At 46.8% G+C, this 288,358-nt stretch overlaps 3 protein-coding genes across 5 annotated transcripts; 2 read left to right on the top strand and 1 right to left on the bottom strand.

Moving 5' to 3' along the window:
* URB1 (URB1 ribosome biogenesis 1 homolog (S. cerevisiae)) lies at positions 21,269-98,253 on the top strand. 2 transcript variants are annotated; one of them, XM_018047870.1, is made up of 39 exons: positions 21,269-21,503; positions 23,800-23,939; positions 24,858-25,009; positions 25,871-26,003; positions 34,345-34,441; positions 36,420-36,505; positions 38,062-38,187; positions 40,919-41,043; positions 45,152-45,347; positions 47,114-47,251; positions 49,984-50,157; positions 50,865-50,994; positions 51,684-51,800; positions 53,164-53,276; positions 55,022-55,141; positions 56,612-56,728; positions 57,415-57,553; positions 58,347-58,517; positions 59,699-59,985; positions 61,996-62,238; positions 63,123-63,302; positions 64,717-65,575; positions 66,425-66,626; positions 67,280-67,463; positions 70,693-70,751; positions 72,250-72,443; positions 73,750-73,860; positions 75,070-75,133; positions 77,045-77,216; positions 77,596-77,698; positions 86,519-86,679; positions 87,117-87,228; positions 89,054-89,160; positions 89,914-90,057; positions 91,170-91,279; positions 93,487-93,684; positions 95,122-95,363; positions 95,765-96,337; positions 97,492-98,253. In XM_018047870.1, the coding sequence occupies exons 1-39, from the start codon at positions 21,362-21,364 to the stop codon at positions 97,671-97,673; spliced, it is 6,903 nt and encodes a 2,300-aa protein (XP_017903359.1). In that variant the 5' UTR covers positions 21,269-21,361; the 3' UTR covers positions 97,674-98,253. The 2 variants fall into 2 exon arrangements, with proteins under 2 accessions (XP_017903359.1, XP_017903407.1); XM_018047918.1 differs by having other exon boundaries at positions 59,699-59,892.
* Positions 101,063-118,068, bottom strand: MRAP (melanocortin 2 receptor accessory protein). The gene is given in 4 exon segments (XM_005674746.3): positions 101,063-101,482; positions 101,485-101,681; positions 104,482-104,581; positions 117,953-118,068. Coding segments are annotated over 4 exon segments (468 nt in total). The 5' UTR covers positions 118,059-118,068; the 3' UTR covers positions 101,063-101,417.
* Positions 133,503-144,859, top strand: MIS18A (MIS18 kinetochore protein A). 2 transcript variants are annotated; one of them, XM_005674693.2, is made up of 5 exons: positions 133,503-133,858; positions 137,164-137,230; positions 140,330-140,452; positions 143,648-143,744; positions 144,312-144,859. In XM_005674693.2, the coding sequence occupies exons 1-5, from the start codon at positions 133,528-133,530 to the stop codon at positions 144,390-144,392; spliced, it is 699 nt and encodes a 232-aa protein (XP_005674750.2). In that variant the 5' UTR covers positions 133,503-133,527; the 3' UTR covers positions 144,393-144,859. The 2 variants fall into 2 exon arrangements, with proteins under 2 accessions (XP_005674750.2, XP_017903536.1); XM_018048047.1 differs by lacking the exon at positions 140,330-140,452.

The following is a 288,358-nucleotide window of genomic DNA, read 5'->3' on the forward strand; positions in this document are numbered from 1 at the left end:
GAATCACCAAGCACGCACTGTTATCCCCATTTCACAGGAGAGGAGACTGAGACCCTGGAGCCTTGGCAATCGCCAAAGCTGACGCAGCCCTGACGGGAACCGCCGCGGGGCGGAGGGGGGAGCGGAAAGGGGAGGCATTGTGCTCCAAACGGATCACATGGTCTAGAACAGGTTTCTTTTAGCTGCCTACTTTTCCTGTGGGTACTGGGAGTCAGCCGCGCTCAGGATCTGACGCTGGGCCTGCCCAGACCCTGGCCGAACGCTAATAAACGGGCTTTGTTTTAAAATGGGGCCACAGCATCTTTCTGAACCTCTCGATGACGCGCGGGGTAACCTACGTTTGGACTCCAAGCCAGTGGGCGAGGAGCGGATTTTCGCACCATCCGGGCTCGGGGGACACCGAGGGCACCGGGGCTCCGTGGATGCGCTCCGGGTGCCGAACCTGGGGGTCCACGGACCCAAACCTGAGCGGGGCATCCGGGCCGGCGGGGAGGGAGGCAGGTCGGGCGGGAGCGCGCTCGGCACAGAGTGTTCCCGAACACCGCTGGAGCGCCTGCCAAGTTCGCCGCGGGCCTGACGCGGAAACGTAGATAATGAGGCCCAAGGGCGGGCCCAGGCGCCCTGCGGGCCCCCTGGGTCTGAACTGCCCGGGGAGGGGAGACGCGCCGCACCGCGTGCCGGGAAGGCCTGGAGAGGGAATCCGAAGCGACTCGCTGGCCTACCTGCGGGAACTTCTTAGAGGTGGGCCGCAAGGACCTCGGGGCTGGATGTCATCGCGTCCCACTCTGTGCTCGGGAAGGGAAGATTCCGGCCATTTCCTCATCTGTCTGGGGTGGGGTGGGGTGGGGTGGGGCGGGGAGCGCGGCAGATGTAACCACCAACATGTGTTAGTGGGCCCAGTCAGCCAGGCACCAGGATTTTTAAAACCTACATGAAAACGTTCAGCCTTCTCAGTAACCCTTGAACCTCAGTATTCTTGTGCACTTTCAAGGTTGGGGAAACTGAGGCGGGGGCTGGGAGGTGAGGTGGGTAAGGATGCCTAGCACCTAGCAGCCATTCAGTAAGTGACCTTTGCTCAAAACTCAGTTTCCTCCCTGTACCTTGTATTCCATTGATCCATCTAGTTTGGATAGGAGTTAGGTACCTCTGTGGGCTAGGTCCTCTGCTAGGAGCTGAATATGCTGGCCCAGGAAGGGAACTGTGCTCCCTCAGGGCTGGGGGCTCCCACCATGGTCTTGCAAGCATGCCCGTGTGGGCACTGCTCCTAATGGGGACAGCATCCCCAGGCTTCCTTATCTGTAAAGGGCGGCAGGCTTACTGTGAAGATTTAAGGAGTTGATACAGGTGGGGGGTAGGAACTGGGCCTGGAAGGAGGAAGTGCTCAGTCAACACTAGTCATTGGCACAGTGAGGAAGAGGCTTCCCTGGGCGCTCGGTGATAAAGAACCCACCTGTGAGTGCACGAGGCTCGGGTTGGATCCCTGGGTTGGGAAGATCCCCTGGAGTAGGAAATGGCAACCCACTCTGGTATTCTTGCCTGGAGAATCCCATGGACAGAGGAGCCTAGCAGGCAACAGTCCATGCGGTCGCACATGATTTAGCAGGTAAACAACAACACGGGTTGAAACATTGAAATGGTAACACCAAATGAACAGCAAGGGACTGCAGGGGCAAGACAGAGGGAGGGTGGGAGGAGGGGAGGGAGTGAGGAGGGCAGGTGTTGGCAACCTTTTTAAGACAGGCACCAGGGAAGCCCTTTTTATGATTACATGGGTGAGAAAGATGGGAAGAGTTGGTCAAGCAAAAGCTAGGTATTTGGGGAGGATGAACATCTTAGGAGTGTTCTTCGGAGAACACCAAGTCTCAGGTGGCGCAGTGGTAAAGAATCCACCTTTTAATGGAGGAGATGCAAGAATGCAGTTTCAACCCCTGAGTCGGGAAGATCCTCCGGAATAGGAAATGGCAGCCCACTCCACTATTCTTGCCTGGGAAATTCCATGGACAGAGGAGCCTGGCGGGCTACAGTCCATGGGGTCGCAAAGAGTCAGACTCGACTGAGCACACACACACGCAACATCTTAGGAAAATGAATGAGCACATGTGAAATCCAAATGGAACATAGCTCCACTGAGAAGCATGGAGGGGACGAAACAGAGAGAAAAGGGTAGGGCAAGGTGATGTGGAGAGGTCAGCCGCCAGAGCTCAGGGACCAGAGACCTTGGTGAGCGCTGCCATCTTTGTCCTCAGCTTTGTGAGCATTTCCATCGGAAGCTAGCAAACTGTTGTAAGCAGATGAGAGATACAACCAAGTGTGTGTTGGTCATAGATGACTCTTCAACAGTGGGTCCAGGGGTGATAATACACCCAAAAGAATCACATCCAAGAGATATTTGCACATCTGTGTTCATAGCAGCTTTATTCACAGAATCCAAATGGAGAGCAATCTAAGCGTCCTTGGATGGATGAATGGATGAACAAAGTGTGGAATATTACCCAGTCATAAAAAGGAATGAACTTCTGATACATGCTACAGCATGGAAACAGCTTAAAAACATGCTAGGTGAAATTAAAAAATGATAAGCATTGCATATATACCACTTACATGAAATATCCATAGCAGACCAATTTATAGAGACAGAGAAGAAATTAGAGGTTACTGAGAGGTGGGATAAAGGAGAAAAGAGAATTATTTCTTTACGGATATGTGGCTTCTGTTTGGGGCAATGAAAAAGTTCTGGAAATAGATGGTGATGATGGGTATGTAACCCTCTGGATGTAATTAATGCCACTGAACGATACACTTAAAGTGGCAGATTTTATGCTGTGTAGTTACCATAACTTCAAAAAAAATAATATGCCAAAGCTCCTTGCACTGTAAATGGGTAAGTTTTGTGGTCTGTGCGTTATATCTCCATAAAGCTTTTTTCTTTTTTCAGCCATGCTACACGGCGTGCGGGATCTCAATCCACAGGGATGAACACAAGCCCCCTGCAGCGAAGGCACAGAGACTTAAGTGCCGGGCTGCCAAGGAATTCCCCAGGAAGCTGCCTGTTCATTCAAACCTTTTTATTTAGATTCTTTATTGAAGTACAGTTGATTTACAATGTTGTGTTAATTACTGCTATAAGCAAAGTGACTCGTGCATGCTAGGTCGCTTCAGTCGTGTCTGACTGTCTGCAACCCCATGGACTGTAGCCCAACAGTCTCCTCTGTCCATGGAATTCTCCAGCCAACATAATGGAGTGGGTGGCCATGCCCTCCTCCAGGGGATCTTCCCAACCCAGGGATCGAATCCAAGTCTCGTAGGTCTCCTGCTTGGCATATCGGCCTCCCTGGTGGCTCAGTGGTAAAGAACCCACCTGTCACTGCACGAGGCTCGGGTTGGATCCCTGGATTGGGAAGATCCCCTGGAGAAGAAAATGGCAACCCACTCCGGGATTCTTTCCTGAAAAATCCTATGGACAGAGGACCCTGGTAGGTTACAGTCCATGGGGTTGCAAAGAGTCGGACATGACTGAGCGACTTCACTTTTTTTTTTTTTAAGTACAAAGACCACTGGAGAGTCCAGGGAGATGGTCAGGAAGGGAGAGTAACAAGGAGGCTGTGACGCACACTGGCCTGGGGCTTTGCAGGCCCAGAGAGAAGGCGGAAGTGGCCAGATTGGAAAGGTGTTCAGGAAGGGTGGAGCAATTCGGCTGCGGGATGTGAGTGATGACACTGGAGGACAAGACCCTGCCTGCTCTCTGCTGTGCCCCTCACTTGCTCCCTGTTAAATTACATCTTAGTCCTAATATGATCTCTTTAAGAATTTTGACATCTTGTGAGAAAATTAAAGAATTCTCTTTATTTTTTTCTCCTTTCCCTCATACTTTGTGTGCTCCCAGCAAAATGGAAGCCAGTTACCCCCTGCTCCCATTTCCCCCTCTGAAAATAAACCGTCAGATACCTAAGCTCTGGGGTACTGACTGGGACCAGCTGCAGAATTCACTGCTCTTGTTCAGTCGCTCAGTTGTGTCTGACTCTTTGCGACCCCATGGACCACAGCACACCAGGCTTCCCTGTCCTTCATCATCTCCTGGAGCTTACTCAAACTCATGTCCATTGAGTCGGTGATGCCATCCAACCATCTCTTCCTCTGTCGTCCCCTTCTCCTCCTGCCTTCAATCTTTCCCAGCATCAGGGTCCTTCCCATAAAGTCAGCTCTTCACACCAGGTGGCCAAAGTATTAGAGCTTCGGCTTCAGTGCAAAATGAAAACACATGGCTCCTTGCTCAAAAATTATTACTAATTTCAAGGTGGTGATGGCAGGGCAGTAAACCCAGCATGGTCTCTTCAAACACAGGGCCCTGAGCGACTACACAGGCCACGTGCCCATGAAGCTGGCCCAGGCACTACCAGCACGTCCTTGTCTCAGATACAGAAACCGACAATCCAACTCATGCAGATCAACTGTGGCGGGGCCTGAAGTCCTCTTAAACTGCAAAGGCACAGGAATTAGGGGACGGATGCTAAGACGGAGTAAAATAAAAGTGTCGCTTTCTATGGAATGGACCATTGGCCATCTAGCCCCTTCTTGCATAAGACCTTGAGAAGTGCTTCCGTACCCAGCATAATTGTTCTGTGTCTAAGATGCATCTTTGCTGGACATTGTAAATTACATACCTTAATTCCTGCCTTTTAAATTTTTTCTCCTTTTGAAGCCACCCTGTTCCTTCTTCCCGGCTCTAAGCTTCCTCCTTATTTTCCTCCTTCCTTGAGATCCGGGCTACTTCCCTCCCCATGTAGCCAAATCTATTTTGGAGGATGTTTGTGTGCTAGGCACTTCAACTCCCAGCCCCGAGCCGGTCCTTTCCCTAAGCCATCAAGGTAAGGCTTTGGGGCTCTCAACAAAGATGGGCTGCAGCTGCTCTGAGAAGACATAAGCCACCATTTGTCAGCTGCAAAGAAACCAACCTTTCAGTTCAGGATACTAAGGCTGAATGTCATCCAGAGCTAAAAAGGCTTATTTTTAGAAAGCAACAAATGGTGGTTTGTTTATAGAGCTGGCACCAAAGAGCCACATCAATAGCAAACAGCATGCTCGCTGAGGACTGTGAAAGCTGGGGATGTAGCGGAGAGAGGCTGCAAGGGGAATGTTTGACCCAAAAGTCCTTGGAAGGAGGCCTTGAACGATATGGGCTCAACACTGGGGTTGGTCCAAGGTCAAAGGCGTCAAGTGCAGTAGTCTGTACCTGGCCCTTGCCACCCACAGACAGCCACCCACAGAGGCAATGGACCTCCCTGTCTTTCATTTTTCAAGTTTTGCAAAAGGAAAATGCTGGACTCAAAATTCCACTTTGGCTCTAAAAGCCCACACTCTAAATTAGATGTAGGATTTCAGGAAACTGGGCTAAATCTCTACTGGTTCCTTGACAATTCCTTAATGCTGTTGCGTGTGTGTGTGTGTGTGTGTGAGCTTAGTTGCTCAGTCCTGTCTGACACTTTGTGACCCCATGGACTGTAGTCTGCCAGGCTCCTCTGTTCATGGAATGTCTCCAGGCAAGAATGCTGGAGTGGGTAGCCCTTCCCTTTTGCAGGGGATCTTCCCGATCCAGGGATTGAACCTGAGTCTCCTCTACCACAGGCAGATTCTTTACCATTTGAGCCACCAGGGAAGCCCAGTGTTTTCTTACATACATATTTTCTTTTCTTATTTTTTTTTGCATGCTGTTTCTATGTTGTTCATATTTTTCCCTTTGTAGACGAAGAATATAGTATGAGCAAATTTTTTTCTGGGGGGCTGTTTGGTTCTTGGAGCATTGTGAATGATTCAGTTCAGTTCAGTTCAGTTGCTCAGTCATGTCCGACTCTTTGCGACCCCATGAATCACAGCAAGCCAAGCCTCCCTGTCCATCACCAACTCCCGCAGTTCACTCAGACTCATGTCCATCGAGTCAGTGATGCCATCCAGCCATCTCATCCTCTGTCGTCCCCTTCTCCTCCTGCCCCCAATCCCTCCCAGCATCAGAGTCTTTTCCAATGAGTCAACTCTTTGCATGAGGTGGCCAAAGTATTGGAGTTTCAGCTTTAGCATCATTCCTTCCAAAGAAATCCCAGGGTTGATCTCCTTCAGAATGGACTGGTTGGATCTCCTTGCAGTCCAAGGGACTCTTAAGAGTCTTCTCCAACACCACAGTGAAAAAGCATCAATTCTTTGGCACTCAGCTTTCTTCACAGTCCAACTCTTATATCCATACATGACCACTGGAAAAACCATAGCCTTGACTAGATGGACCTTTGTTGACAAAGTAATGTCTCTGCTTTTCAATATGCTATCTAGGTTGGTCATAACTTTCCTTCCAAGGAGTAAGCGTCTTTTAATTTCATGGCTGCAGTCACCATCTGCAGTGATTTTGGAGCCCAAAAAATAAAGTCTGACACTGTTTCCCCATCGATTTCCCATGAAGTGATGGGACCAGATGCCATGATCTTCGTTTTCTGAATGTTGAGCTTTAAGGCAACTTTTTCACTCTCCTCTTTCATTTTCATCAAAAGGCTTTTTAATTCCTCTTCACTTTCTGCCATAAGGGTGGTGTCATCTGCATATCTGAGGTTATTGATATTTCTCCCGGCAATCTTGATTCCAGCTTGTGCTTCTTCCAGTCCAGCGTTTCTCATGATGTACTCTGCATAGAAGTTAAATAAGCAGGGTGACAATATACAGCCTTGACATACTCCTTTTCCTATTTGGAACCAGTCTGTTGTTCCATGTCCAGTTCTAACTGTTGCTTCCTGACCTGCATATAGGTTTCTCAAGAGGCAGGTCAGGTGGTCTGGTATTCCCACCTCTTTCAGAATTTTCCACAGTTTGTTATGATCCACACATTCAAAAGCTTTGGCATAGTCAGTAAAGCAGAAATAGATGTTTTTCTGGAACTCTCTTGCTTTTTCGATGATCCAGCGGATGTTGGCAATTTGATCTTTGGTTCCTCTGCCTTTTCTAAAACCAGCTTGAACATCTGGAAGTTCAAGGTTCACGTATTGCTGAAGCCTGGCTTGGAGAATTTTGAGGGTTACTTTACTAGCGTGTGTGAATGATTAAATTATGCCAAATCTGACATCAGCTCTTCCAGTCCTAAAAGGCCTCACACTGTGTAATCTTGCTTTTTTAAAATTAGTTTTTACTGTGATAAAAATACATATAAAATGTAGCATCTTCACCATTTTAAAAACTTCATTTATTTCTAATTGAAGGATAATTGGTTTACAGTATTGTGTTGGTTTCTACCAAACATCTTCACCATTTTCAAATGAAGGTACAGTTCCTGCAACCCCACAAGGGAAAGTACTAGGAACTGACAAGGGTGCCCTCTGTAGGTGAGAATCTTAATTTATGTCTTAGGAATGATCCAAAATCACTGCAGATGGTGATTGCAGCCATGGAATTAAAAGACGCTTACTCCTTGGAAGGAAAGTTATAACCAACCTAGATAGCATATTGAAAAGCAGAGACATTACTTTGCCAACAAAGGTCCTTCTAGTCAAGGCTATGGTTTTTCCATTGGTCATGTATGGATGTGAGAGTTGGACTGTGAAGAAGGCTGAGCGCTGAAGAATTGATGCTTTTGAACTGTGGTGTTGGAGAAGACTCTTGAGAGTCCCTTGGACTGCAAGGAGAGCCAACCAGTCCATTCTAGAGGAGATCAGCCCTGGGTGTTCTTTGGAAGGAATGATGCTAAAGCTGAAACTCCAGTCCTTTGGCCACCTCATGCAAACAGTTGACTCATTGGAAAAGGCTCTGATGCTGGGAGGGTTTGAGGGCAGGAGGAGAAGGGGACGACAGAGGATGAGACGGCTGGATGGTGTCACTGACTCGATGGACGTGAGTCTGAGTGAACTGCGGGAGTTGGTGATGGACAGGGAGGCCTGGCGTGCTGCAATTCATGGGGTCGCAAAGAGTCGGACACGACTAAGCGACTGAACTGACCGAGGAATGATGACCCTGGCCTGTGAAATCCATTTTTTTTTATTGCGGTAAACACACCTAGCCTAACGTTCACCATTTTAACCATTTTCAAGTGTACAGTTTACTGGCATTTGGGACATTCACACTGTTGAGCAACTCTTACTTCCATCTGTCTCCCTAACATTCTTCATCTTCAAACGCTAGAGCTCTTTCCCCATTACACAAGACCTCTGCTTTCTCCGCTCTCCCCAGGCCCTGACAGTCAACATTCTACCTTCTGTCTATGGATCTAACTGCTCTAGGTCCCTCATATAATTGCGATCATACCGCATTTGTCCTTTGTGTCCGAATTCTTTCACTTAGCATGATGTCTTCAAGGTTCATCCATGTTGTAGTATGTATAGAATTCCCTTCCTTTTTAAGGCTGGATAGGATTCCAGTGTAGGCATACAGCACACTTTATTTGTCTTTTTATCTTTTGATGGACACTTGGGTTGTATCTGCCTCTTGATATTGTGAACAATATGGCTATGGACATGGGTATACAAAAAGCAAGGAAGAAATAAAAATTGAATTTAAATGATCATTCCCCCAAAAGTAAAGTAGTACTAATCGCTCAGTTGTGTTGACTGGGGAAATTTAAAGCTACCAAAAAGAAAAAAATCTGAAGTCCATTGATGGGAATTCTGAATCCACAATAAGTGAGTACCAATTAAGGGTATAGAGCAGAGAGTCCTAAACTTTCTCAACTCATGGTGCCCTTAGGGTCTCAGAGACTTTTCCCCAGGGCCCTAGGTAAAAAAAAAAAAATCAAATTACCAAATTGTTACAAATTTATGAAATAGTTAGACCCAAACAACTTAGTAAGTATTTATGTTCTAACAATTAAGTAGCTATGTGGGGGGAAATGCATAGCACTTAAAAGAAAAATATATTTCTTAAATAACCTCAGTTATTTACCAAGGAGATGTGTGCACCTATTAGGCATACTGCTATCTTTCTGACCTTGAAATCAGATTAGACACTTCTACCCTTATTTTCTGTTTCATGTCGATTTTTCTTGGCTCTTACTTCCTATTACAATAACCACTGATATCCCAGCTTTGCGAAACTCTTGATATCTTTGACAGAAAAGTAACACACAGAAAGAAAAAGAAAAAAGAAACGGAGCACAATCAAATGTTCAAACTATGAAATATCTTGAGTTCACACTTTGCAACAGGTGTCAGGAATTGATGCATTTCCCTCCACTTATAAAACTTGTCCAATCTGTGAGTTTTGGGGGGCGCTCTGGGCAGCTGGGTTCCCGGTTTAAGAGCTGCAAATCTAGACACTTTGAATACTCCAGAGACCTTATTTTGCCAACAAGAACTGCATAAACTGTGTCTGGATGACTCTTCAACAACCTCGCTTATACGACTCTGGCCCTGCCTCCCTTGCAGACACACTGGCCCCTTTGCTGCTTCCTGACCCCTCTTATTACGATGCTGTCTTTGCATTTGCCTTTGCGTTTGCCGTGGCTTCTACCTGGAATGGTCCCACCGCCTCCCCGAACTGCCACAGCGCTCCTCTCCAACTCGTTCAGAACTGGCCACCGCTCCCAGTGTACACCATTCAACTTGACCTGCCTGGCATTCCATTGGCCTTCCTGCACTTTCAAGCCATCTATGGGGTCGCACAGAGTCGGACACGACTGAAACAACTTAGCAGCAGCAGCAGCACCACTTTCAAGGCTGATCTGCCCCACACACACCTCTTTGGAAATATGATTACATGTGAAATTAGTGATCCAGGACTACTTCAATAGCAACAAAGTAAAATTGCAGTGTTAACATAGTTAAAATGTTATGGAGCATAGCAACAAAGTAAAATTGCAGTGTTGACTGTTAAAATGTTACGGAGCATCAATGCTCAGAGAGGAGACCTAAAAGAGGAGAAGACAACAGTGCCACTCAACTGCTGAGACCTCTGATTCCAGATTGTTCCTGGACGGGTGAAGAAACCCTTCCCCGACTGGAGGAAGGGACTGCAATCTTACTGCCCAGGCTGAGAGGGATTTGTGTGCGTGCTTTGCAATGCACAGCACCATCATTCCCCCCCCCCCTTTTTTTTTTCCTTTTGCTCATTAAACTTTGTTTTCAAGGGTCTCAAAATTCTGTGCCTAAGTTTTGGTTGAGCTGTTTCCATTAAAAAGTGTTTATTTTAAAAGGTAATAATTTAAAATTGCCCCCCTCCCGGGCTCAGTGGTGAAGAATCTGCCTGCCAATGCAGGAGACATGAGTTCAATCCCGGGATTGGGAAGATCCCCTGGAGGAGGGCATGACATCTCACCCCAGTATTCTTGCCTGGAAAATTCCATGGACAGAGGAGACTGCAGGCTATAGTCCAAGGGATGGCAAAAAGAGTCCGATACAACTTAGCGACTAAACAGCAGTAATAACCTCCAGCCCCGCCTCCCCACCAGCTCAGCAAACATTCTCTTTCCCTTCTGAAGGTTTTTAACGAAACATTGTTATCATTAACCAGTCTTTTACTATTACACTTATATGGCCAATTGAGGCAAACAGTTCCGAGATCATTCTTTTACCATCTATTAAAATGGGGGTGCAGGCATTGGGGATGATATTACTTTAGCCTCCTGAACTTTCTAGGCGACTCGGTGACCTTGCCAACTCCAGCAGCTTACTGCTTTGATGACACCCACAGCCACGGGCTGGCCCATGTCACGAACAGTAAAATGACCCTAAGGAGGATCAGAGAATCTCTCAACACACAGCCTCGCAAGATTTCCAGAATATGGACCCACCTTCTAGCTTCTTCTCAGAACGGCAGTCAAAACTCCTCTGTTCAACAAATCTGCAAGCAATGTGAGCTGTGTCAACTGCACACAGATGCGTGGCGTCACTGGCTTGTCCTGAACTGTTCAGGATGGTCAGGAAGCCAGCTGCTTCCACCGGTAGGTCATAGTTACGGTCGCCATAAGAATGGTGCCATGGCAAACATCTTTGATAGACACTTTCTCAACACTGAAGCCCACAGAATCCCCAGGAAGAGCTTCCCTCAAAGCTTCATGGTGCATTCCAAGGGACTGGACTTCATTTGTATCACTGGCTGGAGCCAAGTGACCACCGTGCTGGGGGTTGAGAACAGCAGTCTCCACGGGGACAGTACCAGTTCCATCAATTTTATAGGCGTCCTGGAAGGGCAGACAGAAGGGCTCGTCAGTTGGATAAGTTGGTGGCTGGATGCAATCCAGAGCTTCAGGTGGTATGGTTCTGCTGGCATGGCCATCTTTATGGATGAAATTCCATGGCTCCAGAATGTCACCATGCCGACCAGAGCTGGCACAAATGCTACTGTGTCAGGCTTATAGCCAGTTTTCCTAATGTAGGTGCTGACTTCCTTAACAAGTGTCTTCGTATCTCTTTCTGGCTGTAGGAACCCTTTTGTTAACACCAACAGTTACTTGTTTCACACCCAGTGTATAAGCCAGAAGGACACGTTCATAGGTCTGGAGATACTAGCTTCAAATTCACCAACACCGTCAGCAACAATCAGGACAGCATGGTCTGGCTGAGATGTGCCTGCAGTCATCTTTCTGATAGAGTCTCTGTGTCCTGGGATTTCAATGATGGTCACGTCATACTTGCTGACCTTGCATTGCCCCCGGGAGATGTTGACGGTGGTACTACCTATCACTGGGGATACCACGCTCACATTCATCTTTCACTTTATCCAAGACACAGGCATCCTTGAAGGAGCCCTTTTCCATCTCAGCAGACTCTTTCTCAGTGTTTATGGTCAGCACCCCACCCCCGCATTTGTAGATCAGATGGGCATGAATGTCAGACTTACCTGAACTACATGTCCAATGATGACAGAGTTAATATGAGTCTTTTCCTTTGCCACTTGGCTTAGATTCAGTGGTGGGTTTCACGACACCTGCGTTCTGCTGGAAAACCTATTGTTAGCGAGGAGTGCCATCTTTGCCATTTATCAAGTTCTTATATATGCATAGGTCTTGGTTTTCTTTTGAATACATGTTAAATCTTGGAATAATTCTAGATTTGCAGAAAATCTGAAGAGAGGAATTTGGTACAGCCTCACCCAGTTTCATCTAATGGCCACAGATTTCATGCATATTTTGGTACTCTTGTTCAAACTAAGAGACCAACTTTGGTACATTGCCATTAACTCCAGACTTTATTCGTTATTTCACTAACTCTTCCAGTAGTGCCCCTTTTTCTGTCCCAGAATCCAGTCCAGGGCATCAAAGTGTGTTTAGTTGTCATGTCTCTGCAACCGCATCTGATCTTTGACAGTTTCCTGGTTTTTCCTTGTTTTTCATGATCTCGACAGTTTTAAAGAGTATGGGTGATGTATCTTTTTAGACTGGCCCTCCACTTAGATTTGTCTGACGTCTTTAATATGATTGGGGTCATGGATTTGGGGAAGGATCCTCTAAATGGGAAATACCCTTCTCATCACATCAGGGTGCACGGTAGCAACATCACTTACTACTGGTGATGTTAACCTCCATCACTTAATTAAGGTAGTGGTTGTCATGTTTCTCCACTATAAAGCAACCATTTTTCCTTTGCCATACTCTAATCTTTGGAAGTTGGTCACCAAGCCTACACTGGAGGATGGGGGAGGGAGTGTGTGAACATCAAGGAATATCTATATATATTATTGGGATTACTTTTGTAGGAAGTATTTGTACGGAAGCTTACCTTGTAAGGAAGACCTTCTCTCCCATTTATTTATTTTTCAATAATCTTTAATCAATATAGACATTAATTTATACCTGAGATTATAATCCAATTGTTTGGATTATTTTTCATTCAAATTGTTAATTATTTTGTCACAAATTGTTCCAGTGGGAACTATCTCAGGTTGGTTCCTAGGTCCCTTTGACATATAGTTGCCCCCCACTCCCCCACCCACCACTTAAAGCATTTCTTACTTTATGGTACTACAAGATGCTCTGGGCTCATTTCATATGTGCCCTGTCACAGCCATTTCTTCAAGGAGTCCTGGTTCCTTTTATTTGATAATGGTATTAGAAATCAAGATGTGGGTGTTGGGTATGCTCAGTGCTATTGGGGTATCACTGCTTATAAGTTCTGTCAGTGAAAAGAGCTGGGAAATATATACATGGGTACAAATCCAGGTACAACAAATATCTATACTTATTTCTGTATCAATTTGTCTCTTTATATTAGATTAAATACGAGGCCACCAATGTCTCCAGGCTTTATCCAGTCCACAGGTTCATTCTAGCCTTGCTGTGCTGTGTTTAGTCATTCAGTCGTGTAGAACTCTTTGTGAGCCCATTGGCTGTAGCCCACCAGGCTCCTCTGTCCATAGGATTCTCCAGGCAAGAAGACTGGAGTGGGTTGCCAAGCCCTCCTCCAGTCTTCCCAACCCCAGGGGTCAAACTCAGGTCCCCTGCATTGCAGGTGGATTCTTTACCATCTGATCCACCGGAGAAGACCATGAATACTAGAGCAGGTAGCCTATCCCTTCTCCAGGGGATCTTCCCAACCCAGGAACTGAATCTGGGTCTCCTGCTCTGCAGGAAGATTCTTTACCAGCTGGGCTACCAGGGAAGCCCTAATTTTAGCCTTACCTTTTTGCTTATAAGTATCTACCCTCTTTAGCAGTGAGAAACCTGACCCTCATTATCATCCATCCATTTGCTTATCAATTCAACCCCAGTATACATGAAAAGCAGTTTCAGAGTTGTTAACCTATACTTCCATGATACAGGTTTTTGTGAGTCTGTATTCTGTTCCCGAAGGTTATGATTCCAGCTTGTGCTTCTTCCAGCCCAGCATTTCTCATAATGTACTCTGCATATAAGTTAAATAAGCAGGGTGACAATATACATCCTTGACATACTCCTTTTCCTATTTGGAACAAGTCTGTTGTTCCATGCCCAGTTCTAACTGTTGCTTCCTGACCTGCATACAGGTTTCTCAAGAGGCAGGTCAGGTGGTCTGGTATTCCCATCTCTTTCAGAATTTTCCACAGTTTCTTGTGATCCACACAGTCAAAGGCTTTGGCATAGCCAATAAAGCAGAAATAGATGTTTTTCTGGAACTCTCTTGCTTTTTCCATGATCCAGCGGATGTTGGCAATTTGATCTCTGGTTCCTCTGCCTTTTCTAAAACCAGCTTGAACATCTGCAAGATTGCCAGGAGAAGTATCAATAACCTCAGATATGCAGATGACACCACCCTTATGGCAGAAGGTGAAGAGGAACTAAAAAGCCTCTTGATGAAAGTGAAAGAGGAGAGTGAAAAAGTTGGCTTAAAGCTCAACATTCAGAAAACGAAGATCATGGCATCTGGTCCCATCACTTCATGGGAAATAGATGGGGAAACAGTGGAAACAATGTCAGACTTCATTTTTGGGGGCTCTAAAATCACTGCAGATGGTGATTGCAGCCATGAAATTAAAAGACGCTTACTCCTTGGAAGGAAAGTTATGACCAACCTAGATAGCATATTCAAAAGCAGAGATATTACTTCGCCAACAAAGGTCTATCTAGTCAAGGCTATGGTTTTTCCATTGGTCATGTATGGATGTAAGAGTTGGACTGTGAAGAAAGCTGAGTGCTGAAGAATTGATGCTTTTGAACTGTGGTGTTGGAGAAGACTCTTGAGAGTCCCTTGGACTGCAAGGAGATCCAACCAGTCCATCCTAAAGGTGATCAATCCTGGGTGTTCATTGGAAGGACTGATGCTGAAGCTGAAACTCCAATACTTTGGCCACCTCATGTGAAGAGTTGATTCATTGGAAAAGACTCTGATGCTGGGAGGGATTGGGGGCAGGAAGAGAAAGGGATGACAGAGGATGAGATGGCTGGGTGGCATCACCAACTCAATGGACATGAGTTTGGGTAAACTCTGGGAGTTGGTGACGGACAGGAAGGCCTGACGTGCTGCGATTCATGGGGTCACAAAGAGTCCAACACGACTAAGAGACTGAACTGCACTGAAGGTTCTTTGACTTCTTTTTTTTTTCACCATTACCATTCTAATTTGATTATTATAACTTTAAGATATGTCTTTATCCAAAAAAAAAAAAAAGAATTCTTTTTGAGTTAGCTATTCACAGACATTTATTTTTCTATACAAATTCATTGTGGATTTTCTTAGTTTCTTGAGTTTGACTGGAATGGCAACAGATTCTTTCATAGCCTCACTTAGAAAGGCTTAACAAATCTGCACCGTGAAGACATTCTCCATGAATACTTTACTGCCTAGTTAGTAAGGTCTTCTTCTACCGTGTTCTCCTTAAAGATGTCGTGCAGTCATTTTGAAAGGTTTTTGAATAGTTGTTTCTAAATACATTTGTAATTATATTTAAATATTTGCTATTTAAAATTTATGTTTATATAATGTTTTACTCCTGTGTTTTGTTGTTCTGCATCCTTTATTTTTCCATCCTCACGGATCTTGCCATAGGTATGTTTACTTAATCTAAAAACCAAAGCAGTCAGCTGTTTGTTTGTGAATATTCTCTATTGTTTTTCTCATTCTATTTGTAATTGACTTGGCTCCTTATCTTTGCTTCCTTTTTCTTCTTATTTTGGTTATTCTATTGCACTTTCCCCAATTTCTTGATTTGAATATGTATTATCAGTTCATTTGTTTTCAGTCTTTCTTGCTTTAAGATAAATGTGCTTCAAGCTATAAATTTTCCTCTAAGACTTGTGTCCCACAGATTAAGCAATGTGACGTGCCCATTTTATTGCATTCCAAGTCTTTCATAAATTCCCTAGTGCTTCCCAAGGATTATTTGGAATTATTTTTTCTCTCTCATAGGCTTATGAGATTTAAAAAAGCCTATCTTTTTATTATCAAGGTCAAATTTTACTGCCTGATGGTCAGAGAACATGGTCTGTATGATATTAATTTGGGGGGAATGAATTTGGGCCTTCTTTGTGGCCTAGGAGATTGTCCATTTTTGTGACAATTCCATTATATTTAAGAATAAAATATATTCTGTTTATGCGTATAAAGTTCTCACACCATCAATTAATTTGAATACATTGACATTCAGATTGTTTGTATTTTTTCATATTTCTATTCAGTGACTAAGAGGTTAAACTAGTTTTCACAATAGCTTTGAAATTTATCATTAACATTTTAATCTCTAAACTGGGTATGGATTTTGCCCCATTTTGCTGCTGAAAGAATAGGGCCATCAACTCAATAAACCTAGTATTTTTGAAGAGTCTGGTCTGAGATCTGGTCACCAATACAATATATATTTATTGAGGATATGACTCCTGTGGGACTTGTCCTAGCAGAATCAGTGCAAGGGGTTCCCTGGTGGCTCAGAGGGTAAAGTGCCTGCCTACAATGTGGGAGACCCGGGTTTGATCCCTGGGTCAGGAAGATCCCCTGGAGAAGGAAATCCCACTCCAGTACTTAGGCTACAGTCAGTGGGGTTACAGAGAATCGGATAAGACTCAGCGACTTCACGTTTTTTCACTCTCAAATGGATTTGGAAGTATATTTTTAAACATGAGGGCATCCCCCCGCCCCCCCTCCTTCCCGCCCCGCACAAGTATAAAATGCAGTATATGGCATAATGGCTGGAATTCACAAGCAGATTCACTCAGAATCTTCAGAATACCCCCACCCCAGCCCCCATTCATTGCCACAGTGACTAAAACACACCTACAAGAAATTCTTCTGGGGAGTTGTGATCTCCAAATGTCCTCTTTTAATGAATAGACCATTTGTGGATTGGCTGCAAGTTGATATTATTCTCTAACACCTTGTGGTGGTTGTTGTTGTTTGGTCTATCATCTGTGTCCGACTCTTTGCAACCCCGTGGGCTGTAGCCCGCCAGGGTCTGTCCCTGGGATTCTCCAGGCAGGAATACTGGAGTGGGTGCCGTTTCCTTCTCTCGGGGCTCTTCCCGACCCAGGGATGAAAGTCACATCTCCGGCACTGGCAGGTGGATTCTTTACCACTGAGCCAGCCACCTGGGAGCCCCTCTTATGGTGAATTTACCAAATTTCTCTCTTTTCTGATGACCAGCTAGAAACAGCTTTTGTAAGGAAACAGGTTAAGGAGAAAGGGTAGAGAAGAAGGGGGACTTAGCATAGGGAGTGAGGCAGAAAAATAAGTGCTTCCAGGGATAGAAATTTTGGAAAGTTGTAGCTGTTGGGGCTTTGGGAAGATGGGAGCAGCAAGAAGCTGCCGTGTGCATGTGTGGGGAGGTGGGTGAGCAGAGAGTGGACCTGGGGAAATTTAAGAAGACAAATGTCATCTGTCATGATTTTTATCGCCTGGCCTTGCACTTATGGCTAGTGTATTCCATATTGGACAAGAAGGGAACATTTTCTGCTCTTCTTCAATTTAGTCTCAGAGAAGAAAAAAGGACAAATTTGATGCTTATGTTTTCTTATCTTTCTTCAGTAAGAAATTCACAATGACTTAACCTGGATCATACTAGTGTGATGTATCTACTGCTCAAATATTAATAATTTCTTTAATAATTATTATATGGTCTTGCAACATCTAATAGCATCTTCGGTTCTTCGTTAAATTCTGTTGTGATTGAACTTATCAGATGAGTCATGTTCTCAGTGACACTGTAAATCTCTTAAGGGTAAGGCTGCTGTGTAACACTTTTCTGAATCTATTATGGCTGGCTGTCTAGTGCAATGCACACAGCAAATATGATGTAGGTTTACTTGTCTCTTCTAGCCTATGCACACTGTGTCTTTCACTGGAGTTCAAGTAACTGTCTTTGAAAGAATGCTTCATTATTCTCACTGAAAAACAGACAGTGGAATAGTCTTGATCGCAGGCAAATGCCATACTAAAGAGACTAAAATTTGTATCAGGAGAGAAAGGAATTCCATACCTCTCCTCTGTGTAATGTGATTGCATTCACAAGCTGTTAACCAATGAAATGAGGCAGGGTAAATTGTCAAGACAACTTCATCTTGTGAATACAAGGTATCCTTCTGACATCCTGAGAGTTTGTGATAAACGTGCTTTCACACGAACTTGACAGGGTCTTTGATAGAGCATCCCCTTTTACCCCTTTCTAGAACTTGAGTTTAACTCTGTGATATTGAAATAGGAGTAAATAGGCACACTCACTTACCAGATGTGAATGAGAAGTATGGCCAGAGGAGATGAACTGGTGGGCGATTAGAGGCTGGACTCTTCCTTTGGCTAATTCAGCACAGTCCAGGTGCCAGCTTGTAGACTGGAAAAGTCTTTATAAGCTTGTGGACTGGAAAACCTGCATTCTGAGGCTTTTTGACAGCATACCTAGTCAACCTATCTTTTCAAATAGACTGACATCAAGACCCAGGTCTCTATTCATTTATATAGACATTTATCTAATTGACAAATATTTATTGAGCCCTATGAGCTGCCAAGCCCTGTTCTTGGCAGTGAAAACAAAGCACTGAATTTTCTTTTGTGTCATTATAGAATGCACATTTTAGTAAACAAGTCTGACAAATAATTATCTGATGTTACTAGTAGGTAAGGAGAAGGGGGTGACAGAGGCTGAGATGGTTGGATGGCATCATTGACTCAATGGACATGAGCTTGAGTAAACTCCAGGAGATAGTGAAGGACAGGGAAGCCTGGTGTGCTGCAGTCCATGGGGTCGCCAAGAGTTGGACATGCCTGAGCGACTGAACAACAGCAGGTGATAAAGGCGACAAAGGAAAACAGAGGAGGGTACGAAGCTAGGGAATGAGAGGTGGAGAGCAAGAGCCCACATGCAGTCAGAAGATGAGCCACGTGAGGCCTGGGCAGAGTTTCAGAGGTGGTAACAGCAAGCACAAGGACCCTGAAGTGGGTGCCCGCTGAGAATGTCCTAGGAATAGTGGTGCTTATTTTCAGTAGACTGGAGTGTTCTTGGGGCAAATAAAGCCCTTTCTCTCCATTCAGGCTTGTTACATAGAAAGGATGTCACCATCCAGAGGCTGACTGGTGAGCCTCATATCTGAACAAGTTGGGTTAGCGACCAATGATTCACTGCACCAAGCTGACTTAGTCTGAAGCACCCACCTGGTCTTCTGAGCCATACTCCATCTGGTATGTCTCTGGCTAAGGTTGGGATGGGCAACAACTTCTCTTTCTTGGTGTTTAAACTGAGGTTAGGAAACACTGGAGAAGGCAATGGCACCCCACTCCAGTACTCTTGCCTAGAGAATCCCATGGACGGAGTAGCCTGGAAGGCTGCCGTCTACGGGGTCGCACAGAGTTGGACACGACTGAAGTGACTTAGCAGTAGCAGTAGGAAACACTGGGTGAATGGTCCAGCACCCATCAGCTGGGTAGTACTGGCAAGTTCTCCCACTCACTCCCTTTTTGTAGAGAGCTGATAACATGCCCAAGGCCACACAGGCAGAAACTGAATAGTTTTTGACTGTTTCCTACATCTCTCTTCTGCTCCCTCCTGTCTCTTCAGTCAGGTCCACTCTGGTTGAAAACAAACTTGATGGTTGGCAATAAACCACAGAAAAGAACACATATTGACAATTAGTCGAAATTAAGTCTGTCTTAGAGAACAAACTCATGGTTGGGGGGCACGGTTGGGGGGGGGGCGGGGAACGTTGGGGGAACGGGATAGTTAGGGAGCTTGGGATGGACATCTACACACTGCTATATTTAAAATGGATACAAGGACCCACTGTATAGCACAGAGAACTCTGCTCAGCATTATGTGGCAGCCTGGATGGGAGCGGAATTTGGGGAAAATGGATACATGTATATGTATGGCTGAATCCCTTTGCTGTCCACCTGAAACTATCGCAACATTCTTATCTGTTATACTCCAATATTAAATAAAGTTTTTTTAAAAAAGAATTAAGTCTGTTTTTACTAACAAAGAGTATCACCTTTTACAGCCTGAATTTTGGGTATATCCGTCTCTTAATATTGCTGCAAGAACTGGTATCTGGTCAGGCCACTTTCTCTGACCTGCCTACAAGGTAAGCATTTCCACAAGCACAATAGTCTTGCCAGGTCAGGGGCTCAGGGTCATTCCCATAGACGTTTCCTATTAGAGACTCTGGAACTTCAACAGTCACAAAAAAACGCCCACGTCCTTAGTTCAATACAGACCTGCTTACAGAGCACAGGAAAGCATTTCCTCAAAGCAGAGGGCGAGCTAATGGATGATTCCAGGAATCACCAAATCACTCATCTCATCACCTGGTTCATGATTTATTTCAACACACAACCAAGTACTGATGAAGGTGTATTAAGGAATGCACCAGCCTGCTTTTACTTATTTATTGATGCCTCCATTTCAGAATATTTCATGCGGCTCTCAAGTCAACGAGTAACATCTTACAAAGACACACAGTCCTTTTGCCCCCCGTGAAAGGAGTTTTGCACGCATGGCATAATTTTCTCCGCTTGGCAACAGCTGGCTTCGCTGTCACGTGTTCCACGAGGGGTTTTGACAGACGTGACTTCATTTGATCCTCTCCTCCCACCTGCAGGGCCGAAAGGGTGCCCGTCCTCCCATTAGTTTGTCAGTCTGCGATGACATCCCACCAGACAAGCCTGTCTTTGTCCGAGAGGTGAGATAAGCTAAGAGTCGGGGTTAGGAACATCCGCACGACTTCGGACCGGTTGCCTGACCAAGGACCTCCCCGCAACAAGCCCGCCCGCAATTAAGTTCAGTCGCTCAGTCTTGTCTGACTCCTTTGGACCCCATGGACTGCAGCACATCAGGCTTCCCTGTCTTTCACCATCTCCTGGAGCTTGCTTAAACTCATGTCCATTGAGTCGGTGATGCCATCCAACCATCTCTTCCTCTGTCGTCCGCTTCTCCTCCCGCCTTCAATCTATTAGCCAGGGGCATCCAACCCTCCCGACCCACCAACAGGACTTCGACTCTAAACAAAGCATCGAATCCCGCCGCGTGTTAATCACGTTGCAGAGGCCACAGCAGAGCACCCTCAGGGCAAGAACGATCTGACTGTACTGCGACCACGGGTCTGGGCTCGCGCCCTTCGGGAGCGGAGGATTTGAGGGTTCTTCTTGCTAAGAACCCTCGAGAAGGGCCGCCGAAGGCCCTCTCCTCGCCGCGGCCGAGCGGGGGAAGGGGAGTGTGTTGCGGAGAGTGTCGCCTCGCTCCCGAGCAACCAGCGCCCCAGCTGCGACCGTAGCACCACACGGGAAACGGGACTCAAAAACCGTTTACCTCCACTACCGGATTTCCGCCGGCCCCCGCTGCTCACAGGCCCCGCCTCTTCCGCCGACTTTTCCCTCGATGCCCCGCCCCTTCCGCCGGCCCCGCCCCCGTTCAGCCCACGTGTGATCCCTGAGACGCTGGCTGGGTCACCGCGTGTTTGCTTCCGCCAGGTCTCCGGCCGCGTGGATCCCGGCGCGCCCCCGCCCTCTTGGCCATGGGGGTCCCCAAGAGGAAGGTCTCGGGCGGCCGGGACGGCGCGGCTGCCCCGGCCGGCGCAACCAAGCGGGCCCGCACCGAAGAGCTCACGGGCGTGAGCTTCAAGGCTCAGCTGAGGGAGCCGCAGGGCGCGGGGCCGGGTGAGTGCAGGGGGGAAGAGAGCGCGAGCTTCTGTCTGCGTGGGGCCTCCGTGTGCAGACGCAGCAGCTCCTTTCTGCAGCGAGGGTCAAAGCCCAGCCTCCCGATTTGCAGTCGGGAAACCGAGACCTGGGTGCCGGGGATTCCAGGGCCACGATTTGCTTGATGGTGACAATTTCCTGCGAGTACATGCTTCCCCTGCCCGGGCAGCATCTGTCGGCAAGCTCTAAAATTCTTTTTATTGCAATTGTTAGGAAAGTGGATAAATGTACTCCTCATTCATCACAGCAGATATTTATGGAGTCCTGGCTGTGAGTCGGGGGCTTCCCTCATAGCTCAGTCGGTAAAGAATCTGCCTGCAATGAAGGAGACCCAGGTTCGATTTCTGGGTCGGGAAGATCCCCTGGAGAAGGGCATGGCAACCAACTCCAGTATTCTCCATGTAGAATATCATGGACAGAGGGCTATAGTCCATGGGATTGCTCAAGAGTCAGTTCGGGGCTGTTCCGTGAGCCGGTTTGCAGTTACTGCCATGCCTCTCAGCTCTGTTTTGCGTAGCTTTGATTCTCCACCACTCACACTGACCCGAGAACATGTAATAAGCTATCACGTGAAGCCCCCGCAGGGCCTGTCAGTTGACCAAGATTAGTGACTGATATGAAGTAGATTCTATAATTTCACTTTTTGAAAAGTGTGATCACCCTGCACAACTTCTTGTAATCCATTAGAAAGTATTTAAATTATGAGGGCAAAACACAATCGAATTAGGCTAATATGTGGAAACATTGGCATTGTGTCAAAATGAAACCGTGACAGTGTTTCTCTCAAGTGAAAAATTATTAAGTTCATGGCCAGAATATCCTCAGTTTCTAGTTTGTCTTCCACAGATTTTTTTTTTTTTTAAGGTTTGATATCTGCATCTGCTAGCTAGTGCTAGGAAGATGATACCTGCTTTAGCACAGAATTATACATTTCATTCATTCATTTGTTCATTAGTTTTTGGGGAAGAAAATGGCAACCCACTCTAGTATTCTTGCCTGAAAAATCCCATGGACAGAGGAGCCTGGTGGGCTACAGTCCAAAGGGTTTCAGAGTTGAACATGACTGAGTGACTAAGCACATACATTTCATTCATTCATTTGTTCATTATTTAGAAGGGGCTGTTGCTGGGGTAGAGATCAAATGGTAAGAATCAGATGGGCCCTGCCGTTTTTATATGGCATGTGTAAGTGAGAACATACAGTATTTGTCTTTCCCTAACTTGTTTCATTTACTACCTTCAGGGTTCATATAGAATGTTGCAAAAGGTAAAGTTTCCTACTTTCTTTTTTTTATTTTTTTAATTTTGGCTGCACTGAGTGGCATGTGGGATCTTAGGATTGAACCTGCACCTCTTGCGGTGGAAGCTTGGAGTCTTAACCACTGGCCCACCAGAAAAGTCCCCAGTGTCCTTTTTTAAAGGCTGAATAATATTCCATTGTGTGTATTTCTTTCCTTTGTTTTTTTTGATATGGACCAGTTTAAAAACACTTTATTTTGCTGTAGTTATTTGTTCACTCACTTATTTACGTATGGCTGCACTGTACAGCATGTGCCAGCTGAGTTCCCCAACCAAGGCTCGAACCCGTGCCCTCTGCAGTGGAAGCAGAGTCTTAACCAGTAGACCACCAGGGTAGTCTGATGTGGACCCTTCCCTGATGTGGTCTTAGCCAGTAGACCACCAGGGCAGTCCCTGATGTGGGCCCTTTTTTAAAGTCTTTATTGAATTTGTTACAATATTGTTTCTGTTTTATGTTTTGTGTTTTTTTGGCCAGGAGCCCTCTGGGATCTTGCCTCCTTGACCAGGGGTTGAGACCTGCCCCCCTGCATTGGAAGGCAAAGTTTTAACCACCGGAAGTCCCTTTTATGTGTATTTCTGTGTATAGATATGCCACATTTTCTTTATCCATTATGCCCCCTTCAGTTGATGGGGGGTGGAGATGGAGAGCAGGGTTACATTGATAAAGACCCAGAGGATGCTCAGGAGCATCGGATAGTAACCCATCAGGAGGTTTCCTGCATCAGGAAGGGTTCTGCTCTCAACCAGTGCCTTTGAAAGATGCTCTCCATGACTTAAGGAGAGACTTAAGAGCTCTCTTGATCTCCGTCTCCACCCTGCTTCTCTGTTCCATCTTGTCATGGGCCACTTCCGGTCACCTGGCTATTTCCTGCCAGCCATCTCCCTCTGTCACCGTAGCACCTCGGATTGTTTCTAAAGAGACTGTCCTTATTAACATCTGATCGTGACTCTCATTTCAGCCCTGGAGGCATTTGTTTCCGCTGCTAAGAAGCTCCCCCGAGAAGACGTGTATGATGTTGTGGAGGGGTACATCAAGATTTCTGTGGAGTGTGCCGAGATTTTCCAGCTCCTGAGTGGGGAGAAGCGCCCTGAAAGTGAAGTATGCTCTTTCTTACCTGGCCTGATGGGGAAAAGCAAAAGTTTGTGCTACTGTTGTGTTAGGGCTTCCTGGTGGCTCAGTGGTAAAGAGTCACCCACCAAGCAGGAGACCCAAGTTCAATCCCTGGGCCGGAAAGATCCCCTGGAGAAAGAAACGGCAACCCACTCCAGTATTCTAGCCTGGAAAATCCCATGGACAGAAGAGCCTGGTGGGCTACAGTCCACGGGGTTGCAAAAGAGTTGGACACAACTGAGTGACTAAATAACAACTATTACGTTAAGCTTGATGAAGAAAAATGTGATATAAATCTCCAAAATATTACCAGCTTTCTACTGAAAATGATGCTTTGTGCCTGGCTGTAGAGATACATTCATTTTTGCGCTGTAACCTTTGAAAGCCTTTGGAGGAAAGTGCTAACTTGTTACTGGTGAATAATAGCAGAAGGAAGGATCATAGATTCTTGTCTAAACACACTTGGTTTCTGCATGGTTTGCTTTAACGGAAGGGAAATAGGTAAAGATTGTGTGTCCCAGGTACAGACGTATATTGAGTTGTCTGTTGTTTTCTGCTTCCAAAGGGGTTCAGAATTTGAGGTGTTTATGAACCTGTTGAAGTCTCAGGGTTATTGCTGTAAGGCTGTAGACCTGAATATCCCCAAAGCAGTGAGGCGGAATCATTACTAGAAATTTCTCTTTTAATTTCATTTGGTTTAATTGTAAGCAGGCTGTTCTCTATTTAGCTAGACTCTTGGAGCAAGGCTAATTCCAGAGCTCAGGGCCTGGCAAATCTCTGTGTTTGATTCAGGATCTGGCAGGTTGAAAGATTTAAACCTGCAGGTAACTGTGGCTAAGACAAGTGTCTGTAGAGGTGGAAAAGAAAAGGAGATGATTTGTAAGCACCTCGATTCTGTCTTTGCAGATGCTTTTAATATTTCAAGTTTTCGAGGCCATATTATTGCGGACAGCCAGTGACCTTTCCCATTTTCACGTGGTGGGAACCAACATTGTGAAGAAGCTGATGAATAACCACATGAAGCTCATCTGTGAGTCCCTGTATGCCTCGGGTTACAGGTAAGTTGGCCGCCTGTACATGGCCAGGACTAGCCTTGGACTTGGTCAGCGTTCAGCTCTCCACGAGGGCACGTGACCTTCCCTCTACCCGCCCGCAGAGCTGAGCTGTTTCCGAGGCTATGGCAGTGCCCTCCTCCTGTTGTTGGCTGTCCCCTTGCTGTCACCGACTCCTCTGCTGCTATGTGTCCCACTGCTCCCGCCCTGCCACTCCCCCTGCGGTCTGGGGAACACCCCAGACCTCCTTAACGCTACCTGCCCTTTTAACCCCCAACGGCTTGTCTCCTAGGTCCTTGCAAACTCCCTCTCTCCACCTTCACAGCCTTGCGGAGGTGTCATCTCAGGGAGGCCCTCTCTGACCGTCCCATCCACAGCTGAAAGTGTGCCATAATATCCATAGCCATCTCCTGACCCACTGTCTGCCTCCACTGGGATGCAGGGTGCATGAAGGTGGGGCCTTGACTGTCTCGTAAATTGCCGTTTTCCCAGCACTTAAATAGAATGTAGGTGCTCGGTCGGCGCGGATTCTGAGTAACCTACCGCAGGGTGGAAAGGCAGCCAGGCTCTTGGATCTAGAGATGTCCCCTGTGCAGAAGTCTTCTGGCCTGCACTGGGTGCGGGTGGGGTCCAGCTCCATGATGATTTACTGGAGAGAGACATCTCCATTTTCTCTCTGCCTTCATCTTATGTTCTAGGATTGTCCTCAGACTCCGTTTTTTAGCTTTCTTTGAAGATTTTGTTAGGGTATTTTTTTTCTTAAAGAAAGGGCATGTCTCCGTGTTTCCTTCCTCCTGGTTTCTGGCGTGGCGAGGGGGCCTTTGTGGTCCTGCTGTCACGACACCAGGTCCCGCTTGTCCTGAACAGGATGGCTCGAGCCTGCCTGAACCTGATGGCCGCCATGGTGACCCAGGGTCCCGAGGCCGCCAGAGACGTCTGCAGCCATTTCGATTTGAATAAGAAGACCTTGTACACCCTGGTGACCAAGAGGGATCCAAAGGTGAGGAGTGTCTCATGAGTTTCCCCCTGCCCCGAGTGTTTTCTTTCCTTCTGGGGCCCTGCGGTGGGTCCTCTGGGTCCTCCTCTCTCTGGCCCCAGTCCTCACGTAGATGGAGTGGGAGGCCTCCGTGTGAAAGGTGTGCCTCAGCAGCCACTTTGAGCCTGTGAGGAAGGGTGGCCTCACCCCGGCTGGTGGTGGGGGCTTGGTCGCCTGGTGGGGCCTGAGTGACAGGGATGTCTGAGGCCAGCTCAGCTGGCAGGGCCTCTCTGGCCCGTGAGGATGGTGCAGCTGGTGGGAGTCTTCCCAGAGCGGTGGCGGTAGTCTCTGCGGGCCTCGCGGGGTGGTGCTCATGGTGGTCCTCCTATGCTTGTTCCGTCCACTGTGTGGAAAAGCCCTTAAGAGGCCACGCCAGTGAGGTCATCAGAAATGACATTTATGGCTTTTTAAGAAAATAATTATTATTTATTCTTTGCTTTATTTTGTGGCTGTGCTGGGTCTTCATTGCCCTGCTTGCTTTTCTCTAGTTGTGGCCCGCAGGGGCTGCTCTCCAGCTGCGGTGTGCGGGCTTCCCCCCGCCGCGGCCTCTCCTCTTGTGGAGTGCGGGCTTCCCCCCGCCGCGGCCTCTCCCCCTGTGGAGCACAGGCCCTGGGCACACGGATTTCAGTAGCTGTGGCGCTCTGGTTGCAGCTCCTGTGCTCTAGAGTACAGGTTCAGTAGTTTGTGGCACAGGCTCGGTTGCTCTGTGACATGTGGGAATCTTCCTGGATCGAGGCTTGAACCCGTGTCTCCTGCATTTGGCAGGCGGATTCTTTACCACGGAGCGCCCAGGGAAGCCTGACGTTTGTGGCTTTTTAATATGTTCCTGTGCCTCCCAGTTAGAAGTCTTAAGAATGAGTAGGGGCTGGATTGTGCCAAAGAGAATCGAAGTGTGAACAGTTGGTGGTGAGAGTTGTCTAAAGAAGAAAGGTTTTCTAGGAGCTCCAGAAGTCTCCCTTGGGTTTGAAAGGATCTTGAGGGAAAAGCACAAGTTTCAGAACATGTGAGCCGGAGCACGGGCACCCTTCCAACCCCTGTGCCAGCTGTGGATGGTCGAGGTGGCCCTTCCCCTTTGCAGGGTCTGCCCTCCCCACTGAGCTTCCCATGTGGCGCTCGTGGTAAAGGATCCGCCTGCCAGGGCAGGAGATGTGGGTTCAATCCCTGGGTCAGGAAGATCCCCTGGAGAAGGGCATGATAGCCCACTCCAGTGTTCTTGCCTGGAGAGTCCCCATGGACAGAGGAGCCTGGCGGGTTACAGTCCGTGGAGTCTCAAAGAGTCAGACACAACTGAAGCAACTTACACACACACACACCCCCTCACTGCTGGCTCCGTCCCCCACACCCCCTTCCTTGGCACTGGCATCAGGTGACAGAGGCCCACTTTTGTCTGCCCGGATGGAGGAGCCACGTTAGAATAAGCGACTTCTGCAGCCAGGTGTGACCTTCTTCGCCAGCTCTTCCTAGGAAATAAAGAGTTTCTATGCTGCCAGGTGATAACTAGACTGAAGGTGAATCACAGTAACGACAGCGTTGAAGGTTTTTCTGGAATAACGAATGAGGTTTTCTCTGAGGAAAAGCTTCCAGGTCTTCGTGATTCCTGGATATACTATAATCGGTGTGTCCGAAGTTCCACTTAATGAGTGACAGCTCCTGGCATCTGAATGGTGTGTCTGACGAAAAGAAGGTGTGTGCTATCTGCCCCCGAGGGCAGACCTGGCTCTCTGGTCTTCCCTGGCCGTCAGCCTGGCAGTAATTACCTGTCAGAATCCCTTCCCTTTCCCTCCCTCAGTCTTGGCCCAACCCTCCCTTCCATCTTAAGTAAAGCGCACGCCAGCGGACAGGCCACCCGCTGCTGCACAGCTTGGGAAAGCCCAGTCCTTGTCCAGATCCGGCTGCTTCAGCTCAGGGCCTCCGCAAGTCATTGTACCTCTTGATCTGGAAAACGGGAGTTACTGTAGAAATGAAAGCATTTTTGCTTTGCTTAAGCATCTGTATCAAGTATCTTACATACTTTGTGCGTGCTGTGCTAAGTCACTTCCGTCCTGTCCAACTCTCTGCGACCCCATGGACTGTAGCCCCCCAGGCTCCTCTGTCTATGGGATTCTCTGGGCAAGAATACTGGAGTGGGCTGCCATGCCCGCCTGCAGGGGATCTTCCCAACCCAGGGATCGAACACACGTCTCTCACATCTCACAGATGGGGTTCTTTACCACTAGCGCCACCTGGGAAGCCTGGACCCTCTGCATTGGAAGTGTGGAGTCTTAGCCGCTGGACTACTAGGGAAGTCTGAAACTTTGTATATTGTAGGAAATCGTTTCTAGACAGTGAAAAAAAAAAAAGTTTTTCATATGGGAAATGTCAGAAACATTCAAAAATAGACATCAGCACAGTGACTTCCTATGTCCCTGTTATCCAGCTTCAGGTGCTGCCATCCTTCCCTGCCTTTGGGTTTGGGGCCAGACAGTCAATTACACAATCAGAAAAAGAGTCATGTCCAACTCTTTGCAGCCCTGTTGACTATAACCCGCCAGGTTCCACTGTCCTTGAGATTGGGTTGCCATGTCCTCCTCCAGGGGGTCTTCCCAACCCAGGGATTGAACCAGCTCTCTTGCTTCTCCTGCATTGGCAGGCGGGTTCTTAACCACTAGCGCCACCTGAAGCGCCCCTGTTGCAGCTCATCGCACATATATTTCGACTATAAATATTTAGTATCTCTAACAGAAAGCAACATTTTAGAAAACAAAAGCGTGGTGCCATCATCATACTTAACACTGTTAATAATTTCTCACCATCATCTAATGCCCAGTTCAGTCTCAGCTTTTGCCCTACTGTCTCAGAAACGTCTGTACCCTCTGGTTCAAATCAGGATCCACACAGGGGCTGCATGGGGTGTTCTGCTGGTACTTCTCTTAAATCTCTCCAGATCTTTGGATTTTCTGCTTTTCTCCCGCTTTTTTTTTTAAGCGATTTAGTTATTGAAGAAGCTAAGGGAGATATTTCTTTTCAGTGTTTTTAGCATTTTGGAAGGAGTTATTCAAGCCTCGTGAAGAAAGAGGATTATGAATATTTTTTCTCATCCAAAGAAAGCATTGTTAAAAGTCCTGTGCCAAAGAGCAGTTTTACCAAATATGTTTTGGTCTATTTCAGACAGTGTTTTGCAGAACATGCCGTCGAGTTCAGGATGTTTTCTCCCTGGGATAACAGCCCCGTGAAGTCAGAGTGTAGGAATGAGGGGCAGGCGTGTGTGGCCTTCTTGCCTTTGATGGAGTTTGCTGGAGACACAGGGTGGCGGCTGGGGGCAGCGAGGGGCTGTGGTCAGGGGGACGAGGCCTGGCTGCGGCTGCTGGAAAACAAAGAGCCAAAGCTGTGTCTTGGGGGTCTTGTTTTCCACCGTGTCAGGAATCTGAACTTTGGGGTTCTCTGGGACATAAAAGATGGATGCCAGCGGGTAAGAACTAACTTCTGTTTCAGTTCAAAATCCATTGCTGGCAGCACCCGTGAGAGGGTCTCTGCTGTGTTCACATGGGATAGAAAGACCTAGAAAGGCAGGTCAGAACCAGCACTCCAGAGCTCTGATTCCCAGGACTTCAGTGGACAGAGAACCCCAAACATCAGGAGCCCTTCCAACTCATGAGGGAAGGATGAAACCTAATTCCAGTTTACCAGGCAAGTTTTTGCATTTTGCCAGGATTCTTTTGAAGTTTAAGGTGTGTGTAGACCAGGATAAGAGAACTGTGCTTGAATCAGGTGGCACATTGGTTTGAACGGTGAGGCTCCAGATGGCTTAGAAGCAGCAGTCGCTTGAAGCAGTTACTGAGGACAGGGACAGTGTCCGAGTCACCTCTGTGTCCCTCCAGCCTGAGGTTATGACTCCTTGAGTGTCACTGGCGTCATATTAATGTAGAGTTGGTGAAGAAGGCCCCAGAGCATTGCTGACACTGATGGAGTCAGAGTGTAGCTTATTTTCAGGACTTGAAGGGATCATTGTACCCAAACCGCGTACTGTGAAGAGGCCCACAGGCTGGTCCCCAGAACCAGAGGGTAGTTTGGGGCTCTCAGTGTATTTGGAATAAAGCAGCCCAGGTCTTGCTGAAGGGGGTGCTGTGCTGTGGACGGAGATAAGCTCGGTAAATGCGAGGACCTTGCAAAGCCTCCGCTCGGACGTTACAGAGCAGGGTTGGATGCCCATTCTTTTCTCCAGAAGAAACTGCCAATGAAACAAGACAGTTAATTTCATACTCGCAGAGGCCTAAATGGTGCCACATATGGTCCTTGAACCTTGAGAAAAAGTGGCATGGAGCTGCCAGGGGAGCGCTGCGAAGGAGGCGCCTCTCTAGGCAGACGTGAGGTAGAGCGGGAAGCGGTGTGTGTGTGCAGGTATTTCTTACCATCCCAGGCCCAGAACTTTCTCACTTAGTAGTGGTGTGACCTCAAGAGAGGGGCTCCCCTGGTGGCTCAGCTGCTGAAGGGTCTGCCCGCAGCGCGGGAGACCTGGGTGTCATCCCTGGGTCGGGAAGATCCCTGAAGAGGGGAAGGGCAGCCCGCTCCAGTGTTCTTCCTGGAGAGTCCCAGGGGCAGAGGAGCCTAGTGGGCCACAGTCCATGGGGTCACAGAGAGTCAGACGCGACTAAGCGACACACACGTAAGCTTAAGTGAGGTTTTTAAAACCCCAGTTTCCCCATCTGTAAGATAGGTGTGCTGGTGTCTCTACCTCAGATTCTTATTGTAAATGAGAAAACCGATATGCACTTGGCAGGGAGCCTGGCAGTCACGCGTGCTCAGGAAACGTTACTCATACGGTGTTCCTCACCGCCATCATCGCCACAGCCTCTTCCACATCCTCATCTGGGCCGTCACCACCCACACGCTCCTCACCCTCCTCACCCCCCTCACCCGCCTTACTCTCCTCACCCTCCTCACCCCCTCACCCCCTCACCCCCTCACCTCCCTTACCCTCTTCACCCTCCTCACCCCCCTCACCCTCCTCAGCCCCCTCACCCTCCTCACCCCCCTCACCCCCTCACCCCCTTCACCCCCCTCACCCCCTCACCCTCCTCACCCCCTCACCCTCCTCACCTCCCTCACCCCTCACTTCCCCCCCCTCACCCTCCTCACCCCCTCACCCCTCACTTCCCCACCCTCCTCACCCCCTCACCCCTTCACCCCCCTCACCCCCCTCACCCCCTCACCCCCTCACCCCTCTCACCCCCCTCACCCTCCTCACCCCCCTCACCCCCTCACCCTCCTCACCCCCTCACCCACCTCTCACCCTCCTCACCTCCCTCACCCCCTCACTTCCCTCACCCTCCTCACCCCCCTCACCCTCCTCACCCCCCCTCACGCCCTCACCCCTCCTCACCTCTCCACCCCTCACCCCTCCTCACCCCCCTCACCCTCACCCCCTCACCCGCCCTACCTCCTCACCCCTCCTCACCACTCCACCCTCCTCACCCCTCACCCCCTCACCCTCCTCACCTCCCTCACCCGCCTTACCTCTCCTCACCCCCTCACCCCCTCACCCCCTCACCCCCCCCCCCTTACCCTCCTTCACCCTCCTCACCCCCCTCACCCTCCTCAGCCCCCCTCACCGATTCACCTCCCCTCCTCACCCCCTCACCTCCCCTCACTCCTCCCACCCTCCTCACCCCCCTCAACCCTTCACCCCCCCTCACCCCCCTCACCCTCCTCACCCGCCCTCACCCTCTCTCACCACCCCACCCTCCTCACCCCCTCACCCCTCACCCTCCCACCTCCCCTCACCCAGCCTTACTCTCCTCACCCTCCTCACCCACCCTCACCCCTCACCCCCTCACTCCCTTACCCCTTCACCCTCCTCACCCCCCTCACCCTCCTCACCCCCTCACGCACTACCTCACCCTCCTCACCTCCCTCACCCCCTCACTCCCCACCCTCCTCACCCCCCTTACCCTTCACCGCCCCTCACCGCCCTCTCACCCTCCCTCACCCCCCTCACCTCCTCACCCTCCCACCCTCCCACACATCCATCACCTCCCCTCACTTCCCACCCTCCTCACCCCGCCTCATCCCTTCACCCCCTCACTCCCTCACCCCACTACACCCCCTCACCCTCCCTCACCTCCTGCAACCCTCCCTCACCCCCCACCCCCTCGTCACCCCCCTCACCCCCCTCACGTTCCTCATGCCCCTCCACCCTCCCTCACCGCTCCTCACCCCCCTCACCCCCCCTCCACCACCCTCAACCTCCTCACTCCCGCCACCCTCCTCACCCACCCTCACCCTCCTCACTCCTCACCCCCTTCACCCTCTCCTCACCCTCCTCACCTCCCTCACCCCCGTCACTTCCCCACCCTCCTCACCCCCCCCACCCCCTCCCCCCCTCACCCTCCTCACCCCCTACCCCTCCTCCCTCACCCTCCTCACCCTCCTCACCCTCCCTCACCCCCCTCATTCTCCTCACCCCCTCACCCTCCTCCTCACCATCCTCTCCCCCCTCACTCCCCCACCCTCCTCACCCCTCCTCACCCCCCTCATCCCCCTCATCCCCCTCACCCTCCTTACCCCCCCTCACCTTCCTCACCTCCCTCACCCTCCTCACCCCCTTCACCCTCCTCACCATCCTCTCCCCCCTCACTCCCCCACCCTCCTCACCCCCTCACCCTCCTCACCCCCCTCATTCTCCTCACCCCCTCACCCTCCTCACCTCCTCACGCTCCTCACCACCCTCACCCTCCTCTCCTCCTCACCCTCCTCACCACCCTCACCCTCCTCACCACCCTCACTCCCCCACCCCCCTCACCCTCCTCACCTCCTCACCCTCCTCACCACCCTCACCCTGCTCTCCTCCTCACCCTCCTCACCACCCTCCACCCTCCTCACTCCCCCACCCTCCTCACCACCCTCACCCTCCTCACCCCCTCACCCCCTCACCCTCCTCACCCTCCTCACGCTCCTGCACCCCCCTCCTCCCTCCTCACCCTCCTCACCCTCCTCACCATCCTCTCCCCCCTCACTCCCCCACCCTCCTCACCCCCTCACCCCCTCACCCTCCTCACCTCCTCACCCCCCTCATTCTCCTCACCCCCTCACCCTCCTCACCATCCTCTCCCCCCTCACTCCCCCACCCTCCTCACCTCCCAACCTGCTCACCACCCTCACCCTCCTCACTCCCCCACCCCCCTCACTCCCCCACCCTCCTCACCCCCCTCATTCTCCTCACCCCCTCACCCTCCTCACCATCCTCTCCCCCCTCACTCCCCCACCCTCCTCACCTCCCAACCTGCTCACCACCCTCACCCTCCTCACCTCCTCACCCTCCTCACCACCCTCACCCTCCTCTCCCTCCTCACCCCCTTCACTATCACTACTGCCACCACTGAGTGAATGGGACTCGCTGGAAGGTGAAGACTCCTCGGTCTCCTCAGGCACTGAAGGCAGGGGTTCTCCAGCATGTTAACTTACCTCTTGTCTTTAAAGTTAGTTTGTAATAATTGAACTCGGCAAACGCTGCCGGGTTGAGCAGTGGAGGCTCTGAGCCCGTGTGCTCGTGCAGGGCCAGCTGACACGTGCCCTGTGTGACCGTGTGCCCTGGATTCTTTGGGCGTAAAACAGGTATGTGAGACACAAGTTTGCCTTCAAGCTGCTGCGAGGAGAGACTGGTGAAGTGGCCCTCGCAGCCGCTCCTGAGGGGCTGGCTGTCGGTCATGGCCTTTGGGCCCTCGTTGAGGATGCTGCCCTGGGTCCAGCTGACACCCCCGCGGGATAGCGCGGACTACAGTCCTGGGAAGGCCATGCTGCGTGTGTGATGTGGCTGCATCTGTGTGTCTGCTGTGAGTGTCTAATATCTGATAAAAACCAGACATCACCTCGTGGGTGTCTCATCAAAAGCAGCACCAGCCTTTCCATCATCTCTGGATTTTCGAAAACAGAGACCTATTATCTCATGATGTGAGAGTGGATGGTGTGTAGACAGGCCGAGCATCTTCTGCTGTATACCAGAGCGGTCCCTGAACTAAAAATGTGTGTGTCCTACAGGCGGGGAAGGGGAGACCTATGCTTTGGTATTTAGAGATGCCTTGAAAGAAGAGGAGCAGCTTGAGAGGGAAAGAGCAAAAGAAAAACCCTTGGTTTCCATAAAGGGATGACCAGTGGTTCTAGACGTCGACCATCTGAGAGTACCAGCCTGGAGAACGCTGTGACACGGGGTTGACCGGGACATTGAGGGGGCAGCCTCGTGTTCCTGCTTCCTCGGAGGGGTGTGTCTCTGTGTGTGTGTGTGGCCGCGTGCATATGAACACCTGTGTGACACGATCTCCTTCGCCCCCAGGGAGTACATGACGTCCGGCTGGCCTACATTCAGTTTGCCCTTTCCTTTCTGATTGCTGGTGATGACAGCACCATCACGCAAGTGCTGGAGTTGAAAGGTAGGAGGGCCTTGTTGTCTTGGGGCCCAGTCTCCCCATGATTGTTCTGAGCGTTTAGCGGGTTAACAAAGGTCAGCCGCCGCTGTGGCTGCCTTGCACGTGGGAGTGAAGGGTGTGTGCAGAGAGACTTTGGTCACCGTGGCTTGAAAGCCGCTGGTCAGTGCAGAGAGAGCGGTCCCTGTTGCACTAGCTGGGTGCCGAGTGAGCCTAATGGAGGAGAAACGCAAACTTCAGTTCAGTTCAGTCTCTCAGTTGTGTCCGACTGTTTGCAACCCCATGGACTGCAGCACGCGAACAAGGGAGGCTTTATAGCTCCAGAAAGGGTGCAGATTCATAGCCCTACTGAGCTTCTCTTAGTAGTTGTGGTTTTTTTAATGCCTAGTGTGAGCAGGATATCAGAAATTGAGCTTCAGAGAATTCTGGCTGGTGCCAGTCTCCCTAGAGCGAGGCTTGGCATGGTTTCATCCATTAGGGCCACCAGCTTTTTTCTCAAGACCGTGGATGGCAGCGCAGAGAGGGTCGTTGTCCAGTGAGACCCCCGGGGTCAAGCCCTGTCTGTGGGTTAGGAGTGGCTGCCATCTCAGCTGGGGCCCTGAGACTCGTGGGAGGAGAAGAGCATGGGGGCCTGCAACCGTTTCCCCCTGTCCCCCAGCACGGGAGACCTGAGTCCCCTCCAGGGCAGGCTGCTGAGACCACTCACGAGCAGGTGCGGGTGTGGGTCCCTGGAGGTGGGCAGCCCAGGGCCAGGTGGCCACCCAGACCACAGCCCCGTGGAGGACACACCTCCTTCCCGTGGTGTCATGCCCTGGTCCTGCTTGTTGCCCGCCTGCATGGGATGCCCTCTGCCTCCAGGGCCGGGCATTTCTTCAGAATCTTGCCCCACGTCTTCTCAGTGTCTGGCTTTTATTAAGCGGAGGATACTGGTTTTGGTGTTATCTGTCCACACTGCTAAAGGGGCAAGGATGCACTTCTGTTAAAGTTTCAGCAGGGCAGCTGGGCTGGGCCAGCCATTCCACATCCAGCCGTTTATCCTAAGGGAATAATTAAGGAGTTGAGTAGAGGTTTTGTTAGGGGACATCTTTGTCTGTTAGCTGAAAATCAGACTCCTTACTACCCACCAGCGAGGGACTGAGCAAATTGAGCACTGGTCATGAGGAATGCAGCTATCAAAAGGGATATAGAAATATACTTACTGATCCCAGATCTTTTAAGGGTATGGGATTGGGTGTAACTCCGTTATAAAACTAGTAAAATATGACCCCATTTTACTAAAAGTTTAACAGAATATGGACATACCAGAAGGTTAGCAGTCAACTGGGAACCCAGACATTACTCAGTATGAACTCTTGGGTAGTGGTGCGATGGTTGATTTATCTGGTATTTTCTGACTTTTTTTTTTTAAGAATAATGAATTTGCCTTTGAAGAAATCATATGTGCTCATGAAGAATGTACAGAGCAAGAGAAATTGTAATGGGTTTGTTGCATTTTACCAGCGTCGCCAGTACGTCAGTAATGACTGAGCATCAAGCTGTGGGAGGCTGAGTCCTCGGGGAGAGAAAGCAAATAAATCAGTCCAGTTCTACGGCCAGTCAATAAATGACAGCTGTCATTTTAAATACATCTCCGAGCTGGTCTAAGTGAAGAGTGGAGCTTTGGAAAACTAATCATACCATACATGTTCTTTCAAACTGTTAGTATTAACTTTACTGGAGGCAATGTGAAAAAAGAAAGGGAAGATAGAACCAAAGAACTGTTGACCTTTAATGGTTCACTCATTGTATTGCTTTTAGATATTTATTTCCTATGTCACAAAAATAGTTTTTCCTGCTGTGACAAAACCTGAAAAAAAAGGGGGGAGCAAGTCAATGGCTTTGTTTGCCGTACCATTTTAAGAACAATTTTAAGAAGTAATGCTCTCTCATCTGTTCCCATTCAAAGTATTTTTGAATCTAACGCCTTGAAACTTTTTACTTTCAGAATTTATTCCTTGCATTTTTAGCTCAGGCATCAAGGAAGATAGGATCTCCACCATCAACATTTTGTTGTCCACACTGAAAACAAAGGTACGTGTTTGGTGATCAGTATTCCTGTCACGTGTTTGTTCCGGTGTTTTTGACAGGACTTCAGAGCTGTGACCTCATGGGTGATGCGGGTTGTTGTGTGGGTTGGATGGGAAACTGTTTCTTAAGCAAGAACTTGGTGGTGGTGAGCGATTCTGAAGGAGACAGCTGCCATTTCTTAGAAGAGGAGAGAAACTGCTACCTGCTTCCCCCACCCCCTACCCCATTCCACAGGAAGCCGCTGGGGCAACTTGCAAGCTGTAAACGACAGCCCTTCTTCATGTACACACCTAGCATGCTGTGTTGTGTTATGTAATAACACAAAATGTTATTTTGTGTCATCTTCCATATTCTGCCTTATATAAGCATCTTGCAGAAATCTGAAAACTTGCTGAAAGGATCGCTGTCTTTGACACAGAAGCCCCTTCCATGATCCATGAGAAAAACTCTGTGACCCTCCCCAAATAAAAAAAAGTTGTCCAAAGGCTGTGAGCTGGCAACCCATATGAAAAGGGCTCGTGAGCACATAGCATTTAGTGCTTCTCAACTTGGGCACAGTTCTGTCCCCCACAGGCCGTCTGGCAAGTTTTGGTTGTCATAACCGGAGAAATGTGACCGGCATCTGATGAGCAGAGACCAAGGTCGAGCAACCACTATAGGCTGCTCAGCCTGTAGTGCAGAAGGCAGCCTCTCACAACAGTTACTTGTCCCCACATGTCAGTAGTACTGAGGTTGAAAACTTTCCTGGATTCAAAGCAGAGCAAGTCATGAGATTACAGCTTTTTTCACCTACCAAGTTGGCCTTGACTTTTCAGACCTGATACTCAGTGCCAGCAAAGAATCAGGTGCTTCCCTAGAGGAAGTGTTATGGCCCCTCTGGAAGACAGCAGGTCTGGCAGTGTGTGTCAGAGGTCTTGAAAATGTGTATCAACCTGGAGGCGGGGTTTGGGAGTCGCCTCAGGATCACCCAGGGAATGGATTTGAAATAACTCATAAGCCCTCAGAGATCTGGGCTGGGGGCTAGGTTGGGAGGAGCTGAGAACTTGTGCACCATTCCAAGTGCATAGCCTGGGACGCAGTGCAGGCTGCTGCTCGTGGAAGCAGCCTGATTGTACCCACCTGGGGAATGGGTACATGAGTTACCGTCACTTCTGGGATAGAATGATGATCAGTCCTCCAAAACAGTGTTCTAAAGGAATTTTTAATGATGTGGAGACAGTTCATGCTACATAAATAAAGCAGGTACAAAGCTATATATAATTTCAAAGGAGTTAAAAAAACCCATACCCCAATAAAAACCCAATACACTTAACATATACACATGTATATATTTTGCGTGAGTTGTGGGGAGGGGCAGAGGCTGAAAGGAAATAAACCAAAATGTAAACTGTTGGTGTCCTAGGAAGGTGACAATATTGATGAATTTTGTTTTCCTCTTTACATTTTTTCTTTTTCTGGCCAAGTGTTCTGCCACAAGTCTGTATTATTTTTATAACGATAAAATCCAACATGTTTTAAAAATCAGCTTCCTTGCAAGCCATTTGTTCTGTTGTTTTCAGGTAGTTCACAATAAAAATATCACAAAAACCCAGAAGGTGCGTTTCTTCACTGGACAAGTGCTGAACCACATAGCATCTCTCTACAGCTGGAAGGGGATTGTTGACGTGAGCCTGGACAGCGTCGAGGTACAGTCTCTGGGGTTTGCTTGGCATCACTGTTAGCATGAGATGCCCAGAGCTGGAATACTGAAGCATCTATACATATTATCTTGATGGCTCAAGTGGTATAGAATCTGCCTGCAATCCAGGAGACTCAGGAGACGTGGGTTTGATCCCTGGGTTGGGAAGATCTAGAGGAGGAAATGGCCGTCCACTCCAGTATAGTTGCCTGGGAAATCCCATGGAAAGAGGAGCCTGACAGGCTACAGTCCCTGGGATCACAAAGAATCTGACACGACTAAGCATGCATCCACACACAAAAACATGATCTATGCGTACACCTGCCTTAAAAAATAAGTCCCCCCGTTTGATCTGTTTCTTTTGGCCTGTGGTTATATTAATTATCTACCTAGATACAACATGACTCTTTTAATTAGAGTAAATTTTTTCTAATCTCCGAGGTATCATATTAAACTTTTTTCGTCTTTTTCTTTAACGAGCTGCAGGGCGTCTCCATCTTCCCTGCAGTGTTTGCGTGGTGGACTTAGAGGGTAGATTCCCGCTCTCTCCCCGCTTGCTTACCTCTCCTCTCCCATCTGTTCTTCTCACATCTTTCCAGCCATCAGAGTCGCAGGGCCTGTTGTCTCTGCTTTAGGACCCTGGAACCTAGGGAGCATCAACTTCCTCGCCTGCTGACGGGAACAGTTTGCTCTGTGCGTGTGCTCACTTGCTCACTCACGTTCGCCTCTTCGTGGCCCCGTGGACTGCAGCCCGTCAGGCTCCTCTCCCCACTGGACTTCCCAGATAAGAATACTGGAGTCGGTTGCTATTGCCTACTCCAGGGGGTCTTCCTGACCCAGGAATCGAACCCCCATCTCTTGCCTCTCCTGCGTTGGCAGGTGGGTTCTTTACCACTAGTGCCACCTGGGAAGCAACAAGTGCTAGATAAGAAGAGTCACTCTCTTGAGGACCTAAGGCCTCCGTAACTTTGAATTTTCCTTGTTCTGATTTTTCTCAGGGCATTTCTGAACATGGACTTGGCCAGAGTAGTGAAGGCTCAGACTTCCTGTTAACTCTGTGATAGTTAACCTCTCAAGAGCCCACTGTTGTGCCCCTCTTTATCTCACGACCTGCCTGTGTCCTTATCCTGCACGTATTTTGTACATTCCATAACCAGGAAGCCCGGGGGCTTCATAAGAACACTCCCAATTGTGGAATTTTATTCAAAAGAGCAAGAGAAACTAAGTCATTCATAAGCTTGTTTGAAAATACAGGTTTAAACTTGCCCCTCTCAAGAGTTTTGTTTTTGCTTTCTGGCTGCACTGTGTGGCTTATGGGGTCTTAATTCCCTGACCAGGGATTGAACCTGCAACCTGGCAGCGAAAGCGCAGAGTCCTGACCACAGGACCACCAGGGCAGTCCCTAACGGTTCTATTGCATAGGTGAGGACACAGAGAATCGGGGCATTAATCGATGCTCTCGTTACTGGTAGTCTGGTGTCCAGACCCCATCCTGAACCTCTCCTGGGGCCTGTTAAGATTTGCCTTTTTAGAATGAAAGATGTTCCTGTCACCTAGGAGATTCTAAGGGATTCAGGATCTCCATGTGAGACGTTCCACTTGCCCCCATCACTCAGAAAACTGCAAGGGTTTTAGGAGCTCTGTGCCAGGAATGGGGCAACAACCAAACACTTCCATCTTCTGCCACAGTATCACAATGCAAAAGCAAGAACAAGCTTAGAAAAAATAAAGCATGTGCTGTAAACAGAGAATCTTTGCTACTGGGGGTCCCAAGACTGACCTGCTCTGTACTTCCTGTCTCGGTGCTGACCTCAGCGTCTCACCCACGGTTTGCTCCTTCGTCGAAAGGATGCGATCCTGTCTGCCCAGCTAGGCTCACGGGGCTGCACTAACAACTACTGTAGAGTGCTCGGAGACAATCAGAGATGACAGAAAATCTCGAAAGTTATCTGTAGTTTCTTATGGTCCCAGCAGCCCCCTGTTTGTTCAACTTTAAAAAGGGAAATTTTAATTCAGTTTATTTAAACTGAAAAATAAACCAACAAACAGAAAAACCCACAGTTGACCCATTCTCCCCAGTCCCTTGACCCCCGTACCTGACAGCTACCAATCTGCTCTCTGTGAGGTTTTTTAAAAAAATTATTATTGTTTTATTTGTTTATCTTGTTCAGATTCCACATATCAGAGCACTTTTAGGTTTTAATTGGTATTTCTCTTTTTTGTGCAGTTTTGTTTTTGAATTATTGCTGTTGTTCAGTCGATAACTCATGTCCAACTCTTTGTGACCTCATGGACCACAGCACGCCAGGTTCCTCTGTCCTCCACTATCTCCCGGAGTTTGCTCAGATTCATGTCCATTGAGTTGGTGATGCCATCCAACCAAATCTCATCCTCTGTCGTCCCCTTCTTTTGCCTTCAGTCTTTCCCAGTATCAGGGTCTTTTCCAGTGAGTCAGTTCTTCGCATCAGGTGGCTAAAGTATTGGAGCTTGAACATCAGTCCTTCCAGTGAATATTCAGGGTTGATTTCCTTTAGGATTGACTGGCTTGATCTCCTTGCTGTACAAGGGACTCTCAAGAGTCTTCTCTAGCATCACAGCTCAACCAGGTGTTTAATTTAAAGTGTTTTCTGATTTGCTTTTAATATGAGGCATGTGCTGTTGTCCAGTTTTTACCCTGTAGTTGTTAGTAAGGCTTATGAAGCTTGGATGGTCATTGAGTGTCTTTGAAACTCTCATAGACTTCTGCTGAAGACGCAGGGAAGACCATGGTGCGGGAGCTTGTTCATAACTTCCTGATGGATCTGTGCTGTTCGCTCAAGCATGGGATCAATTTTTACGATGCATCTCTCGGTACCTTCGGCAGGTAAGGCTGGAGCCTCTGTGCACCCTGAGTGTGAGTTCTCAGAGGCCGTTACATTCGTGACTTCCCGTGGGGATCTGTCAAGTGATAGAAGTGTAAGGGGTTAGAACTAGCGTTTCAGATGATGCCTGACTCATTTTGGGGATGAACTTGGAATAGGACTCAGACGGTTCCTGTTCGTTGTGGGCACTCAGGGCAGAGTCTCAGGGGAGTGGACTCAGACACAGGTGTGAGGTGTCTCACCCAGGAGGGTGCTGTGTCCACTTGGGGACAGTACATCAGATGAATCTGAGAATAAATCCAGAGACTAGGGGCCCTCCTGGGGGCCTCCCCACAGTGCTTGGTGGCTGCCATTGCTACCCCAGTTTTGCAGATGAGGGAAAGGGGCCCACAGAGGTCAGGTCACTCACCCTGTAAGTGGCGGAGCTCAGGTTGGAACCTGGGAGGTCTTGGTTCCCAGCCCACACTCTTGACGGCCACACAATCCCCCTCTCCCCAGAGCCGGCTGCTCGTGAGTCAGGCTTTCAGAGTTTTCTTCTTGCCTTTTATTTCATATTGCACCATTACAATAGCATTTCATTGGTAAGGAAGCATGAAGTCCACAGCTAATGGTTTCTATTATGTTCTTTTGGACATTCTCTTTAAACCTATAACACATATCTGTGTTAATTTTTAAACCAAAATACCCTACTGTTAGATATAGCGTTCATCAATCTGCTTTTTTCCCGTTTGACAGTAAAAATATTGGACAGATTTTCTAGTCATCATGAGTGACCCTTAGTTTTATCTCCTTGACATTTTATTATAAGAATAGAGTTGGTTTGCTTTGGTTTCCACCAGTCAGGCAATGACTGATTCCCTCAAAATGGGACTAACCTAGGGAGAATTTTTCTCCCTGTTTGTACCTTTGAACTTAGTTAGATTCTGTAGTTATTATGCATTAACTCGCCACGTCATTTCTAAATCTTTCAACTTTGTTTTGGTGATATTGTAGCTTTTCTGTCATCAGTGAGAGAAAACTTGTTTTCTTGCTGAAATGTAAGAGCAGACTTTTATAGTCTAATATAAACATGTTGAAAAATGCCTTTTTCCTGTGAAGGAGACCCATAAGGTAGATGAACATCATGAACATATTGAATCAACTTGCGGTCGTGGGTCTGTTTAAATAAGCGGTGGTTTATGTAAAATTTTTCAGCCATGGACCAAAGGCAAATTTTGTGCTTAGAGAGAGGAAGCGGTTTTGTTTGTGGGGTGTTAATGGAAAGCTTTGAGAAAATTGAAATGCCTGGCTTCCCAGTGGTCGTCAAGCTCCCTTGTGTCCTGCTGGCCTCCGTGCAGATGTCACCATGTCAGAGAGGCCTTCCCTGGCAACTCTGCACGAAGACAGACCTTCCACTCTCACTGTCCTTTTGCCTGGCTCTTGCTTCTAATGGCGACTTACCACCACTTTGCATATTTGCTTGCTCATTATCCGATGGGCAAGAATCGGTGAGAACAGAGGCTAGTCTGTTTTTGTTTCCATTTTTCTCTCATTTCTTGCGGTGCTGGGTCTTTGTTGCTGCGTGGCAGCTTCCTCTAGCTGTGGGGTGAGAACAGAGGCTAGTCTGTTTTGTGTCCGTTTTTCTCTCGTTTCTGGCGGTGCTGGGCCTTCGTTGCTGCATGGCAGCTTCCTCTAGCTATGGGGTGTGGGCCTCTCGTTGCGGGGTCTTGTTGTGGAGCTTGGGCTCCTAAGCACAAGAGCTTCAGTAGTCGTGGTGCATGGGCTCAGTCGCCCCGCGGCCTGTGGGACCTTCCCGGACCAGGGATCAAACCCACGTCCCCTCCGTTGACAGGTCAATTCTTAACCACTGGACCAAAGAGGTCCTGGCTAGTCTGTTTTGAATCCCCAGAGTCTAGGACAGTGCACATAGGGAGGCATTTTAGCATAGGCCAGGGTTGGCCAACTTTTTCTCTTAAGGTCCAGGTAGTTAAGTATGTCAGGCTCAGTGCATTACGCTGTTGCTACTGCGGCCACTCAGTCGGCCACTGTGGTACCCAAGCAGCCACAACATGAATAAACAAGTGGGTATAACCATGTTCCAATAAAGCTTTATTGGCAAAGGCAGGTGGCAGGCCAGAGTTTGCTGAGCCCTGTTGTGGAGGTTCAGAGAACAGTTTCTGGAGTGCCTCAGAGACCTCAGCAGGTTATTGCTCTTCTTTGCCAGTATTGCCTCATCTGTTTAAAAAATAAAAAAGAGATACGATTACACCTACCTCAGAGAGGGTGTGGTAACTGCTTAGAGCAGTATCTGGCACCCACTGCAAATTCTGTAAATGTTGTTCATTTTATTACATCGTTGATTAAAATGGTGTGTGTGTGTGCCATATTTTTGGCATGCTTTGCAAATTTAACATTCTGTGCATTTGGAAGCACAAAGTGTGTTTTGCTCATGAAATTTTCCTATTAAGAATGTTAAGCTTTTTAAAAGATAGCTTTCTGATCAAAATTACTCTCTAATTCAAATTTTGAAAATTCTTTATTATCTGTAAAGTATCATATTGCATCTTAGTTTTGGTGAGTTTTTAAGGGGCTCCAAAACCAATGGTCCCACAAGCCATCAACATGACACGCCAGTGAGGCCGATTTTGAGTTTTTTCCTGGATATTATGACTTCCAGGGACAAGCTTGATACAAAAATGTTTCTGGGGATTAAAACCCACTTAACTGCCTAGATCCTGAGCTAGGTGTCCAGGTTTGTGTAGGTTTTAAGTCTGTAAGTTTTCCTGTCTTTATCATCTTATATCTTTGAAAACTGCCCACTTTGAGACAAGTTTCAACTGTTTTCATACAGTAGATTGCCACCGCCCCACACTAGCTTCTTTTGCCTGCTAAGTGAAGGTGTAGGAATTTGAACTAAGCTAGAAACAGGGAAACAGAAGACCTGTAAAGGACTCTGTGCCACGTGGCTAAGCTCTAGAAATAATTCTGTGGCACTCTGGACTGTGGCGTTTCACGAGCACTTCATGGGGGAAGTGTCATCTTTGCATTTTTGTTTATAGTTTTCCTTACGTGTGTTGTATGTTTGGCTGTGCCGGGTCCTATTGCTGCACACAGGCTTTCTCTAGTTGCGGTGCGAGGGTTTGGTGTCCCAGCGGCTTCTCCTCGGCGGAGCACGGGCGCCAGGGCGCGCAGGCTCAGCAGTTTGGGTACACAGGCTGAGTTGCACCATGGCATGTGGGGACTTCCCAGACCAGGGATCGAACCCATGTCCCCTGCTTTGGCAGATGGATTCTTTGCCACTGAACCACCAGGGAGACCCAGTGTAATCTTTTTAAAGGAAAATGTATGCCTCTGTGTTTTTTCCTTAATGTGCGCATACGTCTTCATATATGTGCTTTTTCATGTGTAGTTGGAGGAAGTGAAAGAGAAAGTCGCTCAGTGGTGGCCCACTCTTTGTGACCCCATGGACTATCCAGTCCATGGAATTCTCCAGGCCAGAATCCTGGAGTGGGTAGACTTTCCCTTCTCCAGGGGATCTTCCTGACCCAGGAATTGAACTGAGGTCTCCTGCACTGCAGGTGGATTCTTTACCATCCGAGCTATTAGGAATGCCCGTAGTTGGAGGAAAGAGGTCAGTAAACTCTCAAAAGGAAATTTTAAAATTGCTTTTATGCTGTGGGTTTAGAGAGAAAGGATTTCTTCCTTTTCTCTGAAAGTCAGCTGAACTTGAGGGAGGGAAGGAGAGGTGGGAAATAAGACAAAGGAGATACTTTTTTTAGCTGTTCAAAAGTAGGGGAGTGAGACGTCCCTGGTGGTCCAGTGGTTAAGACTCTGCTTCCAACACAGGGGGCGTGGATTTGATCCCTGGTAGGGGAAGTCCCGCAGGCTGAAGAAGTAGAGGAGTGAAGTTCAGGCCCTTTGGTGGAGAGCAGGAACCCCACAGACCATGAGAACATCTCACTCTGTGCTCTGAGGGAAACTGACCAGAAGGGAAATTTGCCCATCGTTGCATCACAACGTAAAACGCTGTGTTTACTCGCGGGTTCCAAGGACCTGTCCCATCATCCTGAGAGCTCGGTGTGTTGTGAAAACCCCCCGCTCACCCCTCTCTCTTCTGTCTTTCTGTGACAGAGGAGGAAACCTGACTCTCCTGCACTTCCTGCTGGGTTTGAAAACCGCAGCGGATGATGAGCTGGTCGCTGAACTGGTGGTGAACATTCTGAAAGTGTGCCCGGACCTACTGAACAAATACTTCAAGGAGGTGACGTTTTCCTTTCTCCCGAGGCTGAAGTCCACTTGGTCAAATAACATCAGACTGCTAAACAAGGTGACGACCACTGCATTTTGAAGTCTGCCTCGTGGGGTCGTGGGTGAAGTGTGGGAAGTTGGGGTGGTGAGGATGGAAGGTGGGGTGACATCCTGATAAACTGCAGGATGAGAAACTTCTTTCAGCTATTCTCCCGGTATATTTTTGTTGTTTTTCAGTCGCTCAGTTGTGGCTGATTCTGCGACCCCATGGACTGCAGCCTGCCTGGCTTCGCTGTCCTTCACTATCTCCCCAAGTTTGCTCAAGCTCATGTCTGTTGAGTCCGTGATGCCATGCAGCCATCTCATCCTCTCTCGCCCCCTTCTCCTCTTGCCCTGAGTCTTTCCCAGCGTCAGGGTCTTTTCCAGTGAGTTGGCTCTTCGCATCAGGTAGCCAAAGTATTGGAGCTTTAAGCTTTAGCATCAGTCCTAGATGATGTTAATTCAGTGTCTTTTTCTTCTAAGGACATTTTACTTTTCACTGAGCTGCATTTTGAGGTTTATGCTTCTAAATCTGTTAAGCCAATTTTATTTTCTTCATCCAGATTTCACTTCGAATGTGATCTTGATGAGTTTAGCCACAGCTGGGCTAGAATTAGCAAAATGCCTGACCGTGAAATGCAAGCCAGGGAGCAAGGCTATTTAAAGATTGCCATTTCAAGTTCTTAGAACCACTTGAAATAAGCTGTGTCTTGGTGGTCTGTCTTGTGGATATGAATGAATTACCATCTGATCGTGGGTGTCAGCCGCCCCTCGTTTACCAGTGGGAGTACCTGCTACAAGTCCTTCCATTCACCATCGCCCCTCCTCTCAGCCTAATGGTCTGCCTCATGGTAACAGGGGGCCTCCCAGGTGGCTCAGTGGGTAGAGAACCCACCTGCCAATGCAGGAGACCCAGGAAACTCAGGTTTGATCCCCGGGTTGGGAAGATCCCCTGGAGAAGGAAATGGCAACCCACTCCAGTATTCTTGCCTGGAGAATCCCATGGAAAGAGGAGCCTGGCGGGCTATAGTTTATGCAGAGTTGGACACGACTGAGTGACTGGGCACGCAGTGATAACACACCTGGAATTATTTTTTTGTGCCTTGACTTGGGCAACGGGTTATCTGCAAAACAAACTTAGTCCATCATTTTCCTTGAGCACCTGTGTGTGCGGTCCGCCTGTGTATTGGGGGCAAGAAGGAGGTACTCTGCCCCCTACTTGGTGATGGTATCACCGTGGCCACCACCCCTGTTGGGAGCTGCCCTGGCCGCACTCTGGAGTGGGATTGGGAGGGGCAGGTGCATGGCCGCTGCAGATTGGATGGTAGTCTTGCCGTCTCTAGGACTCCCTAGTCTCAAGGCTAGAGTCTGCCTTCTAGCCTTGCAGTCCGAGGGAAGCTCCCCTCATTGAGGTCCAGTGTTGTCATCTGTAAATGTGTTTTATCTTGGTATAAAATAACCCTACCACGAAGGGTTGTCATGAAGTGCTAAAAAGCCGGCATAATTTGCCAGGTGCCGTAACTGGGGAGTAAGTCATCCCGTTGTGACTTGTTTGCCATCAGAGGTTTTAACAGGCTCCCCAGACCACCAGTCAGTCTCTGCTTTGACGGTCATTGCCCCAGCAGTAGTCTTACCACCTGCCTGGTCTCCAACCAGTGGAACTGGGGGTCGACATTCCAGACCCTGTGCCTTGTGGCGAGCCTTGGGCCTCCGTTACTCTCATTGTTTCCCCGGAGCGGCTTCACTCTTGGGCGCCTCCCGTTAGACTCAGGTTTGGAAGTTAACTTCTCTGTGTCCCTTTCTCAGATCTACGCTGCCCAGCCGGACATCTCCCGGGCGTTTCAGACCCGAGAGTTCATTCCGCTGCCTCGGCTCCTGGCCATGGTGATGGTGACCACCGCGCCTCTGGTGTGCAACAAGATCATGTTCACGCAGGCGCTGAACGTGAGTGGGGACCCTGCCTCCAGACCCTCCCGCTCACCCCCTTGGCCATGCCGGCCACTCCGCTGAGAATACTGGCCTATGTGTATTGGGTCGTCTTTTGTCAGCGCTTCCGAGGTTTTCCATGTGTCCCCTCGCCTGGGGACGGGGCCCTGGGGCCCAAGGCACATACCTGCCTTTCTCCAGCACTGAGCGGGCTGCAGGATCCTGTGTGGCTCTGGGCCTTTGTCGATAGGGGGCGGGGGGAGCAGGGGCTGGAATCATAGGAGGGTACGTGTGCTCAGCTGCAGCCCAGTGTCACGCATTGAAGTCTCATTACTTGAGGATCTTTGGACAGAGTGGGCCTGACATTTGCCTGGCAAGTCCTTTCTTCTGAGCTTTAAACGAATAGTGCTAACTTTCCTGGGGAACACTGACTTTGAGGCCCAGCTGTTTCAGGAGTTTGGGGAGGACATGTTCATGGAGAAACTTGATCCTCAGATTCTGTGTCATCGTCTATCATAAAGATCCAAGGCTCAGCAGAAGCCACATTGTGAGGGGCCCATGCCTTGTTCACTGTAGCATCATGGCCTGAGCCAAACCTGCCGTGAGTTGTTAGCACATGGATCCTGGGCTTCCCAGGTAGCTGGTGGTAAAGAGCCTGCCTGCTAATGCAGGATACCATGAGTAGATGCGGGTTCAATCCCTGGGTCGAGAAGATCCTCTGGAGGAGGGCGTGGCAACCCACTCCAGTATCATGCCTGAAGAATCCCCAAGGACAGAGGAGCCTGGCTGGGTATGGTCCATAGGGTCGCACAGAGTCAGACACGACTGAAGCAAATTAGCACGCACACATGGGTTCTGGGTCCTGCCAGTTGCCTGCCTGTTACCTCAAGACCCACCTGGCAGAGGCCAGGTGTTCAGAGCGGTGCAGGGCTTGGGGCTTCCTCAGGGCGGGTGGAGTCCCTGTGTTTCAGGCAGGCTGGTTGGGGTGTGAGCACAGAAGACCAGGATCCGCCACGGTGGGTCACAGAGCGTGGTTTGGACCCAGTGTCCACAGGCATTTGCCATAAAGTGGCCCCAACTCCTCGGATTGTACTGTGGGATGAAAGTTTTTCTTGCTCCCATCCAGGGATGGTGCTAAGAGAGAGCGGTGGGGTGTGTGGAGTAGACAGAAGGGGCCTGGGTGGGACCTAGCAGGATGGCTTGTTTGCTCTGGTGGCCAAATCCCAGAACCAGAGTTAGGACCCAGCTAGCTTGCCCATCTGTTTTGTGAGACACAAAACAGTTTATCCCAAGAGACTTGCAAGAAAGTCCAGTTGAGAGGGGAATGTCTGACGCTGCCTCTTGTGGGTGGGAGGTGATGGCTGGCCGCATTTCCTCTCCGCTTTGAGCCAACCCCGGTCTTTCCCCAGCGGCCTGGGATGTCAAAGGCTGTCTCTCTCCCAGGACAGAGGAGTTGTGCCCCGGGGGTGTTTATGCCCTGCATGAGGCGGCCTCGGGCTGGGGTGGAGGACACATCCTCCTCTCTTTCCGAGGCCACCGTCCTCCTGTGCAGGCCCAGGGCCAGCTAAGGGGAAGCTGAGGCTCTGTCTTCCCGTCCGTGGCCCTTTCCCAGCTGTACCTGTGTTCACGTGAGTGACACCAGTGACAGGTGTGTCTCGGGGGTGGCGTTAGGAGTGTGTGTGTGTGGGTTGTCGAATGACATTTTCCTTCTATTCATTACAGTTTTATCTATAAAATTTTAATAGCGTAGATTTTAGAACCAGAAAGAAAAGAGTGAGCTCATTTTACAAACGGGAAATTAGAAGGCTGTTCGGAGATAAGGCCTCAGGCTGTTGGCCAAGCTTCGTGTTCCAAGCCAGCGGATACACACGTTGAGCACTCATTTTGGTCCTGCCTTTGAAATGATGACAGGGTGGGGGTGGTTATTGGTTCAGGGCATTTAACACAGCCCTTCTTGAGAGTACCACGTCCATATGAAATGAGACACCAGCTGATTGGAATGCTGGGGGCCTGGGGTGTTATTAGACTGCAGGTCCATCAGAAAACCTTGCTAATTCTACTTGACTCTTAAGCTACAGTATCCTACCCAGTGTTCCCTGGGCTTCTCTGTCCTTAGGAGTCCCCTGGGGCTGATGGCAGTGGGCTGGTCTGGGCCTGTGATGGAACGTGTCTCCCCGGTGCCCAGGAGATGTCCTCGCTCCTGCTGGCCTGGGGCATACCGCCGTCACCAGGGGCCTCACTTCCCCCTTGGTGCTGATAGCACAGGCTCTTGAACCTTACTCAGTCTCTGTGGCAAGTGAGAGTGTTGAAGGTCTCCTGGCTGTCATCCGAATCCAAGTAGAGAGTCCGGGTGTGGGAGGCCTGTGGTGGGGGCTGCGGTGAGCTTAGAGGTGGCTCTTCAGACCCAAGTGCCTGGTACCTTTGCTTATCATCTCTGCAGCTGACGAGAAGTGCTTCTTCAGGGGCTGGTCGGGTCCTGGTGGGGCCTCGGCTGCACTGACGCGGATTATCCTTGTGAGCCTGGCAGTTGTCAGAGAAGACTTGTCAAAAACAGACAGTGGACTAAAAATCAGGAATAACCATCAGACTCCTCCCCTTTAGTAACCAGCCTCCCAGCATCAGCTGAGGTCAGGTCTACAGGAGTGCAAGCGGGCGGAGGCCATCAGGCCCCCAGGAAAGGCCAGCATGCCCTGGGTCCACCAGGGCCATCCAAAGACGTTTGTGGACTCAATTCTTTGTTTTTTTCCCAGTTGGACAGCGTATCCGTGAAACACACAGCTTTATCCCTTGTCGCCATCATTTTGAAGAGAGCCTTGAAGACCATCGAGCACTGCCTGAATAAAGAGGCCTGGCAGGAGTCGGGCGTCTACACGGCTGCCATGATGGAAGACTTCGTGCAGCTCTTCAGAGAAGCTCTGAGCAAGGTAGGCCCGGAGCCAGGTGTGGCCTCTCCTTACAGGCCGCGCAGCAGCGGGGAGAGACGAGCTTGGGGGCGCAGAGGGTGGGGGTAGAGGACCCAGAGGTGAAGGCAGGTGGTGGGGGGCGCTCTTGGGACCTCTGGCCTCCTTAGGGACCGTTGCACCACTTCGCTCCCCTCCCTGCTGCTGCGCACTGGCCGGGCTGGGGCCGCAGCGAGAGGCAGCCTGCTCCCTCCTCCCCAGGCTTGGTCTGACGAGCAGGGAGTCTGGGCATCTGTGGCCTGGCTGGCCGCCCAGAAGAGCCATCCACGGGCTTGCTGGGCAGGGTGCCCCAGCCGGTCCTCAGGGCGGGTTGCTTCGTCCCTAGCGTCTGGCTCTGGTGAGCGAGTCTTCAGGGGTGTCTTTTCATGATCAGTGCTTGTGTCTTCATCCGACGGATGGAGGGGCCTGGCGGGCGACAGTCCATGGGGTTGCAAAGAGTCAGCGACAAAGCGAGCGACTGAGCATGTACTTGTGTGTTCGCCAGCTCCTTACCGGGCTCCGTTCCGGGACTTATACCCCAAAACAGAGCTCCCAGAGGCCAGGGTCTCTCCCTTGCACACTCGCACGTGCTGGCCCGTCTCCCCTGTTCTTTGCATCTCATCATCAGTGGGATCAGTTCGTTTCTCTTCCTCTCAATGTGACTGGTTTTTTGTTTGTTTGTTTCCTTTCAGATTTTACCAGACCTGAATGCCATCATCTGGGTCTGGCAGTCTCTTAGAAAGCAGGATGCAGAACAGGAGGACGAGAAAGGAAAGAAAAAGGCCAGCAGGGCTGCTGCTCCCTGCGTGGCTCCCGAGAGCGGTGAGGGCTGTTTGCAGACACTCCTGGCCCAGGCAGCCCGGGAGCCTCCTCTCCCGGGGAGCTTGTGAAGCCCTCTCTGACTCTGAAAGGAGCCTGTGTCCTTTTTGGCTTAGTGAGGAGGAGGAGCCTGGCATCGTACTTTTGAGTTTTAACATCTGCTAGAAATGTGCCCAAGCCTTATACAAGCACCACGCACATCTCTCTCCACCCTTGCGTGATGGATGCTGTGTGCTCTGGCCTTCGGTGGGTGGAGGGTGGCGGCAGGCGCAGGACACTCTTGTTCTGCAGGTAGAACATTACCCCCGGGTAGTAAAACGCGTTGCCTCAGACCTTGGCATTGGCGAGGCATGGTGCTTTGTGTCTTATATCTCTGTCCTGTTTAATCCTTCTCTCGGCTCTGTGGGGGTTAGGCCCTGCTGTGTGTCCCCCTCGTTCAGATGAGGCCCCTGAAGCACAGAGCCCAAGTAGCTTTACCCTGCCCAGGGTCACATCAGTGAAGTGGGGGTTTAGAGCCAGCCTGTTTGAGCAGTCTTGACTTCTTTACCACGTTGACTCCCTAAATCTCGCTCCGCGGGCATCTGTCTGCAGCCTCGGTGTTCCACGTGCAATTGACCGTGATAGGATTGCTTACTGATTGAGGACAGAGAACCAGGGTGTTTCCTGATTCACACTGTTCAATTCTGATTCAGATGATGCAGAAACCATTCTTCTGAAAGCCGTGCTGCTCCAGGTCATCTGCCTCTACCAGAAGGTGGTCCCACACGTGGTCATGCAGTACAACTTTGACTTCAGCAAGCTCCTGAAAGGTGCGTCCTGAGTGATGGCAGGTGCCCCTCTGCCGGGCCTGCCCGTGGCGCTGAAGGGGCCGCAGATAAACTGGGTCCCCAGGGCACAGGACCGGGAAGGCTGGTGGGCGGTTTGGCCAGCTTGTGTGATCCACTGGCTTGGTTGTTTTCTTCTGGATCAGCGCCGGTCTTCTTTACAGAAATATCAGACGAACACTGAACAGCACCGGGAGAGAGAAGGGAGAAGCCAGCTAGGCTGAGTTGTCTGCCAGGGGTGATCTGCAGATGAGATTGCGTGCTAAGTCGCGTCAGTTGTGTCCGACTCTTTGCAACCCCATGAGTTGTAGCCTGCCAGGCTCCTCAGTCCATAGGATTCTCCAGGCGGGAACACTGGAGTGGGTTACCATGGCCTCCTCCAGGGGATCTTCCCCACCCAGGGACTGAACCTATGTCTCTTATGTCTCCTGCATCGGCAAGTGGGTTCTTCACCACTAGTGCCAAATAGATGAGATTCTTCTTTACCACTGGGAAGCCGCATAGATGAGATTATGTGGCATTGATTCTAAATCATCTTTTCAAAGGAAAAGGGGTGCAGAAATGAGAGCCCCTGAGGAGGTCCCGTTCATACACACACACTTTTAACATAGTTACTCAGATTTGACTCAGGTTCCAACCACATCTTATAGAAGTAACATCATGCTTGTCCGGCCACGTTTCCTTGATGGAAAAATTTGTCTACTAAAATTGACTTCATAACTGGGCCGACAGAGGAAGGCTTGCGGAAATAATCAGTCACGGAATTTATCTAAGCTGTTGAGATAGTCCTGTTCAAAAAGCTACAGTTAAGTTTTTGATGGTTCAAAGGCAGAAAGTTCTCTTGCCGTGAGAAAACGAGATTTGCTAGAATGTGGCCACTGAATGTTTACTCACCGCATCCTTCCCAAGTAAATGGTTAACCCAGAAATAAGGCCAGGGGCTGAGGACCCCGCCTCGGGTACTGGTGGCCACAGGCTGTGCATAAGACTCTGGCCGTCCCGGGAGCAAGCCCTGTGTCCCCCACCAGGGCTCGCACCGACAGGAGACTGTATGGAGGACCATGTGCCGGGGGCTTCCGGTTGTCGGGTGGTCAGTGTGGCCGAGCACAGGGAAGGGCTTCCTGGGCCCAGCGGCATCCCAGCTCTTGAGTGAAAGGTTTGGGGTGACCACAGGTCAGGGCGATCTGAGGCGTGTGGACAGGAGAGTGGGCGCAGGGTGGGCTGAGCCGCACGGCCTTCCTCCTGTTTCCACCAACAGTTCCTCGTCGGATCCTCGTGGCTGGGGCATCAGCAGCGAGGCGTCCCCCTCCCCCTGACTTCTCGTCTGTTTTCCTCTTGTCTGCCCGCAGGGGTCATCTCAGAGGAGGGCCTGCGAGAGGAGGTACCCCCGCTTCTGCAGCACCACATTCTCAAGGTAGCCCTGGAGCTGCCTGCCAGCAAGTTTCTATGGTTAAAGGCCCAGGTAAGAGGCCGAGAGCCCGCCCTGCAGCCTTAGTTCCCCTGCAGGCTGGGCGGCCATCTGGGAATTTCCAGCTCCAGAGGAGGACATCCGCGGTTCTCCTCTGAGAGCGAAACCTTGGCGCAGAGGCCAGGTCTGGATTTGTGAGCCAGGAATCTCTTTACTCTGCAAACAAACGTGCTTAGCCGTCCTTGCTGAAAAGGCATCGTTGCCGCATACTGTGAGTTTTTGTGTTTTTCTAACAGGGCTTTTACATTTTTCTGGTCCTTTTAAAACCTTTTTGGAAAGAAACAAAATACATTTCTTCTCTTTTATCCTCATCCTGGAACAACTCAAGACGGAGCTGGAGATAGACACCAAGGCAGGAGAGGGTTGAGGCTGGTGGAGAAAAGGCTGTTCTCTGTGTCTGTGATAGTGCCTTGTAGCCCCTTCTGGAGAACATAATGTTGACCGATAAAGGGGACTCAGGATGCAAGAGATGTTCATCCGTGTGCTTAAATATAGGACGCTATGTCGCCCTGTCCAGGGAGGGAAAATGACCAGGTCAAATTAAGCACTGTCGATAAGGGTGTATCTCAGTAGCTCAGATGACTCGTTTTAATGACTCAGGTCTCCCATGAGCTCTTGTAAGGAACCGTTAGTGTGGAAATGTATATTGGCACTATGGGAGGTGAAACTCCCAGAGAGGTGCAAGAACGCCGTGGCACTGGGGGCTCTGTGTCTCCCCTGAGTCCTCTCTCTGTGGCTCACCTGTGTCACAGCTGAAAATAGTTCTCATCCAGGACTCAGCACCAGGCTTGGCATGAGTATTCTACGTATCGTCTCGCTTACCGTCACTCCCAGACAAAGGCAGCTGGAGCGCAGAGTGGTTAGGAGACTTCTCGGGTCTTGGGGGGTCCAGGACCTGCTTTCAACCCGGTGAAGTCACTGCCAGGACTGCAGAGAGATGACGCGTCTGGGCTGTTTGGTTTATCATCCCAGATGACCCGGACCATTGAGATCTCGCTGATTTAGTTGGAAAGTGAGCAGAGAGGCCTCTCATCTTGAAAGAGCTGGTATTAACATAGTAGTTTGTAGCCTGTGCTTCAGTTTTTGCTTTTAATAAGAGTCTACTGGGCTCTATAAGTGCCAGTTCCTCAGGGGCTCAGATCGGGGCTGCAGGGACTCCCCGGGAAGACGCAGAGTCTGGGCAGGGTCTGGAGCTCCATGTGCTCAAAGCCCAGAAGCCTCTGAGAGTCTGAATCATGTATAAAGGGACCAGTTATATCCCACCAGCGTCTTGCGGAGATGCAGCGCGTACGGTATTGGGTGGAGTCGGGTAGCCCCGGGTGGTGTGGTTCCCCACCAGCCTCTGGCCGGAGCTGCATCTGCACCAGGGCTCCTGGGCTTGCGTCCCACCTCAGTCATTAAAACAGCCTGTTAACCTCCTTGTGTCTCAGTGTCTGCACGTGTGAAAAGGGGCTGACAGTCGTCCCCAGCTCAGGCTTGTCGGGAGGATAAAGCGAGTTAGTGTCTGTGAAGCACCCGAAGGTCCCCCTGCTTCCTGCTGTGACTCTATTGCTGCCACTGCTGCTGGGGGCTGGGGGGCTGAGCCTGCTGACTCTGGAGGGTCCTCGTGTCTGACGTCCCAGCAGGCTTGCCAAGGGGTGGTTGAGATGCGGTGAGAGGCTGGAGAGAAGCCTGGGCGTGTAGTACCTGTTCACTCAGCAGCAGTGACCTCTGTTATAACTTTGTCATTCAAACTCCAGGAAGGCCCAGATGCAGAAATCATTGGAGGCAAGCGATCAGTGTTTTACTTACTGATGAAAATGTTTGTGACCAGTGGCCATTCACAGCTCAAGTCATCAACCAAACTTCTGATTGTGAAGGTGAGCCTTTTCTATACCAGTTCCTAGTTCTGGAAGCATTTCGCATAGTCTTTCTTTGCTGAATTAAGAATATATGAGGACCGGCATAATTTAAGGAGAGAGGGTTTTATGGCAGCTGTAATTTATTCTGTCTTCACCTGGTTGTGTTCCTGAGAGGTGGCCTGGTGAAGTGGGGAAAGTCAGCACTTTGATCCCTGGTTCTGCCCCTTCAGGGGGGTCGGACTTCCCTGCTTAACCTCTCTGAACTTAGTTTTCTCGCGGCAAATGGGGATACCAAAGCTAGAACTGCAGAAAAAATGACATGTGATCCGGGCTCAGTAAACATTGGATTGCCTGCCCGCTGGGGACCAGTTTAGTAGGCAATGCCTCGGCCTTCATCTCCAGACTCAGCCCTCTCCAGGGCTTCAGCCTTTTGACCTAGGCCATCACCGCAGCCCAGGTGTCACCAAAGTTAGAGGAAGGAGATGAGCTTGTTGGTGCCTCTTCTTTCTTACACTTGACCTAATTTTCCAGAGCTACTTTAGGTCTTAACTGCAGTGTTAGGAAATCCAGTTCTTTGGTTCTGCTTTGTCACGGGGTTGGGTGGCAGGGGGGAGTTACTACAAAAATCACATTCATTGTGTCTGGGAGTTTAGTCGCTCAGTCGTGTCCGACTCTCTGCGACCCTGTGGACTTGGGCCCGCCAGGCTCCTCTGTCCAGGGGATTCTCCAGGCAGGAATACTGGAGTGGGCAGCCAGTCACAGCCCAGGGCTGGAGCCCGGGTCTCCCGCGTTGCAGGCAGGCTCACTAACCACCGGAAGCACCAGAGAAGGGGTCAGGGCCCCAAGACTTCACCTCTCCTAGATGTGCCGGTTGTCCCGCTGGCACTCGAACCTCATGTGAGCTGCCCAGAGGGCATGAGCGTCTGGGCCTGGGCCTCTGGCCTCCGCACGCCTGTGCGGGTGTGTGATCTCACGACCGCCCCCTGCACGTGGGTGGAGGGGTCTACCAGGCTCTCCCTCAGTGCCGAGACCCCGAGTCCTGTCATCCGACCACGTGGGGCTGTAACTTCACCAAGTCCTGCCTCGAAACACATTCTTCCCTCAGAAACGGTGGTGCTTCCAGCCCAGGCCTGGCTCTTGAGGGGCCACGCTGAGATGGCACGGCTGGCTGGCTTCTTGTCTCGAGGAATCTCACACTGGCTGAGGATCGAGTCCAGGTTGAAAGTCAGACTTGCCAATGGCAGTTGGGTGTTTTAGGAGTCGAAGGGAAGGAATAAGCAGCAAGACGCGGGGCTGCGTTCCCGTTGATGGAGCCCGGAGCCACCTCTCGTTGCTGGCAGAGGGGAGTGCTATTCTGAGCTGGAGCTTACAGAGGAGAGCTGAATGGAACTTCGGCCACGTGTGAGCTCCTCCGGGGGCAAAAGGAGGCCGAGTCCTCAGAAAGCAGGGTTCCGCCCTGACTTACCCCCGCGGTCTACCTCCCAACAGATCCTGCGGGACACGGGCGTGTTTGAGCATACCTGGCCAGAGCTGGAGCTGTGGCTGGAGCACTTGGATGACACGGTGGAGGAGAACAAGGAGGCCGTGATTCAGTTTCTGGAACGCGTGAGTGCCTATTTCCCGTGTAGAGGAGCGTTCAGGACGATGTACTCAGTGGTCTTCAGTGTATTTAAGGAGTTTCTTAGGCAATTAGGAGGCCTTTCTTCCTGGCTCACTTCCTAATTCTTGCTGAGACATGAGAAACTACTTAGTTTTAGCATCTGTAAAATGGGAATGTATCATCAAGTGCTGTTTAACTTCCCTTGGGGCATTCGTTTTCACAGGAGGGATTAGTGGTACACTAAAGTGAAGGTGAAGTCACTCAGTTGTGTCCAACTATTTGCAACCCCATGAACTGTAGCCTGCCAGGCTCCTCCATCCATGGGATTTTCCAGGGAAGGATATTGCAGTCTGTTGCCATTTCCTTCTCCAGGGTATCTTCCCAATCCAGGGCTTGAACCCGGGTCTCCTGCACTGCAGGCAGACTCTTTACCATCTGAGCCACCAAGGAAGCCCACAGTGGTATACCAAAATTAGTATTAAAGGCAATAGTCTAGTGTGAAAAGGAGATAATTTTTTAAAGTTCTACAACAGGAACTGTTTTTTAAAAAACTTGGCAGCAAAAGTGTTGCTCTTACTAAGGCCTGTTAAGATTCTTGCTCTTCCCTTTATTTCACCTGTGACTTCTAGGCGCACTTTTCATCCCGCCTGTGACTGTCTAAACACTTCCCGCTTGACTCTTCAATGCTCAGGTCCTCCTGACGTTGGTGGCGAATCCGTATTCGTACACGGACAAGGCGTCTGACTTCGTCCAGGAAGCCAGTGCCCTGCAGGCTCCCGGGACGCGGCAGGACGCCGATGACTCCAGCATCCCCATCTCCCACATCGACGGTAGGTGCCATTCCCCAGCCCTCCTTGGCTTCTGAAGAGCCAGCCACCGTGGCATGTTAGAGACAGGCAGCAGAATGGCTCTCTGAAGCCTCGTGCAGAGGCCAGATGTCCCCCCACTTTCTTTGTGTCCGAGATTGGCCCCCTCTGGAACTGGGAATCCCCTTGTTTGTTTCTGTAGCAGGAAATGCGTCCAGGGGCTTATGCGCTGTGTTAGTTTCGTCTGCACAGTGTTTATACTGTGCCAGGTGTTGCTCTGAGCTCCTCACAGACCCTACCTTGTATAACCTCACAAACAACCCCAGAGCGGGCAGGCTGTCCTCACTGCAGGTCTGGGCGAGGCAGTTCAGGCACAGAGAGGCTAAGCGGTCTGCTCGGCCTCACCCAGCGAGCACACAGCACGGTCAGGGTTCAACTCCAGACCCTGCGGCCCTAGTCTGTGCGTTAATCTCTGTACACTCATGTCGCTTCTCAGATGTTGCCTTGTTTCCCTGACTATCCGGGTCAAAGTTTGTGGGCTTTTCTCAGTGTCACCCGAGGAAACATCAACCCATTATCACCTGAGCAGATAATCCTGCATTTTGTCCGGCAGAGATAATGAAGATTTTTACAGATGATACCGTATCTGTTTAGAATCAAACATTACATTAAGCATTTTCCCCAAGAGAAGTTCAGCTTTCTTTGTCCCCCTCTGTGCAAGTGTTCTCTTTCGTGCCCTCCCTGGGGGCTTCCTGCCGCAGAAACCGTCAGTGCCTCTCTACCTGGGCCTGACTCCCCGCCACCGTTCCATCTCCAGATGTCCTCGACATGGTGGATGTGCTGGTGGAGGGCAGCGAAGGCTTGGATGAGGAGGTTGGCTTCGTCCTGAATGAAGACATGATCCTCCTCACGTTCCCGTTCAGCGCCGTGGTCCCCGCCGCCCTGGAGGCCAGGAATAAGTTGCTCCTTGGAACAGAAAGCAAAGCAGGTAACCCTGCGTGGTCAGGGTGTTCCGGGTGCCTCAGGCCAGCTGGGTCTCTGGAGGGTGGGAGGTGGGCTTCCAGGGGCTCTGGAAATAATTGCAGCAAACCCAAGGCAGCAAGGGTTGAGACCCACCAAATTGACAGCTGCACAGCTGGTAGGGCCCAGTGTGCAGGAGTAGGTGTCTGGAGGCTGACTCGGCTGTCGGGAGAACGGGGCATCTGACAGATGAGCCTGAAATTGAGTGTTTGCGTGGCCGCAGACACCTGTGGTCACACCAGTGTTTCCTCTTTGGTCTTTACTCATGATTATCTTGATGCTGAGCGCTTCCCTCGTGGCCCAGATGGTAAAGAACCCGCCTGCCAGAGCTGGAGACCTGGGTTCGATCCCTTAGTTGGGAAAATCCCCTGGAGAAGGGTATGGAAACCCACTCCAGTATTCTTGCCTGGAGAATCCCATGGACAGAGGATCCTGGAGGGCCACAGTCCACAGGATCCCAAAGAGTCGGACACGACTGATCAGCTAACAGACATCTTGATGCTAAGGGACAAATCCTTCATCTCTCCTGGGTATCCGGGAAACACAGACCAAAGGAAACACTCACTGAGCACAGTGGTGTCACTTAGTCAGGACCGTTCGGGATTTGCTGCAGTAACAGCTACGTCCCAATGCATCAGTGGTTTAGGGACTAAGGGTCTCTTGCTTGACATTGTCAGGACAGGTCAGGTGTTCTCCTGGGTGGTTGTCGTGCAGGAGATCACGGCTGCTCCCATCTTATTATCTGTGTCCTCTCAACATACAGCACCCAGAGTGCCTGTGGAGGGGAAGAGAGAGTGGACAGTCCCGCAGGGTGCTCTGGCCAGGCCTGGAAGTGGCTAAGCCAGTTGTGGGGTCCCCGCCTGACTGCTGAGGAAGAGAGGAAGTGGCTTGGTTTGCATCAAGCAGATTCCGGAGGCCTTGGCCTCTCCTCTTCCGGGCCTGGGTCTCCCACTTCTGGGCCTCCACACCTGCAGTCTGACTGTGTGCTGTATGTTTAAGTAAAAGTCTGGTGTGGTCTGCAGTGGTAGCCTCTGCCTTCCACTGCGGTCGTGTGATCCCTTCGAGTCATGATGAATCTTTCCCGGGTCTCGAATTCATGTGGGAGTTGGGGTGACTGATGGTCCCAGCAAGCTCCTTCCTCCCACGCAGGAGACAGCATCGTGGCCTATCTGACTGGGGTTCTCACGGACCTGCTCCACACCCAGAGAGACCCGCTGGCCCTGTGTCTTCTGCTTCAGTCTTACGACCAGTTGGAGCCTCCAAGCCTGCCTTGCCGCTGCCTGCTGTCCCGGTTCAACAAATACTACAGCCTCTGGATCCCGGAGCCAGCCCGCGAGGCCCTGGTGAGCCACGGCGACCCTGCGGAAACCAGGCCTTCCTTTCCCTGGGAAGCCCCGGAGGCCCCTGCCCGTGGGCCACGGCAGCTTGTAGCCCAGATGTGTAGCTTTTCTCAGCTCATGGGGTGAGCTTTCTTCACTTTCTCATTTTCCTTGGTTAGAAGAGGATGCGCAGTGGTGGTCAGCTGACGTGTCGAGATTCAAAGCAGCTCAGTCATGGGGCAGAATGAAATCCCCGCTGGCCGTGTGACTGGAGGGAGGAGGCCCCGTCTTCTCCCTTTCTGCACGGTCTGTGCACGCTGGCCCTGTGGCCCTCGTCCAGGCACCCTAGCACCCCCTAGACCAGGCGTGCCCAGCAGTCAGACCTGGCCCCTGCAGGCTGCCAGCCAACTACGTTCTGCTAAAACTAGAAAAGCAAAAAAGGAAAGAAGGAAACCCATTTTCTCTTAGTGAAGACTGCATTCTTAGCACATTATTGACCAGGAGCTTTTTGCAGAAATTAACAGGGGTGGCTGGCTGTTTGTTATGTTAAGTGAATATTGAAATAACTCCACTCAATAACATTCGGGCAGTGAAAGAAGAATTAATATGTCAGTGGTAAATAAGTTGTTAAAAGGGGTGCTGCAGGTCTGGCTCTAACGCAGAGGACTGAGAATTGCTGAGTGGGGCAGGAAGGTCACTTGGCGTGTGCATTTTTGTGTTTTCATTCAGTTGTGGCTGCTCTTAAAAAAGCAGGCAGCCCAGGACTCCTTGCCTCATGGACTTGGTAGCAGTAGCTAAGGTTGATTGCGTGTTTGCTGTTTGTCAGGACCTCCCCCTAAGGGCTGCCAAGTCACTTCAGTCGTGTCTAACTCTGTGCGACCCCATAGACGGCAGCCCACCAGGCTCCCCCGTCCCTGGGATTCTCCAGGCAAGAACACTGGAGTGGGTTGCCATTGCCTTCTCCAATGCGTGAAAGTGAAGTCGCTCAGTCGTGTCCGACCCTCAGTGACCCCATGGACTGCAGCCTACCAGGCTCCTCCGTCCGTGGGATTTTCCAGGCAAGAGTACTGGAGTGGGGGGCCATTGCCTTCTCCGCCCTCTAAGGGCAGCATGTATCTTTTCCGCCACGTAACCCTCCCAACTCAGAGGAGGTCAGGACTTCCTGTCCTCATCGTATACATGGGGAAACGGAGGTGCAGAGCAGCTCCACCACCAGTCAGCGGTGGACTCAGGGTTTTGCCAGGCAGCCAGGCGCCAGAGCCCAGGCCCATCACTGCTATCACCGCCTTCCCGCCTGCCAGACCGTGGTCAAGAGCTGGTCAGAGCCACACAGCAGCTCCCGTGGGTCAGCAGTCAGGCGGTGCCACAGTGCTCCCAGGGTCGGCGTCCACCCTGTGGAGCTGGGCACAGGCCATTCCCACCCACAGTGGCGCGTCCGGATCCCCAGATGCTCAGTCCCCAGGCAAGTCTGTTCAGCAGGTCTGTGCGGGCCCAGGAGTCTTCATCTCTAGCAGGTTCCTGGTTGATGCTGCTGCTGGCCCAGGGACCCCACCTCCAGCCCCGCTGAGTTTCAGGGCTCACGTAGCCTGGTTGTGTTGGCCTTAGGAAGCGGAGTGTTTGGAGGTATAACAGTACAGGCAACGTGGGGTGAATAAAGATGGCAGTTGGGAATGAAGTTAGAAGAAGTGAACCCCTTTGAGACAGGCTGGTTTCAGGAATCTGTCTTCCATGCAGCCCCTGTCGTCCCATCCTTCCCGGGGAGGCCTTCGAAAGGTCTGCAGCTCACTGAGCTGGCCCCTTCCCGGGGCAGGACTTCCCAGTCTGCAGGGATCGATCACAGTGATTCCTGTTTGAGTGAAGTCCTGTCTTTGCCCCGGGCAGCTCCGGTTCTCCAGGGCATGTAAATAATCTCCCCGACCCAGCGCCCTCACGTGAACACACACTAGGATAAAACACGTGTGACCGAGCGCGTTGGACTTGACGGGGTCCCGTGGTTTTCAGCATCAGTGGGTGACTTTCTGTGAAGCGCCCCACTGTCGTGCGTGTCGCCCGTTCCTGTTGCCACACTCCGTGCCTTTGGCCCCCTGGGCTGATCCGTCTGCCCTTCTCACCTCTGCTGTCCCCCAGCCGCTGCAGACTTCAGGCAGCCCTGCCCCGCCAGGCCCCGCGGCCCCGTCCTTCTCCTCCTTGCTGCAGACGGCCTACGCCAGTCAGGACCAAGGCCAGGGCCCAGGCGGGCTCCCGCTCCTGGACGAGGGGGTTCAGGCGCAGCTGCGGGCCGCCCTCCTGCGCCTCCCGATGCACCAGGTTCTGCGTACCGCCAAACACCTGCTGCTGTACATCAGAAGCGCCGTGGAGAACTTCGCCCAGGTGAGTGCTGCCCCTGGTCCCTGCATCACCGCCCACAGCGAGTGTGGCTTCTGCCAGTCGGGTCTGAACTGAGTGGTAGTGTGGATTGGAGCATCTCAGGGCCCTGCTGTCGCCCTGCTTGTTCTGCATGTGGGGAGGGTGGTGGCCAGTGCACCGGGCCCTGGCCAGGCCTATAGTCCGGGCGCCCGGGTGGCTGGTCTGGCTCCCTTCTCCCTGGAGCAGAGGTCTAGATCCCAGATGGGGAGCCCAACACGGCTGAACTTGGTCACCCAGGCAATGATCGGTCAGGACGGGGCCCTGCCAATGGCTGACCAGGTCAGCGTCACGGCCAGGCCTTCCATCTTCCTTCACTAGTTTAAATTTGATGGCTCATTGTTGAGCGTTCTGTCCCTGAGGTGCTTTACCAGAGTTTTAGCTTAGATTTTGTGGGGGTGGGGGGGCCTTTCCTCTTCATCTTGGTCAAAACAAACCTCAGTGTTCCATGAAGATTTAGGAGAACACGTCTTAATTAAAACGGCTTCTCAGGTGGTGCTAATGGTTAAGAACCGCCTCCCAATGCAGGAGACACAGGTTCGATCCCTGGGTGGGGAAGATGCCCTGGAGGAGAAAATGGCAACCCACTCCGGTATTCCTGCCTGGAGAATCCCATGGACAGAGGAGCCTGGCAGGCCACAGTCCAGAGGGTCACAGAAAGTCGGGCACAACTGAGCGACTTAGCACGCACGTCTTACTGAGACATGACTTCGATGTTGTTGGTGTTGCCGTTTGAGGCCCGTCTCCCTCTTTGATCCTGGTTTCTGGCAGCGTCACCCGATCTGTCCCGGGGGACCTGGCGGTGAGTGTCGGCCCTTCCAGGCCTGAGGGTCGTGTGTCTCGCCTCACAGCTGGGCCGGAGTGCCGGGCCGCCCCTGCTGCAGTTCCTCCTGGATCTCCTCCGGCGCCTCGTCATCCACTGCCAGCAGCTGGACGCCCAGAACCAGCAGAAGTGCCATGCCGCCCAGGCGGAGTCCGACCTCTTTGTGGACATGGAGTCCATGGCCTCTCTGGAGCTGGCTAGTGACAAGGTACGGCCACCCTTTTTCCCCTTTCCTGTTGGCCTTTCTCCTGGGAGGTTATAGACGCCGGTTTTCCCTACATTCTGGTTGGAAGCTAGCACCTGTTCACTGCAGGGAAGCAGAGAAAAGCAGAGGCCACTAGAGGAGATACCGAACACCACCCGCACCCCCACCCCCATCCCGAGGGAGGCACGTTCACTTTGGGTGCTCACATTCCCCTTCTGTGAACACTTTCCCTCCCACTGTGTGCCCCGCGCACCCTGAGAACCCAGCCTGCATCTTTTCCTCGTAAAGGGTTGTGGCCTGTATGGAGTAAAGGTTGGGTGGGGGTACAGCCCTCCATTGTGAATACTTCCAGCGACCACTCTGCCCGAGAAAAGTGAGCCTCCTTCTCTTGTTGGTGGCTTGGCAATCAGCTGCTTACCTAAGGCCCAACCAAGTCTTTCTCACCCTTTGCCATTTGAGATGTTATATGGGGTTCAGGAAGCAGGCATGTTCCTCATTTCATAATCAAATGCAGGGCTCCCTTGCTTTGGTCTCCAAGGGGCTTTTGGGGCAGGGGCGGGGTTGGTGCACAGCCATCTGTAGCCAGTCGCCAGGCATAGCACTCCTAATCTGTGCTTTGCTGTTTTCACTTGGGAAAGCTCAGTTGGCAAATTCGTAGGCTCCTCTTCCCTTCCCTGAAGAGTAAATAAGGAGAAAAATAGATTTCTATCCCCAGGGGCTGGGTGGCCTCCTTGGCTAGGAACCGTGTGCAGCACGGCTGAATCAGATCCCTCTCTGATGCAGCAAAGGGTGCTTGGCTGCTTTCTGCTCAGTGGTTTAAACTAGTCTCAGGGTCAGAGTTTGTTCCCTGAGGGCCTAGTCTCCTTCTGAGAGTGGACGCAGGCTCACCTTCAGTTCTGGCTCGTGTAAGCCCTGCTCACCTCCCTCAACCACAGAATCTCTTCTCAGTGGAGGCCACCCTGTCCCTGTGGTCAGGTGGTACTCGCGTCCCTCGCCCGGATTTACTTAGGAGGGCAAGGTTGCTAGGGAGAGACCAGAAGACGATGGATCATAATCGCATGTCAGCATCTCTGCGTAGCCCCGGCCTGCCTGAATGACCGTGGAGAGCAGTTTCTCTGCACAGTTAGTTCATTCAGCCTCCGTTCATCAGATTCCTGCTGGTCTCAGGGCAGAGGGGCTCCAACTGAGTTACAATCCAGGCCCGTTGGTCTCATCCGGGAGGAGGTGCATTCCAGTGGGGTCACAGCTCTGAGTGGGTCTGGGTTGGGGTGCTGTGGGCACCCCCCAAGAAGGGCAGGGAAGCATGAGCTTGAGGCCGAGGGTGGCTAAGGAAAGCTGCCCTCTGCTGTCTGTCCGGCTCGAGGGCAGCCGCTGGCGGGGCGGCAGCTGAGGCCTCTGCCCTGTGGCTCTGTTCCAGACGCTGGAGGAGGTGCTGGTGGCTGTCCTCAGACACCCCACGCTGGAGGGCTGGTTCCTGGCCCTGGAGCGGCAGGCCCTCCCGCCGCATGCCCTCAGCCCGGTCCTCGTGAAGCTCCTGGCGGCTAGCCTCAGCTCGGGGATCCTTCCGCTGCTGGTGGCCAGTGCCCCGGCCCTGCGGAGCCTCGGTCAGCTGGGCCTGCTGGCCAGGTACTCGGAGGCCGTCACCCAGAGTGTCCTCCGTGAGCTGCGCAGCCCGAGGGCCGGCTCGGCCACATCGACGCCGAAGACCCTCCTCCCTCCGCTCGAGGCCCTGCGGGAGCTGCACCCCTACATGGAGGACGCCCCGCTCCGGGAGGTCATCCTGGCCCTGCTGAGCCTGCCCGAGGCCCGCCTGGCCACCCAGCGACCCACCCAGCCCCCCCGGAAGGAGAAACCGCTGACCGCCCTCGGGAGGACCCTGGTCCAGCTGCTGAGCAGCCACGCCCAGGAGAAGCCGCAGAGTGGGGAGCTCCTCTGGGCCTCCGAGTACGTGCGGGGCCTGGCGGCTCTGCTGCCCATGCTGGCCGTGGCTGAGCTGGACACCGTGCTGCTTGGGGCTCTGCAAAGGGAGCCAGCGCTGGTCCCCGCGGTCGGGCTAACCCTGCTCGACGACTGCCTGGCACGGCGGACGCCAGCAGCCCTGGCCACGGCGGCCCTGCTCCTGCGGCACAGCTGGCCGCACCGGCTGCGCTTCGAGTGCTGGTGCCAGCGGGCTGGCTCCAGACTCCGCCTGCGGGAGGCCCCAGACGACTTCCTCCCCGTCGTCCACGTGTACCTGCAGGGCAGGACGCAGGGGCGCTTCACACGCCCCACAGGAGGTAAAGGGGCGGCTGGGGGCAGCCGGTAGGACCCCGTCCCTTCCTCCACGTGTGTCCACGCTTAAGCCCTGGAGCCTCATGTTCCAGGGTTCCATTTAGCTCTGTTTCCCCCCTGGTGTCTGCCCCAGCTCCCGAGTCGACTCTGAGTTACCCAGAGGAAGCTGGGGCAGTAGCTGTGGCAACTGGGGGCCAAGGATGGAGCAGCTCCATCTGGGTCTCGCTAGGGGGAGAGGGCCTCGCCTGGGTGAGGGTCCTTTGCCCCTTTCCCCACCATCCAGCACATTGGTTGAGCTTGCTGAGTAGAGCCATTCAGCCACACCCAGCTCTCTCTCTTCCCCCACTGGGTCTCAGATTTGAGGCACTTTCTGATCACCCCAGTTTAATTCCTTTTTACCAGTATGTATGAATGGCATTTTGCTCTCTGCTCTGCCTCTGTGCCGCACGGCTTGATAACATCAATGACAAAAAAAGGTTCTTACAAAGTAAGAGGCCCTCCACTCGTACAGCCCGTGGCTCTCCCTGCCCCTCTCCTATTCCCGAGTGAGTTCAGGACTTGAGTGCTCACCATCTCATCATGACCTTTGAGCTGGGGCCCATGGGGCTGAACGGTTCCTGTGAGGGTTGAGTGTTGACAGGTGGCCAGTGGCGTGCTGCTGAATGTTTCAACATCCGGCTCTCAGGGGAGACTAATGTGTAGCATTTGTCAATTTCCACGGCATCAAAATTCGCTAGGGTCCCACCTCGAGCCACTAGTGTGACCTCACCCAGGTCACAAGGTTCCTAAAACACTGAGCTGGCTCTGGTGCTCCGTGGCGTCCAACCCTCCTCTCCTGTTCGTCTCTGCCCCAGCTTCCTCCGCTGTCATTCCTGTCTTGAGGAAGGCTCTGTGGATGCCGCTGCAGACCAGGCTTCTCAGTGCTGACGGGCCCCCAGAGTCCGGGCTGCCGCAGCAGATCCTGGCCCAGCTGGTCCCGTTTGCCAGAGCCAAGGACCTGCGTGCCCTCATGGACCGCTTGCCCAGCTTGCTGCAGACTCCAGCCAGTCACACGAGGTATGAAAGCTCAGCCCTGTCTGATGGTCCTTCCTGTCCCAGCTTCCCCTTCCCTGTAGTGCTTAAGAAACCGTGAAAGTTGCTGCCCTGCGGTTGTGTCTGCCAGTGAGGAGGCAGTTCCTTTGAGAACCCATCTTAACAGCATCCTGGCTGGAGTGAGTCCACGTCCATAAGTTCTGAGTCCCTTAGAGCCCTGGTCCTCAGTCGGGAGATTTTGCCCACTCCAGGGGACAGTTGGCATCGTCTCACATTTTTTATTGTCACGATATGGGACTGGAGAGTCTAGCTTCTGGCTTCCAGAGGATAAAGGCCAAGGGTACAGCTAAATATCCTGTAATGCATAGGAAAGGCCCTTCCCCCCCAAAGAAAGAATCATCTGGCCCCGAACGTCAATAGTGCTGAGGCTGAGATAGCTTGATTAGACAGAGCCTGGACAATATATTCTTTTTCTGGTGTGTTAATAGTGTTTCTCCTCGTCATAAAGTTCTGGTGCATCTTTGAAATTTGAGTAAGGGGCAGGTGAAGCCTCTGATTTCTGAACTTGGGGAGTTAGTTGTAGGGACCGGAACTCAGGGCGTTTGTCTTCTGTGGCCTGTTGTGATGTTGGATTATACCAAAAGCCTCGAACCCTGGACTTTTGTCTCCTGCTGCAGCTGGGTTGTGGCTGACGCCGTCTCAGCCATCCTGGAAGGGTCGGCAGAAGAGCTGCAAGCCTGGAAGAAGACTCTACTGAAGGCCTGTGTGCAGTGGCTAATTGCATCCTTCAGTGACGGCCAGCAGGAGGATGGTCCCCAGGATCAGGAGAAGCAAATGCTGCTGAGGTTAAACGAACTGTTGGTAGGTGTTTCTTATTAGGGACCCTGGTTAGATGCATAAGGAAAGGAGGGAGATAGACAGACCGAGGTTTACAGATACATTTAAGCTGGGGGCATGAGTTCAACCTAGCAGGGAAGAAGAGGGGCCATGTCTTAGAGGCGAAAGGCAGGTGGAGGGCAAGCTCTGAAATGATGAGCCATCTTGTGTCAGAAATGGATGTAGAGATTTGTCAAAATGCTTTTTTGTTGCACCTCCTGAGATAGTTATCTGGTTTTGTGTTAGACAAATAAGCTGAATTATATTAATTGATTTTTGAACATTAAACCAACCTTGCATTCCTAGGTTAAACCTGCTCAGTCATGACATATTACTATTTTTATGTACTCTTGGATTTGATTTGCTGATATTTTATTAAGAATTTTGGTATATCTGTCCATGAAGGGTATAAGCTTAAAATTTTATTTTCTTGTAATATCTTTGTCTGGCTTTGAGATCAGGTAATAGCGGCTTGCAATGTGGGAGACCTGGGTTCAGTCCCTGGGTTGGGAAGAGCCCCTGGAGGAGGGCATGGCACCCCACCCCAGTACCCTTGCCTGGAGAATCCCATGGACAGAGGAGCCTGGCAGGCTACAGTCCATGGGATCTCAAAGAGTTGGACACGGCTGAGCGACCCAGCACAATCGTGGCCTCAGAATAAGTTAGGCAGTTTTAAATTTTCTTCAGGTATTTTAAAGGCGTTGCTTTACTGTTTTCTGGTGTGCTCTGTTTCTGACAGGAAGCCTCTCATTTTAGAAAGTTAATGATTTCTTGGCTGCACTGGATCTTGGTTGCTGCACACGGGTTTTTTCTGTAGTGGCAGGGAGTGGGAGCTGCCCTCTACTCACCGGTCACCAGCTTCTCGCTGCAGGGGCTTCTCTTGTTGTGGAGCGTGGGCTCGAGGGCACGAGGGCTCAGAAGTCTCGACTTGCACGCTCAGTTGCTGCAGTGCACAGGCCTGGCAGCAGACGTGTCTCCCCAGACCAGGGCTTGAACCCGTGACCCCTGCAGTGGCAGGTGGATTCTTATCCACTGGACTATCAGGGACGTCCAGAGATCTCTCCTTATCTCTATTTCACTGTACATGACAATGTTTCCCCGCAGCTTCTTCGAGGATTTTTTTTCTCTTACATGTCTTAAACAATGTGATGACGACGTGCCTTAGTGTCATTTTCTTCAGGTTTTCAGTGCTTTGGGTTCAGTAAGCTTCCTGGTTTTGTGAGTTTAGAGTTTTCATAAAATTTGGAACTATTTAGCTGTTTCAGGTCTTCACTCTCTGATATTTTTAGTGTTACATTTTTGCACAGAAATAATTAACATCCCGAAGGCTAGCGTGTGAGGTTTTCCTCAACCCATGGTGTAAACAAAGGTCCATCTAGTCAAAGCTATGGTTTTCCCAGTAGTCATGCATGGATGTGAGAGTTGGACTATAAAGAAAGCTGAGCACCGAAGAATTGATGCTTTTGAACTGTAGTGTTGGATAAGATTCTTGAGAGTCCCTTGGACTGCAAGGAAATCCAACCAGTCCATCCTAAAGGAAGTCAGTCCTGAATATTCATTGGAAGGACTGAGGCTGAAGTGAAACTTCAATACTTCGGCCACCTGATGTGAAGAACTGGCTCATTGGAAAAGACCCTGATGCTGGGAAAGATTGAAGGCAGGAGGAGAAGGGGATGACAGAGGATGAGCTGGTTGGATGGCATCACCAACGCAATGGACATGAGTTTGAGCAAGCTCTGGGAGTTGGTGATGGACAGGGAGGCCTGGCATGCTGCAGTCCATGGGGTCACAGAGAATCGGGCATGACTGAGCAACTGAACTGAATGGTGTAAAGTTGTGTTAAAAGTAGAGCCTTTAACTGGTGTGTCACTGCTGAACCCAAGACTTAAAAGGGAATCCTCAGGAGAAGAGCCCCAGCTGGAAGGTTTTAAGTGTGATAAATATGTTCATAGGTTATAGATCAAGCTGCAGTGCCTGAGCACTTCTGTTAAAAGACTTTCAGTTCAATTCAGTTCAGTTGTGTCCGACTCTTTGCGACCCCATGGACTGCAGCACGCCAGGCCTCCTTGTCCATCACCAGCTCCCAGAGTTCACCCAAACCCATGTCCATTGAGTTGGTGATGCCATTCAACCATCTCATCCTCTGTTGTCCCCTTCTTCTCCCGCCTTCAATCTTTCCCAGCATCAGGGTCTTTTCCAATGAGTTAGCTCTTCACATCAGGTGGCCAGAGTGTTGGAGTTTATAACCTGAATTTCAGACTTACTGCGTTGTGTTACAGGACTGTGAACTTACGACACACAGGAACCCCACATAGCAGAGCTAGGGGCGAGGAGGAGCACCCCCGAGACCTGGGAGGAGCCAAGCTGGGGAGGCGGGGGTGTGGGGCTGTGCCTCTGTAGAGATTTGTGTTCTTGGGGCATGCCTCCCTCCTTCCCCGACTTTGCTGTCCCCCCTCCCTCCTTTTTAACAGACTAAAATTTTTAGAGCAGATTTAGGTTCACAGCACCATTGAGCAGGAAGTAGAGTTCCTGGGTGCCCCCACCCCAACACATGCACAGCCACCCCGCTATCAATAGCATCCTCACTGACCTTTGCTTGTAATCGAAGTGTGACTTCCATATTGTGCAATATAGGATCATAAGTGTGTAGTGTATCGTTGGCAAGTACACACCCCTATGCCCCAGAGTCCTCCCCAAGGTTTTCATCATTCCAGAAAGCTCTCTCGTGCTTTTCCTGGTCTGTCCCCTCCCCACCAGAGCAGCCACTCTTGTGATGTAACGTAACGGAGCGTGTCTGGAGCCTGTCTCCACGGCGGGGGCTGTGGGCCTCTGGCGGGCCTGTTAGGGCGCAGTGGTCTTGCCCTGGGTGGATGTTCACTCTTGTGTTTAAGCAGCCACATGTGGCTACACCTGTGTGTGTGTGTGTTGCGAATCAGTCAGTTCTGTTCGGAGTGGTGGACAAAGGGGAAGTTACAGGACTGTTTGAGAATTTCCTTTCGGTCACTGGTGACCAAAGGTATCTAACAAAATGACAGAAGTGCTAGTGGAAATAAGAATTTTTAAAAATCAAAGGAAGAAAGAACTGCTTGCTTTTGTGAATTGCTTCGGTAACTGTATTTTATACTTACCGAAGGGCTGTAGTTTAAATCCCATGTCCTCTATTTTAAGTTAATTCAGATATTCTACACATATTTCTCACTCACTTTATTCCTAGAATTCACTTAAGGAAGTTGACCCTGGTGATTGGCAGAAATTTGTGAAGACCGGACTCAAGTAAGTCGAATTTGTTTTCTTGGTGCGGCTGAGTAAGGCAGCGAGCATCTTTGCTGGGGGTGGGCTCGGAGCTATTTTTGCATGAAGGAGGTGGTGGAGCTGGTGCTGCTCCCCTTTGGGTCGGAGGAGACGGCAGTGCTGGGGAGGGAAGCTCCCTGCCCCATGTTACACACGTGCTTCTAATGAGGGTGAGAGAAGCAGCCTTTGAACAACCAAGTATTTGTTTAAAAGCCAGAGGCGTGCAGAGAGTAATATAGTGGCACCCAGATCTAATAAAGACTGACAGCTTTCTCTGTCCTCATGGACTCTTCCCTCCCTCGTCCGAGTGTCATCCTGAGGTTGGCTGCCATGGACCAGTGTTTTTGTGTTTGGCGTTGTGCACAGATGCATCAGTTTACTGTCCCTTTGGTGCACTCGGTTTTCGGGTGACTGTTGTTGAGACCCTCGTTGGTACATGGAGATGATCCCCGTCATTCCTTCCTGCTGCGCGGGGGCATTCTGTCTTCTGACTGTGCCCCATTCGTTCAGCTGGTCCCCTGCTGAGGGACGGAGCCTCCCCTCTCTCCTTCCCGCCTCCCTCCCATCCTGACAGTGAAAGTCTCATGGCTCCTTGTGCCTGCGTGCTGGATTTTTCTGGGCAAGGGGGCACTCCCTGGCTCTTACTGTGGGCACAGCTTCAGTTTTACTAGATTTTTCTGTTTGTTCCCCAAGGTTTTCTTGTAACACAGAATGGAAGCTCATTTTGTCCTCACATCCTCACCAGCAGTTCATGCGGTCAGATTTTCTTTTTGGCACTCAGGTAGTCGTGAAACAGTGTCTCGTTGTGGCTCTAATTTTCATTTCCCTAATTATATCCGTCGATCTGAAATGGAGAAACACTAAGAAGAAAATAAGGGAAGGCAGGTCAGAGGGTAATGGTAACCGAGGCTTGCCTTCGTGACCTGGCGACATTTCTTTGAGTCTTTGGTTACTTTGTGTTTCTAGAATGCTCACGGAGTACCCAGTGCTTCTTAACAATATTCACATATGACCGAAACCTTCTTTCCCAGAGCGTGATGCTTTCATTTCCTTCATTGGCTCTGAAGGGATTTAAGATGAGAACTTCAGAGCCGTTAGAGGGGCATTCTGAGGAGCTGAAAGGAAGGAAGGAGGCTGCCCCGATAGGTGGGCTGAGGGTCGTCTTTATGCAGGCTGCCTCCTGGCATTTCAGCTAAGCGGGAAGTTCCCTGGGTGTGTGCACTGTCAACAAGGGGAGCAAGGTCTGTCCTGCCCTTGCTTTCAGAAGCGCTCCCTGTGACACGTGCCGGCTCGGTGTGCGTGTGCGAAGGGTAGTCGGGGTGATGGTGAATGACTGTGTGCTCTAGAATTCTCACCTTTGACCTCAAAGGTGATCTCCTTTGAGATCATCGCGGGATGATCTCCTTAATATAATGCTGAGAAAAAAAAAGGTTTTCTTATTGTTTGTGACGCCATTTCCCCTTTGGTTCTTGCCTCCTAGGTTTCGGTATCAGGACTGCGCGTTTTTGGAAGCCCTCCGTGCCGCCACGCAGCTGTTGTATCTCTCAGAAAGCCCCGCGCGCTCGCAGCTCATCCAGCTCTCGGTGGTCCACATGATGCTCACCCAGCACTCCCTGTTCCTGCCCACCCTGCTGAGGGCCGCAGAGGAGGAGCCCGCAGACAGCCCCGTGAGAGGTGCCTCCTCACCCCATGCCCCACTCCAGACACACAGTTTCTTTCCAATTCCATCAAACTGACTGTGCACGGGAGCTTAGCACCCACGTGTTCCCAGAGCTGAGGAAGCATTACCCAAGCAGTATCCGAACATCTCCCATGGGCTTCCCGGGTGGCTCGTGATGAAAGAGCCACCTGCCGATGCAGGAGACGCAGGTTCGATCCCTGGATGGGGAAGACCCCATGGAAGGCTTCCCCGGGTGGTCGGTGGTGACGAATCCGCCTGCCAATGCGGGAGGAAGATGCCCTGGAGAAGGGACTGGCAGCCCACTCCAGTGTTCTTGCCTGGAAAATCGCATGGACAGAGGAGCCTGGCAGGCTACAGGCCACAAGGTCGCACAGAGAGTCAGACACGACTGAGCAGCTAAACGACAGCAATAATCTGAACATTTCTTTTCTGTCAGATTCAAGCTCTAGACTTGTTTCCTCTGACTTCAGGTCACATAGCAAATGACACCTCTTCTTAGAGCCTATTCTGGCTTACAGGAGTCAGGTTTAAGCTGTTCTCCCATATCATAAGTGAGTGTTACAACCTGGGAGTTACAGAAAGTTGGGAGGGGGTGTCTGACCTGGGAGAAATTGTTCAGCTGTGTGAGATGTCTTAATGTGGTGACTGAAACGTTGATCAAGGGCGAAGGGTTCAAAGGTCCCCGTTGCTGGGTCCCCGCCAGGGCCTCCTACAGCCCCGGCTTCGGCTCCTTCCTCTCTAGTTCACTGAGTACCTACTTTGCATGGTGAAGGCTATGGGAGACAGCAGAGGTCTGACGGGTCCTGCCCTCCAGAAGTCACACCCTGTTGTTTAGAGACAAGTTGACATGTCCTAAGTGTGAGAGATCGCTGCAGAGCCAACTGTCATAAACTGCTGAATTAGAGAGAACCATTACCAAGTTCCTAGTGTAGTCAGTAGACAAGTGTCAAAAGGCGCTCCCCCTTTTCCAGTAAGAGTAGAAATACTAGAGATTTCAGTAACATAATCATGGAGAACAAAGTTTGGGTTTTTAAATCTGTTGGCTCAAAGCTTGGGAGGAGACTGAGGAGAGGCTGGTACCAAAGACCCAGGGAGGGAGATGGTTGTCAAGATGCTTTTATTTAAAAACAAAAAAAAAAACCGAAAACGTGGGGCAGGACGAGGTGCGGTTCTCAGCCCAGTGTTGTCCAGAGAAGGGTATCTCAAGCATTTCTGTTCCCAGAAGCACTTCCTCCTCGGCTGGGAGTCTGCGCCTGTGCAGCCTGCACTGCTGGGCAGCACCGTGGTGTTCTCTTCCAGAAGCGCTGGTGGAACTGATGGCGGTGGTGGTGCAGCTGTGCCCCTCTGTCTGTGCCAGCAGCCACTTCGCGGTGCTCCTTGGGGCCTACGGTGCCTCACTCAGTATCCTGGGTGAGTGTGGGAATTGGGGGGTGGGGCCTGGGGGTGTGGGACAGGGCGCTGTGACTCAGGAGAGAGTGGGGACCAGGGGTGGGACCCAGGAGAGAGTAGGGACCAGGGCGTGGGACCTGGGGGTGTGGAACAGGGTGCTGTGACTCAGGAGAGAGTGGGGACCAGGGGTGGGGCCTGGGGGTGTGGGACAGGGTGCTGTGACTCAGGAGAGAGTGGGGACCAGGGGTGGGGACTGGGGGTGTGGGACATGGTGCTGTAACTCAGGAGAGAGTGGGGACCAGGGGTGGGGCCTGGGGGTGTGGGGCAGGGCGCTGTGACTCAGGAGAGAGTGGGGACCAGGGGTGGGACCCAGGAGAGAGTAGGGACCAGGGGTGGGGCCTGGGGGTGTGGGACAGGGCGCTGTGACTCAGGAGAGAGTGGGGACCAGGGGGGGCCTGGGGGTGTGGGGCAGGGCGCTGTGGCTCAGGAGAGTGTGGGGACCATGAGGTGGGACCCAGGAGAGAGTGGGGACCAGAGGGTGGGGTCTGGGGGTATGGGACAGGGCGCTGTGACTCAGGAGAGAGTGGGGACCAGGGGGTGGGGACTGGGGGTGTGGGACAGGGCGCTGTGACTCAGGAGAGAGTGGGGACCAGGGGTGGGGACTGGGGGTGTGGGACAGGGTGCTGTGACTCAGGAGAGAGTGGGGACCAGGGGTGGGGACTGGGGGTGTGGGACATGGTGCTGTAACTCAGGAGAGACTGGGGACCAGGGGTGGGACCCAGGAGAGAGTAGGGACCAGGGCGTGGGACCTGGGGGTGTGGAACAGGGCACTGTGACTCAGGAGAGAGTGGGGACCAGGGGGGGCCTGGGGGTGTGGGGCAGGGCGCTGTGGCTCAGGAGAGTGTGGGGACCATGAGGTGGGACCCAGGAGAGAGTGGGGACCAGAGGGTGGGGTCTGGGGGTATGGGACAGGGCGCTGTGACTCAGGAGAGAGTGGGGACCAGGGGGTGGGGACTGGGGGTGTGGGACAGGGCGCTGTGACTCAGGAGAGTGTCGGGATCGAGCGGTGGGACCTAGGAGTGTGGGGACCGAATGCTATGACCTGGGACCGCAGGGACCAGGGGGTGTGGCTTCGGGGTATGGGCACTGGCCGCTGTTGCCAGAAGTATATGGGAGGCCTCGAGGGGAGCCATCAGGAGGCTTTCTAAACTAACCCTCAACTGACTTCAGACCAGAAGATCTTACTTCTCCTCCGGGCCTACGAACAGAACAACCACAGCCTCGTCAACTTCAGGTGGGTGCCGGGCTGGCGATTTCAAGCAGCAGACCCTGAAGCCCCCACAGGGTGCTTGATGGATGGGCCTGTGTGCGCTGGGTGCCCCGCTGGCCGATCGTGTGTGTGTGTGTGTGTGTGTGTCCGTGTGTGTGTGTGTGTGTCCGTGTGTGTGTGTGTGTGTCCGTGTGTGTGTGTGTGTGTCCGTGTGTGTGTGTCCGTGTGTGTCCGTGTGTGTCCGTGTGTGTCCGTGTGTGTCCCTCCCGACTTAGGGGTCATCTAGCTGATTTTCTTGAACGCTTTTCACTTCGTGCTGGCCTTTAGGTGGGAGGGACTTGGGTATGGGTGTGGGGAAGGAGTGGGGCGTGCTGGCTGGGTGTTTATTCCACTCTCCTCCCCGTCTGTGTGTGCGCATGTGTGCGGTATCTGTCTCTTTTCTGTCAGTCTTTCTCTCTGTGTCTGTCTGTCTCTCCCAGGTTCCCAGGGGCTGCTTGCTCCTTGGCCAGCGCAGCTTTGAGCCCAGCTCCCCAGGGCCCGGGGCTGTTTGCAGGCAGCATCTGAGGTCCTCTTTCGCTGCCCTGGTCTCTTGTCTCCTTAGTTTGAGACCAGCACCCCAGCCTCTGCTCAGTACAAAGGAAGAGCTCTGTGTATTGAGACAGGAAGTTAGCTGACTGGGCCAAGAAAAATAGTTCAGGAGAACTCTTCAGGGAAGGGGGAAAATATTTCCCTTCTAGAATACTTTTTTTTTTTGAAGATTAAAGATGTATTAACCACCTCCACTGCCCATCCCCCCCCCAAAAAAAAGACAACAAACAGTTTAAAAAACAAACAACAACAACAAAAAAAAACCCTTTTCTGCATCTTCAGAGCACCCAGGTCGTAAATAAAACATTCTCTCTCCTCCCCCTACCCCGCATCCTCACCCTCTTGCTAGCCTTGCAGTTGGTGCTCTATCAGTTGTATTCTTTCTGGAATAGACAGCCCCTGGGTAGGTGAGGGAGAGGAGAGAAAACAGGAGCAGTTTCACTCATGGTGACGAGCAAGCCGTCTACCCAGCCACCCCTCGGCATCAGAAAACTCCTCTCAGGTCACAAAGTCCACAAGGGTGCCCCCGGCTGCAAATGGGTTCAGTCACTTTCCAGGAGGAAGGGAAGGTGACCTCACTGGGCAGTTTCCATCGCAACCGGTGGTGTGAAAAGTGGAGATAGGGGACCCTAGAGGTGGGGATGGCCCACAGGCTATGTGAGCACACCTGGTCTGCTCACGGCTGTGTGGGAACGGGGAAGGGTTTATATAAGTAGAGCATCATCGAACTGCCAGGATTCTGCCGCTATGTCCAACCCGGACTCTCCAGATTTGAATTCGTGCTCTGCCACTTACCAGCTGGGCAGGGGACCAGCTGACCAACTTCCCAGATCTTCTGTGTCTCTTTTCCCCCAGTGCGGATAATAGTGCCAACCTCATGGGATTCTTGGGCCCCCCTCATAGCTCAGTTGGTAAAGAATCCACCTGCAAGGCAGGAGACCTGGTTCGATCCCTGGGTTGGGAAGATCCCCTGGAGAAGGGATATGGCTACCCACTCCAGTATTCTGGCCTAGAGAATTCCATGGACTGTATAGTCCATGGGGTTGCACAGAGTCGAACATGACTGAGCGAGTTTCACTTACGGGATTCTTGTGCAGATTAAGTGGATTAATACACAGACTTAGACGAGGGCCTGGCGCATCGTAGCCCCTCCACAAGCGTTGGCCTCCATCATCCCCAACAGTGTCATCCCCACCCTTATCGTCGTCAACCTCTCTATCACCCCCACCTCCCCATATGTTATGATGGGGATAGAACATCTTACACCTGGCATGTCAGCTGCCCAACAAAGCTGCCTACAGTGGTCTCCACCATCGCCATCATCACCTCTGTGACCGCTGGCTCTAGGGTACTGCTGTGGGGCCCAGCGGCTGTGGAGCATCAGAAGACATGCCGGAGTCTGGGCAAGTCGCTATGGCAGCAGCCGAGCGTCGGGGACATCCTCCGCCTGCTGGATCGTGACCGCATGATGAAGACCATCCTCCACTTCCCCCAGAACCGGAGGCTGCTGCCCCCCGAGGTGCGGGGGCCCCTGGGGCGGAGCCATCCGGCTTTAGCTGCTGTAAAATATGAGTGCTGTTTTGCTTGTGATTTGTTCACGTTTTATAAGTAAAACTGGAATCATTTGCAAAGGTATAGAGACAGAACCCATACTCATCAACCATCTTCATCAGTTGTCAGCACTGGCCACCCTTAACTTCATTTATAACTTCTTTCCACAAAGCAGATATCAAAGGTATTTCATGTATAAGCCCTGTTTGTTTTCTATATAAGAAACATTTTTTTTAGTGCACTTGAATATTCAAAATAATTTGGACTCTAACTGATAGTGGGCAAACATCCGCATGCTCTCACGTTTACGAGGCTGAGCTGCATGTCTCTGTCTCGGGCTGTTTCAGGACGCACAGGAGCCGATATTTAGAGACCAGAGCGCGGTGGATCTCGGGGACCTTTATGACCCCTGTTTCCTCCTTCATCTCTTCAGTGAACTGACCAGGCCAGGTAACTGCAGTCTTCCAGAGTGGGTGGAGGGATCATAATTTTTACCGTAATTACCAATGCGTGTGTGCTTAGTCGCCCAGTCGTGTCTGATTCTTTGCAACCCCGTCGGCTCTAACCCGCCAGGCTCCTCTGTCCTTGGGATTCCCCAGGCAAGAAGACTAGTGGGTTGCCATTTCCTCCTCCAGGGGATCTTCCTGATCCAGGGATTGAACCTGCGTCTCCTGTGTCTCCCTCACTGGCCGGCAAATTCTTTACTGTTGTGCCACCTGGGAATCCCGCATAATTACCAGATTAGGACCTTAAACTTAAAAATAATTCTTGAAGGATCTTCAACTGCCTTCTCACCTTTTCTTTCCAGTGATTTTCAGCAAAGTGACAGTTAATGTTTTGAATACACAGTTGTTATTTTTTTTAATTATAATTTAAAAATCTGGGTCTGCCTTTGATGTTTTCCTAATTGTAATGGCAAGAGCCTTTTCTGAGTTCTCACTGAAATGAGAGATTTTGTCTTTGACGATGAGTGAGAGCCTGCTAAGGTTGGCTTTCTCTTGGTTTAAGTATATTTTTGAAATGGCCTTTTGTGTCTGCCACCCTGAGGGTGGGAATCCTCATGGGTGAATGGGTCAGGGAGAGAGAAAGAAGAGAAGCCCGTCCGGGTGCACACTGGTGAAGACCGGGGTCTGATTCCCAGGCTGGCCGGGTCTGTTGGTGTGGGGCATTTTGCCAACAGTTGGTGTGTAATGATGTCTCAGGATGGTGTGTATTGCGTTTTCCTAATAGCTAATAATGTTGAACATCTCGTGACTCACTTGCCATCTGTAATCTTTTTTGGCAAAATGTCAATTCATGTCTTTTGCCCGTTTATTCTGATGGGTTTTATTTGTTTTTACTGTTGGGTTTTGAGGGTTCTTTATATATTGTAGGTATGAGTCCTTTGTTTGATATGTGGTTTGCAAATATTTTCTCCCAGTGTGTAAGCTTATCTTTTCACCTTCTTAACACCCTTCTTCAAAGAGCAGAAGTCTTCAGTTTTGATGAAGTCCAGTTTATCAGTTTTCCCTTTTATGGGTCAAGCTTTTGGTGTCAATTCCTAAGAACTCTTTTCCCATCCCTCCATCCCAAAGAATTTCTCCCATGTTTCTTTCTGAAAGTTTCGTCATTGTAGCCTTTACATTTAAGTCTGTGGCCTCTTTTGAGTTAATTTCTGTGTAAGGTGTGGAGCGTACGTCCAGCCACAGATGTTTGCGGTTTGCCTGCGGATGTTCTGATCCAGCCCCCCCTTTGTCAGTCCACCATCTCTCCTCCTCATCCCTTCTCCCACTGACCACCAGCCAGGGGAGTCCCGGCTCCCCTGCACTGACACTTCCTGGCTGGGAGGGCAGGAGTGGTTGTTACCGCTCGTCACGTGGCCCAAGCGGAGCCCCAGCCATCTGCTGTGTTAGGCTCCCTCGGATGCATCGTGGGGACCATTCAGTGTGCTGCCTGAGAGGGTCCCTGATATCTACCTCCTGGTTGCCATGGCCGCGTAGATGAGGTGCCCTGGGAGACCATGCCTCGCTGATCACTCTTGTGTTCCCTTTTTTAAATTTGATACCCTTTTTTTCCCCCCTGCCATGCAGCTTGTGGGATCTTAGTTCCCCGCCTAGGGTTTGAACGCTGGGCCCACGCAGTGAAAGCTCTGAGTCTGTAACCACTGGACCACTGGGGATTTCTCTAAACCTGACATCTTTCTATACTCAAATGTTGCTCCTTGTGACCAGATTTGCTGATCCTCCACCACTACCCCTCAGTTCCTCTCCGAAGAATCAGAGGGCTGTGCTCTTAGAGCAGACCCTTGCCTTGGACACCAGGTTCTGTGGCTGAGCTGAGTCTTTTGCGAGAGAGCAAGAGCGAGTGTCAAGTGGTGATGATGGCCAGCGGTGGATTACCAGCGACTGGGGGAGCCGTGTCTCCTGCACTCTTTGATTCCCCCATGCCTTGGGTGTGCTGGCTAAGTCTGTTTCTCATCAAATATGAAAATAGATTGTCCACAGTCTAAAAATGTGATGCAACTCCAGTGAATTACTGCAAGTCATTTAGTCTGTTGCCCTGCCTTTCAATAGAGCGTTTAGGAGGCAGAAGGCAGAGGCTTGGAAAACACTTTAGTAGAGAAATAGTAAAATCAGGACTGTTGTTCTCAGGATCTTGAATATTGCCCTTTTGGGGCAAAGGAGGGTGGGGGAAAGACAGGATCTGAAAGGCCTTTTGTGGAGAGAGGCAACTAGTAAATGGCTCTTTCAAGCTAGGGAAATACAGCCCATTTTACATTTTATTGTTATAACATTTGCAGAGCATGTCTACCAGAAAGGATTTGCGCTAGCTTAAAATGCTGGTTACACTACGATCATTCACATTAAAGTAGAATATTTTAAAAACTGTAGAAATAGGCGAATAGAAATGCAAAACCAGCACAAAAGAAAAACTAGGTCATTAAATTTTGCTTTGGGCTACTTGCTTATAATCCAGAACAACCACAACAGAAAAATGGAAGCAGAATTTTTTAAACAAATTTTTATCATCTGATAAAGGGAAGCGTACGAATTCACCAGGAGGGGAAAACTAGCCGTAAAGGGACAAGTTGAATAAAACAGAAGTCTGTGAACAGCATTTATAATGGCCAAAGGCTTATTGTGGTTGCATTAAGCCATCAATCTTCTTTTCATATTGTTATTTTTTTAAAGCTATTATTGCATTAACTTTTGCCCTGGGGGATAAGTGACCATGAACAATGTTTTAAATAAACTTTTATTGAAGTGTGATGTATAGAAACCCATACAGGTCATATTATGTATCTGTGAGTTGGGTGAAACCCCCAGTCAGATCAAGGAACAGAACACAGTCCGCAGCCGCCCAGGCCCCTTGCTGGCCAGTACCCCTTCCCCCTCAGTAGGGGCCAGTGTCCTATGCTTGAAGTTTATTCAAATGACATTAAACACTCTCTTTTCTTCTGTAGAAGCCCCATTTACCCACATTGTATTTGTGAAGCTCATCCATGCCGTGTGTGGCAGAAGTTTTTCACGCATGTTTTTGTTTCCCGAGGTGGCACCGGGGTCCTTGTAATCCTAAATCGGGCGTGTGATTGGTTTTTGGTGTGGTGGCCAGGCTTGAGAGAACCGGTCTCGGCGCTGTGTGTCAACCCTTTGCTCAAAGTGGGAGCCTGTCCCCTTCACCTTGCTTCTCTCCTTTGCGTCCTTGGCTGAGAAGCAGGGCCAGCCTTTTGCAGTGGCAGCCACAAATGACCGCACGGCAGATGCCTGTCCTCGGGAGAACCAGGCCGAGCCCTTCAGTCGCTGTTTGACAGAACAGAGAGGCGCCTGCGCGGTTCTCTCTAGGGCCCTGGACGGGGCCTCGGTGGACCCTCCCTGGGATGCGCCTTCCTGGCCAGGCCGCCTCTAGGAAAGGGTGTGAGAGGAGGTGTGAGGAAGGCTCCTGAGGCTCTGACAGCACCTCTGTGCTGCCACTGAACCCCTTAAAACGTGGACTGCTTTGCATTTTAATCCTTGATAATTGTCCTGGTTAAGCCAAGACAAATTTGTTGTCACCAGGGGAAATTGCTATTTTTGAGGTTCTTAAAACGACTGGTATTTCTGTTTTTTGATCACCTTTTATGTTTTCAGCTCTCAAGGGGCAGCTCTTTTCCATATGTTTTACAAAGCCAAGACTTCCAGAGAATAGCAGATCCCACAGAACATGAAATTGACTTTTTCTCATGGACATATGAAAAATCCTTTTGTCTTTAAAGTGTCTGTGATTACTGCTAAATACTAGCTATTTTTTAGTGAGTAATATTAAATGTTTAGAATCTTCTCTTTCCCAAACTTATTCTATTTACATGTTTTTATTATGTATCAATAGGTATGTAGGTGTATCTTAAATATATCTCATCTTCCCCGAAATAGTATAATTTTATCCCTCAGTTTGATGCTTTGTAAAGCTTTTGGAAATTTCCCCCCCTCCCATCAGAAGTAGTCACTTGTTAGAAATGAGAAAAGTTAGGGTGTAAGCTGTTAGAGCAGAAGAGTCTTCTAATTATTCTTTTTCCTTTTACTTTGTTTTCCTTCCAGTTTTACTGAGATATAATTGACATCAGCACTGTATAAATTTAAGATATTCAACATAGTGATTTGGCTTAACACACAGGATGAAATGATTACGGCAGTCAGCTGAGTGAGCATCCAACACCTCATATACAATAAAATTAAAGAAATATTAAAAATTTTTTCATTGTGCTGAGAACTCAGCATTTACTCTCTCACCAACTTTCATATATAGCATACAGTAGTGTTGATTAAATTTATTGTGTTGTGCATTATATCCCTAGTACTTATTTATTTTATAATTGGGAGTTTGTATGTTTTGACTCCCTTCATCACTTTTCCCTCCTATGCCTTGCGTCTGGTAGCCACAAATCTGATCTCTTTTCCTCTGGGTTTGTTTGTTTGTTGTTTTCCTTTCTTTTCTTTTTTTTAAATTTATTTTACTTTACAGTACTGTATTGGTTTTGCCATACATCAACATGAATCCGCCACGGGTGTACACGTGTTCAACTATAGTTGACCTACAGCATTATTAGTTCCTGGTGCATAACAGAATGATTTGATGTTTCTATACATTTCAAAATGATCGCCACTCCCACCTTTTACTTAAAATCTGCATCTTGAGATTAAAAGTGGTTTCTTGTAGACAGCAGACACTGGGTTTTGTGTTTTCATCTAGTCTGACCATGTTACTGTTATTCCGTCTCAGTCATGTCTTTTAGTTTCAAGGCTGCAGTCACCATCCACAGTGATTTGGGGGCCCAAAAAGATGAAGTCTGTCACTGTTTCCATTTTTTCCCCCCATCTATTTGCCATGAAGTGATGCTTTTTAATTGGAATGTATATACCATTTAATGCTGATTATTGATCTGATTCCAGTTTATTTATTGACTTTTAGCAGTAATTAGTTTGTGTGCTTGTGAGTGTATGTCCGTGTGTGTATGTGTGTGTGTGGCTTTAGGGTTTATTATATATATATTCAATGTATTGTGGTTTACCTGCAAGTGACATTATACCACTTCATGGATAGTAGAAGCACCTTAGACTAGTATCTCTCTCTCCCCTCCTAGCTTTCATGCTATAAGTATCATAAATTTTCCATCCATAAGTTAAAGATTTCACAATATGTGGTTATTTTTGCTTCAAGCTGTCAATTACCTTTTAAAGGGATTTAAATATTTTATGTTTATCCCTAGTTATCATTACGTGTTCCCTTCATTCTTTAATTTCCATCTTCTATCATTTTCCTTCTTCCGAAAACACTTCTTTTAAGAATTCTTGAAGTTCATGGCTGTTGGTGATCCATTCTTTCAGCTTTTAAAACGTCTTAACTTCTGAAAGACTTTCATGGGGTGTAAAGTTCTAGGTCGACAGGGTTTTTTCTTATCGTATGTTAAAGATGTTGGCGCCTTGATTCCAGATTGCACTGTTTCTATCATGGGGTGTAAAGTTCTAGGTTGACAGGGTTTTTTCTTATCGTATGTTAAAGATGTTGGCGCCTTGATTCTAGATTGCAGTTTCTATCATGGGGTGTAAAGTTCTAGGTTGACAGGGTTTTTTCTTATCGTATGTTAAAGATGTTGGCGCCTTGATTCTAGATTGCATCGTTTCTAACAGGAAATCTGCTGCCATTCCTATCTTTGCTCCTCTCTATGTTTTGAGACCACTTTTAAGATTTTTTTTAACCACTGGTTTCAAGCAATTTGATTATGATAAACTTGAGTATAATTTTATTTATTTCTTTATTTTTTACTGTCTTGGCCCTGTGGGTTTGTAGTTTTTATAATTTGGAAGAGTTTTGGCCATTATTTCTTCATTTTCAGGGACTCCACTTCCACATGTATTAGCCTGCTTGAAATTGTCCCACAAATGCTCATGTTTTTAGAATTCTTTTTTCTCTCTGTGTTTCTCTGTGGTTCAGTTGGTTAAATTCTGTTGTGTCTTCAAGTTCACAGATCTTTTTTTCTGCAGTGTCTAATCTTCTGATCAGCTTATCTAGTACATTTTTCTTTTTTGTTTGTTTTGTTGAAGTATAGTTAATTTACAGTGTGGAGTTAGCCTCAGGTATACAGCAGAATGATTCAGTTATACAAAAATACGTCTATTCTTTTCCCTTATAGGTTATTACAAAATATTGAGTATAGTTCTTTGGGCTATAAAGTAGGCCTTTTTTCCCTCTTATATAGTAGTGCAGGTATGTAAATTCCATACTCCTAATTTATTTCTCCTACCTGGTTGTTTGGTAACCATAAAGAAGGTCATTTTCTTTTTTTTAAAGATTCCACGTATAGGCAATACCATATGTTATTTCTCTCTCTCAGGCTTACTTCAGTTAGTATGATAATCTCTAAGTTCATCTCCGTGTTGCTGCAAGTGGCATTTTGTGCTTTTTCATGGCTGAGTAATATTCCATTGTGTAAATGTACCCCATCTTTATGCATTCCGCTGTTGGGGGGCATTTAGGTCGCTTCCATGTCTTAGTTACTGTGAGTAGTGCTGCAGTGAACATTAGGGTGCATGTATCTTTTCCAGTTATGGTTGTCTGCAGGTATATGCCCAGGAGTGGGATTACTGAATCATATGTTAGCTCTATTTTTAATTTTTTAAAGAAACCTCCATTCTGTTCTTCTTAGTGACTGCACCAGTTTACACTGTCAACAATTCATCCAGTGCATTTTTCATTTCAGAAATTTAAAATTTTTATCTCGAGAAGCTTGACTAGGATTTTCGTATCTTCCATGTCTCTACTTAACACACCCCATCTTTCCTGTAGCTTCTTTTTATTTATTCGTATATTTTTAGCTGTGCTGGGTCTTCATGGCTACGCGGCCTTTTCTCTAGTTGTGGCGTGCAGGCTCAGTAGATGTAGTTCCCGGGCTCTAGAGCACAGGCTCAGTGGTTGTGGCCCACAGACTTAGCTGCTCCAAGGCAAGTGGGATTTTCCCAGGCCAGGGATCGAACCCGCGTCTCCTGCATCAACAGGCAGATTCTTTACCACTGAACCACCAGGGAAGTCCATCTTCTAGTTTCCTGAGCATGAAGAATTCAGTGCTGCTAACTTTATAAATGTCTTTGTCTACTAATTCTGTTATCTGTGTCATTTAGAAGCCATTTCCAAATAGTAAGTTTTTCTCTTCACAATGGGCCGTGTTCCTGCTTGTTTGACTGTCTGGCAATTTTTATTGGAAGCCAGAAATTGTGAGTTTTACCTTCTTTGGGGCTGGGTATTTTTGGTATTCTTGTGAAATGTTGTTCAGCTTTGTTCTAGTACACATTCAAGTTTCTTAGAAATGGTTCGATCCTTTCCAGTGTTGCTCATAAGCTCTGTTAGGTGGGACCAGAGCAACATTTAGTCTGGAAGGACCTTTGCCACACAAGTGAGGTGACATGCCCTGAGCCCGGTGCCTTGTCCCTGGGTGCTGTGGGGACTTGGCCCTGGCCAGTGGGAGCCTGGGGTTGTCGCTGCTCAGCCCTCTGGGTGGTTCTTTCCCAGCCTGGGGTGGCTTGCTCATGTGCTCTTGCCGATGGGCATCCTCTCAGTGGGGCACTCCTCTCGGGCTCGGCCTCATGAACTCTGGCCACTTGGCCTCCCAGGCCCCCTCAACTCAGAGCTGCCCGGGCTCTGCCTCGGCTTGCCCTGCTGTGCACGGCCTGGGAACTCTCCAGGTGTGAGGCGGAACAATCGGAGGGTCGCCTGGTTTCCCATCTTCAGGGATCACCGTCCTCTGTTGCTCCATGTCCAGTGTCTTGAAAATCCTTAGTTCATGCCTTCAGTTGTTTTTTCGGTTGGACAGATGAGTCTCTTTCCTGTCTCTCTCCTGGCTGGAAGTGGAAATGCTGGTCCTTCTGCGATACGTTGTGAGAGCTGAGAAAGGGGAGGGGACCCGTGCGTAAGGGCTTCCAGGAGCTCTTGCTGCTTCTGAGGAGGAAGAGAGCTTGCATGATGTGCGGGTCCCCATCCCTGGTGTGACTCAGCCCCTCTCAGCCCTGTCACCCCAAGGCAGGGACTGCAGGCACACCCACAGGTCCTCCACCTTGTGGTTCCTACACTTTTGGACAGCCACCCATTTGAGGACCATTATGTGTCTATATAGCTGTTTGGACTAAGAAGTAGCTATTATCATTCTTCTTCTTGGTTTATTTTTAGCTTTTTCTTTTGTTTAAACTGTGGACATTATCTTTTTAAGTCTTAAACTTTGGGGAGAGAAGAGAAAAGAATAAAGAGTTTGACTTGTAGAAAATATTATCAGTGGTGTATATCTATATATAGGTTTATCTTTTATTGATAGTACATTCCAAGATCACTCATCTGACTGACTACGCTGGCTTTTCCTGCTGAGTCCCTTCCCCCTAACCTCAGGCTTATTCATGCTGGGACCTCAGTGGTGGGTCCTGATATCACCTCTGACACCTCTGAACCTCTCTGATGTTCTGCGACTCCTCGGGTATTTGTGAGAAGTGATGAAGGAGACCTTGTTGGGATTTACAAGTGTCTCAGAGACTGAAGGCGTGTGATCGTTGCTGCGGGAGGGGACAGTCTTTTAGAGAGCAGCAGCAGAACCTAAGGGAGCAGGAGGCGGGGGGGCTTGCATGTCTGTGTCTGGCATGCACACATGTTGCTGATGATGGTAAACTGCAAAAGGAAATGGAACTCCGTGTTGCACGCGTGTCATGGAATCAGTGTGTGTGTGTGTGTGTGTGTGTGTGTGTGTGTGTAGTCAACACTGTGTTTTATCTCCCTCAGAATTTGTGGTGGATTGTAGAAAATTCGTGGATTCAAATGCTCTGGGCCTGACTGTCGCGGCCCTCAGCAGCTACGACCCACACATGCGCGCCGCAGCCTACTCGGTGCTGGCGGCCTACTACTCGCAGCTGGAGGGGGCGCGCTTCCGGGAGCAGCCCCAGGTGAGCCGGGCTGAGGGGGCCTGGCGGGAAGATCTCCTGAAGAACTCAGAGGCGTTGCCCAGAGACTCTGATACAGAACCAAAGTCTTGTCTCCTCCTGGCGGGGCGGGGGGAGATGCCACAGGTCATCTTGGGTCCTCAGCCCTGGGTGGTAGACAGAGGTCTCCCCTTACAAGAACTCTTCCTATGTCATGGAGGGCAGAGCAGTGCTCATTTCTGTCGACTGGTTCCTTGATCTGAACTCAGGTTACAGCAGCTGTCACCCACGACACACAGAGCCTCAGAAGCTGTGCTCTGAGGTGGTGGTGGGGGGTGTGAGCCCCTGGATGTGAGGAGCAGGCCACCCTGTAAAGCCATGGATTAGGCCTCAGGAGACAAGGCTGGTCACAACTGTTCTGCAAAATTTCCCCCAACCCCGCCCTTTTTCCTGCTTTTAAGGTACTGTACCTGTTGGACGTGGTCCGGAACGGGATCCGAACCAAGAACATGAGACTCACCTTCACCCTGGCTCTCTTCATTGCCAAGGCAGCCTTGCAGATTTTGAAACCAGGTACCACTGCTAGAATCGGGTCGGGGCAAGGTGGAAATTCTGAGGCTGAGCGAGCCCATTTGGTGGCGTTAATCCCACTGGCATAACTGGTCCACAGCATGTGTGTGAGGGTCACAAGTGCAAGGTGCAGGAGAGTGTGTGTGAGTATGACGGGGGATGAGTGTGTGTTCCTATCTGCCTGCAGGCGTGTAAAGCTACAGGAAAGGCAGATCACAGCTCCACCAGAGGGCCTGTTGAGGGAGTCACCGACGTGCTTGGAGGGGGCCTGACGCAGAGGCCCCGTAGGTGCTGGCAGCCGCACTCCAAGCTCGGGGGTCAGCGTCAGCACAGCTCACCAGCGGGACGACAGGCGGCCTGTGGGTCCCTGTGCCCACGTCACCAGGGCGCAGAACATGGCTCCACTTGGTCCTCACAGCCGCCCACTGTTGGGGTGGTCTGAGCACGCGTCAGTCTATCATGGGAACTTTTCTTTTTGTCACTAGTGAAAAGTTACAGAATGTTGATGTTGTTAGGGACCACAGGGCTCTGCAGGTAACCTGGTTGTTTTCAGACAAGGAGACAGCCTTCCAGCCGAAGGTTAACCCCAAGGTTAAGTCGCTTCAGTCATGTCTGTCCCTTTGTGACCCTATGGACTGTAGCCCGCCAGGCTCCTCTGTCCATGGGATTCTCTAGGCAAGAATACTGGAGTGGGTTGCCATTTCCTCCTCCAGGACATCTTCCTGACCCAGGGATTGAACCCGCATCTCTTAGGTCTCCTGCATTGGCAGGTGGATTCTTTACCACTAGCACCACCTGGGATCCCAAATAGTTTGTCCAAGGCCTGGCAATTAGTCTGCAGTCAAGTTGCTGTTGGATTTGCTGTTGATCTGCTGTCGCAGATCTGATTTTCATCTGCTCCTGTATCATTTTTATTACTTTTTTTTTTAACCTTAGAAATTATGGGAGGGAAGAAGGTAATTAGCCATTTAGACTCTAAAGAAACAGGCTCTTCAGAGAAAACATCCTAGCCGAGGTCACGAGGGATAGTCTTGGCCTCCCGTCCAGTCTGTGCCCCCCTGGTGAGCTGTCCCACGTCAGACCTCATGTCAGTGCGGGGGCTCAGGACAGCGGTCTTGGATGGGCTGTGAGGCTGCAGGTGCTTTGGATAAATGCGAGATGACAGTCCAAGGGTGAGACCAGGGGAGGAGGTGTCAGCCCTGTCTCATCCCAGAGCCAAGTGACCCAGGGCAGGTCTGAGCCCCCTTTGCTGTGGAAGCTCCCTCAGTGGGAGGCCGATGTGCTGGTATTCGGTGTGGCAGCCCGCACTCTGCCCACCAGCTGATTGGAGCTGAGGCTGATGCCTCGGAGGGAGTGGTACCAGCAAAGGACTGGACATCCCCAAGCAGTTCCTGAGCCATGAGAGAAGCCCTTATGCCATGTAGACCTAAGGTGTCTTACTGTATTTTAATTCTTGAGAACTGACTGGATGAGAATTAGAAAGCCCCGTGGGGGCAGGGATTTCTGTCTGATTCCCACCCCTACCCCCCACAAGGACCCCACTCCCCGACTCCACCTGGTCATGGGATGTCCTTTTGGCACCATCCTGAGTGACAGTCAGGCTTCCCTGGTGGCTCAGACAGTGAAGCATCTGTCTGCAATGTAGGAGACCTGGGTTTGATCCCTGGGTTGGAAAGATCCCCTGGAGAAGGAAATGGCAACGCACTCCAGTACTCTTGCCTGGAAAATCCCATGGATGGAGGAGCTACAGTCCATGGGATCGCAAAGAGTCGGACACGACCGAGCGACTTCACTTTCCCTTTGAGTGACCGCCTGCTTGTGTTCACAGAGGAGCGTATGTACATGAAGATCAACAAGTTCCTGCTGTCCCACGAGTACCTGAACATGAGCAAAGTTCCAGGCTTCTACCAGTTCTTCTACAGCTCGGACTTCAAGGTAGCACCCTGCCCTGAGGTCCGCGGGGCTCCCAGTCTCCTGAGTGGGATGCTCAGCCACTGTGCCAACTCATCCCTGCGGAGACTTGTCGGCTGCAGAGCGCAGGCAGGGGTGGAGTGTGGGGGTCGGGTGGGGGGCAGGCGGGCCTGCCTGTGAAGATGCTTCCCACTCCACACCGTGATTCTGGGGTGACTCCTCAGACCTCACAGACTCCAGAGGCCTCGAGTCACAGCCTCCTCACAGTTATTTTCTGGGCGAATCACAGGGTTGACTACTGATGGGCTTTTACTGAACACATGAGCACAGCTGAGGTCTTCCCTGTAGCTCAAATGGTAAAGAGTTCTCCTGCAATGCAGGAGACCAGGGTTCAATCCCTGGGCGAGGAAGATCCCCTGGAGAAGGGAATGGCAATCCACTCCAGTATTCTTGCCTGGAAAATCCCATGGACAGAGGAGACTGGTGGGCTACAGTCCACGGGGTCACAAAGAGTCGGACACGACCGAGCAACTAACACTACACTGAGCACAGTTGAGCGTGTAAACGTGACCTGGTCCTTTATTCCTGACCCAGAGAAACGGAAGCAGAGAGGAGAGAGGGAGGGTTTTTAATAACAGACCCAGAAACGGAAGGTCGGGGGCTGCCATGCTTCGGTCTTCACCACCCCTTGAAAATAGTGGTGGTGGAAGTTTTCAGGGGAAAAAAAAAAAGCCTTCACATGTTTAATGACGGTCTCTCGTTTGCGGGGCTTTACAGCAGAAGACGGAGCGGGAGTGGGTGTTGGGGCTCCTCCGCCAGGGAATGCGGGACACGCACTGCTTCAAGCTGTGTGCCAGGCGGGGCGTCCTCCGCATCGTCCTGTCCTTCTTCAGCAGCCCGCTGTGCGACGAGGCGGCCCAGGTAGGCGCCCCCAGGGGCTGAGGGCTCGGGGGGCCTTGCCTCGGGGTTCCACCACCTGCAAGTCCCGCCCCGCGGACCCTCACCTGACCACCTGCTTCAACATTAGCTTCCCTGCTGTCACCTGGGCCCAGGGCCGGCGGGGAGGGAGGTGGATAGTGAGGAACCAGGAGGCTCTGGGCGGCCGAGAGCTCTGGAAACACAACTGAGGCGCTTCCAACCCGCACAAGCCACCAGCGTGTCACGTAACACAGAGAAACTGCAGGTCATCAGACCTTGGCTGGGAAAGGAGTCAGGCTTTGAAACCGCCTGCCTCACAGCTGACAGGGAGTCTGCACCTGAGTTCTGTCCCTGGAGCAAGAAATCGTGTGGAGTGAGACGTTCACTAGGAAAGGCCTGTGGGGTTTTGATGAGTTTGTAGCCTGATCAGTGTCTGTCTCTGGCATCACCTAAAATATGGGTAAAGAGGAGTGAGTCTGCATAAGGGAATTTGAGTACCGTAGATTTCTACTTTTTATGGCAGGTGAGAACTCTAACGCACCCAATTAGGGACTTCCATGGTGCTCCAGTGGTTAGGACCCTGTGCCTCCACTGCAGAGGGCATGGGTTCAATCCCTGGTGGAGGAACTAAGATTCCCATATGCCATGTGGTTTGCCAAAAAAAAAGTATGTGCGGGGGCGGGGGTGGGTGGGGAAGCACCCCGTTAACAGTTCCAGTGAGAGTCCCATCTCTCTGTCCTCTCCACGTGGTAAAATAGAGGCGATGAAATGAGCCACCAGCAGTTCATGGGTGGACTAGCAATGTTTCTTCACTGTCCCACTCAGGCTGCCGGGATGCGGGGCCGTGCAGTTTCCGTGCCATGTCTCCCCTTGTGATGGATTATCGGGTGGGTGTCCCCGGGCTGGCCCTCTCCCTGCAGCCGTCTGTGTCCTCTGGCTGTTACGGCGGGGCAGGTGGTCCCCACGGCCACCATTCTCGCAGACCTGGCAGATGTCACGTGCAGCGACCGCCTGGGTAGTGGGGACACACTTCTGTTTTTTTAAGGCCTTCCCTGGTTCAGGTAAGTCAGGTTATTCCCACGGAAGACCAATGACTTTTTGCTTGGGTTTGACAGAACTGGATTCTGGAGATTCTGCAGAATGCCGCCCGGGATGCCAGGTCTGCCTATGAGATGCTGCGGGACTACAGCCTCCTGACGTGGGCCCTAAACGTCCTGGAAAGCAAGTAAGCACCTGGTGTCCTGGGAAGAGGAGTTGGGCGGGGGTAGGGTGGAGGAGCGCGTGCGCACTGGGCATGGTTGGGGCGCGCACTTGCGTGCTGGGCGTGGGGGTGGGGAAGCGCATGCGCACTGGGCATCGGGGCGAACGGGAGAATGCGCATGCGTGCTGGGCGTGGAGTGGGGCGGGCGGGGGACCGCATGCCCGCTGGGCATGGGGCGGGTATAGGCAGAACGTGTGCGTGCATGCTGGGCATCAGGCAGAGGGGAGTGGGGGGAGACCGTGAGATCATGGGAGCTCCTGCAGCTCCGGTGTCCGCTAGGAGAGTCCAGGAGAATCCACATTCTCCAAAACAGCGTCCGCTACACCACCTTTCCGTCTCTCCTGCGTGGCCCAGGCTGCACTCCGGGAGTGGGTTCTCTCCGAGGTTTCAAGGCCGCTGCCCTCCCTGAGGCAGAAACGGCGAGCCTAGGGTTTCGGGAGCGCTTGCTCATGCAGTGATGTGGGTTCGGCACTCCACTCCCGCCCAGGGTCGAGGTGCCCTGCTAAGGGCCCGTACCGGAGCCGCATCAAGGGCTTGCGTGGGTATCTTGTCTTGTGACCGGGGCTGCTGTCACTGGGTAGCTCAAACGACATGGATTCGTTTTCTCACCTCCCGTGGGCCGGCGTGGTCGGCCTTGGTGAGAGCCCTCTTCCCGGTGTCCGCACTGCCAACCATGTCCCGGCAGGGAGAGAGGAGAGCGTTCTGGTCTCTTCCGCTTCTTGACAGTGACAGTGAAAGTCGCTCAGTCCTGTCCGACTCTGCGACCCCATGGACTATACAGTGTTGGGTAAAAGGCCAGGACACCAAGAGAGTGTCTAACAGGCTTAATGGGGAAGCACTCCCGGGCGGGGTTCCCGGACCCGACCCGAACAAGGGCAGGTCGAGGCAGTCCGCCCCGGGCTGTGCTGGGGAGTGGTTTATATGCGTTCTTTGCGGGGGATGGTCAGGCTAGATCGCCCAAAAAGGTACGGTTAGTGAACGGGGGTTCGGATAGGTCGCCAGGCCGAGTTGTCGCGGGCTGACAGGTCCTTCTCTGTGGCTGGGGCGGGGCGGCTTTAGCTGGTGAAGTGTGCTGTCATTGGTTCCGGGGATCTGGGAGGCTCCTTCCATTAGGGACTTCCCCCGCCGGCGGGAGAGAGGAGGGGCGGCCCATCATGGCCCCGGGTCCGGCCTTACATACAGTCTATGAATTCTCCAGGCCAGAATACTGGAGTGGGTAGCCTTTCCCTTTTCCAGAGGATCTTCCCAACCCAGGGATTGAACCCAGGCCTCCTGCATCGCAGGTGAATTCTTTACCAGCTGAGCCACAAGCTTCTTACCCGGTGCTAATCTGGTCACGGGGCTCCATCCTCACGGCCTCATCTAAACCTAATGACCTCTCAAAGGCCCCACCTCCAAATACAGTCACAGCGGAGGCTGGGGCTTCAACCTGTGAATGGTGGGGCTTCAACCTGTAAATGGTGGGGCGGGGAGGAAGGGTACACAGTTCAGTCCATAACGTGATCCGTTTAGATTCTCCTGCCTCTGAGGCTGTGTGAAAAGATGAAGACTCTTGGCTCCGCAGACAGCCCCTCAGTGGCAGGAATCTTTCCTTCAGACAGCTGTCTGTGACGATAATTCTGGGACTATCCAGACTCTTTGCCCCCCACCTCTTTTTTTCTTTCTTTCTTCTTTTGTGCATTTTTTAAAAGAATTTAAAATTTTTTCTCCTAAAGAAAGTAGTATCTTCTCTCCAAAGGTGGCGCTGGCTGATTGTCTGCTCCTGGCTGTTACCTCTGTGCTTTAGAGTGGGTTGTTCTCATGGGCAGGGAGGCTATCCCTTCCGTGCCACAGAGGCTCCGGAGTATCTCTTAGATGGGACTGAGGGGAGAAAGGAGGGTTGGTCAGAAAGTTTCTTTCACGAGAAAGTTTCTGGTGAGAAAGGAGGGTTGCAGCCTCGTCCTGGGATGGAACTGTGTTTTGTAGCAGACACCCTGTCTTGCCTTAGGTGCTATGCCTGTCGGGGGCTGCAGTGGCTGAGTGAGCGCATAAAAGGGTTGGGGGCTGGGGGAGAAGCCGGCACCTTGGGGTGGCCATCACCATCACCGTCTCCTCCCTGGTTCCTGCCCACCCCTCCAGGAGATGGGAGAAGGTGTGACAGAGGGTGGGACTCTCCCCATGTTTGGCCCCAGGTGTCTGGAGACTGAGCTGCTTTCCAACCTCATCTCCCTGCTGCACACACTGTGGGTGACCACGCTGGGCAACAGAGAAGTGGAGCCCGGGGCACAGCCTCCCTGCAAACCTGGGTCTCAGGAGCCCCCGAAGCTGCTGGCGCTGCACCTGGTGGACGAGTTCCTCTATGTTCTCCTTATGCTCACGAAGCACCTGAGGTGAGCCCCTCCCCTTGGTCCTGGCTCCACAAGTGGACTCTGGGCCGGGGCTGTGGTCCTTGTGGTGACCTCAGGACACCCATTTCTGCTGCTTCTCTTTAACAGTTAGACTTTTGAGGTTCCTTTCCAGACCAGGAGAACTTAACACACTCAGAAAACCTGCAGCCTGTCACGCCAGATCATTTTTAGCAGAAAAACCATCTACCCGAATATTTGGATTCAAGCACTCAAAATGATGTTTTGTAGAAAGAACATGTTTTCTGTGACTTTAAACCTAAGAAAGTTAAGCTGTCCCCAAACTCACCTACACCTGTATTAGCCTGCACAGGCTCCCTTTCAGCCATGAATTTCCTGGAAAATTTCAGTATTTTCCCCTTGGAATTTCTCACTTGGTTTCATCAGGAAAACTCAGTGCTTGTCAGATTCTACTGTGTTAGAGAAAATACACCATGTCCTCAGTACTTCTGATGTGGGAACAGAGGTGTGCTGATTGGAACTAGACGATAGATAGCGAATGTATTGTCATCTCAGAGTGAAAACCTTGATAAAGAATACGGCATTTCGTTTTCTGTTGTTCTGAAATCAGCTGTTGAATCCATGCTGGGTAGCCATGTTTCTTATTTTAAGTTCAGTTCAGTCCCTCAGTCGTGTCCGACTCTTTGCGACCCCATGGACTGCAGCACGCCAGGCTTCCCTGTCCATCACCAACTCCCATTGTTTACTCAAACTCATGTCTGTTGAGTCAGTGATGCCATCCAACCATCTCATCCTCTGTCATCCCCTTCTTCTGCCTTCAGTCTTTCACAGCATCAGGGTCTTTATTTTGGAGTTGTCCAAAGACACATGGCAGCCCACTCCAGTATTCTTGCCTGGGAAATTCCATGGACACAGGAGCCTGGCAGGCTACAGTCCATGGGGGTCACAAAGAATCAGACACGACCTTGTGACCAGACCACAACCAAAGACACACTGGTGTCTGAGAACTGGTTGTAATTCAGAATAACAACCATAGCAATAAATGTGAAAACAGTTAGAGCAGACAGTTTCAAATTTTAAATTCCTTAGAACTTGGAGGAATATATGTCCTTCCAGTGCCCTCTGTCAGGCTTGGCCATGGGTGGTGCTATCCCAGGGCTTTTCCTGGCCTTTAGTTCCTGAGTTGGAGAGGATCCAGGGGTCCTGGAGTTAGCGGGGCGGCTGGCACCCTGACCCTCTCCTGGTTTCCAGAGAGCTTTCTGTGCCTCCAGGGTGGAGGTCAGACCCTGGTCCCCTGTCCGCCTGCCCTTGAGAGGTGCTGGGCTCTGTGCCCTGGTCTGTTGGAAAGGGCTGCCCAGCACCTCGAGTCTGTGGCCTGTCTGCTGCCTGGCTGCCTGGGTCCTGGGATGCAGGCGACGAGGCGGCTCTCACCCAGCCTGGGATCGTGGGCTCCCCCCACAGGCCCACCTTGGCCTCCGCCCAGCTGACCGGCTTCTTCGGGGCGCTCGACTCGGTCCTGAGGTACCGGGCCACCGTGCTGCAGGCCTTCAAGGACATGAACCGTCTGACCGTGAACGCCACGGTGCTGTCCACCCGGGACGTCCTTGTGCTCCTGCACAAGTGGAGCCTCCTTGAAAGAGACGTGCGGCTCCAGGAGGACCTGAGGGCCGCCGCGGAGAAGTGCCAAGTCCGGGAGCTGCTGAGTGAGTGTCCACTGCGTGGTTGTGTCTCATCTCCCACTCCCCAGGTGTGCTTACTGCCCTCCCCACCCCCCAGAGCAGCTGCGTCTCCCCCCGACCTCTGAGCGGCATGTCCACAGCTGCCGAGGCTTAGAGACAGGGCCTGTGTGTCTTCATAGCTCTAGAGGAAGATGGGGCCCCGGCTCCCGCTCCCCTGTGCTCAGCTGTTATAATAGCGGTGATGACAGTCACAGGGAAAAACTGAGCCCTGCCCAAGCTCCAGGCTGGGTGCGTCCTGTGGGAACCCAGCTCTGAGCTGTGCCCTCCCCTGCGTGGATGCCCCACCCTCTGCATCTCTGTGGGTCGGAGAAGGGGAACAACAGTCTCACGCCTTTTCTCTTTTTACCTGTGTGTGTGGATAACAGAGATGCTCAAGGAGAAGAACAAGCCGGATGCACCCGCCCGAGCCAAAGGCCTGCGGGCCCGGAAGTGGAGACCCAGCGAGGCGGAGGAGGCGGCCGACCCCAAACTGCTGGCGTCCACCCTGGAGGCGTGCAGGGGCCTCCTGAGGTCCATCCTAACCCACTGGGGGCCCGAGTTCCCCAGCGCCAACCCAGAGTGTGAAGACCCGGGCCCCGTGGGTGTCGTCACCTCCCTGGTGGCCGGCTGGGTGCTGCGCTCCGCAGCCGGGAGCACACTTGGCCGGGCGGACACGGCAGGCCTCCTGGGCTGGCTCGAGAGCCACGTCCTGCCACGGCCGGCAGTGGTGGCTGAGCTTCTCCGCGACAGCACCGTGACGAGCGGCCTGTTCCGCCTGTACAGCCGGTTCTGTGGCGCCACAGAGCCGGCGGAGCCGGAGGACCGCTTGCCCGGCCTCTTCAACGCCGTCCTGCTGCGGCTGGTGGCGGCCCGGGGCACCGCGGAGAGCCCCCTCCAGCCGGTGCTCGAGGCCATCCACCTCTCCTCCCTGGACACCGAGGAGAATGCAGACACACAAGGTAACAAGGGGGGCTGGGCTCGGAGGCTGCAGACCTTGCGAGGTTGGCCTGGGGCCGAGAGCACTTCCTGTTCTCACAGCCTGCGGGCGCTGTCAGTGAAGCCTTGGGGGGAGGACGGCCCTCAGCACGGGTGTGCGGAGCACGGAGAGTCAGCCCTGGGTTCTGAGTGTGGGGGAGAGGAAGGCCCCGCCTCTGCCTTCAGGTGAGACCTTGATTCTGGGGAAACAGTGGAGAGGAACGCCCTCCGGACGGCCTTGTGTACCCCTGGGGATGCTGCATGGCTTTCTAACTTCCTACTGTTAGCATTCGCGCGGAGAATTAGATTGCACCTCGTGGTCAGAAAGCACACACACTTGCGCATACAGGCGCTCAAGTCGGGGTCCGTAAGTGCGGCGTTTAGTGGGTGCCTGATGAAGGTGTGGGGCTTCCCCAGCGGTGTTAGCGGGGAAGAACCTGCCTGTCAGTGCAGGAGACATGAGACTCGCAGGTTCGATCCCTGAGTGGGGAACGTCCCCCAGAGGTGGGCAGGGCAACCCGCCCCAGCATCGCCTAGGGAATCCCCACAGGCAGAGGAGCCCGGGGGGTGACAGTCCATGGGATTGCAGAGTCGGACACGACTGAGCGACCTAGCACACGATACAGGTGTGCCTGCATGGATGAGGCGCCGGCAAAGGCGGTAGGAGGACAGCAGGGAGGCTGTGGGCATGCACAGGGGGCTCCTCCACTGTGGGGAGGGTTGGCCCTTCAGGGAGGGCTGGAGGGGGCGGAGACTGGGCGGGGCCACAGCCGGGCAGCGAGCTCACCTGGTCGCAGGGGGCCTTGCTGTCTCCCCTGGCCTGCAGACCTTCTCGCCTGTGCCCGTGGCTCAAGGGCAACCCTCCCAAACTTTAGTTGCGGTTCTTGGCCTGGGTGGGTCAGCACCAAGGAAGAGGTTTACATTCAACACACAGTCATCACGTGAGAAAAGAGAGAAGTTTTAAAACGAACGGGAAAGATGAACCCAGCGGTTAAGTACAGACAGGACTAACGTATCCGCACACTCACCGCAGATTGCCACCTGGGGCCGAGCGAGCCCCAGGTCACCGTGCAGGGGTGGGCAGCTCATTCCCAGCTGACCGGCTTGCGTCCTAATGGCCTCCTTGTCCCTTCCTCAGCCGCTGCCGCATTCCTGGTGTCTCTGTACATTAAGGACATCTGGCTGGGGGCCCAGCAGCCAGACACCCTCCTGAGCCATGTCCAGATGGTCCTCGACGCCGTGGAGAACTCAGGAGGGGGTGACGAGGAGGCCATCGTCCGGCTCTGCAGGGACATCGCGGCCACGGTCCCCGACACCTGACCCTTGTGGCTGGCACCTCCGGCTCCAGGTTCCAGGAGTCAAGTTGAGTCGGGGATTTCCATGGAAGGCCTGTGAGACGCAGGTTGTGCGTGTCGACCTGCTGTTCTGACGGGAAGCCTTGGTTTCCTTTAGGTGACTGATACAGAAGAAGCTCAAAGAACCGTGTATGCAGAGAGGTCAGGGTTACAGGTGGCCTGGGCGGCCCTAGGCCCACGAGTCCCGGTCAGGGAGACCCTTCCTCTACGGCACTTGCTGTTCCTCAGAGAAATACCTCAAACTGAGGTAACCCTGAAGTTGAAATGTCTAAAAGTATATGAGACACAGGAGCCTGAAGACAGATGGGTCACGTTTCCTCTTCATAAGAAGTCGCAGCAAAGTTCTATGTAACTTTTTGAATAAACAAGCCTTTCCAGGATTGTGTTAAAGTTATTTTACTAAATAAAAGGATGCTGTACTAAATTCTTAAAGCATAAAACTATTTTGTCTTCTGCTTGGAAAAGACAGCTTTATATTTTTAAAAATTCCTTTTGAAAGCAAGGACTTTGAATTTTATAACATTAATAAATGTCTATTTTTGTTAGGTTTGGTGTTTCATTTTTATTGACTGAATCACAGACTATTTTTATTCTACAGAAACCTGCATTTTAGAGGTCAGGGTTTTACTTTTAAGACTCCTAGATAAATTGATATTGTAGCTGACACAAATTGAATATGAAATTTCATGAATTTCATGCCAGGTAAAATTCGGTCCTGTTCATTTGAAGCTCTGCACGTACCCTCGTGCCACGTCGGCACACAGCATTCCCGGTCTGTCACCAGGGAGGTGGCTGTTTATTTACCCTTATGGCATTTATCCCCTAGAGGAAGTCATGGCAACCCACTCCAGTATTCTTGCCTGGAGAATCGCCATGGACAGAGGAGCCTGGTGGGCTACAGTCTATGGGGTTGCAGAGTCGGACACAACTGAGCAGCTAACCATGTGAGGTTTATCGCCCTGGGAATGGCTTGGCTCCAGCTTAAGCGTTTATACCTGTTTCCCTCCAGTGTCGTTTAGACTCTTTGCTGTTGTTTTTTTTATATATATAATGACTTAAGGTTCTTACAGAAGCAGAAGATATTAAGAAGAGGTGGCAAGAATACACAGAAGAACTGTACCAAAAAGATCTTCACAACCCAGATAATCACGATGGTGTGATCACTCACCTAGAGCCAGACATCCTGGAATGCGAAGTCAAGTGGGCCTTGGGAAACATCACTACGAACAAAGCTAGTGGAGGTGATGGAATTCCAGTTGAGCTATTTCAAATCCTGAAAGATGATGCTGTGAAAGTGCTGCACTCAATATGCCAGCAAATTTGGAAAACTTAGCAGTGGACACAGGACTGGAAGAGGTCAGTTTTCATTCCAATCCCAAAGAAAGGCAATGCCAAAGAATGCTCAAACTACCGCACAATTGCACTCATCTCACACACTAGTAAAGTAATGCTCAAAATTCTCCAAGCCAGGCTTCAGCAATACGTGAACTGTGAACTTCCTGATGTTCAAGCTGGTTTTAGAAAAGGCAGAGGAACCAGAGATCAAATTGTCAACATCCGCTGGATCATGGAAAAAGCAAGAGAGTTCCAGAAAAACTATTTCTGCTTTATTGACTATGCCAAAGCCTTTGACTGTGTGGATCACAATAAACTGTGGAAAATTCTGAAAGAGATGGGAATACCAGACCACCTGACGTGCCTCTTGAGAAACTTGTATGCAGGTCAGGAAGCAACAGTTAGAACTGGACATGGAACAACAGACTGGTTCCAACTAGGAAAAGGAGTACGTCAAGGCTGTATATTGTCACCTTGCTTATTTAACTTCTATGCAGAGTACATCATGAGAAACGTTGGACTGGAAGAAACACAAGCTGGAATCCAGATTGCCAGGAGAAATATCAATAACCTCAGATATGCAGATGACAGCACCCTTATGGCAGAAAGTGAAGAAGAACTAAAAAGCCTCTTGATGAAAGTGAAAGAGGAGAGTGAAAAAGTTGGCTTAAAGCTCAACATTCAGAAAAACTAAGATCATAGCATCTGGTCCCATTACTTCATGGGAAATAGATGGGGAAACAGTGGAAACAGTGTCAGACTTTATTTTTGGGGGCTCCAAAATCACTGCAGATGGTGACTGCAGCCATGAAATTAAAAGCTGCTTCCTCCTTGGAAGGAAAGTTATGATCGACCTAGACAGCATATTCAAAAGCAGAGACATTACTTTGCCAACAAAGGTCCATCTAGTCAAGGCTATGGTTTTTCCAGTAGTCATGTATGGATGTGAGGGTTGGACTATAAAGAAAGCTGAGCACAGAAGAATTGATGCTTTTGAACTGTGGTGTTGGAGAAGACTCTTGAGAGTCCCTTGGACTGCAAGGAGATCCAACCAGTCCATTCTGAAGGAGATCAGACCTGGGTGTTCATTGGAAGGAATGATGTTGAAGCTGAAACTCCAGTACTTTGGCCACCTGATGCAAAGAGCTGACTCATTGGAAAAGACCCTGATCCTGGGAGGGATTGGGGGCAGGAGGAGAAGGGGACGACCGAGGATGAGATGGCTGGATGGCATCACGGACTCAATGAACATGGGTTTGGGTGGACTCCAGGAGATGGTGATGGACAGGGAGGCCTGGCGTGCTGCGATTCATGGGGTCGCAAAGAGTCCGACACGACTGAGAAACTGAACTGACTGACTGAATGAAAGTTCTTAACGAGACAGGAGTAATGCTCTGTGCATTTATCCCCTTCCTACAAGTCAGGCTGATCATCTAGAAGGCAAGGAGTGTTCACTTCTCTTATTCCTTCCCCTGCAAAATACCCACAGTGGTGTCCTTAGAATATTCTGAAGCCAGAATGCTATGTTTAGATTCAAGTTGGAAAGGCCATGTGGTCCTTTCTCCCTTTGTGCATCTCTGGAGCCCATCAGTGTCCCTTTCCCCATCTTCCCTTCTAAACCACTGCCCCTGGGTCTGGCCGGCCGAGCCTGGCCCTTACCTGGCAGAATTATTTTTCAGTCACGTGGGATGGGGTGGGGTGGGTGGGTGGGGTTTGTGGGCTTCATGGTGTGATGCTGGCTCCGGACAATTTGCCTGGAGGAAACTCAGGCCCTAGAGAACTAGGTCCTTTCGGGGGTCTCAGGTCACATGAAGTCACACCCAGCACGGGACCCTCCTGCCACCTGGGCTCAGGCCCTGCCGGCTGGACCCGGCTGCATGGAAGGTGTGGCTTGGGTCCCTTGACCACAGTCAGCGAGCCTGGCCGGGCAGGTGCTGCAGGGGCGTGGAGGGGAACCTGGCAGGCCCTTCCCAGGTGCCCTAAAAGAGACACAGATCAGCCAGGTGAATGAGTCAGTTATAAAAAGAATCTTGCAGAAGTAGTAGCTGAAACTAAAAGGTGACATAGTAAAGATTAGTGAATATATTTTCATTTTCATTCATATGTATTTTATTTTTCTGTCCTCAACGCAAACATAAGTGGTGAGTGCACTAAGTAAAAAGGAGCAGTATTTGTGCCTATTTCCCTCGGTTGGCTGGGCCTGGCTGCCAGCCCAGGATAAATGCTTACACGTGCCCCCTGGTGGAGCCATTCTTGACCCACTTGCCTGTCCCGCTACATAAACAGGCTTTCAGAGGGCACATGGGAATGGGGTGTTGGCTTCCCATCGAGAGGTTCTGTCTACAGGGGAGGCTCACTGGGCATGTTGCTGACGTCAGCTGGTGCCCTGTAGGTCCCCACTGAGGGCCAGTTCCCAGAGGAGAGCAGGGTGGTCCTGGGGGCGCCGAGGTGGAGGGTCTCTCTCGTTGCAGCCACTGGACAGGCCGGGATGCTCCGGCGTCCGGTTCCTCGACCGAGCTCGGTGGAGGCTGCAGGGTCCCCCGGGGGGGCCCTGGGGTGCTGGGGTTGCCTCCAGACGTAGAGCGGGAGGTTGAGGCCAAGACTCCAGGGACACGTTGGGGGCTGCTGGGTGGCGTTCCTGTGGACAGAGCAGATGGGAGAAGACATCCAAGCCTCCACGGGAAGAGTCCTTCCTGGGGACCTCCTGCCTGGCCAAAGCCTAAGGAGGAAGTTCTCCCCAGGCCAGAGCCCCTCTGCCGGGGGAGCAGGCCCGGGGGTGTGGTGGGGGTCAGCTTGGCTCACCGAGGTTTCCTCGGTCGAGAAATAGAAGAGACAAGGCAGTGCTCCATGGTGACCTTGACTTCAGGGCTTTCCTTCTGACCCAGTGAGTCCATTCACAGCTGGGGGGCGGGTACAGAGGGGTATCTGGTCAACCTCCCGTCCACCCACGTGGTTGAGTGCTGCTCGTCTTGTGTCTGTGCCTCAAGCCAACTCGTGTCCCAGCCAGAGACACGTTCTCCCTGGATGGACCCTCCTGCCCTTGAGGTGCCGGGGCGGTGGGCAGTCCACCTGCCTTCGGTTCCATCAGTGAAACGGGATGACAGTAACAACTGCCTCGTGGCGTCAGCGTGAGAGGAGACCATGAATTGATGGGTGTCTGAGCTAGAGAGCTAGGCCACATGTGGTTACAACTGTAATGTGAATGAAGAGGGTCAGGAAGGGGAGCGCAGGGAAGCAGGGCCTCCTTCCAGAGGGACTCAGACTGTCTGATGCTAGCACGATCTTTTTTGTTAAATAGTTTTTGTTTTGTTTCAGCGTGGGAAGAATGCCTCTTTGGGAAGCAACTCAGTATTCTCTTTCTGAAATCTGACTTAGGACCCATTGGCCCTCCCTGAGTGAAGGAGGAAGCAGACAAAACAGGCTTTATCTTGAAAGCAGGACTCCCATCTTAGGCCTGACTGTGGACTTTGAGCTATATGCCCAGTATCTCTGGAAAGGACATGCCAACTGGGAAACCAGGCCTCTGGAAGGAAGAGCCCCAGGGCTCTCCATCGACTGAAGGAGTACCCTAAGTATCTGTGTAACTGAATAGAATCATACATTATGCTTATTGGGGTATGACCACAGGCCTATTGATAAGTGTCCACTGTTAACTACCTAGGCTTAAGGCATATGAATCACGGGTTAACTTTGATAGTATCTTTATTTTCCTTTGTTCAGACTAGTTTCAGGGAATTTGGGGAAGTGGGTTTGGGCACATACACTTACGGTATATAACGTTTTCACAAAAACTGCTCGGGGTCCTTGGCTAAGAGGAGACTCTGCCTTGGGCCCGCGGGTGTAATAAACTGCACTCCACTATCTGCATTGTCCTTCTGAGTGAGTTTTTTTCCGGGAACACGTGTCTACAACAGGGAGCATTCCTTGTCTGTCACGAAGTCCCTGGAGAGTGTTTTGTTTAGCAAGCCACGTGGCCGGTCAGGGGTGGGGGGTGGGGAACAGCATCCTCGTTTTGTCCTGTTGTCAAATCGTAGCTCAGGAGATGGGAGAGACCCCCACGTGCCCACTGGACCTTGGAACCCTCTGCTGGGACAGGAGCTGGTGGTCCTTAGCACAGGGCTGGCTCCAGGTCACCTCAGAAGAGTAAGAAGACAGAGGCGATTTCTTGGGCTGGTCCATCAGGATGTCTCTTGAGGGTGAGAACCTGCTTAGCTTCAGTGTGAGCTCTGAAAGCTAAAGGGCTAGGTCTCCTCTCTGCTCCAAAACTGGTCCCTGCCTCCCACGCCTCCCACATGCGACCGAGGGGCCCTGAACGTCCTGGTGGGTGAGACACTCTGGACGGGCAGGTGGGGGAGGGGCTAGAAGAAATAGAGCACCCCCTCAACCCCCGAGGCAAGCCTATCCATCTTCAGATCCTCAGGGGCCCGGCTGTGAGCCCCCACCCCCACCCCCAGGCACAGGGGCTGCCCTCTGGTTCCCTCAAAGGCTTGGAGACTACTCTTCCCTTCCTCTCAGAACAGATCTGCTCACCCCTCCCTGCCCCCAGCTTCCTGTGCCGACTCCTGGTTCCCAGTCCCCACGACTTGGTCCAGAACAGGGGCTCAGCCCGCCACCCCCACCCCCACCCCCCAGGTCTTCCTCTGGACACGTCAGTGCCTGCTGAGCCCAGCTATTATCCTGCCAGGCCACACATTTCCAAGGGCGATGGCTAGCCCTCAGTCACCCTCTCTGGGTTAGTTGCCCATCCCTGGTCCCATCAGCTATGGCAGGGAGACCGGTGGTATAGAGCCCCTTGGAAGCGTCGTTCTTAGGACAGCGGTGGCTGTCTTGGGTGGATTAAGCCGAGGAAAATTGAGTGTGGGAGGCCAACTGCATGAACACAGGAGGGAACGTCTAGTGAGCTCAGCTCTAATTACTGCTTGGAACGTGTGGATTGCCTCCAACTGAACTACGGAGGTACGCAGTAGGCATCTGACAACAGAAGGTGGCCGTAGATGAGGGTCTTCGCTTTCCTGGTGAACTGGTGACCTGATTGGCACAGGATCACCTTGGCTTCATTATATGCAGCAGCTTAACGGAGGTATGTTCTATACATACCAGAGCTAAAATGCAAAATCCAGCCATCTTTAGTCTGTTCCCTGTAGTGAGACCATTACCACAACCGTGAAAGAAACCCCCTACCCCTGAGCAGTCGCCTTCTTTTGCTCCTCCCCAGCCCTGGGCAACCACTAAATCTCCTGTCTCTGAGTTTGTCTCCTCTGCCACACTTCACATCTGCAGTCACACAGTGACTCATGTCTGCCTTCCTTCACTAGCACAGTGTTTCTGAGGTTCATCCAGATAGCATGAATCAAAAGGCTTTATTCCTTTTCATGGCCAAAGAGTATTCTGCCTCGGACACAGTGGCCCCCTGTTTAGCCACACACCCCCGTCCTTACCTCGTCTGTGGAGAGCCTGACCAGGACATGTAGAGAAGGATGAGGAAGAGAAAAACCACGAAAGCTGCCAGGCTCACCCAGAAGGCGATGGCGATCGAGTCTGTGGGTGGGGACATACATGTCGTCAGTGTGATCTCCCGTGCCCCACGGTCCCCATGTGCTGCGGAACTGGGACTCCGGGAGAGAGCCTTCTCAGCGAGTGACCCGTGAGATTTTCCCGTCAGTACTCACCCTGAGGGGCCCCCCTGGTGGTCTCGAGGTTAAGAATCTGCCTCCCGCGCACCGTATGCATGTCTGCTGAGTCACCTCAGTCGTGTCCTCTCTGTGACCCCATGGAGTGGCCCTTCTGGCTCCTCTGTCCATGGGGATTCTCCAGGCAAGGATGCTGGAGTGGGGTGCCATGCCCTCCTCCAGGGGATCTTTCCAACCCAGGGATCGAACCCGCGTTTCATACGTCTCCTGCCTTGGCGGGCAGTTCTTTACCACTAGCAACACCCAATGCAGGGTACACGGATACAATCCCTGGTCAGGGAACTAAGATCTCACATGCCACAGGGCAACCGAGCCTGCTCCAGAAGTAGAGAGCGTTGTGCCACAACGAAGACCCAGCACAGCCAAAATAATAATAACAATGAAATAATGATGATAACTTGGGAAGGAAAGAGGCAGCAGGGACCTGGCTTTTTCCTAGAGCAACTAGTCACTGGGTCAGTTTAGGGTGATGACTGAGGGAAAAACCAGTAAATGAAACTGTTCCCACGCCACCCCTACCCCCCACCCCAGACTTGATTTTTTGGCTGCTTCTGTTGCTCAGAGAGTGGGTTTTCCCGTCTTCCTTCCTCCCAGGAAGAAGAAAGTGCTGTGAGCAATTTTATGTGGCAGGACAGCCTCCCCTCTCCTGTGAGGACTGCAGCCCCTACCAGGAGCCTTCTGCGATCAGCCCAGTTGGGGACCGCTTCAAAGACCCCAAGATCAGAGACTTAGAAAACCGATATGCACCAAACAATGCTGCTAGCCTCCTCCGGAGAGGGCCAGGCTATGGAGATGCTACCCAAGGCTGCCCCAGCCAGGCCGCTGGGGGTGAAAAGGCATGGTCCCTCTCTTTTCGGGGCACAGGGCCAGCTGGGGAGCTGTGGCAGGAGGAAAAAGCACCATTGCAGCCACCACTGTGGCTGTATCAGTGGCTGGAGGTGAAAACACACAGGAAAATCAAGAAGGATGCTCAGCCTCTTCTGGGCCCTGGTAGAACCTGGTGGAACCTGGCGGTTTGGGAGGTACCTTTATCCAGGGCTCCGGGTCAAAACATTCAGCAAGTTGCTAGGGAACTGTAGGAGTGTGTTTGTTTCTCTTGTTTGTTTCTATGGCTCTGGGCACAGAATTATTATTGTTTTAGTAGCTAAGTTGCATCCAACTCTGTGTGACCCCATGGACTGTAGCCCGCCAGGCTCCTCTGTCCATGGTATTCTCCAGGCAAGAATACTGGAGTGGGTTGCTGTTTCCTTCTCCAGGGGATCTTCCTGACCCAGGGATCAAACCCACATCTCCTGCATTGCGGGCAGATTCTTTACCACTGAGCCACCAGGAAAGCATACTGGGTTCATAATTAGTCTCTGCAACTATCTTATCCCAGACACACCCTCGCCCCAGGACAAGATGCCCCAGACTGGGATATGCTAGGCACCCACGTGCACGACCCAAGGAAACCACTGAAGGATGGTAATCAACAGGCATGTGGTAAGCGCCTATGCAAGTCAGGCTTTGCTGGGAGCTGCTAAGGACCCCGAGGAGGCCAACCTCGCCCACCAGAAATCGCTGGCCCCCTTTAGGATTCTGCATCTGTCCACCAGCATCCTCCTCGACACTCTTGCTACATCACCAGCACTAGTCCTGCCCTGCCTTCTGTTGGGTTCTGTTCAAACAAAAGAGATTTCTGTGATGTATTCAAGTTAAAAAGTGCTAATAAATGGATAAATAAATGAACAAATAACTGAATGGATGAATGATTAGAGATGTGTGGGGTAAATAGTAATTATTGAGTAAAATTGTTACCTCTGCCCTCTATGACCCAAGACAGCTAGAGGGAGAAACTAAAACCTTATAAGAGTTGATTTTAAATCCTAAAAGTGTCAAAAACAGGTAATAAGGAAAAGATGCAGTATTGGCAAAAGGCCTCATGGACTCCACCACCTTGAAATGTATCAGCAAGTTGGCACTCGCACTGCAGAGAGGCAAGGACCGCGGAGCCCCCCAGGCTGATCACACCCTCTCTGCTTTCTGTCCCTGATCTGAGAAATGGCTGGCCTGCCCTGCAGCATCACACTGTTAAAGGGGATGCACGGGCTCCTGGAAAACAGGAAATGAGGTTGCTGCTGTCTGTACTAAGCTTCTTTTTAAAAAATTTTTTTAAATCCACAATCTGGGATAAGAAATCTACAAAATGAGCCTGGAACATCTTGTCTTCCAGAAAGCAAAAATAGCTATAAAAACCCAAACAAAGCAAGCTCCTAACATAGCCAAATATTGTGTTAGTTTCAGGTGTACAGCAAAGTGAGTCATCTCTCTCTCTATATATATATATACATATATATGTATATATACTTATATACATACATACATATACACATGGCTTCCCTGGTGGCTTGGCTGGTAAAGAATCTGCCTGCAATGCAGGAAACCTGGGTTCGATCCCTGGGTTGGGAAGATCCCCTGGAGAAGGGAACGGCTACGCACTCCAGTATTCTTGCCTGGAGAATTCCAAGGACAGAGGAGCCTGGCAGGCTACAGTCCATGGGGTCGCAAAGAGTCAGACACAATATACACTCTTTCTCAAATTCTCTTCCTATATAGGCCGTTACAGAATATTGGGTAGATTTCCCTGTGCTAGACAGTAGGTTCTTATTAGTTTTCTATTTTATATATAGTAGTGTGCATATGTCAATCAAAAGAAGCCTCTGACTTTCGAAGTGTTCCTTGTCTGCTCACTGTGTATTATTCCCCAGAACCTGCTTTAATTCAACTCTGTTCTAAAGAGTCACAATTTATTGTCTAACCCTCAAAGTATAAGAGTATATATGTTCTCAGAAAATATGGTTTGGGAGTTCTAATGTTTAAGGAAGTTTCAGATTTCTGCAGACACTAACACTCTTTTTCTTTCATTTAAAAAAAAAATGCAGGATTTGAGGTCTTTGGTACCTAGATAAGTTCCATCAGAGCCTCGAAGAAAACAGCATCAGAAATTGAGCAGTTCAGACGCCCTTTCCCGTCTCCCAGGCTCACTCTGTCTGTCCTAGCCCTTGGTCATTATCTCCAGATGCTGAGCAGGAAATGAGATGACACCTCTTCCAGAACACAGAGTCTTCTGAGAAGTGAAATTTTAATTTTGTCAGACCAAAAGAGCGAACAGCAGACACCAGCCGTTTCCTGCACGGCGTTCTCTTTCATCATGTGCTTTTGAAAAAGGCAGCCAAGAAAATAGGGTTTTTCCCTCTTCCTCCTGAAGGGTCAGCCTAAGTGCTTGGAAAGAACATTTTGTTACAAGGGCAAGAGCTGTCATTCTCCAGGGTGGGAAATGTTTAAACAACCCAGAGCTTGTCTTTACAACAAGGAGCGCCAGACTGGCTTGACAATAAAACTGGTTCAGTCTTGGAAAACTCCCCTTCCCTTCCCTCTTCTCTAGAGTCCCAGGAGAAAGTTAACAGCAAGATTTTTCCCTTCCTGGGGGATAATAATGGGGTTGAGAGCCTAGACTCTGGAGGTCGATTTTGAGTTCAAATTCTGACGACTATTTCCTAGCTTTTTGATCCCAAGCCGTCTGAGATTTTTACATCTCTAAATCTGTTTCCTCATCAGTTAAATGGGGATGATAGTGTGTGTTATATAGGCTGTTATGCAAATTAAATAAAATAATATGCGTAAACAATGCCCATGGCAGGATTTCCTCATGTGATGGTTGTGAAATGATCTGTACATAAAATTAAAATCATTATTTCTGTTAAGAGGGTTTTGTGGCACGTGATGTCGCTGCTTCCTTCAAGCGCCCTAAAACGTAAGCTATGTAAACGTAAAGGTAATTGTTCTTGTCAATCCTTCACCTGCTTCCATAGTAATAGAACCCCTCCTGTAGCTAGGCACATGGCTGCCTGAGATAAAGACTGTATTTCCCAGCCTCCCTTTCAGTTAGTATGGTCATGTGACAAGGTTCTGGCCAATGAGATGTGAATGGAGCATTTGCAGGCCAGCTTCTAGGAGTCCTGCAGAGATGGCTGGATTTCTAACACATGCATTCCTTCATATTCCCTTACTCCATTTTGCTGCCCAGAACATGGATGTGATGGCTATAGCCAGGATTGGAACGTGATGGTGAGGACACATCCCAGGGATGACAGAGGTGTGAGCTGAAACAAAGCCAGTCCTTGAAGACTTCATGGAACTGACCTACCACTCTGCCCTGCAAACTTTCACATGAGAGAGAAATCAAAGTCTGTTTTATCTGGTACTCCATTAAAGTAACCAATTTTCTGCATTGAATCTGGACAAAAATCAATAAATGACTTCTTAAATGAACATACCCAAACTGACAATTCCAAATAAATGCTGACCTTCAAAATAATCATCCCCTCTCTACTGTGGTGGTGGTGGTGGTTTGGTTGCTAAGTCGTGTCCGCCTCTTTTGACACCATGGACTAGAGCCTGCCGGGTTCCTCTGTCCGTGGACTTCTCCAGGCAAGAATCCTGGAGTGGGCTGCCATTTCCTTCTCCAGGGGGTCTTTTTGACCCGGAAACTGAATTCAGGTCTCCTGCATGGCAGGCAGATTCTTTACCGACTGAGCTACGAGGGAAGCCCTCTCTACTGTAGAGCCTTGTAAATTTCCTAAAATACCTGTGTTGATCAAACATTTATAAATTCTTCTTTTGGAATTACCTTCAAGGATACCCACACACACACACACACACACACACACACACACACACACACACACACCAATCTTGCCACTTTATGAGAGCATCTTTTTTTTTTTTTGAGATCATACCTTATTTTCAATACCCAAATGGTACCAATCACTTAATTTCATTCACCTGATTGGTTTATGGGTGATTTAAACTGTTTCCTGGAAGCAAATCCACCTTCCAAAGAAATACATAATGTATCACTGTGGACATTTCATAGAATGTGTCAGGGCCACCAAAGTCAGTTCCAAAGGACGAGTACCAAGCAGGTTTTGAGGAATCATGGACTCACTCAAGTACGACAGCTCCATATGAGGCTAGCTTGATGGGAAATTTGCTCCAAGATTACATTCTCAATCTTTGTTTAAAAATCCCTTTCAGTGCTTACATCGTACCCATGGAACTGACCATCTGCAGAAGGCTTAGACATCATAAGAAGAGTTCTGGGACTTCCCCGGTGGTCCAGTGGTTAAGAATCCACCTTTCAAGGGATGTGCATTGGATCCCTGGTTGGGGAACTAAGATCCCACATACTTGCAGGGCTACTAAGCCCACTGAAACTAGAGAGCCTGGGTGCTCTAGAGCCCGTGATCCTCAACAAGAGAAGCCCAGTTGCATGCTGCAACTCAGTGCCACAACAAAGACTCAGCACAACCCAAAAGAAGGAAAAGTTGTAACCTGAACTTGTTTGCTGTGACTGAAAGAGATGAATAGCATCATCGACTCGACGGACGTGAGTTTGAGCAAACTCTGGGAAATAGTGAAGGACAGGGAAACCTGGTGTGCTGAAGTCCCTGGGGTCACAAAGAGTTGGACATGACTGAGTGATTGAACAGCCACAGCAACCCACACTTGATCGCTCTGGCCAGAAGAGAAGATTTGTAAAAATCAGTCTTTACCCCAAAGTCTATTTGCTGTGTTCAGAAGAAATTGGTTAGTGATTGTTCAGAAGAGATTGGTTAGTGATATTTTTGTTCTTCTTCTCCCAGCTGTTGGAGAAGCAGATGAACAGACTGCCTTATTATTGAAGCTGCCAGAGGCAGTGCCTCAGCAGAAGTCGGTGTGGGCTATGACAAATTCTTTCTAACTGGTAATTAAAGGAAGGAGGCATACTGACCTAAGAGGTAAATAATACAGCAGTAAGGCCAGGCACTACCCAAGGGAAATCAATCCGCCTCGATACTCCCTGCAAGGGAGCATTCAACCAGTATTTGGAGACTCATCGTATTAACATTATCTGTATTGTCACTGTAAGATGGGAATATGAGATTGTCTTTTTTCTCTCCAGAGCTTAGCCTCTGAAAAGGGAACAGAATCAAATGTGGAATCAGTTTGTTCAGGCAGGGTCTCTGGGGATGGATTTCTGTTTTCCACCTTTTTGACAGTGTTGGGGAGATTCTTAACATTTCCATGAAACAGAAGCCATGTCTAAAAATCACAGGGGTGACAATCTTTGTGAAGTCCCTGTAACAGAATCACACAACAGATTTCAAGCCTTCCCTGAGGAAGGGCAACCCACAGCCTTCAACTCGGCGTTGAAAAATGTGTCTGCATCCCGAGATCTTTCCAATTATCCGTCCAACCATGATGGAATAAATTGCACCATCTGGGTATGAACACAAAAATCTTAAAATCCTTCCTGCTTGTTAGGTTAACACATGAACTCGGGTATTTTTTCCTTCTATTTTGTCTTTTTCTCAATTTGACATAAGTCGAACCCCATCTGGCCTTCGCCATGTCAACCTGCTGCCCCAGGTGACCTTCTGGTGAGGTGGTCTGAGGGAGAGCTTTGCCTCTCTGTTTCCCTCTAAAGCATCTTTCTGTCATTCATGTGCACAGACCTGGGGCGTGATGGTTTGTGATTTGTTTGACTGGGATGGAGATCCAACCCAGAGAAACTGGCAAGGAGAGAAAGTCGCATCTGTCAGCAACGGAGGTCACCTGCTTTCTGTGGCTGACCTCTCTCCAAGCTCACCTGGACTCGCACCTACCTTCCTCTGCCTTCAAAGCCAAGTAACAGAGCATCCCTGAGACAGCCTGATGCTGCTTCTGCCGATCATTATAAGAAACAAAAGTGATACAGTGATATGGGAGCACAGACTTTGGATGAGGGAGAGTTCTGGTTTTGCATTTTTAGGCTCTTTTAAATTTATTTATTTGTGTCTGTGCTGGGTCTTTGCTGCTGGGTGTGGGATTTCTCTAGTCGCACCAAGCAAGGGGCTACTCTAGTTGGGATGCTCAGGCCTCTCACTGCGGTGGCTGCTCTTGTTGCAAAGCACAGGCTCAGTAGTTGTGGCACACGGGCTTAGTTGCCCCAGGGCATGTGGGATCTTCCCGGACCAGGGATCAAACCTGTGTCGTCTGCATTGCCAGGAAGAGCCTCAACCCCCGGATCACAAGGGAAGTTCCTGGCTTTTTCTTTTTTCCTTTTTTCAAATTAACTTATTTGAATTCAAGTACTGAGGACAAAAGTAGGCAAGACTTCTTCGCTTAACACACAGCAGTGGAAGAAGTCCTCTCCCTGGGGCCATTGCTTATAAGACCAAAATCCTGAAAGCGTTCTACAAGTTCAAAGACACCAATTTCTAGAACAATAGGCAGCTACTTACAAGGTTCTTGTGAAAGAATATTTCACAACATGGGGAAACAAAAGATGGTGAGGTCAGTAAGAGCAAGGTACAAAATAGCATATACAGCCAGCTCTTATTTGAAATATATCTAGGAAACAGAATGTGTATGGTGAATTGTCTCTATCTGCTTCAGCTGATGGCTAAGACAAAGGTACCACTATAGACTGAATGGTCGTGTCCCTACCACCCCAACATGTGGAAGCCCTAATCTCCAGGGTGATAGTACTTGCAGGTGTGGCCTTGAGAGCTAATTAGGTTTAGAAGAGGTCATGAGGGTGGGGCCCTCATGATGGGATTAGTGCCTTTATAAGAAGAGAAAGAGACCTCTTTCTCCATTTACACCAGGGAAGAGCCCTTCGAGCGCATGACAAGAAGGTGGCCATGTACAAGCCAAGAAGAAATCCTCACCAGGTGTGTGTGCCTGCTGGGTGCTCGGCACTATTCTGAACTGTGGGGAGACAGACAGACAGACAGATGGACAAAGTTTTCTGCTCTGCTGGATCCCACATCCTGGTGAGAACCTGCCCCCTAATCATGACAAGTGTCCTGGGAAGAGTCCTGAGGTGTGGCAGCCGGAATTGAGGTCCGGGATCTGTGACTATCCAGCTGGGTGACATTAAGTTATCAGCTTTCATGAGTCCCACATACGTCTATTTCCATATGGTATTCTATAATACCAGGGCACTCTTATTCATGTATGCAACTGTTCCTGCCTAGGCTGTCAACACCTAAGGGTAGAGATCTTATCTTAAAAATATATATCTATTTATTTTTAAATATATATGTATTTATTTGGGTGCACCAGGTCTTAATTGCGGCATATGGGGCCTAGTTCCCTGACCAGGACTCAAACTCAGAGCATGGAGTCTTAGTCACTGGACCGCCAGGGAAGTCCCAAGGACCTTTTCAACTTTATGCTTCCAACCTCAGCGCATGGCCGTTTCCTGCCCGCATGTGACCACTACCCTACCGACCCTCATATGTATATATCCACCAAAGCCATATTTTTAGCAAGCAAAGCGCACTTTGTCTCTTCCCTGCTTACTCTTTTACATGATTTCCCACAGCTTATGGGGATCCTCCGAGGCTGGCCTGCAAGAACTTGGCCCCTGGGGGCTCTGTTCTTCTTCCCAAAACACCTCTGGGAAGCACCTCTTTTATATACAGGAATGTAACTGTTCTCTATCCTGTGCCAGTTCTGTTTCCCCTCAGCAGCTCCAGGCAGGAGTTATTACAAACAGCACGCAGAATAGGAGTCCAGTTGCATGCGGCTGAACAGGTATGTTTGTGTATGTGCCTCAGCACATGTATGTGCATGCCTATGTACATATGAGGACACAGACACAGAACCACCCTAGTTGGCTAGGCACTGATATTCTTCTGAGCAGTTGCTGTTGTTCAGTTGATCAGTCGCGTCTGACTCTGTGACCCCGTGGACGGCAGCCTGCCAGCCTCCTCTGTCCTCCACTGAGAGGTAGCGTGAAGTCATCTACTGGGGGCATATCCAACTTTAGAAAAGGCATTTGAACATCTTGCAAGGTTGTCCGGTGGTTGGGACTCCAATCTTCCACTGCAGGGGGCCCAGGTTCAATCCCTACTTGGGGAACTAAGATCCCACATGTTGTGTGATAAGGCCAAAAAAAAACAAAAGAAAGTAAAAGAAATAAGATGAATAAAAAGCTGGAAACAAATAAAAATATATTTTATATATATCTTTAAATGTGGTTGTAATAACACATTCAGGTAAAGAATCTGCCTGCGAATTGACCTTGCTGATTGAAATATTGGGATGAATGAATCATATGTGTAAACATTCATTACATTTTTTCTTGTGTAATAAAATGTCCCCATAAAGTGACTCTCTAAGCTATTAAGTATAAAATAAATTATTCATAAGATTAAATAGAGAACAATGAAAAGAAGAACGTCTCCTGCAGGAGACACAGGAGACTCAGGTTCGATCCCTTGGTTGGGAAGATCCCCTGGAGGAGGAAATGGCAACCCACTCCAGTATTCTCGCCTGAAAAATCCTGTGGACAGAGGAACCTGGCGGGCTATAGTATACGGGGTCACAAGAGTCAGACATGACTGACTAAGCATGCCTGTAGTAACACAACCATCATTCATTTATCCCGTCTCCTGTTGATGGATATTAGGCCATTTCCACTTTCTGACTGTCAGACAGTGCTGCAGTGAACACTGAGATACCTGCATCCTGGTGGACACATGTACGCACTTCCCTAGGCGGACACCGGCAAGGGGACTCTGCCTTGTGAACATCTGTAACTTATTTTGGTTCTTGCCAAGCTGCTCTCCCAAATGGTGAACTCAAGTTTCATCCTATCAGCTGCATTTAACGGTACTAATTTCTGTCCTTCCTACCCCAACACTTCAAATACCAGCCTTTTAACTCTCACTGATTGAGTGGTTGTGAAATGGTACCTACTTGATTGAGTGGTTGTGAAATGGTACCTACTTGTTCTTTCCCAGTGCATTTCCCTGATGACACTGAGCATTTTCTCCTGTTCCTTGGCCCTTTGAGCTTCTCTCTGTTACTGTCTTTTCATATCAATTGCTTGTATTTCTTGGAGAAGGCAATGGCAACACACTGTAGTACTCTTGCCTGGAAAATCCCATGGACAGAGGAGCCTGGTAGGCTGCAGTCCGTGGGGTCGCTAGGAGTCGGACACGACTGAGCGAACTCACTTTCACTTTTCACTTTCATGCTTTGGAGAAGGAAATGGCAGCCCACTCCAGTGTTCTTGCGTGGAGAATCCCAGGGACTGGGCAGGGGTGGATGGCGGGGTGCTGGTGGGCTGCTGTCTATGGGGTTGCACAGAGTCAGACACGACTGAAGCGACTTAGCAGCAGCAGCAGCAGCAGCTCATATTTCTATTTTTTTTTTCCTGTTGATGGATGGGTTGTGTTGACTTAGGAAATAATAAAGTGGTTTCCATTTTAAGAGAAAAAGATAGTTTTCAAAAGTAGCTCCCCAAAATATAAGGAATAGCCACTGCGGTCTCTTTGTCATTCCTGGAATATACCAGGCACTCCTCTGCTTCAGAGCCTTGGCCCTTGGTGTTCCTAAAAGGTTCCTTCCCAAGACATCGTCAAGACTTAATTTCTCACCTCTTCACAGGCCGCAGGTGAGGCCTTCACCAGCCGTCTTCCACCCTTGGGTCCCTGCTCTCCTAGCCACGTTTCCCATTTGACTTTTCTTTGGAGCACATCTTGCCATCTGCCATATTTTTCTTGTTTACCGTGAACTAAAAAGACTGCCTCCAATTTTTTGTTTTGCTTATTTTTGGCTGTGCCACACGGCATGCAGGATCTGAGTTTCCCAGGGAGTGAACCCCTGCCCCCTGCCTTGGAAGCACAAGGTCAGAACAACTGGGCCTCCAGGGAGGTCCTCTGCCTCCAATTTTTAACCCTTCTTGCACTAGAACCCATCTAATTCCCTCCTCCTGAATCTGGCCTGGCCTCACTAACTTACTTACCCAAGACACAGAGCTAGTAAGCGGCACAGTTCAAATGAGAATTACAGCCAACAGGCTTAGAGTCCATGTACCTAGACTCGACAGAGTCACTGGTCCATGGCTGGTCACCCAGAAAACAACAACAAAAACAAGACAATTAACCTATTCAAGGTGCAAACACCCCAGCAGGGGAGGAATTTTGCCTAGCCCCAAATTTCTTTCCCAGAGACAATAGAAATTAAAATCAGGGCATGAAGCCTGGGATATGTGAGACACAAACAGGAATAAGGGAGCCCAGAGAAAGCACCTCTCTCTGTGGATGTTAAAGATTCCTGATATCTAGGACTTGGGTATAAAATGGTATTTGGCAGCCTTTGTGATAAATTTAGAATTAACTTTCTAAGACACTTTTGGGATACACTGTATCTAAGATACTTTTGAGACAGAATATTCTTTTAAGATGGATTCCCTTTTTTCTTAATAAATAAGACTTAAAACTTTATTTATTTGTTTGGTTGTTTATTTTTGGCCATACCACATGGCCTGTGGGATCTTATATCTCTGACCAGGAATTGAACCCTGGACCCTGGGCAGTGAAAGCACCCAGTTCCAACCACTAGATCACCAGGGAATTCCCTTAAAATGTATTTCTTAATAGAGTTTAATGTATTTGTTTGGAGTTCCAGTAAGCTGGGTGGGTTTCTTCAAATTGTAGATATCACGTTTTCTATAGTCTGCATGCAGATATGGGAGAGTGATTTAGCCAGTCCCCTAAGGTGCATAACTTGAATACTTTCTGTAAAAATACCAGTGGATACTTACTTTTCATAGGAGGGACACAGAGCCTGGCTTCTCCCTGTGAGTGTCAAAAGTCCTCAACATCTAGGTTGTCCAGGGTGGGGACAGTGACTGGTCTCTCTGGCAAGATTCCTTACTGAAATAATTGTTACTGGGTTTGGGAATTTGAGGAAGAACTTATTTGACCTCATATCTAGCTCCCCAGGTTGTAAATGTCCGACTCTAGTTCAAAGTGCCAAAATAAAAAAAAAGAACATCTCAAACCTCACACACAATTTAGAGAAAACCAGCCTTCTCCCCAAGAAATGTAAGTTACCTGTGGGTAACAGGTGAGGGCAGAGATTGAGATCATGTGCTCTAAGCTCCTAAAGTTGCTAACAGCCCCCCAACACAAAGCAGCGAGGATCAACTTCAGAGCCCAGGTGATAAGTGAGACATCAGAAGCTGAGCTACAATTTTATTTAATTTGTGTTCATTTTAAAAAGTCCTTCCTAAATGCACATCTATATGTTGTCCAGGTCAGCATGGATCTTGAAGTTCTGAACTTTTGATAATATCTGTGAGTGGGCTTTTATTTCAGATCTGCCACTTTCTCCCTATTACTCTATGTCTTCCATATTGTGAGTTGCATGTGAAAAAACTCACATTTTCATTTCATGGGTTTATAGCTTGTATCAGAAAACACACCAAATCTATTGTCCCCCCCAAAAGTTTTGCTACAGTGTCAGGAATACAGGAAGTCCTCAGCAAACATGAAACAGAAGTCCTTCACTTCTGGAAGGTGGATATGACATAGGAAAGGGAACACTTCCCAACCAGACATTCTATAGGACTTTCCCCAAGGACCCTGCCAGGGCTCTGCCTCCTTTTATTAAATAACACCAGTGAAGTGAATTTCAGTTTTGAGCTGGTTTGTGGGAAGCATTGTGTTCTTTCTAAGGACACATTAATTTTTGACAGACATACTGTGTGATTGTAGTGAAGTCCCTGAAACCTGGGGGACTTCAGGATAGGCAGAAAGGATGGGTTCCTGGAACTTTGTTTTTGTTTTGTTTTTTTATGCTCATTTCCCCATCTGACTTGTTATCTGGTCGGAGTAACTAGAATAATCAGAGAAGATTATTGAGAAGCTACCGAGTTACTTCAAGATAAAGACTGGGCAGGTTAAGATGAAGAAAAGGCTGTTAACTTGTCTGGTGGTCCTTCATGAGACCATGAAGATGAAGCGTTGCTTGGTATTTTTAATAAGAATTAGTGGCACATCTTAGAAGTGAACACCGTAGCTCTCTCCCACATCTACATGGAGACAATGGGAAAACTCGAAATCTATACAGTTTGGAGAAACTCATCTAGTTATTGGACCCCTAGACAAATATAACTCTATTGAGAAATCTGTCTTACCAGTGTAGCCTGCTCCCAAAGTGTCTTAGTTTCTCAAGAGGCTAGTTTCCAACCTAGTACAGAAGATAATAGATACACCCTCCATTCCCTTCTATCTACGAGTTCAGAGTCCCATTCTGGCTTTCCCGTGATATCCTGGGATTCATAAGTGAATGGAGAAAAGCCATCTGTGCCAACCCCCAGCCTCCGATCGGCCAGCTTCCCCAGTTCAGGACTCACGTTTGTTGGCGCTTAGCTTCTTCTCATCCACGGGCATGAGGTCCAAGTAGTCCAGGTAGTATTCGTAGCTGTAGTATGGGGCAGAGGTGTTGGTTCTGTTGGCCATGCCTGCGCCGCTGGCCAGTGGCCCTTCCGGAGCTGCTCTGAGCTCACCCAGGAGATGGCCCTGCTGATTTGTGTAAAATCATTCAAGTATGTCTGTGGGTCTCCGGACTCAAGGCCTACTCACTTATCAGAGCCGTGGGGCTGGGAGGAAGGTCAGGACATCTTTAGAGTTCAAGTAGAGCGATCCATCCTGCTGGCTTGATGCAGCTCCAAAACAAACAGAGTACGAGGCGGGAGCCAGAGGTCCCTGCGCAAGTGCTGGTTGGCCCTCAGCATCCGGACAAGAAAACAGATTCCCCCCAGGACCCTCGAAAGATAAGATGTGGACTAGGACTAGAAAGGACAACCACTTTGGGCCCTAAATAATTAATTGAACCAAATCAAGAGCCTGGCACTGCCAGGCTTGACTTGCATTAAGGCAGCTCTTGGTGCTGTTAAGCAACCAGCAAATCACTGGCCTAGATTCCTTATCTGAGGGTGGAACCTGAGTGATGTCAGCCTTGAACTTGCAACCTCTCTCATGAACACATCACCACTTCATTAAACCCAAAGAACACGCTGCTCCAACAGAATGCACGTCCCAGCTTTCATGTGTGCTCCCAAGAACCAAGCAGTCAGCTGCCTCTGTTCAGACTGGGGAGGCTGTTTTCCAGGTCAAGAACCCACACAAATTGTGTTCCTGGGAAACAGGGCCCCAGGGTTCACCAGTCCTTGGCTGATGATAGACGTGACAAGGATTCATCTGGTCAGGGCCCGACTCCAAGTTGTACACTCACTTTTCTAAGAGCAGAGATACAAGCAAGAGGAGCATTCCAAGTGCTGGAAATGAGCAGGACTAAATGTGAAGAGCTCCCTAAAATTTAGCTTTTGAGAGTTAGTGATGAAGTCAAAACACACACCGTCAGGGGACTTTCCCTCCAAGATCCTGACTTTCTAGTCTTCTCGACTCAGGTCTACACTGCCAGAGGAAAGGGGGGCATTGATAGTGTAGGCAGCAAACCCAGATAAATTCAGGCCGCCTACAAAGGTCCATCTAGTCAAAGCTATGGTTTTTCTAGGTAGTCATTTATGGATGTGAGAGTTGGACTATAAAGAAAGCTGAGCACCGAAGAATTGATGCTTTTGAACTGTGGTGTTGGAGAGGACTCTTGAGAGGCTCTTGGACTGCAAGGAGATCAAGCCAGTCCATCCTAAGGAAATCAGTCCCGAATATTCTTTGGAAGGACTGGTGCTGAAGCTGAAACTCCAATACTTTGGCTATCTGATGGGAAGAACTGGCTCATTTGAAAAGACCCTGATGCTGGGAAAGATTGAGAACAGGAGGAGAAGGGGATGACAGAGGGTGAAATGGTTAGATGGCATCACCAGCTCAATGGACATGAGTTTGAGTAAGCTCCGGGAGTTGGTGATGGGCAGGGAGGCCTGGTGTGCTGTGATTCACGGGGTCGCAAAGAGTCGGACATGACTGAGCGACTGAACTGAACTGAACTGAATTAAAGGATAATTGCTTTACAATATTGTGATGGTTTTTGCCATACATCAGCGTGAAAAACTCTCACAGACAAACCCAGAGACACTGTTTAATGAGATATCTGGGCTTCTGGTGATGCAGTCACGTTGACGCATAGCAGCATCAGCCCTCCCTCCTTCCCTGCCCTCTCCCCCTCCCCCTTCCCCCTCTTTCTCCTTCCTCCTTTCCTCCCTCCCTCCCTCGGTACATTTTCCAATTGAACACACTTTAATTTCATCAGCTTGAAATTTTCACTTCAGACAAAACACCGATTGTTCAAATGAATTCATTGATTGCTCTGGTAATAATCTTGACTTTTTAAAACCCCATGGAATTTCCCTGCTAGGAAAACAGATTAAAAACGTGTTTTCCCCTTTGACATAAGTAAGAACTAATACTCCCATCAAGGTCAGCTCTCTGAGATAACCATGACATGTTCATATTAACAAAGACCTCCAAGACCTTGACAGTTGGCCTTGCTTTTCCTCTCACTTTAATTTATAAACCCGAACTCAAAGGTGAAGTTGTCTTTCCTTCCACGTTTTCTTTTACAGGAGATGCACACACTTGTTAGCTAGCCTTGTGGCCATCCACCGCGTACAGGGGAGAAGGTGAAGAGAAGAAAGGGGAGAGCAGACACTGGCTGAGCAGTGCCTGAGCTGGCTGCTCTGCTCTGTGTTTCCTGCGATTCTCACAATACTCTGCTCGGGGGTCAGAAGCCTCCTTTAGGGGGATAACAGCCAGGTAGGACAGCCGCCATGCTCTGCCCAGGACACCTTGAACTTGCAGACTGGTATGCAGTCATGTTATGTGGTTGCCATGACAAATTACCACAGACTTAGTGGCTTAAAATAACATAGATTTACTATCTTACAGTCCTGGAAGTCAGAAATTCAAAGTGAGTTCTGGGGCTGAATTGTGGGGTTGGAGAAGACTCTTGAGAGTCCCTTGGACGGCAAGGAGATCCAGCCAGTCCATCCTAAAGGAAATCAGTCCTGGGTGTACATTGGAAAGACTGATGCTGAAGCTGGAACTCCAATACTTAGGCCACCTCATGCGAAGAGTTGACTTATTGGAAAAGACCGTGATGCTGGGAGAGATTGAAGGTGGGAGGAGAAGGGGACGACAGAGGATGAGATGGTTGGATGGCATCACCGACTCGATGGACATGAGTTTGAGCAAACTCGGGGAGATAGTGAAGGACAGGGGAGCCTGGCATGCTGCAGTCCATGGGGTCCCAGAGTCAGGCATGACTTAGCGATTGAACAATAATAGCAATTATCTTACACTCCTGGAAGTCAGAAATTCAAAATGAGTTCTGGGGCTAAAATCAAGATGTACCCAGGACTGTTTCCTTCCGGTAACCCTGTGGAGAAATCTGTGTCCTTGCCTTTTCCAGCTTCTGGAGGCTGTCCTCTTTCCTTTTTTTAACAATTATATATATATATTTAATATCTATTTATTTGGCTGCACCAGGTCTTAGCCACAGCACCCTGTGGAGTGCCTGTCAGGTGTGGCGTGTGGGGTCGGACCTGGCCCCCTGCACTGGGAGTGTGGAAACTTAGCTTCTGGACCACCTGAGAAGTCCCTGTCCTCATTCCTTGACATGTGTCTCCGTTAGACCTTTCTCCTCTTGATTCCGTTGTCACTTCACCTTCTTTCTCTGCATCAACTCTCTCTCTTCCTACCTATGAAGGTACCCACGCCATTTTGACCACCCAGACCATCCAGGAAATCTCTCCATCCAGAATCCGTAGTTCAGTTGTATCTGCAAAGTCTCTTTTTGCCATATGAAGTCATATTCACCGGTTCCAGGGATTAGATGTAGATATTTGGAGGCGGGGGACTATTATTCAGCCTGCCACATGGGGCAAACAGTGTTGTGGTTATACAAATCCTTAAAAACAGAGCTTCTCTCTGAGGTATCTGTTGTTGTCAAAGATTTTTGGTAAAAAGTCACTTTTTAATATTGAACAAGCATGGGTATATAACAGAGAAAATTCAAAATTTTCATGACTTAAAATTTTTTTATCATAGGCAATTTCAAACTTTTGCAAAAGCAGCAAGAATAGTATTTTAAAACTCCATGGAATCATCACAACTTCAACAACCATCAAGTCCTAGGTAACTTAGCATCTGTATCTCCATTCACTTCCCTCATTCTGGACTATTGTGTAGCAAATTCTAATACATCATTTCATCTGTAAATATTTCATATTTCATACATATCTCTAAAGGAATTTTTTTTAAAGTAAAACCGTGGTACTGTTATCCCACCTAAAAATAGTTAATTGCATCAAACATCCAGTCAATACTCTAATTTTTCCAGTTTGCCTCATAATTTCTTTTACAGTTGATTTGTTCAAATCAGGAGGAAATGAGTTGCATGCGTTGCAGTTGGTTGAAACGACTTGTTAAATTTGTAGGCTCTGTCTTCCTTCTACTTTTTTTAAAATTTGGAATTTCTTTGTTGGGGAAAAGAGTTATCAACTCTGAAGAGTCTGCCAGTTAGATCCCACATTGTGTTAGTCATGTTCCCGATTCCCTGTATTTCCTGGAAAGTGAAGTTAGACCTAGAGGCTGGATCAGATTTAGGTTCAGTTTTTTATTGACAAGAATACCTCCTCGGTGTTGTGCTGTCTTACCCTCAGGAGACACATAATGTCTGGTTGTGTCTTTTCTGTGCAATATTATCAACCAGCGATATTCATTGTTGAGATCCATTGAAAAGTGAAAGTGAAGTTGCTCAGTCGCATCCGACTCTTTGCGACCCCATGGACTGTAGCCTACCAGGTTCCTCGGTCCATGGGATTTTCCAGGCAAGAATACTAGAGTGGGTTGCATTTCCTTCTCCAGGAGATCTTCCCGACCAGCGATTGAACCCAGGTCTCCTGCATTGTAGGCAGACGCTTTGCCGTCTAAGCCACCAGGGAAGATCCATTAACTATGGTAAAAATGATAATTTCTTTTCTTTTTTTTTTCTTTTGCCCACAAGGCTTACAAGATTTTAGTTCCCCAACCAGGGATTGAACCTATGTCCTCTGAAAAATAAAAATTGTGATTTCCTTATTTCATCATTTCTTTTTCACTTATTAGCTACCATCCTTCTAAATAAACAAACCAAAAAAGGAAAAATATCTTTGTTTATGAACTATCTGGTTACCTCAGATACAGTTCATATCAAGATGGGATAAATGTTTGATTTACTTCTTTTTGCCAGTTTTTAAAATAATAGTTGGATTTTCTAGCATCTTTCAGCAGTGAACAGTGAGAGGTTTTTTGTTTGTTTGTTTGTTTTGAGCTTGTGCAATGAAACTTTCTTATGTGTCCCATCCATTATAGCTACTGTACCAATGTACAGTTTACCTCATATTTGGAGAGTGAGAGCCTCCTCATGTTGGTTATATTAGAAGTTTGCTTTATTTGGTTTTTATAGCTTTTTTGCTTTCTGGAAGACAAGATGTTCCAGGCTCATTTTGTAGATTTCTTATCCCAGATCGAGGATTCAGCCGTTTCTCCAAGGAATACTGGTATTTTAGTGGGAAATATTCAGCTATCATAATCTGAATGTTAAAGGTGCTAATTGCTACTGAGTTGGTTACAGTGTTCAGGCCTATTCAACCTAGACAGCTAGGAAATGTTTATTCTTTAAAGCAAAAAAAAAAAAAAAAAAATCATGAGTTCATACCGATACATTTTTTTTTCCTATTTTAAATTTTTTCCCCTTTTCCTCACATGTGCGAAGTCACTTTAGTTGTGTCAGACTCTTTGTGACCGTATGGACCATAGCCTGCCAGGTTCCTCTGTCCCTGGGCTTCTCCAGGAAAGAATACTGAAGTGAGGTGCCATTCCCTCTTCCAGGGGATCTTCCCAGCCCAGGGATCAAACCTGCATTTCTTGTGGCTCCTGCATTGACGGGTGGGTTCTTTGCCCCTAGGGCCACCTGGGAAGCCCTTTGCTCGTACTGATACTGTTAAATTAAAAATCATCACCACAGAGGCTTTCCTTAAGCTTAACTTCCACGGCTGCATCTCTTTTTCCCAAAACTTCAAATCCTATTCTCCCCAAGTAATACTTACTCAATGTAAGCATTGGACAGAATACTTACTCAATGTAAGCATTGGACACAATACTTACTCAGTGTAAGCACTGGACACAATGCATGCAGAGTCTCAGAATAACGTGTGCTTAGTGACTCAGGCATGTCTGACTCTCGCGACCCGCGACCCCGTGGACTGCAGCCCGCCAGGCTCCTCTGTCCATGGGGTTCTCCAGGCAAGAATACTGGAGTGGGGGGCCATTTCCTTCTCCAGGGAATCTTCTGGATCCAGGAATCCAACCGGGGTCTCCTGCATTGCAGGCAGACTCTTTACCAACTGAACTATGAGGGAAGCCCTCAGAATAATAATATCAATATCAATAAGAACATGATTACTGAAAACAATTTAAGATCTTTTGTGAGGAGGCAGGGATTTTTTTTGTTTGTTTGTTTTTGCTTCTTGTTTTGGGTTTTTTTTTTTTTTTTTTTTTTTTGTCCTTAGAGTATCTCCAATGAAGTATATATAGTCAAATTTATTTATTTATTTTGGTCATACAGAGTGGCTTTCGGGATTTCAATTCCCCAAACAGAGATCAAGCCAGGGGCCCCAGCATGAAAGTGCCAAGTCCTGACCACCGGGTCATCAGGGAATTCCCTCAACTTCATGTTTTAAAGTCAATTAAAATAGTTCTATCTATGAAGTTATGCCACCATTAAATATATTAGATATTTCAATATGTAGAGATCACTTTTTTTAACTTTTTTTTTTTTAATTTTAAAATCTTTAATTCTTACATGTAGAGATCACTTTTTAAATATTTATTTTGTTTTATGGTTATATAATATTTATGCCTTCTCCCATTATTATTATATTTACATGATTCCAAAATAAAATATTACAAACTAAGGTATATTTGTAGATAAATTCCTTTCTACAGAGCTTGTAAAATCTGTATTCTTACTGGGCAGGAAACTGCCTGCTTTCCTGCATGATAGTCTGGGCTACAGATTATGGTGTCAAAACTTTTGAATTTTATCAGTCTGATAGCTGAGCTATTTATTTTCAGTGCAGTCAAAAAATGAGTGTGGTAGAGAATCTATTAAAAATATTGAATATTTGCCTTTCTTTAACTGTGACTATGCATGCCACATTCCTTGTTGCAGCACATATTTGAATAAGAAAGGAAACGTTCAAGACACATTGTCAAAGTTCAGTTGGACTTCCTTGGTGGCGTAGTGGATAAGAATCCACCTGGCAGTGCAGGGTTCCATCCCTGGTCCAGGAAGATCCCACATGCCATGGCGCAACTAAACCCCTGTGCCGCTACTCCTGAGTCCACGCTCTAGAGCCTGCGAGCCGCCGCTTCTGAAGCCCGCTCACTCGAGAGCTTCTGCTCCGCAATACGAGAACCCATTGCAGTGAGGCGACCACGCATTGCGAGGAAGAGTAGTTCACACTCACAGAAACTGGAGAAAGCCCATGCAAAGTAGCAAAGACCCAGTGCAGCCAAAAATAGAAAATAAGTAAAGAGAAATTATTAAAAGATAAAAAAGTGCAGTTATGTCTAAAAATGTCCACTATACATGGATCAAGATTAGAGTGGATAATCTAATTCCAACCTGAAATTGCTTGCCCTCTAAATTTTGAAATTTTCTAGCTTCTGAAATTGAGCTGTTGATGAGGAGTCTAAAGCCACTCTGATTCTTGCAACTTTTTCTTTTCTTTGAAACTTTGGCATCTTTTCTGAAGGTTGAAGTTCAGATATTTTACAATGCTAAGTCATAGTGTGAGATTATTTTATTTTTTGGCTGGGCAGTTAGTATATCCTTTCCATCTAAAGAGTCATATGTTTAGCTGAGAAACTGTATTATTATGTGTGAGTGTGTGTTAAGTCTTGCCCAACTGTGACCCTATGAACTGTAGCCCACCAGGCTCCTCTGTCAGTGGGATTCTCCTGGCAAGAATCCTGGAGTGGGTTGCCATGTCCTCTATTCCTTTGCTCATTTGCTCTCCGTCATTTGGTCTCCCCTGTCTGGTTAGTCAGATGTTGGGTCTCTTGCACTGATTGCTTATGCCTCTTATTTTTTCCTCACCTTTTATATTTCTTAGTTATTTTACTGTATTTTCTTCAATGTGAATTTTCTTTAGTGTTCCCTTCCAGTCCTTCTACCGTAGATGCAGCATTGCTTCGAATCTCTTGAAAGATACATAAGCCATACTGTGATACTGGGTAACAGGCAGGAAGGCCAGGGGTCTCCAAACGGAGGAAATCGCCTGCAAGTGTCAGGCATTTTTATCTCTCTTAAGCGGCAGGAGGAAACCAACTAGCAATATTTTTTCCTTCTCTATACACATTTAAAAGGAGGTTTCTCTTAAAATTCTGTGTTGCCAAAATGACACGTGGTTTCACCTGAAGTTAACTATTCTCAAACCTAGAGATAACCAATGCCTTTTCTTATGGAAATGTTTATCTTAAGCTATGCTAATATACTATGCATTTACCTCAAACTCTGTCTTCAAGCTTTTGGCTAGAACCTACTTGACAAACCAGTATGTTATACTCGATATTGTTCCTCTAATCTATGTAAATGAAACTATTTGTATGGTGATCTGCCCTTCTTCAAGATTCGAGTTTATCATTTTATGGCCCAGGATGAACCATTTAGTGCCAAGATTATCCCAAAATGCATCTTATGGGTGAGGGGCCTGGTGCCATTCTGAGTTTTAAGACATTCATTTCCCTGGTGGCTCAGAGGTTAAAGTGTCTGCCTGGAATGCAGGAGACAAGGGTTCAATCCCTGGGTAGGGAAGATCCCCTGGAGAAGGAAATGACAACCCACTCCAGTACTCTTGCCTGGAAAATCCCATGGAGGGAGGAGCCTGGTAGGCTACAGTCCATGGGGTCACAAAGAGTCGGACACGACTGAGCAACTTCACTTTCACTTTCACACTTTCTTTCATTAACAGACTGCTAGTGACTATATAACATCCAGCTGAAGACTAGCAGAGGGGTACTCTTTCTGCCCCCTTCTGATGCCTATGTCAGAAGCTTTCTCTATCTCCTTTATACTTTAATAAAACTTTATTACACCAAAAGCTCTGAGCGATCAAGCCTCGTCTATGGCCCCGGATTGAATTCTTCTCCTTCGGGGCCAAGAATCCCGGCGTCGTGATTCAACAACATCCTTTCAATACTTTAGGTCTCTGCCGTATTATTCCAGATCCAGGAGTCACAATCTTCACTTTTGGATCAATCTGTGTTGCATTTAGAGGTTTGGTATGTTTGATGCAGTTTATAATAAAAACTATTCCCCAAGACCTTCCTCTGGTTATATACACACACAAAACAAATAATGAAAAGAACTGGGGGAAACACAGGAGTGCTTGGAAAGAAAGCAAGAGACTGGCTTTAGAATTGCAAACTGGAGATATATTCTCCCTTACACTGCCATTCTCCAGAGTTAGCCCCCTCGAGAGATTATAGTTGGAATGCCTCAAGGCATTGTCAAATGTGAAAAGTGAAAAGAAAGTGAGAGTCACTCAGTCATGTCCGACTCTTTGCGACCCCAGGGACTGTACAGTCCATGGAATTCTCCAGGCCAGAATACTGGAGTGGGGAGACTGTATCAAATGTATGGCGTTATATTTCAACAATTTGGTACAGTGGTATGACCACTGTTTTTAGGAGCAAGAAACTGAGGTTTTAGATTAGAATCTGTGTTTTAGGACCCTTGGGAGTTAGTGACAGACACCTGATCCTAACTAGCTTAAACACCAGCAGGGTTTACTGGGAGCACGTTGAGAGGGGTGCCCACAGGACTGGGAACAGGGGTAACTGAGGTCCCGCTGTTACTCTCGATCTCTGCCTCACATCTTGCTTCTCCCTGAGGATCAGAGTCATGCAGACTATTCCACAGAGCTGGATACCCGACTGATGACAGTTCTGGGCTCATGATTCAAGAGGAAGGGGTGAGCAGATTCTCTCCCAAGCTTTGACCTGAAACATTCCAGGCATGGACTTGGACAGGCTCTCCTTCAGACACCAGGCTCACCTCGAACCAGTCTGCGGCCAGGAAGGTGGTGGCTAAGACTGATGTGAGGCCACCTCTGGGATAGGTCAGGAGTGGGGTGGGACCTTCAAGATGAGGAGCCCCACTGCAGCCACACTGTTGGAGTTGGGGAGGGGAAACAGCTTTCTCAAGAAAAGGGGAACAACGCTGGACCTGTCATAGCCCGGATGTCCACCAATCACTTCCACTAACCTGAGCCATGACTTCTGATCCAAACTGAATCTCAGCTCATCTATTTGAAGAGTAAGACGTGCAGTTGAAGCATCTCTGTGGTTCTTTTCCAGCTCAAACACATGCTTTTGCTGAAAAGTCACATGTCCGTCTCCTTATTCTTTTTTAACTTGCATGAGAATTAAACATCTCTGTTAAAGACCGGGAAATCGTGACTCCACACATTAACTAGGAGAGGGAAGCAGAACTATTCAAAGAATGTCTTTCCTCTGAGGACTTTTCAGAAGGTGCAGCCTATGCCTGCAGTTACTGTTTCACCCCCAGAACACAGATACAAATATCTACCTACCCTTTTCCCACGGCGTATTTTATCTCCCTAAGGAGGCTCTGATTGTGGCAGAAGGTCCCTGGGGGCTGAGTGGGGAGCGTGGCTTTCTCTCAGTGACAGCTGGTCGGGGAGGGCAATGCAACTGACATTTGGTCCCAGACATCTCTCTACTGGTAGCAGTTGGACCAAACACCCTTGAAATGCAGCTGCAACCAGCTCTCTATATACTAAAGGGGCCAGCTGGCTGACTCCAACGACCTGTAATCACTCCTTATTGTCACTCTATGTGTAAGGAAGTGCATGCAATTAACATCTAGTCCCTGATTGTAAGTGGACGCCATTAATTTCTGATTTTTCCAATGGCTAGAGTCATAAATTTTTTCCATCAAAACTATCAGGGTCTAGGTAGGAGGAAGAGGAGGAAAAAAAGGGAAAAAAACAAAAACTATCAAGATTTCATGCATTTCTTCTCCCATTTTCCCTGGCCCTTCTTTCCCTGAGTTATGCTTTGTCTCTCTTTCCCTAGTGTGAGCCATAGACATTCAATTAGACTAGTATTTTTTCTGTTAATTACACCAAGACTTTTGAACTCAGCCAGAAATGAGGGTTGAATCAGATAGTCCCAAGTAACCGGTATGTGGAGAAAGGTGGATTTAAGGATAGAATCAAGAGGAAACCTTATTGGAACTTCCCTGATGGTCCAATGGTTAAGACTCCGTGCTTCCAATACAGGGGGCATAGGTTTAATCCCTGGCCAGGGAACTGGGAAACTAAGCTGCCCTCCCCTCCACCACACACACACAGAATAGAACCTTATTTTGAATTTTGCTTCCTACTTTACCCTTAGAACCTCTTTGGTGAGGATGGCCCTCCCAAGACCCTAGGCAGGGACAAGGTGGTCTGTGGGTGAGCTTCTTTCCCTTTGTCCCTCCAGATCCACTCTCCATCCTGATGTGGATGGATCACCTCAATATGCTTTGCACTCTCTCTATTCCAGTTGCACCTGGGCAATGGGGAGCTCCAGCAGGGGACTGGAGGGAAGGATGAGAACACGGTCAAGGAGTTTAAACTGCAGCCTCCCTCCGTGGGAGGTCAGCTCCACTGGCTGCCTCCCTTGATGGGTGGGTGACCCTCTCAAGGTGGCCTGTTCTTCCCACCTCTGCTTTCTCTCCTGCATCCTTGTGGGTTGAGGGAGAGGTGGTGTCAGCTCCGAGGCTATTAACCTGGGTTCCTTCTACCTCTTGAGGTTTTCTCCTGTGTGCACTCTCCATCTTTGTTATCTGTCCCTTTATAAAGAAACCCTCCCCATATTTTTGGAATTTGACTGCCATTCCCTTAGGGAGTAGACAATTTTGCAGCCAACTTTAGCTGAAAACAGAATCTCAATGCTGAACCGACAGTATTCAGTCCAATATATTAACCCGCACTGCAATCTTCACTCCAGGATGAGAGTCACCCTCCTCCCCCAAAGGGGAATGTGCAGGGGGTCCTGACTCTAGTGGGGAAAGGGCATGGGACCAACTCCTCTCTCTTACCCCTCATCCACAGCCTGTTGACTCCATTCCTAGACTGAAATGGGGCACAGAGAGGACAGACCAGTCTCACCTGAACTGATTCTGTCATAACCAGGTTCTGCACCCTCTGGCCCGGCATGGTTAGAACCCATTCTCTCTCCTGGCCCCTCAAGACTGCCAGCACCCCAGTCCCCAGCTGCACAACGCCTGATTGGGATGGTCTCCCCTCTGGCTGGTGCTCCCCTCAGTCCTGGTTCTCCAGGGGGCCTTTCACACGTGGCTGCCCTCTCCTCTCATCCTTTCAGGTTATCTTCCTGGGCAGCACTGAAATTCTGGGTGACCCTCCCGTCGGTAAAGTTCGTGTCTAGTTGGCAGTCTGATCTGGCTCACTTTGTTGTGCTCCTTCAAACAGCTCAATGGCTGGATCGTCCCGCCAGCCACTGTGTCTGCAAACCCACAGGGGACCCACAGGCTCTGGGAATGGTTCCTTGAAGTCTCCTCTCAACAAACTGAAACAAGTGGAGAGATACCCTCAACCTCCTCTGTTGGGGGAGAGGACTGGAACTCACAACCCAGCCAGTCTCCAAAGAAACGCCTGTGGAGTCATGTCTGTTGCCACTTTCTCCAGCCTCTGATATTCCCCGGATGCGGGAGGAGGTTTAAGGGAGGGAGGGAGTTAGTTCTCCAATAGCCTCTCTGCAGATGCCTCTGGAGTGAGGGGTGGCAGTGGGGTGTGGGGGTGAGAGAAGCAATTGGTCTCATACACTCGGGCAGGTCATCTTTACCTCATCTTGGAGGCTCAGTTTTAACAGACTGTAATGGACTGTTACACATGCTCTTGCTGTTTAGTTGCTAAGTTGTATCCAACTCTTTTGCAATCCCATGGGCTGTAGCCCGCCAGGCTCCTCTGTCCATGGGGACTCTCCAGGCAAGAAGACTGGAGGGGGTTGCCATTCCCCTCTCTAGGGGAGCTTCCAGACCCAGGGATAGAACCCGGGTTTCCTGCATCGTAGGCAGATTCTTTAGCACTGAGCCACCTGGGAATGTAAGTTTTGAACTGCTAATAAAAAGAAACAAAACAAAACAGTTCAAATTGGCTTCCATAATAAAGAGAATTTTTTGGTTTGCATAATCGAAAAAGTCCAGAAATCAAGTGCTCTGTTTCTCTGTAATTCTCTCAGCTCTGTCCATCTCAGTATTTCTAAGGTGGCTGCCCTACAGCCCCGGTGTATGCTTCCTTGTTCATATCCAGGGAACAAAGAGGATCTCTCTTCCCTTAACTGCTGAACAAGTCTTGAGATTCACTCTGATTGGACGAAATTTGACTACATAGGCTAAGTTCTTATCCCAAGTCAATCCTACCACTGGGTGAGTACGACGCGCTGATTGGCTTAAGTCTGGTCTAGAAGCCATCCCAGCTCAATCTCTATGGGAGAGAGATGGGTCATCCTGGTTGGGTTAAACCTCTGGGGACCCATACCTGGAGCTGGTGATGAAGGTAGTGGAGGTGATGACTCTTAGACTCAGCTAAGAGAAGGGTGGGAAGGGTTATTCAGGAAGCAACTACACCCACCCAGTCCAAGGTCAGTTTACTCAAGCAACTCTTTTGTCCCAAGGTCATCCTACTCAAGTATCTCTTTGGTCCCTGCATAAAATATGATTTTGTGGGTATCTAAATATTTTATATTCATAATACAAACGTACTCATGACTTTAAAAGGCATTCATTCTGCTTTTCCCTGGAGAAGGGATGGCTACCCACTCTGGTGTTTTTGCTGGCGAATCCCATGGACAGAGGAGCCTAGAGTGGGCTATAGTCATTGGGGTTGCAAAGAGTTGGACAAGACTGAGCGACTAACACTTTTGCTTTGGCATGACTTTGCCGCTAGACATGGTCCATTGTATTTTTAATGCCCCACAAAAATGTTTTAAACTTTTAGGTCAAAGAAAATACTTTAAAATATCTTTCTATGTGCATTTTTATAGCAATACAGTTGTAAAATATTATCACTGTTCTTTTCTTTTTAAAGGTTTTGGAAAATTTAAATGGAGGCATGGGCCCAGCAAGGCACATGGACTGGTGTCCCTAGGACGAGGAACAAGGTAGACGGGTTCTTAGGACCCGTCAAAGCCATTAGGCAGCCCTGCTCGGCATTCCTTCTTCACTGTGCTATCCCACCACAGTATTTAGTGCTGCTGATAGGAAGTGCAGGCACGAAATTAAAAGGCGCTTGCCCCTTGGAAGAAAAGCTGTGACAAACCTCGACAGCACGTTAAAAAGCAGAGGTGAGACTTTGTCGATAAAGGTCTGTCTAGTCAAAGCTATGGTTTTTCCAATAGTCATGTATGGATGTGAGAGTTGGACTATAAAGAAAGCTGACCGCTGAAGAATTGATGCTTTTGAACTGCGGTGTTGGAGAAGACTCTTGAGAATCCCTTGGACTGCAAGGAGGTCACACCAGTCCATCCTAAAGGAAATCAGTTCTGAATATTTATTGGAAGGACTGATACTGAAGCTGAAACTCTAATACTCTGGCCACCTGATGGGAAGAACTGATTCACTGGAAAAGACCCCGATGCTGGGAAAGATTGCAGGCAGGAGGAGAAGGTGACAACAGAGGATGAGATGGTTGGATGGCATCATCGACTCAATGGACATGAGTTTGAGTAAACTCTGGGAGTTCATGATGGTCATGGAAGCCTGGCATGCTGCAGTCCATGGGGTCTCAAAGAGTCAGACACGACTGAGTGATTGAACTGAACTGAACAGGAACTTAAAGTCTGAATCAAAGAGATTATCCTTTGAACTCCAAGGTTACTACCCACTTACTTGTACCAGAGATACCGAGCTTGAAAATAGTAGTCCTGGGAAGTCAAGCCTGCCTCCACAAAAGCAGCAGCAGAGGGAAGGCGATTCATTCTATGGGTGAAATAAAAACCTAAAATATTCAAAGCATTTTCTTCTACTTGGAGGCTAATGAACATGGGCACAGTCTGCTAACATATTTTCATGCATATTATATCATGATTCCCATAACAACCCAACTCACTTAATCCACAAAGAATTCGATTCAGGGAAGGCAAGTATAACCTTCAAGTTTTCTACGCAATTATACCTCCAGGAAGGGTAGGTCAGCTCAAGGCTTTTGACTCCAAAGCTTTTGCCTTACTGCTAGTGCCCAGAGGCAATAAAATTGGAAGTCATTTTTTTTTGAAAAATAGTTTATCTCACCATGCAAAGTGGGCAGTGACTTAGGGCACACCCAAAGAGTTCTAAGAGCAGACCAGGGCCTTGGGGGTAACTTTCTTCCCAGACATGCTGCAAAGGTTGTCCATAATGCAGGTCCATTCCCCACCAGGCTTTCCCGTCCTAATCTGTGGTGCTTTAAGGTCAGAGGCCGGCTTCGGGGCAGCTGAGGAAGGCTAACCACCCACAAGGGAGGCTTGCTTGATGCATGGGGCCACTGGCTCCCAGATCCAGACAGCAGAGGCACTTCCATGCTTTTTAGCATCACCGCTGCTGCCCACACCGCCTCTCCAGCCTGTCCTTGCAGTGCTAGTCTGAGTGATCTGGGGCCCTCTCCACGGTATTACTTAGAGCAATAACAATCCACAAACGAAACACGCATTGGGGCGCTTCCACGACCCAGGTGCCTGGACACCGCAGCTAGTCCCTGCCTCCACTTCGAGCATGCGCGCTATCAGGCTGCCCTCCGACCCCGCCTCCCTCAGGCCCCGCCCTTTTGGTCCTCCACCGCCTCGCCCCGCCCCGCGCACGCCCAGGGGCGGTTTTTTTTTCCCTCCCGTGATGCTCCGCGGCGCGGGCGATTTGTAGCTAATGGAGGGCTCTTTGTCCCCGGAAGGATGTTCCTCTACAAGCTGTCCGTTTGGCCACAGGGGCGAGAGAGAAGACTCCTCTCTGTTAGGCAGGCGGCTCTCGGAAGACTCGAGCCGCCACCAGCTGCTGCAGGAGTGGGCGAACATGTGGAGCTCCGTGAGCGGAGACGCCTCGGTGGCCTGCTCTGAAAGGACGCGGCGCGAGGAGGCTGCGGAGCCGGCGGAGGGGCACAGGCCGCTGGTGTTTCTGTGCTCGCGCTGCCGGCGACCGCTGGGAGACTCGCTGAGCTGGGTGGCGAACCAGGAAGACACCAACTGCATCTTGCTGCGCTGTCAGTTCGGGCTGGGTCGGGTGGTGGGACTTAGGACTAAGGGTTGCCTTCTTCCTGGTGTGCGGCACCTGGGCGGCCCCGGAAGAGGCGGGGGTGTTTTGGAGCAACTCAGGATCTTTAAAAGCAGAAAAATCCCGAGAGGCTGAGCTGTTCCAGAAAACGGGCAGGAGGAGAGTCATCCCTGCATCTTAGGCTTACTCGTGGAAGTCCTTTTCTGGGGTCCCCCATCCCAGAAGAGCAATGGATGAATCAACAACGTCGTGGGCATGACTTAGGGGGAAAAAAAAGTCAACCAACCAGGTTGTAAGCATTTAAGGTGTAGCTACTCTGTGTTATTCCTCATAGAAATTAGTGGGCTCTGTTAATCGGTAATATTGTTAATTGTTTATTTAGGAAATTAAGCTTTTCAGCGGCCTGCTTCCTGCAGGGGATGTCAGGATTGATTTTTCAGATCCTAATAGTTTTATCAGCGGACGCCTTTAGTCTGAAGTGTTAACAACTTCAGAGTTGACGAATCATAATGCTGTTATAAAAATTGAAGGAGGCTTGCAATAAAAGCACTAACAACCCTCACAAAATTGGAGAGGAAGGAGGATGTGGTAAAAGGGTGAAGAAGGTCAGAGTTGTAGCTTTTAATACTGATTCTACCTGTATGTTTCCCCAGTTTCTTTGTTTTGCTGTTTTCATAGTACTTATTTAGGGAAGTGGTTCACTGAGTTATCACTAAGTTTTCTGAGTTACCACTGAGTGGTTTTCTGAGTTAATGTAAAAATGACTGTTCTTTTTGAAATTGTGGTTTTCAAGATTAAATTTCTGCTATATCTGAATTCTGTAAATATTTTTAATGGCAGAAATTCACCACCGATTTATTGACATTTGTGGGAAGTTTTCCTCCCTGGGATGTATTGGGAAGAAAGGAGAGCAGTGTCCACCTGTTACCTGAAACTTTTTGAAGTCTGTTTTCCTTAAGGATGCACTTAACAATAATTGCTGAATCTTTTTCGGTTGTTAAACATAAGCCTCAGAACATACATTTCCCATAGTAATTCATTGAGATTAATCTTTCACATCTGTTAAAATCAAACAATGCAGAAGGGTGTAAAAGTAAAAAGGACTTGTCCCCAAATCTTATCCCCGATCCTGACACTCTCAAGGCCCCAGAGTTCAACATGCTTTATTCCCATTCATACGTCCAGATACTCTCCATGCATATATGAGCATGTTTAAACATACATTTTTTTGGAATTCCCTAAACATATAAATTTTCAAAAACACCCTTGGGATAATGTTTATACTGTTAAGCATCCTTACCTTTTTATTCTGCATCTATATTCTGAGTATTTTTCCATGTTAGTGCATATAGGCATGCTGCTGCTGCTAAGTCACTTCAGTCGTGTCCAACTCTGTGTGACCCCATAGACGGCAGCCCACCAGGCTCCGCCATCCCTGGGATTCTCCAGGCAAGAACACTGGAGTGGGTTGCCATTTCCTTCTCCATACATGAAAGTGAAGTCACTGAGTCGGGCATAATTCACAGTTTTGGCAGCTGCCTCTTGTACCTCACCTGTGTAGGTGATGGCCCTCAACTGCGTGGGTTTAAATCCTGGTCTTCCACTTACTAGCTGTGTCTTGGGGCAAGCTACATAGCCTCTCTCTGCTTCAGTTTTCTCTGTAGACTTGAGGATAATACTTACATGCGGTAATTAGGAGGACTAAGCGAGTTAGTGTGTGTCCTGTGCTAAGAAGAAATAGGAAGTGCCACTTAAGTGACATCCTTAATGGAGATGCTGTTCATCCTCCTAGTCTGCCCCTGTTGATAGAGGTCTAGGTTTTTTCCCAGGGTTGCTGCTTTAGAACCACATGTATATATCTGGGTTGAGATTTTGCTACAGTCCGAGGGCCTTTGTAGGCTGTTATAATTGAGAATCTCAATCTTCATTCTAAAAATGAAAACAAGAGTCTGTTTCAGTGAATGCGGCGTTTAAGCTGGAGAGTGATAGGACTTAGGCTTTTCTTTGGAGGGTGCGCTGAAGAGAAGAATAAGCACGGAAGTGGGGGGTCAGTCCGGGGCCAGCACAGCTGCTCAGGGAGGGGAGGCGGTGGCTGTGTGGGGCTGGACGGAGGGTCATGAGCTAGAACGGACAGGACTTCTCAGAGGAGTGTCTGAAGGGGAGCAGGGTAAGGAGATGATGAGTGTAGGGTGACATCGATTTCTGATCTGAGCGGTGGGCAGATGGCAGTGGGGTTTGCTGAGTTAAGGTAGACTGTAGAGGAGGTGAACTCAAGAGTCTGTTCTGATGCCCTTTCTTCATGTCCCTCCACCTTTGGTATGTCATGAATTTGGATGCTCTGGGAATGTTTCCTGTTGCTTCTAGGGTTCAGCTGTGACCCCTGTTCAAGTTGTGGTCTAAAAGATTTGGGGCTGGGTTCCTGTGGACCCTCTCTGCTGCTGCTGCTGCTAAGTTGCTTCAGTCATGTCTGACTCTGTGAGACCCCATAGACGGCAGCCCACCAGCCTCCGCCGTCCCTGGGATTCTCCAGGCAAGAACACTGGAGTGGGTTGCCATTTCCTTTTCCAATGTATGAAGGTGAAAAGGGGAAGTGAAGTCACTCAGTCGGTGTCTGACTCTTCGCTACCCCATGGACTGCAGCCTCCCAGCCTCTTCCGCCCTTGGGATTTTCCAGGCAAGAGTACTGGAGTAGGTTGCCATTGCCTTCTCTCTGCTGCTTATAGGGAAATGAGCTCTGTATTTGAGACTTGGAAATGTATGCCCAGACTTGTGGCCTGCCAGAGAAGGAAATGGCAGCCTGCTCCAGTACTCTTGCCTGGAACATCCCATGGATGGCGGAGCCTGGTAGGCTGCCATCCATGGGGTCGGAAAGAGTCAGACACGACTGAGCAACCTCACTCACTCACTCTGGGTTAATCCCTGTTTCACTGTGTTTGGCGGGTATACTTGATAGTCTGTGATGAGGTTCTGATTGTTCCAAGTTTCACCGTCAATTGAATTTTTTCTTCCCTGATTGTTCTAAATTTTACCATCAATTGAATTTTTTCTTCCTAATTTTATTCATTTTGTTAATTTCAGTGTTTTCTGGGAAGGGAAGGAAATAACTCTTATTCTGCTGTTTTTCCAGGAGACCCTATACCCTTAGTTTTAAACCACTGTGTGTGTGACTTTTGGGCCTTTGTTTTTTTTCTGGCTTTCTGAGTTCTAAAATTAAAGTTGAATTAGAAGTTCTCTAAATACCTGCATGTGTCTTATATCAAACCACATTAATACTTTGTTGTTACGTCTTTCCAGGTGTTACCTGTAATGTTTCTGTGAATGAGGAACAGATGCTGTCCAAACGTAAACATGATAATTGTTGGTGAGTAAAGCTATATCTATATGAGTATGTATGTTTTCATTTTTTTAAATAAAAATATTTGAAAAGATCATCAGCAGTAAAATTTGGGATAAAACTTTTTTCATGGTGTGTGAGTGTGCTTAGTTTAGTTGCTCAGTCGTGTCTGACTCTTTGCAACCCCAAGGACTGTAGCCCTCCAGGCTTCTCTGGAGGAGGATTCCGTGGGGGTTCTCCAGGCAACAGGACTGGAGTGGGTTGCCATGCCCTCCTTCAGAGGAGCTTCCCAAGCCAGGAATCCACCTGAAATGCAGGAGACCTGGGTTCGATTCCACTAGGGAAGCCCTTTTTCATGGTGATATCAAATCAGTCATTGTGCGTGCTTAGTTACTTCAGTCGTGTCTGACTCTTTGCAAGCCTGTGGGCTGTAGCCCGCCAGGCTCCTCTGTCCATGGGATCCTCCAGGCAGGGATACTGCTGCGGGTTACTGTGTCCTCCTCCAGGGGATCTTGCTGACCAGGGATCGAGCCCACGTCTCTTACATCTGCTGCATTGGCAGGTGGTTTCCTGAGTGACAGTGGGCGCCTGTAGATTTAAGATGGAAGAGTTTCTAAACTTCTCAAGGCCTGTTCCAACACTTCCATTTTGGGTGTTTGGCTTGGACCTGAAGGTCATTGAAAATAAAAACAGGAAAAGAAAGTATCTTTATCATGGAATCTCTGAGCCAAAGAATGCTTTAGGTAAACGCTCCCGACTTTTCATGCCGTAGCTCCCATAGACAGTGCTGATGCGGCACATACAGACGTGTGGCCCACTGAGGTAAAGTCAGGGCTGTGCACCCGGCGGCACGGGGCTGCAGCTGTCCCAGGCCCTGCTCTATCTCTCCAGGCGTTGAAGGGGCCACTGTCCTGCTCTACCCGCCACCGTCCACTGCAAGCAGCATCCTCAGCAAACTAAATGGGAAGCTCTGCTTTGAAGAATTTGCCCAAAAGTTGTCTTACTGATGCATGTGAATAAGTGGTACACAAGCAATTCAACAAAAATGAATAATCATATATTAAAATTTTATTATTTTTTATTTATTTTAATATTTATCTATTTGGCCCCACAGGGTCTTCATGGTGGCTCTTGGGATCTTTGCTCTTTGGTTGTGGACTCTTTAGTGTGCAAACTCTTAATTGTGGCACGTGGGATCTAGTTCCCTCATCCCCAAGGGTCAAACCTGGGCCCCCTGCACTGGGGAGCTCAGAGTCTCAGCCGCTGGACCACCAGGGAAGTCCCTATTTTTTTTTTTTAATTTTAAAACATTGGTTTTTCATTTCTAGTAATGTTAGAGTGTCCTACTCAAATAAAGTATAGTTTCATTTAAAAAATTACTCTCTTTAAGGAGAATTTAAAGTCATAATAGGACAGGTGGCGTGCGAATGTAGCAGAAATTGTACTGCTGGCACGCTGGTAGTAGCAATTTGGAAAACCCAGCCTTGGATCATTTCTCCCTTTATTGATGAAGAAAATGAGGCCTGGGGAGGTTTACAGCCTCACCAAGGACATAGGCCGTTAGCAGGAGCTAATGATGGTGCTTTGCTGTCCCTTTGCTTCCTGCAGAGTGTCCTCTACTTCCCAGTTCCAGTCATTCTGGTGTCAGCTTACAGCTTTGCTGTCGCGCACTTGATATTTTTCATTACATTGACTCTGAGTTTTTATTTGTTTATTTTAAAAGGAATCTGTATGACTGCCATGAATGTATCAATTGCTGTTGAGTGAGTGAGTGAGTGAAGTCGCTCAGTCGTGTCTGACTCTTTGCGACCCCATGGATGGTAGCCTACCAGGCTCCACCGTCCATGGGATTTTCCAGGCAAGAATACTGGAGTGGGCTGCCATTTCCTTCTCCAGTGGATCTTCCCAAACCAGGGACTGAACCCGGGTCTCCGGCAGACAGGTGCTTTACCGTCTGAGCCACAAGTCTGCGCATGTCGAAAGTAACTGTGATGATAATTACAGTGGAAACAAATGTTATTAAATTCTAGCTGAGATACCCCTGGCTGGCTGGTTCTGAGCCCGAGGTCTGTCCTCTTACAGTTAAAAGATTTGCAGCTGTGACATACACATTAAAGACCTCTAGCACCAGGCTGAGACTTTTCTGTCCTTCATAATCAAGATTTCTAGAGAACTGAAAAGGGAATCGACTCTTGCTCTGAGTCAGTGTTGTGAGTTCTGCTCGCTTGTATCACCTGAACCCCATCCTTTATGCCAAACTATAGCTCATGGGCCAAGCGCCTGTTTTTATAAACATGTTTTTATTGGAGTGCAGGTCATTCAGTCATGTGTTATCTGTGGTGGCTACCATGCCACAGTGGTAGAGACAAGTAGTTGCAGTAGACTCCACATGGCCTGCAAGCCTGAAATACTTGTTCTCTGACTCATCACAGAAAAAAATCTGCCTATCCCTGCCCCAGGGCATTAATGATCTTCGGTGGACAATGTGACATTTAAAGAACATGTACGATCTTTTTGCCTTATTTCAGAATTTTAGTTAATTTTTAATACGAGATTGAGGCATTTACATTCTACAAAAGCAGCATCTTCTTATACTATTCTCATCTTTTTTGTTTTTCTGAATATTTATTTTTGTCTGTGCTCCGTCTTCATTGCTGTGCATGGGCTTTCTCTAGTTCTGGCGAGCTGGGACTGCTCTCTAGCTGGCGGTGTTCGAGCTTCTCATTGTGGTGGCTTGTTGTGGAGCATGGGCCCTAGGAGCTCGGGCTTCAGCGCAGGCTTAATTGCTCCACGGCATGTGGAATCTTCCTGGGCTAGGGATCGAACCCTTGTCCCCTGCATTGGCAGGTGGATTCTTATCCATTGTACCACCAAGGAAATCCAGCATACTCTCTGCTTTGTCACTTGTGTGCATGCTGTCTGTCACTGGATACTGAAGGCAGTGTGACCTGGAAGTGCTTTCAAATGTAAGCATCTTACTATCATTTTTTTTTTCCTTTTTATACATAGGACCTAGTAGGGTCAGGATAACATACTTCAGCAACTTAAAAGTTTAGGTGTTTACAGATCTCAACAATGGGGTGTTTGTGGTAACCAGTCACTAAAGGGTGACGTTTCTTGTTGCAGCATCCTGCAGACTTTGTACTGCACAGGTTGTTCACTCAGCCTCGGCTACCTGTACAGGTGCACACCCAAGGATCTAGACTACAAGAGGGACATGTTCTGCCTTAGTGTTGAAGCCATTGAAAGGTATGTTTGAGGCATACATGAGTAGCTCATCACTGAATTCTCAGAAAGTTGTTTGCAGACAAATTGGTATGAAAATTTGGAGACTAAACATTGTTTGGTTAAAATATGTTTTTAAATAATAATTTCTGACCCTAAAGCAAGTGATTTTTGTTGTTGTTTGGACCTGACTTATTTGCTGTTGGAAAAGTCTGTCATGCTAAATTGTAGAAGAAAGCCCTGTGAGAACATTTTGCAGAGTAAAAATTGGCTGTTTTCCTTAATTAAATTTAGTAGGATTTTTTTTTAAAGCAATTGTGTGTATCAATATATTTTGTCCATTTTATTTTTTCCTCTAGTTTTTAGTCTAGTATAATAACTTGAAGAAATAGGAATTTCAGAAATGGTCGGGAAAGAAGTCCCTTCTGGAAAAGTAGAAATGCAAAGTCCAGCTGTTTCCTAGAGGACTAAATAACTGCCTGCTGTTTTGAGAGATGCAAGGAAGTACCTTCATTTTTCAAGACTTCTAAAAGGTGTTTGGAGACAACGTGAATTAGGGTCTGATGACATATATCTTACTGACCCTTTAGTTCATTAACCTTTTAAAATTGGAAACAAATTTAATTGACCCCAATGTCTTTTCACTTATCCTGGAAATGATGTAACTCTCAAGACTTTAGAGATTGTTGTTTAGTAGCTCAGTCATGTCCAACTCTTTATTACCCCATAAACTGTAGCCCTCCAGACTCTTTTGTCCATGAGATTCTCCAAGCAAGAATACTGGAGTGGGTTGCCATTTCCTTCTCCAGGGGATCTTCCTGACCCAGGGATCGAACCCGTATCTCCTGCATTGGTGGGTGGGTTCTTACCGCTGAGCCACCAGTTAGAGAGGTTTTCTTAGAGATGCCTAGGAAACCTTAAATATCAAGAAAGAAGAACAAAAGTGCCTACACTTTCATTACTTGAAGTATGTTGTCACTTTGTTGAATTTCTTAGATTTTTCTCTTTTAAAAAATTTAGAATAGTATTCTTTTTATTATAATTTTTCATTTAATTATTTTTTGATTACTACAGTTTTACCACCATCTTTGAAACTGGACAAGTTTGGATCAAAATTGTGAAATCTGCAAACTTTTTACAGCCTTTAACACAAGAGAATAATGTAGCAAGTACTGCTCATTGATGTAAAGCATGCAGGCCCACCTGGGGAGAAATCAGATCTGATTTGGTTTTATTTATTTATTTATTTTTTTAATTGCTTTCATTCACTTTATTTTTTTTTTTTTAAGATTTAAAATGTTTTATTTTTTTTCTTTTTTTAAATTTTAAGATCTTTAATTCTTACATGCGTTCCCAAACATGAACCCCCCTCCCACCTCCCTCCCCATAACATCTCTCTGGGTCATCCCCATGCACCAGCTCCAAGCATGCTGTATCCTGCATCAGACATAGACTGGTGATTCAATTCTTACATGATAGTATACATGTTAGAATGTCATCCTCCCAATTCATCCCACCCTCTCCCTCTCCCTCTGAGTCCAAAAGTCCATTATACACATCTGTGTCTCTTTCCCTGTCTTGTATACAGGGTCGTCATTGCCATCTTCCTAAATTCCATATATATGTGTTAGTATATACTGTATTGGTGTTTTTCTTTCTGGCTTACTTCACTCTGTATAATCGGCTCCAGTTTCATCCATCTCATCAGAACTGATTCAAATGAATTCTTTTTAACGGCTGAGTAATACTCCATTGTGTATATGTACCACAGCTTTCTTATTGATTTGGTTTTAATATGTAAATAGAAGACTCATGCCCAAACAACTGCTCCCTTAATCTCCATGGGAATTTTACCAAGACTTGTGAAAATTATGTCGGGGAGAGGACAAGTATGAGTGACATAAAATCTTAAACAAGTATGGTTGGTACAGAACTTTAAAAATGATCCATATCTGTATTTCTGCACAGAGGATCCTAGTATCGAAGCTGTTCTTTCCCCAATAGTTGAATTTAAGGAAAAGTTACCTCATAGGGCAGAATTTAAATGACAGGGAACCAGGTGTGTTTTAGAAATGGATGCCCTCCGTAATGTTTATTTATAGCATTATAAATTAATCAGTGCCATTTAATTTTCCGCATCTCATTTTTCTTTTCTAAATAAGATATTAACTGCCTTCTGTAATTTTTCTTTTGATGACATTTTTTAGAAATTTAATCAATTAATCTTGGGTTTCCAACAGAAGACTGTTTATATTTAACAGAAGTGACATACTGAAGTTGTTACACGTGGTGAAAGACTTCTAAAGAAATACAAACGAATGAAGGTTTTTATGTTTGTTTTTTTTTGAGAAATAACAGCACCTTCTCCACTGTTGAGATTTATTTGGTTGCCAGAGCTGGGCTTGTTTTCTTCCATTGCTAGGCCAGTTATATTTTCAAATTGTAGCATGTCATCCGGAGAAGGCGATGGCACCCCACTCTAGGACTCTTGCCTGGAAAATCCCATGGATGGAGGAGCCTGGTGGGCTGCAGTCCATGGGGTTGCTAAGAGTCGGACACGACTTCACGACTTCACTTTCATTTTCACTTTCATGCATTGGAGAAGGAAATGGCAACCCACTCCAGTGTTCTTGCCTGGAGAATCCCAGGGACGGGGGAGCGTGGTGGGCTGCTGTCTATGGGGTTTCAGGGAGTCAGACATGACTGAAGCGACTTAGCAGCAGCAGCAGCATGTCATCACCTCAGAGAGCAGAGCAAAACATGAGTTATAAAATAACTGTTGAAGTTGCCGAAATCTAGGTAATCAACAATTGATGCTACAGATTACATACTAAAAGTCGACACTTGAAAATGCACAAAAACTTGAAAATGCACATGTTCTTGAAAAGTTATATAAAACAGTGGCTTCTTCAGGATCTTTTAAAACTTCAAAATGTTACTGTTGTACCACCCAGCTTACTAAAGAGCCAGTTTTATTCCCAATAATGAAATATAGCATTGAGAAATATGTAGAGCTCTTGGACAAAGCTGTTATGGAGAATAACATGATTTCATGTAGTTCAGCTTCCTATGTAGTTTTCTATTAACAAAAGTAATTGTTTTATGTGTATACTCGGTACTAATATATACTTCAATATACTTTGAGTTTTAATGTTATCAATATAAACTTTATATTTACTCCCTTCTCATATTTTAACTTTGTATTGTACTGTACTTCAGTTATGTTTTAGGGTCATCTGAAAAGCAAATTGTGTCAGAAGACAAAGAGCTTTTTAATCTTGAAAGTAGAGTTGAAATAGAAAAATCTCTAAAGGAGGTAATTTTGTTCTGCACTTTTTGTATCTTTGTATAAACAACTTCCAGTCAATGACCAAGTGCTGCTCCATGAATAATTCTTAATTGTGTCTTCTCTTTTGATCTTAGCATTCATGGTGAGAGAGTGCTTATTTTATTTCAGTTGTTAGTAAAGTTGATTTACTGGGAACCAAACTACAAATTAAGCCAAAACTTTATGGAAAAAATTATAAAGACATTCCGTGCTAAATCAAAGCAGTATGTATTCTAAAACTATTAAAATAGAAATATATCTTTAAATCAGTATTTGATTTGATTTGATTTTCATGGTGAAAACAGCCTTGTTTTTGAATGTTAACATCCTGTCACAGGCAAGATAGTGGTGAATAAATGTAAAAGCTATGGATCAGAGGTTGAGAGCTACTATTAATAGGCTCATGTCTTATTTAAATAGAATTCCATTAAATAAACACAGATATATATAATGTATAACATAGCAGAAATTATATTAACGATCAACATTTAAATCATATTTAACCATGTATGATTTTAATCATATGTATTTTTTTCTATTTTTTCCATTTGATAGATGGAAGATGTTTTGAAAGCCTTGCAAACAAAGCTTTGGGAAGTCGAATCAAAACTGTCCTTTACCAGTTGTAAAAGCTGAATTGGTTCCAAGGCCCACATTCTGCAGGCCTCTGCTGATGGAGTTCTTTCATATGTAGCAATTCTTGTTATAGTATACTTCACTTAGAACTGAAAGAGTTGGAAACAGTCATGTACATTGTATCCTCTTGTACTGACTGGCTGGTCACGTGAGAAGAACTGGAGAACTTTTCTGGCTGTTTGATGGTAAAGAGGTGATTGTTTCCTACACTCCAGTTTTAAAGTCATGATAATTGCTGAAATTTAAAGAGTTGTTGTTTTGATAACAAACTGCTATAATTTTTTGAATGGTTTTCTCCTCTGTACCGATTCGTTATTTTTTATTTCCTATTTTTAAACTATTTTTCACTTTTAATAGTTTGGGCATTGTTTAATATTGAGTGCTTGGAAAATCTTAGAGGTGTTTCCATCTACTGTGTGGTTGAATCTTCTTTGAAAACTAATGAATACAGCTTTCTGGAGAAACTGGTCAGTTGAATTATTTGTCAAAACTCTGAAACCTTGCACAAGAGTAGATTAGCTTGTATTCTGTTGGTGGTTGGATTCCGTCTGGTCCTGTTTATTTACTCCTGTGTGCTTGCTTAGCCGCTCAGTCGTGTCGGACTTTGCAGCCCTGTGGACGGTAGCCCTCTAGGCTGCTCTGTCCATGGGGTTTTACAGGCAAGATTGCTGGAGTAGGGTGCCGTTTCCTTCTCCAGGAATCAAACCTGTGTCTGCTGCATTGCAGGGGGATGCTTTACCTGCTGAGCCGTCAGGGAAGCCCTTGTTAACTACCGTATGCCCCGTAATCTGGCAGCATAGTCACCAAGGAGAGCAGTAATCATTCCCAAGGGTGGGATTCTGGGAGAACTTTCAGTTTTCATAATGTAAGACTTCTAGTAAGCGCTTGTTATTTTTATAATGAGGGGGAAAATAAAGATGAAAGCAAAGTGCTTTACAATTGATTTTTATGAAACAGTTGTTTAAATGAGCTCAGAAATCCTGCTGTCATTAAATAACACACATTTACTGGGCATGGCAGTGTAAGGGGTCCTGGTCAGAACTCTAAAGGTAACCCCAAATTCCCCCAGCTCCTACTCTGTTTTTGAGTATAAATGAGGCCACCTAACATTAGTATTCAGCGTGTTTGAGTAACTTAACTCAATTTCTGCTCGGAACCTCCCCAATTGTTTCTGAGAATACCTCAAGTTGTCATGGCAAAAGGTCCTAAGTCAGATTGACTTGATCGTTGATCATTCACAATTGCTAAGTTCTTTTTGAGAGATTGTCCGCAGCCTCTAATCGTCTGAAGTTAGTAAGCTGTCCAGGTCTCTTCTCAACACCTGCTGGCAATAGTCACCCTGCCTCAGTAAGCTTGATGCGGTCCCCAGGGTCTGTCATTGTAGGTGTTTCGGTGGCGCTTGTGTGAAAGTTCATTTAGAACAGATGGGAGAGTTATTTTAACCGAGAGATTCAGCTGACTTTCTAGTCGGCATGGGTAACTGTTCTCCACTCACTGTCAGGGCCATTCCAGTTTGGCTCCTTAATTCCTTTTACCCTGTTCATCCTGGGCTACAATTTCTAGCCACTCCATACACCTTGAAAACGACTCATTTCTCCAATGCAGAGTAATTTCTAATATCCAGCAGTGCTAACCAAGCCTCTCTTGTGGTTCAGGAAATAAACAGCCCAAGTGCCTTTGTGGCAGTTTGGGCCTTTGGTTAGCATTTCCCTGTACACTCTGTGTGTTTGGAGTTTTATTTCCAGTGAGGGTCCTTCAGACGAAGTTAGCTTAAACCATGTGGGTGGAGAACTCACACACAGTTATCACACAGTCTTTGTTGAAGCATCTGAAAGCAAATCCCAGGAAATAGCCGTGTCTCCGTGTAAGGCACAGTCTGTGTCTCTGGCCTCTGTGATGTTGCTGAAAGAGTGGGCTTACTATCACCGTGGGGAAGAGAGCTCTGAGGCTCCCACACTGCCTACTCGACGGGTCCATGTGGGACAGCCTCGTCCTCCGCAGGCTGCCCTGTGGCGCTTTGGAGGAGGGCCCGTCCTCACACTCTGGGTCAGCCTCTGCTGAAACCAACCACCCCTTTCTCTGAAGCCTACTGACTTCAGGCTTAGAGAGTTTTTAGGCTCTGCCTGAGGGCTCATTGGTGTGCTGTTTGTTTGACTTGCCCTGTGTAGCCACATACTAAAATTGACAATCAGGCCTGGTTCCTACTCCTGGTGACTGTGTGCTGTTGTTTCTGGTTACCATTGCCCGTGAGCAGGAGTGAGGATCCTGGAGCAAGAAGCATTCCAGCCTGAACTGTACAGGACCCCAACAAAGAGACTTCAGATAGGATCTAACCAGAATTTGTTTCTTCAGCCAATCCTCGTGAAAGGGTGCTCCCCAGTTCTTTAGGGAGAACCTCTGGAAACTAGTATAGAGCCTATTTATAGACTGTTGTGAATGCATGTGTATAGAACATGGTCTTCATCCCAGAGTGTGGGTTCTGCTCTTCTCAGCAAGCTCTCCTGTTATGTTCACAAGTTTCCAATCTTACGAGGCTGCGATGGCTATTGCTTGTGTAGGATCGATGTCTAGACGGAGTATGTCCTACCTGGGTGATTCTAGTCAGGCTTGGGGCATTAAAAATGGGCAAAATGAGAGTGCCTCCTTGCAGAGTTGGGTCTAGGTGTTCAGTAGGAACTACTTGAGAGGAGCCATGATGAGCAACGTGATGAGCTTTTGAGGGAATCTTGGGGGTAGTCAACCCCTGGCCAGAGTCCCCCGCTTCAACTGCTCTATTAGCCTTGTGACCTGGGGCAAGTCTTTTATCCATTTTGAGCCTCTGTTTTCTTATCTGTAGAATGAGCTATGATAACCTGCTTTTCTTGCGTCACAGATAAAGTAATGCTTATGATGGTACTTTGAAAGCAGTAAAGCATCACAAAAATAAATGACAAAGGTGTAGCCTTGTTTAATTTGATCTGATTCAGTGTTCTCATCAGTCTTACTTCCAGTCGGATTGTTTGGATGTCCTGGTGCCTCAGAGGCAAAGAATCTGCCTGCAATGCAGGAGATCCGCGTTTGACCCCTGAGCCGGGAAGATCCCCTGGAGAAGGGAATGTCCACCCACTCCAGTATTCATGCCTGGAGAATTCCACAGACAGAGGAGCCTGGTGGGCTGCAGCCCATGGGGATCGGAAAGAGTCAGACGCAACTGAGCAACTAATTCAAAAGAAAAAAAAATCTGAACCACCATATTTAAAATAAATACAGTGACACTGGATTAAGTTCATCCTCTAATTACAAACACACGAACACTGTAGAAAGTCTGAAAAGTGAACGAAGCGCAAAGAGCAAAATAAAACCCACACGCAGTTTCACCGCTGCTTTGTGGAGCTACGTTCCTGTTGTGACTTTATGTGCAAATTTAGAATTGTTCAGGACATACCGTTCTTACTAAAAATATTTCATAAACATTTCTGCGTCATTAAACGTTCTTTTGTAACCCAATTTTTAATGACTACCTAGGATGAAGCATCTATTTTCAAACTTGTTTAAATGTGATCCTTTGGTGTGAAATTCGTACTTTGAACTCTGGGAGATGGTGATGAACAGGGAGGCCTGGCATGCTGCAATTCATGGGGTCGCAAAGAGTCGGACACGACTGAGCGACTGAACTGAACTGAACACCTTAGTTTACTTGTCAAATAGGAGAGAGGCATGAAAGAAGTCTTCATCCAGCCGTCTCTTTGTCTAACTGCAGGGTGCACAGGAGCAGCCAGCCAATGGTTAAAATTTCAGGAATTTGTGAACTGGCTGTTCGATCCTTGGCAGTTTCAAACTGGCCAGGATTAGGAGCACAGATGCAAGCAAGAGGAACACTCCAAGTATTGGGAATGAGCAGGACCAAAGGTAACAAGATCCCTAAAATTTAGTCTTTTGAGAATTAGCAATGAAATCAAAACACACACCGTCGTGGAGACTCTCCCTCCAAGATCCTGACTTCCTTCTTCTTGATTCAGGTCTACACTGCCAGAGGAAAGCAGGGTGTGGACAGTGAGCCCAGATAAATTCTGGCCCCTGGCAGGTTCTGATTCCATGCACCCGGGTGGCACTAGTTGTAAAGAGCCCTCCTGCCAGTGGAAGAGATGTTAGAGAGGTGGGTTCAGCCCCTGGGTGGGGAAGATCCCCTGGAGAAGGAAATGGCCACCCACTCCAGTATTCTTTCCTGGAGAAGCCACGGAGAGAGGAGCTTGGCAGGCCACAGTCCATGGGGTCACAAAGACTCAGATAATATTGCATGTAGGAGTATTTATACCAGAGAAATCTGCAATTGCTAAAAGGCAGGATTATTTCCAGAGAGCTGCTTTCCTGAAATACTACTGTATATTTTGAACCTCCCTCTCTACTGTTTGACTTGAAGTTTGAGAAGAGAATTGACTTCTGTATTCAGCACTTGGAAGACCAAGTCCTGAGAGCTCTTCATCTAATAAATATTAAATGAAACACTATCTTTTGGACTTTAGTGATTGGACTGTCAAGGTCTTCACCTCTTCCAAGGAAAAAAGCAAAATACCTTAAATGACTTAAGATGACATATAAATGGTGACTGTTACACACATCTGTTTTTGTTCTTCCTGAATTAAGATAAATAACTGGACAGTTGCTTGCCTGTGAACAAGCAGAGATAGTTCATCTGCAATCACTTTTGAACTGAGGGACAACATTTACTGTTTAGCCCAGACGTGTTCTGGATACCGATGGTTAATTTTGTTTAGTGAGAACTAAGTTCCGTCTAGAGGATGTTTTATTATCCAGGCCTCTGTTCACGATGGTCCAAGTGCAGTCAAGGCCAATCTGCATGACTGTAGTCTCTTTGGAGTGTTTACACTTGTCTAAAATCTTGTTCTACTAATCTGGGAGGCAGTGTGAAGTGAGGGGATCTGAGGAAGTGATGTACTGGAGTCTGGAGTTTTATTGGCCCAAATGTGATTTCAAAGAGAACTGGCCTCATTTCATTCAGAATTAGCTCCTACTGACCTCTGTGAGCTTGACAGAATTAAATTAACTCAAACTTTTCCCCCCTAAACAATTACTACCATGGTTTCTAGATCCTCTATTTAATCTTATGGCAGAGAGATGGACAAAGGAATCATGTAAGCTGAAAGGAAATCAGAAATAAACGAGAGAAATGAGAATCCAGGAGCTGCCTTGGAAGACTTGAGGGTAATTTTGTTCTTTTTAACACTTTCACCTTCCTGTCTCGGGAGCTGCAAGCTTCTAATTTTGAAGACTTGAGAATCAGAAATTGCGGAAAAGTAAATGGGGTTCCCTGGTGGCTCAGCAGTAAAGAACCCACCTGCCAATGCAGGAGGAGATGAGGGTTTGATCCCTGGGTCAGGAAGATCCCCTGGAGAAGGGCATGCCAACCCAATCCAGTCGTCTTGCCTGGGGAATCCCATGGACAGAGGAGCCTGGTGGGCTACGGTTCATGGGGTTGCAAAGAGTCAGACACGACTGAGCGACTGAACAACCACAAGATGTGTGTTTGATTGAATAACATTTTCCAAAGCAAATGCAAGAGTGTTGTGATTTTGAAGAGAAAACTTACGAAGCCATCAAAGGGTATTCCCTGAAGGGAATAGCTTACTTTTGATAGGCACATTGGTCTTGCAGGGGCTGGGTAACCTTTTTGTTCTTAGCATTAAGTAATCATTTACTGTGTAATCATTTGCCGTGCTTGGAGCTCCACCTAGCTTGTCTCACTCCATCCTCAGAAAACCATCTCTCATGGAAAGCCTTCTTCCCCTTTTACAGATGCAGAAGCTGAGACTCACGGAAGTTAAATGGATTCACCTGCTCAGCTGGTGAACGGAGCCAAGGGTTTTCCTTCTGTGCACTGCTGTCTCCTTTCTACACTGAGTGCATTTGGCGGGGTGAGGGGGTGGGGGTGCTTCCTTGCTTCTTAGCAGAAAAACACGTGAAAGGAAGCTGTGAAGTCCGAGTGTCCAGAGATGTTGAGGAGTCATGAGCTTCTGCGGACTTGCCTGGTGGTCCAGTGATTAGGACTCCGCCCTTCAATGCAGGAGACACAGGTTTGATCCCTGGCCGCGGGACTAGATCCCACATGCTGCTCAGTGCAGCCAAATAAGTTTTTAAAAAGTCATGAGCTCCCCACCCCCAATTTTTTTTTTTTCTATAATTAAAGCGGATTGAGCCCCCTTGACATGAGTTCCCTTCCCTTCATCCCTGTTTTGAGATGCTCTGGCTGCCGTATCTCCCGGCCTCTTCCCTCCTCAGCCCAGAGCTGCCGGCTGGCCTGTTTCAAGCTCTCAGCTCTCCAGGTAATTCTGAGTCTCCCTTGCAACCACCTCCCGTGTGCCGTTGATTCTACTTTACTGCACTTAGCACCATGAACATACTTTACCCTTGTGTGGTTAATGGCTGCCTCTCCATGGGAGTGTTAGCCCCACGAGGGCAGCAGTTTTATCCATCTTTCCCCTTGTGCTGCAGAAATGCAGACTCATGGAAAATGCTCATTCGCCAGGTCAGTGGAGTGAGTGAATGCCGCGGCATCACGTGGCTATTTCCCCACATCTTCAGCCTTGGCTCACCCTCTCGCGCGTGTTTAGGTCTCTTCTTGGTGACAGTCGTCCCTGAGCCTGACCTACCTGGAACTGTATCCACTCCGCCTGCTGTGCTCTTCCACTCTGGGCATTACTGAATCCGCTCTCTTGAAGGCCACTGAGGAGCTGCAACGAAGTGGCACTGTCTGAAACCCCTAAGGCTTCCAATAATTTAAAACTGTCCTCCCCTTTAAAGTTCTCTTTCCAACTGATGAAAGAGGCAGGGGTGCGATGCCATGAGGGATTTGCTGTAAAATATTTCAGTAAGGTAACTACACAGCAAGAGGGCGCGTGGGCATAGCTTGGTCACTGATCACCTTTAAATGGTGATTAGTGTGTGATTAGTCGCTCAGTCGCAACCAATACTTTGCGACACTATGGGCCGTAGCCCACCAGGCTTCTCTGTCCATGGGATTTTCCAGGCAAGAAGACTGGAGTGGGTTGCCATGCCCTCCTCCAGGGGATCTTCCCAACCTGGGTCTCTCGCATTGCAGGCAGATTCTTTACCAGCTGAGCCACCAGGAAATATGTGCATTGAGTGGGTATTGGGCTACATTATGTCTTTATTTGGGGGGGGGGGGTGTGTGTGGATGTTTTTGTCAGACCAAAAGCCAAACCCACATCCTTAATGGCATCTGACCCTCCTCCCTGCTGCCCTTCCTGGCGGCTCTCCTTCCTTCCGCCTCCCCTCCTTCTGCCCGTGACCTTGTTTCTCTCTCCCGCCTCTCTCGGATGCTTCCCGGCCTGCCATGACTTCAGTGACTGGCACTGGGTCTCTGACTCACTCCTGCAGTCCTAAGCCGTCTCCCCAGACGCACCCAGTTCTGAATTCCTGAGCACCTGCAGTCCTATGGCCCCCGCTTATGTCCTCTAGGCGCATGCTGAGTGTCTCCTCTAATGGATGCAGATGGTTTCCTCTCAAGGCCCCCCTGCACACCCCTGTTCCCTGCCTCTGCCTCCTGAGTTCTCAGTGACATTGTCCTTGTGTCTTGGCCGCAAAACGCCAGAGGCCCGTGACCGCTTCCCCATTCTTTGCCTCGCCTCCAATCGTCAGGTCCCCTGTCTTCCTTCCCAAAGCCTCTTCTTTCCTTTCCCTGCCCATTTCTTCCTTGCCATTTATCCTTGTTCAGGCTTCCTTGTTTCTTGCCCGAGTTATTGCTTAGTTGGTCTTCCTACTTTAATTTTCACCCCTCGATCCAGTGAACGCAACATTGTCAAATGAATCTTCTGTTCTGCATTTCCCCAAAGCACAAGCGGAACATAGCTCTCTCGCTCGCTCTCTTTTTTTTTTTTTGGTTCTTTTTATTTTTTATTTCAGTTCAGTTCGGTTCAGTCGCTCAGTCGTGTCCGACTCTTTGCGACCCCATGAATCACAGCACGCCAGGCCTCCCTGTCCATCACCATCTCCCGGAGTTCACTCAGACTCACGTCCATCGAGTCCGTGATGCCATCCAGCCATCTCATCCTCTGTTGCCCCCAATCCCTCCCAGCATCAGAGTCTTTTCCAATGAGTCAACTCTTCGCATGAGGTGGCCAAAGTACTGGAGCTTCAGCTTTAGCATAGCCCTTCCAAAGAAATCCCAGGGCTGATCTTCAGAATGGACTGGTTGGATCTCCTTGCAGTCCAAGGGACTCTCAAGAGTCTTCTCCAACACCACAGTTCAAAAGCATCAATTCTTCGGTGGTCAGCTTTCTTCACAGTCCAACTCTCACACCCATACATGACCACTGGAAAAACCATAGCCTTGACTAGACGGACCTTAGTTGGCAAAGTTATCTCTCTGCTTTTGAATATACTGTCTAGATTGGTCGTAACTTTTTTTCAAAGGAGTAAGCGTCTTTTAATTTCATGGTGGCAAGCACCATCTGCAGTGATTTTGGAGCCCAAAAACATAAAGTCTGACACTGTTTCTACTGTTTCCCCATCTATTTCCCATGAAGTGATGGGACCAGATGCCATGATCTTCGTTTTCTGAATGTTGAGCTTTAGGCCAACTTTTTCACCCTCCTCTTTCACTTTCATCAGAGGCTTTTTAGCTCCTCTTCACTTTCTGCCATAAGGGTGGTGTCATCTGCATATCTGAGGTTATTGATAGTTCTTCCGGCAATCTGGATTCCAGCTTGTGTTTCTTCCAGTCCAACGTTTCTCATGATGTACTCTGCATAGAAGTTAAATAAGCAGGGTGACAATATGCAGCCCTGACGTACTCCTTTTCCTATTTGGAACCAGTCTGTTGCTCCATGTCCAGTTCTAACTGTTGCTTCCTGACCTGCATACAGGTTTCTCAAGAGGCAGGTCAGGTGGTCTGGTATTCCCATCTCTTTCAGAATTTTCCACAGTTTATTGTGATCCACACAGTCAAAGGCTTTGGCATAGTCAAGAAAGCAGAAGTAGATGTTTTTCTGGAATTCCCTTGCTTTTTAGATGATCCAGCAGATGTTGGCAATTTGATCTCTGGTTCCTCTGCCTTTTCTAAAACCATCTTGAACATCAGGGAGTTCACGGTTCACGTATTGCTGAAGCCTGGCTTGGAGAATTTTGAGGATTACTTTACTAGCATGTGATATGAGTGCAATTGTGCAGTAGTTTGAGCATTCTTTGGCATTGCCTTTCTTTGGGATTGGAATGAAAACTGACCTTTTCCAGTCCTGTAGCCACTGCTGAGTTGTCCAAATTTGCTGGCATATTGCGTGCAGCACTTTCACAGCATCATCTTTCAGGATTTGAAACAGCTCAACTGGAATTCCATCACCTCCACTAGCTTTGTTCGTAGTGATGCTTTCTAAGGCCCACTTGACTTCACATTCCAAGATGTCTGGCTCTAGATGAGTGATCACACCATCATGATTATCTTGGTCATGAAGATCTTTTTTGTACAGTTCTTCCATGTATTCTTGCCACCTCTTCTTAATATCTTCTGCTTCTGTGAGGTCCATACCATTTCTGTCCTTTATCGAGTCCATCTTTGCATGAAATGTCCCCTTGGTATCTCTAATTTTCTTGAAGAGATCTCTAGTCTTTCCCATTCTGTTGTTTTCCTCTATTTCTTTGCATTGATCGCTGAAGAAGGCATTCTTATCTCTTCTTGCCATTCTTTGGAACTCTGCATTCAGATCCTTATATCTTTCCTTTTCTCCTTTGCTTTTTGCCTCTCTTCTTTTCACAGCTATTTGTAAGGCCTCCCCAGACAGCCATTTTGCTTTTTTGCATTTCTTTTCCATGGGGATGGTCTTGATCCCTGTCTCCTGTATAATGTCACGAACCTCATTCCATAGTTCATCAGGCACTCCATCTATCAGATCTAAACCCTTAAATCAATTTCTCACTTCCACTGTATAATCATAAGGGATTTGATTTAGGTCATACCTGAATGGTCTAGCGGTGTTCCCTACTTTCTTCAATTTAAGTCTGAATTTGGTAATAAGAAGTTCATGATCTGAGCCACAGTCAGCTCCCGGTCTTGTTTTGTTGACTGTATAGAGCTTCTCCATCTTTGGGTGCAGAGAATATAATCAATGTGATTTTGGTGTTGACCATCTGGTGATGTCCATGTGTAGAGTCTTCTCTTGTGTTGTTGGAAGAGGGTGTTTGCTATGACCAATGCATTTTCTTGGCAAAACTCTATTAGACTTTGCCCTGCTTCATTCCGCATCCCAAGGCCAAATTTGCCTGTTACTCCAGGTGTTTCTTGACTTCCTACTTTTGCATTCCAGTCCCCTATAATGAAAAGGACATCTTTTTTGGGTGTTACTTCTAAACGGTCTTGTAGGTCTTCATAAAACCATTCAACTTCAGTTTCTTCAGCGTTACTGGTTGGGGCATAAACTTGGATAACTGTGGTATTGAATGGTTTGCTTTGGAGACGAACAGAGATCATTCTGTCATTTTTGAGATTGCATCCAAGTACTGCATTTCAGACTCTTTTGTTGACCATGATGGCTACTCCATTTCTTCTGAGGGATTCCTGCCCACAGTAGTAGATATAATGGTCATCTCAGTTAAATTCACCCATCCCAGTCCATTTTAGTTTGCTGATTCCTAGAATGTCGACATTCACCCTTGTCATCTGTTTGACCACTTCCAATTTGCCTTGATTCATGGAGATGACATTCCAGGTTCCTATGCAATATTGCTCTTTACAGCATCAGATATTGCTTCTATCACCAGTCACATCCACAGCTGGGTATTGTTTTTGCTTTCGCTCCATCCTTTCATTCTTTCTGGAGTTATTTCTCCACTGATCTCCAGTAGCTTATTGGGCACCTAATGACCTGGGGAGGTCCTCTTTTGGTATCCTATCATTTTGCCTGTTCATACTGTTCATGGGGTTCTCAAGGCAAGAATACTGAAGTGGCTTGCCATTCCCTTCTCCAGTGGACCACATTCTGTCAGACCTCTCCACCATGACCCGCCCATCTTGGGTTGCCCCGCGGGCATGGCTTGGTTTCGTTGAGTTAGACAAGGCTGTGGTCCTAGTGTGATTAGATTGACTATTTTTATTATTTTATTTTATTATTATTATTATTTTATTTTTTTCTTTACAATATTGTATTGGTTTTGCCATACATCAACATGAATCCACCACGGGTGTACACGGAAACACATCTCTCTTAATCTGAGACTCCACGTCCCCTGATCTGGCCCCAGATGACTTCCCAGCTCTAGTTCCCACGTCTCCTACCCAAGACTCTGAGCTTTTGTGAACACTCTGTGTCTCACCCCAGGCCTTTTCTATATATACAGTTCTCACTGTCTTTCAAGGTCCTGCTCAATTGCCACTTCTTCCAGGAAGACATTGCTGATTTCTCAGCCAGAGTTAACTGCTTCCAGTTCATCATTCCCAAATTACTTCAGGATGTTCTTGCCTCATTTCATGTAATTTTGTAGGAACTTTTCCTGCAAAACTAGAGTTCCCCCCACCCGCTGCCAAAGACTCAACATGTTGTGAGACCTTATATGCTGGAGGTAATTAATACTTGTCAAATAAGGTCAGAATTTTAATCTGTCATTTTAATCTCCTCTACTTCGTATAATTATGATGATAAATGGAAAAGCGTGAAAAACATCTAAGCTAGAGAAAAGTTTATACCCAAGCATTCTAAACTGCTTTTAATATTTCAGAATTGACATATAAGACTAAAAAGAAACTATCCCAAAATGCAGTGGTGGGGTAGGGTTAGAATTCAATGTTAACCAATGTAAATAGGAATTCAAGGGAGAATTACCAAACCGGACTCATTTACATGTGTAATTACCCACCTGTGATCATTCTACTGTCTTATCTATTCCATTTTCCCCCTCCTACCTCAAGTTAAAAATACTCACATCTTTTTTTCTTTCTAACCAAATACAATGAATTCTTGGAATTGGGTGTGGGATGTGGATGCAACTCTACCACCTGAAGCAAGATGAAAATGGGCCACACGTGTGCAGTCGGTGTGTTGGGGGAGCTGAGCAGATAAACTTCTAAACCATGCTCAAATATGCAAGAGGATGTGTGGAAATAAACAGCATTGGAAACATCTTGCTGCTTCCAGCCATCGGGAAAGCCGTGAAAGAAAACCACAACTCTTATTATAATGTGGAAATCCACGAAGCACAGGCCTATGGCAACCTGAGATTGCTGCTTCCTTTGACAAGAAGGTATTTGATAGTACGAAGGTGTCAGTGGCTTTGCCTTCTTAAGAAACTCTTTTTTGGGGGGAGGAAAGGATCTCTCAGAGCTTGAGGAGAGAGGCTCTTGAGCTTGAAGAAGCGAAAGGAAAGTGGTTGTTCCTTAGTGTTTGGAGGGGGAAGGCCCCAGGGTGCCTTTGGGCCCTGCAGTGCAGGGCTCTGATGGAACCTCCCTGGCTTACCCAGAGGGCAGGGGCCTTCCCACGAGACCCTGGCACTCACAGCGTGGGCGTTACCTCCTAGATCCTGCCAGGTCTGCTCTGAATTTAACAAGGCCCGGGTGATCTGCTGGCATGTTCACATTGGAGCTGTGCTGCTTAGAGGGCGGGGTTAGTGAACACCCCTTTCATGCGCTCCTCTGTTTGATCACGATCAGGGTCATCGTTAATGACCCTGAACACCACCGTCATGTTCTCAGCATCTCCTTTAACACTTGTAAAGTGGGTAGGTTAGTAGTACTCCTCTCCTGCCTTTGAGTTGGATTTTTCTTAATCAGACCACAAGGGGACGCATTTCACCGTGTAAATACTCCCCACATCCAGCCTGGTCACAACCAGAGTCAAGAGCTGCGGCAGAAGCCCCCTCCCAGACATAGGCTGCTCCATCTCAACTTGGAGTCTTCCCTCTCCGTGCTTGTAACCAAGCTCTTTAATTAAAATAAGATCAAAGTCTCTCCCCACCAGCCCCCGCCCCGGACCTGTGCCAAGGGCTTGGGTTACTCAGCATTCATTCTGAAACCGTCTACACCTACACGCCCACAAGCCTTCCCCAAGAGATTTACATTTGCACACAGGAAAGTTAATTATGTTTTCTCTTGCAGTCATTTCTGATGTTTCCATGACTCAGGTTCATTACTAAGTCCCCTCCCCCAGTCCTTAAGGCAGTGCTTGCCAGCTCCCTTTAAACTTGCCAAGAGGGGCTTCAGCCTCCCCCGAGGAAGCACGTTTCCCATCACCTGGCTCGAGTGTCTGACTCACAGGGCTTCCCCGGAATCCTTGCCTGGATCACTGCCTTTTATTCCTTGGGAAATACTAAGGAACACTGTTATACTCCCTGGTGGCTCAGACGGCAAAGCTTCCCCCTGGCAGTGCAGGAAATGCAATTTGATCCCTGGGTCGGGAAGATCCTCCGGAGGAGGATATGGAGACCACTCTAGTATTCTTGCCTGGGGAAATCCCATGCACAGAGGAGCCTGGTGGGCCACAGTCCACTGGGTGGAAAAGAGTCAGACTTGACTTAAAGACCTGGCATCACCGGCTCAATGGACATGAGTTTGAGTAAACTGTGAGAGTTGGTAATGGACAGGGAGGCCTGGTGTGCTGCAGTCCATGGGGTCACAAAGAGTCAGACACAACTGAGCAACTGAACTGGACTGACTTGGTGACTAAACAAGAAGTTATTTCTTTATAGAAGGAGGCATCAAAAGCATTTTATTCAGGTTAAAACATTTTCCAGAGTCTTGAATTTAGATAATCCCATTTTATGTCAGAATTTCATTTGTTGAAGCAGATTTTTTTTTTTTTAAATACTCGTGCATTAAATTATTTTGTTCAGTGGAAAGTAACTGAGGCCAAGAAATAGTGCTGTGGGGTTGGGCCAGTCTGGGAAGCCTGGAGCCTTGGAGTCTGGGTCCTGCTGTGCCTCTATCTAACAGCAGTTTGCATCTTCGGCTTGCTATCTCTCAGCTTTGTTTTCCTCATCTATATAATGAGGAGGCTGTACTGGAATGATCTGTAGTGAAAGTTTTGGTTGCTCAGTGGTGCCTGACTCTTTGTGACCCGGTGGACTATAGCCCACCAGGCTCCTCTGTCCATGGAATTCTGCAGGCAAGAATACTGGAGTGGGTTGCCATTTTCTTCTCCAGAGGAATCTTCCCAACCCAGGGATTTATCCTGGGTCTCCCACATTGCAGGCAGATTCTCTACCAACTGAGCTACCAGGGAAGCCTGATCTACACTGCAGAAGAAAGATCTATAAGTTTCTTCCTTTAATGAATCTAGTAAAAGCAATCAGGAGTCGTGTTGTTTTAATTAAGCATTGGCTCGAAATGGAAAATTGGGTCAATAGCTGATGTAGGATTGTACAAATCATCTGTGATCTGATGGACACTGACGACATCTTGCCGTTTAGAGATCCAGGACCACAAAAGAGACTAAAGGGAAGTGCAGCCCGCATTGGCTGCTGCTGCTGAACAGTCGTCGGTGGCTGGCAGGTGGCACGTCTTGAAGATATTCTTGAATCGGTTCTCGGAATCCTAAACAGAATCAACACGTGGGGATGTGAACACGTGACCGCATCTCTGGTCACCAACATTTGATCGAGAATCTTAGTTATTAAAACATATCACTGACTTCTTTTGCCACTCTTCAGTTGCACTCAATGAAAAGAAGATGCATGTCCTGCTATCATCATTTCACTTTGCTTGTCCTGTCCACTTTCCCCTATCGCTGTGTTCCCTTGGCAAAGCCTTTAGCCAGCCAGAACTTAAATTAATCAGGGTTGCATGTCAGACGCAGAGTAAGGCGAACGAAATCCCGTGATGCCAGCTCACCGGGCAGAGTTTCCAAGGCAACCGCTGTTGTCTGTGTCTTCACTCTGAAGGGAAACCTGGGAGAATCTGGTCCTGACGTCGCTCTGAAAAGAACCAGCATGGGGTGAAACGATCTGTGAAGGAGGGACTTTCGTTCCGGCCTGGTGTTTGTTTTATTGCTGTAAGGAAAGGTTGTATTCACATTTATTTTCTTTAGCTCTGAAATGAGGGTTTGAATTGAACTACTGGTGGATGGGCAATTAAAAGCATATTTGAAATATACACGGACTACAGTTCTGAGAATCACTGATCTTCCAATGATAAAGAAGGGACAGAGTCAGAATTCTCACAGGAAAAAGAAATTTTACCCTTAAATGAGAGTAGGATTAGCATGGGCCAAGATGCAGAAAAGAAAAGGGCAGGGAACAGTCCCCAACCAGAACACCTTTAAGCTCCCACCTTCAAGTATTCCTCCTTGTTAATGAGACTATAACATTTATTTTCCAAACCAAAGGCACACGAGAGGGTGAAAGGGGGAGATTCAATAATTACAGCTTGGGTCAGGATAACAGACATAATAAACCTTCCCAGGCAAGCCCGTGTGTATATCATCTGCCTTTTGTGCTGTATGGTAAGAAGGCTTTGGAACAAAGATCCCCTCAGCTAATGCAGTTTGAAAACTGCTAGGCTCAAGTGGTGAAGATTCTGGTTCATCTGATGAGATCTGTTCGAGTGGGAGTGGAAGAGAAAGATGGAGACGCATGGGAGGGTTTGAAGAGTCACTCAGGGAGACGTGACAGGGAATCAAACAGAAACGAACAGAAAAGGCCTGGAAGTCTTGGTTGTTGCTAAGGGAGCACCACTTTGGGTGACTGCGGTCAGCAGATTTGTGACGTAATCCAGTGAAGACTATAGTAATTATGAGTTACCTTTGAGAGGGTTTCTGGGGGAGAAAATCCCAACACAATAAGCATGAAAACAGTTTGTGGTTATGATTAATCCTATTTTCCGTAAAGAAATTCACTCAAAATGGACATCAGTAAGCTTATGGAAAATGGTTATTGCTATTCTCAGAGAAATAAACTGTTTGCCATGTATTGTGAGCTAATGATAAGATAAACTGAAAAGGCTGCAGTCCTTTTATAGTGTTAAGTATATTTAGCTCAGGTGTAAACATATGTTTGTTCTTTATTCAGATGAGGTTTCCTGATGGAGTAATCTTTTTTTTTTTTTAATGGTTATTTATTTTATTTTTTTGGCTACACTGGGTCTTTGTTACTGCACGGCCTTTTCCCTGGTTGTGATGAGAGGCTGGAGCTATTCTCTAACTGTGGTGGGCAGGCTTCCCATTGAGGGGGCTACTCTTGTAGCCAGGGGGGTCTACTCTTGTAGCCAGGGGAGTCTACTCTTGTAGCCAGGGGTCTAGGGTGTGCAGGCCTCAGTGCCTGTGGCTCCCAGGCTCTGGAGCACAGGCTCAGTAGTTGTGAATGGGCTTAGTTGCTCTGAGACATGTGGAATCTTCCCAGATCAGGGGTTGAATCCAAGTCCCCTACATTGGCAGGCATATTCTTTACCACTGAGCTACCAGGAAAGCCCTGGATGAACTAATCTTAAAAGTTTAAAAAAGTATGTCTTACTTTGAGCTGCTATAACAAAATACCACAAACTGCGTGGCTTATAAACAACAGAAATCTATTTCTCACAGTTCTGGAGGTTGGAAGTCTAAGATCAGAGGGGCAGCCCTCTGGGTTCTGATGAGAACCCTCTACCAGGTTGCAGACAGCTGTTTTCTTGTTGTTTTCTCACATGGCGGAGAGAGAGAGAACTCTCCAGGGTCTCTTATAAGGGCACTAATTTCATTTGCTGCACTAATTTTTATTGCTCTGGCAGCAAAGGTCCGTATAGCAAAGGCTATGGTCTTCCCAGTGGCCATGTAGTGTTGTGACAGCTGGATAAAGAAGGCAGAGCTCGGAAGAATTGATGCCTTCTAACTATGGTGCTGGAGAAGATTCCAGAAAGTCCCCTGAATAGCAAAGAGATCAGTCAATATTAAGGGAAATCAACCCTGAATACTTATATTGGAAGACTGATGCTGAAGTTGAAACTCTGGTATTTTGGTCACCTGATGCCAACAACTGACTCATTGCAAAAGTCCCTGATGCTGGGAAATACTGAGGGCAGAAGGAGAAGAGGGCATCAGAGTATGAGATGGCTGCATATCATCACCGATGTGATGGACATGAACTTGGCAAACTTTGGGAGATGGGGAGAGACAGAGAGCCCTGGAGTGCTGCAGTCCATGAGGCTGCAAAGAGTCGACTGGGGGACTGAACAACAATTTCATTTGCATGGGCTCCACCCTCATGATGTAATAGACCTTGCTTCCTAATACCATCACCCTGGGAGTTAAGATTTCAACATATGAATCTGGGGAAGGGCCGGGGAACAGACATTCAGATCATTGAAAAGTAATCAAGAAATGTACTTTAGCTGTAGAAAAATTAGAAAAAACAGGTAACTGAAATGAAGGCAATAAGAGCATCTGTAACTCTAAACACTATCATATGTTAGTGTATATCTTTCCGCACTATCTCCTATGCATTTTATTTATACATATAATTAAGAAAGAATGATGTAAAGGATGCTGATGTGAGATCAATGTAACATGGAGCTGAAAAGAGCATTGACTATTTTTTGATCAATTTTGGAGGATCTGAATTGCTTGTGTGTGTTTGCTCAGTTGCATCTGACTCTGTGTCACGCCACGGGCTGCAGCCCGCCAGGCTCCTCTATCCACGGGGATTCTCCAGGCAAGAACACTGGAGTGGGCTGCCATTTCCTCCTCCAGGGGATCTTCCCAAGTCAGGGACGGAACCCAAGTCTCTTTACTCCCCTGCACTGGCTGCAGACTCTTTACCACTGTGCCACCTCAGAAGCTCAAATAAAATGCACAGGAAATATTATGTTTTCCGTGTTAACACATATATACGTACAGTATTGTTTTAATGACTGTGTAATAGTCATGTATTGATTAATTCATTTAACTGAACTCCTGACATTAGGGCTTCTCTTGTCGCTCAGCTGGTAAAGAGTCTGCCTGCAATGCCGGAGGCCTGGGTTCCATCCCTGGATTGAGAACGTCCCCTGGAGAAGGGAGAGGCTACCCTGTCCAGTATTCTGGCCTGGAGAATTCCACGGACTGAGTGACTTTCACTTTCTTTCCTGACATCAGATGGGAGGTGGTTTCCAGGCCTTTTGTATTGTAGACAATGTGGTATTGCACACCTTCTAGTGAAGTCTTTGTGCACAAAGAGTGAATGGAGCTAGAGTGTGTGACACGGCGGTAGGTCTGAGGGCTGAGATCTGCCAGCTGTGGGTTCTGTTCGTGAATCACCTGTGGAATGAACACACGATAAGAATGGAAGGGGAGATGGGGGCTCCGGTTCCCACGCGAGCATATAGTCCTGAGTGTGTCACTCAACCATGCCACAGTTTAGTTTTCTTATTCGTGGCAACATCACAGCAAGTAGAGATAATGGATGGACCTGATCCCTTGAACGAGACAACTGTGAGGATCAGATAGGGTAACACAGTGTGAAAAAACCAAAGTTGTAAAGCAGTGTTCTGTATAGGGATGTATTCTTTTCTTTTAAAAATGCTATTTTGCAATTTTTTTTTCAGTGACATAAACAGCAAACATTTATTTCACATGGTTCTGGAGAGTGGAAAGCCCAAGATCAAGCTGGCAAGAGATTCTGTGTAAGAACCCCTTCCTGGTTTGCAGACTACCATCTTGTCCTGTGTCCTTGTGTGGCTTTTCCTTGGTGAGAACACGTGAGGGAAGCGTGAAGAAAGAGAGAGATCTTATGTCCTTTCTTCTCTGTATAAGGTATTAATCCCATCTTTTTTTTTTTTTTCCTGAGTCACAGGTAGTTTGTTTTATGAAGATTTCATCTTAACCTTCAAGTGGATGAATGCAAAAGTCTTCATGACCTTAATGCCACTGGAGCTGGACAACTGTTAGCCTAAGAAGTAGAAGACTAAAAAGTAAGTTGAAGTTCTGCATGAATTAGCTGAAGCTGTGCAACATGAAGTCATCTAGAACTGTCTCCAGTCTTTAAGACTATGTATCTGGTTGTGCTGGATGTTGGCTGCTGCACACAGGCTCTCTCTAGCTGCAGTGAGCAGGGCTTCCTCTCTAGTTGCAGTGCATGGGATTCTCACTGTGGCGGCTTCTATACTGCAGGGCACCGGCCCTGGGCTGTGAGGCTCTTCAGTAGTTTTGGCTCCTGAGCTCGAGAGCACAGGCTCAGTAGTTGTGTGGTACGGGGCTTCGTTGCCCCGTGGTATGTGGGAACTTCCGTTACCAGGGATTGAACCTGTGTCTCCCGCATTGGCTGTTGATTCTTTACCCCTGAGCCACCAGGGAAGTCCTCATTTCCTCCAATTTTTGACATTCTTCAGGAAAAATGGTTTTTTATGAGCCAGTCCACAGGGTTTGAGTAATGTGGTGCCTGAATGGGCACTTTTGGGCAGAAGCTACTAGAAACCTTCAGGCTGATCAGACAGCCTGGCTGCCTCCCGGATGACTACAAACCGAAGGCAGAGGGAGCTTGCAGCTCACAGAGGCGGGACCCTTGCTGTGTGATCCTGGGGGCGGTGGAGGCGGGGTCATTCCCTCCCCGGCCCCTCACCCACCCTCCTGGAGGCTGCTCTGAGGCTGGCGAGTGTGATTTGGACCTGATCCTGTCCAGCCCAAGAGAGACAGAGGCCAGCCTGCTGTCAGAGATAACAACGGCTGTTGGAAGGGAAGTCTGGGGGAAATATCTGAAAAAAGAATCCTGGGAATTCCAGCTCCAGTCGGGCAAGGGCCCCAACAAGGGCAGGTCAGGAGCATGAATGGAAATTTGCAGCCTGAATTAACCCCAAAGGGGCAAGCCTACAGCTGGCAACCGCATGCCTCCCACATAGCCGTCATTCATCCATAGGTGGGAAAGCAGAGAGTGCAGTTCCGTTCATCAGACACCAAGGGGTGTCGAGCCTCCCTTCTCTCTGACCCTTGTCCATGGGGTGCCCTGCCCTGTGGCGGGGGCACCACTCGCACGGTGTTCTCTGAGATACTGTGTCTTGGCCGTTTAGGGTCTGTGTTAGGACACTGCCCCTTGCCGTCTCCCCTGCTCTCGGAGATGGGGCGCACACAGTAGATGCCCTGCGGTTGCTGGAGGACGGCGTCACCAGTGCAGGGCACAGAGAAGAGAGGCTGAGACCTCCCGCCCGCCAGCCTGCCAGCGATGCAGCCTACAGCGCCTGCACGGTGTTCTCAGGCTCCTAAAGAAAACAACTTTCTATTCCCACCCCCACAGGAAGATGTCTTGGGTCAGAAAGAAGGACAAATGTAAAATTATAAAGACAACAATTCTCAGTTCCCTGATAAGTGCGTTACGAGGCTTGCATACTTTCCATCCCTGGAGAGGTCCAGAAACTGGAACTCGGTGTGGCCGGGGGCCGGCTGAGTCCAGGAAGGGAGGGAGCCCAGGCTGTTTCTGGTTACAGGCTGGAACGGGCTGACCAGAGCCCACTCGTTTCACTAGAGCAGGGACAGACAAGTGCTGGGCTTTTAAAAGTCCTTTCTTTGTTGTAGGTCTGTCTGTCGCAATTATTTTAAGTTCTCCCAGCTATTTAAGTATGATACATGCGTGCTCAGTCACTCAGTCACGTCCGACTCTTTGCAACATATGGACTGTAGCCCACCAGGCTCCTCTGCCCATGGGATTCTCCAGGCAAGAAGACTGGAGGGGGGTGCCATGCCCTCCTCCAGGGAATCTTCCCCACCCAGGGATGGAAGCTGTGTCTCTTATGTCTCCTGCTTGGCAGGCAGGTTCTTTCCCTCTTTACCCGGGAAACCCAAGTATGATATATACTGCTGACCAATTAAACATCCCAGTACATTTCCCTACTTCTTTTAAACTATTAACATTCGATGATGCTGTGGAAGAAGGGGAGCCCTGTTAGTAAAACTGACCTTTAGTTTATTTGCTATTTGTAAAGAAAGACTTATCGTACCTGATAAATATAAGAAGGAATGTCCTAATATAGACCATGAACAGTGACGGGAATGCTTCTGAGAGTCCAGGAGTAATTGATCCCTGGTGCACAGAGAGACAGTCTCCCGCCTGCAGGAAACAGAGTCTGGAAGAGGGCATTCGTTTGAGGTAGATAGCTAACTTTGGGGACTGCCTTTAAATAGCAAGTTTCTATTTTTGTTTGATGACTGCATTTTTTTTGGTTGCTGATAAATCATAAGCAGAGGGACAGACTGATATGGGTTTATCCTCTTAAACGTTAAGTTCATGAAGAGATCCACGAAAGCTCCAATTGAGGGCTAAGAGGTTAAAGGTTATGTCTCTGTCTTGAGCTTTCCAGATCCCAGAATAAAGTGCTTAAGGGGAATCGTTTCTGTTTTTCTAATTTGAAGCATAGCTAATTTATAATGCTGTCTTAGTTTCCAGTGTACAGCAAAGTGATTCAGTTTTGCATACATACGTATGCATTCTTTTTCATATTCTTTTCCATTGTAGTTTATTATCAGATATTGGATAGTTCCCTGTGCTACGCAACAGGACCTTGTTGTTTGTAGATTTTATATATGTTGGTTCCTATCTGCCAGTCCTGAGCTCCTAATTTATGTCTCCCACCTTTTCCCTTTGGTAACCATAAATTTGTTTTCCGTGTCTGTGTTTCTCTTTCGTAAATAAGTTCATTTGTATCACTTGTTTAGTTTCCACATTTAAGTGATAGCATATTATGTTGGTCTTTCTGTGTCTGACTGACTTCACCAAGTGTGATCATCTCTAGGTCTGCCCATGTTGCGGCAAAAGGCATTATTCCATTCTTTGTTGTGGCTGAGTAGAATTCCATTGCACACATGTGCTGTGCCTTCTTAATCGGTTCCTCTGTTGGTGGGCATTTAGGGGTTTCTCTGTCCTGGCTATTGTGAACAGGGCTGCAGTGAACACTGGAGTATATGTATCCATTCCAATTACGGTTCTCCATAGTGGCTGCATCCGTTTTCCTAAGGGGAGTACTTTCTTAAGGGGAAGTCACGGTTAGTGACCTAAGAATTGAAGGTTAGACAGCTTGAAGAGAGGGAGTGTGGGAGAAGAGGAGAAATAACAAGAAAGATACAGACAGACGTTGTGAGTTGAACTGGTACTTTTAGGAACAGCAGAAATCATCTAGGAACATCCTTTCCTCAAGGCTGTTCACCCCAGTGAGAGAAGGAAGACTCAGGGATACTTCGTAACCTCTTAAGAGGAAATTTCCTTTTGGAGGAAATCGGTTAGAAAGCCTTCCTCCTTCCTTCCTCCCTTTTTTTTTTCTTCAATAGCTGCGGCTCCCAGGCTCTGGAGCTCAGGCACAGCAGGAGCGGTGCGCAGGCTTAGCTGCTCTGGGGCGTGTGGGATTTTCACGGGCCAGGGATCGAACCCATGTCCTCTGCACTGGCAGGCGGACTCTCATAGCTGAGCCCCCAGGGGAGTCCCCTTCTTTGCCACTCCAGGGCTCACAATTCTATTGGACTTTCGGGCTGAGAAAGCGGGGAGAGGGGTGAGTAATAGCAGATGATCCTGTCAGGGAGTCCGGATGGTTAAAGAGGAATTAGATTTTAGACCGGTGCAGTCAACCTATGGACAGCAAGGCTCCTTCTGGAAGCCATGAGATCACCTCTGGACCCCAGCTGGGGTTGCCAGCTTTGGAGAGGAAGGACAGGGGACTGCCTGTGAGCCCCCTGGGGGACAGAAGGGGCGGCTTGGGGGTCCCGGCAGTCTGGACATCAGAGCAGGGTGGCCTGATCCAGAGCCAGTGGGTCAATATGGGAGATGCTCAGCATGCCGATTACACATACCTGCCTCTCCGAAGGCGCTGGCACCCACTCCAGTATCTTGCCTGGAAAATCCCATGGACGGAGGAGCCTGGTGGGCTACAGTCCATGGGGTCGTGAAGAGTCGGACACGACTGAGCGACTTCACTTTCACTTTTCACTTTCATGCATTGGAGAAGGAAATGGCAGCCCACTCCAGTGTTCTTGCCTGGAGAATCCCAGGGACGGGGGAGCCTGGTGGGCTGCCATCTATGGGGTTGCACAGAGTCGGACGTGACTGAAGTGACTTAGCAGCAGCAGCCTCTGTGAAGATAACTGGCTGTCTTTAGGGATTTGTTATGGAAAGAGAGAGAGGCTTTGTTGGTATAGAACATCTGTATTGTTAAAAATTTTTTTTGTTAGTGTGTATTTTAGAAGTAAGGGGTGGGAGGGAACCTAGTATAGATATTTTCATTTTGTGAAAAAAATATTTGGGGTGTGAATCAAGGCTCAGTTAGGTTCAATGTTGGGGGCTGGTGAACTTTAGTTGGCTCATGGGCTGGGGCTAACACCAGGGAAAGAGTGTCCAGTCTGAAGTTTCTGCCTTCTTGTCAGGACTCAGCTGTCTTCTGAGCCTCAGTGTTTTCCTCTGTGAAATGGGGTGGTTGAGAGGCTGAGATGAAAACTCCACATAAACACTGTAAGTTCTCACCAACAAGTTGGGGTGTTTTTCCCTAGCTGAGGGTGGAAGCTCCTTGGGGTCTCCCCTTCATCTTCGTCTCTAAGATGGAGTCAGTTATGGCTGCCGTATGAGAGAAACACAAACGACGTCAATGAGCGACTGCTCAGGGTTTTTAATCGCCCTTATGCTGAGTTTTTCTTCATCCCTCCAAGCCATTTTTGGGGAGATGAGGAGATACAGCAGATCTACGGGGCTTTGTACGTACAAAGTACTGAATGGAAGTGGAGAAAAAAAGACCCCCGTGCTCAGCCTCCCTCCTCAGGTCTGTAGAATGGCAGAGAAGAACAAGTGGCTCCCGCATTGCTCTGTGAGGCCGTAGTAAGCGGCCAGGGTCCCCACCCAGACTTCAGGCAGCCATGTTGAAATGCAAGATGGCAGGGGCCCTAACAAACCACCCTCCTCTCTGCCAGCAGACTCTGGAGTCTTGCTCAGCCTGGGAAGTTTAATCACAGCTAAGCAAATGATCTTGGATTTATTTTGAGGGCCTTCCAAAGCCAGAGGGGGAAAAGTAATTTTATTTTTATAAAGAAGAAGAAGAAAGAAAACAACCCAGAAACCCTTTGCCAGCTGAGATCTCTCTTCATCTTTTTTTTTTTTTTTTTTAGTTTCTTGACTTCTGTAACTTCCTAAGCCTGGTGGGAGGCGAGTTCACTGTCTTGAACAAAGGGTGGTTTATATCCTTTGCTAGAAGACAAATGAGGGGAGGAGGAGGAGGGAGTGAGAGAGACTCAGAGTTCCGATTTTTATTTCTAGAGAATATGAAATTCTTCTGGTGAAGTAGTTGCCCTGGTCCATAGGTTAAATAAACATCGCACATATGGGAAGCGTTAGAGAGGACTTACAGAGTCGTGGGGCCAAAACTGTGTCTTATTGTTACTGAGGGAACCAGAGAATTCCATTGAGAGCCTAGGTTAAGATATTTGACCCCATTAGGTCTGAATGAAGAAGAAGGGCAGAAAGATGAATGAATTTTTGATACTAGTTTTATTTCCCTTGGGCTCCAACTGTGTGAACATGCTGTGTATTTGTCTGCATTCTGGTCTACAGATGAGACCTAAGTCCACGTGTTCAGTTTAAGGTAACAAGATTTTATTGTGCACCTACGATCTGCCATAAAGAAAGCTGAGTGCCAAAGAATTGATGCTTTTGAACTGTGGTGTTGGAGAAGACTCTTGAGAGTCTCTTGGACTGCAGGGAGATCCAACCAGTCCTTCCTAAAGGAGATCAGCCCTGAATATTCTTTGGAAGGACTGATGCTGAAGCACCAATACTTTGGCCACCTGATGGGGAGAGCCGTCTCCTGCCTGGAAGGGAAGGGGGCAACAGAGGATGAGAGGGTTGGATGACATCACTGACTCCATGGACATGAATTTGAGTGAACTCTGGGAGATAGTAAAGGACAGGGAAGCCTGGCGTGCTTCAGTCCATGGGGTTGCCAAGAGTCGGACGTGACTTAGTGACTAAACAATAACAAAGCGGGCAGGGCCTGGTCTAGAAGCACGGGAGGGGAACGGCTGCCATAACAAAGCACCACAGACAGGGCCAGGAATGGTGGGTCTTCAACCACAGTGGTGGACTTCCTCACCCTCCTGGAAGCTGGGAGTCTGAGGTCGAGGTGTCTGCAGGTGTGGTTTCTTCTGAGGCCCCCTCCTTGGCCAGCAGAGGCAGGTCTTCTCGCCATGGAGGGTCTCGGTCCTCATCGCCTCTGGCTTCCTGGCTTCCCTGGGCCTCTGTCGCTGTGCACAGGCGTTTCCCTAGTTGTGGTGAGCAGGCCCTAGGGCTCGAGGGCTTCTGCAGTTGCAGCATGCAAGCTCAGAAGTTGTGGCACACAGGCTTCGTTGCTCCATGGCCTGTGGGATCTTCCCAGACCAGGGATCGAACCCATGTCCTCTGTATTGGCAGGCAGATTCTTAAGCACAGGACCATTAGGAAGCCCTTGATGACCTCTTTAAAGATCCTATATTTAAACACAGCTGCATTCTGAGGTCCTGGGGATTAGAACGTCCAGCATGAACTTTTTGTGGTATACAAGTTTAGCCCAGACTACTTAATGCCCTCCAGCAAAGAGCCTTGCAGGGGGGCGGGGGGTGGCTGGGAGACGTGCCCACAGCTGTCTACACTAGTGGCAGCCTGAGGTCAGGGCTGGGAACAGAGAAGTCTTTTTTCAAATGTGGGTCCTCTCCCCTTGTCCCTGCAAAGCCCTAGGTCTCTGTCATCAAGGAGCTGGGAGTGCTTCCTCCTGCGAGGGAGGTGGTGCCTGGAGCCATGAAGCAACCTGGGGAGGGTGCAGGCATGAGACTCAGGAGCTGGGGTCTGGGCGGTGCAGCTGCTCCCCGAGGGGGTAAGAGATGTCACCTTTCGAGTCTGTTTCTCACGCGTGAAGTGGGGTGGGTAGGTGGAGGTGAGTGGGCGCAATGACCGGAGGATTACATGATTCCAAGCCGTGTGTTGTTTAAGGGCAGAGTGCCAAAGTAAGGGGTAAGTAATCGGTGTTGGCTCCAGTCAGTGGAGAAGGTTGTGTCCTTGCTTAGCGTGGGGTGTTTCCCATCGTCTTGGCTTGGGCTAGAGCCAGCCACCCTCCTCATGCCTGACTGACTTTTTTTTGTTCAAAAGCAAGCCATCTCTTTTTCCTTCTGCAAAACAAAAACAAAAGCCCAACACACAAAAATACAAAAACCCTCACAACCCTCCCCAAACAAACAAATAAAACCCAAACAAGGAAGCTTCTGCCCTTCAAAGCCGAAGCAGCCCGTGTTTTGGGGGGCAGTCTTAGAGAAAGGCACTGCCTGCTTGTCTCTGTGGGTCATTGCCCCGTCTCCCTGGCTCAGCCCTGGCTGACTCTGTTGGGGTCCCCCCTGCACAGCTCCAGATTCTGCCCTGGAAATCTCGAAGGCTGCCTACTGAGAGAGAAGGCTCTAGAAGGAATTTGCCAGGGACCCTGGTGACAAAGCAAATGACTTAGAATGAGAGTCAGACAATCCAAGAGAAGGAAGGTTTCCTCAGTGAGCCTGCTGTTGGTTGATGGTTCATTTGAATGACAAATGGGGCTTTTACTTTACTCAGAAATTTCTTGTTGGGGTTTGGGGGCTCAATAAGCCACACCCTCTCTTCCTTGCCTGAATCCTGCAGTATCTGATGATCAGAAAAAAAGGAGGAGGGTGAGGCCCTGGGGCAGTCATATTTCCTAACAGAAACTATAGAGTTAGGGCCAGGCCTGTAAAACCGATGGTAAGAAGAACAGACCACACGGTGTGTGTCCCAGATATAAACACCGTGGGCCGAGTGAAGCTGCCTGCTGATTCTTTCCGTCAAATGACACGAGAGTCACTGAGGGTCTTTCCAGAGAGAGGCTGAGTGTTATGCCAACAAAGGTCCTGCCTCAGGAAAGGAGGGGCTTCCCCGGTGGCTTAGCTGGTAAAGAATACGGCTGCAGTGCAGGAATCACAGAAGACATGGGTTCAATCCCTGAGTGTGGAAGATCCCCTGGAGAAGGGCATGGCAACCCACTCCAGTATTCTTGCATGGAGAATCCCATGGACAGAGGAGCTGGGAAGGCTACAGTCCAGGGATCACAAAGAGTTGGGCACGGCTGAGCTATTGAGCTATTAAGCACTTCTGCTCAGGAAAGGAATGGTATGAACAGGGAAGAAAAGCTTCTCCTCCCCACTCCTATTTCCCCAAGACACTCACCCAAGACGTTCAGGTGTGAGAACTTTGACGTGACAGAGGGGGCATTCACACTGCAAGACCCTGGCAGCTTGACACCGAACATCAGCTGAACTTAACAACTGAACGTCAGCAGCTGGTGCTCCTTGCCTTTGGAAGTCCTATGGCGAGACCTCTGACAGGGATCCCTCTCTGGTCTCTTCCTTCCCAAGACACAGCGTCCTCTTGTGTTGTAGGACGCTGTGCAGCTTGAAGTGTGTGTGTGTGTTGAGTTCTTTCCATCGTGTCTGACTCTTTGCAACCCTGTGGGCTGTAGCCCATCAGGCTCCTCTGTCCATGGAATTCTCCAGGCAAGAACACTGGAGTGGGTTGCTGTGCTCTCCTCCAGGGGATCTTCCCGACCAGGGGATCGAACCCTCATCTTTTACATTTCCTGCATTGGCAGGTAGGTTCTTTACTACTAGCACCACCTGGGAAGCCCTTGAAGGGACTTTTGCAAAATTTTCATTTGTTCATTAAAAAAATTTTTAAAAAAATTTTTTTATTTATGCATGTGCCGGGTCTTTGTTGCTGCCCAAAGGCTTTCCCTAATGCAGTGAGCAGGGGGCTACTCTCTCGTTGTGCAGCATGGGGTTCTCGTTGCAGTAGCTCCTTGTGTTGTGGTATACGGCCTTAGTTGCCCTGTGGCATGTGGGATCTTAGTCCCCCGACCAGGGATCGAACCTGTGTCCCCTGCAGTGGAAGGCAGTGATTCTTAATCACTGGGAAAGTCCTCCCTTTGTTCATTTTAAGTTCACCCCCTTCTCTGTACATCCAAGGAACACTGTGTCTCTGCTAAAATCTACTTTGGCTTTCGCCCATCAGCATCTCAGAAGAGCCAGTAGGCACTTTGCTCTTTCTCTCTCCTTTGTAGGTGGAAGGGAACAATTTACATATTTCCTTTCCCACTGTGATGAAAGATGCCACCTTCCATTAGAAGGCAGAAGTGACTACATTCAGTCTTTGGGAGAATTCATTTACGGGAAGACCCTGCCATACAGCACTAAGTGATTCCCTAAACATTTAACAGGGTAACGAAGTCACTGATCACTTAACCGATTAAGATTTTACTTTTGAGAATGTCATGAACTATAGAGCTACGGTGATTCTTTTTCCAAATTAAATCCAGATTTCGGCTCCACTCATGCAATAGTCCATTCTTTCCTCACTAATTTAAATTGCTGCCTAAATTATTTACCAAATATGTATGTTGATCTGGTTTGGGACACTTTATGTCAGCTGATCTGTTGTTTATTCCTGTGCCCACGGCACACTTTGAAAGCTGTGATAACCTTATGGTATGGTAGGCTTCCCTGGTGGCTCAGACGGTAAAGCGTCTGCCTACAATGCAGGAGACCTGGGTTCGATCCCTGGGTTGGAAAGATCCTCTGGAGAGGGAAATGGCAACCCACTCCAGTAGTCTTGCCTGGAAAATCCCATGGATGGAGGAGCCTGATAGGCTACAGACTATGGGGTGGCAAAGAGTTGGTCACGACTGAGCGACCTCACCTTCACTTTCACTTTATGGTATGGTAGGGGCTTCCCTTGTGGCTCAGCTGGTAAAGAATCTGGCTGCAATGCGGGAGACCTGGGTTTGATCCCTGGGTTGGGAAGATCCCCTGGAGAAGGGAAAGGCTATTGACTCCAGTATTCTGGCTTGGAGAATTCCATGGACTGTATAGTCCATAGGGTCACAAAGAGTTGGACACTACTGAGTGACTTTCACTTTCACTATAGTATATGCTGACATTTCCTAGAGCAAATTCTCCCGCTGTGTTGTGCCTTTTCCAAATTTTCTTGATTTCAAGTAGGGATTTCTACCTCTTGTTGATTTCTTTTTTAAAAATAAGCTTTCAGTTCAGTTCAGTTCAGTCGCTCAGTCGTGTCTGACTCTTTGTGACGCAATGAATCGCAGCATGCCAGGCCTCCCTGTCCATCACCAACTCCCAGAGTTCACTCAGACTCACATCCATCGAGTCAGTGATGCCATCCAGCCATCTCATCCTTGGTCGTCCCCTTCTCCTCCTGCCCCCAATCCCTCCCAGCATCAGAGTCTTTTCCAATGAGTCAACTCTTCGCATGAGGTGGCCAAAGTACTGGAGCTTCAGCTTTAGCATCATTCCTTCCAAAGAAATCCCAGGGCTCATCTCCTTCAGAATGGCTTGGTTGGATCTCCTTGCAGTCCAAGGGACTCTCAAGAGTCTTCTCCAACACCACAGTTCAAAAGCATCAATTCTTCGGCTCTCAGCCTTCTTCACAGTCCAACTCTCATATCCATACATGACCACTGGAAAAACCATAGCCCTGACTAGACGGACCTTAGTCGGCAAAGTAATGTCTCTGCTTTTGAATATGCTATCTAGATTGGTCATAACCTTTCTTCCAAGGAGTAAGCGTCTTTTAATTTCATGGCTTCAATCATCATCTGCAGTGATTTTGGAGCCCCCCAAAAAATAAAGTCTAACACTGTTTCCATTGTTTCCCCATATATTTCCCATGAAGTGATTGAGCTGTAATTTACATACAAAAAAAATCTTCATGACCCAGATCATCACGATGATGTGATCACTCACCTGGAGCCAGACATCCTGGAATGTGAAGTCAAGTGGGCTTTAGGAAGCATCACTATGAACAAAGCGAGGGGAGGTGATGGAATTCCAGTTGAGCTATTTCAAATCCTGAAAGATGATGCTGTGAAAGTGCTGCTCTCAATATGCCAGCAAATTTGGACAACTCAGCAGTGGCCACAGGACTGGAAAAGGTCAGTTTTCATTCCAGTCCTAAAGAAAGGCAAGGCCAAAGAATGCTCAAACTACCGCACAATTGCACTCATCTCACATGCTAGTAAAGTGATGCCTAAAATTCTCCAAGCCAGGCTTCAGCAATACGTGAACCATGAACTTCCAGATGTTCAAGCTGGTTTTAGAAAAGGCAGAGGAACCAGAGATCAAATTGCCAACATCTACTGGACCATCAAAAAAGCAAGAGAGTTCCAGAAAAACATCTATTTCTGTTTTATTGACTATGCCAAAGCCTTTGACAGTGTGGATCACAATAAACTGTGGAAAATTCTGAAAGAGATGGGAATACCAGACCACCTGACCTGCCTCTTGAGAAACCTGTATGCAGGTCAGGAAGCAACAGTTAGAACTGAACATGGAACAACAGACTGATTCCAACTAGAAAAAGGAGTACGTCAAGGCTGTGTATTGTCACCCTGCTTATTTAACTTATATGCAGAGTACATCATGAGAAAGAAACGCTGGGCTGGAGGAAGCACAAGCTGGAATCAAGATTGCTGGGAGAAATATCAATAACCTCAGATATGCAGATGATACCACCCTTATGGCAGAAAGTGAAGAAGAACTAAAGAGCCTCTTAATGAAAGTGAAAGAGGAGAGTGAAAAAGTTGGCTTAAAGCTCAACATTCAGAAAACGAAGATCATGGCATCTGGTCCCATCACTTCATGGCAAATAGATGGGGAAACAGTGGCTGACTTTATTTTTCTAGGCTCCAAAATCACTGCAGATGGTGATTGCAGCCATGAAATTAAAAGACGCTTACTCCTTGGAAGAAAAGTTATGACCAACCTAGATAGCATATTCAAAAGCAGAGACATTATTTGCCAACAAAGGTCCTTCTAGTCAAGGCTATGGTTTTTCCAGTGGTCATGTATGGATGTGGGAGCTGGACTGTAAAGAAAGCTGAGCGCCAAAGAATCGATGTTTTTGAACTGTGGAGTTGGAGAAGACTCTTGAGAGTCCCTTGGACTTCAAGGAGATCCAACCAGTCCATCCTTAAGGAGATCAGACCTGGGTGTTCATTGGAAGGACTGATGCTGAAGCTGAAACTCCCATACTCTGGCCACCTGATGGAAGAGTTGATTCATTGGAAAAGACTCTGATGCTGGGAGGGATTGGGGGCAGGAGGAGAAGGGGACAACAGAGGATGAGATGGTTGGATGGCATCACTGACTCGATGGACATGGGTTTGGGTAAGCTCTGGGAGTTGGTGATGGACAGGGAGGCCTGGTATGCTGTGGTTTGTGGGGTCGCAAAGAGTCGGACATGACTGAGCGACTGAAATGATCTAAACTGAACTTACATATAATAACTTTAGTGGAAAATAAAGTTAGTGCATGATTTGATGGATTTTGACAAACGGGTACGTCATGTGAGCACAATTACAGTGATGGTACAGAACGTCTCTTTCACCTGCCCTTTTGCAGGCAGTCTCCTTTTTACCTCTGGCCCCTGGCAATTGCATTTCTTTTCCTGTCATTATGACTCCTTGTTGTGGAGTTTTGTTTTGTTTTGTTTTGTTTTTTTTTATCGCTGCGACCGCTGCCGGCCCCTCCGGCTTCGCCCCTCACACGGCCGCCGCCTCCCACAGAAGCGGCAAAACGGCTACCTCAGCCGGGCCGCGGGACCCGGAACCCTTGTTGTGGAGTTTTATGTGAAGAAAGTCAGACAGTGAGTAGTCTTCAGTGTCTGACTTTTCACTTAACATGATGGTTTTGAGATCCTCCATGTTATTGCAGGAAACAGCGGTTTGCTCCTTTTCATTGCTAGTGGTGGTCCATTGTATGGATACACTGCAAATGGTTTACGCAGTCACCTGAGGATGGGCATATGGATTGTTTCCAGTTTTTGAGTGATATTAGTAAAACTTGGGATGAACATTTGCATACAGATCTTTGAGTGGACAAATACCAACATTTCTTTTGGGTAACACCTAAGAGTGGGATTGTTGGGTCATGGTCATATGGTAAGTTTATGTTTACCTTTATAAGAAAAAGTGAGGTGTTTTGCTTTCTTGGCATCCTCACCAGCACTTGATATTGTCAGATTTTTAATTTTAGCTGTTCTAATAGGTGTGCTTTTGTGAGATGGTTGGATAGCATAACCAACTCAATGGACCTGAGTTTGAGCAAGCTCCAGGAGATGGTGAAGGACAGGGAAGCCTGGCGTGCTGCACTCCATGGGGTCACAAAGAGTCAGACATGACTGAGCGACTGAACAAAAACAAAGGTGTGCTTCCCAAGTGGCGCTGGTGATAAAGAATCCACCTGCAGGCCAGGAGATGTAAAGAGACATGGGCTCAATTCCTGGGTCCAGAAGATCCTCTGGATAGGAAATGGCAACCCACTCCAGTACTCTTGCCTGGAAAATCTCATGGATGGAGGAGCCTGGCAGGCTACAGTCCATGGGGTTGCAAAGAGTTAGACATGACTAAAATGAGTTGGCATGCAACGCTGTGCAGTGGCACCTCATGGGCACTTAGATTAGCGTTTGCATAAGGACGACTGATGAACACCGGCTCATGTGCTTGTCTTTAACCCATATTACTTTTTGGTAAAGTGTTTCTGTTTAAGCTTTTTTACTTTTTAAAAAATTGGGTTTGTTTTCTTCCTGCCAAGTTTTGGGATTTCTTAATATAGTCTAAAGGCAAAGCTAAAGGCAAAGGAGAAAAGGAAAGATATACCCATTTGAATGCAGAGTTCCAAAGAATAGCAAGGAGAGACAAGAAAGCCTTCCTCAGTAATCAATGCAAAAAAATAGAGGAAAATAATAGAATTGGAAAGACTAGAGATCCCTTCAAGAAAATTAGAGATACCAAGGGAATATTTCATGCAAAGATGACCACAATAATGGACAGAAATGGCATGGACCTAACAGAATCAGAAGATGTTAAGAAGAAGTGGCAAGAATACCCAGAAGAACTATATAAGAAAGATCTTCATGACCCAGATAACCAAGATGGTGTGATCACTCACCTAGAGCCAGACATCCTGGAATGCAAAGTCAAGTGGGCCTTAGAAAGCATCACTATGAACAAAGCTAGTGGAGGTGATGGAATTCCAGTTGAGCTATTTCAAATCCTGAAAGATGATGCTGTGAAAGTGCTGCACTGAATATGCCAGCAAATCTGGAAACCTCAGCAGTGGCCACAGGACTGGAAAAGGTCAGTTTTCATTCCAATCCCAAAGAAAGGCAATGCCAAAGAATGTTCAAACTACTATTGCACAATTGTATTCATCGCACATGCTAGGAAAGTAATGCTCAAAATTCTCCAAGCCAGGCTACAACAGTATGGGAATCATGAAATTCCAGATGTTCAAGCTGGATTTAGAAAAGGCAGAGGAATCAGAGATCAAATTGTCAACATCTGTTGGATCATCAAAAAATCAAGAGAATTCCAGAAAAACATCTGCTTTATTGGTTATGCCAAAGCTTTTGACTGTGTAGATCAGAGAAAAAGGTGGAAAATTCTTCAAGAGGCTGGAATACCAGACCACCTTATCTGCCTCCTGAGAAGTCTGTATGCAGGTCAGGAAGCAACAGTTAGAACTGGACATAGAACAACAGACTGGTTCCAAATAGGGAAAGGAGTATGTCAAGGCTGTATGTTGTCACCCTGCTTATTTAACTTATATGCAGAGTACATCATGTGAAACGCTGGGCTGGATGAAGCACAAGCTGGAGTCAAGATTGCCAGGAGAAATATCAGTAACCTCAGATATGCAGATGACACCACCCTTATGGCAGAAAGTGAAGAGGAGCTAAAGAGCCTCTTGATGAAAGTGAAAGAGGAAAGTGAAAAAGTTGGCTTAAAACTCATCATTCAGAAAATGAAGATCATGGCATCTGGTCCCATCACTTCATGGCAAATAGATGGGGAAACAATGGAAATAGTGAGAGACTTTATTTTCTTGGGCTCCAAAATCACTGCAGATGGTGACTGCAGCCATAAAGTTAAAAGACACTTGCTCCTTGAAAGAAAAGCTATGACCAACCTAGACAGCAAATTAGAAAGCAGAGACATTACTTTGCTGACAAAGGTACGTCTAGTCAAAGCTATGGTTTTTCCAGTAGTCATGTATGGATGTGAGAGTTGGACTATAAAGAAGGTTGAGTGCTGAAGAACTGATGCTTCTGAACTGTGGTGTTGGAGAAGACTCTTGAGAGTCCCTTGGACTGCAAGGAGATGCAGCCAGTCCATCCTAAAGGAAATTAGTCCTGACTATTCATTGGAAGGACTGATGCTAAAGCTGAAACTCCCAATACTTTGGCCACCTGATGGGAAGAATGGACTCATTTTTAAATACCCTGATGCTGGGAAAGATTGAAGGCAAGAGGAGAAGGGAATGACAGAAGATGAGATGGTTGGATGGCATCATTGACTCAATGGACATGAGCTTGAGCAAGCTCCGGGAGTTGGTGATGGACAGGGAAGCCTGGCGTGCTGCAGCCTGTGGGGTCCCAAAGATTTGGACACAGCTGAGCGACTGAACTAAACTGATATATTCTGGATACAAGTCCTCTTTGTCAAGTATGTAGCTTATCTCTTCATTCTCTTACCAGTGTTTTCAGAGAGTAAAAGTTGTTAACTGTGATGAAGTCCAGTTTATCAACCTTATCTTCTGTGATGTCCTGTCTGTGCTTTGCCTAACCACAGATCGCAAAGATTTTCTCCTTTTTTTCTTCTAAAAAGTTGGAGCTTTCATGTTTTTCATTTTCGTTTATGATCTATTTGAATTTTTTTTTTTCAGTAGAATGTGTGAGGTTGATGCTAAGGTTCTGTTTTTTTGTTTGTGGGTTTTTTTTTGTCTATGGATATCCAGGTGGCAGCACCATTTGTTGGAAGGTTGTCTGTCCCCCCTGAGTCGTTTCTGCACCTTCGGGAGGCTCAGTTTGTCCTTTCGTGTAGGTCTGCTTCTGGGTTTGCTCTTCTTTTCCTCCAATACCAGCTTCCCTGGTGGCTCAGACGAGAAAAGCATCTGCTTGCAATGTGGGAGGCCCAGGTTTGATCCCTGGGTCAGGAAGATCGCCTGGAGTAGGAAATGGCAACCCGCTCCAGTATTCTTGCCGGGAAAATCCCATGGATGGAGGAAACTCATAGGCGACAGTCCATCGGGTCGCAAAGAGTCAGACATGATTCACTTTTCACTTTCCTCACTGTCCCAGGGAGATGGATGAACAAGTGAACATAGAGTTCACTCACTTGTTAGGATTCCTCTCACACCTATAGTGGCAGAGTTCTCTTAAGAAAATCCCATCAACAGAGGACCCTGGCAGACTGCAGTCCGTGGGGTCACAAGGAGTCAGGGGTGAGTGAATGATAGCACACACTCCCCTAAGACACTGCTGAAGTGGAGGAGATGTGTGCGCGCTCAGTTGTGTCCGACGTTTGTGACCCCGTGGACTGTAGCCCGCCAGGCTCCTCTGTCCATGGGATTTCCCAGGCAAGAATACTGGAGTGGGTTGCTGTTTCCTCCTCCAGGGGATCTTCCCGACCCAGACATCGAATCCTTGTCTCTTGTGTCTCCTGCATTGATAGATGGATCTGGGAAGCCCTTAAGACAGGGCAGAACTGACCTCCCCACCGTGTATCTTCACTGTCCCTTCTTTCTATCATAGCCCCACAGCCCTGTGAGTTTTTTGAGGGCAAGGATGGTGACATTCCTTTCTGTAAGCCCAGCCCAGGGCCTGTCACAGAGAGGGTGCTCCACAATATTTATTGAATAAAATGAGTAAGTAACCATGGACAAGCTGAGCACCGTCTATATTCAAGAAGTCACATTCTGAGGCAGGCTTTTTGCTCACAGAACAGCTGTCACGAATCAGGAGCAGACACTTTGCAGTGCAGCAGTGGCGAGAGATTTTTTTTAAGTATAATCTAATTCAGGTGAAGAAATATGTTTATGTCCTGTGACTTTTATTCCCAAAGTGAAATGGTGAGGTTAAATCCTGTGGGGGTCGGGGGGAGGGGAATGACTCCTCTGTTCGTGGGGTTCTCCAGGGAGGGATACTGGAGTGGGTAGCAATTTCCTCCTCCAGGGGTTCCTCCCAATCTAGGGATCTAACCCTGGTCTCCTGCATTGCAGGCAGATTCTTTACTATCTGAGCCTATTTTATTCAATAAAAGGATGTGAATGAGGAAACCGGCCCTGCTTTTACCCTTCTAAAATGTCCGTATTCAGGTAGATTTGAGAAGTGACAGCGGTGGAAATTTTATCGTCCTTCCTCCTGAAGAGGATCACAGCTTTTACTGGGAAGCCAGTCAGTCTCAGGCTGTTTCTGGCTGCCGTAAATGTGTTTTTTTGTTGTTGTTGTTTTGTTTTTAAAATAAGAAATTGTCAAGACATCAGCAGAGCAGAGTTGCCTTGAGCCTTCAGCGAGACATGAAGTAGCCTGATAAGGCAGTTTTTCAAAATGGTGCTCTTGGTAATGAAGTGTTGCCTGTGATGCCTCCGAGGTATGGAAGGTTGACGTATGTTCTCTTCTGCGCATCAAGGGAGGAAGGGGTGTCAGAAAACCAGCCCGAGAATCTCTGGTCCCTTCTCCGGTGCTGTTTTCCTTGCTTCCAACAGTTGGGTCCAGCAGACAAGTGACGAGACTGGGGAAGCTGACTCTGAGTCTCTCTACGCTCTGAAAGACTTTGTGTCTCTTCCTTCTCAGAAGGGGGAATAGGCAGGATGTAGCACACCATCGCAGCAGCGCGTCCTCACTGACGGAGAAGGGTGAGTGAGTGGCCGTCTCACGCTGCCGCTTCGGTGTCACACCTGCAGACACTGGCCCTCACCTTCTTGTGCATGTCTAATCACAGACTAGACACGTTGCCTCTTCAAATAAAGCAATTCTCCGTTGGAAAGTTGCTTGGATTTTAACTGTATTTCCTTTGGTTGGTGAAGAAGTTGTTTGCTTTCATTTACTTTATTCAAGTAGAGTTGACTTCCAGTGTTGTGGTAGTGTCTGCTCTGTGGCAAAGTGGCGCAGTTTCAGTTACGGTTTACTGCAGAATATTCAGCACAGTTCTCTGCGCTCTGCAGTAGGGCCTTGTGTATCCATTCTCCATGCTGGTGCAAACTCCCAATCCGTCCCTTCCCCAGCCCTCCCCCTCGGCAACCCCAAGTCCGTTCTCTCTGTCTGTGAGTCTGTTTCTTTTTCATCCATAAGCTCGTTTGTGTCATACTTTGGGTCTCACATGTAAGTGCTCTCGTGGGGTAATTGTCTTTCTGTTTCTGACTTACTCTGCTTGTCATGCTCCAGGTCCATCGATGACGCTACAAATGGCATCATTTCATTCTTCTTTATGGCTGAGTAGTGTTCCGTGTGCATATACGCTGCATTTTCTTTATCCATTCATCTGTTGATGAGCGTTTATGTTGCTTCCATGTCTTGACTATTATAAATAGTGTTGCTATGAGCACAAGGAGCCTGTGTCTTTTTCAATTATAGTGTTGTCTGGATATATGCCCAGGAGTGGAATCACTGGATCATATGGGCTTCCCAGGTAGTGCTAGTGGTAAAGAACCTGCCTGCCAATGCAGGAGGCATAAGAGAAGTGGGTTTGATCCCTGGGTCTGGAAGATTTCCTGAAGGAGGGCATGACAACCCACTCCAGTGTTCTTGCCCAGGAAATCCCGTGGATAGGGGAGCCTGGCCAGCTATAGTCCATAGGGTCAAAAGAGCTGGGCATGACTGAAGTGACTTAGCATGCGTGCAGTATGGCAACTCTATTTTTAGTTTTTTGAGGACTGTCCGTACTGTTTTCTGTAGTGGTTTCGACAATTTACATTCCCTGGTCGGTGAAGAATTTGAAGTTCTACTTTACACAAAATGATATTACTTGAATCTGACAGTGAACAGTCAAAGCTGTGAAACTGCATAGGAAAGTTATGAACGGGTAAGTACCCTCTCCACTGACTTTGAAAAGAATATGAGTATAAAATCACTCTGGCCTTTCTGAAAACACTGAAAGCCAAATACAACCTTGACATTTAAATGTGACTTTGAAGGGTAGGACCACATTTTAGGAACTTAAGTGGCCTCATTTTTTTCTTTAAAGGGAAATATCTAAATATTTAACCAGCATCTGTCAAGTCACCCAGAAGTGAGGCATGAACAAGATTTCCTGTGTTATGGGGATTGTAGTGGCTGCTAGGAAAATAACCCACAGATAAATGAATCCAGGAATTCATTTGTGCAAATGGGCTCTGCTGTCATAGTTCACTGAAAAGTAAGCTCTAGACACATTTTCTTGAGTAATTAAAAAAGAAAACAACCCAAGCCATCCAGTGCTCAAAAATAGCAATGAAACTGTGACTTAAATAAACCTCTCAGACATGGATACTTTTGGCATTTTATGTGTATAGAGCATGTGTACAAATATAAATACGTAGATTTGATCAGGGAGTCAATTTTTATTGTGTACTTGAGTCTTATTTAAGCCTGACGATAATGTTGTGGGCTGCTATTATTCCCATCTCACAGATGGAGAAACTGGGGCTGGCTCTCTCTCTCGACTTTTGCCCAGGGTCACATAACTGATTGTTGTTGGTTCTTTTCATCTCTAGACCCTCCTAGCACAATGAGTTGTTTGTTAAGTCCAACAAGTTTACCTTAGATACCAAACTAACACAATGGGCTATATAACCTATACTGTAATAGGTTTATAATACATTTCACACATTTCATAATGCACTAAAAAAAACACAAAAAACAAACATTTTAAATCTCACAGTACAGCACCAAGAAAAGCATGGTAGTGTAGTACAACATCTGGCATCGAATGGACAGGCAAGAAGGGTTACTGACTGGACGAGGGAGAGGAGGTGGGAGGTGGTAGAGCTGAAGGGTCGTCAGCAACAGGAAATGGAGGGCAAGCTGCAATGTCACTCCTGCCTGACACTAATGGACTTTCATGACGGCTCAGATGGTAAAGAATCCGACTTCAATGCAGGAGACCTGGGATTGATCCCTGAGTTGGGAAGATCCCCTGGAGAAAGGAGTGGCAACCCACTCCAGTATTCTTGCCTCAAGAATCCCATAGACAGAGGAACCTGGCGGGCTACAGTCTAGGGGGTCGCAAAGAGTCAAACACGACTGAGAGACTAAACCCTGATGGGGGTGGCACTGCTTCTGGCTCCTTGCTGGCACCAGATGCATCTGGCACCAGATTAAAGTTCACAGCTTGAGGGCTCACATGTAGGGGACTTACTGTACCAAGAAGAAGCAGAAGTCTGTGGTTCAGGAAACGTGATTGGGAATAACCCAGGAGCCCCTTGCAGTCAAGTCACACTGGCTTTTTTCTTTTAAACCACGGACACGACTAAAGTGACTTAGCAGCAGCAGCAGCAGCAAGCCTGTCCCCTTAGGAAATGCCCTCAGCCTGTCCTTAATGTGCCCATCCTCTAACACTTTTCCTCCATGGAGGAAAGACTGATGGTGAAGCCGCAGCTCCAATACTTTAGACAGCACGGGAGGTTTGTTCATGTAAGAAACAGCAAACACCAAACCTGAGGGCGGGATGCAGCTGAACCCTTCCCCCATTCTGTTTTCTTCCTCTTGGCTCCTGTGGCCAGAATACTATCAAAGTTTCCTGTGGAGACGGTCCATTGAGAACCTCACACACAGACTGGTCCTTTTACTGGGACCTTTCTGTGGTCAGAGTCACGAGTAACAGAGAGGGCCCGCCCAAGAAAGGGCGGTGATGGCGATTCTTTCCCCTCTTCAGCTTTCTTCTCAACATTTCTGGTTGAAAATGATTGGAATTTTAGTCGCTGTTGAAACGTCAGTATCAGCTAGGCTCTGAAGATTTTTTTAGGTGGGCAGGAAGAGAAACTGCATAGATGGCTTCAACTTGAAGTTCAGGTAATATAACCTTCCCCCTGTCTCAGGCTCCTGTCTCCGGCTCCTGTCTCCCCAGAAGAAAACAAATTTGTGATGACTGTAATACTTGATATTTGTGCTGGGAATCAACTTCTCCTGGTCATCCTGAAAGCAAGAGTAGAAAAGAGATCCCTTGGAACTGTATAAATGCTTTTTCTTTTACAAAGTCCCTCCTTCATCCCTATTAAAAGGCTTACGTTTCTATGTTAAGAAGAAAGTAAAAATTACATATAGTCCCACTGCACAGGTATAAACACTAATAATATTTTGCTAAGTTCTTTCCAGTGCACATATATGCTTTTTTTTAAACAACTGAAATCAAAAAGTCAATGTATGTCATACATCCTCTACTATGCATAAGCTAGACAACTAATGGGAATATGCTCGAGAAGACTCTCGAGACTCCCTTGAACTGCAAGGAGATCAAACCAGTCAGTCCTAAAGGAAGTCAGCCCTGAATATTCATTGGAAGGACTGATGCTGAAGTTGAAGCTCCAGTACTTGGGCCACCTGATGCGAAGAGCCAATCTCATTGGAAGAGACCTTGATGGTGGGAAAGATGGAGGGCAGGAGAAGAGGTAGGCAGAGAAGGAGACTTAGATAGCATCACTGACTCAATGGACATGAGTTTGATCTTGATACAGTTGAGCTTATGCAGAGCGAAGAAAGGTTTTTTGTTATTGTTGTTGGTTGTTTTTTTCTTTCCAGGTACTAATCCTCACAGTGTGAAGTTGGAATGATTATTTAGACATTTTGGGAAAAAGCCAACTGCCTTGATCTGGAGGACTCCTAATGTCCGTCTTTTTCTCCCCATGGCACCCAAACTCTCCCCTCCTTCTTCTTGACAGCAACAATGGTCAAAGGCAAGAATGCTTTTGACTTCAGAGAAGTCCTTGGAGGTGGTACAGTCATTAAGATGCAGAAGTTGTTACCCAATATATGGGTTCACCTCTTGGTGGGTGATGAGCCAGAAGACACAACCAAGTCAAGGATCAGGAGACAGAAGGATTTATTATTACTTGCAGTAAGTAAGGAGAACACTGGGGACCTTTCTCAAAATGGCATCTCCTTGAGCAGCAAAACTGGGGCAGTTGTAAGCTAAGGGTACATGCATATTCATGAGAGAGCATGAGCATTGGACAGAATCCAAGCTTTAATTGGGGGGAGTCGTGAGGGTCAGAGAAGGTCAACATCCTCACCCTTAGGTTCCAGGTGATCTGGGGGTTGAGCCTTCAGGCTAATCTTTACCCCTGAAACAGAACTGGAGTTTTTACAGCCGGGAGTCTCTGCGATTGTTACTTCTCTTGCCTGACAATCTCGTTTGTTCCTGCGGTCCTTTCTTCCCTTAAGGTCACTGTTACTGAGATCTGTTCAAGGAGGAGGCTTGTGGTCAGGCTTAGATCACAGAATGGCTTCCTTTCTGTCAAGAAAGCCATGCCTGGTTCTCTCTCTCCAGGGAACCCCTACCTTTTCTGGTTACAGAGAGACTTGGAACCCCTGGGTCTCTGACGAAGGGAGGGGTGGCATGGGCTAGGGTGCAGTGAGGTCGGTATTGGGGTTGACGGAAGAAGGGGCAAAGGCAGAATTGAGAGGAAGGGTGATTAGGAGTGTTACGGAGGAAACCACAAGCCCAGAATGGCAACACTTGCGCGAAAGCCCCTGAGATCCAACCTAGATTTAATCTCTGCCCTGATTGCAATTTTGACCTTCCTCGGGAATGTATTCCTGATAGGCTAGTCTGGAATTTTCTGGTGAGAACCAATGACGTAATCTGTCTCCTGGGCCCTCTCCACCCACCCCTGCTCCCTGCATCATAGACTCTTGCCCTTCCCCCCAAAGAAAGGTGACCTGAAACAGTCCTTGCTATTTTCCACCTTTTGTTGATCGCTTCCTCGCCCCTACCCTCCTTCTACCTGTAAAAACCTTGCGTTTTGGTATAGCCTCTTGGAGCATTCTTCTAGTTACTGCATGAGATTCTGCCCAACTCATGAATCCTTGAGTAAAACCAATTGGGTCTTCAAATTTACTCAGTCGGATTTTGTTTGTTAGAGGGGGAAAGTCAGCATGGCAGAGAACAGGGCTTCCTTTGTCCCCAAGCCCCTTCCAGCTTGCTCACGGCAAGGCAGGGTCGTGGAACGAGTCATGATTAAAGTAGGAGGAAGCAGGGACGCCCCTGGTGGCACAGTGGATAAGAATCCCTCTGCCAATGCAGGAGACGCGGGTTCGATCTCTGATCTGGGAAGACCCCACCTGCTGCAGAGCAACTAAGCCCGTGTGCCACAACTACTGAGCCTGCGCTCTCGAGTCCGGGAGCTGCAGCTGCTGAGCCCACAGACTGGAACTGCTGAAGTTCACACGCCCTGGAGCCTGTGCACCCTGATAAGGGAAGCCCATGAACTGCCAAGAGTAACCCCGACTTGCTGCAACTAGAGAAGGCATGAGCAAAGCAGCGAAGACACGGCACAGCCAAACATAAACAAACAATTAATTAAAAAAATGAAGTAGATGGGAGTAACGTAAATTACTTGAAGCAAAGAGGAGCTGGTATGCGGGCCTCTGGCCACCTCTTCCCCTGCGGTGGGGCCGAGGCGGACTTGTGTTACAGATGGTGCACCCCAGATCTCTGACAGACTCCATGGACTTTTGGCAGAAGAGTGTGTTAAGCCACTGAGATTTCGGGGTGTTTCTTACCACAGCAGAGCCTACCATTGCCTGACTAATTTGGCTGCACACATTCCCGTGATGGAGACTTAAAATGACAGGACCTTGCTGTTTTCGTCTTTCATGTGGGTAGGTATGGGCAAAGTGCCCACTGGCATGGGAGGGGACCTACCATGGGGGCTTCAGAAAATGGCTCTCTAGCCTCAGGAAAAGAGATGAGCGAGGAGAAACTGCTTTTTTCCCTTCTTAAAAAATTTTCTTTAAATTAAAATCTAACTGACATAACATTAGTTTCAGCTGTCTAAAATAATGGTTTGATATAAGAACATATTGCAAAATGATCACTGCATTAAGCCTATTTATATCCATCACCACATACAGCCATGCTTTTTTTTTTCCCTTCGTGAGGAGAACTTTTAAGATCTACTCTTTTAGCAACTTTTCAAATATACAATATGGATTTATTAATTATGGTCACCATGTTGTATATTACATCCCTATGGCTTATGTATTTTGTAAGCGGATGTTTGTACCTTTCTCTTTTTTTGACAAATACTGTCATATGTGGATATGGTGCTTGGGGCCGTGGCAGCCTCTTTGTGACCATGAGGGGAGACATCACTGGCATTCTAAGAATGGGAGAGCATAGAATGGAAAGCGTCTGGGTCCTTAGCAACATCATAAAGCCAATGAACCCCCTGGGCCTCTCTGCCTGTCTGCTTTTGATTGAGTCGGTTTGCTGCTGCTGCTGCTAAGTCGCTTCAGTCGTGTCCGACTTTGTGTGACCCCATAGATGGCAGCCCACCAAGCTACCCTGTCCCTGGGATTCTCCAGGCAAGAACACTGGAGTGGGTTGCCATTTCCTTCTCCAATGCATGAAAGTGAAAAGTGAAAGTGAAGTTGCTCAGTCGTGTCCGACTCTTAGCGACCCCATGGACTGCAGCCTACCAGGCTTCTCCATCCATGGATTTTCCAGGCAAGAGTACTGGAGTGGGTCGCCATTGTCTTCTCCATGAGTCGGTTTAGAATGTCTTTATCATTTTAACTACTTTTAGGGTTCTTCCCCTACTTGCAAAATATTCTGTCTGTTTAACGTTAGGTAGTACACTGACAATAAAACCATTAACATTATCATTTTTCTAATTATTAGGAATCTAGTTTTATAGTTTTGTTATTTGTCAAAATGCTAAACTAGAAAAGGGCAGGGCTTATCTTCCAAATATTATTGTTTTATAAAAGGATTCATCAGATAGAGCTGTTTCAGTGAGCAGTAAACTGCGTGCACTTCAGTGATGAATTATAAGGTGAAAGCATTGGGAGGCATCTGCAAAGGGGTTTGATTCTCAAACCCGAGTGAGGTTTAATGACAATAAAATGCTTGGGCCTTAGCTCAAGTGTTCAGCAAAAGGCAGCCATTAGCACCGTTATGCTTATGGCAACGGTGCTGTACTTTTTGAAGAAAGACTCCACTGGCAGGAGGGCAGGAACTCTGAATCTGTCAGGCCAGGTGTTATATATATAGCAACAACCTGGCAACCTCTGTGGCTTGCAGCAACATCAAAGTTTATTTCCCACGCATGCTGCAAGCTCATCTCAGGTCAGCCAAGGCTCTGCTCACATCCTCTGCAGTTCAGAGCTGATGGAGCCGCCTCTGTCTAGAACAAACATCTCTGGTCTCTCAGCAGAGCGAGGAGAGAGGCCATGAACCATATGTTCCTTTAAACTTCTGCCTAAAAGTGAGACACATCACTTCTACCCCCATCTCATAAATAAAGCAAGGTGATGGTGGGGAGTGGGACACCGCAAGAGGAAGACAGACTTTGGCGAACAGTAATATAATCTACCAGAGGCACTGAATGGGAGTGTTGGAGACCTTTACGCCAGGACAGTGCCTTTCTCAGGCTGTTACCTACATTCCTGGTTTCTCTAACAGCTGTCCCCTAATACCCATTCTCTCTTTTCTCTCAGAAATAGAATGCCAAGTTTTCAGCTGGACTCATGGCTTTCACGTTTTCAAAGTGCATGCGTGCATGCTCAGTCATGACTGACTCTTTGCGATCCCGTGGACTGTATCCCGCCAGGCTCCTCTGCCCCATGGAATTTTCCAGGCAAGAACACTGGAGTGGATTGCCATGTCTTTCTCCAGGGCATCTTCCCCACCCAGGGATCGAACCTGCATCTCTTGCATTGACAGGCAGATTCTTTAACCACTGTGCCATCTGGGAAGCCCCCAACTTTCACATTACACCCTCTCTTTCCCAGTCTCCCGGGTAGTTAGGTGTGGCTATGGATCTAGCTCTCTATCAGTGGAAAGTGCACCCAGGTGATATGTGACCCAGATCATTCTTTTAAAAGGAAAGGGCAGATCCTGCCTCCACTATCCTTTCCCACCTCCAGGTAGCTGAACTGTAGCAGTGTGTTAGACCATCAGTGGACAAGTGTGACGCTCTAGGGATAATAGATCAACAAGGTACTAGGAGTCAACCCCTAGAGATCTATACCGTAGAGTCACACTACCAGCCTGGACTTTTACCTGTGAGCTAAATAGATTTCGTTTTTGTCGTCATTATTTTGAGTTTTAATTCAACAGTCTTTCCCATTTCCTACCCAAAACTCTTCCATTTTTTTTCCCCCTTGGTAAAACTCAGCTGGCATTGAACAATAGGATGGGGAAAAGCAAGGTTATATTTAGTGAAAAAAGACGCCCAACTGCAGCCAGTTCCCTGACGCTCTTCAGACAGTGCACCAACTCCTTAACTAGCTCACCCAGCCAAGGAGTGTGAGAAAAGCATTCAGCTGTTAGACATGACGGCTTCTTGCAGGAAAGATGTACTTTTTAAACTTTACCTTTTTTCACTTTATCCTGCAGGCATCCTTACTACAGAGACACTTGTCCTAAATGGTGGACTGGGGAAGAAGAAATATGGACAGACAGGTCTCCAAACCTAAACCCTGTGTCTCAACACTGAAGTCACAAGGCTGCTAACTCTCCCTTGCCTTTGCAGAGAGTGAGTGAGAGGTGAGGCGCTCAGTCGTGCCTGACTCTTTGTGACCGTGGTTACTGTAGCCTGCCAGGTTCCCCTGTCCATGGAATTCTCCTGGCTAGAATACTGCAGTGGGTTGCCATTTCCTACTCCAGAGGATCTTCGTGGCCCAGGGATTGAACGGGCATCTCTTGCATTGGCAGGAGATTCTTTACCGCAGAGTCGCTGGGGAAACCCTTGGCAGATCATCTAGGCTTCTAGCTTCTGTATTGATCTTTCCTTTTGTGCTGATGTAATCTCTCCTATTTGTTAGTATTATGTCCAGGAGAGATAGTGACTAGATTTCACCTTGTGTATCAACTCATATATTGATAGTGGCTGCACGGTGTCTGTGTTGAGAAGAATTATGTACACATCTTAGACTGGGTTCCCTGAAGCAGGGATTCTGGTGCTCTGGGTTTCTTGAGGGTAGACTCTGGAGAAAGGGAGTGATGGAAGCCATACAGGACGGGGAAGGAGCTTCAGAGGAGTGTGTTCTCAGTGCAGCCTAGCTTCAGCCTGATCCCACGGGAGTGCTAGAACAGGAATCACATCTCAGAGTTGGTCCCACCTTGAGGCCAGAGCCCCCTTCTTTTGTGGCCCCTGATTAGTCAGTTACTGGTTGTAGGCTGCCTTGGGGGAGTTACCTCCCACTTCATTGAGGGTGATTCTCTAGAGATGAGAGCAGCTGTGAACTTGTAGTAGCTGGCATTCATAGTAGCTGGGAGATGGATATGTGTAGTTTCTGATAAAGATTTGGATGGGACACAAACAACATTTGTTAGTCTGCAGTCACACTCAGGGGACAAGTTTTGTGATCAATTAGATATATCTTCCATGGGTGTGGACTCTAATCTCTGCAGCAGTTCATGCTATGAGAAGAGAAAGGGCTGAAATAAGGTTTGCTCTGTCAACATCCCTACTAAGAAGCAAACTAAAGTTAGGAAGGGCATGGAAATTATAGAACAAGATTTGTGTTATGGCCCACCCATTGCCTTATAACTGGAGAAGGAAATGGCAACCCACTCCAGTATTCTTGCCTGAGAAATCTCATGGACAGAGGAGCCTGGTAGGCTACAGTCCTTGAGATCATTAAGAGTCAGGTACAATTTTGTGGCTAAAACAATACATTGCTTATAAACTGAAAGCTGGTGTTCAGTTGCTCAGTTGTGTCTGACTCTTTATGACCCCATAGACTGCAGCATGCCAGGCTTCCCTGTCCTTCACTGCTGAAAGCTGACATGACCTATTTCCTCAGGACCCAGATACAGAACCTGATGGTGAAGTCCTTTGGCAGCAAGCAACATAATTCATCCCTGGGTAACTTCAGCACATTTGGGACTATAGAAAGGAAACTGGGAGACCTTGCAGAATCTAAGAAAGGCCATAATGCTGAGCAGGAATTAGGGCTACCTCAGGAACCCCACAGCAGAATCACATGGACCACTTCCTAGGGTGGTGCTGTAACACTCCACCTCAACCACCTTCAGTCTCTATACATCTGTTTCTCTTACTCTTTTAAATCAGCTTTTAATTTTAGAATGCTTTCAGATTTACTGAAAAGTTGAAAAAATGTTAGCAAGATTCCCTACACCCAGTTTCTTATTGTTAGCACTGTTATGATGCGTAATCACAGTAGTGAACTGATATTGACACCCGCCTGCTAACGAACCTCCATAGTTTATTCAGATCTCCTTAGGTTTTACCCAATGTCATTTTCTGTCCCAGCATCCCACCAAGCACCAGATACTTTTAGTAGTCATGACTCCATAGGCTCCTCTAGACTACGAGTTTCCAAACTTCCCTTGTTTTTGATAACTTTGACAGTTTTGAAGAGTGCTGCTCAGGGTTAACCCTAACCTTTAACTTTGTGTTTCTTTTAAATTTTGGCCCAGTTTGAGTCCAAAATCTTCCTCCTAGGAGCAAATGACTATTGCCAGGGGCAAAATGGAAGCAGAACAAGGCCATGGGGGATCATTGTGAATCCCAGCCACTCCAGTTTGGAGTTTATGCTTACAACCTGAGATCAAAGCACGGATCCTCCCCTGCAAGATTAGGTGACCTGGGTCACAACTCCCAGCAAAATGATTATGTGTGCCCCAAAATAGTAAAATAAGTGGCACAGAACTGATGGCCACGGTCAAGCAATTGCAGAGAAGAAACCTCAGTGATTCTGGCCAGAACCGAATGTGTGACTGCTACATGCTTTATTCTCTGCCCTAAGCTTGAAACAGTAAGGAGCTTCCTCGGTGGCCCAATGGCTAAGACCCTGCACTCCCAATGCAGGGGGCTCAGGTTGATCCCTGGTCAGGGAACTAGATCCCACATGCCACAACTAAGACCTGGCACCACCAAACAGAACAAACTCTAAAAACAAAACAGGGAAAACAAGCCAGTGAGACTGAAATTCCTGGTCTATTGCTAGTCATTGTGATTATACTGTTTCAGGAAGGGGGACCACTTTCAGGTCCCAAGAGGGGGTTCTTGTCTAACACTTGGACAAATGAATTGCGCAAGGAAACACGTGTGTTGACAAAGCAAGAGATTTTATTGGGAAGGGGTGCTTAGGCAGAGAGCGGCAGGGTAAGGGAAACCGGGATCCTTCCTGGTGGTGCACACATCTCTCAGCCAAGATGGATTCCAGTGTGAAGGATTCTGGGAGGTTGATCGTCTCCTTCCTCCTCCTTTTGGCCCTTCTCAAATTCTCCTGGCTAGTTTTCCATGGCAGTACCTGGTTCTTCATCAGGACCTCCTGTTGTGAGTCAGCTCTTCTCATCAGATTGGAAAAGAGCCTAATGAAGGGAAAGATTGAGGGCAAGAGGAGAAGGGGGCAGCAGAGGATGAGATGGTTGGATAGCATCACTGACTCAATGGACATGAGTTTGCGCAAACTCAGGGAGATAGTGAAGGACAGGGAAGCCTGGCATGCTGCAGTTTATGGGGTCGCAAAGAGTCGGGCATGCCTTAGTGACTGAACAACAACAAGCCTGTTGTGAGGCAGCTCAGGCAAGCGGTTACCATTGTGCCTAACTATGGAGGGCAGTTTTGGTCAATGATTCCCTAAATCATTGCAGAAAACACTCTTTTCCCCCCCATCAACAAAATAGCAAACCCTCAAACAATAGTTTCTTACAAGATACAATTAATTTGTTATTTCTTTTGTTTCCCTCTCCCACCCCTGCCCTGAAGATTACAGAATAATTGATGTGCACAGACCTTGGGTTAAAAACAACTGTAGAGGAAAATTCAGAAATTCGATTCATCTCTAAATAGGTCACTTGCAAAGAAAAGAACCGAAGTGCTTGCTGAACTGAGCTGAACTCTTTGGAGTCCTTGATTTCAGGCAGGCCTTTATTTAGAAAACAAAGAATTCATCCAGGAAAACAATTAAATTCTGGCCTATTTAAAACAACCTGTTGCTCTTTTGTAAACTGAGCTATTCTCTGTTTGCAGAGGACGTAAATGTTAAGGGAATTTAGACAATTGCCCCTTTGTGGCTATATTCTGTTTTCAAATTGCTGCGTAAGTCAAAGGTAGACAAGATAAAATGATGATCTTTAGGTTTCTGATGATTCATTCCTCTAAACTCTAGCAAATACCCTATAGAGAGGAGAAAGGAAAGACAAATTTTAAGGTCACCATTTTTTGTTTGTTCTGGTAACAGCTTTATTGAGATATAATTCATGTACCATAGAATTTATCCATTTAAAGTGTACGATTCAGTGGTTTTGACTCCATTCACAGAGTTGTGAAACCATCACCACAACCAATTTTATTATTTCTTTAATTTTTAAGTTTTTGGCCACTCCATGTGCCTTGTTAGTCTCTCAGGCATGTCTGACTCTTTGCAACCCTATGGACTATAGCCTGCTAAGCTCCTCTGTCCATGGAATTCTCCAGGCAATGGGTAGCCATTCCTTTTTCCGGGAGATCTTGAACCCAGTTCTCTTGCATTGCAAGCAGATTCTTTACTTTCTGAGCCACCAGGGAAACTAAAAAAACAAAAACAAAAACACTGCAGTTGGTGACTGCAGCCATGAAATTAAAAGATGCTTGCTCCTTGGAAGAAAATCTATGACAAACCTAGATAGCATATTTAAAAGCAGAGACTTTGCCAGCAAAGGTCCATATAGTCAAACCTATGATATTTCCAATAGTCATGTACACGTGTGAGACCTGGACCATAAAGAAGGCTGACTGAGAAGACTCTTGAGTGTCCCTTGGACTGCAAGGAGATCAAACCAGTCAATCCTAAAGGAAATCAACCCTGAATATTCATTGGAATGATTGATGCTAAAGCTCCAATACTTTGGCCACCTGATGCGAAGAGCTGACTCTTTGGAAAAGACCCTGATACTGGGAAAGATTGAAGGCAGCAGAAGGGGTAGCAGAGGATGAGATGGTTGGATAGCATCATTGGCTCAATGAACTTGAGCAAACTCTGGGAGATAGTGAAGTACAGAGGAGCCTGGTATGCTGCAGTCCATGGGGTCACGAAAAGTTGGACATGATGACTTAATGACTGAATAACAATATATACCACATTTTATGTATCCATTTATCTCTTGATGAACATTTGAGTTATTTCCCTTTTTTTGGCTATTGTGTGTAGGCACCTAGGATTACTTTTTGTACATGTTTCTGAGTAAACTTATTTTTTCCCCCTTAGATATATACCTAAGGGTTGAATAGCTGTCTTCCTTGGTGGCTCAGATGGTAAAGCATCTGCCTACAATGTGGGAGACCTGGGTTGGAAAAAACCTGCCTCCCCCACCCCACCCCCACCGCCAGAGAAGGAAATGGCAACCCACTCCAGCATTCTTGCCTGGAGAATCACATGGATGGAGGTAGGTCATAGGTTACTGAATCTTTTGAATAATATAGTATGCCAACTCTCAGAAGCACATTCTTTCCCCTCTCTAAGGTTTGTTTTTGTTGTTTGTTTAGTGAATTTTCTGAATTAATTCTGTAAAGTCTATATTCTTTGTCATGGGTAGCCATGAAATCTCTGCTCATTTACCTTCAGTTCAGTTCAGTTCAGTTGCTCAGTCGTGTCCGACTCTTTGTGACCCCGTGAATTGCAGCACACCAGGCCTCCCTGTCCATCATCAACTCCCGGAGTTCACCCAGACTCCCGTCCATCGAGTCAGTGATGCCATCCAGCCATCTCATCCTCTGTCGTCCCCTTCTTCTCCTGCCTGCTAATCCCTCCCAGTATCAAAGTCTTTTCCAATGAGTCAACTCTTCACATGAGGTGGCCAAAGTACTGAAGTTTCAGCTTTAGCATCATTCCTTCCAAAGAAATCCCAGGGCCGATCTCCTTCAGAATGGACTGGTTGGATCGCCTTGCAGTCTAAGCGACTCTCAGGAGTCTTCTCCAACACCACAGTTCAAAAGCATCAATACTTAATGATTGAACAGAGGTTCCTTAAATGCCCAGGACCAATAAGTCTCTGAGTTTGTGCGGGGCTCTGTGTGTGTGTATTGGAGGGTGTATCTTCAGCACTCAGGCCAGTAATTTACGACTTTGCCTCAGCATTTATTTCCTGCTTGCAGAGAGCCTCAGGTCAGTCCGAGCTGAGAGTCTGAGACCTTTTCAGGTCTTGCCTGACTGTGGCGCAGCTCTGGGCATGCTCACAGTCCTAGGCATGTGTGTGGCTCTCTAGAGCCAGGGATGTGTCAGAGTTTTGCAAAGCGCCGACTGAACAACACATTCCCCTGCCTTTCCTTTTAAGCTTTTTGATTGGCTTATTGTTTGCCCCTACTGTCTCTGGCAGCCATGCTGTTAAACAACTGTCTCTGATTACTTTTGATAAATGTCTTGAGGAAAAAACAAAACCTGTTTGCATTTGGAGAACTCTGAGTTATGTCAAATAAAGACAGTCTTGTTAGTAAGTCTGAAAACACTAGGCGACGTGTCAGGGGCTCTGAGGAGCTCCAGTGCTTTATATCTCAGAGCACAGAGAATTCAAGAGGCAAAGTGATAGACAAGCGGTGATTTATTAGAGTTGTGAAGCTTACATGTGGGTGGTGGAAGGAGGGTTGTGCTCCAAGAACTTAGTGGGCTATAGTTTTATAATCAAAGGGAAAGGCCACCTTCTTCCTCATCCTTGAGTAGATGTCAGGCTTCCATCATCAGCTTCTCCACATCAGGTGGGGTAGTTTTCTTCTCCCTACGTGGTCAAGCCGGGATTGTCATGGCCCATGGAAATGAGCAAAAAGACAGTGACCTATGCTGTAAATGGAAAGCCATCTAGGTTTTAGTATGATGTCACCTTGTCCTTATATTTTTGTTTTTAGTGCACGCAGAGGAGCATGCTAGGAATCGTTAACTTACTGAGCTCGTTGGGCAGGATATGTGTCTCATGCCATTGTTTTTATTGTTTGGGGGCACGTCTCATGCTTCTGTTGCATGGTTTTGTTGCTAAGCAAGCCTGCTTGGCTTTATGGTTAAATAAACCTGCTTTTTTGAGTGATCATACAGAGGTCTCCCATACGTTTTTCTTTATTTACCATCCCCTAGTGGGATTAACTGTTTACTTACTTTATCTCTTTCGTGTGTCCCTATCAAGTTCTTCTGGAGCCACCAGACTGGTCAAGCAGTGATAGTTCTCTAGAAATGGGGCTTTGAAGGAGTTCCAACCCTGTTCTGCCCTTTTCAATGGCTGCCAGTCTGCTGATTTTCACTGTGACTCTGAGCTATTGGTTTTCATGAGTGGATGGGACTAGAGCAAGTTAAAATGCTACGAAGCTCTCTGTTCTTACCAAGGCTCAGCCGTTTTTTCTTTGTAAATGCACCTGGATTGCTGCTAGCCTTTGACTAATTTTTATGTTTTTGAAACATTTGATTCTGACAATTTTTGCCTATGTTTTTATGGAGAGGTGGTATTTCAGAGATTCTTGGGCCACTTTTTTTTTTTTTTTTTTGCTTGCTCAAGTACCATGGGACTTGTGGACGTGGACTGTTACTTCCCCAACCAAGGATCAAACGCAGGCCCTGGCACTGAAAGCACCAAGTCCTAACCACTGAACCACCAAGGAATTCCCACTGATTCATCATTTTTGCTGACATCTCACACAGTGATTTTTTAAAATTAGTTTATTTTAATTATAGGCTAATTGCTTTACAATATTGTGGTGGTTTTTGCCATACATCGACATGAATCAGCCATGGGTGTACATGTGTCCCACCATCCTGAACCCCCTCCACCTCCCTCTCTACCCCATCCCTCTGGGTTGTCCTAGAGCCCTAGGGTTGTCCTAGAGCAAGTTCATGCATCGAACTTGCATCTGTTTTACATATGGTAATATACATGCTTCAATGCTATTCTCTCATATCGTCCCACACTGGCCTTTTTCCACAGAGTCCAAAAGTCTGTTCTTTACATGTGTGTCTCTTTCACTATCTTGCATGTTGGGTCATAGTTATCATCTTTCTAAATTCCATATATGTATATGTGTGTATATATATATATATATATGCATTAATATACTATATTGGTGTTTCTTTTTCTAGCTTACTTCACCCTGTTAGGCTCCAGTTTCATCCACCTCATTAGAATTGACTCAAGTGCATGCTTTTTTAATAGCTGCATAATATTCCACTGTGTATATGTACCACAACTTTCTTATTCATTTGTCTGCTGATGGACATCTAGGATGCTTCCATGTCCTGGCTATTATAAACAGTGCTGCGATGAACATTGGGGCACACGTGTCTCTTTCAATTCTGGTTCCCTCGGTGTGTATGCCCAGCAGTGGGACTGCTGGGTTGTATGGCAGTTCTATTTCCAGCTTTGTAAGGAATCTCCACACTCTTCTCCATAGCGGCTGCACTAGTTTGCATTCCCACCAGCAGTGGTCCCTTTTCTCCACACCCTCTCCCGCATTTATTGCTTGTAGGCTTTTGGATCGCAGCCATTCTGACTGGCGTGAGATGGTACCTCATTGTGGTTTTGGTTTGCATTTCTCTGATAATGAGTGATGTTGAACATCTTTCCATGTGTTTGTTAGCCATCTGTATATCTTCTTTGGAGAAGTGTCTGTTTAGTTCTTTGGCCCACTTTCTAATTGGTTTGTTTATTTTTCTGGTATTGAGATGCATGAGCTGCTTATATATTTTCGAGATTAATTCTTTGTCAGTTGCCTCGTTTGCTATTATTTTCTCCCATTCTGAAGGCTGCCTTTTCATCTTGCTTATAGTTTCCTTGCTGTACAAAAGCTTTTAAGTTTAATTAGGTCCCATTTGTTTATTTTTGCTTTTATTTCCATTACTCTGGGAGCCACACAATGATTTTTATGGTGATGGCACTGTAAAGTTTTGGAAATTCCTTAGAATTTTAGATTTCTTATTATAGTCTGAACTTTGAAATCCGATCTTGCTATCTTTTTGTTCACCTAGAGTTTCAAATGGTCTTCCCAGGTGGTGCTAGTGGTAAAAAAAACAAATCCGCCTGCCTGTGCAGGATACACAAGAGGCGTGGGTTTGATCCCTAGGTCTAGAAGATCTCATGCAGTAGGGAATGGCAACCTGTCCCAGTATTCTTGCCTGGAAAATTCCACAGACAGAGAAACCTGGTGGCCTACAGTCCATGGGGTTGCAAAGAGTCAGACACAACTGAGTAACTGAGCACAGAGTTTCAAATAAATGGGAAAACCTACCATCACACAACATAAACTGTCTTTCCATTTTTGGTTCAGATATCTAAATCACTCTAATCATGAAAAAAAAAATCATCACATGCCAGAGAAATAGGTGACTAATGGCTAATCAGAATAATCCAGGAATGTGAAAGTCACTCAGTCGTGTCCAACTTTTTGTGACCCCATGAACTATACAGGTCATGGAATTCTCCAGGTCAGAATAGTGGAATGGGTAGCCTATCCCTTCTCCAGGGGATCTTCCTAACTCAGGGATTGAACCCAGATCTCCCACATTGTGGGCAGATTCTTTACCAGCTGAGCCACCAGGGAAGCCCAAGAATACTGGAGTGGGTAATACTGAGGTGGGTAATACCGGAGTGGGTAATACCAGAGTGGGTAATACCTGAGGTGGGTAATACTGGAGTGGGGGGAGGTGGGTAATACTGAGGTGGGTAATACTGGAGTGGGAGTGGGTCATACCAGAGTGGGTAATACTGAGGTGGGTAATACTGGAATGGGAGTGGGTCATACCAGAGTGGGTAATACCAAGGTGGGTAATACTGGAGTGGGTAATACTGAGGTGGGTAATACTGGAGGTGGGTAATACTGGAGTGGGTAATACCGGGGTGGGTAATACCGGGGTGGGTAATACCGGGGTGGGTAATACTGGAGTGGAGAAGGGCCTATCCTTCTAGGCCTATCTTATTTCTGGGATCTTCCTGATGCAGGAATTGAGCCAGGGTCTCCTGCATCGCAGGCGGATTCTGTACCAACTGAGCTATCAGGGAATATAGTTATAGTCCAGGAGGCTCTTTTTAATCCTCTCCAGGACAAAGGGCAAAGGAGAAAGTCAGCAGTTTACATCCCAACAAAAAGAAGACACCTGAATTCAGCCAGCCTCTGCCTTCCCTCTAGAGCTAGGGTGACATCCTGCCTTACCCTGGCCTCCTTTAAATCCTGAACTATTCTCTAGTAGACATTATTAGTACATGGCCCAACCCTGTACCCAGCTCACACCCTGCCCCTTGCCTCTTGGCCTATCAAGGTCCCATTTTCTGGGAAATCAGCCTTGCAGGGAAGCCACCATCTTTCCTGTTTAGGAGAAGCTAGTGGAAAAGCTTTTAACAGTCAGGCCAGAGTCAGTGAGACTTCCCAAATGTTGCCCCACGATGCTGCCTCTCTGTCAGTTTTGGTGGAAAAATGATTCAGCCCAGGCACGGTGAGTGCAGAGGGATGATGCCCCGTGGGGCAGAGCAGGAGGGTCAGTGAGCAAGCCTGGAGACCAGACTGCTGACTGGCCCTGCCTGTGACCCTGATTTGCAACGTCCCCTTCAGAGGCTTTCAAATCACATTAGGCTCTGGCTGTTGCTGACGTGATGAGCCATGTCAGAATGGCCAAGAGCTCTTCCGCTTGGCCTCACCAGGTGGCCCGAGCCCCTTGGGAGTCAACATTTGCAGCCTCCAGGCACTGCTTGGCCCCCTTTACTGCCCCCCAACAGCCCTACCTGCCTCCCCCAGCTGCCTTTCCTCCTACATGGTCCCAGGTGTTCCCCCTTCAGCACCTTGGACTCAGCTGCCAGACACAGGCCGGCCCACTGTGCTCTGGCAGGATTGGATTTTGTCCAGCCAGTGGTCTCAACCCTTGGCCTCCCATTAGAATCACCTGGGAAACTTTAAAAAGGATTGGGACCTGGATCCTACTCTAGGCCAGTTGAATCAGAGGCTCTGGGAAGGGCCTGTGATTTTCCCATGAGGAGACTGAGGCCACGAGCAGGTGAATGACTTCCCAATTTTGCACATCTGGGGAGTGGACTGGACTCCAGGATCCTGACGCTCAGCCCTCAGCTCCCTGGACTGTTACTAATATTGCTGATGTCTCTACGAGTATTTTGGAATCCAGGTTTCCTTATCCGGGGCTTCCCTGCTGGCTCAGATGGTAAAGCGTCTGCCTGCAATGCAGGAGACCTGGGTTTGATCCCTGGGTCAGGGAGATACCCTGGAGAGGGAAATGGCAACCCACTCCAGTACTCTTGCCTGTAAAATTCGATGGACGGAGGAGCCTGGTAGGCTACAGTCCAGGGGTCACAAAGAGTAGGACACGACTGAGCGACTTCACTTTCTTTCTTTCTTTCCTTATCTAGAATTCTCAGACTGTTAAGACTTTTATTCCTAGATATGATGGTTGGGGTTTATGTGTTTCTTTTCAGGATTCTTTTTCCCCAGAAACATTTTATTTATTTCTTTGTTTTTTTAGCTTTTTGTTTTATATTGGTGTATAGCTGATTAACAATGTTTTGATAGTTTCAGGTGGACAGCAAAGGGACTCAGCCACACATACGCATGTGTCCATTCTCCCCCAAAACTCCCCTTCCATCCAGGCTACCACATAACATTGAGCAGAGTTCCCTGTGCTACATGGTAGGATCTTTTTAGGATTTTTTTTTTTAAGTTTAATAAAAGTTATGCCTTAGTCTATGATTAGGATACATGGGCTACGAGATGTTATGGGGAGGGAGGTGGGAGGGGGGTTCATGTTTGGGAACACATGTAAGAATTAAAGATTTTAAAATTAAAAAAATAAAAAACTAATGAAAAAAATAAAATAAAATAAAAAATAAAAAAGTGAAAAAAAAAAAAGTATAAATTGTTGTGGAAGACCCCAAACCTTTAAAACCTGAGAGCTCATAGAAGAAAGCAAGAGTCACTGGTCAGCCTTTTGTTTAAAAATAAAAATATTGGGGAGATGTGGCATGACATCTTCTTAACAAGGACCCTTGTGACCTTGTCTAAATCCAGCTCTCTTACCCTCTAAGGTTCTTGCTGATGGATCTGGCGTTGTCAGAAATGTCAATGGATTGAATGCAAGGCATGACCTAGGTAAAGCCTCACCAGCGGCCAAGATGTGGAGCTCTCAGTGAACAGGCAGGGGAATTGGGTAGAATTTCATGTCCCATTCCAGGGTGGAGGTTTCCAGGCCTTTAAGGTGGACCCAACTGCTATGCTCGTGGGAGAGGAAAAGTGGAGGAGTGAAGGGTCAAGAGAACCGTGGCCCAGAGAGTGAGTGAGGCCGGCCCTTCATGCAGTGATCCTCCCACTGATGACCTCTTCCTGGAGGACGAGAGAAAGGGAAGCAAACAGACAGAAGTGTTTCCTTCTCGGCTCCCCCTGGTAGGCTGAATACCCATCCCCCCAATACATCCAGGTCCTAATCCCTAGGATCTGTTAATTGTCCTAGCTTATCCATATGAAAGTGAAAGTTGCTCAGTCATGTCCAGCTCTTTGCGACCACGTGGACTATACAGTCCATGGAATTCTCCAGGCCAGACTATCCAGATGGGCCCAGTGTAAATACAAAGCCCCTTATCAGAGGGAGAGAGGAGGGCCAGGGTCAGGGAGGATGACCACGGATGCAGAGGTCAGAGTGACGCAGCCTCGTGCCAGCAAATGCAGGTGGCCTCTTAAAGCTGGGAGAGCAGGGAACGGGGTCCTCCCTCGAGATCCCAGAGAGCCGGTCCTGCTGACACCTCGGCTTCAGCCCAGTGAGACTGAGTTGGGACTTCTGACCTCAAGGACAGTAGAAGAGTTCCTGGCAGTACCCATAATTGTCATAGAGCTTTTTTTTTTTTTTCAGTTAAAAAATTAATACTTGAATACAGTCTACACTTGAAAGATAGAAAAGGGCATATAATGCAAAGAGACTCACTCTCCTATCTCCCGTCTACCGGTTTCTTCTCCTTTCTAAAAGGAGCTGCAGTTAACCGCTTCCTTGTGGATACTTCCAGCGGACTCTGTACGTGCATAAGCAGTATGTACAGAGGCAGGCACACGCTCTGTGTAAATGGTAGTGTATTATCCACAGTATTGGGCACTTTCTTTTTCACTTCATATAATCATGGAGCTCGTTCTGTTTCAGAAAGTACAGGATTGATTCTTGTTTTTAATGGCAGCATTGATTTCTTTTGTATGGAGGTGTCATCATTTTTACAACCTGTCATTTAGTGATAGACATTTGGGTTGTTTCGAATCTCCTTCCAATTCAAACAATACTACTGTGAATAACCTATTAATAGTGCATTTTAGGCATGTGTAAGATGCCCATGGGAGAAGGCAATGGCACCCCACTCCAGTACTCTTGCCTGGGAAATCCCATGGATGGAGGAGCCTGGAAGGCTGCAATCCATGGGGTCGCTAAGAGTCGGACATGACTGAGAGACTTCACTTTCACTTGTCATTTCATGCATTGGAGAAGGAAATGGCAACCCACTCCAGTGTTCTTGCCTGCAGAATCCCAGGGACAGGGGAGCCTGGTGGGCTGCCGTCTATGGGGTCGCACAGAGTTGGACACGACTGACGCGATTTAGCAGCAGCAAGATACCCATGGGGCTTCCCTGGTGGCTCAGTGGTAAAGATCCTGCCTGCCAACGCAGGAGGCAAGGGTTCAATCCCTGGGTTGGGAAGAACCCCTAGAGGAGGAAATTGCTACCCATTCCAGTATTCTTGCCTGGAAAATTCCAAGGACAGAAGAGTCTGGTGGGCTACAGTCCATGGGGTCAAAAAAAGTTACGAATGACTTAGCAGCTAAACAACAAGATACCCATGGGATAGAATGTAGAAGAGGGATGACTCTGCCAAAAGTCAGATGAACTTTCTTATCTAGCTAGAGACTTTATTGCCAAAGTGCCTATATCACAGATTGTACTGATTCACACTCCCAGCAGCAATGATGGAAAATTTGCCTGTTTCCCATTCCCTGGCAACACAGTATGTCATCTCGTCTCCTTCAGCTTGACAGGTGAAAACTTGGAGATCTTGGTCAGCTTTGCAAATGCAGTCTGGAGGAGTACTGGGTCTTGGGGTGAGTCACCAGTGTCCAAGCCTGGAAGGCCTCCTCCCTCGTGTCCTCAGCAGCTGCCCCCCCTCCCCAGCCTCAGCCAGGGGGCCTCTGAAGCCAGACCAGCACTGCCTCTTCCCCAGGTGGCCCTCGGCAGTACTGGAGGAGCTGGTGTGAGAAGCTGGCTTCTCCAGCTCCTTCTTGAACAGCATCCTTTATGGCTGCACATCAGGGAGGAACTTGCAGCTGAGAAAGGGGAGTCCGGGGCATCCGGGGACAGGCCGGCCGCAGCGAGAGGCAGCATGTTCCTGCAACCCCGGGAAGTCGAAAGATGAAGGCATGACTGCATTTTCAGGACACATTAAAGTCATGCCTCATGATTGCTCTGTGTTTGACACTTATCAGGCCTCTCTGGGTAATCTGAATAACAACTTTTTATAAGGGGAAGTCATCCAGCCACTCAAACAAAAAACATACAGGCCCCCTTGCTGTATGGGGGACCTCTCCTCCCCCACTGAACCTGCCTCTGTGTCTGGTCTCCCTGAAGCAGGTTGATTTCACGAAGAGTATAATCAGCCCACACTCAGTCTCTGGTTAAAAGGCATTATTAATTTTAGATTTCCTTTCTTTCAAAAGCTTCTTATTTACCAAATAGCTCCTGACACATATCTATGGCACTAAAATCAGTGTGGGAGGAGGGATGGAATACAGCCTGGGGATGTGGGTACTGAGACAGGACTGGGAGAGCAGAAGCTGGAGTTTGGGGTCTAATTGAATATTTATTTATTTGTTTATTTATGTTTGGGTACAGCATGTGGCTTGCAGGCTGTTAGTTTCCTGACCAGGGGTCGAACCTGTGGCCCTTGCAGTGGAAGCTGGGAGACTCAATCGCTGGACTGCCAGGAAAGTCCTGTTGCCAGATATTTAGTCTCTGGAAAACTAAGTGGCTCTCTCGGTGCAGCTGGGGTTTAAATCATGCGGTGTGGGCGATGCTCTTCGTACGTAGTATTCTGGTCATCCTTCTTTTCCTTCTAGTTTCTGCTGTGGCAGCTTGTGTTGTTGTGAAGTCCGTCGGGAGAAACATCTGGCCAGATGGTCAGCTACAGGAACAGGAAGCTGGTTAGTTTTCTAACCCTCCTTCCAGCTTGGATCCTCCCCTGTGACATCCATCTGGTGGCTTGCCTAGGATTGCTCAGAGTTGGTGGAGGGAGAGCTGAGTTTGCCCATCTCTGTGCGTGTGTGTGTTTAGTCATGCCAGACTCTGTGACCCCATAGACTATAGCCTGCCAGTCTCCTCTATCCCTGGGATTTTTCAGGCAAGAGTACTGGAATGGGTTGCTGTTTCCTTCTCCAGGGATCTTCCCGACCCAGGGATCGAACTTGAGTCTGCTGTGTCTCCTGCATTTGCAGGAGGTGGATTCTTTACCATTGAGCCACCTAGGAAACCCTGTATCTGGGCACTTTGCAAATAGAATCGTAGGGAGATGGTAGCCATCTCCCAAAACAGACCCCACCATTAGGAGATGATATGTGAGGCGTCAGTTAAAAAACAGAGTTGTCAAGAAGTGTAGCAAACTCCTCAGTTGAAAATGAGAGAAAACAGAGGTGAGACTGGGTGAAGCAGTTGCAATTTCTTCCTCCTTCATTTCTCCAGTTGAAAATCCTGCCCTGTAGTTGACTTGTGTGGGCTGTTGACTGGCTGGACAAAGAAGGAACTGCCATGTGAATTTAAAAGTCATCTTGAAGGAATAACAGTCGCTCTACTTTTAATGTCTCCATTAAAAATGAGTGGGTCATATTGTTGGCCTTTTCCCCAGTGACCATGAAATTGCTCTGATTTATAAGAGAAAACATCTCCGCTGCCTAGACTTTGTTCTGAGCGAGCAATGAAATTAACTTTCAAGGACCGACTGTGTTCATGCTGTCGTAGTGTTTCCTGTGTGGAGTCGGGGTGGGTGCAAGGCACGTTACCAGACGCTGATCCCATTCAGTGGGCAGTGTCAGCCCAAAGCTCTGCCTAATGCCGTATCAGAAATGCCTAAGAGGAATCTCAAAGACAGTACAGATGAACTTATTTACAACACCAAAACAGACTCACAGACAGAGAAAACAATCATGGGCTTCAAATGGGAAAGGGGGATAAATTAGGAGTATGAGGTTGACATGAGGTGGTTGGATGGCATCACTGACTCAGTGGACATGAGTTTGAGCAAACCTCGGGAGATGGTGAAGGACAGGGAAGCCTGGCGTGCTGCAGCCCATGGGGCCACAAAGAGTCAGACACGACTGAGCAACTAAACAACAACATGGGGCTGATAGATACATGCCATCACACCTAAAATAGATGGCCGAGAGGCCCCACTGTATAGCGAAAGGGGGCTATACTTAATGTCTTATAATAGCCTATAATGGAAAAGACTCTCTTTCTCTCTCTATATATATATACATATATATGTATGTAACTGAATAACTTTGCTGTACACCTGAAACTTACACAATATTATAAACCAATGATACTTTAATTAAAAACGTGCAAGGACATGGTAAGGCAATGCACAAAATAAATACAAATGGCTAATAAAGAAGAGAATTCACCCTCTCCAGATATCCAAGTGTGCGAATCAGAACACCAGAGTTCTTCTTTGTCTCCTAATTGTTCTTGTCTTCAAGTTGTTGAAGCTGTTTGAAAAATAATGTTCAATACTGGTGAGGTGTAAGGATAGCTATAGTAGCATTAAAAATAATAATAACATAAATACCAGGGTCTTTACTATGAGCTAGTGCTATTTTTTTTTTTTTTTTTGCAAATAACAACTCCTTTCATTCTCACTGCAATTCTGTGTTATTATTGACATAGTGAGCTTGAAGAAACAGCATGGAGGGGTTTTGTGACCTACCTAAGTTCACACAGGTAAGAAGAGGGGGCAGTGACTCCCAGTAAAGCCTTTGGAGTCATTGACCTCTTAACTTTGGATCTCGAAGTCTTCGACTTTGCAGAGAACTTATTTGGAAAAGTATCTCTCCGTCCTAGGGCTGGAGAGGAAGCAGAAGGAGAACTGGATTAAGAATCAAACATTAATAGCACCATTCCCACATCTATGGACTTGGGCACATTATGCAACCTCTCTGAGTTTTGATTTTTCTCCTGGAACAATAGGGATGATGTTACTCCAAAGAGAAGTGAGATCAAATGCAATAATCTAGGCACGTGAAAGGCTTTTGCTAACCCTAGAGTCCTGGGCAAGATACTAAAGCAGAGACTCAGCCGCCTGCTCTTCTGGAACTCCATTAATTAAGCAAGAATGCCTGTGTGTTTGAGGAAGAAAGATCTCAGAGGGTCCATTTAGCCTGTCAAAATCACAAGATTGAGTAAACTTTGGCAAATTGTCCCGAAAATGCTTTAACATATGCTAAGCTCTTTGCAAGAGCATTCTCATCCATCTCTAGGAACCCATCCAGGTTTAACATGCTTTGATTCTATTTTTTCAGAGTTTATTATTATCTGGAGGATTCCATGAAAGGCAAGTAACTCTGAAAGCCACACTGTATCAAATGAATTTTCCTTTAGGTGAGCTGCCTTACAGCAATAAAATGGCTCCTTCGAGACGGTGAACCACAGCGAGTACTTGGCTTGTAAGCACCTGCGTTTTTGCCTAAGAATCTGACAACCAGCTGTGCCATTTCCAACCATTTCAAACAAAGGGAATTTGTCCATTGCTTGGCTCTGTCTCCCCTATTGGAAGGGAGGCCTGATGATGAGAAGTTCAAGCGCATGGATCAGCCTCTATAGAACAAACAGATGATGTGGTTAAACTTTATGTGCCACCTACAACCAAAATTTAGAGCTGATTGAGATGGAAGTACATGTTTATACTGAGTTGTTAAAAAGGACCTAGAAGGTCAAAGCTCAAGTACATTAAAAAGAATGAAATAATGCCATTTTGTAGCAACATGGATAGACCTAGAGATTGTCATCCTGAGTGAAGTTAGTCAGAGAGGGAGAAATATTGTATGACACCCCTTATATATGGAATCTAAAATGAGATGATGCAAAATGAATTTATTTCCAAAACAGAAACAGACTCATAGACGTAGAGAATGAATTTATGGTTGCTGGGGATCGGGGAAGATAGGGGGAAGTGATAGGGAGTTTAGGATTGACATGTACACACTGCTATGTTTAAAATGGATAACCAACAGGGACCTACTGTACAGCGCAGAGGACTCTGCTCAATGGGCAGCCTGAATGGGGGGATTTGGGGGGGAGAATGGCTACATGTATTTGTATGGCTGAGTCCTTTCGCAGTTCACCTGAAACTATCACAGCATTGTTAATTGGCTATACCCCAGTACAAAATAACTTAAAAAAAAAAAAAAAAGTTCATGTGGGTTGGTTGTTCTTAGACTTTGGAGGAAGGGTCACAGAACTGTCGAGAACTTGATAAAATGAGAGGAACTCTCCAGAAAAAAGCATGTCCCCATGTCCTCATAAAAGTTTGTGTGCAACTTCAGGAGCCTCCAGATTAAGAATCTCTGATGGAAAAAGAGGAAGATAGAGAGAGTTGGAGAATAAAAGAAACACACTAAAATCTCGACTTATGTTTTCTGCTTGAGCCTCGCAGTTAGTCCTGGACTTTACGGTACATCCAGGTTGGACAATAGAGTTCTCAGGACCCTGTGCCAAATAAAAATGTTGGGGAGGGGACGCTCACTCAGAAGTTATTGGAACTTTGAGACGGTGATGGCAGAAGATCCTTCTGCACAGGGGACACACTTGGGAGCTGGCTCTGGGCCCGGGAGGCAAAGAGGCCAGGTGGGCTCCTCTGGTCTGTTTTGGAAAGCACAGCCTTGTTACATGCAATCTCCTGCGTTAAGAAAGTTTTGTGTTAGTTTTTATTATCTTTTAAAATTTCTATTTATTTACTTTCTGGCTGCACAGGGTCTTCGTTGATGGGTGCTAGCATTCTCTAGCTGTGGCGAGCAGGGACTACTCTTCATAGTAAGGGCTACTCTTCATAGTAAGGGCTACTCTTCACTGTGGGGGCTTCTTCTCATTGCGGGCTTCTCAATGTGGTGGCTCCTCTCAGCGCACAGGCGCTAGGCACATGGCCTTCAGCGGTTGTGGTGCACGGGCTTAGTTGCCCCACAGCCTGTGGAATCTTCCCGGACCGGGGATCAAGCCTGTGTCCCCTGCATTGATAGGTGGATTCTTATCCACTGAACCACCAGGGAAGCCCTATAATTTTCTTTTAAACTTCAACATGACCTTCATATTTATGGTGGATAAACAAACAAAAAACAATTAGAAACAACAACAACAACAAATCCAACAAAAGCCATCTCTTTCCCCTCTTAGGTCAATGTTAGCGAGAGGTGCGGCAACTCCCTCTGCAGGAGACAGCTGTGGGTGGGCTGGCAGAGTCTCTATGTCTGATGCAGGATACAGCATGCTTGGGGCTGGTGCACGGGGATGGCCCAGAGAGATGTTATGGGGAGGAAGGTGGGAGGGGGGTTCATGTTTGGGAACGCATGTACACCCGTGGTGGATTCATGTCAATGTATGGCAAAACCAATACAGTATTGTAAAGTAAAATAAAGTAAAAAAAAAAGAAAAGAAAAGAAAAGAAAACGTACTGTCTGGCAGCATGCCAAAAACCCTGGCCGGGGGCTCTACCGGGCTAGCTGCCCTGGGGTATCTGAGAGGCATCACCTTCAAAGGCTGATGCTTTTGAAGTGTGACTCCTTTAACAGGTTTATATTTAGCAGAGTATTACATATGTGTGGTGTAAACAAATGAACATTTCCCAACGATGTCTATGAAAAAAAAAAAACAGCTGTCCCTTAACCTCCTACCCTCTATCTTTCACCCTTCTTCCCAGGCCTTTCAGCTCTTGAGCTATTTCTTGTGGTTTTTACCAACACTTTTCTAGATAAGATGCCTATCTGCAATTTCTAGGTTTATCAGTTTTCATCATTATCTGCTGACTTCTGGAAATAGACATTGGTTATTTGTAGAGTCTCAACTTTTTTTGAACACTCCTTGTATTCTGATCATTTCCTGTGTTCCCAGGATAGAAGCCATAAAAATTGTGTTCTCAGCCTCCCTTACAGCTGGGGTGTAGAAATGTAATTGAGGCTTCATCAGGCAGATGCACCTGCCCCAGTTTTGATTCAGAAGTGAGTGCATGGGGAAAGGGGCCTGTGGGGGAAGACGTCTTCTGGCGCCCGTGCTGGTGGAGGGTCTGGCTTTTGTGAGTCTCTGATGCATGGTCCTTAGTGTCAGAGGTGTCACGTGCGGGTTGCAGCATGGGGACCAGGCCCTGGAGACAGTAAGGCATCCACCAGTGCAGCCCATGGTGAGTCAGGTGTTGTTCCTGGAGATGCTGGAATGCTGCCTGATTTGACAGCCTCATTCCCAGCTTTATCAAGTCAGAGAGGAGTCCGCTGCTTGCAAGCAGGAGCCTTGACTTACACACTGGGTGGATGACACTGTGGCTCTGTCACCCTGCTCTGTATCTCCCATTACGGTCCCATCAGCATTTTCGGTTAAACCCGTCTTCAGTGTTTATATAATTGTTGTTGCTCAGTCACTAAGTTGTGTCCGACTCTTTGCAACCCCATGGACTGCAGCACACCGGGCTTCCTTGTCCTTCACTGTCTCCCAGAGTTTGTTCAAAATCATGTCCACTGAATTGGTGATGCTATCTAACAGTCTCATCCTCTGCCAGCCTCTTCTTCTTTTGCCTTCAATCTTTCCCAGCATCAGGGTCTTTTCCAATGATTCAGCTCTTTGCATCAAGTGGCCAAAGTATTTGAGCTTCAGCTTTAGCATCAGTCCTTCCAATGAATATTCAAGGTTGATTTCCTTTAGGATTGACTGGTTGATCTCCCTGCAGTCTAAGGGACTCTCAAGAGTCTTCTCTAGCACCACAAGTCTGAAAACATCAGTTCTTTGTTGCTCATAATTAGGACCCTATAAATGTTGCTTATTGCTGAGCCAGGTAGCATATTCTGTATAATAGGATGTTAAAACTGGGACCTCCATTTTTTTTCTCTCTCAATTTAGGTTGAATCTCCAAGATGACAGATGCTGCTGATTCTCATATTCCAAAGTGAGGCCTAAAACTGCCTGAGCAGGACTTACAATGGAGAATCCAATAATTGAATTCTGTCCTTAGGTGGCCACCAAGCTCTAGCCTATAAAGAAAGGCTGTAAAACCCCAGGGGACTGCAGATCGGATGAGTAGTTTTGGAGAGAGCTGTCACAGTGCTGAGGATCCTAACACCAAAACTCTCCCATCCAGATACTAACATACACAGGAGGGGGTGTGAGACACTTCAGCCTAGGGAAAGGGGTTTCAGTGGGTCCCCTCAGAACCTGATCTGAATCTCTAAGAGCTCAAGGGGACTTAGTTGCTGGTGTCTGAGTCATTCCTGAAAAATCTAAAAGTTAGACCTGTGGCTATGATAGTAGAGACAATAGAGGTGGCAACTGATATTTTAGTTGGGTACAGAGTGCTAGGTTGAAGTACATTTTTATAAATAATTCTAAAGTTAACATTATCTGTTTTCTAGCTTCCAGAGATGATATTGAGAAGTAAGGTGCCATCCTAAGTTTACCCCCTAGTATGTTATCTGATCCCCCACTTCAGTCTCTAAAAACTTTAATATTTTTCTCTCTCTCTGGAGTCTGAAATTTCATGAGGGCATGTACTAAGAACTCAGGGAGGCTTTTTACTTTAGGAACCAATTTCCTTAAGATTTGAGGAAAATATCCTGCACTCTGTTTGTATTTATTATTAAGTCTTTATTTTATTTTATTTTTTAAAGAGCTGTTTAAGGTTCACAGCAAAATTGAGGCAAATGTATAGAGATTTCCTGTGTACACTCAGCCCCCAACATGCACAACCTCCTCCATGATTGACATTCCCCAGAATGGTACATTTATCACAGGTGATGAACCTACATCGTTATCTTCTGAAGTTTAAAGCTTACTTTAAGGCTCACTCTTGGTGTTGGAATTCTGTGTGTTGGACAAATGTATAATGACACGTGTCTACCACGATGGTCTCATAAAGAGTATTTTCACTGCCCTAAAATTCTTTGTGTTTCACCTATGAATGTCATATATTTGGAATTGTATACTATGCAGCCTTTTCAGATTGGTTTCTTTCACTTAGTAAAATGTACTTTTTAAAATAATATTTTTCCTCTTTATTTTCTCTATTTCTTCTTTCTGGAACTGTTCTTGGTAGGATTTTAGACCTCCTGGATTGATCCTCTATGTTTTCTCTTTTTTTAAATAAAAATGTTTGTTTGTTTGTTTATTTGGCTCTGCCTGGTCTTAGTTGTGGCATGTGGGATCTGGTTCCCTGACCAGGGATCCAGTCTGGGCCCTTGCCCTGGAAGAACAGAGTCTTAGCCACTGAACCACCAGGGAAGTCCCAATATTTTATATTTGTAGTCTTTTTTTATGACTCTCTGAAAGAGTTTCTTAATGTTGTTTTCCACCTTTATTTTGAGAGTATTTTTAAAACTTTTTATTACATTAAAAATTTTTCAAGAAACAGAATGGAAGTTACTAAAAAAAAAAACAATTATCGTATATTTCAGAAATTTAACTTCTAGTATATACTCAAAATAATTGAAGCAAGGTCTTGATAAGTATTTATGTATCCATGTTCACAGCAGCCTTATTCACAATAACCAATTGCTGAAAGCAACCCAAGGGTTCACTGATGGATAAATGAATAAGCAAGTGGTAGTATAGGCATGGAGAAGGCAATGGCACCCCACTCCAGTACTTTTGCCTGGAAAATCCCATGGGCATAGGAGCCTGGTAGGCTGCAGTCCATGGGGTCGCTAAGAGTCAGACACGACTGAGCGACTTCACTTTCACTTTTCACTTTCCTGCATTGGAGAAGGAAATGGCAACCCACTCCAGTGTTCTTGCCTGGAGAATCCCAGGGATGGGGAGCCTGGTGGGCTGCCGTCTATGGGGTCGCACAGAGTCGGACACGACTAAAGTGACTTAGCAGCAGCAGTATAGGCATACAATGGAATATTACTCAGCCTTAAAAAGGAAGAATATTCTGACCTGTGCCACTACATGTTTGAGCCTTGAGAACATTATACCAAGTGAAAGTAACCAGTTGCCAAAAGGCAAATACTGTATGATTCCACTTCTAGGAGAGAGCCAGAGTAGTCAAATTTAGAGAGACAGAAAGTAGAATGGTAGTTGCTGGGGACCGGGGACAGAATGGAGATTATTCTTTAATGGGAACAGTAAATAATGCTGCAGATACTTCAGTTTTGCCAAACAAAAAGAGTTCTAGGGATAGATGAATTGCAGTAGTAGTCGCCCAACAATTTGACTTGATGCCACTGAACAGTACACTTAAGATGGTAAATTTTGTGTTATGTGTGTTTCCACAAAAACATTTTCTGAGAGCTCTTCTATTCTCTGTTTACAAAGTGTCTTGGGCTTGTGGCATGAGTTTAAAATATTATCTTTCTCAGGAATGTTCTTCTTCTCCTGTGGAAGTATTTGTGTGTGTGTGTGTGTGTGTGTGTGTGTGTGTGTGTGTGTGTGTGTGTGTGTGTGTTTAAATACCTTTTTTCTGTTTCTAATGGTATGTCTAGAACTCAGGGTTTCTTTATTCCTAGTTTGTTTGTTTTGGTATTTGTCTTTGATATTGAGACTGTTTCTCAAACCCCAGGCAATACTCAGCTTTCTTTTCATATATGACTGATGCAATGGAGAGTTGAGTGGAGGTCTTCTGTGTGAGGAGGGACTCTATGATGGCCAGTTTCACTGTAGAGTCAGGGGATACTATGGCAGCCTCTTTAATTGGGAATCTCAAAACATCCATCTCTGGAGGTCTTAATTCTGGGGCTCTTTCTTCAGAATCTCAAGAGCAAAGTTTAACTGCCTTCCAGGGTTTTGAGAATGAGTAGGAGAAGTGTACAAGAATTCCACCACTTTGCAAATAGTCTTCTGATTGGTTCCATATTTTTCAACCCCATTTCTCCACTTCCCTCTTGGTTCCCTCCCAACTTAGTTCCCTCAGTTGAGAACCTCTTTGGTTCAGTTTCTTTAGAGAACAAACTTCCCACCTGAGGTCTAGGAGGCAAGGATGGAGGAAAAAACGAAGATTCAGTTCTCTTGTGTGCACTTTTAAACAGCCCTTCTCTTTCGGCCTTGAGGCCTGCTCTTTCTTCCTGTGTGTGTGGTATCTGCATTTCCTGGGCTTTCCCACAGTTCCATGGGGTGGGGACCGGCTTACTTCTCTCTCTTCCGCTGAGGTTTCTTTAGTTCTGCTAGTCACTTACCACCTCTCTATCTACTTGGTAATCTACCTGGGCTCCCGCACTGTTATTTTTATCCTTGTGGTCTTACGATAAAAAATTTCCTCTACTGTCATTTTTATAGAGTTTGAGGAGGAAGAGGAGAAAAACAGGCAAGGCTCATCAGTTTAATTGGGAGTCACAACTGTTGACTTAACGAAAAGGCCCACACAACGAGAGAAATGTCATGCTTGCTCTGACGCATCAACTTGGGTTCATCACACCCCATTTCACAGAAACTGGGCACCTTCATTCAAATCCTGGGTCAAACTTACAAAATAAGCCATGCATTTGAGTGGCCAGCGGATCTTGTGGCATCTGCGACGACAGGTCCTGCTGAGTTAGGAGTCTGCCCTGAAGTTTTCGTCCTGCTTAGTTAGCTTTCCTTCTGTTTATCCTCAGTCCAAAACTTCTGTATGCAGTAAACTGTTTCCTAGGGTATGGCTGGCTATATACACACACATTTTTTGCTTACATTGTTAATATGTCAGCATCATTGGAGGCAACATTTTGTGGCAGAAAGCATTAATTTTCTAGCCAGCATCTGTCCTCTACATTTATATCAACAGAACTCCAATTTTGTTTAAGGCAGTAGCTCCATCTCCCAGTCTTCTTTACAGGTAAGAAAGTTCTGATCAATGAGATGAATGGGACTTCTGGGAAAGCTATTTTAAATGGAATTCATTCAGGTGACAGCCTTTGCCCTTCCCCTGATTCTTCCAAGACCATGGGCAGGGGGCTCAGGCTGGAGCAGATGTCTTACTGCCATTAGTCAACCAACATGAGGGTCCAAGCCACACAATAAAGACAGCTGATGGCACTGTGGAGGTTACCAGGTTAGATATGATTGGCTTGAGAGTGAAACAAGTCAAAGTGTTAGTCACTCAGTCATGTCTGACTCTTTGCAACTCCATGGACTGTAGCCTGCCAGGCTCCTCTGTCCATGGGATTCTCCAGGCAAGAATACTGGAGTGGGTTGCCATGCTCTCCTCCAGGCGATCTTCCTGACCCAGGAATCGAACCCAAGTCTTCTGCGTTGCAGGAGGATTCTTTACCATTGAGCCCCCAGGGAAGCCTCTGAATTTCTTGTTCTATGAGAAGAGAAAACCTTTATATATATTTAAATCGCTTCTTAGTCATATTTCCAGTTACTTGCAAATGAATGCAGCCCACAAAGACACAGATTGCCTCCCTATCTTTAAATATCTTTTGCTGTGAGTCTCAGTGCTCAGTTATGTGTTCAGAGGAGAGTAAGGTCTATGTTGACCAGATGTTGCTGGTGCCCTGAAAATCGCTTCTCTGTGCTCACCGTTTCTCGGAAACTCCAACCTGGTTTCCGTCTGGCCAGCACCTGTGACTCTGCCGGAGGGCTTCCTCCAGCCACTAGGGCCCGTTTACACACAGGGCAGGCTGGAAATATATTCCAGGGAATTAATGTTCCTCTCCTCTTCACATCCAAGAGCAGCCTTCACCCAGTGCCTGAAGGGGTCGGTGTATCAATACCCCGGCTCTGGGGCTTTCCTGGTGGTTCAGCGGCCAACAATCCACCTGCCAATGCAGGAGAAATGGGTTCAATCCCTGGTTGGGGAAGATCCTGCATGCCGAAGAGCAGCTAAGTCTGTGTACCACAACTATGGAGCCTGTGCTTGAGAGCCCGCGTTCCACATGAGAAGCTCCCATAGTGAGAATCCGGCACACCACAACTAGAAAGGAGCCCCTGCTCACCCTAACTAGAGACAAAGCCCGTGCAGCAACGAAGACCCAGAACAGCCAAGAACAAATAAATGAATGGACAAATGAAATGCACCAGCTCCCTTGCTTCTCTGGCAGAGAACTGTGAGGCAGGTCTACATGGACTGCCGGGGCTCCCCTGGGATCCTGGGGGCAAGAGCAAGCTACACGTGCCTGCAGTAGCCACTGACTCGTGGCACATAATTTAGCAGCTTCCTTCCATTTTCTGTCTCATGCCCCCACTGTCCTACCAGAATTTTCTGGGATCACCTTCCAAACAAACTACCCACACTAGAATCTCAGTCTCAGGGTCTGCTCCTGGGGGAACCCAAACCAAGATAATGGAATTCTTACCCAGCGTTGCTGTGAGGTCATGGAAGCTAACTGGGGCCAGGAGTTTTTGTATGCCCCTTTGCATGTCCCCAGCTAGTCTCTGCTGTGAAATTCAGGCAGTGGTTCCTGCTAGTGCAGCACCATGGGGCCTCTGGCTGGCAATCTTTTCGGTGATTCTTTCCCTCTTCCACAACTCTCTGTGATCCCAGTGCCCCGTGTGGCCCTGAGAAAGAAGCATCAGTGTGAGGCCTGGGTTGGTGGACCTTCTGAGCAGGTTGTTGTGGGCAGCCAAGAGGACTGGCCACGAAATGCCAAAGTTAGGAGAGGACGTCAACCCTAGCTCTGTAGTTTACAGGTGAACAAAAATGCTCTCAATTCCGGTGAGCTAGGCGTGATTCATCCTAGGTGGCCAACTTCTTCCTTCTCTGGTTCTCCTACTCAATGAGGCTCATCTCAGAAGAGAATGTGTGTTCCAAGTAACCTGTGCTGTGACCTGAGTTTGCAGTATTCAGAATAAGGAGCCTAGTTGAGGAACATGATAAGATCACAGGTCCTTCTTCCCCACCCCCGCCCCACCCTCACCACCACCAACCCCCCAACCCCACCAAAGCTCTGATTTAAGGTATTCTGCCTAAGGTGGGAGGGAGGCTCAAGAGGGAGGGGACATATCATATTTATAGTGAATTCGTGTTGTTGTACAGCAGAAAGTAACCCAACATTGTGAAGCAATTACCCTTCAAAAAAATAAAGTATTCTGCCCCACTGACAGAGATGGATGGGTTCAGAAATTAGTGAGACCCAAAGTTTTGGCCTCAGACGCAATGAAACCCACAGCTGGTCTAGAATATTCCATACTGTATGAAGACAAACTTGTTCCCTTTGACCAAGTCTTAGCAAACTTAGTAGCCCAAAAGCCAAATTGGGCTCAGGGCCTATTTTTGTAAGTAAAGTTTCATTGGACACAGCCACACCCATTTGTTTACATGATGGCTGTGGCTTCAGTACTGCGTGGATCTAGGGGACTAGTTGTGACAGAGGCGACGTGAACTGCAAAGCTTATATGTTTTCTGTCTGGACCTTACAGAAAAAGTGTGCCGACCCCTGCACCAGGCAACCTCCAGTCTCCCACTCGAAACTGCCCCATCAAGGGGCACACCTACCCTTCCTCCTTCTATTTATTTTAAATATAATCTTAATTAACTAACTTCTTTTCTTTTAATTTATTTAAATACCAAAAACATTTTGAATTGGGCTTAACAATGTTGTGATAGTTTCAGGTGAACAGTGAAGGGACTCAGCCATACATGTACATGTTTCCATTCTCCCCTAAAGCCCCTCCCGTCCAGACTGGCACACAGCATTGAGCAGAGTTCCCTGTTTGACACAATAGGTCTTTATTCGTCATCCATTTTAAATATAGCAGTGTGCACACGACCTTCCCAAAGTCCTGAACCCTCTCCCCCTCAACCATGAGTTCGTTTTCTAAGCCTGTGAATCTCTTTCTGTTCTGTAAGGCCATCCGTGCCATTTCTTTTTGGATTCCAGATGTAAGGGATGTCGTATGATGGTCGCTATTTGGCTGTGCTTGGTCTTCCTCGTGGTGTGAGGGCCCCTTGTTCCTGCGTGTGAGCTTCTTCAGTTGCACAGGCTTAGTTGACCCCAAGGCACATGGGATCTTATTTCCCTGACTGGGGATCAAACCGGCATCCTCTGTATAGTTGGGCAGAGTCTTAACCACTGGGCCGCCAGGGAGGTCCTAGGCAACACCTCCTTCTGCCTTAACCTCCCCCCCGCTCCCCATCACACCTCAATTCCTGGAATAGTGCTACTGAAACTTTAATGGTTAATGGCAATCAGCTGTTGGAAATACAGGCTCTGATTCAGTGATTCTAGGATCTCACTAGACTGTGTTTCTAACCAGTTCTGGGGGTATGCTACTGCGGCTGCTCTGAGAACCAACTTTTGAGGAGTAAGATTCGAGAAGACTGGGTTTGTCTCAGCAGAACCAGCAACTTTATCACTGTTTCTCACAGTTTGGCACTGCCAGGCAATACCAGCCCCTCTCTCACTCTATCCCTTCCGTCACACACACACACACACACACCCCTTAATTACAGGACTATGGCATCGCTGTCTCCCCTTTCCCATGAACTCTGGTTTTCAGTCCGAGCAGCCGTTTCAAGAGTTAAAGAGCTGTGAAGATGGTAGAAGGAGAGACGCCAGAACTCTAACGAGTCTCTCTTTTTATATTTAGTTTGCTATTAGATAATGCTCGACACCTGTTCTCTAGACAGCTCTGTTTTTAATCTCTTCGATTTCACTTTCTTGGCCACGTGGCCACACAGACATGTTGCACCGCATGAGTAATGCAATAAGAGCCAAACAAAATAGCTGTTTCTTTGGAATCAGAAGCACGACCAGGGACTAAAAACAGCTGAGGCTGGGTTTGGGCCCACGGTGAGGTGCCGGTGGAGAAAACAGCTCTGCGCCTGGGGTTGGGCCCCCATCACTTGGCTCTGGGTGGCTTTCCTTTCCAGACTTGAAGCTCCAGGGAGCCTGGCACACGTGTCCCACCCTCAGGATGAAAAGGGCAAAGATGACTAGGAAACTCTCTTTTGCTGTGCTTTAATCAGAGAGCAGGCAGACGAGTTTTCCAGAAGTCATCTGAATATTTCTAATTTTGATCGAATTATTTCGTTTGTGTGAAGTTGCCCAAAACATGCAGTTTCAGCCTTAGGAGTCCTGAGATCTTTTTCCAGAAGCTACCAGAGAAACAGAAATAGTGAACCCATTGAAAAACCTTTCTCCTGGGATCCCTAGGCTTTATTATCTGTTTGGCTGTGGCTGCAGCTGACCGACAGATGTGTGGATTTAAGTCATGCTACATCTGTAGGTGGGCTGTTGTTGTCCAGTCACTCAGTTGTGTCCGACTCTTTGTGACCCCATGGACTGCAGCACGCCAGGCTTCCTGTCCATCACCAACTCCTGGAGCTTGCTCAAACTCATTTCCATTGAGTTGGTGGTGCCATCCAACCACCTCATCCTCTGCCCCCTCCTTCTCCTCTTGCCCTCAGTGTTTCCCAACATCAGGATCTTTTCCAATGAGTCGGTTCTTTGCATCAGGTGGCCTGAGTATTGGACCTTCAACTTCAGCATCAGGCTCTCCAATGAATATTCAGGACTGATTTCCTTTAGGGTTGACTCATTCAGTCTCCTTGCTCTCTAAGAACTGCAACACCTGTAGATGGGCAGCCCATGCCTAAATATCAGCCATTCAGGGGTGGTGGGGGGGAATAGCGAGCAAAAGCTCAGAGATCTAGCTATGGGAATAGATTTGACAGTGTGACATAAGGAACCACCACAGGGCCACATCCTTTTTGAAATAATGAGGACTGATATTGTGAAGAGTGTGCTTGCTTAGAGACTGTCTACTTTCTGAACACTATCCTGAGCCCAGACTTCTCCGAAGTCTAAGATGACTAGAAGCTTGTCCTGGGTATTAACAGAAAACTGTAGTGAGTCATTTTTTTTTTAAGACTGTCATTTAGCATATATCCTTAAATTAGGACTTTCCTGTTTTAATGTTCCTGAAACATGTGGCAACTTATTTTTCACTCACAAAATGAAAATGCAGTCTTGGGTGACTGAGTCAGAGTTTATAATATTAGATTTTACTTTCTATTATAGTTGATTTACAATGTTGTGTTAGTTTCTGGTGTATAACAAAATGATTCAGTTATACATTCACACATATGTTTATATATATATGTATATATGTATTCCTTTTTATATTCTTTTCCATTATAGTTTATTATAGGATATTGAATATAGTTCCCAGTGTTATACAGCAAAACATTGTTGTTTTTCTGTTTTATATGTAATATAGTATAGTTTGTATCTGTTAATGTCAGACTCCTAATTTATCAAGGGTTGATTTTATTTTAATTTTTTGGTGTTACATTTTGAGCGGAGGCAAACCCACACTGAAATGCTCCCGGGAGTGGTCACACTTGAGGGCACAGATCTGTGTGGTCAAAAATGGGACCACGGAGCTGCAAGGAGCTGTGGAAGCACAGCAGGTGATGAGCCCATGCCTTGGCATTGGAATGTAGACTTGTTACCAATAGGTAAACTCAGCATCTTTGCTATCAGCATGGCAACCAGAACAAGAGGGCTGGATCCTGAGTTGGCTCCAGGTAAGGGCACTGGAGCAACAGTTAGAACTGGACATGGAACAACAGACTGGTTCCAAATAGGAAAAGGAGTACATCAAAGCTGTATATTGACACCCTGCTTATTTAACTTCTATGCAGAGTACATCATGAGAAACGCTGGGCTGGAGGAAGCACAAGCTGGAATCAAGATTGCCGGGAGAAATATCAATAAGCTCAGATATGCAGATGACACCACCCTTATGGCAGAAAGTGAAGAGAAACTAAAAAGCCTCTTGATGAAAGTGAAAGTAGAGAGCGAAGAAGTTGGCTTAAAGCTCAACATTCAGAAAATGAAGATCATGGCATCTGGTCCCATTACTTCATGGGAAATCGATGGGGAAACAGTGGAAACAGTGTCAGACTTTATTTTTTGGGCTCCAAAATCACTGCAGATGGTGACTGCAGCCATGAAATTAAAAGCTGCTTCCTCCTTGGAAGGAAAGTTATGACCAACCTAGATAGCATATTGAAAAGCAGAGACATTACTTTGCCGACTAAGGTCCGTCTAGTCAAGGCTATGGTTTTTCCAGTGGTCATGTATGGATGTGAGAGTTGGACTGTGAAGAAGGCTGAGTGCCGAAGAATTGATGCTTTTTCACTGTGGTGTTAGAGAAGACTCTTGAGAGTCCCTTGGACTGCAAGGAGATCCAACCATTCCATTCTGAAGGAGATCAGTCCTGGGTGTTCTTTGGAAGGAATGATGCTGAAGCTGAAACTCTAGTACTTTGGCCACCTCATGCAAAGAGTTGACTCATTGGAAAAGACTCTGATGCTGGGAGGGATTGGGGGCAGGAGGAGAAGGGGACGACAGAGGATGAGATGGCTGGATGGCATCACTGACTTGATGGGATATGAGTCTGAGTGAACTCCGGGAGTTGGTGATGGACAGGGAGGCCTGGCGTGCTGTGATTCATGGTGTCGCAAAGAGTTGGACACGAGTGAGCGACTGAACTGAACTGAACTGAACTGAAGGGCACTGGATGATGCCGAACGCCCTGGTGCCTAGCCCTTCAGTCCCAGCCATGCTTCCACCCTTGGGCTGTGCTGGGAACACAGACGACAGGAGCCCGTCCAAGGACCTCAGCAGGAACCCGCTAAAGGATCTCTCGATCCCTGGGCCTTCTCTTCAGGGTCCCTGAGCCTTTAGCCCTGACTCGGCACTCCAGCTGGAGACCCCTGCTCTGGGCCTTCTTCTTCCCCTCACCTGGGCTATCAGCCTTGACTCTCGCCAGACAAAACACCCGGCTGCAGAGTCAGCAACCGGGTGATGGGAGAAGTGGAGATGCGTCTAGAATCAGCCTGTCCTCCAGTACTGCTGACTGAATACTGTTTTCCAGGACTGTGTATAAAGGGCTTGCAACTTAACCCCAGAAGCACTAGGTACGTTATTCTCCGCTACAGGGTCAGTAAGAGTTGGGCACAACTGAGTGACTTCACTTTCACTTTTCAGTTTCATGCACTGGAGAAGGAAATGGCAACCCACTCCAGTATTCTTGCCTAGAGAATCCCAGGGACAGAGGAGCCTGGTGGGCTACTGCCCATGGGGTCGCAGAGTCGGACATGACTAATGCGACTTAGCAGCAGCAGCAGCAAACCTATATTAGTTTATGCCATAGGGGGAGCTCAGTTATTCTTTTTTAAAAAATAACTTTATTTATGTATTTATTTTTGGCCGTGCTGGATCTTCGTTGCTGTGTGGGTTTTTCTCTAGGAGCAGACAGGAGGGCTACTCTCTGGTTGACATGCGCGAGCTTCTCATTGGAGTCGCTTCTGTTGTTGCAAAGCAGAGGCTGCAGGGAGGCTGGGCTTCACTACCTGCGTCCTGCCATCTCCAGAGTGTGGGCTCACTAGTTGTGGCACCGGGGCCCAGTTGCTCCGAGACACGTGGGATCTTCCCAGACTAGAGATCGAACCCGTGTTTCCAGCATTGGTAAGGTGGATTCTTTATCACTGAGCCACCAGGGAAGGAGTTTTGGCGTTTGAAGGTGTGGGGACTTCCCTGGTGGCTCAGATGGTAAAGAATCCACTTGCAGTACAGGAGACCTGGGTTCAGTCCCTGGGTTGGGAAGATCCCCTGGAGGAGGGCTTGGTAATCCAATCCTGGGTTGCCTGGAAAATCCCCATGGATAGAGAAGCCTGGTGGGCTACAATCCATGGGGTCACAAAGAGTTGGACACGACTCAACACACACAACTAGGGAAGCCCCAAGTTCAGTTATTCTTAATGAGTCTATTAAAAAATCACACTGCCCTGGGGTTATGCTGTTGTAAAGGATAGGTCTCTGTCTCAGGAAGTGGAAACTGCAGGCTGTTTGTGTCTTTGTGCGTCACATCTCACACAAACACAACATTTGTACAGTGAACTATAGGCCTAGATGGTGTATAATCAATGGAATAATATAGAGATTTATTATAAGGAATGGGCTTCCTAGGTGTCTCAGTGGGTAAAGAATCTGCCTGCAATGCAGGGTACCTGGGTTCGGTCCATGAGTGGGGAACATCCCCTGGAGAAGGGAATAGTTAAGGACTCCAGTATTCTTGCCTGGAGAATCCCACGGACAGGGGAGCTTGGTGAGCTATAGTCCATGGGGTCGCAAAGAGTCGGACACGACCGAAGTGACTGAGCACGCACGAATTAGGAATTGGCTTGCGTGATTCTGGAGGCTGAGGAGCACTGAGGTCTGCAGTCGGCAAGCTGGAGGCTCAGGAGAGCCAAGAGTATGGACCTGGTCCTCATCTGAATCTGAAGGCAGTGAAGTGATGCCCCAGCTTGGAGACAGCCAGGCAGAGAAATGGGGCTCCCTTGTGCTGTTCTTGGTCTCTCAGTCATGTCTGACTCTGCGATTCCACACATGGCAGCCCATAAGGCTCCTCCATCCATGGGATTCTCCAGGCAAGAATACTAGAGTGGGTTGCCATTTCCCCCTCCAGGGATCTTCCTGACCCAGGGATCAAACCTGCATCTCCTGTGTCTCTTGGCACTGCACGGGGATTCTTTACCTGCTGGGCCATCAGGAAAGCTCCTCAATTAGCCATAGGTGTACATATGTCCTCCCCCTCGCTCTTGAACCTCTCTTCCATCCCCCAACATTTCCCACCCCTCTAGGTTGTTTCAGAGCCCCTGTTTGAGTTCCCTGAGTCATACAGCAAATTTCCTATATACCCACTATATCCTCTGTGTACTCTGTGAATCTTCCCTGAGAATTTTGCCAGGAAAGTTACAGAGAGGATGCTGATTGCTCTGGTTTGGGTTAATTATTCAACCCTAAAAAACTCACATCCCTGAAAAAGTCACCTCCCTGAAAAAGTCCACAGGGACAGGACCAGCTTGGGTCACCAACCTGTTCCTGTGATGGGGAAAGTAGCATTCCTACATCAGGGCATGGAATCTTCTGGAATCCACAGAACTGCAAATTCAGGAGGTCAGTGACACTGATCTGAGACCTTATAGTTTTATTTTGTGTGTCAGTCACTCAGCCATGTTCCATTCTTTGTGACCCCATGGACTGCAGCCCACCAGGTTCCTCTGTCCATGGAACTCTCCAGGCAAGAACACTGGAGTGGGTTGCCATTTCCTTCTCCAGGGGATCTTCCCCACCCAGGGATCAGACCCAGGTCTTCTGTATTGCGGGTGGATTTTTTTTTTTTTTTTTTTTTTACTGTTTGATACACCAGGGAAGCCCAGTTTTATTTTAATGTTCTCTAACTGAAATTGAGTATTCCCTTTAATGCAAACATAGTCCAGTAGTATTAACAGTGCCTCCAGCCTTGAAACCAGTGGACATTCCACATCTATTTTGTATCATATAACAGTTAAAGCAGACATCTCAGAATATCATGTGTTTATCCAAAAGGGTTGTAATTATAGTCTCAACCCAGACCTTGTTAGTTAATGCATTAATAAAGAAATATAAATATATCATGGGCTAAAATCTTTTTGACAGCTATTTTTCAATATAACTGGTTCCTTTTGTAACCTCATGTGTCTTATTTTATAAATTTAAAAACTTTTTTCCAAGGCTGTGTCCATAGGCAACCCAGGGATTGAAGCCAGGTCTCCCACATTGCAGGCGGATTCTTTACCAGCTAAGCCACCAGAGAAGCCCAAGAATACTGGAGTGGGTAACCTATCTCCTCTCCAGGGAATCTTCCCAACCCAGGAATCGAACCAGGGTTTCCTGCACTGCAGATGGATTCTTTCCCAGCTGAGCTACCAGGGAAGCCCCATCCACAGGTTTCACCCGCCAGTCAAAGGGGTCCCTGCCAGGGACTGACTGATTCAAGTGGGGGAGAGGGGATATGGTCTTGCCTACACAGAAGCCTCAGGCACACAGGACACAGGAGCTGATGCCCCTGCTCCTGCTGGCTGGATGTAAGTGTTTGTGCCTTGATTTGGACCTAACTGTCCTTATTGCTGAAGTTTTTGCTGAAGTGTGTGCTCAGTCGTGTCTGACTCTTTGTGATCCTATGGACTGTAGCCCACTAGGCTCCTCTGTCCATGGGAGTCTTCAGGCAAGAATACTGGAGTGGGTTGCCATTTCCTACTCCAGGAGATTTTCCCGACCCAGGGATCGAACCCATGTCCCTTGCATCTCCTGCATTGGCAGGCAGATTCTTTACCACTGCGCCCAAACTATCCTTATAGGGAAATTGTAACCAAGCAGGATCCTATGGGGCCTTCCTGGGACAGACACTTTCATGTCCTCCCCTTGCCTCTTGCGTGTAGAAAAACTTCAGCCAAAGAACAAATTTAATCAGAGAAGTGAGAAAAGGCAGAAGCAAAACAGAATAGTCAAGCAAGACAAAATAATAATAGTTTTGCCATTAAACAAAATTAAGGACATTTAATTCCTCCTCCAGGGGCCATATCCTTTGTTTCTCAGTTACTGAAATCCCCCATCAGTTACTGAAACCCCTTCATGAAACTTAACATCATGAAGAAGTTAACTACGTGTTGACCAGACTGTAGCCGTGACATGAGATGCTCCATCGTGCACAACTCTAAGCATTGGTCTCAAGAAAATGGGAATAAACCAAACCTGGAATTGTAGACCAACTGTGCTTAAAATGGGCTTCCCAGGAGACTCAGTGGTAAAGAATCTGCAGGTGACTCCAGTTCAATCCCTGGGGGGCGCAGATCCCCTGGAGTAGGAAATGGCAACCTGCTCCAGTATTCTTGCCTGGAAAATTCCATGGACAAAGGAGCCTGGCGGGTCATAGTCCATGGGGTTGCAAAGAGTCAGACACAGCTGAGCACACATGCGCATGCTTAAAACAATCCAGATGGCACTGATCAGACCGCTGCATGACCGTTTTCAAGAGGCCTGTCTGCGGTGACTGCGCTCTTCTGCGTGCTGTCCTCCCCTCCCTCTTGTGCCTCCTCTTTAAAAGCTCTTGACCCCTGATCTGCAACTGGGGTTCAGTTCTTGGACTTGAGTCTGACTTCTTCCCAGGTTGCTGGCCTCCTGAATAAAGCAACTTTCTTTTCCTACCAACACTTATCTCTCAAGTCTGGGCTTTTGAGTGGCGGAACAGTCAAACCTGAGTTCGATAACAAAGCCATTTTGCATCCACCTCCTGACAAAGCACAGATCTCAGTGGTTGTTGAATGAATGTGTCCTGCTTTCCCCAAACTCTGGGTGTGGGCAGATGAATCCAGGGCTTCCAGTGTATTGAGCGAAGCGACAAAGCATGAAGGGCAGGGCTGAGGGCCTCTGATCTGCTCCCTCTTTACCTCGTGGTAGAAAACAGAAGCTTGCAGAATTCAAGTGACTCAAGATTGCAGTTGGTATTCCTCGATCATTTTGGATGTACAGATGTCTTTTGACCTTTTCTTCCCTGAAAGGTGTCCTCCAATGATTGTTTTCCCATTTCCTGCACAGGTACAGGATGTGCATGAAAAAGAACAGCTGTGAACCCTCCAAAGCCTGGAGAATTGAAAGACACCATGTCCACTTCACTGTGGGTGACTGAGATCCCCTCTTCACCGCAGCCCTGCTGTTGCAGAACGGTGGTTTCCAGCTGGGGCAGTTTTGCCTGCCAGGGGACACTGGACAACGCCTGGAGACATTTTTGGATGTCACAACTGGCCTCTAGAAGGTAGAGGCAGGAATGTCGTTAAACAACACACAATGCACAGGACAGCCCCATAACAATGAATTCTCAGGACCACCAACTGAAATATCAGGACAACGAACAATTGAGAAACCATTTCAGAATGGCCACCAAATCTTTCCTGGTCATTTGAAGAGCCATCTACTAAAGCATCAGAAAAATTAAATAAAAGCAAAGCAGGGACAAATTTGTTGTCTTGAGAAAAAGAATAGTTTAGCGGGTTACAGTGGAACCCTTAAAGAAACTACATTTCTTAGAGAAGGATAATGGCGTTCAGGGTAAAAAGGAAGCAGGGACCTTATCTTCCTTCCTATGACTTACTCTCTTGAAGTCATTTATGCACTTCCAGAGCTCCTATGGTTCACCTTGACTGGGTATCATCTATCTATCTAGCCATCTTCTATCTAGTCATCTATCTATCTTTATTATTGGGCTTCCCTGGTAGCTCAGCTGGTAAAGAATCCACCTGCCAAACAGGAGACCCTGGCTCAATCCCTGGGTTGGGAAGATCCCCTGGAGAAGGGAACGGCTACCCACTCCAGTATTTTGGCCAGGAGAATTCCATGGACTGTATAGTCCCTGGGCCGCAAAAGTTGGACAAGACTGAGCAACTTTCACTTTCATCTTTCCTATTATTTTATATACCCATTGGGCTTCCCAGGTGGCACTAGTGGTAAAGAATCTGCTTGCCAATGCAGAAAACTTAAGAGACTGGAGTTCAATCTCTGTATCAGAAAGATTCCCTGGAGGAGGGCGTGGCAACCCACCCTGGTATTCTTGCCCAGAAAATCCCATGGACAGAGGGGCCAGGCAGGCTACTGCCATAGGGTCACATAGAGTTGGGCACAACTGAAGTAGCTTAGCACGTACACATCATCTGCCAGCTAGCTGATGTGTCAAGAACAAATTGCTCCAACTTTGGTAAAATGGAATGACATCATTTTCCTTTGGGCCAAAACACAGGAGTTCCCATTTCCGTTGCTGCTGCTGGGATCTGGCTATGAATTTCTGATTCTAATCTGCAGTGGCTGAAAGGACCCACTAACGCAGACCTTTGCCTGTGAACTCTTCAGAACTTGGGAGACCTTTCTCCCTACTGTTAAGGATGGAACAGCCCGTCAAGCCCCACGTCCTGGCCGCTCACATCCTCTCCCATACTGAGCTGGCGGCCCCTAGGGATACTCCCAGGCCAGAGGAGGGATCCTTTCAACTCATGTTACGTTAAAACAAAACAAAACTAACATCTGAGACAGATTCTGGGCGAAGAACTTTTGCTGTTTTCTCTCATGTTTCATTATTGTGAAAGGAAAGTCTTGCCCCATTGCTTCTCCCATGGGCCCACGGGCGGCCTTTGATGTTGATTTCATCTGATGTAATCAGGTAGACAAGAGACGGGGGCGGGGCCACCTAGAAGCAGGACGCTGTTGTCTGCCCTGTGGGTCCTCTTAGCAGGGGAGAACTCCAGCTGCTCAGGTGGGCTGACGAGTGACTGATCCTCCCTTCCCAGGTGCTGCCCTGACAGTGGGTGGTTCAGCTTGCATGTTTCAACTCGTGTGTGTGGACGAAAGGAGGAAGGAGGAGTTTGAAGAAGGACAGATGCTGAAGCTGAAACTCCACTATTCTGGCCACCTAATATGAACAACTGACTCCTTTGAAAAGACCCTGATGCTGGGAGGGATTGGGGGCAGGAGGAGAAGGGGACGACAGAGGATGAGATGGCTGGATGGCACCATTGACTCGATGGACATGAGTCTGAGTGATCTCCAGGAGTTGGAGATGGACAGGGGGGCCTGGCAGGCCGTGGTTCATAGGGTCGCAAAGAGTCGGACACGACTGAGTGACTGAACTGAGCAGGGGAGGGAGGGGAGATGGGAGCATGAAGGTGAAGGGCTACCACACACCCCACTCGGCACTACTGGATAATTTAAGGCCTCTTAGAGGGTAGGGCTTCGAGAAGGAAATGGCCACCCATTTCAGTATTCTTGCCTGGAGAATCCCATGGACCCAGGAGCCAGGTGGACTATGGTCCATAGGGTGGCAAAGAGGTGAACTCCACTGAAGCAACTTAGCTCACATGCGTGCATGCCACAGAAGGTGGGGCTAGGGCAAGAGGCCGAGAGAGGTGAATCCAGGAGAGACCACGTGAGACTGTAGCACATCCAGAGGACAGAGCTGGCGGGGAGGAGCTAGACTCTGTCCTTCCCCCATCGCTCCAGTGGCGTCAAGCCCTGGGGGTTCAGGGTCTCCCAGCTGAATTAGCCAAGCTCTAGACTTGAGGAGGCGGCAGATGTGAAGGAGGCCCAGTACAGAGACCAGAGGGAGATCTGAGTGGAATTATTCTTGCGCAGAAGTGAAACGCCCCCAGGGAGATCCCAGGGCAAGGTTGGGGTGGGGGCTGCTGTTCTGCAGTCAGGTGGAGGATTTGGTATGAGCATCACTATGGCTACGTACGCACTTGGACTGATGACTGACACGGGGGACACGCAGGTGTGCAACAGCTCGTCCTGTCCTGGGGCTGACCCGTAGGGTGGGGGAACTCGCAGGACCAGTGACTGGGGTGTACTATATGGGTACAGGAGTCAACAGAGCCCAGAAAACAGAATACAGAGTAGACTCAATTCATACCATTGTCTTAGTCTGTTCACGCTGCTAGAACAAACTACCATATGTATGTTAGTCACAGTCGTGTCCAACTCTTTGTGACCCCGTGGACTGTAGCCCACCGGGCTCCTCTGTCCATGGAATTCTCCAGGCAAGAATCCTGGAGTGGGTTGCCATTCCCTTCTGCAGGGACCATAGACTGGGTGGCTTATAAATGACAGAATTCTATTTCTCACAGTTCTCTAGGCTGGGAAGTCCAAGATCAATGTGCTGGAAGATTTGGTGTCTGGTGAGAGCTTCCCAGTTCAAAGGCAACTGACTTCTCACTATGTCCTCACATGGTGGAAGAGGTGATGGAGCTCCTGGGGTCTCTATTATAAGGGCACAAATCCCATCATAAGGACCCCATCCTCAAGCCTTAATCACCTCCCAAAGGCTTCACTTTTTAATACTATCACAAAAAGGTTAGGATTTAACAACAAATGGACATTCAATCCATAACAAGCATGATTGAAGGTGTCACTTCCTTCTGAAGGGTTTCATTTTGCTCTGGCCCCAAACATTTGAAACCTCCTTAATTTGAGGAAGCCCATTTGTAAAAGCGTGGCATGAATTTTATGCTGAAAACTGGAGATGGATTTGGGGCTGCAGGAATTTCTGCCCCTTTGGAGACAAAAGACAATGTGGGGCACCTGCAATTGATTGTGAACTTTGGACTATAAATGTCCTTTCATTTATTTATTTGTTTATTGAATGTTTATATGTCATGCACCTATTATAGATTAAGTCTGGGGAAGCAGACCTGACCACAGCCTAGTTCCTACCTTCAAACGGCACAGAGCCCTGTGGGCTAAACGGGTCCTATGGTTGAGCTTGGATTGTAAATCCAACATATAACATGCCTTGCTCCTCCTTTCTACACTTCTGTATTTTCAGGGAAACCTGTGTTCCTTGTAGATGGGGACACATTCAGTGTATCTCTATGTCCATGTTGCTGCAAATAGCATCATCTCCTTTTTTATGTAAATAGACTTATTTCTATGTCCTCAGAACACATATTATGGGGACACATAGTAGACGCTCTATAAATGTGTGGGATTCAGTTGAGACAGAAACTCTGCGTATGGGTTCTTTCTTACAGTGTTATTTATTTATTTTTACTTTTGGCTGCACCAGGTCTTTGTTGCTGTGCACGGGCTTTCTCTAGCTGCAGTGAGTGGGGGCTACTCTCTAGTTGTTGCTTGCAGGCTCAGTAGTGGTGGTGCATGGGTTTAGTTGCCCCATGGCATGTGGGATCTTCCTGGACCAGGGATCAAACTTGTGTCCCTTGCATTGGCAGGCGGATTCTGATCCACTGAGCCACCAGGGAAAGCCTGCATATGGGTTCTGAAAAGAGGCAGTAAATCAAGAGGTGAATTTCCCCCACCCCTCTGGTTCTGGGAGGACCAACTGTCTTCATGGAGTTGAACCTCAAACTCAAGTTCAGCTCAGTTCAGTCACTCAGTCGTGTCTGACTCTTTGTGACCCCATGAACCGTAGCACGCCAGGCCTCCCAGTCCATCACCAACTCACAGAGTCTACCCAAACTCATGTCCATCGAGTTGGTGATGCCATCCAGCCATCTCATCCTCTGTCGTCCCCTTCTCCTCCTGCCCTCAGTCTTTCCCAGCATCAGGGTCTTTTCCAACGAGTCAGCTCTTCGCATCAGGTGGCCAAAGTATTGGAGTTTCAGCTTCAGCATCAGTCCTTCCAGTGAACACTCGGGACTGATTTCAAGACCACCTGCTAAAACCTCCCATTTTCTGCAGATCTTAGTGCTGAGTCACCTACAACCAGCTGCTGCCCTATCCCTGGAATCCGCTTCAAAACATGACACTGGCAGAAGGCAAACTTTCCAAGTTCAGGCCCCAGGAAAATAAAAATAAGTAAATAAGACTGCAGTGCCAGATGGTCTGAAAGGACAGAGCTGGCGTGGAGGATTAACTGGCTGGTTATAAAAGCTGTCATTACAGAGTGTCATCGTTGGTGGGTTATTTATTAGCGCTCCCCTTTAAATACCAAATGTCAAATGTGTTAATGTGCAGAAACCAAGCCTTCCCCTCCCAGCTGCTCCAGTGTCAGGCTGCCAGCTGCCCTGTCTCCTTTGCAGGTCCTGCCAGGAGTTCAGCATTCATATGGCACGTTATGCATACCATATTGCACTTAAGAAAGGCCACATGAGGCCAACTGGGCCTCATAATCAGCCTGTCAATCACTGCACTGCGTTGTGCATGTGACTGGGTGCACAAACCTTTGTTCTCGGTTAGAAAGGGCTCTCTATGAGCCCTGTGCACCATACAGGAACGTACGGTTTATTTCACCAACCATTGCCTGGAATCAGAGGTGTATCTATCAACTCAGTGCTTATGAAGGCTTAGGGAATTGCAAAATGCCTGTTATGAGAACTGTTTTGCCCATGTGAATGGTACTTCATTTAACCACTGCCCTCAGGCAATCTCTGTGTCTTTCTATCTTCTATCTCCCTCTTGTTTTTGTTTTTTTTCAATTCGTATTAGCAATTTTTTCATTGAAATACAGTCGCTTTGCAATGTTGTGTTACTTTCTGCTGTACAATGAAGTAAATCAGCCATGTGCACACATATATGCCCTCCTTCTAGGGCCTCCCTCTCACCCCACCCCCATCCCACCCATCTAGGTCATCAGAGAGCACTGGGCTGAACTGCCTGCGCCTTATAGCTGGTTCTGGCTAACCATCTGTTTTACACATGGTAGTGCATATATCTCAGTCTCAGCCGCCCAATGTGTCCCGTCTCCCCCTTCCCTCTGTCATTCTCTACTGTCTTGGAAATAAGTTCATCCATAACATTTCCCACTATTGTCTTCATTACCTCCACCATAGTTTGGTCTCAGGTCAAACAACAGGGAGGGAACACAGACCCACTCATCAACAGAAAATTGGATTAAAGATTTACTGAGCATGCCCCTGCCCATCAGAACAAGACCCAGTTTCCCCTTCATTCAGTCTCTCCCATCAGGAAGCTATAACTCTCTTATCTTTATCCTCAGAGGGCAGACAGAATGAAAACCACAATCACAGAAAACAAATCAAACTGATCATATGGACCACAGCCTTGTCTAACTCAATGAAAGTAGGAGCCATGCCGTGTATAGCCACCCAAGAGAGATGGGTCATGGTGGAGATTTCTGACAAAACATGGTCCACTGGAGAAGGGAATGGCAAGCCACTTCAGTATTCTTGTCTTGAGAACCCCATGAACAGCACGAAAAGGCAAAAAGATAGGACACTGAAAGATGAACTCCCCAGGTTGGTAGGCGCCCAATATGCTACTGGAAAAGAGTGGAGAAAAAACTCCAGAAAGAATGAAGAGATGGAACCAAAGTGAAAACAATGCCCAGTTGTAGATATGACTAGTAATGGAAGTAAAGTCTGATGTTATAAAGAACAATATTGCATAGGAACCTGGAATGTTAGGTCCATGAATCAAGGTAAATTGGAAGTGGCCAAACAGGAGATGGCAAGAGTGAATATTGACATTTTAGGAATCAGTGAATTAAGATGAACTGGAATGGGTGAATTTAACTCAGATGACCATTATATCTACTACTTGGGACAAGAATCCCTCAGAAGAAATGGAGTAGCCATCACAGTCAACAAAAGAGTCTGAAAAGCAGTTCTTGGGTGCAGTCTCAACAATGACAATGATGTCTGTTTGTTTCCAAGGAAACCATTCAATATCACAGTAATCCAAGTTTATGCCCCAACAGGTAATGCTGAGGAAGCTGAAGTTGAACAGTTCTATGAAGACCTACAAAACCTTCTAGAACTAACACCCAAAAAAGATGTCCTTTTCATTATAGGGGACTGGAATACAGAAGTAGGAAGTCAAGAGATACCTGGAGTAACAGGCAAATTTGGCCTTGGAGTACAATATGAAGCAGGGCAAAGGCTAACAGAGTTTTGCCAAGAGACCACACTGGTCATAGCAAACACTCTCTTCCAACAACACAAGAGAAGACTCTACACATGGACATCACCAAATGGCCAAAACCGAAATCAAATTGATTATATCTTTGCAGCCAAAGATGGAGAAGCTCTACACAGTCAGCAAAAACAAGACCAGGAGCTGACTGTGGCTCAGATCATGAACTCCTTATTGCCAAATTCAGACTTAATTTGAAGAAAGTGTGGAAAACCACTAGAGCATTCAGGAATGACCTAAATAAAATCCCTTATGTTTATACAGTAGAAGTGACAAATATATTCAAGGGGTTAGATCTAATAAACAATGCCTGAAGAACTATGGACAGAGGTTCATGTCATTGTAGAGGAGGCAGTGATCAAGACCATCTCCAAGAAAAAGAAATGCAAAAAGGCAAAATGGTTGTCTGAGGAGACCTTCCAGATAGCTGAGAAAAGAAGAGAAGAAAAAGGCAAAGACAAAAAGGAAAGATATACCCATTTGAATGCAGAGTTCCAAAGAATAGCAAGGAGAGATAAGAAAGCCTTCCTCAGTGATCAATGCAAAGAAATAGAGGGAAACAACAGAATGGGAAAGACTAGATATCCCTTCAAGAAAATTAGATACCAAGGGAACATTTCATGGAAAGATGGGCTCGATAAAGGACAGAAATGGTATGGACCTGACAGAAACAGAAGATATTAAGAAGAGGTGGCAAGAATACACAGAAGAACTGTACAAAAAAGATCTTCATGACCCAGATAATCACGATGGTGTGATCACTTACCTAGAGCCAGACATCCTGGTATGCGAAGTCAAGTGGGCCTTAGGAAGCATCACCACGAACAAAGCTAGTGGAGGTGATGAAATTCCAACTGAGCTGTTTCAAACCCTAAAAGATCATGCTGTGAAAGTGCTGCACTTTATATGCCAGCAAATCTGGAAAACTCAGCAGTGGCCACAGGACTGGAAAAGGTCAGTTTTCATTCCAATCCCAAAGAAAGGCAATGCCAAAGAATGTTCAAAATACTGAACAATTGCACATCTCACACAGTAGCAAAGTAATGCTCAGAATTTTCCAAGTCAGGTTTCAACAGTATGTGAACCGTGAACTTCCAGATGTTCAAGCTGGTTTTAGAAAAGCCAGAGGAACCAGAGATCAAATAGTCAACATCCGTTGGATCATCGAAAAAACAAGAGGTCCAGAAAACATCTACTTCTGCTTTATTGATTATGCCAAAGCCTTTGACTGTGTAAATCACAACAATCTGTGGAAAACTCTTCAAGAGATGGCAATACCAGACCACCTGACCTGCCTCCTGAGAAATCTGTATGCAGGTCAGGAAGCAACAGTTGAAACCAGACCTGGAGCAACAGACTGGTTCCAAATTGGGAAAGGAGTATGTCAAGGCTGTATGTTGTCACCCTCCTTATTTAACTTATATGCAGAGTAATCATGCAAAATGCTGGATTGGGTGAAGCACAAGCTGGAATCCAGATTGCCAGGAGAAATATCAATAACTTCAGATACACAGCCATACCACCCTTATGGCAGAAAGTGCAGAGGAACTAAAAGCCTCTTGATGAAAGTGAAAGAGGAGAGTGAAAAATTTGGCTTAAAGCTCAACATTCAAAAAACGAAGATCATGGCATCCAGTCCCATCACTTCATGGCAAATAAATGGGGAAACAGTGGAAACTGTGAGAGACTTTATTTTCTTGGGCTCCAAAATCACTGCAGATGGTGACTGCAGCCATGAAATTAAAAGACGCTTGCTCCTTGAAAGAAAAGCTATGACCAACCTAGAAAGCATACTAAAAAGCAGAGACATTGCTTTGCCAACAAAAGTCCATCTAGTCAAAGCTATGGTTTTTCCAGTAGTCATGTATGGATGTAAGAGTTGGACAATAAAGAAAACTGAGTGTCAAAGAACTGATGCTCTTGAACTGTGGTGGAAGGCTCAGAGAACTGCACTCTGAAAAGGACACTCAGGGACAGCCTCTAGTGGACTGACAAAGTTTATTATCCAATTGTGTAGTTTTATAATTTTCAGGGAATAGAGCATAAGGCTGACTTGCACGTAGCCATTCCAGATAAGCATTCAAGCATAAAATACAGTTCCCACCGACCAAGCCATAACATAGCTTTGGCAAAACTCTAAAGGGAGTCTTATCATGAAACAACAGTCCTTGCTCTCAGAAACAGGTGGTCAGAAGGAAGCCTTTGAACGCCTCAAGGCCAGGCATATAACCCTTCGTTATCCATTCCCAGCCTTGGGCACTTGGTGAATGCTCATAACCCTTTGTTATGCTCGTCCCAGCTTCCAACCTTCGTCATGAGTAGAGCAAATACATTATCAGTATTTGCTCAAAGTCTTCTAGCTCCTCCACACTGTGGTGTTGGAGAAGACTCTTGAGAGTCCCTTGGACAGCAAGGAGATCCAACCAGTCCGTCCTAAAGGAAATAAGTCCTGAATATTCATTGGAAGGACTGATGCTGAAGTTGAAACTCCCCTACTTTGGCCACCTGATGCAAAGAGCTGACTCATTGGAAAAAACCCTGATGCTGGGAAAGATTGAAGGCAGGAGGAGGAGGAGACATCAGGGGATGAGGTGGTTGGATGGCATCACTGACCTGATGAACATGAGTTTGAGCAAGCTCTGGGAGTTGGTGATGGACAGGGAAGCCTAGTGTGCTACAGTCCATGGGGTCACAAAGAGTCAGGCATGACTGAGCAACTGAACTGAACGGACTGTACCATTTTTCTAGATTCTACATATTTATGAAAGTATACAATATTTGTGTTTTTTTCTGATTTACCTCACTCATTATGGCAGACTCTAGGTCTTTTCACATCTCTGGAAATGACTATTTTGTTCCGTTTAGTGGCTGAGGAATATTCTGTTGTATATATGTACCATATCTTCTTTCCCCCTTTTTTGTATAAAACTTAACCTCGAGTAGCCAACTACTGATGCTGGGAAAGACTGAAGGCAAGAGGAGAAGGGGATGACAGATGATGAGATGGTTGGATGGCATCAGCAACTGGATGGACTCACCGACTGGATGGACGTGAGTTTGATCCAGGTCCAGGAGTTAGCGATGGACATGGAAGCTGGTGTGTTGCCGTCCATGCAGTCACAAAGAGACATGACTGACTGGCTGAACGGCAACAGCGCGTATGTTGCTCATTATTCAAGACAAAATTATCTGGGAGAGAATGGACTGTGTGGTCAGAGAATAGGGTCTCTGAAAGTTGTATGAGTTATGGTGACTGTTGCCCCATCTTTGGGAATGGAGTTGCTGTCTGAGGTGTTACCACAGGGTGTCAGAAGTTAAAAAGGACTGTGCCAGCCTTCTCTGCTTGTCCAGTGGTTAGGACTTTGAGCTTCCCAATCAAGGGGATGATGGCACAGGTTTGACCCCTGGTCGGAGAAGTAAGGTCCCACATGCCCCACCTTTATTACTGAAAAATCTATCGGAGGATGTTGGTAGCCAGCAAGCCCAATCTGTGATGAGGGATAAGTCGCCATATTGAATTTTATGTATATTGACTTGGAAGCAAAAGCAGGAAATCCAAATGGTCCTATGGATTGGGATGGTGTGGGTGGGAGATGTGTTCATCTGAGGGGGAGGCAGTTATCAGAAGTGGGTGGGAGGGTATCAGATGCCACAGAAGTCAGGTCAGATGAGGACAGATTGGAAACCAATATGTGGTAACTGGGATGTCACTGGTGACCTTTTCACAATCCACACGAGGGGAGAGATTGAGAAAAGATTTCTAATGTTCTATTCCTAAAGAGAAACTCATGGAACCCAGATCTGTTTTTTTCTACTCAATCTGGTGGCACACTTCTGAGTAAGAAGATGGCATTTGGACTTCTTATTTGTCATTTCCTCCATTATCCATTCAATATGGAAATGAAATTCCAGTTTTTAGGTTTCTCCTGATGATGTCTTTGAAAATTCTTGTCTTGTCATCCAGGGAGAAGGCGTGAAAACAAGCAAATCATGTCTGGAGGGCAGTATCAGAGCGACAGCATTTCTTGACCCAAGATGATAAGCTGGTGGGACCCCAGGCCTTCTCATGTGGCCGTTACAATGCTGGGGGCTTCGCCAGGTGGCTATTTTGACATAGCCATTGTGATGGGAGTAACAAAGAGAGTGAGATGCGGGAATGAAAACAGACAGGGGTTTCAGAGATCGAGTTGGCAATGCCTGATACAAAAACCTTGAAGGAATATCATTCCCTTAAACATAGCCCTTGAAGGATGTTGTATTTATTAGTCAGTGTTCTTCAGAGAAACAGAACCTATGTATGTGGATAGATATAAGAGGAGGTTATTTTTGGGATTGGCTCACATGGCTAGGGAGGCTGAGAGGACCCTGTGCAGAAGACCCAGGAAGGCAGTTGGTGGAACTTCAGTCAATGTCTGAAGACCTGAGAACCAGGAGAGACAGTGTCCAAGTGCAGGAAGAGATGGCCAACCCAGCTCAAGCAAGGAGTGAATTCTCCCTTCCTTTGCCTTTTTGTCCTATTTAGGCCCTCTGGGGGTTGCTCGATGCCCACTGCCTTGGGGAAAGTGATCTTCACTCAGTCTTATTATTCTTTAGCTGCTTCATTGTGTCCAACTCTCTTGCTATCCCATGGGCTCCTCTGTTCATGGGGTTTCCCGAGGAAGCATACTGGAGTGGGTTGCCATTGATCTAAATGTTGCAGAAACACTTTCACAGACACACCCCAAAACAATGTTCTACCAGCACTCTGGGCACCCCTTAGCCCAGCCAAGTTGACACACAAAATTAGTCAAGCTGACGCATTACATCAATTAAAGCAAAATTATAAACATATTCTGTGTGTGTCACCAAATATAAAATATTTTTATGTAGTTCATGAGGAACTGCTTCAGATCCAATGGTGTACTCTTTCCATTAACTTTAACAATAGTCAACTTTCCTCTACAGAAGGTAGATTTGGGTTTTGGAAAACAGCCAGGAGTAATTCAGAGCCTAGTCTCTGTAGACGGCTTTTGAGACTTGAAACCAGGTGAGGCATGCAAGGTGAATGGCAGTCTTAGGAAATACTGGTTTTGACTGAGACATGATTCCTTCCAACACTCCTGAACTGACCCAGGAAAGCAGTTTTGAAGGAGTAAAACATGAGGTGAGCACACAACCACAGTCAAGACAGCCACTCCCAAAGTGGTCATTTTGAAAAGGATTAGAAAACACAGATGATTACGAAAAGTCGTTCTTATGAGTTTATCTTAATACATCATTTTATGTTATCATTACTGTCTATGAGGAAAGACAGGAGCAAAACTCATTATGGTTTGGAAAAATTATGACGTTTCCAGTTTACAGCTGTTGGCAAAAGCAACTGCACGTTTTATTACATAATTTTCTTGGTACTGAATTAGTAAAATGTGCTCCATAGCAGTGGTTGTCTGGGTGCTTTCCGTAATCTGGAGGCAGTGGATTCGTGGAGGTGAATTTACCCACTATAGTTTCAGTATAAGAGTTCCACGACATGTGTGGCTTTATAATTTTGCTAAAGTAGAATTTAGGTCTCATGGGTTACAAAGGTTGTGTGGGACTTCCCAGGTAGTCCCGTGGTTAAGACTCCATGCTTCTGCTGAAGAGGGCACGGGTTCGATTCCTGGTCTTAGTTAGAGAAATGTAAGTCAAAACTACAGTGAGCTATCACCTCACACTGGTCAGGATGGCCATCATCAAAAAGTGTACACACAAAAAACGCTGGAGAGGGTGTGGAGAGAAGGGAACACTCTTGCACTCTTGGTGGGAATGTAAATTGATACAGCCAGTATGGAAGACGGTATGGAGATTCCTTAAAAAACTGGGAATAAAACCACCATCAGTCAGTCAGTCAGTTCAGTTGCTCACTCATGTCTGACTCTTTGCAACCCCATGGACTGCAGCATGCCAGGCCTCCCTGTCCATCACCAACTCAACTCAAACTCATGTCTATTGAGTCAGCGATGCCATCCAACCACCTCATCCTCTGTTGTCTCCTTCTCCTCCCACCTTCAATCTTTCCTAGCATCAGGGTCTTTTCCAGTTGGTGAGTTGTTCACATCAGGTGGCCAAAGTGTTGGAGCTTCAGCTTCAGCATCAGTCCTTTCAGTGAACACCCAGGACTGATCTCCTTCAGAAGGGACTGGTTGGATCTCCTTGCAGTCCAAGGGACTCTCAAGAGTCTTCTCCAACACCACAGTTCAAAAGCATCAATTCTTTGACACTCAGTTTTCTTTATAGTCCAACTCTCATATCCATACATGACTACTGGAAAAACCATAGCCCTGACTAGACAGACCTTTGTTGACAAAGTAATATGTCTGGTTTTTAATATGCTGTCTAGGTTGATTATAGATTTTATTCCAAGGAGCAAGCATCTTTTAATTTCATGGCTTTAGTTACAATCTGCATTGATTTTGGAGCCCCCCAAAACAAAGTCTGTCACTGTTTCCATTGTTTCCCAACCTATTTGCCATGAAGTGATGGGACCAGATGCCATGATCTTAGTTTTCTGAATGTTGAGTTTTAAGCCAACTTTTTCACTCTCCTCTTTCACTTTCATCAAGAGGCTCTTTCAGTTCAGTTCAGTTCAGTCACTCAGTCATGTCTGACTCTTTGCGACCCCATGAATCGCAGCATGCCAGGCCTCCCTGTCCATCACCAACTCCCAGATTTCACTCAGATTCACGTCCATTGAGTCAGTGATGCCATCCAGCCATCTCATCCTCGGTCGTCCCCTTCTTCTCCTGCCCCCAATCTCTGTTCTTTAGTTCTTCACTTTCTGCCATAAGGGTGGTGCCATCTGCATATCTGAGGTTACTGATACTTCTCCCAGAAATCTTGATTGTAACTTGTGCTTCATCCAGTCCAGTGTTTCTCATGATGCGCTCTGCATAGAAGTTAAATAAGTAGGGTGACAATATGCAGCCTTTATGAACTCCTTTCCCAATTTGGGACCAGTCTGTTGTTCCATGTCCAGTTCTAACTGTTTCTTTTTGACCTGCATACAGATTTCTCAGGAGGCAGGTCAGGTGGTCTGGTATTCCCATCTCTTGAAGAATTTTCCATAGTTTGTTTTGATCCACACAGTCAAAGGCTTTGGCATAGTCAATAAAGCAGAAGTAGATGTTTATCTGGAACTCTCTCCATACATCTCACCCTCTCCCATTGTTCATTGCAGCAGTATGAAGTAACCTAGATGTCCAATGACAGATGAATGGATAAAGAAGTTGTGATACATATACACAATGGAATATTATTCAGCCATGAAAAGGAATGTATTTGAGTCAGTTCTAATGAGGTAGATGAACCTAGAGACTATTGTACAGAGTGAAGTATAAACATAAAAGAGAAAGATAAAGATAGAGGGAGATATAAAGAAAGAGAAAGAGAAAGAGAAATATTGTATACTAACACATGTATATGGAATCTAGAAAAATGGTTCTGAAGAATTTATTTGCAGGGCAGCAATGGAGAAACAGCCATAGAGAATAGACTTATGGACATGGGGAGAGGGGAGGAGGGGAGGAGGGGGTGAGACGCATGGAGAGAGTCACGTGGAAACTTACATCACCATATGTAAAACAGATAGCCAACGGGCATTTGCTGTATGGCTCAGGAAACTCAAACAGGAGTTCTGTATCAACCTAGGGGAGGGAGATGGGAAGAAGGTTCAGAAGGAAGGGGATATATGTTAAAAAAAAAAAAAAAGGTTTATGTTGAACTTCCCAGGTAGTCCAGTGGTTAAGACTCTATGCTTCCACTGAAGAGGGCATGGGTTTAATTCCTGGTCAGGGAACTTAGATCTTGCATGTCAACTGATCCCAGAGTAAATATAACATAAAACCAACAATTAACAGCCAAAGTATAAACTACAATAACACAAAACAATACAAAGATGCAGCCATTTGAAAACTGAAACTCCCTTTCCTAAATCTTGGGTCTTTGAGAAAAATCAGGTATGTAATTACAGAATATTTGGAAGAAAAAATTACATGAACATTTAATATTAAAATAAAGCAAATGGAGAAGGAAATAGCAACCCACTCCTGTACTCTTGCCTGGAAAATCCCATGGATGGAGAAGCCTGGTAGGCTACAGTCCATGGGGTTGCAAAGAGTCAGACACGACTGAGTGACTTCATTTTCACTTTCAAAGCAAATTGATGGCATTTTAAAAAAGCTTGTGTGTCCATGTGTGTGAGACAGGATGGGTGGCAAAGGGTTTTCGTTCATGAGGTAACTTGTTCCTGAGTCCTTGCTTTCACATGATGTCATCTTTTGTATTGATAAACCCTAAGAGAAATGGAGGCAGCCATTCTATTTTGCCATTTGGGAATTAGGAACATTTTGGAAGATGTCCTTCAAGAAGGTTGAGGACTTATCGTCTTGTGCATGTAAACATCTCTGCATGCTTCTCCCTCTTTCAAACACATAGTCAGTGCAAGAGATGACTTCCTTTGCCTAGAAGAGAATGAAAAAATTGGATGGGATCTTGGAGATCAGTGACCCTATTCTAGAGTCAAGAAACCAGGTCTTTGAGAAGTCACATGGACCACCCACCCCCACACTCTGAGTTTCTGCTGAAACTGAAAGCCAGGTCTGCATATCTCCATGCTTTCCCCACTGCACCATGTTCCCTATTGCCCAGCAGCCTCTCTGCTTTATAGCAGTGTCTGTGGAAAGCTAAGGGCTAGCTCTGCTTACAATGAACTCACCTGAGGTTTTCCCACCACTTCAGGAGATGGTGCGGTGAGCAGCCCGGAGTACTAAAATGGAAATTCTCTGTGGAACTTAGAACAGAGAATGAGGCAGCCCCTGCTTTGACTATGTATTTTTTTGAAGAGCCACATGCAGTTGGCCTCATTTAAAAACTGGCTATTTTTTGGCTTGATTATAGGTCCTCTTAAAAACTTAATATGGTAACATTTTTGAATCAATATTTCCTACCAGATAAGAAGTGAAACACAGACCACAGGAAGTGAGTGCATGCAATGTCCACTATCATGCTCCCTTTTGAGCCCAGGTAGGACCTTGGAATCCTCAATGGGCAGCCATGACCGATCAATCAGAACCGATGCACCAATTGGCGGGGGGCTTCCCAGGTGGTAAAGAATCAGGAGGGCTTGACAGTTCAGGAGATATAAGAAACATGGGTTCAATCCCTGGGTCAGGAAGATCCCCTGGAAAAGGCAATGGCAACCCACTCCAGTATTCTTGCCTGGGAAATCCCATGGCCAGAGGAGCCTGGCGGGCCACGGTCAGTAGGGTCACAAAGAGTCAGACGTGAGTGAAGTGACTTAGCATGCACGCACGCGCCAGTTGTGGAAACTGGTCCTGATATTGGCCTTTCATGGTGGCTCAGATGGCAGAGAACCTGCCTGCATTGCAAATTCAGGAGACCCATGTTCGATCCTTGGGTTGGGAAGATCCTCTGAAGGAGGAAATGGCAACCCACTCCAGTATTCTTGCCTGGAGAATTCCATGGACAGAGAAACCTGGCGGGCTACAGTCCATGAGGTCGCAAAGAGTTGGACATGACTGATCAGTGAACAGTCCTGATATTGCAGCTTGCTCCGACAGAGCTGGTCACAGGGGATTATCTTTCCAGCTGTCTTCTGTTTCTAGCTATCCATCTCTATCTGTCATCTGTCTATTATCTGTCTAGCCATCATCTGTCTAATATAAATACATATTTACATATTATATAGCAATAATGATGGTGATAAGCACAACAACTCATATTTACTGAGCTTCCCGGGTGGCTCAGCAGTAAAGAATCTGCCTGTCAATGCAGAAGATGAGGGTTCAATCTCTGGGTCAGGAAAATCCCCTGGAGAAGGAAATGGCAACCCACTCCAGTATTCTTGCCTGGAGAATTCTTTGGACAGAGGAACCTGGTAGGCTACAGTCCATGGGCTTGCAAAGAGTCAGACACGACTTAGTGACTAAATAACAACAACATTTACCGAGTCCTTACTGTGCACCAGACCCTTGCTAAGCATTCTACTGATAATATCTCATTTATTTTCAAGGACACCTTATACATATGTATGAATATCCTAATTTTACAGATAAAGAACCTGAGGCAGAGAGAGGTTGAGTAGTGTGCCTAAAACTTCAGACCTGTCAGTAGAAGCCCCCCAGATCATCTACTTTCTGAGGTCCCACTCTTAATCTCTCTGCCACCTTTGCAGCTTCTAGACACTGCCAAGTGGACTGCCAATCAAGCGCTGGTCCCACATCCAGTCCTGCACAGGGATCTGCCAGGACCTCCATTTCCATCATTTCTGTTTCCGTGACACCTCTTTGCTTGACCTCCTTTGGACTGCCATCTCTCATCTAAAGGCCAGGTGTCTCCCTGGCCCTTGGGTCTCAGGACATGAGATTCCCATTTCCCTGGCCACTCTGTCATTAGAAGACCTGCCAGAGAAAGCAGGTGGGCTGTTTTCACGGGCTCAAGGGTCATTGTTGGGCTGACTTCACTGTGAAACCCATTCTGGTAGGTGGTGTTGGTGGCTGGCACACACCCCTGGGTCTCAGAGCCTCTGCCCTCCTTGTCCTATCACTGGCCAGGACTCTCACTCGAGGTAGAAGCAGATCCCCATCTCCCCGTCAACTTTGGGGAAGAAGTGACAGAGCTCAGTTCACTCTTCAGGAAGAGTTGTGGACTCCCTGCTCTAAGATTCAAAGTCTGGAACAGCATAAATGTGTTACTTGCTATCCATCAGTAGATCAGAGGGAGGAGTTCTTGGCTTGATTTGTAGAGAGAAGTTCCTTAAGAATTACAATCTGACACTGATATGTACTGGCAAAGATAGGGAACAGCAGGCATCACCCATATCCTAAAATTGGTAGCATAGTTGCTAAACCACTTTGGGGAGCCCTTTGGTTGCATCTGGACTTCCCTGGTGGCTCAGATGGTAAAGAGTCTGCCTGCAATGCCAGAAACCTGGGTTCGATTCCTGAGTTGGGACGATCCCCTGGGGAAGGGAATGGCCACCCACTCCAGTATTCTTGCTTTGAGGCTTGCCATGGACAGAGGAGCCTGGTAGGCTACAGACCATGGTGTCGCAAACATTCGGACACAAATGAGCAACTAACACTTTCACTTCACTTCACTTGGTTGCACCTAGGAAAGCGGACAGTGTGTACACTCTAAGATCCATCAGTTTCACTCTTTGATATTTTTCCAGGAGAAACACGCATGTGTGCAAGAATGCTTAGTGCAGCATTTGCGTGATAGTGAAAATAGAAAAAAATATAATGTATTAACAAGGTCAAGGAGAAGAGGACAATGAGGAAGGGACTCTGAGGGGATTTGTTGGGAAAAGGATAAAAGAAGGTCGGCTGTGGATGGAGAACAGGGTGTGAAGCAGAGGGGAGCACTGGGAAGTGAAGGGGACGTGATGGGGTCCGGCAGCAGAGGCCTCAGGAGCTGGCTCCTGCCTTGCTCTGCAGAGGAAAGGGGCTTTGACCTCAGGAGAAATAGAGTGTGACCTTGGCTGCACTTCTGAAATTGACCAAGAAAATTACATTTTCACTGTAGGTTTTTCGATCTGAAAGCAAAGACTAGAACATAAGTTTCCTTGAAGAGGGGACATGACTGATTAATTCCTCAATCACTTTATCCTTCCTTTCTTGAGTATAGAAATGTCTGAATTTCTTGGGCTTCCCTAGTGGCTCAGTGGTGAAGAATCTGCCTGCCAATGCAGGAAACATGGGTTCGAGCCCTGGTCTGGGAAGATCCCACATGCTGCCTGACATGAAGCCCGTGTACCACGACTACTGGGCCTGTGCCCTGGAGCCCAGGGGCTGCAGCTCCTTAAGCCCCACAGAAGCCCCATGGCCTAGAGCTTGAGCGCCACAAGAGAAGCCACCACAATGAGAAGTCCGCACTCTGCAACGAAGAGTATCCCCTGCTCGCTGCAACCAGAAGAACGCCCTCACACTGCAATGAAGACCCAACACACCCACAAGTAAACAAGTAATTTTTTTAAAAAGAAATTTCTGAATTTCTTTATGTTGCTAAGACATTTCTGGATTTCTCTGAAACACATCCCTGTTTTGTCAGCTATTGGTTTGTCAGCTCTGTTTTTGGCTGTCTCATGTACAGTATTCAGCTTTTGATCTTTAAAGAAGAGCTATCAGCAATCTTAGGCCAAGCACCAACCCTAGAAATCAGGAGATATTGATTTCATCGCTAATTCCATCAATTGGACTTCATGTAGCCAACTTCACAGGCTCCCCCTCCCTCCCCTGTGCTCCCTCTTGGGTTTATTTATCCTCTACCTACTGGTAAATCATATTGTCTGAAATTGAGAAGTCGTTGTTTGGGACAGAATGTTTGTATATCTCCCCAGATTCATATGCTGAAACTCTACTCTCCAGTGTGATGGTAGTAGGAAGTGGGAGGGCTTCCCAAATGGCACTAGTGGTAAAGAACACACCTGCCAATGCAGGAGACGTGAGAGAGGAGGGTCTGATTCCTGGGTCAGGAAGATCCCCCGCAGGAGGGCATGGCAACCCACACCAGTATTCTTGCCTGGAAAATCCCATGGACGTGATTGAAGCGACTTAGCATGCATGCACGCATAGAGGAAAAGAAAAATAAGAGTGTCAAGCATTCCTACCGTCAGCCTTTTCTCACATGAATTTAAAACTGGAATTCAGGAAGAACAAGATGGCAGAGGAGCAGCTGGACGTGGAATACATCTCTCTCTACGGATACCTCAGGAACACACCTTCAGACACAGAAGTGCCTGCAGAACACCAGCTGAGAGCGGACAGGAGTACCTGATCAGCAGAAAAGAATATATAGAAACTCTGTAGGAGGAAGGAACTAGGGGGAAGAACAGGAGTGTTAGTAGGACTGGACCTGCCCTTGGCGGGTGGGGGAACTGAGGCAGGGGTCTGATCCTCGTATCAGGGCAATTGTCTGAGTCAGAGGAGAAACAGTTAAGGCTGAGGGTGAAACAGCTGATCTGTGGCAGCCTAAATGGAATGAGAAGCAGACAGTCCTTCCACAGCCATGCATATCCCAGACAGGGATGTGGATCCCTTGGAAGGTGCAGCAGCTGGGAGCTGGATTTTAGGGATTGTGGAGCAATCCCTGGGTGAGGGCTGCTGTTGACTGTGGAGAGATGGATTGAAGAGATGCGAGGGAGGAGACTGTGGTGGGAAATGCCTGTGGAGGAAAGCCAGGCAGCCATGGAAGCAAGGCGATACTGCCGAGTCACGCACAGCGGGTGGAGCCATCACCATAACCTCTATCTCTCCACATGCCAGCATCGGCAGATGAGCAATAGAGAGGCTGGCCCATCAAACACGTGATGCACTAAACTAGAGAACAGGACCCCACCCAGGGTGCCCCTTTAAGTGCCTGACGCACTGATCTACAGACTAGGACCCCAACCCAGGGGGGCCCCTCTATGTGCCCGACACGCCGAACAACAGAGAAGGACCCCAGGCAAGGGAGCCCTCTAAGTGCCTGAATGGGCAGAGCTACAGAGAAAGACTGGCCAAAGAGGCCTTTTGATCACCAGCTACAAGAGGCTCAAAAAAGAGACTCTGATAGGGTCATAACTCCGGTGTCAGAGGCAGTATGTGTCCCTGCACGCTTGGCACTGCCAGGGTCCCCTCAATCCAAGCAGTTACACCACCTTCATGCTCAATTCTCACTGGGGCAGAGCTGCCACAGGCAAAAAAAAAAAAAAAAAAAAAAAGGCTTGGGTCATGTTCAACTCTTTGCAACCCTGTGGACTGTGGCCTGCCAGGCTTCTCTGTCAGGAAGAAGGGTTCTCCAGGCAAGAATACTGGAGCATATTGGCCAATACTGCTTGCCATACCCTTCTAGAGCACTATATTTCCTGCTGCCCTAGCCGCCAACCACCCCCCCCCCAGTACCTGGTGCTGCCAGAACCCCTGCGACCCAAGCAGCTGCACCACCTCCACACCTGGCCCTCACAGGGGTAAACCCAAGCCCTCCACAGCAGCCGCAGGAGCAAACCCCACTGGACGACCCACATGCAGAGGTGGAAATAAAACCACAATTGAAACCCAGGGGCAGTGTGGCTAAGGAAGAAGACCTAAAACCTACTTACCACCAGTTGTACAAGCTGCAGATTAAATCCGCACGATCAACTAGGCAGACCCTGTGTCTATGGAATATATAAAAGGTCACTGAGAGCTCCCACAGAAGAAAACTCACTAGTTCTGATAGCTGTGGACATTGGAGGGAAGAACACACAGGAGTAGGACCAGATTAGAATCTGAGCTGCCACAGCAGGTCCAGAGACCAGCACAGCGTCAGAGTGCACCCTAGAGAGGTGAGGTGAACTGGGACTCCCAGCAAGGGAAAGGACTCTGACAGCAGTGACTGAAGAAAGACATTTATTATTCTTATGTTTTGACTTGTTCTGTAGATTCTTTTGGATTTTTTTTTTTACTTTTTTTCTTTTCCCACTACCTCTGTTATAGTTGTTGATTTTATTGACACTATGAAATCTAATTAAGCTTTTTAGCTGTTTTTTTTCCCTCTCACATTTTTTATTGTTGTTATAAACCTCTGCCTCTATGTTGGTGCTTTGTGGTTCTATGGAGTTTTCCTTTTTTTCTTTCTTCCTTTTTTTTTTCTTTTCTGTTTTTTAAAATCTTTTAAAACCTATTATTATTTTTCCTATATTTATTCCTGTGTTTACTTTTCCTACTGTTCTTTTCCCCTTGAAGTTAATCTTTAATGTATATAAATCTTCTTTGTCTACCTCTATTTAACTTTGCATATCTACGCTTTCTTTCTTTCCTTCTCAACATATTTGTTAGTTTTGTTTTCATTGCTTTATTCCCCACTTGGTACCTTGTTTTAATTTTGCTTTCCAGATTGTGCTTTAGTTAGTTTTGTTCTTAACTGGTAGATATAATTTTTGATTTCCTCTGTTTGCCAGATCAATCTACTGTACTTTATTTTTATTGGACTGTTTTTATTTTGCTTATGGGTGTATATGTATATATTCCATTATTTTAATTATTATTTGCCTGATTTTGTAACTGCTGTTTGTCTGGGGTTCATCTTTGGTTTCTCATTTTTGGGTTTTTGCTTTAATCTCGCTTAATGCCATAACAAACCACTTGTGAAATCTTTGTTCCTGACTAATCAATCCCTTAGCCTTTGGAGTGGAAGCACTGACTCCAAGACCCTAGACTACCAGAGAAATAAGTCTAGGGAGTATCAAATAGTGAGAACTCACACAAAGGAAACCACTGAATACAAGACCAGGCATCACCCAACCACCAGTAGCACCCTGTGCAGGATGCCTCATCTAAACAACAAACAAAATAAAAATACAAGCCCAATCATCAACAGACAGGATCACCACCTCACTCAGCCTTGCCCATCAGATGAAAAACAAGCAAACAAAAAAACTCAGCACAAATCTCACGCTATATGAAGCTTATACAAACCACTGGACCATACTTAGGAGGGAAGAAATGAAAAGGAAGAAAGAATCCAACCTTGAAACCTGGGAAAAGGAGACCTCAAACACAATAAGTTAAAAAAATTAATGAAAAGGCAGAGAAATACTACACAAATGAAGGAACAAACTAGAAGTCCAAATAAATGAAGAGAAAATAGGCAAACTCTCTGAAAAAGAATTCAGAATAATGATAGTAAAGATGATCAAAAACCTTGAAAACAAAATGGAAAAAATGCAAGAATCAATTAACAAAGACCTAGAAGAATTAAAGAATAAACATACAGAGACAAACAACACAACTACTGAAATTAAAAATACTCTGGAAGAAATCAATAGCAGAATATCTGAAGCAGAAGAACGAATCAGTGAGCTGGAAGATAAAATGGTGGAAATGACTTCTGAAGAGCAGAATAAAGTAAAAAGAATTAAAAGAAATGAGGGTAGTCTCAGAGACCTCTGGGACAATATCAAACACACCAACATTCAAATTATAGGGGTCCCAGAAGAAAAAGAGAAAAAGAAAGGGTATGAGAAAACTTTGGAAGAGATTATAGTTGAAAATTTCCCCAACCTGGAAAGGGAAATAGTCAATGAAGTCCAAGAGGCACAAAGAGTCTCATACAGGATAAATCCAAGAAGAAACATGCCAAGACACATACTAATCAAACTAACAAAGACTAAACACAAAGGATATTAAAAGCAGCAAGGGAGAAGCAACAAGTAACATATAAGGGAAACCCCATCAGTTTAACAGCTGATCTTTCAGCAGAAACTCTGCAGGCCAGAAGGATATGGCAGGATATATTTAAAGTGCTGAAAGGGAAAAATCTACAACCAATATTACTGCACCTGGCTAGGATCTCATTCAAAATTGATGGAGAAATAAAAAGCTTTTCAGACAAGCGAAAGTTAAGAGAATTCTGTACCAGCAAACCAGCTTTACAACAAATGTTAAAGGGACTTACATAGTCAAGAAATACAAGAGAAGAAAAAGATCTACAAAATCAACCCCAAACAATTAAGAAAATGGCAATAGGAACATATATGTCAATAATTACTTTAAACGTGGAAGGATTAAATGCTCCAACCAAAAGACAGAGACTGGCTGAATGGATATAAAAACAAGACCCATATTATGCTGTCTACAAGAAACCCACTTCAGACCTAAAGACATGTATAGATTGAAAGTGAGAGGATGGAAAAATATATTCCATGCACATGGGAAGTAAAAGAAAGCTGGAGTAGCAGTCCTCATATAGGACAAAATAGACCTTAAAAAAGGAAGATTACAAGAGATAAGGAAGGACACTACATAATCATCAAGGGATCGATCCAAGAGGAAGACATAACAATGGTAAACATCTATGCACTGAACACAGGAGCACCTCAATATGTGAGACAACAGACATAAAAGGAGAAATTGACAGTAACACAACAATAGTAGGAGACTTTAACATCACAATCACACCAACGGACAGATCATCAAAACAGAAAATTAACAAGGACTACGAGTCTTAAATGATACATTAGATGAGATGGATCTCATTGATATCTTCAGGACATCCCATCCAAATGCAGAAGAAAACATCTTCTTCTCAAGTGCACACGGAACATTCTCCAGGATAGACCACATCTGGCATCACAAATCAAACCTCAGTAATTTAAGGACATTGAAATTATATCAAGCATCTTCTCTGACCACACTATGAAACTAGATATCAATTACAAGGGGAAAAGTGTAAAAAAAACACAAACACATGGAGATTAAACAAGATGTTTCTAAATAGCCAAGAGGTTACTGAAGAAATCAAAAAGGAAATTAAGAAATTTCTGGAAACAAATGACAATGAAAACACGACAACTCAAAACCTGTGAGTGAGTGAAGTTGCTCAGTCATGTCTGATTCTTTGTGACCCCATGGACTCTAACCTACCAGGCTCCTCAAAACCTATGGGATGCAGCAAAAGCAGCTCTAAGAGGGAAGTTTATAGCAGTACACTCCTACCTCAAGGAACAAGAAAAACATCGAATAGACAACCTAACTTTACACCTAAAACAGCTGGAAAAAAGGAAGGAAAAAACCCCAAAGTTAGTAGAAGAAATGAAATCATAAAGTTCTGAGCAGAAATAAATGAAAAAGAAACGAAAGAAACAGTAGTGAAGATTAATAAAACTAGCTGGTTCTTTGAGAAGATAAACAAAATTGACAAAGTTTTAGCCAGACTCATCAAGAAAAAAAGAGAAGAATCAAATCAACAAAATGAGAAATGAAGAAAGACAGGTTACAACAGACAATGCAGAAATACAAAGGATTATAAGAGACTATTATGAACAACTATGTGGCAATAAAATGTATAACCTAGAATAAATGGACAGATTCTTAGAAAAGTTCAATCTTCCAAGACTGAACCAGGAGGAAATAGAAATTATGAACAACCCAATTACAAGCACTAAATTGAAGCTTGATCAAAAATCTCCCAAAAAACCAAAAGCCCAGGACCAAATGGCTTCACAGGAGAATTCTATCAAACGTTTAGAGAAGAAACTAACGCCTATCCTTCTAAAACTCTCTCAAAAAATTGCAGAGGAAGGAACACTTCCAAACTCATTCTACAAGGCCACCATCACCCTGATATCAAAATGAGACAAAGACAACACACAAAAAAGAAAACTACAAGCCAGTATCACTGATGAATATAGACGCAAAAATCTTCAATAAAATTTTAGCAAACAGAATCCAGCAACACATCAAAAAGCTCATACACCATAATCAAGTTTGGTTTACTCCAGGGATGCAAGGATTCTTCAATATACACAAATCAATCAATGCAATACACCATATTAACAAATTGAAAGATAAAAAACATGTGATAATCTCAATAGATGCAGAAAAAGCCTTTGACAAAAATTCAGCACACATTTATGATTAAAACTGTTCAAAAAATGAGTGTAGAAGAAACCTACCTCAACACAGTAAAGGCCATATATGATAAGCCTACAGCAAACATTACTCTCAGTGGTGAAAAGCTGAAAGCATTCCCCCTAATATCAGGAACAAGATAAGGGTGTCCATTTTCATCACTATGACTCAACATAGTTTTGGAAGTTCTAGCTACAGCAATCAAAGAAGAAAAAGAAATAAAAGGAATCCAGATCAGAAAAGAAGTAAAGCTCTCACTGTTTGCAGGTGACATGATACTGCACATTAAAAACCCTAAAGACAGTACCAGAAAATTACTAGAGCTAATCAGTGAATTTAGCAAAGTTGCAGGATACAAAATCAATACACAGCAATCACTTGCATTTCTATATACTAACAATGAAAAATCAGAAAGAGGAATTAAGGAATCAATCCCATTCACGATTGCAATAAAAAGAATTAAATATCTAGGAATAAATTTACCTAAGGAGACAAAAGAACAGTACACAGAAAATTGTAAAACACTAATGAAAGAGATCAAAGATGACATAAACAGATGGAGAGATATTCATTGTTCTTGGGTAGGACGAATCAACATTGTGAAAATGACTATACTACTAAATGCAATCTACAGATTCAATGCAATCCCTATCAAATTACCAATGGCATTTTTCACAGAACTGGGACAAAAAATTTCACAATTCATATGGAAACACAAAAGACCCTGAAAAGCCAAAGCAGTCTTGAGAAAGGAGGATAGAGCTGGAAGAATCAACCTTCCTGACTTCAGATTATACTACAAAGCTACAGTCATCAAGACAGCATGGTATTAGCATAAAAACAGAGATATAGACCAATGGAACAAGATAGAAAGCCCAGAAATAAATTCATGCACCTATGGGTATCTTATTTTTGACAAAGGAGGCAAGAATATACAATGGGGCAAAGACAGCCTCTTCAATAAATGGTCCTGGGAAAACTGGGCAGCTACATGTAAAAGAATGAAATTAGAACACTTCCTAACACCATACACAAAGGTAAACTCAAAATGGATTAAAGACCTAAATGTGAGACCAGAAACTGTAAAACTCAGAGGAAAACATAAGCAGAACACTCAATTACATTAATCAAAGCAAGATCCTCTATGATCCACCTCCTAGAGTAATGGAAATAAAAACAGAAGTAAACAAGTGGGACCTGATTAAACTTAAAAGCTTTTGCACAGCAAAGGAAACTATAAGCAAGGTGAAAAGACAACCCTCAGAATGGGAGAAAATAATAGCAAATGAAACAACTGACAAAGAATTAATTTCCAAAATATACAAGCAGCTCATACAACTCAGTGCCAGAGAACCAAACAACCCAATCAAAAAGTGGGGAAAAGACCTGAACAGACATTTCTCCAAAGAAGACATCAGTTCAGTTCAGTTCATTTGCTCAGTTGTGTCTGACTCTTTGCGACCCATGGACTGCAGCACGTCAGGCCTCCCTGTCCCATCACCAACTCTCAGAGTTTACCCAAACTCATGTCCATTGAGTCGATGATGCCATCCAACCGTCTCATCCTCTGTCATCCCCTTCTCCTCCTGCCTTCAATCTTTCCCAGCATCAGGGTCTTTCAAATGAGTCAGTTCTTCGCATTGGGTGGCCAAAGTATTGGAGTTCCAGCTTCAGCATCAGTCCTTTCAATGAACACTCAGGACTGATCTCCTTTAGGATGGACTGGTTGGATCTCCTTTCAGCCCAAGGGATTCTCAAGAGTCTTCTCCAACACTATAGTTCAAAAGCATCAGTTCTTTGGTGGTGCTCAGCTTTCTTTACAGGTGGCTAAGAAACACATGAAAAGTTGCTCATAATTAGAGAAATGCAAATCAAAGCTACAATGAATCACCTCACACCAGTCAGAATGGCCATCATCCAAAAGTCTACAAACAATAAATACTGGAGAGGGTATGGAGAAAAGGGGATGCTCTTGCACTGGTGGAAGGAATGTAAATTGATACAGCCACTATGGAAGACAGTATAGAGATTCCTTAAAAATGTACAATTTAAAGTACCATCTGACCCAGCAATGCTACTCCTAGGCATATACCCTGAGGAAACCAAAATTGAAAAATACACATGTATCCCATTGTTCATTGCAGTACTATTTACAATAGCTAGAACATGGAAGCAACCTAGACGTCCATTGACAGATGAATGGATAAAGAAGTTGTGGTACATATACACAATGGAATATTACTCAGCCATAAAAAGGATCACATTTGAGTCAGTTCTAATGAGGTGGATGAACCTAGAGCCTATTATACAGAGTGAAGTAAGTCAAAAAGAGAAAGATAAATATTGTATTCTAACACATATGTATCAACACCATCCCCATGGAAAATAAATGCAAAAAAGCAAAATGGCTGTCTGGGGAGGCCTTACAAATAACTGTGAAAAGAGGAGAGGAGAAAAGCAAAGGAGAAAAGGAAAGATATAAGCATCTGAATGCAGAGTTCCAAAGAATAGCAAGAAGAGATAAGAGAGCCTTCTTCAGCGATCAATGCAAAGAAATAGAGGAAAACTACAGAATGGGAAAGACTAGAGATCTCTTCAAGAAAATTAGAGATACCAAGGGAACATTTCATGCAATGATGGGCTTGATAAAGGACAGAAATGGTATGGACCTAACAGAAGCAGAAGATATTAAGAAGAGGTGGCAAGAATACACAGAAGAACTGTACAAAAAAGATCTTCACGACCCGGATAATCACGATGGTATGATCACTCATCTAGAGCCAGACATCTTGGAATGTGAAGTCAAGTGGGCCTTAGAAAGCATCACTACGAACAAAGCTAGTGGAGGTGATGGAATTCCAGTTGAGCTATTTCAAATCCTGAAAGATGATGCTGTGAAAGTGCTGCACTCAATATGCCACCAAATTTGGAAAACTCAGCAGTGGCTACAGGACTGGAAAAGGTCAGTTTTCATTCCAATCCCAAAGAAAGGCAATGCCAAAGAATGCTCAAACTACCTCACAATTGCACTCATCTCACATGCTAGTAAAGTAATGCTCAAAATTCTCCAAGCCAGGCTTCAACAATATGTGAACTGTTAATTTCCTGATGTTCAAGCTGGTTTTCAAAAAGGCAGAGGAACCAGAGATCAAATTGCCAACATCCGCTGGATCATGGAAAAAGCAAGAGAGTTCCAGAAAAACATCTATTTCTGCTTTCTTGACTATGCCAAAGCCTTTGACTGTGTGGATTACAAGAAACTGTGGAAAATTCTGAGAGAGATGGGAATACCAGACCACCTAACCTGCCCCTTGAGAAATCTGTATGCAGGTCAGGAAGCAACAGTTAGAACTGGACATGGAACAACAGACTGATTCCAAATAGGAAAAGGAGTATGTCAAGGCTGTATATTGTCACCCTGCTTATTTAACTTGTATGCAGAGTACATCATGAGAAATGCTGGACTAGAAGAAACACAAGCTGGAATCAAGATTGCCAGGAGAAATATCAATAACCTCAGATATGCAGATGACACCACCTTTATGGCAGAAAGTGAAGAGGAACTAAAAAGTCTCTTGATGAAAGTGAAAAAGGAGAGTGAAAATGGTGGCTTAAAGCTCAACATTCAGAAAATGAAGATCATGGCATCCGGTCCCATCACTTCATGGGAAATAGATGGGGAAACAGTGGAAACAGTGTCAGAGTTTATATTTTGGGGCTCCAAAATCACTGCAGATGGTGACTGCAGCCATGAAATTAAAAGATGCTTACTCCTTGGAAGAAAAGTTATGAGCAACCTAGATAGCATATTCAAAAGCAGAGACATTACTTTGCCGACTAAGGTCTGTCTAGTCAAGGCTATGGTTTTTCCTGTGGTCATGTATGGATGTGAGAGTTGGACTGTGAAGAAGGGTGAGTGCTGAAGAATTGATGCTTTTGAACTGTGGTGTTAGAGAAGACTCTTGAGAGTCCCTTGGACTGCAAGGAGATCCAACCAGTCCATTCTGAAGGAGATGAGCCCTGGGATTTCTTTGGAGGGAATGATGCTAAAGCTGAAACTCCAGTACTTTGGCCACCTCATGCGAAGAGTTGACTCATTGGAAAAGACTCTGATGCTGGGATGGATGGGGGGCAGGAAGAGAAGGGGACGACAGAGGATGAGATGGCTGGATGGCATCACCAACTTGATGGACGCGAGTCGGAGTGAACTCCGGGAGTTGGTGATGGAAAAGGGAGGCCTGGCGTGCCGCAATTCATGGGGTCGCAAAGAGTCGGACATGACTGAGTGACTGGACTGATCTGAACTGAACACATATGTATGGAATCTAGAAAAATGGTACTGAAGAATTTATTTACAGGGCAGCAAGGAGAAACAGACATAGAGAATAGACTTATAGACATGGGAAAAAGGGAGTAGAGGGTGAGATGTATGGAGAGAGTAACATGGAAACTCATATTACCATATGTAAAATAGACAGCCAACGAGAATTTGCTGTATGGCTCAGGAAACTCAAACAGGGGCTCTGTATCAACCTAGAGGGGTGGGATGGGGTGGAGGGGAGATGGGAGGAAGGTTCAGAAGGGAAGGGATATATGTATACCTATGGCTGATTCATGTTGAGGTTTGACAGAAAACAATACAATTCTGTAAAGAAAATTATCCTTCAATTAAAAAATAAATAAAAACAAAATTATTATACAATTAAAAAATACTGGAATTCATTCTGTGGATGATAACTGTGTTCCATCTCTCAAATACTGAAATCAGCAAAGTGAAAGTGAAAGTCGTTCAGTTGTGTTTGACTCTTTGCAACCTCATGAACTGTAGCCTGCCAGGCTCCTCTGTCCAGAAATTCTCCTGGCAATGGAATTTTCCAGGCAAGAATACTGGAGAGGGTAGCTGTTGCCTTCTCCAGGGGATCTTCCCAACCCAGGTGTTGAACCCAGGTCTCCAGCATTGCAGGCGGATTTTTTTTTACCATCTGAGCCACCAGGGAAGTCTTAGGTCAGCAAGGAGAAATATAAAATATGTATCTTATATACTTAAAGAAATAAAGGAGAGTATTGCAATTTAAAAGAAGGAACAAGGCACATTACAAAGGTCCAGAAAAAGTAATAAAATTCTGGATGTAAAAATATAATAATTGGTATTGAGAACCCAAATGGTTAGGTTAAACAGCAGATTAGGCAGCTGAAGATTCAGACTGAGAAGTTTATTGAGAGGGCGTCAGAGAGAGTGGCGTCATCGATCAGCTCCATGGACATGACAGGGAAGTGGTGTGCTGCAGTCCGTGGGGTTGCAGAGAGCTGGATGCGATGGAGCGACGATGCAACCACAACAAGCAGGGAGAAGCAAAAGATGGAAATAAGAACGATGAATGAAAGGATGTGGAAGGCAGATTTGAAAGGTCTTACTTTGGCCACCTCATTCGAAGAGCTGACTCATTGGAAAAGACTCTGATGCTGGGAGGGATTGGGGGCAGGAGGAGAAGGGGACGACAGAGGATGAGATGGCTGGATGGCATCACTGACTCAATGGACGTGAGTCTGAGTGAACTCCGGGAGTTGGTGATGGACAGGGAGGCCTGGCATGCTGAGATTCATGGGGTCGCAAAGAGTCGGACACGACTGAGCGACTGAACTGAACTGAACTAAACAGGGGTTTAATCAAAAAGAGGCTTCCCTTGTGGCTCAGCTGGTAAAGAGTCCACCCGCAATGCAGGAGACCTGGGTTTGATCCCTTGGTTGGGAAGATTCCCTGGAGAAAGGAAAGGCTACCCACTCCAGTACTCTAGCCTGGAGAATTCCATGGACTGTATAGTCCATTGGGTCCCAAAGAGTTGGACACGACCAAGTGACTTTCACTTTCACTTTTTGCTTTTAGTCAAAAGGAGAGTTCAGAGAGAAGGATGAAGATGCAACATTTGAAGAGAGGATGGCTCAGAATTTCCTCCAAACAGTGACAGATGAGTGAGCAGATCAGGAAGCTCAACGTATCCCTTTATATGATAAAGAAGACTTTGTACTTTGTACTTGGTGGAACACGAAGACAAAGAGAAGATTTTAAATGAGAAAATACACATTACCTGATAAAGGCATGATAATTAGATTGACACCTGACATCTCAAAATCAAAAATAGAAGCAAGACAACATTAACTGGTATCTTCAAAATTCTGAAAGAAACCATTGTCAGTCCAGAATCCTAGAACTAACTTGATATAGTCTATGAGGAGAATATTTATTAGTAACTTTGAAGAATATAATTCAGAAAGAAAAGAAATTCACCCAGAAGGAAAATCCAAAATACAGTAAGAAATGAAATAGAGAAAAACAAAAATGTAAACATTTGGATAAACCTAAGGAAACAAGACTAAAAAGCCTCTTGATGAAAGTGAAAGAGGAGAGTGAAAAAGTTGGCTTAAAGGTCAACATTCAGAAAATGAAGATCATGGCATCCGGTCCCATCACGTCATAGGAAATAGATGGGGAAACAGTGGAAACAGTGTCAGACTTTATTTTGGGCTCCAAAATCACTGCAGATGGTGACTTCAGCCATGAAATTAAAAGACGCTTACTCCTTGGAAGAAAAGTTATGACCAACCTAGATAGCATATTCAAAAGCAGAGACATTACTTTGCCAACAAAGGTCCATCTAGTCAAGGCTATGGTTTTTCTAGTGGTCATGTATGGATGTGAGAGTTGGACTGTGAAGAAAGCTGAGCACCAAAGAATTGATGCTTTTGAACCGTGATGTTGGAGAAGACTCTGGAGAATCCCTTGGACTGCAAGGAGATACAACCAGTCCATTCTAGAGATCAGTCCTGGGTGTTCTTTGGAAGGAATGATGCTAAAGCTGAAACTCCAGTACTTTGGCTACCTCATGTGAAGAGTTGACTCATTGGAAAAGACTCTGATGCTGGGAGGGATTGGAGGCAGGAGGAGAAGGGGATGACTGAGGATGAGATGGCTGGATGGCATCACTGACTCGATGGACATGAGTTTGTGTGAACTCCGGGAGTTGGTGATGGACAGGGAGGCCTGGCGTGCTGCGATTCATGGGGTTGCAAAGAGTTGGACACAACTGAGCTACTGAACTGAACTGAACTGAACTGAACTGAACTGAAGGAAACAACAAATTTAACATGTCTAACTTCTTTAAAGGTGTCTTGACTTTTTGATCCCTCTGCGCTTCTATATAAATTTTAGAATAACTTGTTAATTTCCAGGGAAAAAACTTGCTAGGATTTTTATTGGATCAATTGGAGATAATTGATATCTTTACAGTGTTTTATCTTTCCATCCATGAACACGATCTATCTCTTCACTTACTAATAATTATTAATTAGTAATATAGTATTAACAACAATGTTTTATGTTGTTACTCAGTTGCTAAGTCATGTCCTACTCTGTGCTCTCATGGACTGCAGCACACCAGGCTCCTCTGTCTTCCACTGTCTCCAGGAGTTTGTTCAAATCCATGTCCATTGAGTTGGTGATACTATCTAACCACCTCATCCAATGTTTTATCAGTCAGTTCAGTTCAGTCGCTCAGTTGTGTCCAACTCTTTGTGACCCCATGAACCGCAGCACGCCAGGCCTCCCTGTCCATCACCAACTCCCGGAGTTCACTCAGACTCACATCCATCGAGTCAGTGATGCCATCCAGCCAACTCATCCTCTGTCGTCCCCTTCTCCTCCTGCCCCCAATCCCTCCCAGCATCAGGGTCTTTTCCAATGAGTCAACGCTTCGCATGAGGTGTTTTATAGTTATGTGTAAATTTTTTTCTAGATTTATTTCCACAATTTTGATTTTTTGGTGTTTTTGTAAATGATGGTTTAAAAGCTTTCCTTTTCAATTGTTCACTCTAAAACAAAAAGGTTGTTTAAATATTTGGGTGTACTAGGTCATAGTCATGGCATGTGGATCTAGCTCCCTGACCAGGGATCGAACCCAGGCCCCCTGCATTGGAAGAATCCACTGGACTATCAGTGGCTATTCACTCTTTTGTATAGATATGCAATGGATTTTTCTAAGGTGACATTGTATCCAATAATCTCAATTACTTGTGTATCTGATTACAAGTTTTATGGAACTTTCTACACACAAAATCATGTAATTATACTGTATAGGAATAATGACAATTTTAATTTCTTCCTTTCCAATTCCTACATTTTTTTCCTTCCATTTGGCAGTGGCTAGAATGACACCTTACTCCAGTACTCTTGCCTGGAAAATCCCATGGACAGAGGAGCCTGGTGCGCTGCAGTCCATGGGGTCACTAAGAGTCGGACACAACTGAGCGACTTCACATTCACTTTTCACTTTTCACTTTCATGCATTGGAGAAGGAAATGGTAACCCACTCCAGTGTTCTTGCCTGGAGAATCCCAGGAATGGGGGAGCCTGGTGGGCTGCCGTCTATGGGGTAGCACAGAGTCGGACACGACTGAAGCGACTTAGTAGTAGTAGTAGTAGTATGATGAAAATAAGTGTTCTCATTTTATTTTTTATCTCAGGTGGGAACCTTTCAGTTATTCACCATCAATATCATATTTGATGTGAGATTTTTTAAATAAAAGATAATCTTATCAGATCCAGAAATTCTATTCCAAGTTTGTTAAAATTTTGATTATGAATGGATATGACATTCATTAGATGCTTTTCCGCATCTATCAAATGGTCATATACAATTTTATCTTATTTATTCTGTTAATATTATGTTTATTAAGTAATTTTAATTTGAAGCTAGCAGCAATGGTTATCTGAAATAAATACAACTTGATCATGAATGATTATCCTTTTTATTTATCATTGAATCTGACTTGCTAGTATCTTGTTTAGAATGTTTGCATGTTTTTCTGATTTTTTTCTCTCAAGCCAGGGCAACAGATTTACTGTAGAAGTGACCTGATATCTTAGTTACAATTTTTTTTCTTGTAAGAATCTTTTTTTTCTTGTAAGATCTTGTAAGAGCTACTTTCTTAGTAACTTTCAAATAAGTAATACAGTATCTATTTATTTATATTTAATAATGTATTTAAAAGTAATAGCATATTAAAAAGCAGAGACCTCACTTTGCCAATAAAATAATATATAGTGATTGTACATCTATATAGTCAAAGCTATGTTTTTTCCAGTAGTCATGTGGACATGAGAGTTGGACCATAAAGAAGGCTGAGCAACAAATAATTGATGCTTTCAAACTGTGGTGCTAGAGACGACTCTTGAGAGTCCCTTGGACAGCATGGAGATCAAACCAGTCAATCTTAAAGAAACTCAACCCCAACTGAACTCAACCTCAATTGGAAGGACTGATGCTGAAGCTGAAACTCCAATACTTTGGCCACCTGATGTGAAGAACTGACTCACTGGAAAAGACCCTGATGCTGGGAAAGATTGAAGGCAGGAGGAGAAGGGAACGACAGAGCATGAGATGGTTGGATGGCATCATCAACTTGATGGACATGAGTTTGAGCAAGATCCGGGAGTTGGTGATGGACAAGGAAGCCTGGCATGCTGCAGTCCTTGGGGTCACAAAGAGTTGGACACGACTGAGCAACTGAACTGAACTGATGGTTGTTCTATTTTTTGAGGAACCTTGCATTATTTCCCACAGTGGCTGCTCCAATTTACATTCCTACTAACAGTGCATAACTGTTCCCTTTTCTCCACATCCTTACTTGTTATTTCTTATTTTTTAAAATAATAACCATTCAGAAAACTAAGATCATGGCATCCAGTCCCGTTACTTCATGGCAAATAGATGGCGAAACAGTGGAAACAGTGACTGACTTTATTTTGGGGGGCTCCAAAATCACTGCAGATGGTGATCACAGCCATGAAATTAAAAGATGCTTACTCCCTGGAAGGAAAGTTATGACCAACCTAGACAGAATATTAAAAAGCAGAGACATTACTTTGTCAACAAAGTCTAGTCAAGGCTATGGTTTTTCCAGTAGTCACATATGGTTGTGAGAGTTGGACTATAAAGAAAGCTGAGTGCTGAAGAATTGATGCTTTTGAACTGTGGTGCTGGAGAAGACTCTTTAGAGTCCCTTGATCCAACCAGTCCATTCTAAAGGAGATCAGCCCTGGGATTTCTTTGAAGGGAATGATGCTGAAGCTGAAACTCCAGTACTTTGGCCACCTCATGCGAAGAGTTGACTCATTGGAAAAGACTCTGATGCTGGGAGGGATTGGGGGCAGGAGGAGAAGGGGACGACAGAGGATGAGATGGCTGGATGGCGTCACTGACTCGATGGACATGAATCTGAGTGAACTCTGGGAGTTGGTGATGGACAGGGAGGCCTGGCGTGCTGCAATTCATGGGTTGCAAAGAGTCGGACATGACTGAGTGACTGAACTGAACTGATGCTGGGAAAGATTGAGGGTAGGAGGAGAAGGGGACAACAGAGGATGAGATGGTTGGATGGCATCACCGACTCAATGGACATGGGTTTGGGTAGACTGTGGCAGTTGGCAATGGATAGGGAGGCCTGGCGTGCTGTGGTTCATGGGGTCGCAAAGAGTCAGACACGACTGAGCAACTGAACTGAACTGAACTGATTCTAACTAGTGTGAGGTGACATCTCATTATGGTTTTGATTTGCACTTCCATGATGGTTAGTGGTGCTGAGCATCTTTTCATGTACCTTTGGCCATCTGTGTGTCTTTTTTGGAAAAATGTCTATTCAGATTCTGTCTACTTTTTAGTTGGGTTGTTTTCTTGCTGTTCAATTGTACGAATTCCTTATGTATTGTGGCTATTAGTTCCTTATTAGATATATGATGCAAATATTTTCTTCTGTTTTGTAGGTAGCCTTTTCATTTTGTTAATAGTTTCCTTTGCTGCGGAAATCTTTTCAGTTTGTTGAAGCCCCACTTGTTTATTTTTGCTTTCGCTACCTTTGCTTTAGCTTCCCAGGTGGCACTAGTGGTAAACGACCCACCTGCCAATGCAGGAGACACGGGTTTGAACATACCTGGGTCAGGAAGATCCCCTGGAGGAGGGCATGCCAACCCACTCCAGTATTGGTCCCTGGAGAATCCCATGGACAGAGAAGCCTGGTGGGTTACAGTCCATAGAGTTGGAAAGAGTTGGACATGACTGAAGTGATTTACCATACCTTTGCTTTCGTATATAATCCAAAAACTCGTTGCCAAGAGGCAATCACCACCTATGTTTTTCTCTGGGAGTTTTGTGGTTTCAGGTTTTACATTCAGGTCTTTAATCCATTTTGAGTGGATTTTTGTGTAAGAAGTGGTCCCATTTCATTCTTTCTCATGTGCTGCCCGGTTGTCCAGTACCATTTATTGAAGACATGGTCCTTTCTCATTGTACATTCTTGGCTTCATTGTTATAAATTAACTGACCTTTTGTCAATTGAGAAATATTGCTCTTTATCTCTAGTAATGCTTCTTGATTGAAAGACTAACTTGTTTGATAGCTAAGTCAACATTCTTTTAGTTGCTGTTTGCATAGTATATTCTTCATCTTTTTACTTTCAATATTCTTAGAAGAATATATAGTTTTATAGTCAAGGCATCATGTAAGCAGCATATATATATATATGTATAATCCAGTGTGACAAACTTTGCTACTTTCAAATAACATCTTTATTCAGATGTAATTTACATACCATAAAATTCACCATTTTAAAATGTAAAATTCAGTGGGTTTTAATATATCCACAGAGTTTTGAAACCATCACAGCTATCTAATTTTAGATCATTTTTATTAATCCCAAAAGAAACACATTAACAGTCACTCTTCATTACCCCCTACTTTCACCCTTGGTAAACACTGATCTACTTTCTGTCTATGGATTTGCCTATTCTGAACATTTCCCTGGAATCATACAGTATGTGGTTTTTTGTGACTGCCTTCCTTCACTTAACATAATGTTTTCAAGGTTCAACAACAGAACTTCATTCCTTTTATTGCCAAATCATATTCTAGAATATGACTATACCACATTTTTAAAATTCATTTATCCATTGATGGACATTTGGGTTATTTCTCCTTTGTGGCTTTTATGAAAGATGCTGCTAAGAATATTCAAGTTTCTATATAAGTATGTGTTTTCATTTCTCTTAGATATATATGTGGGAGTGGAATGACTGGGTCATATGGTAACTATATGTCTAGTAATTTGAGGAATTGGCAAACAGTTTTCCAAAATTATGGCACCATTTTACAGTCTCTCTAACAATTAATGAGAATTTCAAATTCTCCACATCTTTGCCTACACTTGTTATGGTCTGTCTTGATTCTAGACATCTTAGTGGGTATGGAGTGCTATGTTATTGTGTTTTTTGATTTACATTTTCCTAGTGACTATTCTCTAATGATACTGAGCATATTTTCACATGCTGGTTTGCCCCTGATAAATCTTCTTTTCAGAAATGTCTATTCAAATCCTTTACTCATTTTAAAATTGAGATATTTGCATTTTTTATAGTTACAAGAATTATTTATAAATTCTGAATAAAGTCACTTATCAGGTTTATGAGTTGCAAATATTTCCTTCTATTCTGTCAGTTGTATTTTCTCTTTCTTGGTGTTCTTTGAAGCACTAACTCCAGGTCATGAAGATTTACCTGTATGTTTTCTTGTAAGTGTTTTGTAATGTTAGAGCCTACGTTTATATCTGTGATCTATTTTGATTTATATGACCATAAAAATTAGAGTTTATTTCCAGACTCTCAATTCTATTCCATTGATTTATTTGTCTGTTCTTATGCCAGTACACACCATTTTGTTGTAAGTTTGAAAGCTGGGAAGTGTAAGTTCTCCAATTTTTTCTTTTTCAACTTGGTTATTCTGGGTCCCTTGCATTTACGAATGAATTTTGGGATCATCTTGTCAATTTCTATAGAAATAAAAAGGCGTCTGGGATTTTGATATGATTGTATTGAATCTGTAGATCAGTTTGGTGGAGTATTGCCCTCCTAACAGTATGTAATCTTCTAATCCATGAACATGGAATATCTTTGCATATTTTAGGTATTCTTTTCTTTCAATAATGTTTTATGGTCTTCAGGGTACAAATCTGTACTAGTTTTGTTAAATTTATTCCCAAGTATTTTATTCTTTTTGATATTATAAATGATTTCTTAACATAATTTTCATATTATTTGTTGTTAGTGTATAGGAATACAATTGATTTTTGTATATTAATTTTGTGTCCTACAACCTTGATGAACTTATTTATTAGTTTGAATAATTTTTGTGGATTTCTTAGGATTTTTTGTACATAAAAATTCTTTTGTACATATAAAATTTCTTTATATACAAGATCAAATCGTCTGTCAATAGAAATAATTTATATATGTTTTCCAATCTGAGTGAATTTTGCTTTTTTTATTTTGGTAATCACTCTAGTGATTGCCTAATCACTCTAGTGACTGAACTGAACTGAATCACTCTAGTATATTATTGAGTAGAAGTGGCAAGAATGAACAAACTTGTCTTGTTCCTCATCTTAGGAGAAAATATTCAGTCTCTCACTTCTGAGTATGATGCTGTGCTGTGCTTAGTCGCTCAGTCGTGTCCGACTCTTTGCGACTCTTTGGACTGTAGCCCGCCAGGCTCCTCTGTCCATGGAATTCTCCAAGCAAGAATACTGGAGTGAGTTGCATGCCCTCCTCCAGGAGATCTTCCCAATCCAGGGGTCGAACCCAGGTCTCCCACATTGCAGGCGGACTCCCCTGTCTGAGACACCGGGGAGTATAGTGCTGGCTGTAGGTTTCTCCTAGATGCCCCATCTCCCCAGGTGGCGCAGTGGTAAAGAATCTGCCCTCCAGAGCAGGAGTCCCGGGTTCAATCTCTGGGTCGGGAAGATTCCCTGGAGGAGGAATTGGAAACCCACTCCGGTATTCCTGCCTGGAGAAGCCCATGGGCAGAGGAGCCTGGCGGGCTACAGCCCATGGGGTTGCAGAGAATCAGGCACAACTCAGTCGCAAAGAGTCGGACACGACTGAGCGACTAACTAACTAACCTGTAACTACCTCAGCTTTTGCCAAGGAATTCTGTGTATGTGATGGGGTATACCATCAATGTTCCAGTAATTTACAGTTCTGAGCACGCAAGCATGGCATGGCCCTTTATCAGGATGAAGAAGTCCCTTCCTTTTCTTAGTTTATTTAGTGTTTTGCCATGAAACAGTGTTGGATGTTGTCAGATGCTTTTTCTGTGTCTATTGAGATGATCATATGGTTCCTTTCCCCTTATTTTTGGAATACTGTGTAGTGGTTGATTTTTTTTTGATGTTAAATCAATCTTGCATTCCTGGGATCAATCCCACTCAGTCACTGTGTTTTATCCTTCTATCTGCTGCTGACTTTCGATTGCTAGGATATTACTGAGGGTGTTTTCATCTATATTCCTTCCAGGACTCACATTATGCATCTGTTGGTGAGTCTGATGTTGTCCTACAGGCCTTTGAAGCTCCGTTAATTTTTCTTTATTCTTTTTCCTTTTTTGTCTTTATGTCATTTCAGTAGACATACTTTCAAGCTTGCTAATTGTTTCTCCTGGCAGATCAAATATGCTGTTGAAAACCTCTAGTGAATTTCTCATTTCAGTCCTCCTATTTTTTTACTCTATATTTTCTATTCGGGTTATTTTAAATAATTTCTGTTCCTTTCTATTTCCTTTTCAGTGAGATATTGAACTCATACTTTTCATTAATTCTCTGGATATAATCATTTTAGTTCTTTGAATATATTTACAATAGCTGATTTAAAAGCTTTGTGTAGTAAGATCAACATCTGGGCTTATTCAGGAATAGTTTTTATTGGCTGCTTCTTTTCCTGTATATGGGCTATATTTACTTGTTTCTTTGACTGTCCTGTCATTTGTTGTTGAATAGTGGGCATTTGGTGAATAGTGGGCATTTAAAATAATTCAGCCCTGGGGTTTCTTTGGAAGGAATGATGCTAAAGCTGAAACTCCAGTACTTTGGCCACCTCATGCAAAGAGTTGACTCATTGGAAAAGACTCTGATGCTGGGAGGGATTGGGGGCAGGAGGAGAAGGGGACAACAGAGGATGAGATGGCTGGATGGCATCACTGACTCGATGGACGTGAGTCTGAGTGAACTCCTGGAGTTGGTGATGGTCAGGGAGGCCTGGCGTGCTGTGATTCATGGGTTCTCAAAGAGTTGGACACGACTGAGCGACTGAACTATAAAATAATATAATATGGCAACTTTGGACATTAGATTCATCCCTTCCCCACAACATTTGTTGTTGCGTATTATTGTCATTTTTTCTGTTTGTTTAGTGACTTTCCTAGACATATTCTGTAAAGATTTTTTTTGTTTTTTGCTGTTTTGAATGGCAAGTGGAGCTTCTGTTTGGTTAGCTTAATGCTCATCTAATGATTAGGCAAAGATTTCCTTAAATGCCTTGAACCTGTAACTACCTCAGCTTTTGCCAAGGAATTCTGTGTATGTGATGGGGTATACCATCAATGTTCCAGTAACTTACAGTTCTGTCGCTCTTTCCATGTCCTGCTTGTGCAGAGCCCCAAGGTCAACCAGAGGTTAGAGAATTCTCAGATATTTCTTAGGCATGCATGCAGCACTGCCCATGAGCATGACCTTCTAGATTCAAGGAATATTCAGTTCAGTTCAGTCGCTGTCGTGTCTGACTCTTTGTGACCCCATGGACTGCAGCACGCCAGGCCTCCCTGTCCATCACCAACTCCCAGAGTTTACCCAAACTCATGTCCATTGAGTTGGTGATGCCATCCAACCATCTCATCCTCTGTCATCCCCTTCTCCTCTTGCCTTCAATCTTTCCCAGCATCAGGGTCTTTTCCAGTGAGTCAGTTCTTCACATCAGGTGGCCAAAGTATTGGAGTTTCAGCTTCAGCATCAGTCCTTCCAATGAACATTGGAGCCATTCAAAGTCTCTTATGGACATCTCATTCTCCACATTTTCCCTTAGCGTTTTTGGCCCATTCTTGTTTGGTTCAATGAGGTCTTGCCAACTGAGGCAGGTGTAATATTAATTAATTGCCTCTGACTGCTTTTGACACATGCCCAGTGAGCAAGCTCTGAGTCAGGTCAATTGAGAGAAGGCTTATGAATGGGGTCTCCTAGGGATTTTCCAGAAAGGTCAGATACTCTCAGTTCTCTAGGACTGGATTCTTGGGAGGCGCTTCAAACATTCTCTGCCTCTTTCTGTGGCTGCTAAGTGTCTGTTTAAAGGTACTGCGGTTGTGAGCCTGCTGACTTTTAAGGTTACCACATAGCGATGGAGAGTAGGTGGGGGTAGGAATAGGGTAAGGTAAAACACCGCAAAGCTCAGTGTCCTCACCTAGATTTAGCTGCTTTTCTTGAATAGATATTTCTCATATTAGTCTCATATTGGCTAATTTCTAGAGTTCTGAAAAAGTTCATTTTGATAATGTTTTGCCAGTGTTCTCTGTGTTTATGAAGGAGTGAAATTTTGGAGGTCTTTCTCACGCCAACCCAGAAGTCTATGCCTAGTCTTTGATTTCCCCCTGTGTTATGTGGCTCGAGGGGTCTTAGATCCCCAGCCAGGGATAGAAGCTGGACCAAGCAGTGAAAGCACCAAGTCCTCACCACTGGACCACCAGGGAGTTCCTCCAATCTTTGATTTTTAATTAAATTGTTTACAATGAATGAATTATTCTAATCTATCTGTGTTTATGCCCACTATTTTACTATTTATATTTTGTTTGTTTAACCTACTTTGTTTTCCTTTTTCCCTTAGTTTTATGCTTTAAAAAATTACTATTTTTACCATTTTCATTCTGTTAGCTTTTTAAACACACACACACATATGCATACATATATATTGCTGTTCTTTTAGTGATTACCTTAAATGTTACAAATGCCATTTTAAAGAATCTTTTATTAATTAGTATCTTTGCTACTTTCTGATAATGTTAGGGCCTTAAAATCTTTTAACTCAGTTTCCCTCCCTCTTGCCTCTTGTATTATTATTGTATGCATTTTAATTTACATGTGCAGAAAGTCACACAATACATGGTTTTTTCTTCTAGTCAATAGACGTTTTGTGTTACCCATATATTTATCCTTTCTGTTGCCCTTGATTCCTTTGGACATTTCTATCTGCCTGAAGAAGTCCCTTTAGTATTTTCTTAATGCAAGTCTGCTAGCAACAACACCTGAAAAATTCCTTTATTTCTCTCTCAGATATTTATTCTGGGTGTAGAGTTTGGTGTTGGCATTTATTTTCTCTTCGCACTTTAAATATGACATCTGGCTTAGTCTGCTCAGACTGCTGGAACAGAACATGATAAAACTGGGTGACAAACAGCAGACATTTATTTCTCATAGTTCAGAGGTCCAAGATCAAGGTGCTGGTTGATTTGGCTCCTGGTTAGGATTCTTCTGTCTTACAGGTGATCATCTTCTTGCTGTGTTCTTTCATGGTGGAGAGTGAGAGCTTCTCTCTCATGTCTTTTCTTACTTAGGTTGGTGCAAAAGTAATTGTGGTTTTACAGTGTTGAACTTTCGGAGAAGGCAATGGCACCCCACTCCAGTACCCTTGCTTGGAAAATCCCATAGAAAGAGGAGCCTGGTGGGCTGCAGTCCATGGGGTCGCTAAGAGTCGGACACAACTGAGCGACTTCACTTTCACTTTTCACTTTCCTGCATTGGAGAAGGAAATGGCAACCCACTCCAGTGTTCTTGCCTGGAGAATCCCAGGGACGGGGGAGCCTGGTGGGCTGCCTTCTATGGGGTCGCACAGAGTCAGACACCACTGAAGCGACTCAGCAGCAGCAGCAGCAGTGCTGAACTTTGCCATTTGATATTGGAATACATTCTTCATGTGGTTATATTATACACTGCAATGCACATTTCTTGCTTTATTTATTTCTTTGCTAATGGCTTATTACTTGCTTTTATTTCATACTTGCTTTTGACTATAGAAATGATGTTAGACAAAAAGCCAATTTGAGCTGTTTTTTTTTAAAATTCGGGTTCAAATGGGTCATAGAGCAGTGGAAATAACTTGCAACATCAACAATGCATTTGGCCCAGGAACGGATAATGAATGTACAGTGGTGGTTCAAGAAGTTTTGGAAAGGAGATGAGAGCCTGGAAGTTGAGGAATGTGGTGGCCGGCCATTGGAAGTTGATACTGACCAACTGAGAACCATCATCAAAGCTGATCCTCTTACAACTACACGATAAGTTGCCAAAGAACTCAAAGTAGACTCTTCTGTAGTCATTTGGCATTTGAAGCAGATTGGAAAGGTGAAAAAGCTTAATAAGTGAGTGCCACATGTGCTGACCAAAAATTTAAAAAGATTGTCATTTTGAAGTGTCATCTTCTCTTATTCTATGCAATAGCAACAAATCATTTCTCTATTGGATTCTGAAGTGTGACAAAAAATGGATTTTATATGATAACCAGCAATGACTAGTTCAGTGGTTGGACTGAGAGGAAACTCAAAAGCACTTTCCAAAGCCAAACTTGTACCAAAAAATGTCACAGTCACTGTTTGGTGGTCTGCTGGCAGTCTGATTCCACTACAGCTTTCTGAATCCCAGCAAAACCATTACATTTGAGAAGTGTGCTCAGCAAACCAATGAGATGCACTGAAAACTGCAGTGCTTGCAGCCACTATTGGTCAACAGAATGCACCCAGTTCTTCTCCATGACAACGCCCAACTGCACGTTGCACAACCAACACTTCAAAAGTTGAACAAATTGGGCTGCAAAATTTTGCCTCATCTGCCATATTCCCCCGATCTTTCACCAACCACCTACCACTTCTTCAAGCACATCGACAACATTTTTGCAGGGACACTGCCTCTACAACCAGCAGAAGGCAGAAAATACTTTCCAAGAATTCATCAAATCCTGAAGCGTGGATTTTTATACTACAGAAATAAACAAACTAATTCTTCATTGGCAAAAATGCATTGATTGTAATGGTTCCTATTTTAATTAATAAAGATGTGTTTGAGCCTAGTTGCAATGATTTAAAATTCATGGTTCAAAACTGCAATTACTTTTGTACCAACCTAATATAAGATCAGGAGCTGATCTTGGATCAGATCATGAACTCCCTATTGCCAAATTCAGACTTAACTTGAAGAAAATAGGGAAAACCACTATACCATTCAGGTATGACCCAAATCAAACCCCTTACAGTGGAAGTGACAAATAGATTCAAGGGATTAGATATGATAGATAGATTGCCTGAATAGCTATGGATGGAGGTTGTACAGGAGGTGGTGATCAAAACCTTTCCCAATAAAAAGAAATGCAAAAAGGCAAAATGGTTGTCTGAGGAGGCCTTACAAATAGCTGAGAAAAGAAGAGAAGTGAAAGGCAAAGAAGAAAAGGAAAGATATAACCATCTGAATGCAGAGTTCCAAAGAATAGCAAGGAGAGATAAGAAAGCCTTCCTCAGTAATCAACTCAAAGAAATAGAGGAAAAGAACAGAATGGGAAAGACTAGAGATCTCTTCAAGAAAATTAGAGATACCAAGGGAACATTTCATGCAAAGATGGGCTCAATAAAGGACAGAAATGGTATTGACCTAACAAAAGCAGAAGATATTAAGAAGAGGTGGCAAGAATACACAGAAGAACTATACAAAGAAGATCTTCACAACCCAGATAATCACGATGGTGTGATCACTCATCTAGAGCCAGACATCCTGGAATGCAAAGTCAAGTGGGCCTTAGGAAGCATCACTACAAACAAAGCTAGTAGAGGTGATGGAATTCCAACTATTTGAGCTATTTCAAATCCTCAAAGATGATGTTGTGAAAATGGTGCACTCAATATGCTAGCAAATTTGGAAAATTCAGCAGTGGCCACAGGACTGGAAAAGGTCAGTTTTCAATCCAATCCCAAAGAAAGGCAATGCCAAAGAATGTTCAAACTACTGCACAATTGTACTCATCTCACACACTAGCAAAGTAATGTTCAAAATTCTCCAAGCCAGGCTTCAACAATATTTGAACTGTGAAATTCCAGATATTTAAGCTGGATTTAGAAAAGGTAGAGAAACCAGAGATCAAATTGCCAACATCTGTTGGATCATCAAAAAAGCAAGAGAATTCCAGCAAAGCATATGCTTCTTTTCATCGACTATGCCAAAGCCTTTGACTGTGTGGATCACAACAAACTATGGAAAATTCTTCAAGAGATGGGAATACCAGATCACCTTGCCTGCTTTCTGCGAATTCTGTATGCAGGTCAGGAAGCAACAGTTAGAACTGGACATAGAACAGCAGACTGGTTCCAAATCAAGAAAGGAGTATGTCAGGGTTGTATATTGTCACCTTACTTATTTAACTTACACGCAGAGTACATCATGCAAAATGCCAGACTGGATGAATCACAGACTGGAATCAAGATTTCTGGGAGAAATATCAATAACCTCAGATATGCAGATAATACCACCCTTATAGCAGAAAGTGAAGAACTAAAGAGCCTTTTGATGAAAGTAAAAGAGGAGAGAGAAAAAGCTGGCTTAAAACTCAACATTCAAAAAACTAAGATCATGGCATCTGGTCCTATCACTTCAGGGCAAACAGATGGGGAAACAATGGAAACAGTGACACACGTTATTTTTTTGGGGCTCCAAAATCACTGCAGATGCAGCCATGAAATTAAAAGACGCTTACTCCTTGGAAGAAAAGTTATGACCAACCTAGACAGCATATTAAAAAGTAGAGACATTACTCTGCCAACAAAGGTCCATCTAGTTAAAGCTATGATTTTTCCAGTAGTCAAGTATGGATGTGAGAGTTGGGCCATAAAGAAAGCTGAGTGTCAAAGCAATGCTTTTGAACTATGGTGTTGGAGAAGACTCTTGAGAGTCCCCTGGATGGCAAGGAGATCAGACCAGTCCATTCTAAAGGAAATCAGTCCTGATATCCATTGGAAGGACTAATGTTGAAGCTGAAACTCCAAGACTTTGGCCACCTGATATAAAGAACTGACTCCTTAGAAAAGACCCCATTGCTGGGAAAGATTGAGAAGGGGACGACAGAAGATGAGATTGTTGGATGGTATCACCGACTCGATGGACATGAATTTGTGCAAGCTCCGGGAATTGGTGATGGACAGGGAAGCCTGGTGTGCTGAAGTCCATGAGGTCACAAAGAGTTGAACACAACTGAGCAACTGAGCTCAACTGGATATAAAGCACTAACCCTGGATAATTGTTCTTTTGGTCCTGACTTTTGGTTTTATGTCAACCTTAGTTTGAATGCTGGGTGTCATGTGTGATAAATTACAGCACTCTGGATGAAGTTGCGTACCTCCGCAAAGAATTAGTCCTACACTCTGGCAGACAACAGAAGGAAGATTACTTAAATCTAATCGGGGTGGGAAGACTCAAGACTGATTTGTAGCTTTTGTTAGGGCTTGGTTTGAGAACTGAGAAGCTTCTTGAGGATTTTGTCCTGGGTGAGTCCTGAAGTTGAATTTTCATTTCTCAGCACTGTGAAACCACTAAAAACTTTGTTCTGTTTTTCAGCTGTTTCTCCTTGACTTTTCAGCATCATACCTGCTAAGAAGAAAATACTTCAATAGGAAAACTGATGTGGAGTGTCAGACTCACTTCTCTGCTTTTTTTTTAATCTCCTGAATTTTGACCTCTCAAGACCTGGCTGTTTTGGCATCCACAAACTTCAATTTTTGTCTCTCTCTCTCTCCTTGTGAGATTTTTATATAGCTCTGCTGGCTTTTCAGTCCCACACAAAAGTTGGCAAATGCCTCAAGGGGAAAGCTTCATTCAAAAAGTTGGGCTTCTTCAGTGCAGTTTCTTTCTCCTCGTGATCTGCAGTCTCAAGTTCTGGCATCCTTAAAAGGTCTTCAATGCCTTTAAACAGGTTTTTTCTTCCTTTTAACCCATCTTTCTTGTTTGTTTTTTGTTTTTGTTTTTTTTTTACTATGAGAGCATTGACCTGCTAAGAAGTTACTCCATCATAGCTAGAGTTAAATGTCTGAATTAATTTTTTTTAAAGACAAGAGAAGCCAAGTTCTCTTCCTGTGGATCATGGGTTGAATGTGATTTGTTGAAGAATTAACATCCTTCCTTTCGATTTCTCATGGCTGGGAGAAGGCCGTTATTGCTTCTTTTGGCTCCTGTGACAAAGGGTCAAGAGAGGAGCCACTTTTTGGATACCAATATAGAAAGGAAATGCAAATTCATAACCTTGACCTGGGTTGACATGCCAAACTTGAGGCCATGAGATTCCTTTTAGAGCCAAGTGTGAGGATAAATGTCCTGGTGCTGTGAGCATGCCTCTTTCTCTAGTTATTTTCTGAAGTGATGGAGAAGAGCCCGAGGGGTAATGGAAGATGCGAAACCTAAGACACAGGAGGATTCATCAGGAAAACTAGGCAATTCGCTTCTAAATGTATCTGCAGCCTCCGAGTTGTATTTACCAAGCAAAAAAAGCAAAGGAGAAATCTGGCAAACATGATCATTAATTATGTCATTTGACTTCAACCAAGTTAGTTGGTTAACTGCCAGGTTTCCATGCCACTTTGAATTACTCAGGGATGGCAAAATGAGAAGGGGGATTAAAGCACATATCTGATGCTTTTCTATAAGCTGAGGTCTACATTTGGCCTTTATGGTACTTTACGATGAGACTTTTCTTTCATTTTCTTTGGAAAATAACAGAAGAGCCTCATCTGGATTTCCAGCCCATTAACTGACTTAGGTCCTAAGATTTGGCCAATTCTTCACTCTCAGGTTCCAGGCATTATTCAGCCGTGTATCTAACAAGGTGCCTGTAAGAGCAAGGTGGAAAATTTCTGAAGGGGCTGGCCATGTGCCCCTGGCCTTGGAGAACAGAGTGTGGAGGCAGCATGCAATTCGTTTTCAGGAACTTTATGTCCCTGCATTGAAGGTTACTATACACCCTTCTGTATTCATTCATTCATTCACTTATTATTGAACATGGTTCATGTGCCAGGCACTATACTAGGTATGACAGATGCAACAATCAATGAGACGGGATCTTTGCCCAGAGGAGTTCAACATCCGGCTAGAGAGTGGGCGCTCTAAGTCAATGATGTTACTGTGGGTGAACAACGCAGGTACGGTGAACATGGGCACGTGGAGCTGCGAAGATGGAGTCTGCTTGAATGGGTTAGAGAAGGTTTGTTTCACAGAGATAGAAGTTGAAACTGATAGATGGCATATAAATAAGATTCCTGCCTTGAGGGGCAGAAGTTGAAGAGGAAAATGTTCTAAGCACGGCAACAGCACATACTAAGACACGTGGGACAGTGTGTTCTTCTGGGGAAACGCCAGATGCTCACTGAGCCTAGAGCCTGTGGTGTAGGCTGGAAATGGGGACTCTCCTGCAGTGCTTGGGGAGTCCTTGGAGAATTTTAAAGAGGAATAGTCACTTGACCAACTTTGAAATGTTGCTATAATGGTAACAGGATGAGCAGAGACTCTGGAGGCAACAGGAGATGGTTTAAAGCCTAGGCCACTTTTTCACTGTAACCTTGAGGAGTTTCCCACATACCGCTGAGCTTTAATAGAATGGTAACACATTCCTTGAAATATTGTTGAGAGAATTAGAATTTATAAAGCACCCAGAACAGTATCTGAAATGTCATTATGATTATTGCAAGATTAATATAATGTATTGGAAAATAGAAGAGTTTCTGAGTTACAGCCCTGGGTTCTTTTTTAAAAAAAATTTTAATTAATTAATTAATTTGGCTGTGACAGGCAGGAGATTTGATGACCCACACCTATTGATCATTTGCATATTATCCTATGTGTAGTAGTGTATTTGCAAATATTCTGGTTCAAGTTTAATTTAAGGCACATGGAAAAGCTGGGTTTCTTTGCCATATTTGAAGTTAGGGGTGGCCATGGGTTTGCTTTGACCAATGGATCCCAAGCCGTAACTAAGTGCATCCTGATGAGTGGGAGCTTTCAGCACCATTTACTATTCCCTCAATGGTATGTCAGCCAAAGTATACCCAGAAAAATGAAACTGCTATGAATGTTATGAGATAAAGGACTGATTTCAGAAATTAGATATTAAACAATGGCGGGGGTAGCGTAGAGGTGAAAGTGTTAGTCGCTCAGTCATGTCTACCCTTTGTGACCCCATGGACTGTAGTACACAAGGCTCCTCTCTCCATGGGATTCTACAGGCAAGAATAGTGGAGTGGGTTGCCATTCCCTTCTCCAGGGGATCTTTCTTTAAAAAAAAAAAATTTATTTTTTTTAAATTTTTAAAATTTTATTGTAAATTTATTTATTTTAATTGGAGGCTAATTGCTTTACAATATTGTATTGGTTTTGCCATACATCAGCGTGAATCCACTACAGGTATACACGTGTTCCCCATCCTGAACCCCCCTCCCACCTCCCTCCCCGTACCATCCCTCTGGGTCATCCCAGTGCACCAGCCCCAAGCATCCGAGTCACCAGTCCAGGTTCGATGCATGATACAGGATGCTTGGTGCACTGGGATGATCCAGGGCATCTTTCTGACCCAGGGATCAAACCTGGGTCTCCCGCATTGCAGGCGGATTCTTTATTGTCTGAGCCAATGGCACGGGTAAGGGGGAGGTGGGCTGGAAAAGTGACAGTCTGAAAACTTAGAGGATTATCAATGAAGTTGTTGGCCAGTCTTCCTGAAGCACTGGTGAGAGTGGACAAGTTGGGGCTTTCAGGGGAATATAAGAGGCCTGTTAGATCCAGCCACTAAAGAAGGACCAAGAGCAGGGAGCTTCTGGAGGTATCCACGGAAGGCTGCCTGAGTGCATCTGGCAGTGAGCCTTGGTCATCAGGATCTACGTTCCAGGACGCGAGCTGGACGTGGGGCAGAGGAAGCAAGGACAAGCTGAGATCCCTGGGGCATCTCTTATTTGCTGTTTCTGTATCCAATGACGCTCTTCAGGAGGTAATTGTGCTGCTTCACTTTAGCCTCTCAAATCTTCTTTCAGATTCCCCCTTTAACCAAGAACCATCCAGGGACGAGAATTCCGGAACCAATTTTAACCAAGAACCATCCAGGGAAGAGAATTCTGGAACCAATTTTAACCAAGAACCATCTAGGGAAGAGAATTCTCGAAATGGAATTCCCGATTTAACCAAGTTGTCCACAGAACAATCCAGCACAGTTTTTACTAACTTAGCATCTACATACACCTCTTTTAACCATTATTTTCAAATAAGGGCAGTAGAAAAATAATGCTTCCACCTAACATGATGGACAACTATCCATGTACAGTAAAAAATATGGTAACTTCTCCCCCAAAGAGGATACCCAAAGCCTCTGGAGTTTTTGATGAGAAATTGGATTTTATTCAAATCTTTGTGCCCTTGTATGTAATGCATCATTTTCTCCTGGCTACTTTAAAATTTTTTCTCTTTATTTTTACTTTTGGCATATAGCTATGATGTCCCTAGGTATGGTTTTCATCTTATTTATAGCTTCTTTAAATTTGTAGATTTATGTCTTTCACCAAATTTGGGGAAATAGCATCCATTATTTATTAAAACATTTTTTTCTACTCCAATTTCTCGCATCTTTCCTGAGACTCCAACTACATGTATTTTATATACCTTTGATATCTTAAAACTGGTTCCTAAGGCCCTGCTCATTTTCAGTCTTTTCTTCTTTAACTGAACAATCTCTGTGGACCTATCTTCAAGTTCATTGACTATTACCTCCATTCTGCTTTCAAGGACATACAGTGAGCTTTTCATTTCAGGCCTTGCGTTTTTCAATTCCAGAATTTCTGTTTGGCTCCTTTTAATGGTTTCTGGTTCTGTTTTTCATCAAGTCAATGAATGCAGTTAAAGAGCCATTTTGAAATCCAAGACTGCTAATATCAGCATCTTTTTGGTCCCTAGTGAATGGGTGACCTTTCCTTGGTCCTTCATTTGTTGAGTAGTTTTTTTTGTTTTTTTAATACTCTGGATAATAAAGTCTGTTGTGGAATTCTGGATTCTGTTCTATTCTTTCACAGAGAGTTGATTTACTTTTTGCTTTCTTTGTTTCAGCATCATAGTTTGGCTGAACTCAGACTACAAACTCCCTTTTAATGCTCCCAAGCCCTATCGTCATTCCTGGTAGAGGTCTTGTTTTGCTTTGGCTGTGCTGGTTCTGCTTTGCGGCTAGTGGGACTCTCTCTAGCTGTGGTGCATAGGTTTAGTTTCCCTGTGGCATGTGGAATCTTAGTTCCCGGACTGGTGATTGAACCTGAGTCTGCTGTGTTGGGAGGAGGATTCTTCAGCACTGGACCACCAGAAAAATCCCTGGTAAAGCTATTTTAATTGCATGACAAGAATGGGTTTCAGTGTGAGTTACTCCCCTACTAAATTGTAAGCTTGTTAAAGTAAGTAACTGGGTTTTATTCATTTATTGTGTCCTTCACATACAGCTTAATGTTGCACACAATGGCCTTGCTACAATGCTGAATGCATGAATTACTTGTAATTTAGGAAATACCCACTAAATCAAAACACTGTTATAAGAAGACCCAGGGGGACTTCCCCAGTGGTCCAGTGTGGGGAAGTGGTTAAGACTCTACACTTCCAATGCAAAGGGGTGTGGGTTTGATCCCTGGTCAAGGGACTAAGAACCCACATGCTGCACGGCCAGGAAAATTATTAAAAATATATAATTAGACCAGGGAAGGAAGAGGGCAAAGCTGGGAGTCTTGTGAGTACATATCAACATTCACCCTCCTATGCTTGGAGTCATTTTCAACTGTTAATCCTCTACCAAGAATGTGGGCCTCAGTTACATTTAATCTTCAGGATTTACACCCTCATCTTTTATTCCCTACAGAGTGCACATCATAGAAAGCCCCATTACAATAAAATAATTAAAACAGAGGGTTGTGATTATTTAATTGTTACTTTAGCTGCATTTCCGCAGTGTGGAATTACTCTAGAAGTAATAAAAATGAATCACAATTCAAATTCACAATTTGAGGCTGCTTATTCATTTATTGAATAAACATTTGAGCAGAGTGATGTTGCAGGTACTAGGTCCCAGAAATATAAAAATTAATAAGCGCCATTCCTGTCCTCAAGGGGTGAGGAAAACACAGAGGTTAATCATTTAGTCAGTTATTTGTAGATTCTACAAATATTTGTTGAGCACCTCTTTTGTGCTGAGAACTTTGCTAGAAGCCAGGGATACAATAATGAGAAGATTACTCTAACATTATTTTAATCTTCCCATTAGAAGGTGCCCTCAGGAAACTCAGAGTTTCTCTGGAAGTATCAACTCTAAGAGAGGTTTTCTCATGTTGCAATCGTCCAAGTACTGCTCTCACTGTTTTTTTTCCTTTTTGCCTTGGTGCCTACAACATACACTATTAATTCATATTTTGCTTCACTCTTTAAAATCTTAAATCAATTCCATTTGAAAAGGAAGGTCATATAACTGACTGGATATGCTACTTATGCTTTCCAAATTCACATTAAAAAATACATGACTATTAAAGCACAAAGTCATTAAATGCAAAACAAGAAGTGTTATATGTTCCGCACTCTGGGAAACACTGCTTGAAGCATGTTAAATGTTGCTTAAAAGATATTTATGAAGTGCGACTAAGGTCCGTCCAGTCAAGGCTATGGTTTTTCCAGTGGTCATGTATGGATGTGAGAGCTGGACTGTGAAGAAGGCAGAGCGCCAAAGAATTGATGCTTTTTCACTGTGGTGTTGGAGAAGACTCTTGAGGGTCCCTTGGACTGCAAGGAGATCCAACCAGTCCATTCTGAAGGAGATCAGCCCTGGGATTTCTTTGGAAGGAATGATGCTAAAGCTGAAACTCCAGTACTTTGGCCACCTCTTGCGAAGAGTTGACTCATTGGTAAAGACTTTGATGCTGGGAGGGATTGGAGGCAGGAGGAGAAGGGGACGCCAGAGGATAAGATGGCTGGATGGCGTCACGGACTCGATGGACGTGAGTCTGAGTGAACTGCGGGAGTTGGTGATGGACAGGGAGGCCTGGCGTGCTGTAATTCATGGGGTCACAAAGAGTCAGACAAGACTGAGCAACTGAACTGAACTGAACTGAACTATGAAGTGCGAAGAGCTTCCCAGGTGGCACTAGCGGTAAAGAACTTCCTGCCAATGCAGGAGACACAAGAGATGTGGGTTAAATCCCTTGGGAAGACCCCCTGGAGGAGGGCATGGCAACCCACTCCAATATTCTTGCCTGGAGAATCCCAGGGACAGAGGAGCCTGGCAGGCTACAGTCTGTAGGGTTGCAAAGAGTCAGACACGACTATTGCAACTTAACACACACACACAGTGCAAAAAGTGTGACAAGACAGACCCTACTGTGAGTCCTGTCTGTGGGGAGTTCCCTGTCTGACTCTGCGACCTTGTGGACTGTAGCTCGGCAGGCTCCTCTGTCCGTGAGATTCTCCAGACAAGAATGCTAGAGTGGGTTGCCACGCTCTCATCCGGGGATCTTCCCAACCCAGGGATCGAACCTACGTCTCTTATGTCTCCTGAACTGGCAGGAAGTTCTTTACCACCAGCGCCACCTGGGAAGCTCGCATTGCAAGGTGAAGAGATGTTAAGGTTGTGGAAGAAATCCAAGGTGCTCATCAGCTGCTTTTATAATAAGGAAGTTATGTTGGATGATGTGGAGAGGCCAGTGAAATCAGAAAGCAGATGAGGGGGAGGAAGAGAGTGAACATGATTCGATGTTAAAAGGACTCGATGGTTATGGCTGGCTGTAAAGATGAAGGAAGGGGCCATGAGCCAAGGAAAGCCTGTGGCCTCTAGAGCCTGGAAGAGGCAGGAACACAAACTCTCCGGAAATTCATGCAGCCTTGATTTTTGACAGGTAACCCATGTTGGATTTCTAGCCTACAAAATTCTCAGATAATCCATTTGTTCCCTGGTGACTCAGGAGTGAAGGATCTGCTCGCCAATGCAGAAGATGCGGGTTCGATCCCTGGGTCAGGAAGATACCCTGGAGAAGGAAATAGCAGCCCACTTCAATATTCTCGCCTGGGAAATCCCATGGACAGAGGAGCCCGGTGGGCTCCAGTTCATGGTGTTGCAAAGAGTTGGACACGACTTAGTGACTAAACAACAACAAAGTGTGTGATCATTTGTTACAGCAGCTGTGGAAACTAATACCACCCGACGGTGCCAGAGGCATCTTAGGCATTGGTTAAAAATAAACCAAACTGAATGGGGCCTTCCCTCTAAGTTCTTTAAGGGCATGGACCACATCTTCTTGTCCATTGTAGACCCAGTAGCCACAATCACACTTAGAAAATAGTTGGAGGTCTGTGACTAGTTTGAGTGCATTTTGAAGGAAGGCACTATTTGAACTGACTTTTCAAGAGCGGGTGGGAGTTGAGACTTCCCTGGTGGTCTAGTGGTTAAACCTCTCTTCTTCCACTGCAGGGGTGCGGGTTTGGTCCCTGGTAGGGGAACTAAGATCCAACATGCTGCAGGACACGGCCAAAAACATGAATTAATTTTTGTTAAAGGTTAAAAAAAAAAAAAAAGAGTGGGTCAAAGTTTGCTATGCTTGGAAATAGACTGAGAAAGGGCTCTGGAGATGGGGGAACTTCAGGAGCCAAGACATCAACGTTCATGGTGTGTTTGGAGAAATAAATGATCCTCTGGCAGAAGACAGCATGCTCAAAGAGAATGAGTGACAGCTAACCCAGGGCAGTGGTAGGGAACAGGCCAGAAAGGACTTGGGTGGTGTGCCCGGGAGTTTGAGTTGAGTCTTAATCATCACAGGGAGTCATGTATCCATTTCTTTCTGCATGGCACTAAAGGCCATGGGGGCCTGCACGCTCTGCAAGTTGGTTTCTTCATAATGTCCACTGGAAGCTTGTTTTTCCTGGAACCAGGATCCTTGCAATTCATGTAGATGTGTTGGGTGAAGGCCTGATCTTAGGGGTTTGGGTTCTTGGGCTAGGGGTCAAGTCTTGGACATCAGGAGTGGTCAGGCAGAGGGAGCCAAGCATTCTGAGAAGCCGGGTGACTCCCGGGCTCCCTTGAGCTTCCTCCCGGCGGGAGCTGACGAGCTGTCAAGGTTTCCATCATAAATCCCACACTCCATGTGTTTGCAATGTGGCCACGGGGATGCACGTGGGATCGGGGCCGGGTGTGAGGGCTTAGTTCTGGAGGCAATGCTTCCTCTCTTCTCCTGTGCCTTTTCGAGAGAGCTTATTTTGCTTTCGCAAAGTTACGGTGAGGAATAAAGGGGCAGTAATGAGTTCCAGATGCTTTTATTTTGCTCCTTCTATAACTGGAAACAAAAATATAGCATGGCTTTTAAATTGAAAGTGCCAGAGAGGAATGATGCTTTTAGCTCTGGGGTTTGAGCTGTGATTTAGAGCCCAGCATGAGACTCTGGCCGTCATCACCACACACCAGCTTGGCCACACGCTCCCTGCAGACCCAGCTCCAGGCTTTATCTCAGAGCCTGAATGAGGTTCAACTGTGAGTCCTATTTTAAGAAATGCTAATGCACGGAACCCAAACTTGCAAAGCAGACAGATTTAGGCAGAGTGAGCAGCCACGCAGTCAAAGGGTGATTGTCTCACAGAAGGCCACTGCACACGCCTCTTTTAATTGCATCTCCCTTAGTGCACCTAAAAGTTTCCCCGCACATCGTTAATTTGGGGGGAAGGGGACAAAGAACCTTCCAGTCGAAGTTCCAAGTGTGAAGTGCCAAGTGAGGATCAATGAAAAAGAAAAAACAAGAGACCAGATTCTTGAAGTGTAAAGTGATCTTAGGAAGAAAGAATGCTTGAATTACCATGGATTTGTTTGTACAATATCTAAGTTTTCAGGAGATCTTAAAAGCCACTGTGGGAAGACCTGACTCTGAGCCATATGTGGAACTGGAATCCTTGTGCCTTAGACAAAGCGATCCTCCTAAAGGTGCAGGAGGAAACACCTGAGACCTTTTGGAAACTTTGTTTCTTCCTTTTTGGCCAATTGCTGTTGCAAAATGGAACCAGTGTGGAAAGTCAGATTCGGGTTTAGACTATGGGAAAGTTGGCCTCCACTATAAGACTCAATAATAGCAGATTACGCTCTCTCCAGAGAGATCATTTTTAACACAAAGCAGATCCCAGTAAAGCAGGCCAGGATGGAAAGATAAAGCTAAATAAATGGCCACTCCGTCCTGACGTGATTTGCACAGCACCTGGCACAAACAGGCAGTGTGGACTCAGCACTGAAATCCAAGTCCGGCCTTTCGTTTAGCAAACCAAATAGTTCAAGATCTCCTTTGATGCCGAAGCTCAGGTCTTGATGAGCAAACGAAGCCAACTGACATCTCCCTTGCTTGTCTTACTCTTGCTCTCTCACTGCCTTTTTTTTTTAAATTCATTATTATTATTATTCTGGTTGCAGTGGGTCTTTGTTGCTGTGGACGAGCTTTCCCTAGCTGGGCGATCAGGGGCTCTTCTCTACTAACGGTGCACAGGCTTCTCGTTGCGTTGGCTTGTCTTACTGCAGAGCGCAGTCTCCAGGTTCAGTAGTTGCTGCACTCAAGTTCCACAGTGGTGTTTCACGGGTTCTAGAGCGTGGGCTCACTAGTTGTAGTGCATGGACTTACTTGCCTTGTGGCATATGGGATCTTCCCAGACGAGGGATCGAACCCATGTCCCCTGCACTGGCGGGAGGATTCTTAATCACTGGACCACCGAGGAAGTCTTTCCCCTCGCCTTTTATGCAAGTGATTACTCCTCAGCTTCTTGAGCTGCCACCCACTGAGTACATACACTGTGCTGGTTGGCTTCCAGAGGTACACATTATTACTCCATTCTCCAGACCTTAAACTGATCAGCCAGTTCCAAAGCCTATAGTCTTTCCCTACATTCTGACCTGTCTAATCATGAGTAGCCCACAATGTGGTTTAAAGAGATTGCTCAGAGGTTTTTAACCCTTTTGGAAACCTTACCGAGCTTGGGGGCTCTGGCCTGGACCTACTGAGTCAGAGCCTCTGGGGTCTAAGCGCCTGTGTCTTTGAGCCAGGTGCACAGTGGTGCTACGAGGCACCAATAAAGCATCTTAGGTGATGTGGGGCTTAGGGGATGATTTGAGAGATGACCCCCTTATAGGGAGCCCTCTGCTCTGTGATGGGGCTTCCCAGTGGCTCAGACTATAAAGAATCTGCCTGCAATGTAGGACACCCAGGTTCGATCCCTGGGTCAGAAAGATCCCCGAGAAGGGAATGGCTACCCACTCCAGTATTCTTGCCTGGAGAAATCTGTGGACAGAGGAGCCTGGCGGGCTACAGTCCATGGGGTCGCAAAAGTCGGACACGACTGAGCAACTAACACTTTCTGCTCTGTGACCTGCCCATTGCCCGTCATATGGCCTGAGAAATTAACCAGGGAGACTGAGGAAAAGGCGTACTCCTCGTTCCTGGCAGGCCCTCTGGCCCTAGGCTCACTCTTTCCTGACCTTCTGAATTGATTGGGAAGTTCAGAAGGATGCTTTGGGGGTCCATATCAGTCCCCGTCAGACCCTAGAGCCGGGTTTCTGTCCCTCCCCTCTGTCGCCCACTCCTATTAGTTCTGAGCACCTGAGGAGGCCTCCCAAGAAGTTTTCCCCAGTTCCTATGGGAAAATTGCTAAGCCAGAGCTTAAAATATGGAGGAAAAAAGGAGAAAACTTGAGAGGCACCCACTCCCCCCAGTGTAGGCCATCTGTCTCCAAAGATATGGGATGTTCTCAGCTCACCTTCTTCCAAATGGCTGGACCTTGTCCAGTTTCCCCATCTTCCCATTTTGCCGGTGTCTCCACGCCACTGAGTATTTTCAAGGTCCTACCTCCAAGGGGAGGAACGGGAGGCAGAACCTCCAAGCTAACATAACTTTCTGCGGTTAGGGGATTCTTGAGGCTCTCACCCTCTAGATCACGGAAGCCAGGGACCACTGGAGCTAAGCTTCTAAAAGCGGACATAAACCCACTCTTCCTCTCTCAGTAAACACATCAAGCCTAGGTCCTCTTAGAAGGATATGAAATGTGTGAGTTTCCAAAAAATGTCTTTACAGGCATGATTGTCTTCTTGGAACTTAGCTTATGTGAATAATTAAGGGAGTGCTCCCTCAGCTCTTTATAAGTGCTCACTACAACACTGATTTTACTGAGACAACTTGGAAACCATCTACATGGACAGTAAGAGAGGATTAGATAAATGAATCCCACCACTATGGAAAGCCATGAAGTACATTCTTACTCTGGATCACGGAAGGTTATTTATGATATTTTAAGTGCCAGGAGTAGGTCACAAAACAATATGAACACTATGATCTCATTTTTGCATCTGGAAAAATGCACACCAAACTATTACTAATCACTATCTCTGGGTATAGGGAGTGAAAGTGGTTTTTATTTCCTCCTCCTTTGCATGTCTGTATTTTCTAATGATAATACTGAAGAATGTGCAATCTTTGTTCAACTGGCACAAATCTAATGCTGCTGTTGAGTGAGGTCAGGCCTCTGAAAGTGAGGCAGAAAGAAGAGGGAACACAAGCCCCTACACAATCTCCAGCCCCACCTCCACACTTCCCAGCCACCACTGATGTCAACAGTCATGACGTGCATTACTTACCAGCAAGGTCTTCACAGTTTTTCATTAACCAGAAGAGAAAACAGATACAACCAGACTCCACAGTAACCACATTCTGCCTGAGGTTGCCTTTGTGAAGAAGTGCTAGTCTTTCAGTCATGTCTGACTCTTTGTGATCCCATGGACTGTAGCCCACCAGACTCCTCTATCCATGGGATTCTTCAGGCAAGAATACTGGAATGGGTAGCTGTTCCCTTCTCCACGGGATCTTCCTGATCCGGGAAATGAACCCAGGTTTCCTGTAGGCAGATTCTTTACCTACTCAGGAAGCCTGAGGCTGCCTATAAGAGTTGTAAACCTTCAACCCAAAGCGACCCAACCTCAAAGACAGTTGAACTGAGAAACATACACTTCTCCGGTCAGAGCTGGCCAGGGGGCGTGGCTCCCAGGTTTGGAGCGATTGCGGTAAGAGATGGTATCACGCTGAGGGAGTCATAGCATCACTTTCATTTCTGGTAAAACTGGGTTTGGACACTATGGTTAGTTCTCTTAGCCAGGTGGTTTGGAGACTCCTTTGCCCCAGCATGCAGTCAGACCAGGGCTGTTAGTGGCCACACGGAAGGGCTTCAGGCGTCAACAGCATGTCTTGCCCCGTGTGACTTTCAGCATCCCGGAGCTTCCTGCGGTCTGGCAGAGGCCCCCAAAGATGGGGTCACCTGAGTTCTCCGGTAAAACACATCCATTGGTCTCAACACCTCCCTCAGGGGAAGGTTAAGAAGGAAAGAGACCAGAGTGTTATGCTAAAGTAAGGGTCAGCAAACTACTCCCAGGGGCAACATCTGCTCCCTGCTCGTTTTTGTAAAGAAGCGATATTGGAACACAGCCATGCATGTTCGTTTGTGTATCATCTAACGCTGCTGTCATGCTCCAACACCATAGCCGAGGATAGACAGAAACCATACAGCCTGGAAAGCCAAATACTGCTGACCTCTGCTCTTTAGGGTGTCTCATCAGGAAGGCCAGAGAAGAGGGACATTTCTGGCTATTCTGGGACACACACTCTCCTCTCTCTGGCCTGTGCGGCTGGATTTCAAGCACCAGTCCTCGGACATCAAGCTTCATCAAGATACATGCTCCCCAGTGTTCATGGCAGCACTATTACAATAACCAAGGCGTGCAAGCAAAGTGACCACTGACACACGAATGGACAAAGGTGCTGTGTCACACGCATGTACACAGCAGAATAGTACTCAGCCATACAAGGAATGAAAGAATGCCTGTCAAACACCCGAATGGACCTGGAGATTACCATACCAAGTGAAGCAAGCCAGACAAAGATACATATCATATGATATTGCTTATTTGTGCATGCGTGCAAAGTCGCTTCAATCATGTCCAACTCTTTGTGACCCCATGGACTGTAGCCTTCCAATCTCCTCTGTCTGTGGGGATTCTCCAGGCAGAATACTGAACTGGGTTGCCATTCCTTCCTCCAGGGGGTCTTCCTGACTCAGGAATCAAATCCGTGTCTCCTGTGGCTCCCAGATTGCAGGCAGATTCTTTACCGCTGAGCCTCTGGGGAAGCCCATGACACTGGTTATATGTGGAATCTAAAAAAAAAAAAATGATACAAATTAAATTATTTATAAAACAGAAACAGACTCATAGATAAAGAAAACAAACTTATGGTTACCAAACAGGAAATGGTGGGAGAGATAAATTAGAACTTTGGGATTAACATATATATACTATTATATATAACAGATAAACAACAAGGACCTACTGTATAGACAGGGAATTGTACTAAATATCTTGTAATAAACTATAATTCAAGAGAATCTGTAAAAGAATGTGTCCATATATATGGACGTATATACCTGAATCACTGAATTGCTGTATACCTGAAACTAACACAACATTGTAGATCAATTATACTTCAATAAAAAACCAAGTTCATCAAGGTTTGCTCCTCAGCCTCTCCTCTCATCATTCTATATTCTCAGAATCCTCCCTTGAATGTCTCAAAGGCCTTTTGAATCATGAAACCATTAGCCAAGGGTTGACCATATAATGCCAAATAAACTGTGGAAAGTTCTGAAAGAGATGGGAATCCCAGACCACATGACCTGCCTCTTGAGAAACCTATATGCAGGTCAGGTCAGGAAGCAACAGTTAGAACTGGACATGGAACAACAGACTGGTTCCAACTAGGAAAAGGCTGTATATTGTCACCCTGCTTATTTAACTTCTATGCAGAGTACATCATGAGAAACGCTGGCTGGAAGAAGCACAAGCTGGAATCAAGATTGCCGGGAGAAATATCAATAACCTCAGATATGCAGATGACACCACCCTTATGGCAGAAAGTGAAGAGGAACTAAAAAGCCTCTTGATGAAAGTGAAAGTAGAGAGTGAACAAGTTGGCTTAAAGCTGAACATTCAGAAAATGAAGATCATGGCATCTGGTCCCGTCACTTCATGGGAAATAGATGGGGAAACAGTGGAAACAGTGTCAGACTTTATTTTTGGGGCTCCAAAATCACTGCAGATGGTGACTGCAGCCATGAAATTAAAAGCTGCTTCCTCTTTGGAAGGAAAGTTATGACCAACCTAGATAACATATTGAAAAGCAGAGACATTACTTTGCCGACTAAGGTCCATCTAGTCAAGGCTATGGTTTTTCCTGTGGTCATGTATGGATGTGAGAGTTGGACTGTGAAGGTTGAGTGCCGAAGAATTGATGCTTTTTCACTGTGGTGTTGGAGAAGACTCTTGAGAGTCCCTTGGACTGCAAGGAGATCCAACCAGTCCATTCTGAAGGAGATCAGTCCTGGGATTTCTTTGGAGGGAATGATGCTGAAGCTGAAACTCCAGTACTTTGGCCACCTCATGTGAAGAGTTGACTCATTGGAAAAGACTCTGATGCTGGGAGGGATTGGAGGCAGGACGAGAAGGGGACGCCAGAGGATGAGATGGCTGGATGGCATCACTGACTCGATGGATGCGAGTCTGAGTGAACTCCGAGAGTTGGTGATGGACAGGGAGGCCTGGCGTGCTGCGATTCATGGGGTCGCAAAGAGTCGGACATGATTGAGCGACTGAACTGAACTGAACTGACCATATAATTGATTGATCCAAACTGGGGCATTTGCAGGAATAAAAAAATTCTGGACAAGACTTTGAGATAATAGGCATAACTTGGATTGTCCCGGAAAAACTGAGAAGTAGGGTCATTTTAGGTGAAAGCACTAATTATCTCCTTTCCCCAAACTTGGGTCCCTTTCAAGAGTGCCCAGTGGCTCTGGCATTGCCGTCTTGCTCATGGTGCAGATAGGAGACCCAGGGCATTTCCTGTACACCTCCCTCTCTCTAACTATCCACCTCCCATCCATCACCAACTCCTGCTTCCTACACTCTTTGGAATCCACTCACTTCTGGCCCATCCTGGCTGCAACATCCAAGTCCAAACAACCACCGGATTGTGTCTGGGCTTCTCAAGAAGCCCACTCCACACTGATCTAGTGCCACTGGTTTCAGCTCCTCCCACCTCCTTTCCATGCAGTCGCCAGACTGGATCTTCTGAAATGTCAGTCTGATTGGGTCACTCCTGGAGGCAAACAAGTGGCTTCTCCAAGTCTTTAGGACAGAGATTCTTAGACTTGAACCGTAAGACCTGCGAGGGCTACATTCCCTCTGACCCCCAATCCGATGCCCTTTTTCCTTTCCGT

Source organism: Capra hircus, chromosome 1, assembly GCF_001704415.2.
Source record: "Capra hircus breed San Clemente chromosome 1, ASM170441v1, whole genome shotgun sequence".
Classification (NCBI taxonomy): domain Eukaryota; kingdom Metazoa; phylum Chordata; class Mammalia; order Artiodactyla; family Bovidae; genus Capra; species Capra hircus.

What these genes read in the sequence shown, in the direction of transcription:
- MIS18A (XM_005674693.2), top strand. Translation starts at nt 133,528, where the DNA reads ATGGAGGGCTCTTTGTCCCCGGAAGGATGTTCCTCTACAAGCTGTCCG. An exon ending in CGTAAACATGATAATTGTTG is followed by an intron (nt 137,231 to 140,329) that starts GTGAGTAAAGCT and finishes TTCTTGTTGCAG; the next exon opens with CATCCTGCAGACTTTGTACT. An exon ending in AGTGTTGAAGCCATTGAAAG is followed by an intron (nt 140,453 to 143,647) that starts GTATGTTTGAGG and finishes ACTGTACTTCAG; the next exon opens with TTATGTTTTAGGGTCATCTG.
- URB1 (XM_018047870.1), top strand. Translation starts at nt 21,362, where the DNA reads ATGGGGGTCCCCAAGAGGAAGGTCTCGGGCGGCCGGGACGGCGCGGCT. An exon ending in GCAAGTGCTGGAGTTGAAAG is followed by an intron (nt 34,442 to 36,419) that starts GTAGGAGGGCCT and finishes TTTTACTTTCAG; the next exon opens with AATTTATTCCTTGCATTTTT. An exon ending in CCAAACTTCTGATTGTGAAG is followed by an intron (nt 55,142 to 56,611) that starts GTGAGCCTTTTC and finishes ACCTCCCAACAG; the next exon opens with ATCCTGCGGGACACGGGCGT.